The sequence below is a fragment of the Rhinolophus hipposideros genome (assembly GCF_964194185.1).
Source record: "Rhinolophus hipposideros genome assembly, chromosome: 5".
NCBI classification, from domain to species: Eukaryota; Metazoa; Chordata; class Mammalia; order Chiroptera; family Rhinolophidae; genus Rhinolophus; species Rhinolophus hipposideros.
The window spans coordinates 56,729,929-56,967,621 of NC_138051.1; the positions used below are offsets into that span (position 1 = coordinate 56,729,929).

General features: G+C 44.0%; 9 protein-coding genes across 19 annotated transcripts; 2 read left to right on the forward strand and 7 right to left on the reverse strand.

The window, feature by feature from the left end:
* Positions 1 to 4,700: 4,700 nt before the first annotated feature.
* On the reverse strand, positions 4,701 to 22,170 carry MTFMT (mitochondrial methionyl-tRNA formyltransferase). The gene is given in 10 exon segments (XM_081048352.1): positions 4,701 to 4,874; positions 4,877 to 5,041; positions 6,167 to 6,249; positions 7,117 to 7,195; positions 12,238 to 12,329; positions 15,273 to 15,348; positions 16,448 to 16,550; positions 17,833 to 17,955; positions 19,899 to 20,108; positions 21,919 to 22,170. Coding segments are annotated over 10 exon segments (1,191 nt in total). The 5' UTR covers positions 22,140 to 22,170; the 3' UTR covers positions 4,701 to 4,835.
* A 9,760-nt stretch (positions 22,171 to 31,930) lies between these two features.
* Positions 31,931 to 40,059, forward strand: SLC51B (SLC51 subunit beta). Of its 2 annotated transcripts, XM_081049667.1 has the most exons (4): positions 31,931 to 32,365; positions 35,705 to 35,907; positions 37,273 to 37,363; positions 39,742 to 40,059. In XM_081049667.1, exons 2-4 carry the CDS (start codon positions 35,811 to 35,813, stop codon positions 40,004 to 40,006), a joined length of 453 nt encoding a protein of 150 aa, XP_080905793.1. In that variant the 5' UTR covers positions 31,931 to 32,365; positions 35,705 to 35,810; the 3' UTR covers positions 40,007 to 40,059. The 2 variants fall into 2 exon arrangements, with proteins under 2 accessions (XP_080905793.1, XP_080905794.1); XM_081049668.1 differs by lacking the exon at positions 31,931 to 32,365 and having other exon boundaries at positions 33,816 to 35,907.
* RASL12 (RAS like family 12) lies at positions 40,005 to 53,688 on the reverse strand. Of its 4 annotated transcripts, XR_013993438.1 has the most exons (7): positions 53,104 to 53,377; positions 51,074 to 51,130; positions 45,576 to 45,649; positions 44,677 to 44,867; positions 42,061 to 44,002; positions 41,189 to 41,976; positions 40,014 to 40,278 (listed from the first exon to the last, which is right to left on the reverse strand). XR_013993438.1 is itself a non-coding variant. In XM_081049666.1 (6 exons), exons 1-6 carry the CDS (start codon positions 53,204 to 53,206, stop codon positions 41,714 to 41,716), a joined length of 783 nt encoding a protein of 260 aa, XP_080905792.1. In that variant the 5' UTR covers positions 53,207 to 53,378; the 3' UTR covers positions 40,011 to 41,713. The 4 variants fall into 4 exon arrangements, 2 of the variants coding, with proteins under 2 accessions (XP_080905791.1, XP_080905792.1); XM_081049666.1 differs by having other exon boundaries at positions 40,011 to 41,976; positions 43,908 to 44,002; positions 53,104 to 53,378; XR_013993437.1 differs by having other exon boundaries at positions 40,013 to 41,976.
* A 6,593-nt stretch (positions 53,689 to 60,281) lies between these two features.
* Positions 60,282 to 63,451, forward strand: KBTBD13 (kelch repeat and BTB domain containing 13). Its single transcript, XM_081048910.1, has one exon. The coding sequence runs from the start codon at positions 60,373 to 60,375 to the stop codon at positions 61,747 to 61,749; it is 1,377 nt and encodes a 458-aa protein (XP_080905036.1). The 5' UTR covers positions 60,282 to 60,372; the 3' UTR covers positions 61,750 to 63,451.
* A 13,508-nt stretch (positions 63,452 to 76,959) lies between these two features.
* UBAP1L (ubiquitin associated protein 1 like) lies at positions 76,960 to 90,549 on the reverse strand (the record flags this gene model as incomplete). Of its 2 annotated transcripts, none has more annotated exons than XM_081049950.1 (5): positions 76,960 to 78,569; positions 79,499 to 79,600; positions 82,375 to 82,581; positions 84,760 to 85,314; positions 90,430 to 90,549. In XM_081049950.1, the coding sequence occupies 5 exons, from the start codon at positions 90,547 to 90,549 to the stop codon at positions 78,435 to 78,437; spliced, it is 1,119 nt and encodes a 372-aa protein (XP_080906076.1). In that variant the 3' UTR covers positions 76,960 to 78,434. The 2 variants fall into 2 exon arrangements, with proteins under 2 accessions (XP_080906076.1, XP_080906077.1); XM_081049951.1 differs by lacking the exon at positions 76,960 to 78,569 and adding an exon at positions 81,682 to 81,746 and having other exon boundaries at positions 79,581 to 79,600.
* A 34-nt stretch (positions 90,550 to 90,583) lies between these two features.
* PDCD7 (programmed cell death 7) lies at positions 90,584 to 112,097 on the reverse strand. Of its 3 annotated transcripts, XR_013993452.1 has the most exons (6): positions 110,305 to 112,092; positions 108,206 to 108,344; positions 101,953 to 102,189; positions 101,326 to 101,439; positions 96,514 to 96,667; positions 90,584 to 90,716 (listed from the first exon to the last, which is right to left on the reverse strand). XR_013993452.1 is itself a non-coding variant. In XM_081049948.1 (5 exons), exons 1-5 carry the CDS (start codon positions 111,163 to 111,165, stop codon positions 99,622 to 99,624), a joined length of 1,452 nt encoding a protein of 483 aa, XP_080906074.1. In that variant the 5' UTR covers positions 111,166 to 112,087; the 3' UTR covers positions 98,604 to 99,621. The 3 variants fall into 3 exon arrangements, 2 of the variants coding, with proteins under 2 accessions (XP_080906074.1, XP_080906075.1); XM_081049948.1 differs by lacking the exons at positions 90,584 to 90,716; positions 96,514 to 96,667 and adding an exon at positions 98,604 to 99,748 and having other exon boundaries at positions 101,352 to 101,439; positions 110,305 to 112,087; XM_081049949.1 differs by lacking the exons at positions 90,584 to 90,716; positions 96,514 to 96,667; positions 101,326 to 101,439; positions 101,953 to 102,189 and adding an exon at positions 102,834 to 105,320 and having other exon boundaries at positions 110,305 to 112,097.
* A 1,744-nt stretch (positions 112,098 to 113,841) lies between these two features.
* On the reverse strand, positions 113,842 to 151,153 carry CLPX (caseinolytic mitochondrial matrix peptidase chaperone subunit X). The gene is made up of 14 exons (XM_081049952.1): positions 150,813 to 151,153; positions 145,123 to 145,283; positions 142,858 to 142,975; positions 135,681 to 135,835; positions 133,516 to 133,675; positions 132,041 to 132,082; positions 127,982 to 128,158; positions 127,439 to 127,603; positions 126,561 to 126,649; positions 125,404 to 125,568; positions 121,847 to 122,146; positions 120,115 to 120,207; positions 118,564 to 118,670; positions 113,842 to 117,285 (listed from the first exon to the last, which is right to left on the reverse strand). Exons 1-14 carry the CDS (start codon positions 150,889 to 150,891, stop codon positions 117,195 to 117,197), a joined length of 1,902 nt encoding a protein of 633 aa, XP_080906078.1. The 5' UTR covers positions 150,892 to 151,153; the 3' UTR covers positions 113,842 to 117,194.
* Positions 151,154 to 163,818: 12,665 nt separating this feature from the next.
* CILP (cartilage intermediate layer protein) lies at positions 163,819 to 177,965 on the reverse strand. The gene is made up of 9 exons (XM_081047260.1): positions 177,821 to 177,965; positions 176,185 to 176,348; positions 174,150 to 174,242; positions 173,271 to 173,540; positions 171,668 to 171,847; positions 170,956 to 171,270; positions 169,627 to 169,735; positions 168,803 to 168,960; positions 163,819 to 166,902 (listed from the first exon to the last, which is right to left on the reverse strand). Exons 2-9 carry the CDS (start codon positions 176,267 to 176,269, stop codon positions 164,540 to 164,542), a joined length of 3,573 nt encoding a protein of 1,190 aa, XP_080903386.1. The 5' UTR covers positions 176,270 to 176,348; positions 177,821 to 177,965; the 3' UTR covers positions 163,819 to 164,539.
* A 28,200-nt stretch (positions 177,966 to 206,165) lies between these two features.
* On the reverse strand, positions 206,166 to 227,849 carry PARP16 (poly(ADP-ribose) polymerase family member 16). 4 transcript variants are annotated; one of them, XM_081048540.1, is made up of 6 exons: positions 227,178 to 227,823; positions 215,685 to 215,822; positions 213,181 to 213,387; positions 210,371 to 210,542; positions 208,806 to 208,947; positions 206,166 to 207,435 (listed from the first exon to the last, which is right to left on the reverse strand). In XM_081048540.1, the coding sequence occupies exons 1-6, from the start codon at positions 227,349 to 227,351 to the stop codon at positions 207,300 to 207,302; spliced, it is 969 nt and encodes a 322-aa protein (XP_080904666.1). In that variant the 5' UTR covers positions 227,352 to 227,823; the 3' UTR covers positions 206,166 to 207,299. The 4 variants fall into 4 exon arrangements, with proteins under 4 accessions (XP_080904666.1, XP_080904668.1, XP_080904667.1 ...); XM_081048539.1 differs by having other exon boundaries at positions 206,169 to 207,438; positions 227,178 to 227,849; XM_081048542.1 differs by lacking the exon at positions 215,685 to 215,822 and having other exon boundaries at positions 227,178 to 227,810.
* Between the last annotated feature and the right edge of the window lie 9,844 nt (positions 227,850 to 237,693).

The following is a 237,693-nucleotide window of genomic DNA, read 5'->3' on the forward strand; positions in this document are numbered from 1 at the left end:
TGGGTAAGTTAATGTTTGTCCATTATTAACTTTTTAAAATAAAAGTTCCTGAGTGAAGATACCATCTGCCAACCTAGCATCTCATTCATGTATCTTCTGTAAACAATGTGATAATCTACCTTCAAAGAAGAGCAGTAGTAAAGAATCCCGCAACATAAGAGCTGCATTAATATACTACAAAATAAGCAAAACAAATCTGTAGGGTTCTAGAAAACTTTATGAATTCTTAGAGGTAATAAAGACAATGTTTACCTAGTAACTGAAATACGACAATTGTTTTGAAATAGTCCAGCACAGTACCTGCATTTAATGTGTGCTCAGTTAAAATGTGCTCCTTTCTTCCTTTCTGAGTACTACAAGCCTAACACATTAAATTTCCTGATCAAGGATAAAAACATTTGCAAATAGAGGCAGGGTAGTACAGGGTTAGGACCCCAGACTGACGTCAGGCTACTGGAGTGTGAATTCCAACTCCACCATTTATGAGCTCTTCAATGTCCTGGAAAGATGAGGACCAATAACAGTACCTGGCTCAGAGGGTTATTTTAAGGATAAAATGAGATAGTTCAGGTCAAGTCCTTAGAAATGTAGCTGGCATTCAACAAATGTTAGCTAATAATAGTATTGAACACCTTCTGTGTTCCAGGCATCATGCTAGATTCATTACCTTTGTTATTTCTATTCCTCGTGACAACCCTTGCAAAGTAGGTATTTTTTTTTTTTTTTTTTTTTTTTTAGGAGGGCGCAGCTCACAGTGGCCCATGCGGGGATCGAATCGGCAACCTTGGTGTTATTAGCAACATGCGCTAACCAACTGAACTAACCAGCTACCCCATACAATTTTAATTTCATAGATAAGGAAACAGGTTCAGAGACAGTGAGTAACCAGCCTAGGCTTTATGGTCAGTGGCAGGGCCGAGGCTCACACCATGTTTATTGAATCTAAGACTCTGCCTCTCAAAATAGTATATTTTTACCCTGAAATTGTTCGATAAGTATAAAGAAAAATGGTGAAAATAGGCTATCCTGCCTTAAATACAAAGTGTAAAAACAATAAGCATCCTTTTCGGCAGTCATTCTCAAGAGCTCTTTTTTATGCTCAGAAATATTTCTTTTGTCTCTCAAACCAAACCAAGAGTAAAATCCTTTTTAACAAAATCTACCGTAGTCTTCCGGTTCTAATCTTCGTATTGTCACTAGCTAACTGTTGCCAGGCCCGTGTTTCATCATCTCTAAAATGAAATGTTGAGTTACTAAATCATGGATCCTTTCCCACTCAAATTCTTTTCCTGCTGTTGCTCTAAAACATCTCCACAAGCTGTTGCTGCCACCCAGAGGAGAAATATTATTGCAGGCCCGAAGAGGGAGCTATGGCAGTTTTAGACTGTGGTGACAATACTAACTAACATTTATTGAGTGTCTACTATGTGCCAGACACTTTTCCGGGCATGTTCCATATGTATTACCCATGTTTTTAAACTGAGAAATCAGAGTTTAAAAAATTTAACTTGTCCTGGGTCACCCGACTAGTAACGAGTAACTGAATTCCGTTTTGAGTCTGATGTTTTTCAGCAATGACAATAACCAAAATAGAAGTATCTTGCAAAGGAGCGAATATGTTTACAAATCCATCCTTTTAGCTAGAGCACAGAATAGACTGTGTTCAGCCTTCCCTGAGAGGACCCTGGACCTAGGGGCCAGCTGAGGCCTCAGATCTATGCGCACTTCCTAAGCTAGTTAAAGCTGTTACTACTGTAGCATAAAAATTATTGGCTGAGTGTGATAAAATGCAGAGTCTCATATCCAGAGATTCTGGCTCATGGTCTGAAGTAGGGCCCAGGAATCTACATTTTAAAGAAGTACTACAGGTGATTCTTTCAGATGAGAAACCCTGCTCAGTCACACTGGTTTGTGGTTTCTATAGGGGCCTGAAGAGAGTGAGTCATCTAGCTTCCCGAGGCCTATCTGGAATGTGACCATTTACTTGTTCAGAGAATGGGCTGCCAAATTGAAGATGGCCTTTCTGAATCTGGTATTTATCCTCTAGTCCCAGGATGGGCTCAACGCTCCCTAGATGGGAAACTGCCGTCTATGGGTTGGGCCTTGCACACTTGCCTCAAGATCTCATGTGTATGAAAGGTATTTCATTGAGTCCTAAGTATACCAACAATGCCAATCACGATGACCAACTTCCCTTTCCAGCTCACACTGTCTCACCCGTAGCCCCTCCTCAGCATTAGGCTGATTTTTGTGCAGGTGAAATCATTGAACCGGTGTGGGCCTTGACCCACAGTCTGACCAAACACTAGAGCAGGGGTGTCAAAACTGCGTCCCAAGGGCCAACTGCGGTCCGCAATCCATTGTTAATTGGCCCGCAGCAAATTCCAAAAATATATTTAGTTTACTTAAATAAACCAGGTGAGGCAATAGTACTTCACCTCGAGTGAGTGGCCCGGCTGTTTGTGTATTTTACCGCAATGGCCCTTGGTAAAAAACGTTGAAAAAAGTTTGGACACCCCTGCATTAGAGGTAGTCTAACATGAGAGATTCTGCCTGGTAATCGGCTAAACAACCAGATAGGCTCCACCAAAAATGTGGGGTGGCAGACCTGAGACCATTAACGACCAGATATTAAGAGATCAGAACTAACAAGCAGAGTGGTGCCCTCAGTAAGGTTCCCCACTCTCTGTGGCGGTGTCTGCAAGGGCACTTCCTTAGATCCCCTGCAGAAATCACCGCTACTGCACACCCATGAGCTCCCAGAGGGCACTAATTCTCATTCCCTCTGAATTTCGAGTTTAGTGCCCAGAGTGGGGAGTAAGTGATCAATGCATATTAACTGAATATAACAGAAAAGCACTTTCACAGTCTTTGAGTCTCCAAACTATTTTGGTAGTTTTTTTCCTCTTTTTAATCTTCAGCCCCATTTTACAAATGAGGAAACTAAAGTTCAGTGATGTTAAGTGAGTTAATCAATGGTGGAGTCAAAACTCTCCATAAGAATGTAATACCCAAGTGCAAACCAAGTTCTTCCAGTTCCACAACAAAAATCTTTTAAATCCTTTCTCCCCATCCCCATAACTGCTACTGTAGCTTCACATTTCCAACCTCCCAACAGATCCTCCTGCCCCAGGTTTACCTCCAGTCTACACCCCACCCCACTACCAAAGTTACCTTTCCGAAATGCAAAGTGGTTATGTCACTTCCTTCCTTGAGTCTCTTGCATACAAGACACAGGTCCCAATTCTCGTGGTTTTCAAAGCCCTCCATGATGTGCCTTTCTAGTCTTACTCTTCCCTTTTCCTCTCCATCATGTTCCATTCATATCAATTCTTCCAGTTTCTTCCAAACACTGTGCTTTCCGCCCCCCGTTTAACATGCCATTTATTTCTCTTCCATGATCCATTGTTAGCTTTCCCCAGCCAGCTGTACATGTCATTAGATAGCTTATACATTGAAGAGAATGCATAGCAAATTTATGGTTTAAAGAATGATAATAAAAGGCAATCAGGCTCCCACCACCCAGTTTAAGAACCACATTACCAAAACCCCCTGAGACTGTTCTTTTGTGCCTCTGTGCCTATGCACGTGCTATTAATAGAATGCCCTCCTAGGCCTTCGTCTGCATAGTGAACTCAGCATTTGGAACCTCAGATTTAGCTTTATCTGCCCTGGAAAGCCTCCATGACTCCCTTGAGGGAGATTTAATGCTTCCATTATACCTCCATTATGGAATTTACAACAGTACTTTATTTGCTTACGTTTGCCTCCTCAGTAGATGGAAGATACCAAGTATTATTTAATCTCTGTATCGCCAGCTATCAGCATAAAGGCTACTCAGCAAGTACTCAATAAGTAGGATGTCCATACAACCTGGTGTGCCTGGCGAGTCCTGGTTCGTACCTGTCGTCCAGGATGTACTGAGCTTCCTTACTCATGCATGTGTCATAATTAGGATGACCAGTTAGCTGACTGCCCTATCAATAAGTGTTGTTGAAGGGATGAATTAATGAAGGTGGAGATTTTAACTGATATGTAAATATCCTCAAATAAAAATTCAGCAGCTAGACCCTGTACCTCCTTCCTCCTCCAGAAGTGCTGACTCTCTTGGAAAGATGAGTTTGCACAGACCAGATTCTAAGTAACCTTTATTGCATAAATAAGTTTTTTAATTTAATTTTTTTAAGGAGGGCGCAGCTCACAGTGGCCCATGTGGGGATCGAACCGGCAACCTTGGTGTTATTAGCACCACACTCTAACCAACTGAGCTAACCGTCTACCCCCTGCATAAATAAGTTGAAAAATGTTAGCATATTCCTACTTCAAGAAAACCTAGATGGAAAATGTGCATTTATAGTACAGATCAATGTGACAGAGATTATTAAGTATTATCTACCTTTACTACTTGATGGGAATGAGATGGTAGAGAAATTTAAAGAGCTGACTTTACTACTTGTTGAAAATCAGAAATACTCCTAAAATCATAGTCAATGGGGACACAGATTTTAAAAATTCAATAGATGTACTTTCTAAAGAACTTCTCTTCAGTATACATATGTATACCAGTCAGTTGCACTTGCTCTTAGGGGAAGAGATGGTCTCCTTGAGTTTGATATTATAAATAAAAATTTTATTTAAAGTGTCTTTTGTTATTCAAGTAGAAAAGTTTTTTTAATTACTGTTAAACAAGAAGTGGGAAGTGAGGTAATTCATCTTTTTGACAATAATCTTCTCTTCCTCCAACAGTATCATCTTCTTTGAAAATTAAGGTAATTCCTTGTAAATAAGGCTTTTAATAAATTACAAATATGTAATTGGTCTTGTCCATCTTCTTCCTAACTACTTAATGCACTGTTGCATAGCAACAATTTTTTTTCCCTTTCTGCTGCTGCTTTGTTGGAAGTCTGAGAGTCTGAAATCTGCATTGGCTTGGATGAGCCTGCGGATTTTTCTGGTGCCAGGGGTGCAAATATCCATTGTAGAAATCGGTAGCTGTTAGTGTTTTCTTGAGCATCACTGATTGAACACCAATCCAGCCATCCTAAGGGGCAAAAGACAATTAGTGAATAGGCAGTGTTGCAAAACTTCTATCATGAAAATAAACCAATAAACCTCATTAAATGCCTAACTACAAAGAGCACTGTAACATATGTAGCATATATGATTCTTAGACTCTCAAAGTTTATTACCAAAGTATGATAACAAATGTACAGACCTGCATAAACCTATTTAAACAGAGGAAGCAGAATAAAAGAGGTATGTTCTATTTGCATGGTTTTTACAGCTTTCAGAGTATGTCCACGCATTGTATCGTGATGTTTATAACCGCTCTAAAGGGTAGACAGATCCAGTATCATCCCCACAGAAAACTGATTTTAGAAGAGAAAACTGATGTGCAGAGAGAATGAGTGATTTGTCCGAGGTGACAAAACTGGTGGGACTCAAACTCACATGTTTGGACAATTCCAGCTTCTTCTATGAGAGCAAACTGCAGATTTGCAATACAGATATTCACAGGCCCAGACAAGGAGAACAACACATATGCACCCAATGTTATTCCAGAGTAAGGTGAAGACAGATGAAGTGAGCTTGATGTAGGAGTTCTGTATTTACAGTCTGCGTAGGTCAGATCAATCTATCCCACATTTTAAACACCCCATGAAATATCTCACACAAACACCACACGAAAGAAAATACCCAGGAAATAGAAGGAATGTGGAACACTTCTCAGGACAACGCCATTGTCTTATAAAAGAATGGTTCCAAAGTCATTTTAAATAGTTAAGAACACTGCTGAATAGTAAAAGCAAGTAGGACTCATGCACTATAGTTCAGCTAGATACTTCGCTATGATTCACTTTTATGATAGTCATTTTAACAAGATGACTTGTTAATAAAATTGGATTACTGAGAATATACAAGTTTCTTTTAAGGAAGCACTCAAGTTACTGAGTCTTCTTTCACTCTTTGAGGAAAAAAAGCCTTGGCAAAACCATCACTTTCAAAATATTATTCCCGAGATTCTACTTCTTAAGAAAATTAAACTGTCCATTGGTTCAATCTGATGGATAAGCAATTGAATGAAGTACTAATTAAAAATGATACATCACACAAACTATAAACTCAGTAAAACAAGTATGATAATTTAAAACTAAAGGAGATGTACCTTGCAACAAACCAGCAGTATTTGTGACTGTTTGTGGTATCTTATGGATCCTGGAATAACAGCCTGCCCTGTTGATTTTGGATCTAGAGAATGGAGGACGGAGGGGGGCGTGGAAAGGGGGAGGGATACGAGAGAAAAATTATACAACTTTATCATGCTTCTTAATGATCAAAAAACATCTTGGGTGGCAGTACTAATACTGGAGAGGACACATCTACTGATGACCTGACTGCAATCCAAAATTTAGGATGGAGCCACGGTGCTCTGTGTGTATCTCAAACCCAAAGGAAGCTTTCATACCCACGAGTCTTTTACCCAGTCTCCCAGAAATCATCCTAAAATGTTGAACTAGAAGTTTTGACCATTTGGGGGGAAAAACTAGCTACCAGTGAAAAGATATACAGGAGGCTTAGGATCTAGGCTGCCCATTTCATCCCTACCAAACAAATCCTAATTCCCAGATTCCTGGGGAACTCCGATTCCCTCCGAACGACACCAGCTCCTGCTGTGGCTCACACTCATTCAGTGCACCACGTTGGGAGGGCACTGATAGGTTTTAAAATGGACCTGTGTTGTGAAATGCTATAGCCTGGCCTAGAGGCTCACTGAACCGCCCAGAGATTTTCAGTATGATATTCACCAGAATGAAATTAACCAACTCATTTTGCATTCCCTGAAAACCTGTGTAGGGAATCACAGAGTTTAAAATGGGATAGTAACACTGCTCTGCCTACTTCCCAGGTCCCTATGAGGATTAAATGAGAAAATGCATGTGAATGGACACTGCAAAGAGTAAGATAATAAATGAATGTAAAGTATGATCATTATTGAACTGAAACAAACTAAATGAAACCTTATTTTTAGTAAATGTGACCTACGGAAAAGCAGATACATTTTCAAATAGACTATAGTGAAAACATTTTCTATGTCAGCTACTCAAAAGTTAGTACCAGTGAGGACTGAACTATTAACTTCTACCAAATCCAGAAGTTTAATGGTATTATCCATCCAGAGCGTCTGTAATGGAATCTGTAAAAATTAAAGAAGGTATGATTAAAGAAATACACTCAACCCCCACACCCTTTCAACTACCATTTTGTATTAATTGGGTCTGATTTCTCTCTCAATTATAGAGGAATTGAGAACTCAGTTTCTAAATCTCACAGAACACAACATAGATATGATCCCCTATACTAGTCGCTAGGATTTATAAGATCTTAACAGTAAACACTATTTTTAAATCAATGTTTGTATTAATATTTCTAATTAAAATGTATGCACATTAAAAAATGCAAGCATTACAGCAATTTTGTTAAAAAATTTAGAAAATGAAAGTATTCTGTACTCCCATCCCGAGACAACCACTATTAACAGTTTGATATGTACAATATCTTTGTATTTTTTTCTACAAATATTATTGCAAAAATCTAGAACATACAATTTTTCAAGGAACTTTTTTAACTTTAACCATAAACCCTGGTCAACTTTTCATCAGTATACACTTATATATTTCATTCTTTTTATCTGCTGTATAGTATGTCATTTTATGAATGTACCATAATTTATGCAATTAATACCTTCAAAAAATTATACCAGAGATTCTACTATTTCTTAAGAAAATTAAACTGTCCATTGGCTCAATCTGATAGATAAGCACGTGACTGAAGTACTAACTAAGAATGATAAATCACATAAACTACAAGCTCAGTAAAACAATTATGATAATTTAAAACGAAAAGAAATGTACCTTACAATAAACCAGCAGTATTTGTGACTGTTTGTGGTTTATTATTAATATATTTTGCTTTCAATTTTTTGCTGTTATAAAATTATATAAAATGTGGTAATAAATAGCCTGGTAGATATATTTTTTGAGGACTTTTATATTTCTGGAGGATAGTTAATGTTTTTAATAGACTACTTGGATTAAAGAGTATCAACATTTTATTGTTAAACTGTCTCAATGAAAGAAAAAAATGACTTTGTTATATTGAGGCTGAGGAGCACTGATATATTTACTTGCACTTTTTATTTATTTCTCTGAAAACTATCAATTTATGCTTTGTCCATTTTTAAAAATAACTGAATTGTTTATCTCTTGCCTATTAATTTGTGAAAGCCTTTTACGTTTTTAGAAAAATTAGCCCTTTAGCTCTTGAATGTGTTATGAATATTTTTCCCAGTTTGTTGACTTTTAGTCTTAGTTAGGTATACTATTTGTTTTCCAGGTATAACTTTTTTTATTTTTATGGAGTAATATTTATGTCTTTTTTCTCATGACTTCAATATTTCACATCAGGCTTAAAAAGGCCTACTCACACTTCAAGATTACTAAACATTATAAAATTATTCAATTGTGTTTTTCCAGTCCTTTGTGGTTTCACTTTTTAATTTAAATCCTTGATCTATCTAGATTATTTTGATTTTAAAAGGTAACTCTCTAATGGCTAACCAGTTGACCCTTTGCTATTTATTGGATAATCCATCTCACCCTTCCCTACAATGTGAAATGCCACCTTTATCACATAACACATTTCCAATATACCTGACACCCTAGAACTTGATTTAAAGATGTTAACAAAATTAACACACACCAGGAAATAAGTTCTCTCAAATTTCTGAACAAATTTATGTTTAGGGGGCGGCTGCTTAGCTCAGATGGTTAGAGCAGGTAACATCAGGGTTACTAAATCAATCCCCACATGGGCTGACGTGAGCTGCGCCCTCCACAACTAGATTGAAACCACTACTTGACTTGGAGCTGATGGGTCCTGGAAACACACACTTAAAATAAAAAAGAGTTATAAAAAAAGAAAAATTTATTTTCAGACTGTAGTTGAATCTTCTATTTAATGGATGCAGGTGAGGCCCAGAGAACTGCTGCTATTTTTCCCAAGTTTAGACACAGCTAGTTAGGAGCAGAACCAAGGATCGGAATCTATGTTTTTGTCATTCTCAACTCAGTGCTCTTTTTATGAGATCCCTTAAAGAAAACATTTAAGTTTTAGAAGAGTTAGGCAGTTGGCAAAGATTTGAACATTAAATTTAAACTTAAGTAAATTTGAAGAAAAGTTCATAGGTGTTCATAACCTTACATATGACATATTTTAGTACAAATCCTCTTTTGTAACTTGCTGACTCATTTTGCTTTACCGGGTCCCAATAAAAGTTATGAAATGATTTTCATATGTATAACTTTTGTCTTCCAGAGAACTCAAAATACTTTTGAAACATGCTTACTGACTAAAAAGAGATTTATATTTACTGAGTTATAAATATGCTAGGAATAGAATCAGAATTTACAGTTCTTATTCTTGGGGAGGTAAAGCTCATCTTCACCTATGATCAGAGCATTGCAGAAAGGAAAGGGATGGTAAGAATAATTTCAATGTCCACCACCATTACTGTCAAAGTCATGTTTGCATGGATTTAAATTCAGAGTTTATCTCCTTTGATCTTGACAGTTGTGAACAGTATTGAACCCCGTTTTCGAGGTAAAAAAGCAGACACTCAAAGAAGATAAGGGTCTTGCTCTTGGTTAGTAAATGTCAGCCCTAGGAATCAACTCTCACCTTCTGGTTCCATGATAAGTACTTCTTCTGTTATAGCACAAGCTTTCCTCAGTGGAGAGGAAAGGTGAATTGCAGAAGGATTATTATATAGTAATATATATCTGTGTGTAACTTTTTGAAGAAATATCAAATTGTTTTCCACAGCAGCTGTAACATTTTACATTCCCACCAACAATGTATGAGGGTTCCAAATTTTTCCATATCCTTGTCAACCCATGCTATTGGCTATTTTTTAACGATGATCCTAGTAGGTGTTAGTTAAGTGGTATCTCAGTATAGTTTTAATTTGCATTTTCCTAATGACTAAAGAAGTTGATCATTTTTTCATGTGCTTATTGGCCATTTATATATCTTCTTGGGAGAAATGTCCATTCAGATCCTTTGTGCATTTCCTAATCAGGTTGTCTTTTTGTTGTAGTTTTAAGAGTTCTTCATATATTCTTGATCCTAGAGGTTAAGCATATATATGATTTGCAAATATTTTCTCCTATTCTGTAGGCTGTCTTTTCATTTTCTTGAGAGTGTTCTTTGAAGCCCAACAGTTTTTAATTTTGAAGTCCAATTTCTCTATTTTTAGTTCGGTTGCTTATCCTTTAAGCATCATATCTAAGAATCATTGCCTAATTCAAGATCATTAAGATTTCCCCGTTTTCTTTCAGGAGTTTTACAATCTTAGCTCCTACATTTAGGCATCTGACCCATTTTGAATTCATTTTTGTATATGGTGTGAGGTAGGGATCCAAATTCATTTTTTCGATTGTACATATCCAGTTGTCCAAGCTCCATGTGGTAAACAGACCATTCTTTTCTGATCAAATTTTCTTGGCACTTTTATCAAAAATTAGTTGATCATAAATGTATGGGTTTATTTCTGGACCCTAAGTTCTATCCCATTGAGCTATATGTCTATCTTTATGTCAGTACCACAGTTCTTGATTACTGTAGCTTTGTAGTAAGTTTTGAAAACAGGAAGTGTGAGTCCTCCAACTGTTCTTCTATTTCAAGATTTTTTTGGCTATTCTGGGCCTCTTGGGATTCCATATAAATTTTAGGATCAGCCTGTCAATTTCTGCAAAGAAGTCAACTAGGATTTTTATAGGAATTGTGTTGAATCTATGGATCAATTTGGAGAATAGTGCCATCTTAACAACATTAAGTCTTCCAATCCACGAACAGAGGTCTTTCCATTTACTTAGGACTTCTTTACTATTTATTAGCTCTAATAATTTTTTTGGAGATTCATTATGATTTTATCCATATAAGATCATGTCATCTGCAACTAGAGATAGTTTTACTTCTTCCTTTCTGATCTGGTTACCTTTTTTTTCTTGGCTATTATCTCCGGTACAATGTTGAACAGAAGTGGTGACAGCAGACATCCTTCTCTTGCTTCCAAACTTAGGGGGAAAACTTTCAGTCTTTCACTATTTTAGTATATGTGCTGCTGAAGTGAGCACAGTCTTTCACTATTAAATATGATGTTAACTGTGGGTTTTTTGCAAATGTTCTTTATCAGGTGGAGGAAGTTCCCTTCTATTTTTATCATAAATGGGTATTGGATTTTGTCAAATGCTTTTTCTGCATTTATTGAGACAAATTATGCATCTCTTGTCCTTTATTCTATTAATATGGTATATTGCATTGATTGATTTTTTTGTATGTTGAACCAACCTTGCATTCCTCAGATAAACCCCACTTGGTCATAGTATATAATCCTTTCCTATATGTTGTTTGATTCAGTTTGCTAATCCTGTTGAGGGTTTTTACCTATATTCATAAAGGATATTGATTTGTAGTTTTTCTTGTAATGTCTTATCTGGTTTAGCCTACCTTGGGTTTTGTACTACTTGCTCCCTCTGCCTGGAATGCTCTTTTCCTGATCTTGACATCGCTGGCTCCTTATTGTCTTCAGATTTCAGCTTAAGTGTTAGTTCAGAGAGGCCTTCCCCATCTATCCAATCTAAAATAACCTCCCGTTAGTCTGTCACATTATCCTATTTTAATTTTCATCAAAGAACTTATAACACTATCTGATATTTTTATTTATTTGCTTATTTGTTGTCTGTCTTCCCACATCATCCTTATCTCAAGTACCTAGAACAATGCATGACACATAATAGGCCTTCAATCAATAATTTGTTAATGAATGAAGGTATCTTTTAAAGAGCACCTACTCTGTGTCAGACACAGTACTAGATACTTTATATACATTATATCAGCCCTAATTTTCCAGTGAACAAACTAAAACTCAGAGGTTACTTAATGCCACTGAACTATGCACATAAAAATGGTAAATTTTATGTTATGTATATTTTACCACAATGAAAAAGGATTTAAAAATACCCCAAATGTCAGGATTTTTATTTATACTATATTAGATTCATTCCTAAATAAAAATAGTTTGAAAGTGAATAACACATTTACACAGACACACACACACACACACAGACACACACACACACACACACAAGTAAAACTGCAATCTGACTTCCAACTTACTATATCTCCAATGGCACGATAAAGTCTGAATATTTCCTCTGAAGTTTGTTCTTCCCATTTTATACAGCTGGTACTAGCAGAAATCTTAGGGGCTATAAGATAAAGCCAATAGCAAGATTGAGTATCGGGTTCACTGCCCATAAATTGATCACAATTGATGCTGAATGAGATATACAAGAGAATTCATTATATTATTTTCTCAACTTCTATATGTTTGGAATTTTCTATAAAATAAAGTAATAATAAATCAATCATACAAGACTAGAAGAAAACATGGGTTAATTTCTTTATAACCTAGGTATGGAAAATAAACCCTTCTAACTATGATTCAAATTCCAGAAGCAAGTAAAGAAAAGAATGACTATATAAAAATAAACTTTTGCAAAACAAAAAGAAATGCCATAAATCAAGTAAAAAAAAACACAAATGAAAAGTATTTGCAATTTATATCACAGTACTTTATATCTATGAGCTGCGATCAGAAAATATGGTGAATGTTTAAATTTAAATAATGTATTACAGTAAAAGACACATTGCCATTAATCCCCCTCAAAATACTCCCCCTTGCTTCAAACACACTTATCCCATCGTTCTTGCCACTTTCTGAAGCAGTTCTGGAAGTCTTCTTTTGTGAGTGTCTTTAGTTGCTCTATCATGGCTGCCTCAATGTCCTGAATCTATTCAAAACATTTACCTTTCATGGTCATTTTGATTCTGGGGAAGAGCCAGAAGTCTCATGGTACCAGATCCAGTGAATAGGAGGATGAGAACCAGATCCAGTGAATAGGTGGATGAGGACACACCATAATGTTTTTATTTAACAGAAATTGCTGTACCAGAAGTGATGTGTGACACGGAGTATTGTCATGATGGAGGGTGATTTATGTCACACTTTAAAACACACCTTCTCTCAACTGTAGCTCAACACCCGACTGACTGTACCAAACAAGTTGAAACTTGTCACACACTGTTACTAAGGTTCAATGCAACTGCTTCCGTATTGAAGATCCCTGCCTTTCCGTTGGATGGCACTCAGCAGCAGCATTCATTGTATTTTTTAATCACACCTCGTATTTATATAGATATATAAGACATAGCTATATAACAAATATAATTTATGTATAATTACATATTATATTTATATTATATTTAGAATACTTTATAACTATTATATAAATTTATTAATCTCTATTACATAAAGTACTCCTAAAAACTAAGAAGAAAAAGATCAAAAACCTGACAGAAAAATTGGCAAAAGATATAATAGACCCTTCAGAGAGAAAAAAAAAAGTGCAAACAGTCGTTAAACATATGCCTAACCTTGTCCACTGACACCTCATTTTAGAATGTATTGTACCAGATGGTTTCTAAACATCACCCCCCCACTAAAATGAATAAGGGAGAGATGGTTGATTCCAGTGTGGGACAGAGAATTTACAAAGTGAGCCTGGGACATCTTGTGCTAGAAAGCCAGGAAGCACTCAAAAGCTAGTTGGGGTTTGGGGGATGTTAAAAGGATACAGGAGCCAATGTTAAGGGGCTCCCACTGGCCAATCCGGGAGAATTTGGGTATTATGAATTATGAATGTAATTAACTGTAAAACACAATAAATGAAAATCCATGAAGTCAAATGATAATTTTAAAAATTCTCCTTTGCCACCATAACTGAAGGCGATTATGGCATAACTCCCTACTCTAAAAATTGATAATTAAAAATAAATTAAGCATTTATTCTGCTAGTTTAGGATGAACTAAAATTCACCTCCAATTAATGAGGAAAAGAAAAGCTCTTCTTCACAGAACAATGCCAACTACGAAATGTAAAAGGAGTTGTAAAATCACTACTTACAGTCCCTAATGAGATAATCCATTCAAAAAAGGAGCATCAATCTGCTAAAACTATTATGTGAAAGATTGTTAGAGAACAGGATTTTTGCATGGTGCCAAAGTATTACCCTGCATATCACCTGCTAATTGCAAATTGAGAAACATATCTTTACACTGGAAAGATCTGTGGTTACCACCTCAACCAAATGATCAAACTTCACTTCACCAGCTTTGATGCAACCTGGTATTGTGGCTTATTGATGTGACTGTCCTACGATTGGAGGGGACAGAAGCAAGACTATTCTGAGCATATCCTTTTAAATAGTTTAACTTTTGAATCATTTGAATGTTTTACACATTAAAAAAATAAAATTAAATCATAATTTAAAAAGCAATCCTTAAAATTAAAAACAAACAAAACCAAGTATCACTAGAACATAATATCATCTATGAGATACTCTTTCCAAAAACTTTAAGCCTAACTCTAATTAAGCCTTTAGAACTTCCAATTTATAGGAAATATAAGGGCTAGAAGAACAAGTTAAATAGTAATGAAAGGAAACAGACAACTGGCATGGCTTCTTCAAAAAGTAACATGGAAATTTAAAAAATAGTGGAGGAATTACTCTAGATTATAGGGACTAAACAGACATAACAACTAATTACAATTTGATCCTAGTTTGAAAAATATACAGCTATAAAACGTGTTTTTAGACAATTAGGGAAATATTTAAATATGAACTGGATATTAGATGCTATTATGGAACAGGTCATTTTTCTTAGGGATGCATGCTGAAGTGCTTAGGGATGAAAGGTCATGATGCATACTTCCAAATGGCTAAACAGAAATTAAAATGCATATACTAAATAAACACACATTTAGAGAGAGCAAAATAAAATATGGCCAAACATTAATAATTGCTGACTCTAGATTAAACAGGTATTCACTGACTTTCAACTTATCTCTGTGTTTAATACTTTTCAACATAAAGAGTAGCGTAAAAATTTCCAATCTTTCATGAGGTTGTATGTTTAGAGGCAGAGGGAGACCTTATCAACCATTCTTTAGAAAAGGATATAGAAGTGGACACTCAATCTTTAGTTAAAATTAAAGGACATATGCAAGTGAGGAAGTCAGAGTGTTCAGATGCCATCACGAAAATCAAAACCTATGAAAGAGGTAAGAGTTCCTGCAGGCTTCACTCACCGTATGTCAACCCCTCAGGTGGCTGCTGCCTTCCATTGTTCAAACTTTCAGGCAAATTTTTCAAAACTGAAATAAGCTAAGAAAGGAGAGTAATATATTTAGGATGTAAAGAACAAAAGCAGAAATACATTACAATTCATATTATCTATAGCTTTAGAAGAGCTGTGTGGCAGGTAAGGTAGGAAATTGGCTTAAGCTGTGAGGATACGTATCTACTCAGTGGAGTTTCAGTAGAGATGCTGCTCTTTGTAGAGCGCAGGTTTTTGATACGCTTCCAGAGAATGCTGAGCTTTGCCTGGCTGTGCAAGCTTTTGGTATCAGGACAGGCTATGCTTAGTTATCACATTCTCACCCTTCATAAGGGAAGGCAGTGGAGCCTCACAGAAGTAGAATGTGTTCTGGGAGTTACGTAGTTCTGGGTTCAAATCCCAGTTCCACCATTTACTAGCTGTTGTGGAAAAGCTATTTTACTTGTCTGCAGCCTTCAATGTCATCATGTATAAAACAGTCAACAGCAACAGCTACCTCAAAGGTTTGCTGGGAAGGTAAAAAATAAGTCTATAGAGTATCTAGAACAGTCCTGGAACACAAGCCAGTGCTATTATAATAACATTTCTGAGGTGAGTACCTAGAATCTATATAGTTGGGGAGAAAGTTTTCCTCTACAGAAAATTAATGAGTTCATATAAAAATCATTAATTTGGCCATTAAGCATTTACCTACTGTATGCAGATTCAATGAGCTCTACAAAGCTGTGGAGTTCATTTATAGTTGCATACAGGTGCAAATGACAAACCCAGGCAAAGAAGTGGGAGGAGAGCTAAGAACCACTCAGGAAATGCTGTTTGTTCAGTCTGACAGGGATGAAAGGTACATCTATGAGACTGAGAGTGAAATTGGGAAGAATAGTCTAAAGGCCTCACTGTGAAACAGTGGCCCATATAAGACCATGTGTTTCATTTGAAAGCCTTTATTAGGTACCCACTCTGTGTAAATCCTCAAAGACGTACATGAGAGCACAAATGCCCAGCTAATTTTTAGGAAGCCAGGGATAGAAATCATTCTTTAAAAAAACAATGACTTAAAATTACATGTCATAAAATTGTTTCCTCAACATAACCACTTAGGAAATCTACTAAATGAGTAAAAAGCAGTGGGATGTCAGAGAACTGTACCATGTTGGCACCCAGTCGTGACAGCACTTCTTCTAATTCCTTTGCAGTGCTCTTGGGTGGCACAGAAATGGTTTCCTGTTTGAGAATTGGACCTACATCAAATCTACCAAAAAAATTAGAAACAATAACATGATTACTGACAATTTCTTACAATCAAAATGTTTGTCTACATGAGCGTTTACATACCACAAGAATAGTTTAAGCTTGGCCAAGAGTTTGAATGTTAGCCATTAGCAAGGGAGAAATGCCAGTTTGAAAGAAGGGAGAGTAAGACCTGGCCTTTATATAGGTTTTAAATTTATTTTTTCCTAAAGGAAAAAAGCACAAGGCTGCATATCAGGAATTTAATTGCAATTATAGATAATTTCACTATTAGTAATAAATAGTATTAAAAGAAATCTCTGTTTGTATAATGAAAGCATAGAGAAAATAATTTCTTTTCCAGGGAAGTACAATTAGGAAATTCCTAATTATTTCTTTCCATATTTCCTTTCTCAAAGGACAAGAGTTTTGCCTGGATTATAATCACTGTTGATTATAAGCAGATACAAGTGTATTTGCAATCCCACAAGTCTTACATTTCACATCAAGCTCAGTAAATATCAGCTATTAGCTTTTATTAGAAATATGGTTTATTTTGAATATTTAACTTTGTGGTTCTGTTAATTCTATTTTTAACCTATGAGCTTTAATAAAATGTTTATTACGAAAAATTACAAACATTCACAAAAACGGAGTGACTAGTCTACAGAACCACCCTATATACATCACCCAGATTTTAGAATTATCAAAGTTCTGCCACTCTTGTTTCATCTACCCCCTCCCTCTTTTTTTTTCTGAAGTATATTAAGGCAAATCCCAGACATTGAGTTGTTCTTGTGAACTTGTGAATTATTCTTTTTTAGGAGGACATTAGGTGACAATAGGCAGAGGCTTAATACACTCCTAAAGCAATTTTAAATAGTTTCTTAGATTGTAGGTATAATAAAAAAATCAAATGTTTAAGGCAACTATTGGTATATAATATATTATTTCAGGTTCCAAAATTTTTTTGACCATAGTTTGACTATAGAAACCAAGGCTAGCAGAACTGAGATTCATTAACAACTGATATACAAAAATCCATCTCTTATTTATACAATGCCCAGTTGGTAATGATATAATTTATTTGAATTAACAAGTTAAAAATTTCACAAAGCCTTTAAAGAGACACTGCACAAATACCAAAACACACATGGCTTCTGTCAGAAACCGTAAGCAAAGGGAGGACTCTGGAGCTGGAGAAATTAGTGAGCAGCATCCATTCATCCACTTCCCCCCCAAGAACAGACTGATATCAACATTTAAAATCACCAAAAAAAAAATCTCAAGAAAATAAGCTGTACCTTTTCGGTCTTATTTGCATAATTGTCACTCCAGTAACTGTGTCTCCGTGAAGCACGGTATGGATGATAGGGGCTGGACCACGCCACCTCGGGAGGCAACTGGGATGGACATTCAATATGCCACTGAGTTAGAAAAAGCAGAAGTTAGTATGTAAGGGAACTGTACCATGTAGTTACTGCTACCTAAACTAATATGCTACTTTCCATCATTCAACTTTCCTAGAAATTCTGAAATACTAACAGTTAAATCTAGTCTTGTACCACCTGAAAAGGGAGCCAGAGCTAAGTTCACTGTCTTACCATAAGAGACCAATGAAACTCAATTAAAAACAGAGCAAGAACAACTGGTTTATTTTTCCAAAGATGTTCCATAACAGCTCACGATGTCTGGGGATTTTTAAATAAACACCCAAAAATGCATTTTTTGCTGTATGAGTAGAACCACTCAGACCCTGTGGTGCATCTCATGGATGTGAGATGTGAGTTATGTTTATATTTTAGTTATATAATTACCCTCACTTCACTTAGTTTGCATATAGAATGCCTAAGACAGCTTCCTGAATCCCCATCAAACGATCTATTCACCTTTCCTGTTTATCCCAATATACCTATCACCCATTAATGAGCAGTTGAAATAATTTACTGATGTCATTAGTGATGTTTCCATCAGCATGATTATACACTTGAGAGTGTATATATATATATATATATATATATATATATAATATATATATAATATATATATGTATGTGTGTGTGTGTGTATATATATATCTATCTATATATGAGAAAGTCTTAGATAGTCTAAGTTCCACTCTTCAGCCCAGTCTGATTCATCCAACAAATATTTACTGAACAGAATCCATGTACTGGCAATGTTCTAAGTATTAGGGGTACAAGCAACAGTGAAATAAACATAAAAATTTATTTTTTACCCTCAGGGAGCTTATATACAAAGAGTGGGAAATAAGCAGTGAAAAACAAAATATGTAAAAAGTTTGTCAGATGGTGCTAAGGACGACGAAGAAAACTAAAGCAGAGAAGGGGACAGGCATATTGGGTGGGAGATTGTAATTTTAATAGTGGTCAAAGGTTTTACCAATAAGAAGACACTTGGTCAAAAACATGAGGAGGTAAAGGAATAGCCATGCAGATAGATAGATGGGAAAACAGCTTTCCAGGCCGAGGAAACAGGAAGTACAAAGGTTTTGAGGAAGGTAAACGCTGGCAAGTTTAAGGCACAGCAGAGAGGCCAGTGCACCTGGAGAGGAGTGAACCTGAGGAACAGTACGAGGAGATGAGGCCAGAGAGTCAGCAGAAGACCAAACCAAGTAGACACGTACTCATAGGCCAAAACAAGGCCTTTGTCTTTTATTCTGAGTGAGATAGAAAACCACCAGCAAATTTTGAGCAGAATGACATGATCCGACTTATGCTTTAAAAAGATCACTTTGGATGATGGGTTGCTAAAAGACTGAGAGGACCACGGACAAAAGCAGAGACCAGTTGGGAAGCTACTGCAGTAAGACAGGTGAGCATGGCAGCAGTTGGAAGTGATGAATCAGATTCTAGACAGATTTCAAAGGCAGGGCCAATAGGATTTCCTGATGGATTGGATGCATTACATGAGATAACAAATCAAGAAGGACTCTAAGCTTTGGGGGCCGGGCAACAGGATGGCTGGAGGTGCTATCTGCTGAGATGAAGATTTTGGGAGGAACAGGTTTTGGGCGAAAGTTTAGGAATACAGTTTTGAACATCTTAAATACCAGGTGCTTATCAGACATCCAAGCAGAGGAGGTACTGAGTATCAGGTCTGGAGTTCAGAGATCTGAACTGGAGGGACAAATTTGGAAGTTGTCAGCATATATGTAGAATTTAAATGAGAGTAGGTGAAAGCCCAGACAGTGATAGAGTACCACACATTTTAACAATTCATGCCACTAATAACATTTTTTTATTTTAAGAGAAAAGACTAAAGAAAGCAGAATTAGAGTTCAAGTTATTGCATTTTATAATACCAAGTCCAAGATCTCTATACTATATTTCCTTATAAATAAAACTTACTAGGGAAATTTAAGAATAAGAGCCTCACTCAAAAGTCGGCCAAATGAAGCAACCACTCCAACATCATATTCTCCAGATCCCACATCTGGCCACTCATACACTGAAAGCTGAGATTGGACGGCATATTGCTTCACGGGTAGTCCTTTTGGTGACGGGGAAGGTACTGTAACCACCTCCAATTTTTCAATTAATTCTTCCTCTTTGTTTTCCCTAAGTTGGAAAGATTGGAAGAAAATGTGAGTGTTAAGACAATGGCTCAAAGCTAAACTACTTCACACACATCTATGGTATTTTTATGATTAAATTCATGAAGCACTAAAGGGTAAATGATTAAAACTGGTGCAACTGAGAGACTGCATTTTTATTTTTTATTTAATTTTAATTATTTTAAATTTAAAGAGCCACATGTGGCTAGTGGCTACTGTTTGGAGAGCATAGTTCTAGAAATTTCCTGTGCGAATAGAAACATATATCGTACAGACATTTTATATAATTGGGATATTATATATACTACTCTGTATTTTGTTTTTTTTTCTCTTAACATTATATATGCTATTATGTGAGTCTTAAAAAAATAGGTTAATTATACATTTGCTTGTATATGCACCGAACATTTCTAAAATAAGAAACTAAAAACAGTGGCTGTCTCTGAAGAGAGGAACTTGGACCTGGGACACAGGTGGAAGGAAAAGACTCTTCACTGTATATCCTTTGAGTCTTTTGAATTTTGTACCATAACCATGTGTTAGTCAAACAATAAATACTTAAATATATATATATATATATACCATGGGCATCATTCCATGAGAGTACATATAGCACTACCCCGTTCTTTTTACCTGCTGCATAGTATTCCAGTGCTGGGAGGGGCTGTTCATTTATTTATGTCGCAGGTATTGTATCACACGTTGAGAAGCTATGAGAAAAGGAATAGATAGGAGGGCCCTAATAGTGCACGAGTAGCGGAGATGCCAAGTGAAGCAACAGCAGAAGGGTCAGGATACACGCAGTGAGAGATATGGAAGGCAATATGGTGAAAGCAGCCTGTGGGGAGTGCATCAAGGAGGGTGTGAAAGGGAACATGTGAAGGGAGTATGTACACAGCGTAGTGTGTGGAGGGAGGATTATGCTACAAGACTGATGAGGGAGTCAGTAGGAAAGGCTGCTGTGAAGTATTTGTAGGGGAGACTTGGAGCGAGATGACAGAAATAAGTGCAGGGGTGCATCAGGAAAAAACGGCGTGGGGAAATAATAAATGGAGGTGGGGGAAAGGAGGCAGAGAGTATGCATGGGTATAGTCACCAGATACCATGGACTTTCAGGACAAGCTGGATTGCAAATAATTTTTTCCAGTAAACGAGAATGGTTAAATTTTAGAAATATTAAATGTATACCTAAGAGTTCTGATATAAATTTATTCAGTTGAAAATTTGGTTTTTGGTTGTTGGACTATGTCCTCATTTCAACCCCAGAAAACTAGGTCTGGATGGATACAAGAAGATGGGGTGCAAAGGAATAAGGCCTGGGTGTGCAGGGCGACGCATCTCCCTGGTAAGAAGAAGTCCAAAGAACGGGAGGGTACAAATCAGAGGCAGTAGGAGGAAATGGAAAGGGGAGGGCTTTAAAGTCAGACCCCGTTTTAGCCCCAGTCAGTTTAGCTGATGACCCTAGGCAATCGGTTAACCGCTGTGAGCTCCGGTTTCCTTGCGCGAAAAAGGGGCAGCAAGGTGGTGGGACTGGACGGAGGCGATGTATGCAAAGCGGCGAGCACCCGCCTGGCACAGCGGGAGCCGGGGGCCCTTGGAGACCAGATGGACGGGGCCTGGGGTGTGGGGTGTAGACCGGACGGGACAGGGCGAGTGCGGCGCACCTTCCGGTCGCCCGGAGACGCCGAGATCTGGGCCCACACCCCTCCGATGCCGCTGCTTTCCCCAGAGCGAGTACAAACCGTCGGGGACGGCCGCAGAGGCTGGATACTAGAGCCCTCGGCAGCCGGGCCCCCAAGCCCCGGCCTCGGTACCTGGCGGCGTGCAGCGCCCGCAGCGTCTCGCGGGCGAATTGGTCCGTGCCGAAGAAGAGCACCCGCCAGGGCGGCTTCTCGCGGACGCGGGGGCCCCCGCCATCCTCCCCGCCAGGGGACCCGCCGAGCCCGGCCAGCGCTCGCCACTGGGGTCCCGATCTCCAGCCCGCGCCGCCACCCGCTGGCAGGTGCCCCCAGCAGCGCCGCACGAGAACCCTCATCGCCTCCGCCGGCGGCCTACCTTGCGCAGGCGCGTCCGGGGGAGGGTGGAGCGCCAGGCCCGAGGGGCGGGGCCCGGGAGGAAGAAACCCGAGGGGCGGGGTCTGTCTGCTTAAAGGCGTGACCGCCTGTATTGGAGCTGATGAACCAACGTGCGGGTTCAAGAGTCTCGTGACTTTTGTTGCATTTATTGGCACGATTGAGCCCATCTCCCAGAAGAACTGTTTTGGGAACAAATCTTATGTAGTTTCAGACAATGAAATCCCATTTATGTACGTAATTCTGTGTCATTTTCTCAGCTATCATGATAACTAATATTAACTGCGTATTTACCATACGCCATGCTTTGGCTAAGCATTTTGTATTAGTTCAGGTAATCCTCATATCAATTATACCAGTTGGATATTATTACAACCATTTTACTGAAGAGAATCTAAGGCTCAGTGAAGTTGAGTACCTATCTGAGGTCCTCACAGCTAGCTCATGTAGCTCCAAAGTGTGGTTCTAACCTTTTGACCTTTTATGTACCACAAAAGCCAATGTTCTCATTTTGCACCTTAGGAAACAGGCTCAATTCCTTGATCATCACTATGGTGAATCAAAGGCCCTACTCTATCCCCTACCCTCTGGTCTCCCTCTTGCACAGAGGGATACCATAGAGGAGATTCTTATGGAAAACGGGCAGGGGAAACTGTCCTTAGAAGACCCCTAAGGACCTTTAGTGCTTAGATTTTGTATTCCTGAGGCCCATGCAGTGGCTTTCTCCTTGAATGTGGTCACACATCCTGGCTATAGAGAGGAGACCAGATTCCTTTCTAGTCTGGCTTTCACCACATTTCCCCATCATGCAGTCTTAGACCCAGCAACCCTAGACCAGTCCTTTTTCCTAAATTATGAGTTCTGCACATCCCTGCTTCTGTTCCTTTGTTCATGCTATCTATCCTTCCTAGGCTGTCCTTCCCACGTCTCTTTCTTTCTAAGTGCTACCCTTCAATACCAAGTTCAGACATCCTCCCTGAAGCCTTGAGCTCTCACCTGTATGGATTTATTGTCTTTCTTCATGTGCCCCCTTAGTGCTCTGTGGGGACCTCTGCTTCTCACACAGTTTGCAGTTATTGAGGGAAGTTGTATAATGTATGCCTAGACATTGACAATTCACCTGTGTGTTGAATAGAAAAAAGAGAAGCAAAGAGGGAGAGACTGCATTTCTAGTGTTTCTGTTCATCTGATCACGTACAAAAAGAAGAATGAGATGTGACCCCAAACTTTTTATTCCTTCAATCGAGTTCTCTGTCAGTAGCCTCTATTAGGGTAAGTGGAATATGATTCTAACAGTTTTAAAAGTGATCTTTTTCCATACAACATGGTCTCTAAATACAACCCAAGTAGTCATTTGGGTTTTCACCTTAGAATCTAGATCTTGTCTGAAATGTGACTCTTTACGTTTGTGTTTCCATCGTTTCTCTCCTTGAGTTACAGAGCCTTGCATTACACTACATTTGATTTTCAGCAGCCTATAATTCTTCACCCCAGGTAGTCCTGCTTTGAGCCACTCACAGCGCTCTCTGCCGACCACACAGCGACTGCGCAGTCTGGGGCCTACGCCAACATTTTCTTTCCTCCAGAGAGATGCTGCCGGCCATTGATATCTAATTGTCTAATGGATGGTCTTTTGATTTGCAGCAAAACGTCTTTTATTCTTTCGTTCGTTCGTTCCTTCCTTCCTTCCTTCCTTCCTTCCTTCTTTCTTTCTTAAGGAGGGCGCAGCTCACAGTGGCCCACGTGGGGATTGAACTGGCAACCTTGGTGTTATTAGCACCACGCTCTAACCAACTGAGTTAACCAGCCACTCCAGCAAACATCTTTTTAAAAAAACTGAAAAATGCTATTGTAACGACTGAAGTTTTCCCAGAATGCTAAAATGGAAATCTTTTTGAAACTCTAGGTACTAAGTTAGGGATATATGGGGTGAGGGGGCAGGGGTGTCCATTTCCAAGCTTAGACAAATCCACTGCTGGAGCTACTATAAAGCACACAGAGAAAACGAGGACGCCAGCCTCTAATGGCAAGGAGTTTTAGGTAATAAATTTAAATGTCCAGAAATCACATCCAAGATAATGCTAGTTAGGCTGGTGCTGCAGTTTCCAAAAATTTCTCTTCTCTATTGAATGGAGTATGTGTACATGTTGAATCAATGAAATTACCCCAAGTTCTGAATCTGGGTGACAAGACAAGAGCAATGTCATTGACTTGCTTGGTGGTAACCATGACGGCATTTCAGTTTTGTGTGCTTTGAAACAAAGTGATGAGACGAGCAAGCAGAGATATTTGGTAGAAATCTAGAACATGGGATTAGCATCCATGACTGGGGGGTGAGAGAGCTGATCCTGAAGTGGGAGGAAGTGGGAAACCTCTCCCCTCCCTGTTCCCCTTCATCCCACCTTGACCCTAACTATGTATATCTGATTTCTGACGAGGGGCAGACCTATCACAGATTAAATGCGTGTCTCTGTGTGTGTGTGTGTGTGTGTGTGTGTGTGTGTGTGTGAGAAATCTTGACCTTTGAAGGTCAAGAAAGAGGAGCAGTCAGAGCCTTGGGAAAGATGGAGTAGGGTCATGAGAAGGAAAATGGTCAGAGCTCTAAATTGATAAGGTGGCCAATGCTTGAGTCCACAAGAACTCCTGTATGTGGGCTGGGAAGAAACATCACATGTGACCAGGGGAAGGTCTGCCATACACAGGCATCGGGCCAGTGTGAGGGGCAAGAACTGAACCGAAGGGTGCAGCCCAACAAAGCCTTTAGGGATGCAGGCTTTGGTGAGAAGCTCCATGTACAAGCAGTACTGCCATCTCTTGCCTGTGGTTGCAGCAGAATTCCACGAGGGGAGCGCTGCTCACCAACCTTTCCAGTCACTGAACAAAAGGGGCAACTCTTAAAGCTGCCGTACTTCTGACTCGGATCACATGGCTCTGTGTTCTTACCGTCCTTTGTGGTCTCAGTAGATGTCACTCCCAAATCTGTCCAGCCTCTCTGTAACCCAGAACTGGGGCTGCAAGGCTACCCGCTGGGGACAGACCGGGACTCGCTGGCCACTCTCCTCTACCCCCCACAGCTCTTACAGATGATAGACAAATACTATACTAAGGAGAGTGTGCTATGCAACAGATTCTCCCTCACCAGGAGATCGGGATGTCTTTCCGTTCCAGGGGAGAGCTAAAGAGGCAGAGAGACCATCTGATTTGGTGTCCTTCAGGCGAGAGACTGGAGCGGTCACATGACATTTGAGGATTATCAAGAGTCCCAGGAAGGAGAAGCCAGATGTGAGACTACAGGAAGGAGAGGCAGCTCAAGGTTAAGGAAGTTTCTCTTTGCTGCTGATAGTCAACCTAGTAAACCAAGGGAAACATAAAGATAGATTTAAAGAGATCAAATCTTAAAATCTTTGGTTTGTCACCCAATCACTTCCCCCAGGCAAGAGAGCTGCACAATATTAACAAAGGATAGGAGCATTTTTATTTTATTTTTTCTATTGGGGAATAGTGTGTTTCTCCAGGACCCATCAGCTCCAAGTTGTTGCACATAGATTTAGTTGTGGAGAGTGCAGCTCATTGGCCCATGTGGGAATCAAACCAGCAACACTGTTGTTCAGAGCTCTAACCACCTGAGCCATCCGGCTGCCCCATAAGAGTATTTTTTTATGAAGTGCCTTTGCCTATCTTCACAAGGAAATTGACAAGATAGTAAAACCTCTCACATTTAATGGAGCTCATAATTTGATCTCAGAGCCTGGTAGGCCCATACATAAATTTAGAATAAGTGTCTCAAGAACTCCTGGAAAATAAAGGGAGTAAAAAAGAAACATGACACAGAATAGCAATTACAACATTCAGGCTCATAAATTGCATGAAATAGTTACCAACAGACTGACTCACCATACGATATTCATCTGGAAATTCCTCCCAAATGTAGGAAGCTGGTTTAAAGGTGATAAGAGAAAAATTCTGAGATGTCCTAAATTAGATTACAGCAGGTCCAAGGGTGAGAGGAAGAAGTAAGAGGTTAATCAGTTAACAGAGCTGTTGTGGAAACCAACAATAAACTGCTCACACTCCTGAATGTATGTTAAAACTGTGAATCAACTTCCATGTGGCTATCTAAAAAAAATAGTCGACCACCATCAGAAGCCACTGGATCCTGTTTATGCATGAACTTTCCAAACAGTTTCCCACAACCAATCCAAAAACAATAATTTCTTCCTTATGGATTATGTACCTGTTATACAAAAAAACTTTGAAGGCTGAAAGCTTTTTTAAAAGGAAGGGTTTATTTTTTTTTACAATTTTTTTTGCCTTTTTGTGTGTGTGTGTAGAGAGCCCACTGGCCCAGGTGGGAATTGAACCGGCAGCCTTCAGAGTTAGGAGCATGGAGCTCTAACTGCCTGAGCCACCGGGCCAGCCCAGAAAGGGTTTATTAAACCAAATCCTAGCCAAAAAAGGACCAGGTCCTGAGGCATGAAATCTAAACCATGAGAGGCAGGGCTACTGGAAACAGACAGCAATCCCATGGTCATGGAGTTGATGGCCTTTTTTGTACATCAAGGAGGGGAAGAAAGCTGTAAGTTGTTTTGAAAGAATTTACATTGGCTATAACTTACCAGGGTGGCAGGTGAAGTGGGCTAGTTCTAGGATAGGCACAGAGTCCATAAGGAAGAAGTGTTTGTTCCTTTGGGTGGGTTGTGGGTGACAGTCTGGAAAGTTCCTGTGTAAGCAAGAAGTGCAGGCACCTAGGGGTCAGTGACTCCAGGCTATTCTCTTTAGATAATTGCAGAAATGGCTACCTGGACGTTGATTTTGAAGTTTCTACATTCAGGAATGCAAGCAGTCTTTTATTGGTTTTGCCCTGAAGTTGATGAACCACTTCTATCTCTCTCTTCCACTCTCCTGCCTCCTGTAATTTAATTTAGGACATCTCAGAATTTTCTCCTTATCATTCCTATCCTAGAACTGCCCCCACTTTAACTTTTACCTGCCCCCGGTATCTATAGCCAGAATCAAATCAACTTACCTCTTCCTTACCCATTGTATAAAGAGCCCTGTCTACTCTGTGAAGGAAAACTTATTTGTTTTCTCCCTCTAGCTCTGTTGCTGGTGGTTTAGACTGTATGTCCCTGGACCTGGTCCCTTTCCATGGTCCAATAAACCCTTTCTTTTAGAAAAGCTTTCTGCCATGAGAGGTTTTGTTTAACAAGGAAATAATATCAAGGGGCGGCCAGTTAGCTCAGTTGGTTAGAGCACGGTGCTCTTAACAACAAGGTTGCCGTTTCGATCCCCACATGGGCCAGAGTGAGCTGCACCCTCCACAACTAGATTGAAACAACTACTTGAGTTGGAGCTGATGGGTCCTGGAAACACACACTTAAATAAATAAAAGTTTTTTTTAAAAAAAGGAATAATACCAATGTGGATTAAAAATTTTATGGCAACAATGACTGTGTATGTTTTGTAAGCCTACTTGCCTCCACTTGTTAAAAAATGTAAAAAGTGATCAACTAGGCAGGAAATTTAGTTAACGTAAAGAGACAGTCTTTTTTGACCAAGAGAGATATTTTAAAATGATCTGAGCCGAAAGGAAGGGCTTTAAAAGAAATTGTCCCAAATCTGATCCAGGATAGAATGTTTTTTCTTTTTGAATGATTTAATTCACAAATTCCTTCTGGAAAGAAGTGATTCCTGGTAAAAATGCTTAGAACAATTTCTGATAAACTTGAAGTGGATTGAGACTTGTTCTGGAAAACTAATCACCCCCACCCAGCTGAAATCAGTCCAGAGTCTTAGTGACCTTATAATGGAACAGTCTTCTTTTTGTTGTTTTTCTAGTCTAATAGTGATTATCTAATCATTCACAAAAAGTGACTTTCTAAACTGGGACTACCAGAGGTCTTTCCCCTCGTAGCAAGATTATAATAAAAGTTTAACTAACGAAATAGTCCTAATTAAATTATCTGAAATGTTTTCTTTAACACTGGGACCTGCTGTATGCCACCTCCATTCCCTCAAAAGAATGCTTACTGGCTTGTGAAAGGTGGGAGCAACAAAATTCAGAAAAATTAACACACAAGGTTGACTTACCAGGTTTGACATTCCTCAAATATGTTATTGAGCAATTCCTCTTCAAAACGAAGCTATTCAGAGTGCTGTGTATGGGAATGATTAAACAAGTACCTCATATAATTAAAACAAAAGACTGATAGACTTTGATTTTATTCTGCTCTTGGACTTTGATTTATTCAGGGACTAAAGAAGATATTTGGTTATACTATAACCAGGAGCAAAGGGTCAAAGACATACAAAGAATTAAGTATTCTAAAGGGCCAATGGCATAGAAAATCTCCAGTGCTATAGATAAAATGAACGGTTTGAAGGGTGGTAGCTACAGAATGAACTTTCATTGAGAAAGCACATATTTTGTTTCATTGTTTCATACCAGTTTCTGCCCAAACTTCCAGTACTTTGCAAATGTTTCCCAAATGCTTCCAGGAAAATATATGTCTGTTGAAAAATCATTTAATTACTGAGACCATTTTACCTCAATGTAAAGATGGTCCCGTTAGATACCCATCCTTCCTGTCAACCACCCTATTGCAGATGGAGGCATCAAGTCAGCGCTTAAGCACCAATAATTTTGAACTTAATTGTCCTACCGTTTTCAAATATGCCCTCACTAATTCTACTCTTATGATTTCCCCCTCTGGGTTTTAATATAAAAATTGGCCTCTGGAAGAAATATGCAGTTCCATTGGTACCATAATCTAACTCCTCCCCTATTCTTGAACATTCAGTTTGTTTTTGTTTTTTTTTCAACCATCTTAAAGTTGCAGTATCTCTGATATTGTGTGTTATCTTTCCTTACATCACCACTTTTAGATTTCATTTTATTTTCCATGAAGTTTTCTCCACTGAGATGAGAATGTGCTACCGGGGACCTGACATAACTATTGTTCAAACTGAGTTATTACATTGGCTTCTGAGTGCAAATGATGCTGGTGAAAATCAAGGTAAGACCAAATAGCTAGCCAAGGGTGTGTCCCCTCTTGGCATCAGCTGATGATGGGTGGCCCACCCCAAGGAGCAGAATAGGCTGACCTAGAAATACGGAGTAGCCTCTTCCACCTTGAAACCTTTGGGGCTGTCAGTGCCTGTCCATAGTAATCCCTGTTGTTTGGATTTACACTCTGGTAGATTATTTGTCCATTATACCCTATGGCCACACCTATTTGTTCTTTTCTTTTTCCTTTTCTTCTTCTTGGAACTTGAACATAATGTCAGGGGCTGCACCAGCTACTTGGGACCATGATGGAATCTCAGAAATCTCAGCTCTGATGTCTTTGAGCTTTTGACATCAGGAACTGGCTATTTTGGGCCTGGGTTTTGAGCTAGTACCTTACTCTTGACCATAACAACTGACCAAAACATGGGTACATGGCTCAGGCCAAGACAATTAAAGTAGTCGTTCCCCAGAAAGTGCCAAACTGTGTAAGGGTGAAAATTGGTAAATCGATAACATAATTAGACTTAGCTAGTCTTCAGTTTGACTCACTTCATAGCTCGTTATCTAGTCACTTGTAATTAGACTTAGCTAGTTTACAGTTACTAGGTTGGTGCAAAAGTAATCGCAATTTTTACAATTATTTTTAACTTTTAAACTGCAATTACTTTTGCACCAGCCTAATAGATCTACCCTGATATTCAGCTGTTTTCTTTTGTTTCTTCCCTCACTGATTGACTTAAGAACTCGGTTTTGTTCCCTTTCTCAAGGCTACACAGACCTCGTTAATCCATTTAATTAGCAGAATCTTAATGTGGAAAGAGCAATTTCTTAACCCTCAGGCTCCCAGACCTCGGAATCCATTTTGTAACTCCCTTGCAGCTTTTACTAGTGATGCATAAAGCCCCAGGCCATGGTGGCCAATCCTCAGTCAACATTATCTTCAAGCAGACCAGACCCCAGGAAGCGATGTCAGCCCTCGCACCTGCCTGACCGACTCCCCTTTTCCTTTGTTCTTCCTATGTACCAATAAAACCTTCTAACCTGTCTAGGAACGGGGAGAAGGCCTTTGAACAGGAGTCCGCCATCCTCCCAGAATGCCGGCATTCTGAATAAAACTGCTTTTCTTTCCACCAACTTTGTCTCTCGATTTTTAACATTTTCACATGCCAAATAGCCGGACCCTTAGCACAGTATCAACTGGAGTTGATAAAAGGGATCCTTTCCCCTTCAGCTATAAGGGTGTGAGCCTGAACTTCCTGTACCTTGGAGACGGCCCGCCCCTGGGAATGAGCCTGACACCCAGAGAGGAGCAGAGAGAGAGCTAGAGAGAGAAAGAGCTAAGGATCTTCAGGTTTCTGGTTCCAGCCCTGCCTAAGCTTAGCTCCACCCTGCTCTTCCCAATTATATGAGCCAATAAATACCTTTTGAATTCTTTTTGTGCTTCAGAGAGTTAGTGTTGAGTTTCTCTCTCTTGAAATCTATCAGCTGCCTTTCTCTCCAAAATGCACTCTGAATCCGACCACTTCCACAGCCTGGTCCAAACCACCACTCTCTCTTGCCTGGATGAACGCAGCAGCCTCTCAGTAGGTCTCCCCACTCCTTTCCATCCAGTAGGCCAAGTGATCTTAGATAAATGTCAATCAGATCACGTCACTTCCCTGCCTAAAAACCCCCAGTGGCTTCTCATTATGTCCCAATTCCTTATCCTGTTTTCCAAGGCCCTGCGAGATCTGCTTCTGTCTACCCTCCGACTTTATTCTATGCCACATCCCCTCACCACCTTGCTTTAGCTACAATGCTCTTTTTGTTTCTGAAACTCATGAAGCTCATTATTTCCTCAGTGCTTTTGCACCTGCTGTGCCAGGTCTTTGCATGGCTAATTCTTTGTCCTTCAGTTTTTAGTACAGGAATATTGTAATCTTAGTTCCCCTATCCCATCTCTTTCTATATCATTTTGCTGTCTAAATTATTCACAGAAATTGTTGCTAGCTTAAATTACCTTATTTATGTTTTTGCTTACTTTTGTGTTGCCTATTTGTCCCCGTCCCCTGGAGTATGAGCTCCTGGAGAGCAGGGTCCTTGCCTGTCTTATTCACAATGAATCTATGTAGTAGGTACTCAAGTAATATGTATTGAATGAATGAATGAATGAATGAATGAATGAATGAATGAGTTACAAAATAATGAGCTGCTGGAGCACCATATAGGCCTCTAGGTTCCCTGTTGGGTCTCCTTTCCTCTGCACTATGCTGTCATCCACACTGTTGGCCAGTGTGGCTTAACAACTAGAGGAACTTGCACCTGTCACTTGACCCTACTCAACCTGTTACCTCATTTGTGAAATGGAAACCCCACTCCTTGCCGAGCCAACTCCAAGTTTGTTGGAGATGCAAGGAGCCAGCAGGTAGAAAAGGCCAGAGCCCACTGATGATCAGAATGGAATACATGTGGCCCCGTGGGAGGAGTACATTGCTCCCACTTCCCTACCAAGCCCTTCCGTGTCAGTGCTGTTGGACCTGGTCTGCTTCTTCCTTTCTTGGTCATTCATACAGCCTCACTAGCCTTGCCTTCCCCCACTCCTAGCCCTCTAACGGTCTCATTTTATAGCTTCTTGTGAGAAATTCATATAAGGCCATGACCTTCACTGTGAGAAAGCACCGTCTGTAAAAGGCCAGGCTTGGCTCCTTGCTCCCTGGTTAAATATTGATAATACCAGGAGACAGAGGCCTGGAGTGGAGTGGGCATATCACATGTCCTCCTGCAATGATGGAATCCTCAGACAGCGGTTCCTCCCAAGCCTATTCCACTGGGCTAGCAAGAGGGTCTGGATATTTACTCTTACTTGAGGCCAACATAGAAGAAGGAAAGTATTGGGCAGCTGGTTCTTTCAAATTGTGAGAGTTGGGTGGAGGCTGTTTGCCATCTGAGGCCACTCATTCAAAAGGTCAGTCACCCCAGAGTAGCAGAGAAGGCTCCAGGCCTGGGTGTGTGATAAGAGCAGAGCTACCAGATGGGCTGGGCCGCCACAGGCTGCAGCACTGCCCTCCAGGTGCCAGCCCTGAAGAGCACTCAGGTGCAAAGACCATCCAGTGCTCCTGTGAGAGGAGGAAGAAGACACACAGAAATCAGTGTCGCTCCCAACAGCAGATCAAGGCAGGCCCCGGGCGCCCAGGACCCAGGGTAAGTGCCTTCCACCTCCCATGGGGATAGTAGCCCAGGGTTTCTGTAGGAATCACAATCCAGATGGTTACGCCCGATTTACAATGTAGGAATCTCCCAGAGGGGTCTAAGGAGATTGGACAACTAAATGCAATATGATATTCTGGATGGGATTCCTGGGAGAGGAAAAAGGCATTAATGGAAAAATGAAATCCAAACAAATCATGAAATGTAGTTAATAATTTTTAAAAGCAGGGATATTAATACAATGCTCCCTCTAAAAGGAAACTGGGTAAGTGTTCTGAGGGAAACGTGTCTTTGTTTCTGTGGCATCTAACACAGTCAAGGAGGGCTGACTCTCGCTTCTGGACTTACATGCCTCCTGTCATTTTGTTGGTTGGTATATGTTCATTACAATATATTTAAAACACACATTGCACTGTGGACATCAGCCCACATGCCAGTTTGGACGCTTCTCTGATGAGTTCCAATACCACTCTGTCACGATTGCTGCAGCTTTCCCGGAAGTCTTGAAGTTAGTTGGGTAGCATCGGTCCTCTGGCTTCGTTCTTCTCCTTCAATATCCTGTTGACCATTCTGGATCTTTCACCTCTCCACATGCACTTTAGAATCAGTTTGTTGATATCCATAAAATAACCTGCTGTGATTTTGATTGCATTTGCCTTGAATTTTGCCTTGATCTATAGATCAAGTTGGAAGAACTGACATCATGATTAGTTCCTTTAATTAAACATCCAAAATTGAAGTGGTTGTCTCAACAACATACACTTAAAACACATACAAATATACAATATATACATTTAAAATATACATACAAAAGTACGTACATTTTTAAAAATGTAATTGCATGTATTGTTCTTATGAAGGTAGTGTGTACTCAGGAGAACTGTACATAATACAGAAGTGTGTCTAGGTCCCATCCCACCTCCCCAGAGGGAGTCAGTGTTTGGTTTCTCAACCTTTACACTCTTTACTCTGTGTGTGTGTGTGTGTGGGGGGTGTCTGCATATGGGATAGGGGCCTATGGCCATTGTTACTAATTAATCCAGGCACTCCTGCATCTGAGATTGGACAGAAAGTCACAACCCTTCTTAGCAAGTGCTCTGGACAGGCTGTTGGAGCTGGAAACAAGATTACATTGATTAGCCATCCCTGTAAGTTTGTCTTTCCATTATTCAGTATATATACACATATCCCTCAAAAGGGGAAATAGATAGTATGCCTCTGAGTCCTTAGAAGTCTAATCAAGGTCTTTCTTTCTCCCTGACTTCCATCTTCCCCTGTGACCCATGAATGAGCACACATATATGAAAAACTTAGTATTATATTTGTGTTGAGATATTTTCCTTCAAAACTTGTAGATGTTTTCTTCTGTTTTCTCAGAGCACTTAGAGGTGACGAAAACTCTGATGTCAATCTAGTCTTTTTTTAGTGCTCTGTTTTTCTGTTTGGCTGTTTGCCATGCAGTTGTTTTGAATGTTCCTGGCTGAGCCTCCAAAGGCTATTTCGGAAGGCAGTGTCAGAGTCGGGGGGACTTGAGAACTCTTTGGTGCCTCTTGTTTTTTCTTTGCCATTTATTATTAGCCCCATGACATGGTTTTATGATTGGTCTGTTCAAAACCCTCCTCCTGTTTTATTTTTGTAATTTTTACCTCCATTCCTGTTCCCTTTCTCCTCTTCCCCCAGAGAGAACTATCCTAATGTGTGTAACGTGTCTTTCTAAAATGTATTTTTATAAAATGTGTGTTTAGTGTACATATGTTTTGCATTTTCCTAAATAGTATGCCTCCTTATGACCCTTGGGGATAATTTCTTTGGGAGATTATACACTCAGGAGCAGAGCTGTTGTGTCATGGGGTATGTACATTAATATGACTAATTTGCTCTCTAGATGGCTGCCCAAGTCTACACTCTCCATCAGTGCATCAGGCTACGGCCTGGAGGTCGACCAACACACAGCACCACCCACTTTCCAAACTATGACCATCTAATAGTTGTCAAGTGGTATTTCATTGTTGTTTTAATTTTCATTCTTCTGATTACCAAAGAGTTTGAGCATTTTTTTTTCACATAATTGCTACCCTTTTGGGTTTCCTATAAACTGCCTGTTTAGATCTTTTACCCATTTAAGCATTGCAAGTCTCTTATCCCAATCGAAAAGATGTTTATTACTTTATTGATGGTATTCTTCATTGAACAAATAATCTTATTTTTGATATAATCAAATTCACCTTTTTTTTGTTATTGAATGATTTGAGCTGTTATGGTTTTGTTTAAGAAGTTTTACGCGACTTTTTAAAATTTCATATTTTTCCTCCTACTTTTAGGCCTTGAATTGTGGAGTCTGTTTTTGTATGTGTTGCTTGTTGGATGAGCATCCAGGCTTCCTTTTTTCCAAACAATGTGCCACTTTTCCTGAACCTTCTACTAAATAATTCCTTGTTTCCCTGCCAGTTAGTAGAGCCACCTTTATTGTATATTGAGTTCCCATGTATACATAGATCTCTATGAAATCTCTGTTCTCATCCCTCTGTATAGTGATTTGGTCTTGTGTCAAAATCCAAAATTGAAATTATTTATTATTTTGTATTACTAGGTCTCAACATCTGACTGAGATTTGATAAACACAGATAGCTTAACCTGCTCAAATTAATAAAGGGATTTAGCCAGGAAGCATGGATTTTGGTTCTTTCACTACAAACAGAAAACAATTCTGATGACAGGCCAAAAAAAAAAGAAAGAAAGAAAAAGAAGTTATCAGAGGGCTGCTGAACTGAGGGCAGCACTGACCAATTAGGTGTAGGCATGGTAGCTGAGGAAAGGGAGCTCTCAGCAGCAGCAGTTGGCAGCTACCTTTTTTGGCACTTTCTCTTATTTTCAACTGAGTCACAGGCGTGCCAATCCCCAAGAGAGTGACTGTGATAAGCCCAAACTTTGTCCTGAGACACGGTCCTGTGATTGACTGCCACACGAAAATCAAAGGCAAGGGATGGGACAATTTGCTAAGGAACTGGGGTAAAGGAGAGAGCTGTGGGCAGTAGAAGCTGGGTGGGGATGCTGGTCAGGCAAACATGGAAGATGTCCCCTACGAAGGTCCCACAGCCCGTCAATGGCGGGGTCTTCCTCACTCCCAGGTCAATGCTCCTCCCTACGCGTGATGGGTTTTAATAAAAATTCATGATTCCCACTTCTATAGTCTCTGCCTCTCCAGACCCTACCTGCTCCGGAGTCGGGCTGTTCTGGTCCTGTAACTTGGGGCCAGAAAATTGGGTTTGGGAGGAGGGAAGGGAGGTCAAACTGGGCTGGGATATCTGGTCATGCTCTCTGCTTTGTTTCCAGGGGTCTGCAGGGCTTTGCTCAGGAACCAGAATCTAGGAGGCCAGCTGGGGAGTGAAGAGGCCTAAGGACTTCATTGTCAGAAACGTCCCATAATCAGAAGTGGGGCATGGACCCCAGTGAGGGAGTTACCCAAGCCCTAGGTGGCACTGCAGTGCCTCAGGAGCTGCTGGAAGAAATGCTTTGGGTTTTTCGGGTAGAAGATGGTAAGTGGTGGGGGATGGGTGTCTGGGGTGTGTGTGCTCTCAACACAAGCAGTGGACTCTGGCTGAAGCTCCCCTCCATATGGTCCCCTCATACTCGGCCCCCTCTTACGAGGCAGGCTGCACATTTCCTCCAAGATGGGGCCTGAGGCTGAGGGGGTCAGTAGCCAGGGGGGTATAAATGAACCTCACCCTCCTCACCCCACGGGCAGGCTGTGGTCATTCATGTACTCATCCAGCCAATCATTCACAAATAGTTATTGAGTTCCTTCTGTGCACCAGGCACTGGTCTCAGCACTGGGGTCACAATAGTGAATAAAACATGAAAATCTCTGCCTCTGTGGAGCATATGTTTTATGAAAGAAATAGAAAATAAACAAAATAAATGACCAAAATACATAGTGTCGGTGATGAGTTGGACAGTAGCATTTTGCTAAACTTTCTGGATTCCAGGGCTAAGAGACAAAAGTGAGGAGAAAAATGAAGCAGAGAAAGGGGATAGGAAGTATGCAGCAAGGGCAGGTAATGTGGTCAAGGAAGGCCCCACTGAGAAGGTGACATTTGAACAAAGCCTGCTGGTGTGAAGGAATCAGCTATGAAGATTATGTGGGGAAGAACATTCCTGGTTGAGGGAACAGCAAATGCAAAAGCTCTGAGGCTGGATCCTGCCTCGTTTTGGTACAGTGTGGAGAAATCTGGATTAGCCAAATTCATATTACCCACTTTATGCATTATCTGTGGGCAGTTGTTGAAACCGATTGAACTGCCACTTTTCCCTCCCTCCTTCTTTTCCTCCCTTCCTCCCTCCCTCCCTCTCTCCTTCCTTCTCTCCCTGCCTCTCTCTCTCTCTTGTTCCCTCCTTCCTTTTCCTTCTCTTTCCTCCCTCCCTCCTTCACTCCCTCCCTCCTTCTCTCCCTTCCTTCTCTCCCTTCCTCTCTGCCTCTCTTGTTCCTTCCTTCCTTCCTTCCTTCCTTCCTTTCTTCCTTCCTTCCTTCCTTCCTTCCTTCCCTTTCCTTGCACCTCATGCCAGTTCCTGGCAAAACTCTGAAGATTGTGAAGTTTATCTGGATCCCACTATTATCCAACTGCAGTGCCATCCCCCATTAAATTGGGCTGCTCCATAGCAGAGATTGTTACTGCACCCTCCCCTGCCATACACACACATACACACACACACACACACACACTGGAGTTCCCGCAGGGAAAGGGGCTCATCTTCACCTTACTTAGAGTCTCTCTATAATACCTGGTCCACAGCAGGTGACAATGGATGCTGTGAGCTGTGTCTGGGCCCAGGCACGAACTGCTAGTGGGCCTGCGGGGCACCCTGCTTCTGCTCAAGGCTCTGTCCTATGTGTCCCTCCCCAGCTTCTCCTTGGAATATTTCCATTTTTGTCTTGATGGGCGTGGTGATCGTGATAAGCATCGTCCTCCTGGAAAGGAGCATCAAGGCAAACAGGTGAGGAGCTGATCTGGGGGTGGGGCCCTGCCCTCTCAAGAGCAATCATCTATGGGCCTGGCTGCCCACCCTTTAAGTCAGCCAAATGCAGCCTTCAGGGTCTTTTGAGAACCTAAAGCTATTGAAAAACCAGCAACTGTCCCCAGTTCCCAGTGAGCAGGGCAGGGGCTGGTATATCTCATGGGTCAGGGTCTCTAGCTCTGGAGCCACAGGCCTGGGTTCAAATTCCAGCTCTGCCACTCACTAGCAGGGCACTCTATACCTCCTAACCAGCGTCTCTTCCTGTGAATGGCGATAATAACCAATGCCTTCCTCCTAGGATTGTTAGGGGTGCTGTTACAGGGGAGAGCCTTGCCCTGCGCTAAGGTCAAATGCAGGGCTCAGACAGAGACCTAAGAGCCGCAGAGGCTCCGGGGGTAATTTGAACATTTTTATAATGACAATACTCCTCAACCGTGGATGTACAATGAAATCACCTGAGAGGGAATATTAAAAGTATAGAATGCTGTGCCTTGCCTTGGACATTCTGGCACAAATGATCTGGGGTGGGACCTGGGCAGTGGCATTTGGTTAAACTATTTAGATGATTCTAGGGCTAATGTTTGGGAGCTCCCTGAGGGCAGGGATCACATTTGACTCAACTTTGTTTCCCCAAGCAACTGGCAGTGTCTGGCCCAGCAGTCAGTACATGCTTGGTTCACTAATCCCCATTCATTCATTCAACAATTACAATATACCCATCAGTCATCATTTTCAGTAATTTTGAAACAATAACGAGAATCCCTTTCTCAAATCTATAATATTTTATCATTTTAAAAGCACCTTCACCTGAAACTAACAAAACAAAACAAAACAAAAAACCAAACAAAAGCACCTTCACATTTTCTCATTTGATTCTCAAGACAACTCTTTAAGGTGGGTCAGGCACAAGTGATTTATTCCCATTGTACAGAATAAGGTCATTGAGGATCCATGGAAGGCTTGGCCTAACGTCTGTGCTCTTTCTTCTGTGCCATATTTTGTATCATCTATGAATCTTCCTCACACTTCTGCTACAAAGGCAAAAAGAAATACCCCACATAGTTCACATTGAGAACTAGTCGTTACGAACTGCTATGGACCCTTCATCATCCATTGCACAGATAAGAGCTGGGCCCCTGCTCTGGGCCAAGCTCTGTGCTGAGATGGGAGCCACAGTAGTGGCCAAGACAGATTCAGCCCCAGTCTTGTGCAATTTACAGTTTGGTGGGGAGATGACTGTAGCTCAGAGTGACAGACGGTGACTGTCGGATCTACAGAGTGTTGTGGAAGCACAGAGCTGGGATCTGGGGCTTTCAGGGCAAAGAGAGGGAGGGTGGGTTGTGGAAGCTTTCCAGACCAAGGGACAACACACACTGAGCTCGAGGCGGGAGGAGGGGGCCTGTGTGGCTGTGGTGTGGAGGGTGAGGAGGATGAAGGGTACAGGGGAGAGGGAGGCCAAGATGTGGCCGTGGCCAGACCCAGAGTGTACACACCTGGGGGCCATCTTAAGAGTTCAGGTTCTAGCTCACGGATATTCAGAGAAGGGCTTACAGGGACGGGAAAGGCTTATGTTTTAGCAAGATCACCCTAGACGTAAGCTATAGAGGGACCCAGAGAGGTGGAGCCTCTAAGAATGTGACTTTGCATCTCACCCTGTCAGGAAGCTTCCCCCTCAAGGTCAACTCAGAGACAAGGCTGCTGTCCACCTGAGCGCGCGGCAGACATGGAGCGGCCTCCCCTACGGCCCAAGCAGACTCTGGACAGTCAGCTCTAACCACAGCTGGGTCCCTCCACTCCGGCCAGGAAGTGGACCCTGAGTCAAACAACCTCAGCAGGAGATGTTTAGGGGAGTTATTGGAAGGAAGGCTGGATCTTTAATGCCAGGTTAAAGAGGTGAGAGGTGGGGAGCAACTGAAGGTGTTTGAGCGGGGGCTTTAGCAACATGACTAGTGTGTTTAGGAGAGTTTGGAGAAGTAGGTACCTAGGGGCAGGAAGATTCCTTAGAATTTCCTGCAGTTTGTCTGGGGATATGGTATGGGGTGACAAAGACCTGCATTAAGTAGGATGATAGTCCTAGGAGAGGAGAAATGTGATTTGGTGAAAACACAGGACTCAACCTCAGGAGACTTAAATGTATGTCCCAGGTATGTGCTTCTTTGAGAGAAAAAAGCATAAGCTGTTTCTCTGCTGAAAGGACATCAAGCCATCTTGGCTCTCTCCCCCAACAGCTGCTGTAACTGCCTCCTGGATTTTCTCCCTCAAACTCTCTAACACATCTGGGAGACTCAGTCCTGCCCCAACCATTCAGTACCCCAGCTCAGGGAACTCACATTCAACAGTGTTTTCTCTCCTCCCAGAAATCAAAAGATGCAGCCATCAGAAAAACAAACTCCAGAAGCCCTACATTTGGCGGAGGCCGGAACCAAAGATGACAACAGTCTGAACATTCTAAGAGAGACGTTGCTCTCAGAAAAGCTCAATGTGGAGCTGGTGGAAGTTGAGTTAAAAGAGAGGGGTACACCACAGGCTCTCCTCGCAGACCCACAAAGATCTGAGAGGGAGAACGCGGACCAGTGCCCCATGTCATTAGCAGCTGAAATGAAAGAACTGCCAGCAAACTAAAATTGTATCATGAAAAGAAACACCTTTTTATTAAAATGCTTCTGGATATGGGGAGTTGGAATTGCATGGTTTGTTCAGATGATGGTTGTCTGCACAGCAGTTTGAAGTGAAAGTGCAAAATCCATGGCAGCCTGTGGGTCAGGAAGCCTGGCCAGGACTCCTTATGTGGTCTTGAGGAGTTCACAGTCTCCCTGAACTCAGCTTCTTCGTCCATAGAATGGGGCTGAAGGCTGGGTTACAGCTGTTGTTTTCAATTCAAGTTCTTGGAACGGCTGCCAGGGTAAGAGCAGGATTCTGGGCTCAGAATCCCCTTCCAAGCTTTCCTTCTACCCGAGCCCTCTCCCTTATCTGCTTATCTGCAGAGGGTCCATGAAAGACTTCCTTTGGGCCAGGGGCCCCGTGGTAAACGGAGTTAGAAAACGATGGCCCTCCCTGCCACTGAGACCCTCCTCTTGCTAACCATGGGGTCCCGAGGGAGTGTCCTGACTGGTGTCTGTGCCACAGTTGTGGTATAAGCTGTGGTGTCGACCCCAAATAATTTATGCAAAGATTTGCTTTATGAACCAATAATGCTTTAGGTTCTATTACAGCTTACAAAAGAAGACTGCGCACACAGACCCATTGTCAAGTGTACTGGGCCCTGACGACAAACTCATATACCGTTTCTCCCTGAGCCCTGAACAGGCTGACAGTGCCCACTGGATGTCTGACACTGTCCCTTGTGGACTCCTGCAGTTCTGGGTCATTGTCACTGGAGAGAACGACTTCGTCCTATAGCTTTGAATCATTACACTGGAGGAGGCTGGTCCTAAAGATCTGTGGACAGAGCCTGTAATTTAAGGGGGGAAAATAAGGGGGCCCTGCCTCCTGATGAAAACACTAGAGGCCCCCTACACTGCACAACTCACAGCCCTTCCCTTCTGCCCTCATTGAGAGGCAAAGTACTAGAAATAGCCCTTCCTGTGACTTTGCTTCTTACAGACTGTCCCATAGGATTAAACTAGATATTACTTGGATAAACTGTGGGGTTTGTGGCCTGGAGTTTCTGTGAGGCCAAAAGACAATGGGAGGGCCAGGCTCCGACCCTCCAAAACCTGCAGCTGCCTTCCCTTCCCATCCATCAGGTGGCACAAGGACCTCAGGGCTGTCCCTCCTGCAGGATGTTCTCAGGCCTACACTTACACAGGGCCTCCTGGAACTGTCCACCCAGAGCTGTCCACTAGGGGCCACATCTGGCTTGGCTGCAGCTGGAGCAGAAAGGGGTGGTACCACAATGGACACTGCAGTTTCCTCCAGGTTATGGCTGACCCAGGTGTCTGGATTGTCCCAGTGGCTATTTCCCTTCAAGGTCAGGGAATACAGTGGTTACCATGGAAACCAAGGTCCTGGAGGGAATAGGAGCAGCATTCCTGCCTGTCCCTCCAACTCATACAGCGAACTGGGTGTCTGACACTGCTTGGGGCAGGAGCAGAGGTCAGGTGTCCACTAGAGGGCGCAGGCGATGTTCTATCAGAGGGAAAGCCGGTGCCGAGAAGTCAGCCACCGTCCTGCAGCCCTGCCCAGCCTCCAACCCTGGGATCCTCAGTGGGGACCCTCAGAAGATCTTGAAGCCTTTCAATAGGGTCAGGGTGGGAGCCTTGCGCTTGCTCTGGGCCCGGGATGACTTCACAGTGACCAGCTTGGCTTGGGCTACAGTAGGCATCTCCTTCAGGCTGACGGTAGAAAGTGTGTTGAAGGTGCAGCTGGCCAGCCCATGACGGGCAGTGAGTGGGGCCTGGTGGGGCAGAGCCCTCTCTTCGGAGATGAAAAGGGGCCGGGCCAGGGAGTTCTTCTCCAGCTCCCGCCGTGCCTCCCGCACTGCCTCATGGAAGACGTGCTGCACGTTCTCAAAGTCCAGGCAGGCAGAGACCTCGAAAAACAAGCACCCAAACCTGCCTGCCAAGGCCGCACCTTCTGCCTCCGTGACCTGCCTGGTGGGGAAGCAGGTTGAGGTGGGGTCAGGAACACGCATCCAAGTCAGGCAGGCCTGGGTCTACACCCAGCTCCCGACTTACTGGCTCAATGATCTAGGTCACCTTCATCTCTTCGAGGCTCAGTTTTCTCATCAGTACAATAGGATAATGACATCTGCCTCTCAGGGTTGTTAAAAGAATTAAGAAAGACAATTTTTGTTGAGTGCCTGACACAGTACTGGCACAGAGTCAGTGCTCAATAAATGGTGGCTGATGTCACCAAAACCAGAATTTGAGAACAAGGTGGAGGGTAAAGGAGAAGTTGGCCCAAAGTCCCTGCCTAGACCCTGCCCATCACCGGCAGAAGATGGCCACGTCCAGCCCCATTTCTCTTCCACCCTCCCACGGGGCCCTCAGTCAGGAAATGAGCCACCCTCTGCCCTGGCTGTGGGATCAACTCTAGAGGAAGGCCGTGGTTTGGACTGCAGGCTGTGAGACCACAGTGTCTACAGAGGCAGGGAGGGCCGAGGTCACTCAAGACGCCTGTGGTTGGCAGAGCTCTCAGGCCTCGTAAGGAATTTTTTCTGTCTGCCCAGGGGAGGGGCAAGAGAGAAGAAGGGTGACAACATTTCATGGGGAGAATGGGGAAAAGGACTTCCGCAACAGCTAGTCCCAGCTTGGTCCTAGACCACCACCAGGGACGATGGGATCAAATATTTGTAACTGGAAGCTTCTGACCTGGAAGCCATGGGAATCAAGGTGAGCGGAGAAAGAAGACTGGTTCCTGGGTAGGTCTGATGTCCAGAAGAGTGAAGTCTTGAAGCCAAGATTCCAGTGGCTGAATCCTCCTGACCACCCCACCCGCCCCCCATGGAGCTGCCCCACCCACTGCTCCTGAGGACAATGGCACAGCCCATGAGATGGGACACTAGGATAGGTACAGGTGGGAAAAGGTTTCTGAGCCAAGGTTCATTTGGCAGGAGCAAGGGGCTGGGAGTGGGCTAGCTGCCCAGGGGAGTACCAGACAGAGGGCATGACCGGGACAAAAAGGGTCAGGGTCGGAGCGCCTAATCCCTTCCCACCCAGGGCTGGTGTACTGTCTGCAAGCTCCCCGCTTCCTGAGGAACTCCTTTTGAAAGAATATTTAGTATGATTTACTTTTATGATAAACTTGAATCTGAACTTGGTCATTGTAGGGCTTGAATAATAAACTTTCAGAAACAAGGACCCCATGCATGCATGGGTGTGAATGGGTGACACAGGCATGGGACGTTATCCTTTCTCCTCTTTTGTTGCTGCCTGGTGAAAATTTTATCAGTGGTTTGGGAATCACTGCTCTAAACCACATTTTACCCTTTAACTGCAAGATAGTTATGGGGGACACTGATCAATGCTCCGCTAAAAGTTAGATTTTTCTGTGCCCCCTGAATCCTGATCCACTAACCTCGGGACCAGACCAAAGAAGGAGATGGGGATAAATTGTCATGACTTATTTCTAGGGAACTGATGCTGCTTCATTTGAGCCCATACTCTTTGTTATTTGCTCCCAAACAAATTTTAGACAGTCCCTTTGGCAAAGATTGGGATCGAAAGAGTGGTCTAGATTTTTCCTCATACTGAAAACTGGTTTATCACAATCCAGTGTTCTCACCCCTTTTCTAGGTTCCCTGGTGGCTGTTGTTCCTTTTGGCTTGAAGATCACACTGCTTCCCTCATTTCCTGAGATGGAATTTGTCTGGTCTGAGGGCTTGCCTGCCATTGAAGGTCCCTACCGTGGTCTCCCTTCGTGAGACTGTTCCCCCCTTTTCCCACTGCCCATCTGACCTGTTCTAAACAACGGGTCCCCTCCTTGCTACCACCAGTCAATGTGCCTTTGGGGCCTAGGGAAGCAAGAGTGACCAGCAAGGAGCCAGAAGGGACGGGTGGAAAGCTGGTGGAAAGTGCCATACCTGGCAGGTGGACTGGCCACATAGGATGAGTGTCAGTGCTGGAGGAAGCCACGGGGTTTGCAGTGGGTTTGCTGCCTCGGAGGCCAGGCAGGCAACTTGATGTGTGGAAAGGGTGGAGGTAAGCCATGGGGAATGGTGACGCCTGTGGTCAGCTAGAGAGTGCATGCCTTGCCTCAGAGCATTCCAGTTCCAGGTCTTCTAAAATACTGTGCTAGCCAAGGAAAATATGGCTGTGGTATTCATGGCCATTTGCCCTCTGATCCAGTCTGACCTCTGATTCAAGTCCAACCCTTTCTAAGAGAACTTGCCCTTAGCACAGCCACCTGGGGGAGTCCGCCTGGGGGCCATGCTTGGGTGAGGCAAAAGCTGGTTGGACCAGAGCTGACATCTGACCCAAGAAACCAATTCGACCCTCTCTTCCTAGAATTGGAATTGGGCACTAAATGACCAGCCAACTGCAGCGAGCAGGAACAGGTCGTATAGACTCAGGCAAAAAAGGTGAGGCCGAGAGGGTCCACAAAGCCCCATGAGGATGGAAGGAGTGGCCTCCTGCCTTTCAGGGTCCAGCCCGAGTTGCCCATATGCCCTCCCCTTCCTGTCCTTGGCTGCCTGGAAGACCACACTCACCTACTCTTGGAACGCACCCCCTTTTACCTAAATTCAAGGAGATTACTGTTCTTAGCAGCCAAATAATCCCTGAAAATGACATCGGCCCTTCACAAATGAGGAAAGGGAGCTCTGGAGTTATGGGACAAACTGCCATGCTCACCTGTACTGGGCCATGTCCAGCTTGTTGCCCAGCAGCAGAGTGGGGTAGAAGCGCTGCGTCTCCTTGGCGTGCAAAGCGAGCAGCTCCAGGTAGCTGCTGCTGCCCTCAAAGCTCTGGCGGCTGTCGATGCTATACACCACCAGAAAGGCGTGGGCCCAGTGCAGGTAGCGCTCACAGTTCCTGGGGGTGTCCTGGGGCAAAGGAGCGAAGCCCTGGTCAGGGTCAGAGGAGGTCAGGATAAAGGCCTTCACCTGAGCTACCCCATCCCACCTCCCCACTCCCTGGGTCTTTGTATATTGTTCCCCAGCGGAGCCTTTGTCAAAGGGGCACTTGAGTGTGGATTTGGCTTGGTGTGAAAGGAGACATTGTCTCATGAGTCTCCCTCCTACCACCCAGGCAGAGACTTGGAGACCTTGGCCTCGGGGGCACAGAGCCAAGACTCTAGCATGGCCCCTAAGAGACCTGGCTGTCTCTGGACACCACTGGATTTGGGTCAGGTTCGTGGTGCCCCTTTGGCTTTGGAGAATAACCGGCATCCAGCCTTGGCAGGAGATAGTGAGAACACAGGGAAGATGTGTGTATTGCGGGGAACTTGGACCGAGAGGAGCCTCGGTGTGAACTCGTGTATGCACCTGTCTCCACATGTGCACAAGCATCTAGCCCCAGAGCACAGAAGCTCGGAGCTGATGCCCACAAGCATCAGGTCTCCCCGGGCCCCACCCCATCTCTGCTCATTTGGCAAAGGAAGAGATTCAGGCCCAGAGAAGTCAGAGCCTTATTTAGGGTCACATAGCAAACTGCAGCTTAAACGGGATACATATTCCCATCTGAGGCCCCCACTCCGGGGCCAGGACTTCTCCGGAGGCTGCACTGACTCAGCCCTAAGGGTGTAATGTTACCAGGTCCGCAGTGTCCATGACCCTCAGGTGGACAGGCTGGTGGTCCACGGTCTCCTCAGAGCTGTAGGTGTCCTCTGAAACACAGACATCCGGGTGAAAGGTAGGACAGATTGCTCGATGGATGATGGACTTGGTCGGAGTCCCAGCTTCCCTCTGTGCTGCACCCCTGTGCAGGCCTGGAGGACCTGCCTCAGGGCTGGCTAAGCTGGGACCACTGCAGAGGCCTGGTTCTCACCCACACGGAGGACATGGGCAGAACCTCCTACCAGGGCTCAGAGCAAGAGCCCACTCACGGAACACGCCACAGGAGACGGCGCTGTGTTTGGGGTCCACCCAGCAAGCCAGCAGGATGGAGTGTGTAGCCCACGGCCAGGTAGCAACAGAGGCCACAGGAGCTGCGCTGCCAGCTCCTCCTCCTGAACAACAAGCTTCTCTACCCTCCACCCCTCTGACCACAGTACCTAGCGCACAGGAAGCCCCTAAGGACAATCCTCCTGCCCCCAGTGGGAGAAGGGACGGGAAAAGAGAAGCGCATGACATGATGGGGTGGGGGTCAGACCCTGTTTTGAAGTCTCAAGGTTTTACAAATAACCCTTGTCAAAATAAGCAGAGGAATCTCGTGTAGTCAAAAGCTCTAGGCCGAAGGGGTGGAATCAAACCCCACATCAGCTACTGTTTAGCTGGGTGACTTGGCCAAGTCATTTCAGCTCTGTGAAGCTGTTTCCTCATTTTAAACAGCTAAAGGGATAACATGATAACATTTGCTGTTCGCTCCACTCTAGGGAGATGACAGGGAGGCGAGGCCAGAGAAGGAGGGAACTTGCCCTGGGACTCCTATCTCACAGCTGTGTGAGAACTGAATGGGCCCCTGGGCGAGGGCCAGGCCACCCCAAATACCTGGTAGAGGACAATGGAGACCACTGCTCCAAAGTTTACAGGGCAGGTTCACATTCCCAGGTGATTTTTATTACTTCATTTTTTATTTTGAAATAATCCTCGATGCACGTAGAAGTTATAAAACAGTACAGAGCGTTCCTGTGTACCATCCCCCAGTCCCTCCCAGTGTTACCCCTTACATAACCACACTACGACGACCAAGACCAGGAAACACATTGACAGCACACTACAAACTAAAATACTGACCTTATTTGGATTTCATGAGTTTTCACTTTTTTTAGTTCTCGTGATCTCAAACCTGAGAAAGCAGCATATTGCCAGGTATGCAAAGAGGACTTTGCTGCTATACTGGCAAACACTCTCCCTCATCCCACCTTCCCCCACGCCACCGGCCCACGTGTGTGAGTGCACTTAGTCCCCACCTTTCTCTGGGTGACCCTATGCCCCAAGTGACCCTAAAGAAGACCCTCTGGGCAGAACTGGGGCCCTCTTGCCTTCCTGGCAGCAACCACTGTGAGAAGAGACCCCCCCCACCGCCCAACCCTGGCTGAGTCAAATACTTCTGAGGGCCACTGGCACCAAGCCAAGCCTGGACACACTCCAGGTCCACTAGCAGCCAGCAGGAATCACAGACAGCTCCTGTCCCCAGCCTGCTTTGGGGACTTGGATAAATGCCTCTCTTATTCAACCAAAAAAAAAAAAATCTAATGGAAAATATGCCCCAAATGTTTAACTATATTTGGTGCAAGAAGAGCTGCCCCTAGATGTCTACATCTTATTCAGATTTTTCTTTATTTTTCCTGCCCAAGCTGTCTAATGCACTCCTTTTAGGTACTTCACAGCTCCCATCCCGAAATAGGCAGTGTCATGGCCAGTCAAGGAAAAACATCAGCCCAGCCCTGGTGTCCTGCAGTCCCTAGTAGTAGAGCAGCCTTTCGAAGTTGCTGTTGGCTCTGCTGTAGAGAGACAACAGGGAGGCGAGAGCCAGAGAAGGAGGAAACTCACCCATGACCACACAGCACCTATCAGTAGAAAGAACTTGAACTCAGGTCTTCTAGGCTGGGCTGCCTCCCCAGTGGGACTCCCCCACCCCCTCTGCTCAGTGGACCAGTCGATCCTCCAGCTCTATCTGGGCAGAGTACAGGGGAAGAGCAGAGGCTCCAATCCAGTTGAGGATGTGGAACATGCATGGCTGAGTTGCAAGAAGCTCACAGATCATCTTATCCAGCTTCCTCCCCCTTGGCAAGTGAGGTGACTCTGGGGGGTGGGGGCTCCTTTCCAAGTCACAGTAAAGTCCTGTCTTCCTCTCACCAAGTCCCTGCCCTCAGGGCCTTCTGGTGTCTTTAAATATATGGGCCTCATAACTCCTAGTTCTAAATGATATTCTGTGGACTTTGATGTGGAGAAGATTCTTTTTCCAAAGCATTGACAGTAATAATTCTCTCGTGGACAGTAATAATTTTTTTAAAGGCACCAAAGGATCTCAGGTCAGTGTGTATATAGGATGATGACTCAGAAATGGTGCATGTGTCTTTACTGGAGCAGCATAAGGGCAAGAGAGAAGCCATCATTCTGCCCTGGGCAAGCCAGGTGAGGCCCTCTCAAGAGAATGTTCTCCTGGAGACCTCCACTCTCTCCTGTTGTGCTCAGCACAGGCAAAGCCCATCCCAGGCTCTGAATCTCTCGGCTCCCACTAGCTCTAATAGTTACAACCCATAACAAGGCAAAACTAATAGAGCACAGTCTAGTAGCTGTATCTTCCAGATGGGGAAACTGAGGCTCAGAGAGCTCAAAGCCATGCAGGCCTCTGACTCCAGGCCTTCTATAACATAAGGCTGCCCTTAGTGAAGAGCAACTGGAATGGTGTCTCATCTTCCTCTGTACCTGAGGTTCTCCATGATCTTAGGCAAATCACTGAGCCCCCTCTGCCTCAGTTTCTTTACCTGTAAAATGGGGATAATAGGAGTTGTTCTTTAAAGGGTAATTTTAAAATCAAAGTCCAATCTCATCTGTCTTATTCCTAGTACTGTGCTCCACGCTAGAAACAGAAACAAATCATACAGGTTCCCACCCTCGAGATGTTCCCTTTGAGCTCAAGCTCTTGGAAGACCTTTGAAAAGGGGAAAGAATGGTTTTCCATCTCCTAGTGGCTAATTCTGCCCTTGGATGAGCAGACCTTTCTCCACAGAAGGAAAGGCTCTGCTTCCAGAGTCCCTGCTGTTGCTGGAACCAACCATGGGACGTGGCCAGAAGGTTCAGACAGTGGGACAGAACCCTCGAGGAGTGGACTGGCCTCCCAGAATGGCTGAGGGGAGACCATCTGGTCATCTCTCCAGCACATAGGCTCTCGGAGTGGAGTGACTAACCATTGTGGTGCTGCTAGCCCCCAGACAGTCTGACCACACATTCCACTACCAGGTCAAAACTCCAAAATTACTCAACCAGGGAGCTCAAACCACCATTGCAATAGGCTCCTCTGGTGGGACCGTGCATGAAGGGTATGAACTGGGAGGGTAGGGAGGAAGAGACTGGAGGCAGAGTGCCAGATCAAATACAGGATACCCAGTTAAACTTGAATTTCAGCTAGACAGAGAATAAGTTTTAGTATACGCATGCCCCATACAGTGTTTGAGCTAGGCAGAATCTGTCTTTTGAGGCGCCATCCTTGGGAATCCCTGTTTTCCCTTCCCAGACACTCCTGCTTGTGTGCCTTTCCTTCCTGACTCCCTCACCTCCCCACTGTCTTCAGTTCCCCCACTCCATCTGACTCACGTTCTGACGTCTCCCAACACCTCCCCCCCTCACCCCCCACCAGCACACAATCGCATCCTGTGTCCCACTCCCATAGCACTGAGCTCTGCTAAACAAACGGGCTCCCCTCAGACCTGCAGTGTGACCTGGGCTCAGAAGCCTCAGCTCCTTAGGCTTATTTACTCCGCTGTAGCACAGAGGGGTTGTGTCAACACACAGGTGGTGAACCAAGCTCTCAGGAACAAACCCCTTAGGGGTGTCGGCAAGTCACTTGTCCTGCACAATAGACTTATCCAGGGGAGCCCCTCCACTTTCTCTGTTCAACAATAGGTTCTCTTTAGGATCTTGGAAGAAGGGATTCTGCTACTCAAAGAAAATATCCATTGGACTAAATACATGTTTCCCCCAAAATAAGAGCTCTAATGTGTCTTTTGGAGCAAAAATTAATATAAGACCTGGTATTATATTATATTACATTACATTACATTATATTATATTATATAGACCTGGTCTGCTTATATTATATAAGTCCCAGTCTTATGTTATAGTAAAATCAGACCGGGTCTTACATTAATTTTTGCTCCAAAAGATGTATTAGAGCTGATTGTCCGGCTAGGTCTTATTTTTGGGGAAACACGGTAGCCCTGAGGTCCCTTCCTGCTCTAACACTGGGATTCAAAATTCCAGACTGAACTGAGGGGCTGATTGGCGCCAAGGACTAAGAGCTCTTTCCTCCAGGTGTCACAGTGGCATTCCTTCAAAGGCCTGCTGCAGGAAGTGCTGTATTGTGGAGGTTTCCAATCCATGCCCCAGAGCCCTGGGTTCCCTGGTGGGAGGGATCCTCAGGGGTCCCACAAATACCTTATTCAATTCTTATGAATGGGGAAAATAATCCAAGATTGCAACATTCATTTTTAAAAGGCTAAGAGTATCTAGGCACCCATTTCTCAGTGGACGGTTTACAATAACAAGTGCTACACATGTGCGCTTTAGGCTACATGTATACTAATCAAATCCTGCTTTTATTTCTTTTAGATATTAGGGTTCTATGTAAGAGGTTATTTGAGGAAAAGATCCTGCTGCTAAAAATATTTTTCAGAAAAACTGAGCAATTTGAGGGAATCTCAATCACCATAGGTGGGAAGCCATTTGAGGAAAAGGAAAAAGATGTGAGTATGCATTGAGTGTCTTCTGTGGGTCAAGTAATAGGCTAGATCTGTCACATGAGTTATTTCTTTAATCCTCACAGTGTCTCTGAGGTAGGTATTTTATGCCCATTTTACAGATGAGGAAACAGAAGCTCAGAGAGGTTAGGTGACTGCCTCAAGTTTGCACAGCCTAGTGGCAGAGCCAGGATATAACCTCACCTCTGACTGACACCAGACCATCCCTTTTTCCAATATACCACGACAAGCCAATAAAACAAGACTTGTTTTCTTTTGTGGTTCAAAAACTGGTTCAGAAGCCAGTCCCACTAGAGAATTTCTCAAATGTCTTGTCCAGCTTTTCTGGAAAAGTACATTGAGTGACCATCTTGAAGAACGACACTTAATGGATGTGGATGCTTTGCTATGTTTTTATTAAAAAGTCTCATCATACCTCATATTTTAGGGCAAATCACGCAGTTCTCTGAATTTGGCCGAGCCGCCGAGTTGTCTGGGGTGGGCGGTGGAGGGTGTATTTCTGGCACTTAGAACATTTTCCCCTATGAGCTGAGTCATCCTGGTGGCTCCTCCCTTCTGCTCCCAGATGTTTGGTCCAGGTCACACCTGGGCCCACCACGGGGTAGGTGTGTATGGGGGGACCCAAGTGGGGCACAGAGTGAGGAACGGGGAGGAATGGTTCCTTACCTAAGTTGGGGTCATATTCACTGATGAACCTCCTGGTCAGAAACTTCACGGTCAGGGCTGCAAGAAGCAGAAAGAAGTTGGCTCAGTCTCCCCTGCTGTGTCTGGCTGCTGACCCCTGCAGGCTGCCTCTTTCATTTTAGGGACGCCTTATCTAGCCCTGGCTGACACCAAGCTTGAGTCTCTGGGGGAATGAAGCTGGAAGCTGAGGAGGTGGTTTGAGAGGCTCAGAAGAAACCAGAAATATGGGGAACTGTGTCCCTCCAGTTGCATCCTGCGACATTTTTTATTTGTTTGTTTTAATGGCAATTCAAGCAATGAGAGGCAAGCCTCAGGGATGTCTGTGAAGACCAGAACTAAGGGGTCAGGACCCATGCAAGCAGTTACCTTAGAATCAGCCCCAACTGAAGGGAACATCCCCGACCCTGGACAGGTCACGAAGATAGTAAATTGTGGTGCATTTATTCCAGTTTTGGATACAAGCCAAAGAGAAAGTAAGAGCTGAGTAGATCAGTGGATGATCCCTGAAGGCAGTATGAAGCCTTGAGGACCCGGGATTTCCAGGTGACATATGTGTCCCAACTAAACACACTCTGTGCCTCAAATCTTGGTTCTAGGGCCTCATCGTGGTGCCTCACAGAACGTAAAGCTCTAGGATGAAGTTATCCCCAGGTGCAATGCATTAACAGGACTGATTTTGTTCAGAATTTAACCACATAAAGCCAAGGCCAGCCAACTATTACATAGTAATGCAGTATTTTAAAGAAAATCCTTAAAATTCTTTCCCAGGATTCCTAACAGTGTTAGTTTGCAAAGTAACAACCAGGGAATACATATTTTTAAGTTTAAATTCCTTCAGTCATGTAGTCACTGGTTAAACTATACTGTGCCAGAGCTCTGGGTAACAATTTTATTTTCAAAGGAAAAAGGGCAAATCTATTCTGCAGGAAAACGTGATTAAGAGTTCTCTCTCTGAGCCAGAAGGCTGGCTTCAAAAGTGGAGAGGAGGTCCCCCAGCAAGTCTCAAAGAACACTCTGGGGAAGGAAACCCACAGCTCACGGAACCCATATTGGCCGTTCATCAATGGCTGTGACTGGGAAACAGTCAGTGGAGGAGCCTCCCTCTGTCCTCCCACCTTCAGCTGCCTGGGACTGTGAGTGGCAGGGGGAGGGCTGGACCCTTTTGCTGGGTCTCAGCCTGTGCGACACCCCTACTCCCACCCCCTTGGCTCCAGCTGGCTGAGAGTTGCCAGGAGTGGTGAAAGCAGAGTTCAGTGTTGATAGAAATGATCTCAATGGAAGCCCAAGTTCTTGGTTCACAAAGGACAAGTCCCAGGCACCTGGGACCATAGTCCAATCTGTTTCCAGAAAGTCAAGAGAGGGGTCTGGTTCGAAAAAAATACATTTGATAAGAATACACGCTTTATTCCAGAATCCCAGGGAACTGGGGTGGGGAGTAGGCAGTGTGACCTGGGAAATCCCAATAGCGAGGACTTCTACCAACTCCCTTCAGGAGTCCCCGGCTCCTTCATCCCAGCCTAACTCGGGGAGATAACAAGGCTATGACTAAGCTCACATGGGGCCCTGGGCTGGGGGTCCGTGTCTAACAGGCCCTTTTGGTGACAATCACCAGCGCTGACTACTGAACCCAGGGAGAAAAGATAGGGGGTGGGGGGCCCACAAGGGAAGAGACCAGCAGAGAACTAGGAAACACAGAGACAGACAAAAGGGAGAGACAGCTGGGGTCACAGACACAAACACAGAGACACCGTAGGGAGACACAGAGGGTGAGCCACGCAAGGAACCTAAGACAGATAAGAGATGAAGGAGCTGAGAACAAAGCAGAGAGAGCGCCAAGCAACAGAGAAACTGAGGCAGTGAAGAAAATCAGAGTCTCGCCCAACCCTCCTGGGTGCAGGAAGCTCCCAAAGCCGGTGGAAGAGCCTGCCCGCGAGTACACAACTCCCGGTTCCCCGCATTCACTCCGCGGTCCCTGCCTAACCCCGTCCCTTCCCGGCGCCCGCCCCACTCACCGGACTTGCCCGCCCCGCGGCGCCCTAGGATCGCCAGGTTGACCTCGAGGGGCGCGCTCGGCTGCCCGCTGCCCCCGCGGGGTTTCCCGAACACCGAGGACATGGCGACGCTGCGGAGGGGGACAAGGGGCCTTGGCCGAAGGGCCCCGAGCAGCGTGGCCGCCCGTCGGGGCCCTCGGGAGCGAGTCACGGGCTCCCCTGGCACTCACTGCCCGGCCCCGTCAGTGTCCGCGTCCTGGGTGCCGCGCTGAGCCGGCTGTGTTCCCGCGGCTCCAGCCGAGCCGGGGGAGGGGGGGAGGGGCCGGGGGAGCCCGGCGGGCGGGGCCGCCCGGAGCGCCGCCAAACTCCTTGTAAGGGCGCGGGAGCCCCTCGCGGGTCTCACTCACCCCGCTCACCACGCGGGGGACCGTGCTCAGCGGGCCTTGCGCTTTCCGGTGCTTGGCCTCGACGGCCGGGGCAGCGCCACTGTCTGGGGCACCCCCAGACCCGGCAGGGAAGGACAAGGACGGAAGAGAGGGAGGACCTGGGTAGGGACAGAGGAAGGATGTTTCCAGCCTTGTCTAAGCCTCCACTCAATCTCTTCCCACCAGCGAGAAAACCCATCCCTCCCTTTGTTCTACCTGGCTGGCCCCGCCTCCTCCTCCGGGAAGCCTGCTGGGTTCAACTCAAGACTCGCGCTTTTTCTAGGTCATAGCCAGCTCAGCACACAATTTCCCGCACTACGTTACCTTATCTTGCCTTTGTTGGGAGCTCTCAGACAATACTGCAGCACCCAGGCAGACAGAACCCAAGCTCCTGAGAGGGGGAGGATGAGGCCTCCTTACTAATATTTCAGGGCCAATATGGCTTTAAGATACCTACCCCATTCTGGATTAGTTTGTTCCCTGATCAGAGCTAATGAGTTGCATGTGTTTATGGCCTATGTGTAAACAGGGTATTTGTTCCAACACCTTGCACTCCCTCTTGCCTAGGATTCTGGGATTGGTGGATGACCCTGGCAGGGATCATTTGTCATTCCCCTTGGACACAGGGTAAATATGGTCATGTTGGACACAGGGCAAAGGGCCCACAGGGGTAATCTAGACACTTAAGATCTAGTGTGAGCTTCGTCACTGGTGACCTTGGGCAAGTCACCTCACTTCTTTGGCTTTTTTCTCATCTATACTACAAAAAAAGGGGAAAATAAATCCAAAAGTCCATGATGTGATTCAGGCCTAACAGTGACAGAATCAGCTCTGGGCTTCAGGCCTGAGTACTTTCTAGAACCCCGTGGGACCTCTCTTTTGGAATATACTGCAGGCTAGAGTGGGGAAGGGCATGGAAGTCTCAGAGACCTCTCAGTGCTGCCCTTCTCCCTCCAAGGCCAACCTCCCCCTTACCCCAGCTAATCTACCCACCCTTGCACAAGAGAAACCACGGAAACCCAGGTCAGCAGGCAGAGGGTAGGGGATCAGAGCCTGATGAGAATAACTTCTCAACCAAAAAGGACAGGACAGGAATATTGACTCAGCCTAATTGTTTTTGGGAGATCATGGTAAACCAGCTATGTATTAAGACTCTAAGGTGTTGGGAGGAATCTGTTTAGATTACACCCTCAAACCAGAATTGCTCACAGAGCTAATGGCCAAGGGTTTTCTTTTGAAAAGTGGGAGCCAAGTTCCAGCCACATCCCTGGGCTGGTTCCAGTCCTGTGAGGACAGTTTCTGGAGGGGGTTTCTGGGGAGAGAAACCAGTCTCACTGGACAGATGCCAGAGAGAGGGCAAGCTGTGGACCCCCACAGGCCCAACTAGGTGTAAACTTGGGTTCTCCTACTTCCATGTTTATGTGATGCTGGAGGAGTTATAATACTTTTCTTATCTTTAAAACTCATACTAACCAGTCGATGGGAGCTGTAAGGAGGCAGGTTCTAGCTCAGTGCGAGGGTGAGCTCTGACCATCTGAACTGTCCATAGTTAGAAGGGATTGTCTTTGCAGGAAGTGAGGCAACCAAAGGGTGACCATTTCAAGGAGGTGTTGTAGACGAGACTCCATCATGACTTGCAGGATGGGATGAGATGACCCTTAATTCCCTTCCAGTTGAGAGATTATATCTAAAGTGGTTGCCAGCTGGTTACTCAGGCCCTCAGCTGTGACTGTTACCGTGTTTCCCCCAAAATAAGACCTAACCAGAAAATAAGCCCTAGCGTGATTTTTCAGGATGATGTCCCCTGAACATAAGCCCTAATGCGTCTTTTGGAGCAAAAATTAATATGAGACCCCGTTTTATTCTTGGGGAGACACGGTAAGTATCCAAAGTTGTTCCTCCACTGAGGCTTGGGAGGAAACCTGTCCCTTTCCCATCTCCTCATCTGGGAGCTGCTTGTCTGGAATTAGCTACTTTGCTCTTCTGGGTCTCGTTTCTTCATCCTTAAAATAAGGGTAATACTAAGGATTAGGTATCATGAAAGTATCTCACCCAGGGCTTGGCCCATGGCCCAAAAAAGCAAATGATAGTTCCCTCCACTCCCCCTGAACATGAATAGCACACACTTCTCAGCCACCTACCAAGAAGCTAAAACTGTTTAGTGACCAGAGGTTTGGACACTGCAGGTTAAGAAGAGAGGTTCTTCTAGTGTAAGTAGCCCAACCCTCTTTATCACCACCACCCTCTTTGAGGCTCTTATAGGAGGCCCTCAAGTACTCAAAATGCAGAGGATGTGGCATGTAGCAGGTGCTCAATAGATGTCTCTGGAGGGGATGAGCAGGGCATGTACAGGTCTAGAGGTAGGACCTATGAGGATTTCTGTATGCCAGGCCCTCCCCTTGCCTCCCACCCCCCAAGAGCCATTCACATAAAGCGAAGCTTTTGAGACCCCTTGTGATGTCACTGCATTCTCTGGAAGCACAATATAACATCTACGCCTGTAGATGTTCAATGGTAAATTCAGATGTCAAAGCTGAACAGAAATTCAGAAGTCAAATCCAAACTCCATTTTACAGATGAAGAACTGAGGCCCGGAGAGGCTGGGTGGTTTTTGCAAGTCAGCGGTAGCCCCACCATCAGAGCCCAGCAGGAATCCTGACTCATAAACCAGTGCTCTTCCTTCTTCAGGTCCAGGCAATGTCCTCACTACCCTGTGTGCAGAAATAACCACCATGGGTGGCAAAGACCAGGGGTTCCCCATCAGGCGGGGGTGGGGCGGTCTCCCAGGGCAAGAGCTTTGTCTCCTCCATCAGACTGGTTAGGGCCCAGGAGTCCACTGAACAGACTCCTTACTATGGGCCAGTCATTATAGATAGAGACTAAAAAGGCTGGGTGTGTGCTCTAGAGGGGCTCAGAGGGTCTGACACAGCCCCTTTCCTTGCTCCCACGTCCAGCCTACCACAGCGTAAGGGCTGCAAAGCACAGAGGGAGGTTGGTGCAGGGTCGGGCAGGGCCTGGGAACTCCGTGGGCTGCCCACAGCCAGGAGAGTTCCTTGTCCTCTCCAAGTCCCAGAGGGATGCTCAGTTTGGGAGGAGGAAACTTACCAGCTGCAGACAACACCCCCCTGGGGCCTTGGGGTGGAGCCAAAGGCATGATCCTTAGCCGAGCCTCAGAACCACGACCCCCACCTTGGATGACGTCCTCCTTACTGCCTGGCTGCTGAGGGTGAGAGCTGGTGTGTGTACCAGCGTCCTAACCCACTCAAGCCAGGGCTTGACTTGGAAAACCTGGGACTGGAAGCGAGCTTCAGCTGAAAGGGATGTGATCTCTTTTCCCTTCCTGCCCTGGGGAGAGGTCCACGCAATGGCTCCACCTACTTACTAGGTGCCTGAAATAGACCCTTTGAGAGAGAACTGCGGTCCCCTGGGGGTCAGCTCCTCCTCAACCCTGCCCCTTAGCTTGAGCCTGGAGACAGCTGTTTTTCTACTTAGACAAGGCTAGTGCAGGTGAGGAGAGGAAGCTGGGCTGGGACCTGGATCAGTGTACAGGGTTCAATCCAATTCCACATCTTCGTTCATAAGCAAGGAAAAACCCATCCCATCTCCAGTCCTCCCTTTCCTTATCTGTGAAATAGGAATAGTCAGACACCCTCTTCCTACCTGAGGCCACTAGCAAGGACAGTCAGGACAAGGCACTGCAGAGCTCACTTTCCTCCAAAAGGGAGATTGTCAGGCCTACTCCCTGTCAGTCAACGTCTGACCTCAGGGAAGGAGAGAAGCTGGCAGAGGGCCTGGGAGAGTACTCATGGGGACTCTTGTCCACCCCCTCCATCTCCTCCTCCTCTTCCTGTCTGGTCCCTGGGGCAGAGCATCTGGAATATTTCTGGCTGCTTCCTCCAGGCCTTGGCTTCCCAGGCTCACACATCTCAGCCCTGCTGTGATGGAGTGAACTGGGTGGGAGTTCCCTGGCAGGGGAGGCACATTTGTGTTGGGTCTGTAGATTCATACGTGAAGGTCTGTGCATGCTTGTGTCCTAGAGGGGAGGGGGGTTCCCCTGCCCCTTCCCAACACCAGCTTTGTCACTGCGAGCCTCTCCATCCTCCCGAAGAAGTCCTGCAGTTGAACAGCTCCAGAATGGCAGGTACCATCCTACAGAGGGCTGGGCCTCAGTTTTTCCACCCGCAGAATGAGGTGGTAGGAGAAGATAATCACTAAGCTCCCTTCCATCTGATATTCGCGGAACCTGAATCTTAGCTGGTCACCCCAGGAAAGTTCTGTGCAGTGGGAAAAGTGCCCCAGGGTTGGACAACAGGAGGCCCGGGGCTGTCTGCACTGAGCTAAATGACCCTGGGCAATTCCTTTTCTAATCTTGCACTGTAAATGAAGTGGTTGAAATATGTAAGTTCCTTCCAATTGTGACTTCCTGGCATGAAGTAACTGCCCAGCATTTGTAGCACAGAGAGTCAGCGGGCACAGTGGTTGGGGGCACGTTTTAGAGTCAGACTGGCTGCATGCCAGTCCTCCCTCTGCCACTTTCTGGCCATGTGACCTTGAATGTTTGACTAAACCTCTTGTTACTTCAGTCTCCTAATCTACGAACACATGGGGTCATTCATAATATCTAACTCATAGTGTTGTTATAGCAATAAATGGATATCTATTAAATGAGGGAAAATAATAGTGCTTACTCATAGGACTGTTGCAAGGATTATAGGAATTAAAGTGCTTACAAAAGTGTCTGACACATAGTGCAATTTAAGAGTTAACTATTATTATCTCAAGATGTCCTTCTCCTTCCCACCCACAGACATATAATCAGCAGCCCCATTTTCCTTTTCCTCAAGTCTGGAGACACAGCAATGGTGGAGTCCTGTCAAGTGGGGAATAGACATCAATCAGCTTCCCATCCCATCCCAAATCAGGAAGTACTTTCACATTCGGGGGTTCCTACCTGCTACCCTCCCATTTTTACAGAGAAGGAAATCCAGACTCAAAAAGAGAATAGACCAGTCCACATTCAGAGGCAGAGGCCCATGCCAAATTAGAACTCTACTTCTGACCCCCAGCCTGGCTCATTCTGTTTGCTCCAACTCTGCCTTCTCCCTCCAGCACCCAAATACTCCCTCCCCTGAGAAGCCGATGGGATGGGCTAGGTATGAATCCTGTCCTTAGTTCTTCCCAACTGAATAACCCTGGACAAGTCATGTAAATTCTGAGCCTCATTCTGAACACTTTACAGATACTGTTCCAATACAGATTTCCCCCATTATCTGAAAGTAGAGCGTTCCTATGAAATCTTTTGCAAACCTAAATGGCCTAAAGTGAAGAAGCAATTATCTTAAGACTTGTCTTGCTGATGGATACAGAGAATAAATCTAGATAAATCAGAGCAGGCCCAGTGGCTCAGGCGGTTGGAGCTCCGTGCTCCTAACTCGGAAGGCTGCCGGTTTGGTTCCCACATGGGCCAGTGGGCTCTCAACCACAAGGTTGTGGTTCAATTCCTCGAGTCCCACAAGGGATGGTGGGCTGCACCCCCTGCAACTAACATTGAACACAGCACCTTGAGCTGAGCTGCCACTGAGCTCCCGGATGGCTCAGTAGGTTGGAGCGTGTCCTCTCAACCACAAGGTTGCCGGTTTGACTCCCACAAGGGATGGTGGGCTGCGCCCCCTGCAACTAGAAACGGCAACTGGATCTGGAGCTGAGCTGTGCCCTCCACAACTAAGATTGAAAGGACAACAACTTGACTTGTAAAAAAGTCCTGGAAGTGCTCACTGTTCCCCAATAAAGTCCTGTTCCCCTTCCCCAATAAAATCTTTAAGATAAATCAGATAAATCAGATGCTTACAGATATAGGTCAGAGCTATGGTGGCTTTTTACTGAGATGCTGAGTGTAGTTCCTGGGGAAGGAGCTTGGAGGGTCCACTCTTCCTGCTCCTCACGGTGCATGCTGCCACTACAACCACTGGCTGCAAAACAAATGCTGACTGATATTTTCGCTTTTCTCTTAAAAGCAGAACTCCTCTTTAGGGGCGGCCGGATGGCTCAACTGGTTCGAGTATGAGCTCTGAACAACAGGGTTGCCAATTCAATTCCCACATGAGCCAGTGAGCTGCGCCCTCCACAACCCAGATTGAAGACAATGAGCTGCTGCTGAGCTTCCAGAGGGGTGGCCGGATGGCTCAGTTGCTTAGAGCAGGAGCTCTCCACAACAAGGTGGCTGCGCCCCCTGCAACTAAAGATTGAAAACCGGTGACTGAACTTGGAGCTACGCTGCACGACTTGGAGCTGATGGGCCCTGGAGAAACACACTGTTCCCCTCATACTCCCCAATAAAAATAAATAAAGTCCTCTTCAGCTTTCTTTCAGTTTGTGAAAACAGATACTAATGTAGGTCTTTCACAAAAATAAAGTGGCATAATAGGAAGAACTTTCAAAAAGCCTGCCCCTGTACCCTATTTCTGTACCATGAAATAGGTATTATTGGCCCCATTTTGAGGAAACAGAGGGTCAGAGAGTTGGGGTACTTGCCCAAGGACATACAGCTGGTTAAGTGCAGGTTAAATGGATGACCTTTGTGAGCATCACTCACAGTGCCCTGCGCACAGTCAGCACGCAGGCTGACTGTGGTCATCATTATCATTTCCTACACAGGAGTGAGGGATCCCTCAGGTCTCGGGATGCCCTCCGGCCCGCGGACATCCAACCTGCTAGCCACCACATCACATGAGCCTTACTATCTTTAGTCAGGGAGATATTTATATCCTCGGGCAGATTTTTCCGCCACGGGAGAACCCCAGAGTAGGTGGCCGCCGAATTCGGGCCCCCAGCGGCGGCCTCCCGGCCTCCGCCCCTCCAGCTGGTCATGCCGCGGGGCTCCGAGGCCCCGGTGCAGGTGTGGGTGGACGGCCAGCTTTTCCAGGCTGACCAGGCCCTGCTGGTGGAGCACTGCGGCTTTTTCCGCGGCCTCTTCCGCTCCGGCATGCGGGAGGCCCGCGCGGCCGAGGTCCGCCTGGGCGCCCTGAGCCCGGGCGGTTTCCGCACCACGCTGCAGGTGCTGCGCGGCGAGCGGCCCGCCCTGGCGGCCGCCGACGAGCTGCTGCAGACGGTGGAGTGCGCCGCCTTCCTGCAGGTGCCGGCGCTGGCGCGCTTCCTGGAGCACAGCCTCACGTCCGACAACTGCGCGTTGCTGTGCGACGCGGCCTCCGCGTTCGGCCTGCGCGACGTGCTCCACAGCGCCGCGCTCTTCATCCGCGACGGCGCGCGGGAGCTGGCGGCCGAGCTGGCGCTGCCGGAGACCCGCGCCTACGTGGCGGCGCTGCGGCCCAGCAGCTACGTGGCCCTGAGCACGCACACGCCCGCGCCCGGCTTCCTGGAGGACGAGTCGCGCACGATGTGCTACCTGGACGAGGAGCAGGACACGTGGCACACGCTGGCCGCGCTGCCGCTGGAGGCCAGCACGCTGCTGGCAGGCGTGGCCACGCTGGGCAACAAGCTCTACATCGTCGGGGGGGTGCGGGGCGCCAGCAAGGAGGTGGTGGAACTGGGCTTCTGCTACGACCCGGACGGCGGCACGTGGTGCGAGTTCCCCAGCCCGCACCAGCCGCGCTACGACACGGCGCTGGCCGGCTTCGACGGCTGCCTGTACGCCATCGGCGGCGAGTTCCAGAGGATGCCCATGAGCTCCGTGGAGCGCTACGACCCTGCCGCGGGCTGTTGGAGCTTCGTGGCCGACCTGCCGCAGCCAGCTGCCGGCGTGCCCCGTGCCCAGGCCTGCGGGCGTCTCTTTGTGTGTCTGTGGCGGCCGGCCGACACTACGGCCGTGGTGGAATACCTGGTGCGGGCCGACGCGTGGCAGCTGGTGGCCGAGCTGCGGCGCCCACAGAGCTACGGCCACTGCATGGTGGCCCACCGCGACAGTCTCTATGTGGTGCGCAACGGACCATCCGATGACTTCCTACACTGCGCCATCGACTGCCTCAACCTGGCCACGGGCCAGTGGACAGCGCTGCCCGGCCAGTTCGTCAACAGCAAGGGAGCGCTCTTCACGGCAGTGGTGCGCGGCGACACTGTCTACACTGTCAATCGCATGTTCACACTGCTCTATGCCATCGAGGGCAGCACTTGGCGGCTGCTCAGGGAAAAAGCTGGCTTCCCACGGCCTGGCTCCTTGCAGACCTTTCTCCTGAGGCTGCCTCCCGGGGCCCCGGGGCCTGTGGCTTCCACAACACCTGAACTGTGACCTCTGGGCTGGGCTTCAGGAGTGGACAACCTGAGTCTTCCCTGAGCCATGGCTGAGTCTATGAGGCTGGCCTTAGGAGTGGTGGGGAGTTTTTCTCTCCCTGGTGAGACATTTGGATCTTGTGTCTTCTGTGGGGTGAACATATCCTAGAAACTTGGACCAGTGATGATGCTGAGCTCTGAGCCCTCAAATTACTTGGGCTCTGCTGAGAGTTGGTGGGTCACAGTGTCAGTGGAAGGGGTTAAGGGATAGGATTTCAATAATCTAGGTTTCCGTGTGAATGGGCGAGTAATTGAGCATGGCTAGGAGTGGGTTAAGTGATGATGTTAATCTAACTCCCAATCGGTGGGCAAGAATTAGGCACCGACTGTGTGCCCAGCATAGTACTAGCCCTAGTATGTTCGGTAGTCGCCAGACAGGGGTCCACAAGGCTTAGAGTCTAACCCAGAAAAACTCAACATTAACAGAACAGTTACAGGACAACAAAAGATTTACATGTCTTGATCTACAAAGGGTTGAAGGCAACATGCAAAAAACAATGAAAGTACCGAAGAAATCAAGGCAAAAGGAAAATAGGGAGAGGAAAAATACATAATTCCAGGAAAGAGTATACTAAACTATATGAAGAAGACAGGCAGAATAATTAGCTGCCGAAGAGAGGTTGACATGACTGAGAAAGATCAGAAGAGGAGAGATGGGGGAAGGCTGAAGCAGATGGCAAGAGTCTGTGAACCCAGCCTTTAAGGCAGAGTAGCTGTGGATGGAGGCATTTGGGGAGGGGGCAAAGTTGGGCTGGCTTGTAGAGACTAACTGAGCTGAACCTAGAGTGAGATCTGGGAGATAGAAAGGGTTCCCATACCTCTTTATGGGGTGTGGACCTGCAGGGGAGAACCCAGTTGAAAGCCCCTTTCCCACTTCCTTTTTTGCCATCCCCCAAGGGGCAGTGGACTTCCATGACTTAAGGTCACTCAAGGTATGAGGCAATCCTGGCCAGGTCTTAACTGCCTCATCTTCTCCTTCCCCCACATTCTACAACTTAATTCTCTTCTCCTAGTCTCTGCTCCTGCTATTCTCTGGGCCCGGAATGTCTTGCCTCTTTCTGTCCTCCTATTGGCTCTGCACCCACCTCCTTTGTGCAGGGTTGGCTATTTCTGACCTTGGCTGCCTGCATTGCTTATTGGACCCCTGATTGACATCTCTCTCTGTGTGCAGCCATGCATGTATACGGATAGCAAGGGCAGACATCTTGTGCTGTCATCTGAGTTGGGGCACTTTCCTGCCTACAGAATAATTCGATGAAGACCTGAAAAAACCCAGGCTATAGAGGCCACTAGTTAGGGACCTGCTGTCAGATGAAGACTCCTGACCCTCCTTTAGAATACCCCCACCCTGGTTCCTGGTTGGACGCCCACCCCAGTCCTCCATCCTTTCCATGCTCCTGGGCAGGCTTCTCTGAGTGGTCCTGAATGGTCTCCATCCTCCATGACCGGATACCCATGGAAAATCCTGGCCTCATCAAGTGGAGATGGAACATCAGATGGCACCTCCTAGAGGCTAGTGTCAGGGCTTGCTTCCCCTAGCTGCCTTTGTCGCTGACCTATGTCCCAAGCCTTGGAGAACACTGCCCTCAGAAGCCTGGGATCTTCTAGCCCTGGAGTAGCTTAATCTGACAAGTCACAACAATAAATCCTGATTTTTGCATCCTGTGAATGATGTGCAAAGTACTTTTCATGCTTGTCTTTCTACTGCAGCCCTACCTTAGTCCTGGGAGTTGGGTACCTTCTCTCCCTGTGGTGGATGAGTTATGGAGGCTCAGAGGCTGAGTGGCCCAAAGCCACTAAGGTAGGCCCATGTAACAGTATGGCAGAGTCCTCACTTTTTGGTTCTGTCAAAGTATAATTTTTATCACGTCAAAGATTTATTTAACTCGTTAATAAGGGAACCAGATTGTAAAGCTGGTTCATCAAAAGAGCATTGAAGAGATTTATATATTTAGTTGGAAAAGATACTGAAATAAGTTTGCTAATGTAAGAAATGAAGCGGGTTAATGTCATACAGGGCAATAAAACCAGATTGCTGGTTTTCTACTGGACTGAAATCCATCTGCACATACATGCTTACAAGGGCTGACAATTAAGTTTGCGAACTTGTTGCAATGATGTTGCTAACGTTTTCTTGACATCAGAGGTATTATTCATTATGAATTTGACAAACAGTTAACCAAGTGTACTATTTGGAAGTGCTGAAAAGGCTGTGTGAAAAAGTTAGACAACCTGAAATTTTCGCCAACAATTCATGGCTCTTGCATCATGACAATGCACCAGCTCACACGGCACTGTCTGGGAGGGAGTTTTTAGCCAGTAAACAAATAACTATATTGGAACACCCTCCCTACTCACGAGATCTGGCCCCCAATGACTTATTTCTTTACCCAAAGATAAAGGAAATATTGAAAAGAAGACATTTTGATTACATTCAGGACATCAAGGGTAATACGACAACTCTGATGACCATTCCAGAAAAAGAGTTCCAAAATGGCTTTGAAGGGTGGACTAGGTGCTGGCATCGGTGCATAGCTTCCCAAGGGGAGTACTTTGAAGGTGACCATATTGATTTTCAGCAATGAGGTAAGTACCATGTTTCCCTGAAAATAAGACCTACCCTGAAAATAAGCCCCAGTTAAGATCATCAGCCAGATGGATGCATTTAGTACGTTACGACGATGTTCCAGAAGAAGATGACATGACTGTATTTGAATAAGTGTATATTGTTGTACATGAAAAAATAAGACATCCTCTGAAAATACGCCCTAATGCATTTTTTGGAGCAAAAATTAATATAAGATCTGGTCTTATTTTTGGGGAAACACGGTAGCACTTTTTCTAGGATGAGTTCATGAACTTAATTGTCTGACCTCGCATATATGCAGCTACATGTTAGCATGTAACTTCACAAAGTCAGGACCCCAATCAGTAGTAAACTGTAAAACAAAGGTACATTGCCCTAGAAAATGAGATAACTGTTCAGTCCTGCCCCAGAGTGACACTGAAAAGACATGCATCCTCCTTTTGCCTACTTAACAGTACAAAGTGCTCTCTGCCTTGCTCACTCCAGTGCTGACCACCCTGAGACTTGCAAGCTCGAGATCCATCAGCTCATTTTCTCTCTTCACGCAGAGTTTTGTGTTTGTTGGCTTTTGCAGCTGGCTGCATGGACCAGCCCAGATGGGTCCTGCGGGTTCCTGGGGCTTTCGTTGTAGTTCCTTGATCCAGAGCAGCCCTTTCTGAGATGTCTCCTGTGCATGATAATAACACAGCATTCGTAGAGAACTTTCCTACAGTCCATGTACTTAAGCTTTGTAAGACGTTTAAGTGGTAGGCATCTCAGCAGCACTCCCACTCCCCTCCTAAAGAAAAACAAAACCCCAAACACCCAAAGGTTATGAGACTGAAGAGGCACACTCGGAAGTAGCAGAGCCCGGCATTGAACCCAGGGCCACAGGCTTATTTTCTGTCGCTGCCTCCCGAGTGGGCTGACATTCTGAGACTGACAGTGTTTCTGCCAGTCTCCTTAACACTCCCCTCTGTTACATTTCTCTCAGCACCTCCTCTTCTGGGGGTTCATCCACTTCCCTGGACCCAGCCATTTCCCTCCTCTGATAGGAAAATTCCTGGTCCTGGGTTCTCTTGCCTTGCAATCTAGCTGGGAGACTAATGGCCCACTTCACAAGGGTGTTTCACTGGGTAAGGCCCTGGGGGTCACAGACACTCCCTCCCTCTCATGAAGTGAAGGGGAAGTTTCATACTCAAGCTCACATTCTCCTCTGGCCTTACAGGTCAGGCTCCATTGTTCCTCCCACAGCCCACCAAGCTTGGCAGGGAGGGTTACCATGCCTGGTTTGCAGGTAAGGAAATCTCTCTGTCCCAGCCCAGAGGCCCACTCTGAGAAGTCTGTCTTTTCAGATATCTACCCGTGCGTGCTCTCTCTCTCTCTCTCTCTCTCTCTCTCTCTCTCTCACACACACACACACACACACACACACACACACACACACACACACACGGAGAGCTTAACGCAGCAAGAAGCATTTTCCTGCACCTCCATGACAGCCCTGCAGCCCAACTCCGGAGCTCTCTCCAGTAGTCCACAGCCTTTCTCCTTGACTCTGACTCTGGATGTCCTGCTTTCCTCTCCCTGGAAATGATCCTGTTCTGCTTCCAAAGCCTGCCCGACAGGCAGAAGGAGAAGCCAGCCCACCTCCTTCCGTCTGCGCTCGTGGCAGCCAGAGCCATCTGAATGAAATGCCAGCTGGACTTTGCTGCTCTTCTGCTCAGACCCTTAGACGCTCCTTATCTCACTGAAGTGAAAGCCAAAGTCCTGCTAGGACCCCCTGCCCTATTTCCTCTTCTCCATCTCTCACCACGCACCCCCAACCTCTCTGCAATTCCAACACACAGTGCACACTCCCACCTCAGGGCCGCTGCATGGGGTCCCCCTGGGCACACCTCCCTCAGTCACCTGGCTCACTCCCCACCTGCTACAGGCCTTTGCTCAGATGCCACTTCCATTCTGAGGCTGTTCCTGATCACCCTTCTTAAAATCTACCTCTCCCTTCTCTGCATCCCTTAGTCCCTTTTCTTGCTTCACTTCCTTCCTTAGCATCTGGCATCATCTACTACTGTGCTGTATTTGTACTTGTTTCGTGTCTGTTCCTCCTACTAAAACTGAGCTCCACGAGGGCACAGCTTTTGTTTGTTCACTGCAGTATCAGCCAGGACCCAGAACAGTGAATAGAACATAGTAGGGACTCAGTAAATATTGAATGAACGAATGGTGCTCAGTGGATGTCAGAAGAATGAATGAATTGATGTATCAACCAAAGGAAAAACCCATAGAGAGAGGCTGTTGGATCTCAGAGGAAAGGGTATCATTTCTGCAGCGGGTGGAGGTGCGTAGTGATTCGGGGAGACCTTCATGAGGAGGTGATAAGCTGTCAGGTCCAGGTCCACCTTACGCTCTGGGAAGAATGGGGGCCAAGAACAGCAGCAGCTATTGGTTATTTCTCTGCCGTCAGTGGAGGGGAGGAGACTGGAATTGGAAGTGCTAATCACTCTGTGAAGAATTGCTCCTCTTGGCAGTGGAATACACACAGGGCCAGTCTGTTTATTTTCCTTTGGCCCCAAGCATCTGGGCCTCTTTTTCATCCCAATTGCTTTGCTTCAAGTTGCTGTCACTTCCCTGGACCGGCAGCAAATGAACTGTGCTGGTGGGAGACCCAGCTGTGGGCAGACAGGTCACCTCGGAGCATGCCAGTCATGGGCACAGGATAGGGGACACCCACAGAGGGGGTCTCCCCGGGCTCACCCCAGCAGTGGCCTCTACAGCCCTCCTGGTTCTGCCCCTGCTGGAGTAGGGGAGCATGAACAGAGGGAGCCTCTCTCTCTGGCATCTCAGTAGCTAACAAAAGGTAAAGGGGGCCTTTTTTAGAGCCACAGGGTCTTGGAGCAGGGTGTAAGCATCTCATTCAACACCTCTCTTTTTACAGGGAGGAAAGGGAAGTCAAGGTGGGGCCAGTAACTCACCTGGAGACACATAGCAATGCAGTGGACCACCCCAAGCCCAAACCCATGTCTCTAGAATCCTCTTCTCACCACACCATGCTGCATCTTTTGTGCTGTTTTCCCGGACATTCATGAGGGAAGTTCCCCAAAATGACCCATCAGACCTGCCCTCCTGATTCCAGACCTCCATCCTTATTTTTTCCAGTAAGTCTCACCCCTCTTGTGTCCCATTCTTTCAGCACTCTGCTTTCATTCAGGAGTTAGAGACAAAGGAGTTGTTCTCTCAGGGTGGAATTTGGGCACCTGAGCTCTTCAAATCTCAATCTCTCTCTCTCTCTCTCTCTCTCTCTCTCTCTCTCTCTCTCAGACACACACACACACACACACACACACACACACACACGACGACACACAATTTTGACAACTCTAAGGGCAGCCTGATGCCATTGGCTCAGTATACTTCTCTTTCAAGTAACATTGTCATTCTAACAGGGGCCTTCCACAGCGGTGCCACCCCACCTCTGTGATGAACAGGGGCTTTCAGGTGTTCTGAGAGGATGTAGCGTCAGGTTGGGGTGGAAACAAGGGGCTGAGCATCTTACAGGCACTGCTCTGCAGAGCATGCTCTGCCTGCCAGGCAAACCCTGGCTCTGACAGTTAGGAGAGTGAAATGAGAACCTACAGGCCAGCACATGTTATGCTCTCCTTCCTGTTCCTTTCGCCTCCCCTCTTCTTTACTCCTCCTCCTGCCCCCTTTATTGACACCCTTTCTGTGAAGCAGGCCAGGGGGTTGGGGGGGTGCGAGGGGGATGAGCTGCACTGGGTCCTGCAGTCTCTGCACTTACCACTCAGGATGCCAGAACAGGTGAGCATCGGCTTTGGGAGCAGGCGACCTGGGTTCATAATCCAGCTCCATCGTGCCAGCTGTGTCATCTCGGGCAAGCTCAGTTTCCGTATCAAAGGTGGATGATGATGAGATTTACCGTATGCAGAGTTGTGGTGCAGATAGATTGTGTCAAAAACCTGTAGCTCTCCCAGTAGGGAGGCACGTTGGAGCCTGAGTGTCAAGAACCTTGAATGCCAGGCTGGGAACGTGGGCCTTACTCTGTAGGAAGTGGGGAGTCACAGCAAATGCTCGAGGGGGTGAGTATGGAAGACAGATACCATGCTTCCTGAATTCCAGTCCCAAGCCCCTCCCCCTGCCCTATACTGCCAGGCGCCTGCCTGCCCCTCCAGACCCACATGCCCCTTCAGCTCCATGCCCCAGGAGGCTGCCCTTTGGAGTCATATCATTGGGCTCTCTTGACTCTGGCTCCCGCGGAAGGTGAGGGTGGGGAGGAGTGGGAGGTTGGGGGACTTCACCCCACGCTGCAGGGCTGCCCCACACTGACCTTTTTTCCTCCACTAACCAGAGTCACAGTTTCTGTCAGGTGGCCCTTTCTGTACAGCTGTCTCAGTCTGCAGGTGGTAGCTCCCCCCCCCACTCCGGGTGTAGGAGAGGTGACAGCTGCTCTGTCGCTGGCCTTACACTCCCCCTATAGTAGCCTTCCAGCCTTTGTAGATTGTCTCTTTCCTCAGTTCTCCTCTAATGACCCAATTTGAGTGTGCCATCTCTTTCCTGCCCTGTCTCTTCCTGCCCTCATCTCTCTGGGCATTTGTCACTGAGTGGTTCCGTTTGAGCACAGCGAAGAATACTGGAAAATATCTATCTCGGTGCCTTGGCCTGATTACACAGTGATGGGAACCAGAGGAATGTCTTACCAGAAGGGGTGGTGCCTCAGTGACCGGAAGTTTGGGCCTTGCCTCCCAAGCCACTTGAATTTGAGGGGAAAAAAGTGACCTTTATAAGCTCTCTGAGAAGTGGCTGGGAATGGAAACAGAACCAGATGCATGCGCTCCAGGGAGCACAGCTTCTGCTGGCCCCTCCCAAGGGGGAGACCAGGCAGGTCTGCAGGTCTCGCCTCTAGGTAGGGCCTGGTTCTCTACCGCCCTGGCCAGACCTGACCTTTACCAGGTTTAACCAGGGGCTCCTGCAGGGCACAGAGGAGGAGGTCTGGAGCCCCTCATTCTAGGTCCAGCCCTGCTACCCAATTGGTGGGTGATTTGGGGCTGGCTACACTACCTCTCTGAGCCCCACTTTGCATCACTGAAGATGACAGCCCATGTCTGGTGCACTCATTCGCTGTGTGGTCAGGTAAGGGACCTGTGTGCAAGCCCAACATGAGGGGAATCGGGGTGCTCCAGCTTCTAGCTCAGACTTTCTGGGTTCTATCCCAGCTCTAGCACTTTCTAACCACGTGACCTTGGGCAGCTGTTAACCTCTATCTCTCTGAGCCTAAGGTGACATCTATGGGAGAAGGCTATTGGGAGGTGAGTGAGGCAGTACACAGAAGGAGCTTAGACAGTGTCCAGCCTACACGTGTCAATAAACCAGAAAGCTCTCTACCCTCAGGTGAGGGCAGTGGTTTATCTTGGCAGTAGCCAATGGTCTGGTGTCAGATAGAGAAGGCAATTAATGGCTACATGGTGTGATTAGGAGCCCCAAAGAGAGACTTTTGGTCTTAAAAGCATCTCCCATCATTTCTCCTGGTTAGGCACCGTCTCCAGGATATAAACCCTTGAACCCACACCATCTTAGGGACATCGGACAGGTGAGGAGGAAGGGTAGGCACGTGAGTCCTTTCACCAGGTACTGAGTAAGTATCATCCTTATGACCCTTGAGCTCCACCTTGGTAACTGAAGGCCCTGTGTCCCTGGGGAACTCAAAATGCTTCTCTTAGCTTCAGAAGCAGTGACCTACCTTGTACGCTGAAAACAGCTCTGGACTGCCACGGACCCATCTCCTTGGCCCCTGCTCCCACATGGACCCATGCCTGTCTCTTCTCTGTCCAGCCCTGCTGCTATCAAAAAGGGGCCATGCGCTCCCCAATGGAGCACATCACAGAGGTCGTGAACCTACTTGGACTTCTGTCCCTCCCACGGGGCAGTAGGGGGTCTTGTGCAGAGTAACACTAGGACCCTCCCTGCAGCCACCAGCCCCAGCTTTGGGGTCTCTACAGGCTCTGAGGGAGTGGCTGCTAAGGAACGGGGAAGGCTGCCTCTGTCCCCTGAAATCACCTCACTCATATTGTCATCCCAAGTACCTAGTGCTTCCCTTAATACTTCCTGGTGAGGCTTTCGCCTGGCAATTTGGTGAAACAGCTTTGGAAGCCAGTTACCTTTCAGCATGGGCCACTCCTCAGAGGGCTTACTTTCAGGGGTTTCCCTCTCTCCCTCTCTCCTTCCTTCCCTTCTTTTCATCCTCTTCACTCAGCAAACACTTCTGAGCACTTCCTCTAACCACCAGCTGTGCCAGGGCAGAGAGACAAACCAGGTTCAGTCCCTGCCCCCAGGGCTTCACGATGGAATGGAGACAGCCCCTTGGTAGTTACAGGACCCAGTGGCAATTGCCTGATGAGATAAGCCCTCTCAGCGAGAACCCAGACTTCCAAGCCTCCTTTCCTCATCCTGCTTCAGTCAACTTTCCTCATCCTGCTTCTCTGTCTTAGACCTTCCTCTAGGTGCCAGGGATGGCAGGACACACTCCGTGCCCCATTTGGCCACCGCCTTTACTCACGTTCTCTCACTGCATACAGCAGGGGGCTTTGATTGTCAGCAACGTTAAAGAGAACAGGATTCTCCTATTGGAAGCACTTTGGTAGCTCCAGGTGCCCTGGGAAGGCCAGCACACCTGGCTGGGAAAGGGTCTCCAGCAGCAGGAACGTTTACAGTCCCTCTGTGGGACTCCAGGGTTACATGCCAGAGTCGGCCTGGCCCTGTGTGACATGTGCCATGGGGAGACAGGCCACTTTGACTGACCACATACATAAGATGACCCACAAAGGCAGGAAAGGTAACTCTTCCAAGTTCACCGGGTGTCACTTAAGAATAAGGAAACATAGCGCCCAGGTGGGTGGCTGGAAAACAGGGGTCACCGCCATGGTCTCCCCTCTGTCACTCCTGTTGGCTCCACTGTGTTCATTCCTTTGCTCCATGGCTGCGACATCAAGTCCAGATTCCTCAAGGCTCAGACCCCACCTTCCAGGCACACTGAGGAGCTCCCCATTCCCCCTCTCGCCCCAGGTTGTCTCATGCCAGGGCGACTGCTGCCTGGAATGTCCTTTCTCTACTTCTCATGCAAAGAACACTCGCCCACCCTGCAAGGCCTGGCTCAGTTGTGCCCCCTTCTAGCAGATGCCTTGTGCCAGCTGGAGGCTGATCTCTCAGCCTGGCTCAAGCTCCTATAGTGTGGGGTCTCACATCTGCCCAGAGGCCACCTTCACTGCCCCAGAATTTGTGGCGTATGATATCTGTTCCCATGGTGGAGTCCCTGAGGAACTCCCCACTCCCGTCCACTCCAGCGCCCAGCTCAGGCCCTGCTGAGGTTCATGGAACTGTTGGGCTGCTCAGGGAATTCAGCCATGCCCTTCATCCCTGGCTCCCCAGCCCCCTGTAGCCTATCCTTCCGCTCTTACCCAGCACCCAGTTAATGTCTCTGTTTACCCTGAAAACATTTTCTTAATGACAAAAAAATCATAGGTTAAAAATCTCGAGCAGTGAAATAGCAGATGACGTTGTGTGGGCAACTTCCCAGAGGACACAGAATGCACGTCTCCTGAGTGGGTGGCCTTATAAGGACAGGTTCAGGAGGAGAGTGGGCAGGAGGCAGGGCCACCCGCCTGGAGAGCAGGATACTGGGGTGGGGGTGGGGTGGGTGCCCCAATGCTGGCCTGGGAGTGGAGCCAGCAGGGGTACTGGCTAGGACCCAGTTCTACAGGCGGAGTTGGCGAAGTGCCACCTCCACAGGCCCTCATTGGGCCAGAGCCCGCCTGTCCCCCTGCCCTCACTGCCATGGTCACCAGCACAGGCACTGACTGCTCTCAGCCACCTGCACGCTGACCCACACCACCCAGCCTTGCACTGGGAAACCTTTCACTTCAGGACAGGCCATTTCTCATTCTTCCCACCTTCCCCCACTCCTGGGCCCAGCAGGGCCTGGCACCCAGCTGGTACGCAATAAAGGTTTGCTGGGTGGAAAATTAGTAATTGAATGGTTCTTTGGTAGCAGCTGTGGCTCATCAGCTGGTCTGTAGCACCTGGAATGCAGGAGCAACTTCTTCTCGGAGGGTCTAGTGCCGGGCTGAATGTACTGTCAGGCCTTCACAAAGGATTTGGTGGTTGAGTGGGCCCTGCCTTTGAGTTGAGCTGAGCAATCGGTTCTTGCCCCATTCAGGGTCACCCTTGTCCCCAGCACCTGCCAAACTCCTCCAGATAATGCCTGGGGCAGGGGGATTACACCCCTTGAGGACAGTGGAGGTGAGTGCGTGGGAGAGTTTCTGGGAGAGTCCTGGTTGTCCAAGCATTCCTCTGACCACAGCATATCTGGGAATACAGCTCTGGCCCTTAGGATCTGAGGGTAAGGAGAGTGTGCAGCAGGAGGTCCTTGTACTGAGGGAGGGGCTCTAGAAGCCTCCCCCAAACTTCATTAGAAAAGACTTTCCAAAGGGGGCGGGTGGTTGGCTCAGTGATTAGAGCGCGTTGCTCATAACACCGAGGTCGCCGCTTCAATTCCCACCTGAGCCAGTGAGCTGTGCCCCCCACAACTAGATTGCAAACAACGACTTGACTTGGAGCTTATGGGTCCTGGAAAAACACACTGTTCCCCAATATTCCCCAATAAAAATTTTAAAAAAGAAAAGACTCGGGCCGGCCCAGTGGCTCAGGCGGTTGGAGCTCTGTGCTCCTAACTCCGAAGGCTGCCAGTTCGATTCCCACATGGGCCAGTGGGCTCTCAACCACAAGGTTGTCAGTTCAATTCCTCGAGTCCCGCAAGGGATGGTGGGCAGTGCCCCCTGCAACTAAGATTGAAAGGACAACAACTTGACTTGGATAAAAGTCCTGGAAGTACACACTGTTCGCCCAATAAAGTCCTGTACCCCTTAAAAAACTAAATAAAAATAAAAATGAAAAAAGAAAAGGCTTTCTGAGCTCCCCACAACCCCAAATCGTCCTGGCAGTGTCTTACCTAGAGACAGCAGGGATGGTCAGATGAGAAGAAGAGCTGGGAGGGTCACCCTGCCCCTTTGCCAGCTTTTACTGGGCTCCAAACCCCATCATTTATGAGCCACTATTCATGATTAAGCATTGTCCTCTCCCTAAATCCTCTTAAAAGGCAAAGCATGTTCCCTGCAGGCTCCCATAAAGGAATTCTCTAATCACCAGATAAGACAGGAGGACAGGGCAGCAAGAGGTCAGGCTAGGAAGAGGGGCTGGGAGGACGTAGGAAGGAAGGGGGACGAGGGACTGGGAAGAGTAACCTCCTGCCTTCTCCACTTGATCCTGGGAGGCCAGCTAGACCCTAAGGGTGCGTCCCCCCTCCACCATCCCCAGAGTGGAAGGGTCAGGCCCAAGACAAGGCTCTGGCAGCCCCTCAGCTGGCCCTGCACCCAGTACCAGGAGAATGTTGTCAGCTGCAAGACGTTGACTCAAGTTGAAGCAAGAGCCCCAGAGGCTCCTAGCAGAGGCGAGAGAGAAGTGGAGCCAGCTGTATCAGCTTGAGCCTGGGGAGGGTCCAGCCTTGCCTGAGACCCTGACCTCTAGGTAAGGCCTGCTCTACCGTCATTCTGCTCTAAAATAGAAATGTCCCTTGTATAAAGAGTAATACAGAAACACAACAAAACTCCCTTATGTGACTGCCTGAAATTCCTCCATTAGTTATATATTAGTTTGGGTCAAGCATTGCCCCTCTGTGCTAGGCTGAATGGTTCCCTGAAGATGTCCACGTCCTAATCCCTGGAATTGTTACCTTACATGGTAAAAGGGACTTTGCAAATATGATTAAGTGAAGGATTTTGAGATGGGAGATTATTCCGGACTATCCTGGGGTGCCCAGCGTAATCACAAAGGTTCCTATGAGGAGGCAGAAGGGTCAGCTAAATGGGGGCAATATTTCCCTGGGAAGGAAACACATCAAGAACTTGAGATTTCAGCCTGAAATAGTTTAAAAATACTCCCCCACCCTCCCCCACATCAGAGTCAGGAGGCCTTCTTCTACCTGCTGGCACTGGGCCTCTGATGGAACACAGTGGGGACATAGGAGAGGAGACAGAGTATAAAGGGACCCAAGTGAAAGAAGGCAGAACTTGCTTCATTCTGCAGCCTTGGGCCAGGCCTTGTTTCACCACCTGTTGCCCTGACTCTGCCATTCTGGCTTCCTCTTCACCTTATCAAGACCCTGCCCTCAGGGAGCTGACTGTGTCATCTGCTATTTCAAGGGGCCACCAAATGCAGCTACCTGACCCTTAGTATTAACTGTAGATTAACCTTCTCCCAGGTGGCACTCCCAGAATCCTTTGCTCCAGCCACCTCCTTAAACCCTCTGACCAGAGGTAGGAAGAGGTTCTCCCAGGTTTTCTGAATTCAGTTATAAATACTGGAGATTTGTTAACCATAACAATGATGAGGAGGATGATTGGAATAATGGTGGTGCTCATACCTGAACAAGGCAGGGTATAAATATGTATAAATAAGTAAATAGCTACTAGATACCATGCCACAGCTTCCTGTGTGCTATTCATTTCAATCAACCTAGTTGGGAAGTTTAGTATTCCTACATGATGGGTAAGGAACTGAGGCACAGAAAGGTTATGTGACTTTCAAAAGGTCACACAGCTAGTTTGTGAGAGAACTGTAGTTTCAGCCCAGGCCAGACTTCAGAGCCCATGCCTTTAACTACCACACTCTTCTACCTGCTAAAAGTATTTTAAACTAAAAATGATGTCTTCGTGTTTCATTTTTTAATCAAGCAAGAGCTTTCTAGGGATGGGAAGGTTTGGGGTAGGTGGCAGAAGGATGGGTGGAGTGGTATGGGAGGAGGGCATGTGATGTGCATGAGGGGCCTGTCAACTGGTTGCCACTAAACAAGGGGGCTTAATAAAGTGGCAGACTGAGGCCAGATTACTTTAATCAAAACATTAATAGCGTTGGCTTTAACATTACATCTTAGAAATCGAAATTGAATTTTACTATCTTTTCCAAATGCGGTTTTATTTTTGGCCAACTTTATGACATTTTGCTGATTTTCTCAAATAGCTTTGCATTGTTGCAAGTTATTCAAAACAAGTTTTAAGACCAGAGAATATTTTTAATGTGATTTCAAGTTGGCAGGCATCCAGGCTTAGTGGAAAGCATGCAGGGGCTTGATGCACTTCAGGAGACCTGGGTTAGTCCCAGACTTGCTGTTTAGGTCTATGTAGGCGTGCAGAATCCTCGCTGGACATTCAGATAAGGTGTCGGGGTGGAAGCTGAGAAACTTGGAAGATTTTTTTTTTTTTTTTTACAGGCTTCAGCTCCAGGTCCAGACCTGTTTGCTAGGTATAGCAGGTAAGAAGTTCTGATTCTGTGGTAAGTGCTGCAGGCCTTTGCACAGGGCCAGCTGGGAAGGGCAGGGCCACCTGTGTCTTGGCGTCTGACCTCTGTTTGCCTGAGTCCCAAGCAGCTCTAGCAACTGGTCCCCTCAATCCCTGGGGAACTCCAGAGGGTAGGCCTGGGGTGACTGGAGACAACTCTGGTCCCAACCTGCCCATCCCCTAAATGAGGACAGACTAATGTAGGACCACAGATTGTCAGAGCAGAAGGGGACACAGATTGGCTGTCCCTGAGGGTCACACTGGACATGGGCCTATTACACTGAATGAGAATCCCCAGAGATGTTGGCATAAAAACAGACACATAGATCAATGGAACAGTATAGAGAGCCCAGAAATCAACCCACACATATATGGTCAATTAATTTATGACAAATGAGCCAAGAGTATATGATGGGAGAAGGACAGTCTCTTCCATAAATGGTACTGGGAAAACTGGACAGCCACATGCAAAAGAATGAAACTCGACCATTATCTTATACCATACACAAAAATTAACTCAAAATGGATTAAAGACTTGAATGTAAGGCCTGAAACCATAAAACTCCTAAAAGAAAACAAGTAGTAACCCCCTTGACACAGGTCTTGGCAATGATATTTTGGATATGCTACTGAAAGCAAAAATGAATAAGTGTGACCCAATCAAACTAAAAAGCTTCTGCACAGCAAAGAAACCATCAATAAAAGGTAACCTAAAGAATGGGAGAAAATATTTGCAAATCATGTATCTGATAAGGGGTTAAAATCCAAAATATATAAAGAACTCAAACAACTCAATAGCAAAAAGACCCAATCTGATTGAAAAAATAGGCAGAAGATCTACACAGACATTTTCCCAAAAAAGACACACAGATGCCCATGCTCAAAAGGTACATGAAAAGATGCTTCAGCATCACTAATCTTCAGGGAGATGCAAATCAAAGCCACAGTGAGATGATCACATCACACCCGTCAGAATGGCTGTTATCCAAAAAAAGAAATAAGTGTTGGCGAGGATGTGGAGAAAAAGGAACAATGTTATTCTGTCAGGATTGTAAATTGGTGCAGCCACTGTGGAAAACAGTATGGAGGTTCTGTTTAAAAAGTTAAAAATAGAACTATCATATGATCCAGCAATTCCACTTCTGGGTATTTATCCAAAGAAATGAAAACACTAATTCAAAAAGATACATACACCCCCATAGTCATTGCAGCATTATTTATGATAGCCAAGATACTGAAACAACCTGAGTGGCCATCAATAGACGAATAGATAATAGATAATAGATAATATATATAATATATATATTTATGTATATATATAATGGAATATTATTCATCTATAAAAAAGAATGAAATCTTGCCATTAGTGACAATATGAATGAACCTCAAAGGCATTATGCTAAGTCAAATAAGTCAGACAGAGAAAGACAAATACGATATGTTCTCATATGTGGAATCTAAAAATAAAAACCAAGTTCACATATACAGAGAATAGATTTGTGGTTGCCAGAGATGGTGGTAGGGGTTGGGGCGTGGGTATGGGAGAAATGGGTGAAAGGGGTAGATAAAAAACAATTTTTAAAAAGGAATCCCAAGAGAGCTTTTTATAAAAGCAAAACAGATTCCTAGGAGCTGCCAAGTTGGACTCTCTGAATCAGATTATTCAGGAGTGGGGCCTGGCACTCTTCAACAAACTCCTCAGGGGATTCTCATGAATAGCAGCCAGGTCTAATCTCTCTACTTTTCCTGGGGAAACTGAGGCCCAAAGAGGTCTTCAGCCAGTCATCAACAGAACCAAAAATCTGAAATTAGATCTTTGGACCAACAGATGTTCTTTCCACACTAAGACCAGGAGCCTACTGCACCCAAAAGAATTGCCCATCTTTTTTTTGTTTTAATTTTCTTAAAATCAAAGTTACTAATGCACACAGTTTAAAGAGCTAAAAACAGGTAGTTTTTCAAGGCTTGTATGAAAAAACACAGTTCCTCATTCATGCTCCCCCATCAGCCCCTCCCCATAGGCAACCATTTTCAACTTTTTAAGGTCATTCATTTGGTATTGAAGGAAACCAGAATGTGACTCCAAAATGTGCTTCTTTGACATAAAAATTATTTTGAGCTGAAGCCAGTTAAGAAGCAGCAAATGCAAGAAAAGCTCTTTCTACCCTTCTTTGTCTAAAGAAGGATATAAATTCTCTTTGCCTGGAGATAGATTCTTATCCTCCTAGGTTTGCGCCAGAGGAATCTGCAAACAAATCTTACTCAGTTAGTTCCCTCCCATATATCTACCTTCCAACAGTATGCCATCCTTAGAAGCCTAAAACTGATTTCCTTTATCCTGTTATTTCTCTACAAATGTGCTCTTTGTTGAAGATGCTATATAAGCCGGATTCTAAGCTTCTGCTTTGAGTTACTTTTCACCGAGGTTTCTCCCCCATGATGCGTGCTGCATGCCTTAACAAACTGTTAGTTTTTCTCCTGTGAATTGGTCCAGCTGAAAACCTACGATGGGTCAAGTTTTGCCTCCCCTATAATACCTGCTCTCACCCCTGGTGTTGTTTGCATTTCTACAATGAGCATGCATCGCTTTGTTATTCTTATGTGGTCTACAGTTAGAAGGGGTTGTCAGGTCTAGCATAGGTTTAGGAGGCCCAGGCATCGCAGAGTGCCCAGTGGTCACTGGGCACAGGCCACCAGCTCCTCCAGGGCTTCTTCTTGATGATTGCCATGGACCAGCAGCACCTCCTTGATCCGGTCCTGCTGGAAGCCCATGTCGCTGAACTGTTCCCAGAGGCGCAGGAATTCCCCTGCCTGAGAAAGGGGAGGCAGAGAGGACAGTGGGAACTCTGGAGGCTTGGCCTCCAGCCTAGGGAACCCCCTGCCTGGTGCCCTCTGTATCTACTCCCAGAAAGCTGTGGCTCCCTCAGGCCAGGTGGCCCTGCTCCTGGGCAGCACCTGCATTTTCCCTGGACTTCTGGGGTGACAGGGGTTCAGATCTCCCTTTCTGTACCAAGGAAGGAGGCCCCAGCCCGGCCACTTGGTTGGTCCCCTCCTCCAGCTCACTCCTGACTGTAAGTGCTTGGGTGCTGGGGTGGGAAGAAGGAGGCCAAATACTGGTGTTCAGGGGATACACAGCCTGTGGTTTCTGCCCAGGCTCCAAACCCTGCCGAGGTATCACATAGCACAGCCTCCACTTTCCTTCCTTCTCTGGCCCCAGGGCTTGAAACTTCCGTTTCTCCTCCCTCTCTCCTCCTCTGTATCTCTCCCACCCCCATCTCTCCTTCAGCCTCTGTGAAGAGCTGCTCAGCCAGCCTGCACCAGCTGCTGATTGTGGACAGGTCATATGCATTGGGCACTCAGAATGTACTACCGGGCCCAGAGCTGCCTGTTTTCTGGGTTGCAGGAGGGTGGCAAACTCCTTGAGCAGAGTTCAGGCATCTTTGTGCTGCCTGTGGCTCCTATCTGGGTGTCTAACAAAGCGGTGGCATTCAATAACACTTTTTGTATCGATTCATCTAAATAACACAAAAGCCTTGCCTCCAGTTTCCCTCCCCACCCGTACCCCTCTCTTTCCCACGCTTCATCGCCCTTGGCTGTCTCCTTCTCCCCAGGGCTGGACAAGCAGGCCACCTCCTTATGGCCCCCAGGCTGGCTCTGGCCCTGTGTGCCCCTGCACACCAGGCTGCTGTGTGTGTAACCCCTCCGCCCTGGCCCTGCAGCTCAGGCAGCAGCCTGCTGACCTGGCTCTCCGAGAACTGAAACATGTCCATGGCGTCCTCCACCAGGCCCTCATCATAGCCCTGCTGCAGCAGCCGGTCGCAGGCGCTGAGATAGCTGAGAAACTGGCACGGGAAAGGGCAAAGAAGGAGGGGTGGTAAGAGGAAAGGCAGGACAGCAGATGGGGTAGAGTAGGCAGCTGAGGACCCCATTTAGGCCTGAACTCGGGCCAGGCTGACCAGCCAACTCCTGGCATACAACATGGCCCCAGAAAGCCCATGAGCCAATAGAAAAGGGATAGAGGTCTCCTGCAGGGATCTGCAGACAGGTGGACAGCAAATCCTCAACAACTGTCCCAAACTGCAGGCTGGAATCCAGGAAAAGGGCTGTCAGGGTGAGCTAAGGTGCTCCCAGAGCCCAAGTGGGGAGTGAGACACAGGTGTCTCACCCACCACCCACCCCAGCCTGCTCATCCTCCCTAGAGAGCATCCACCTGTGTGAAGGTGACTCCTTACCCATCCACATCTGCACCCCCACTCCACCCCCAGACAAATACGAGATCGGACAATTAAGTTCACGAACTTGTTGCAACGCTATTGCTAATCTTTTTTGATATCAGAGGGATTATTCATGATGAATTTGTACCAAGTTTACTACTTGGAAGTGCTGAAAGGCCGCATGAAAATATTAGACGAAAATGACCTGAACTTCTTGCCAACAATTCATGGCTCTTGCATCACGACAATGCACCAGCTCACACGGCACTGTCTGTGAGGGAGTTTTTAGCCAGGAAACAAATAACAGTATTGGAACACCCTCCCTACTCACCTGATCTGGCCCCTAGTGACTTCTTTCTTTACCCAAAGATAAAGGAAATATTGAAAGGAAGACATTTTGATGACATTCAGGACATCAAGGGTAATACGACGACAGCTCTGATGACCATTCCAGAAAAAGAGTTCCAAAATTGCTTTGAAGGGTGGACGAGGTGCTGGGGTCGGTGCACAGCTTCCCCAGGGGAGTACTTCAAAGGTGACCGTTGTGATATTCAGCAAGGAGGTATGGAGCACTTTTTCTAGGATGAGCTCGTGAACTTAATTGTATGGTCTCATACATCTCTGCCACCCAGGGCTGCATGAGCCCCCATTATGCTACAGTCCTGCACGGGTGCTGGAAAGGGGAAGAGACGGACGAGGATCCCGCGGGGCTGAAAACTTGTGCAGGTCACTACCTGCTTAGTCCTCAGGCGCTGCTTTTGCCCTCAGGATCAAGTGCTGCCTCCCAATCAGGACTCAAAAGCCTGCTCCTGCCCCTGTCAGTCACCTCAGCTCCTTCCCCAACCCCCTGGGTCTCTGCATAGCTGGCCCCCTCGCCAAGGCCAGCCTCACTTCTCTTCCCTGGGACCCTCTCTGCCCGGTTTCCAAGGCGCCATGCCTGGTGCTTCCCCTACGACAGCACATACAATTTTGTCTTTCTCATCTCGCTCATCCACGAACTTTTTGCTCCATGAGGGAAGGGTTGTGTCAGTCTTATTCACCACTGTGTCCTCAGCACCCAGCATGGCAGGCAGAGGGGCTCAATAAATACATGCTGTGTTTATAAAGTGAATTAAAAGCCACCTTTAAGGAGCTCACAGCTCAGTGGGGGAGATAAACCAGATATGGCAAATCGTGAGTGCCAGGCAAATCAAAGCAGGATTTATAGGGAGTTGGTGCCAAATAAAGGCTTCAGACCACAAGAATTATGGGTATACGTGGAGAAGAAACAGGTTGGGTTTCTGCAGACCGTCACAGCTGGGCAGAAAGCACAGATAATATAGACTAATGGTTTTCAAACTGTTTTAGCGTCTAAGCTGTCCAACCACGTGCCCCAGGATACACAGACCTTGTTCTGGGCACATCTGGAAAACCACCCAGCCAAGCCCTCCTTGCACAGTTGAGGAAACTGAGGTCCAGGCAGGGGGGGCAGCCCCAGTTAGGATGACCCTGAAGGGCCACTAATTCTCCAGAGCTGTGGGCTTGGCTGACACTGTGGTTGGGTCTGCAGAGCTCAACTTCTCACTCCTTCATCTACTCACTCCTGCTTCTGTCCACTTCCTTCTCCAGGAGTTCATCCCAAGGGTCTCCTTAACAACTATCCTGCATGCCAAGCTCCATCAGAGTCTGCTTCCTGGGGAACCCAATCTACGACAGTGGTTTTTATGTACCTTGTTTTCCACCATGGCACCTAACTGCATCTAAACACCCAGGAAGTGCTCCATAAAACTGTTGACTAGATGGATGGATAGATGGGTGAATAGAAAGAGAAAGAAGTGGATATGGGTATGGGTAAACCATCTGTTGAGAAAAGTGGTTAGAGCTGCGCCATTCAATATGTTAGCAAGTAGCCATAGGTGGCTATTTTAATTTTAATTTAAATTACAATTAAAATTCTCAGTCACACTAGTGACTGCTCTCCCTGGACACTAGTCACATTTCAAGTAACCACACATGGCTAGTGGATACTGTATTGGACAACACAGGTATAAAATGTCTCTCTCACTGCAAAAAGTTCTATTGGGCAGTTCTGGAGAGATTCTTGGCTGCCCAAAGCTCCAGCACCCTGTATTTGGGGCAAGGACCAGGATAGGAATAGAATATCGAGACTCCCCCAATGGACATGAGGATTCCTGATAAACTGCTATGGAGAAGGTAGCATTAGGGTCTATAAACTTGTTCACAACCCCCAATAATTAATGTCAGGGTGAGATTCTGCTTCTAAAGAGAAGGAAGCAAATTTATTTAAATTAAATATAAAATCACGTGGCCACTCGCCTGGCTCAAGCTCCACAGCCCCCAGCTCTGGGCCCCCCACTCGCCTGACTCCAGCTCCACAGCCCCCAGCCCTGGGCCCCACTCACCTGGTTCAGGCTCTGCCGCCCTGTCTTCTGCAGAGCCATGATGGCCCTATGCGTGGGATACCCCAGGGCGACCACTGGCCCAATGAGGTCTTGCTCCTCTTGGCTCAGGGCGGATAGCAGGTCAGCAGAATCAGGGTACAATCTGTGGGTGATGAGAGGCTGGGGCGCCTGCCCAAGAGGTGGCAGGCAGGTATATGGGCTGAGGGGCTGAAAAACAGACAAGCTGATGTGTCATTTATCACTGGAGACAATACCTGGCTGGGCAGGACATTTTTAAAGGTGCATTTGCATGCCATCTTCCATAAAGAGTGTAGGGGCTAATACTGTGGAGAGTTTGGAGTCCTGAAGACCTGGGTTCAAACCTCACCTCTCTACTGTTTACTCAATTTACTCATGTGTAAAATGGAGGACACTATACTGGATACCTCAAGGTTTGTTCCAAGGCTTAAATGAGAATATGAGAAAAGTGATTAGCAAAGAGCCTGGCAACAGAAACTGCCAGTACATGATAATATTTCATTTATTGCTTAGAATAACTCTGCAACAGAAATATGATAGGTCCATCCTGTTATCCCATTTTACAGATACTGAAATCAAGGTTCAGAGAAGCGAATGACCTGGTAAATAACACACATTTGGGACCTGAATCCTACTTAGTATCAAATCCAAGGTTCTTTACCCCATACCTAGGGGGATCTTCCCAGCCAGACCCCCTCTCTTCTTGAATCTTGATGGGCTGAGGCTTGGCAGGGCATGGAGCAGGGTAGAAACTGGGCACAGCTATAGTGTCGGGGAGACCCCCACAGACCCTGGGCTAAGGTGAGTGGCTTCAAGGCATTTCAATCAGTCTGGCCGGCATCACCCCTAACTCTTCCCCCATGAAGAAGCACCTGTCTGCCAACCCTGAACACACCACCTCGTCCCCTCCTCCCCTTTCCCCTAAGGAAAGCCTACCTGCTGCCCTGGCTCCTGGGGCTGTGTGTGTGTGTGTGTGTGTGTGTGTGTGTGTGTGTGTGTGACACATATGAATTCCCCACCCATCCCCATCTGCACTCAGGGGTTTCTCTACCATGACCTCACTCTTGAGTCTGCCCTTTATCCACAGAGTAGAAAACATCCAAGTCTTAGGATCTGAGTCTACTCTTGTGACCTTGAAAAAGATTCTTAGCTGCTTTCTGCCTGTTTCCTCCTCTACAGAACATCTGCCCCGATCCCCCCAACCCGCACCCCTGCCACACCCCAGGAGACCAGACAAGAGCCATCCTGGCATCAATGTCCAGTCCTTGATATGGGCAGGGCTGGTCAAGTTCACAGAGCCTCTTCTCTGTTTGCTCCTGTGGGAGGGGTTACTGGCCCACGTTACAGGTAGAGAAGAGATGGTTCAGACCACTTCATTGATGTGCCTAAGGTCACACAGCAGTAATGGGAAAGCTGGACCTCAGGTTTCTTTTGGATTTAATTTCATGTTGGCCTTATTCTTTTGCATCTCCTGGTCTGCCTGTGGGACTGCTGGGGGCAGAGAGCTGTGCCCAGTTGCCACCTCCCGCTATCAGTCCTGACCTACCCCATCTGCTCTGGAGCCAGGTTTTGTGGAGTTTGAGAGTTATACAATTTGGATCTCTTAAAGAAGAAAGATACACAAGTGTGAATATAAGCTTCCGAGGTACAAGGCCGTGGAAGGGACAGAGTGAGGGGCCTGAGGCGTAAGCTTCACTGGTTTCATGGTCAGTTCACTTCCCCTCCCGGTCCTTCTGGGAGCACGTACTTCATCCTGAAGTCTCCCCAGCCTGCAGCAACCCTCCCGTCTCTCAACACCTGCCGCCTCCCACCATACAAGGCAGCGCCGCCTTGCCCCACACCCCCAGTTCTCCCTGTCCTGTGGGTTTGATCTTGTCTCTTCCAACCCAGTGTCCCGCAGGAATTAACGGACCGTGACTATTGCCTGACTGAGCCTCCAGCTCACCCATTCTACCGCAAGCCTTGCCCACTGGGGAGCCCTAGGTTTGAGTCACATTCATTAATTCAACAGACATGCATTGAGCACCCCCTATGGGCCAAGTCTGCTGCTGGGTGCTCTGGAAATGAATGCGATCCAGTCGTTGCCCTAAAAGAACTCATACTCCACTGGAAGAGACACACAGCTGCTGAATCAGTACAGTTATGCGACTTGTGCCCTAAGAGGCAAAGCAGGCACAAGGGGCAACAGGGACTGGGGGCCCTCGGAGCAGGGAAGATTCTGGCAAAGGGCCGCAGTTAGACTCGCGTGATCCAGGACCAGGAGCGAGCGGGAAAAGGTAGGGAGGAGGAGGGGACTGAGGCTGGGGACCCCGACTATGGGGCCTCACTGCTGAGCTGCAGCCTTGGCTGAGAGGGCAGGTTCCTTACCGCGACCGGGGGCTTGTGGCTCCGCGGGGGCCTGGCGCCAGCTGTGGAGGGCCGCGGGGGTGGCGCGGGTGCACTGGCGAGAGGGGGCGTGGGGTCCACGGGCAGCGCCGAGCTGAGGCAGGGGCTCAGCGCCCGGTGACCGATGCGGGGCAGGAGGGCGCGGGGGCGGGCGGTCGTCCTGCCCCCCGAGAGCCGCCGCCGCGCCCCCGCCAGCTCCGATCTCACTCCGCGCAGCACGTCCCGCGAGCGCCCGTGACGGCCCCGGCTGGGGCTCCCTGCAGGGCTGGGCTGGGGGCTGCACGGTCCCGGCTTGTCCTCGCTGGCAGAGGAGGCTTCTTCCTCTTCCTCCTCCTCTTTCCCAGGCCGCTCGTGGGGTCGGGCCTCGGGGCCCTTGGCTAAGGCAGGCTCAGGCCGCAGCCCGCGTTCCGGGCTGACCAGCAAGAGCCAGGCGGGAGGGGCTGTCGCGGTCCCGGGGACATCACTTTGGAACTTGCAGGGTTCCCGGAGGACAGCCTCCACCCAGAAGAGTGTCCTCCTCTCCAGGCTGAAGTCGTGCTGCCGAGAGAAGGCAACGTGAGACGTTTGGCCAAACAAACCCGGGCCCGGGGCACACCCCTACCCATGGTCTCCCCGACCCTGCTGAGCCAAAGACTTGCCAGCCGATTCTGAGCCCCAAGCAGCCATCACAGCCCACACTCGCCCTCGGTTTTAGCTAGCACTATGGTGGATGGCTATCAATAAACATTTAATGGCAAACTCTGCATGAGGGATTAAGTGAGGAATAGGTTAAGAGAATGAAATGTAGTGAGACCTTGTATCTAAGTCGCTTTGCCATACAGTATATAATTGAACGATAGCGGCTTTAAAACTTTCTCCAATAAAATTTGTTTTTAGCAAAGAAGCTTTCACTTGAGCCCAGCACCATTTGCCAGAGAACAGTCAGCCTTGGAGGCCCGCCCAGGCACATAAACCTCCCTACCGAGTAATACCTGCGCCCATCCCTTTTGCTGCCATGTGAAGTTACTTTGGGACCCAGGAAACGTAAAATACGCTAATCTTTGTTGAACCCTACTTAGTAGGTTCTAGTGTTATTCCCATTTCCAGATCATGAAAATTAGGTTCAGAAAATATAATTATTGCTAGGGGTCAGATTGGTGGTGAGTGGCTGAGCTGGGAGTGCTCTGTCCATCTGACTGTCATGCTTTCTCTACTGCATATCCAGCCACCTGAAAAAGCAATCTGGGGCCCACATAAGTAATCTAATTGAGAGTTTATAAAGGAGGCAAAAATAAAATATTCCTGTTGCCTACTTTTAAAATTAAAAACCAGAAATATAAAATGCCATTAAAAATATTTAAAGGCAATTTCAATGCTCTATGATGGCCAATCAAGGAAGAAAGAGGCTGGGGGAAGTGGTGTGTGTGAGGGAAAGGGGAGACAGAGAGACACAGACGCACTAGATCATAGGCACTGCCCCCTCCCACCTCTGACACTGGTGAGAGGAACCTAATTTAGCTGTCCCAGTGTGGCTCCCTGACTGAGGTCAAGGACTGTGTTTTATTCCTCTCTGTATCCTCAGGGCCCAGGGCAGACCTGGCACAGAGTGGACATTAGTAAATGTGTGCAGAATAAATGGTTAGAGAAAGAGATTGGAGGGAAATAGGCGAGTTGTAAAAAACAGAGGCAGGAAAAAGACAAACTTCAGAACTGATGAGACAGACTTGTAGAGAAAGAGACTAAGAGATAAAGAGACAGCCAGCAGGACTTAAGGGATAAAATGATACAAAGACCCAATAAAAATACCAACACTTGTGATTTATGGAACTCATCAAGAGTTCTACAGTTCATATGAAAAGCAAGTAAGGATAGCCAGAAACACTCCAAAGACAAAAAGATAAATAAGGGGAGGCTGACCCTACCAGCTGTTTTATTGTATTTCATTGTATTACAAAATATCAATAATTAAAACTATGGTACTGGCACAGATGAGGGTATGGGATAGAAAGTCCACAAATAGACCTTAATATCTATGGGGCTTTAGTAAATAATAAAGATGGCATCTCAAGCAATGGGAAAACGAGGAATTAGTCAATAAATGGTGTTAGCTAGCTGGCAAAAAATTTTGGATGCATTCTCACATTATATACACAACGATAAATTCCAAAAGGATGAAAGATTCAAATGTGTGATATAAAACTACAAAAGCATTAGAAGAAAATAGACAGAAATTCTTTACAACATCAAGTGGGGAAAGGCTTTCTTACTCTGCATCAAAATCCAGAAGCCATAAAAGTGCACACAAGCACTTGTGTAAAATCTGCATGACGAATACACCCTATAAGCAAGGTCAAAGACAGATGACAAACTAGGGGGGAAATAGCACTCACATCACAGACAAAGGGCTAAATTTACTAATATAGGGAGTGCCTAGAAATAGATAAGAAAAAGACCAACAGCCCAGCAGGAGAATGGACAAAAGATAATATGGACAGTCCAAGGAAAAGGAAATACAGATGGCTCTTAAACACAGGAAAAGCTGCTTAACCTCACTCATGATAAGAGAAGGCAAAATAAAACTACACCAAGATACCATTCGCCTATCCCTTGGCAAAGACCCAAAGCCTGAAGATACTCAGTTGGAAGTGCAGATGATAAAGGCCTCTAGTAGGGTGCCGGTTGGGATGTAAATCACTATAACCCCTATGGAGGGCAATTTGGCAATATATTCAAACAAATTCAAAAGAACATTTGCATATACTCATTTTTTGCAGCATTGTCTGTAATGGCAAAAGACTGGGAAGAACCTAAGTGTCCATCGAGAGGGGACTCTGTTGTTAAAGTATGGTGCATCCATAAAATGCAATACTCTGCAGTGACAAACAAAACTGAAGAAACTTTCTATGTACAGATATGGAAGATCTTAAAATATAATAAGTGGAAAAATCAAGAACAGTGTCTATGAAAAGCTACCTTCAGTGTTAAAAAAAGGAAGAAATAGCTATATTTGCTTATATATGCACACATGATAATCTCTAGAAGAATAAATTAAAAATGAGTAACAGAGGCCATCAGCGACGGGATGCAGGTGGGGAACAGGGCAGATGGGAAGGTTAGTGGCAGGGTCAGCAAACTGCCTGGGGCCAAACTGACCCCCACCTTGCTTTTGTAAATAAAGTGTTATGGGAACACAGCCATGCCCACTTTCTCCTTTCCCTAATGTCTATGGCTCTTTTCCTCAACAGCAGAGTTGAGTAATTGCCAGAGTTTTTACTACCTGACCCTTTACAAAAAAATGTCGACCCCTGCTCTATACCATTTTATATTTTTCTTCAGTTTTAAATTGTGTGTGAATATATTTTCTCTCTTTAAAAAATTAAATGAGGGGCGGCTGGATAGTTCAGTTGGTTAGAGTGCGAGCTCTTAACAACAGGGTTGAAGGTTCAATTCCCCCATGGGACGGTGGGCTGCGCCCCCTGCAACTAAAGATTGAAAACGGTGACTGGACTTGGAGCTGAGCTGCGCCCTCCACAACTAGATTGAAGGACAACGATTTGGAGCTGATGGGCCCTGGAGAAACACACTCTTCCCCAATATGCCCCAATTTTTAAAAAAGTGATTAATTAAAAAAAATTAAATGAAGGAAAATTAACTCTAATTAAAGGGAAACTATGAAACAACAAAACATAGACTTGCCGAGGTTTTTAAGTATGGAAGGAAGAGCCCCTTGGAAAAGAGCAGGGTAGAGGGGGTTCTGACAGACTTGTGTTGGAATCCTGGCTGTGTCACTCATAAGCCATGTGACCCTGGGGATCACTCGGGTGGGAGCTTTGATTTCCTATGCCATGGGGTAGGAATACTCAACTGCTAAAAGTATCATAAAAATGAGAGAGAAGAGTAAATATGTAAAGAGGACCTAGCACGAGCCTGGCGCACAGCAGGCGCTCAATAAATGGTAGCTGTTATTTTTCTCTTTAGGCCACGTTAGCTTCATCTGATAATCTAATCACCACGTACAACATTGTTGTAAATGGAATACAGCTCAGTGAACTCGAAGGACTGATCAGGAGAGGCTGTAAATCATACTTGGAGTCTCGTGCTTCTCTATTTGTTAGTTTGGCCCAGCAGTTAAAGAAATAGAGGCTCAGGAAGGGAAATAGGCTTAAGACAGTGCAGGTGCCCATCTTGAAAGCAGGGGGCAGAGCCAAGGTCAGCACATTGCTGGGACATTAGACATGGACTTGGCAGAAGGGTGCCCATTTCTGCTACGAGGAGACTTCACCTTCAGAATAGCCTCTTTCCAGCTTGGCTTGAGCTCAGCAGGGAGGGGAAAAGTGTGATAATCCACCCCCACTGGAGCTAAGTAAAGCAAGTTCCTCTTTTGAACAACAGGGGCCTAGTGCCAGAGTGAGCCCACAGCACAGGCTGTCTGGGGAGAGCCAGAGCTCCTGCCCCACAGAGCACGGGGCCCTGGACACGGCGCTCTGGGTTTTACAAAGCTTATTTCAGTTCTGGAAACTTCAGTCCTGAGGAGCGTCAGTGTAACTCCAGCGTCTGCAGATGAAGCAAACCTGCTCTGAGCACCCTGCTTCCGTGCCCGCAGGCCTCTCCGGCCCCTCTACCTGACCCTGCCCAGGCCTCTCCGTCCTGGACGCCTGGACGGCGCTCTCAGCTCCGCTGTGCCAGCAACCCTCTTTTGCCTTCTGTTAATACCTGTCCTGTGTCTCTCCTGTTCCAATCCTGCCCTTAGCTAATACAAAATGATCTGGAATCAGGACCTGGCTTTTAGTTTTGCCACTAACTTTGGACAAATCATGTCCTTTCTGTGGGCCTCAGGTTCCTCATGCTCAAAATGAGTGAGAGCAGAACTAGATCCTCAAACTTTTCTACAAAGCACCCCGCAGACAGCGGAGATGAGTACACAAGAGTCTGAGGACTCAATCCCAAGAGGCCCAATACCAGCTCCACTGTTTTTACAATCTTGTTTCATTTTTGAAAAATTCATGGGAATTTTATATTCTACCCCATGATACATCGGTTATAATATAAACGCAACAGGTTCCCCCTAAATCTTCAAGTCAACTTGACTCTCCAGGGAGTTAAATAGTCATGTTTATCCCGAGGCCATATGTGATATGACCGCATACACCCAGTGTACATCCCAGTCTGTGAGCCATGGGGCACGGGGTGCTTGAAAGGTGCCTCCAGGGAAGACGTGGTTTGGGCCTGGGGAATAGTAACACCTGCTAATGTGATCCAGGTAACTGTCTACATTTTAACAGATGTAACTATTTATAACTCATACAAAAAATTTATAATATTTATAATTCTGGAGCTATTGCCCAAAGGAGTGATTCTAATGGTGGAATTTTAGACACGGCAGCAGGCTGATAGGGGAGAGAGCAACTGGAAGCTCCTTGCAATGACTCTCAGTCACTTCATACAGGCAGCCTTCCAGTTATCCTAAGGCTAAAATAAGACTCACTAAGTAATCCCCATCACCAGGCAACCAGCCTTCTTCATGAAACACCTTTTCCTCTTGGGTTATGTCCAAACTCCCCAGACTATACCAGAGCAGGCCTGGCTGCCCTTTTAAATCAAGGAACAAGGTCGCCGAAGGCTCAGCCTCAGACCCATAGACCCAGGGATCGGGAGACAATCAGATACACTTACCATAGAACCCAGCAGAAGCTCCCTGCAGGCTGGGACACTGAGCTCTGGCCCAGGGAGGGGCTCTGTGCCTGTCACAAAGGCCTTGGGCACCTTGAATGGGACACCATCGAGGGCATTCATTCTGTCAGAGGAGTGTGGAGAAGTGTCACCAGGCTAGGGCAGGCCGTCTGGTGGCAGGGAGAGAGCGTCGTCCTGAGGACCGGGCCTCAAATGTCCTCGGTGCTCTCCTGGGTAGTGACTTAGCTGAGTCCCACACAGCCAGGAAGGAAAAGGTGAAGTGGCCAGTGCTGGACGAGGGAGGAAATGAATAAAAACAAGGGCATTCAAACTGACAGAAATTAACTATTGCATGTTTAAGTCTTGCTCTAGACCATCATTTCCCAAAGCACGATCTATAACTCTAGTTCTAAAGCATTGCATCAAAAGAGTTTTCACCTAGACGTTTAAGGAAGAAATATCAAATCACACAGACTCTTCCAGGAAAGAAGGACTACTTTCTAACTCATTTTGATTTTGGCATCACCTTGATACCAAAACTGACAAGAAAATTAGAGGCCCATCTCTCATGGACATAAATGAAAAAAAATCTTAACAAAAATAATTATGGATAAAAAAATACAACACTGCCAGGTTGAGTTTTTTTCAGGAATGAGAGATTGGTTTTCCAAAATCAATCAATGGGAATAAAGATAAATATCAATAGAAAATGAAAATTATATAATTATCTATTTCCATAGATGCAGAAAGAGTGTTTGATAAAATCAATACCTATTCATGATTTTAAGAAACAACAAAAAAACTTTTTCAGCAACTTAGGAATAGAAAGGAATTTCCTTAACCTAATAAAGAATATCTCTAAAATAGCTAGAGCAAACATCCTACTTCATGATGAAATACTAAAAGATATCCACAAAATTGGAAATGAGATAAGGATGTCCCCATCATCTCTTCTGTTCAACATTGCACTGGTGGTACTAGCCAGTGCAAAAAGAGAGGGGGAAAAATAAAAGTTTGAGGATTGAAAAGAAAATAAAACCACCATTATTTCTATATGACATAATTATATGTCAAAAATCCAAAATAATCTATGAATAAAACTCTGAGAATTAGTTAATTTAGCAAGATCCCTTGATACAAGGTTAATATAAAAAAATCAATTATATCTCTATATGCAAGCAACAAACTATGTCCATAGATTGTAAAACTCACTAAAGATATCAATTTTCCCTGAATTGATTTATAGATTCCAGGTATCAAAATGCCATCACGTTTTTTGGTGTAAATTGGCAAACTAATTCTAAAATTTATGTGAAATGCAAAGAGCCAAGAAAAGCCAAGACAATCTTGAAGAAACAATATAGTTGTAAGATATCAAGACTTAGGCGTACTTTAAAGTTACAGGAATTAAGACAGTGTGGTACTGACATGAGAACTTACAAAGAGACCAGTAGAACAGAAAAGAAAGTCCAGAAACAGACCCACACATATATAGATCCTTGATTTATGACCCTGCAGAGCAGTAGGAAAATGAAGGCCTTTTTAGTAAATGGTTCTGGATCAATTGGATATCCACCTAGAAAAAAAAATCCTGACCTGTACCTCACATCATACAGAAAAATCAATTCTAGGTAGACTGTAGATCTAAATGTAAAAGGTAAAAAGTGAGTGTGAAAGGCAAAAAGGTAAAGCCTGAAGATAAAATTGGAGAACATTCATAGTGTTAGAATGGGTAAACATTTCTTAAACAGGTTACAAAAAAGACTACGGTAATGGTAAAGGAAAATATGATCAATTGGGTTACATTAAAGTTAAGAACTTCCATTCATCAAAAGATGCCATTAAGAGAATAAAATATATAGATATAGATATATAGATATATCACAGAGTGGGAGAAGATATTAGCAGCATAAAGGGCTCATAATCCCATATATACAGAGAACTTCTACAAATCAGTAAGAAAAAGACCCAACACAAAAATAGGCAAGAGATTTTATTAGGCATGTCACAAAAGAGGATATCCAAATAGCCAGTAAATATGTTAAGTTGCTTAACCTCAGCCAATAGGAAAATGCAGAATAAAACAATGAGATATCACAACACACACACACACACACACACACACACACACACACAGTTAAAATTAAAAAGCCTGACAATATCAAGGGTTGATGAGTATGTGGACCATCAGGAACTCTCAGGCACTGTTCATGAGAAAGTCAATTAATATTAGTCAACAGTACCTACCACAGCTGAGATCTAAGAATTAAAAACTCATTCACACTTAGCTTCTGGGCCTTTTGGCTATGATCAAGTGTAATATCTATTAGTCTAGTAATATTCACAACATCCAGGGATTCGATTTTTCAAATGTATTTTAAACCACATTAAAGATGTCGCCTTAAAAAATCAAAACAACTTATTCACACAGAATTCAAGCTCATGATTGCCTATCATATATGTTTAAATCTAGACTCTTGACTGCAGTCTGGCATTTTGCAAACAATCAGGGCTTCCCAGGGAATACCTCTAGCTTAATGCAAGCTGTCATCACTACCAGGATGGAGCAAAGCCCTGCTGCTAGGGGTCATTGGGCTCATCCCCATGCCCGCATGAGAGCATCATGAGTAAGAGTAGGTAATCTGAGTGTAGAAAGGTCAAGTGAGGACAGATGGGGAAATCCCCTCATTCCCTCATCTCCGCTATCTGCTCATTCTTGCCAGTGTCTTACTTTCTATGAGACTCAAAAGACTGTTTCCGGAACATTGGGAGCGGCTCTCTCTGCTACAGGATCACAGTGTGATCAGTATGTTATCTGCCCCATCAGTCTGTTCTTACAGGGAACTTTGAGGTATAGGGGCTTGTAGGGAACACAGGAAAGTTAACAAGTTTTGGCATTCTGGGATTTATCACTCACATTTTCAGCTCTCAGTAGAATTTTGATCTAAGGGAAAGGACCACAGTTTTATTGAGACCCGAGTATGAACTGCCTGTCCACTGAGCAGGCACAGGGCCACGTCCTCCTCCCTCACCTCTGACCCAGCATCTGCAGCCTAATAGTCTCTACTCAGTTCTGCACTTGCTTCTGGAGTAATTTAAGTTGGAGGCTTCTGGGAATACATCTCTTGAGAATAGCCAGGGCTACAGTGTAAGACATGGTCTAGTTAGGACATATTGTAAAATGACGGTCACCTCTGAACACAAAACGAGAAGTAGAGACCATTAAGTGATGCTATTCTTCAGAGGAAGGGAAGTATTCTGGTCCTTATGGGGGTTGGGAAGTTTCAGGAAAGATGAGACTTGACCTGGACTGGAAGGTGGGTACAGGCTGTGAGCAGGGAAAAGGTAGGGGGAGAGCATGACTCCAGGGAGGGAACAGCTTGAGCCAGGGAGCAGAGGCAGGGCAAAGCGAGGTGGAGACAAGCTGCTTTATTCGCAGTGTGTGCTCGGGAGCAGTGTGCGGTCAGATTGAGTGAGTAGATTAGGGTAGAGCTGGGAGGTCCTGAACTTGACGCTGAGTGCTGATTCCCTTCAGGAGGCAGTGGAAAAAGCTTCGAAGGGGCCTGAAGGGCTAGGGTGAGGGTGGGGGTGTGGGGATATTTGGAACACCGTCTGTGGTGCCTCAGTAAACAGCAGAATCCAGGAACTCTCTAACTCTAGTCCCCGGGGTGAGGTGGGTGGGGATTACTGATTACTATCAGTCTACATGGAACCCAGGCTGACGTTAGTATTATTTTTTGAAAGGTCTCCATTATACTTTTGTCCTTGCCCGTAGCTTCAATAATCTGTGTGCAATGACTCACACATTAAATTCTCCAGGTCTCTTCTGAGATCAAACTCATAAACACAACTGTGTCTCCTCCAAGATGTCTCCAGAGTGCCTCAAACTCAGCATATTCAAAGTGAACTCCTGGTTTTCCCCTCCCCTGAACTGTTCCTCCTCCCCCAGGACTCTGTACCTCTAGGAATGTCTAAGGTGCTCAAGCATGGGACTCACCACCACCCATCTCAAATCCCTGCCAAGTTTTCTCTCTTAAGTCTCTGGAATCCAGCCATTTTATACAACCTCCACTGCTATCATGGGAATCCAAGCCCTCTTATCCCTCACTTGGGCAACTGGTGTCCATGGATCCTCTTACGTCCTCTTATTGTTATTCTGTTCCACACACTGGGACAAGTGATCATTTCAAAGCAGCAAAGTAAGCCATTCCCCTGCTTAAAAGCCTCCAATGGTTCCCAGCGTCTCTCCGAATGAAAACCAGACTCCTGACAAGGGCTTCCGAAGCGGTGCAGTGTCTGGCCCCTCCCCCGCACCTCTCGCCTGACTCGCCATGCTCTCACTCCCATCACTTGGCCCAACACAGTGCCTTTACACATGCTATTACAGAACTTGTGCATTCTTCTTCCTTGTTTCTTCCCCCACTATATAATAGCTATTCATTCTTCAGAAATGCTGAAACATCACTTCCTCCAAAAAGCTTTGACTTCAAAACTTGGTTGGATAGGTCCACCTAGTATACACAGTACAGGGGCTTTCAAGATTTTTTTTTTTTACTGTGACCCATAGTATGAAATACATTTACCTTGTGACCTGGCATATACATATGTAAACTGAATAATAATTCTTGCCCCTACTATATATTTTCTATTATTTCACCTCAATGCATTACAGAACATTCAGTTAAAAAAAAAAAAAGGCCTAATTAATCTTATAGAACCATACCTGTCTTTCAAAACACTCAGCACATTGTTTATGATTGTTGGATTATATTTATCTTCCTCAAAACCTATATTAGGAAGTGTTTGGTATTTTGCTCACTGTGATAGTCTTTGTACTTAGCAAAGTATCTGAGCCTCAACAGGTACTTAATAAATATTTGAACAATGAAAAATATACATTGGTGACTATGCACTTTTTCTTTGACCACTTACAACAATTATAACTGACTCTAATTATCTGTATACTCATAAAGCTTGTACTCTAGACTCTAACTCCAGGAGGGCTGGGATCCTGTTTGCTTCTTTTTATGTCTCCAGCACTTAACATCATACCTGGCAAATGGTAAATAAAAATTATTTCCCTAGAACAGAGTTCAAATCCTGCTATCCAGATTCTGGCAAGCATGAGTTAATAAAATTGAGAAGTGTGTCCTGCTCTGCACAGTTAAGCTCTCTAATACCAAGTGCCTCAGACTTCAATCTTTGCTTTAGAGACTATGAAAAACACAGTTTATTCCAAAAGACAAATGGAACCTGCAATGGAAACCAATTCTTCATGGATAGCCAGATGTGGCAAGTCAGGAACTACGTATGGGTGCACCCAAAAGTAAATTACACAGGAAAAGCTTATTGGTTAGAAGCATTAAAAAAACGATTTAGCTGGAAATGCCTCATGTGATCTTTAGCCCCTAAAATATATCACAGCTAACACTTCATAGTATTCCCGTTCCTTCTTCATATATTACACTTACTTAAATGGAACAAGACATAATTTGTACTTACCTTGTAATTCCCAGGATAGCTGCCCTGTGGACAAAACTTGTGGAAGTGAATGAATTGCTCCAACAGATGGTATAATCCCAGCTAAGCTCCTTGATACACATCCTTGCACAAAAGTCACATGGACACAGGAACATTAATGGTTTTAGAGTGATTAAGTTGGTCGGCTTATAGTCAAGTCTTTGACGTCATAAACACAGCCACTTGAGATAAACACTCTTAGAATTTAACATATAACTAATCTCTATTTCATTTTCTATTCTTCCCTGTATTTACTTAACTTCTCAAAAATAAATGCTTTAGTTGGAGTTTCTCCCAAGTCCAGGGTCTCCTCTACTGGGAAATATGATAAATAATATTTTTGCAGATAAGACATAATGAATCAACACATTTCCGGTTAGTCTTTGAATGAGTTTATTTTTCTATTTTCATTAATTTATATTCAATATAGAAAGCCATTTAGGCATAAGTGTAAAAAAGACATGATTTAGAACAGGGCTGGAGGCTCAACAGAAATGTAGTTCCTAACTCAGATTGAAAAGAAGAACCAATTAACAATGACCATCAAGAACAAGGAGCACCTCTTACCATGCAGACTGTGGCCTTCCACTGACTGAAGAGGAAACAGGAATCATTGGAGAAATGACTGCTTCCAGGCGTGGCATAGGAAATGTTCAAGATAAAGTTGGAGCAAAGAGATTGAGTGAAATCTCATGAGCTGAGTTAAGAGCTCTCCTATTGGCTAAAAGTGAGGCAATCGATAAGGAAAATACCAATGGGTTGAAAGACAAATATGTTTCAATCTGAGTTCATAATGATACTTAAAAACAAAATTCACTAGTCACCTTTAGAGGACACTAGGAAACCATTATTTTGAAAACTAGTAAGTCAAGGAAATTACATTATTTATTTCTTGCCTTTCCTACACAAATTGTACCCCAGGGTAACCAAATAGTTGATGAGAGGGTATTTCTCCTTCTAAGTACTCCAGCTAACAGTTAAAGCAAGAATGGCAGAATTACACTCTCACTATTTTGCCATCCCAAACGAATGAATCTAGGTATTGATCATCAATGGCTACAAGATCACAAAAAGAGACGACCGGACATTAGTCCTCCTGGAGTCCACACCAGGTTTATGAAACATTCTTGCCAGAAAATTTCAATCTAAATGTGATCAAGCCTCTGGATCAGCACTGCTGAATAGAAATGTGAGCCATATATGTAACTGTACATCTCGAAATTCAGTTGCAATTCAAACTCTCAATTTCAAGTGCCCAGTGGCCACAGATAGTTACCATATCAGACAGTACAGCTCTAAACACTAAATTATAAGAAACATGTGAACAGAGGAACATGCTATTGCAAGGATGCAATTAACAAAATCCAGACTGGGAATTCTGCAAAAATCAGGGAAAAAACGACCCAATTTCTTCAAGTAATAAATTACAAGAGAGAGGGTACAGGAGTTAGCAGGACAGAGAGAGACCTATCAGTTATTAGAAACAACAGACATGTCAATGAACAACAATACACAAATTGCATCTAGATCTTGATTTGAACACAGTGGAAAACACAATTATGAGATAAGGAAACTTAAACAGACTAAATTTTTGATATTAAGAGTTCTTCATTTTTTTAGGTGCGATATGGCACTGTGGTTAAAAGTGTTTAAATATCTTTTAGAGCTATATACTGAAAAACTTATAAAGTAATATGATGTCTGGGATTTGCTTCGAAATAGTCCAGAGTGGTGGGGGGACACATGAAACAATATTGTCCATGAGTTGACAATTACTTGAAGCTGGATGATGGGTGTATGGAAAAAAATTATTAGACAATTTTTACTTTTCAAATTTTCCACATTAGAAAAAAAAACAAGACTGTGGGGTAAGACACTGTCGGTATTCTAAGACACTTCATTCAAGACACAACTGTAAGTCTTTCTAAACCCATAAAGTACCAGTGGCTGCTACCACCACCACTACACAAGGCAACAAACCAGGAAAAACTTACAAAATAAAAACTAACAACCAACCAAGACAGTATTCACTTTATTAAAACTTTGCTTAAGCCGACTGAGAGGAGAGGGAACGTTTTTTTCCACCTGGCATTAAATGCCTTCTCCTGGGGTTGTGCTGCCTGAGTTTTCCTGAGTCAGTCCCTGTTTCACACTCCCTCCCTCGTCAATACAGATGTCCTAGCAGCTGGGCTATCTGGACACCAAACGTACATTATATTCCTCTTCCTGCATCTCGGCAGAGAGCAAATGGTAGAGATTTATGACAATTTATAACAAAAGGGTACGCGGGCCTGTGGGGTTCTGTGAGGCTTATCACATCAGATTTTAAGGATTATGAACTACGACATACTTTGGAGGAGTGTGGCTTGCACCCTTGTTAATTATAATGCAGATTATACACATTAAACAACAGAAAGGGACAGGTACAATGCATCTTGCACCCAAGAGCTTCCAACTACATGTAGTCATTTCCAAAGCTGATGGTGTCCTTTCCTGCTAATCCAGAGTTGGCTTCTGCAGACAAAGTTTAGTGTTTTACATTCACTTTCCTTTAGCAAATGTCTATTTGATAAATTTCAAGTTTGGAATAAAAATGTGTTTTATCAGAGTGAAAGTGTGTGTAGCGATTTGAGAGGCAACAAATTAGTGGCAAAGGCTCAAACTAAAAAACAAAAATATTTATTTAGCTTTTTGGACATATAAATAACAATAAATGGCAAAAGGCAACACAAAACAATAAAAAAACTGACATGTTTTATCATTGATATCTCCAGGCACAAGAGTATTTATTAATTAATATTAAAAAATACATTTTACTACTTTTATCTGCTTTTTCCCAGCTTTAACTACATGAATGTTTTTGGAGCTTGAGTTCCTAAGAAAATTCCATACTTACACCGGCCTCTATCATGTGACAGAGCAAGTGAGGTTAAGGTCCCACTTCCACAGGGAAATAAATTTCTACCCTTGGGGATCTAAACAACTATACCCCTAGGAACTTAAAAAGCAGGTGCTTTCATCAGTGTCCTTCTAACATGGGGAATATGCAGCCTCATCCATTAAAACACAATCCAGTTTGGGTACAGGTTCTCTTCAGGTTTTCCAAGTTCTCCGCATGGCTGCCTGACTACGCCACCAGCTTTCCTGGCAGCCCAGGATGCACCGAAAGTGGGAGTCACCAAACCGAAGACAAAGCCTTGCTGCTCTTTCTTCCTGGAAGTTAGAGGGCTCTTTTGGGTAGGAAGGGTAAGCCGGTTTCTCACCACGCTTGCCTTCACACTCAGTACTGGGGAAGGGCTGCTAAAGCTATCCAGTGCACACCTGGAGCGTATGAAGTGTACTTACCCATCACCACACAAGGAAGCTGAGTAAATTAACAGGTCACTCTGGACCAAGCCCCTCAAAACAGAGGCAAATTCAGTGAACCGGGGCCACTGCCTGTGGTAACAGCCCCCAGTTCACCTAGATCCTTTTCTGAAGAACCATATTAATCCCCTGATTCAAGAGGCACCACTGGCCAGGACAGAGCACAGAGGAAAACGTAGCTCTGGGTAGGACCATGCCATGCAGGGTTCAGAAGTTGTGGTTTAGTCTAAAGCACAAGAAGATGGCAGCATCACTAATATTTAGAGCTGGAAAGAGCGTTGGCGGGACCACACTCCTGGAGCGTCTCTACTAAATATGCAGTTTAATGGCGGTTGCCCAGATGTCGTTGCTGGGGAGCGGGGGAAGGACCCATCCTTGGGGAACGGAGTTGCCTTTAGGATGATCAGATGGCACCAGGTACTGATCCCAATCATGCCTTAATAAGAACATTGTAGAACAACTGTTTATTTGTTTTATTCCAAGCAAGATGTTCAGCAACTAAATATTCTATGTCAGGACTTAGCTTTTCAATGACTGATGTACTGTAAGTCCAATACAGTACTAGATTTCTAGGACTTATGCAATAGACTATATTTCTTGAATGTACATATAAAGGGGGGAAAACTCCAAAGAACTATAATCTTATAAACAAATAATGAATATACAGTCAATCCTCATTATTTGCAGATTCCATATTCATAAATTTGCCCAGTCACTAAAATTCACTTGTAACCCCCAAATCATTACTTGTACTTCTTTCGTGGTCACTTGCTGACATACACAGAGCAGTGAAAAACCTGAGTCACCAGCAGACACTTTCCCAGCTGAGGGTGGACAATGTGACACTCTACCTTCTTGTTTTCAGCTCTCATACTGTAAATAAGTGTCCTTTTTGCAGTCTATTGAGTACATTTTTCACATGTTTGTGCTTGTTTACTGGCGACTTTGCTGTTTATAATGGCCCCAATTATAGTACTGAAGTGCTGGCTGTGATTTGCCTGACAGAGAATACATGTATGTTAGATAAGCTACCGTTCAGGCATCAATTACCATGAGTTCAATGTTAATGAATCAATGATATAGATTAAATAAGGTGTCTTTACAAAAGAAATAGACATAAGACAATGTTATGTATTAATCAGTTGATGAAAATGTTGTGGCCAGAGGCTCACAGGAACCTAACTCTGTGTTTTCTTTAGGAGCAACAGTTCAGTATTCTCTAATTCAGCGTTTGTGGCTTTATAGAACACAGCTACTGTGAATAACAAGAACTGATTGTATTTATGTTTAAAAGCTAAAACTTGTATGTTAGCCAGAAATAGACTTTTCCCAGAACATAAACTTGGTATGCTAACGAGCAATGTTGGAGCTTTGGAAGGAACCTCAGAGATCACTTAGTTCAGTGATTTTCAAGCCAGGTTTTGAAGACCTTTAGGTCCCTAGATGCTTTGGGGAGTCTAGAAACTAACAAAGCGCCTCCAGTCAATCACAGATTTAAGATGCTTGCAGAATCCATTCATTCATTCTGTTTTACAAACTGATTTCTCCAAAGACTGCATTTGGGAAAAGTACTACTGCTAAAGCTTAAAGGCTACATTCTAGTCCACCATTTTCATTTTATAGGTGAGGAAAGTGAGACCCAGATTGCTGCAAAGTTTACCCAGCTCATTAGTATATGCGGATGAAGACGAGACTCCTGTTCCTAGCTCTCTTGGCTTTGACCTGTAAGAACTCACAAGTCAGCACGGGTCTTAAACAGTCTCCACAGGCAAATAGATAGGGAGAGTCTGTTTAGCAGCAGAACAGAACTAAGAAATAGAAGCCAATGCTTTAACTCAATGTAACAACTAAAGTACAGGGTAATACAAAAGGGCAAGCCACAACCTGAGTTTCATTTCTTCTCGTTAAAACAGGGACATTGACTTCTCAAGGATTAATGAGGACTGAACAAGACATATGTGGCATCCTTGAAACTTGGAAACTATATAAATCCATAAGGAACTTAAAAGATACAGGTGACATGGAGATTCCCCTCTGACCTTATCTGGATGAGCGCTGGCAGGGAGTGCTCCGCTTGGAGGTAATACTGTCGGAAAGGCTGCAGGAGGTGAGCGAGTGGGAACTCATCTGAGAAAGAAAAGGCAAGATACCACGTCTTTGTACTTCATATCTAGAGTGTATTTCTCAAAGCAAGGTGACTGTGCCTATGATTATGACCATATGATAAATTTGTGTTTCATCTTTATCCATGATTTCCGGGATGTAGTTTAGAATTGCAAATCCTGAAGATGTCATTTGTTGCCTACCACCTCTTAGCTTAGGTTAAGATCATCCATGAGGGGGGCAGCCAAATGGCTCAGTTGGTTAGAGCCTGAGCTCTCAGCAACAAGGTTGCCAGTTCAATTCCTGCATGGGATGGTGGGCTGCGCCCCTGGCAACTAAAGATTGAAAATGGTGACTGGATTTGGAGCTGAGCTGCGCCCTCCACAACTAGATTGAAGGACAATGACTTGGAGCTGATGGGCCCTGGAGAAACACTGTTCCCCAATAAAAAAAAAACAAATTAAAAAAATCATCCATGAAGAAAAGAACTGTCAATTTAGTACTTTCCTTTTCTCCACTGGTTACAAAGGAACTTACCTGGATCCCCAAATAACTTGGATTCAATTTCACGTTTCTGAAGTAAAATCTTCTCTTTTTCTTTCCTCTGTTTCTTTTCCAGTTCTCTTTTCCTCTCTTCTTCTTGTTCTCCTTCTAACATAACTCTGAGGGCTCTCTCTTCAGCTTCATATAGTTCAGAGCGTTTTTTAATGAGTTTTCTCAGTCGCTGAAGATGATGCTCAAAAGTCTCATCTGCTGAGGCTGGAGGACAGACCCCTAGGCAACGAGATCCAAATAGCATTTTGGTTACAACTTTTTCCCTTCCCCAAATCTGTGTTCTAAGGAGCAGACTCAAAGTAGATTCTAACCAATCTTTAAGGCTCAATTTCATTTCCTTGAGTCTCCAGTTCATTTGACTCTACCCTGACCTCCTCTAACTCCTCTCTCTGTAGCATACCAGTTAACCTTTGATTTTGTTTAATTGTAATGGTTTTGATTCTTCAGTTAGAGAGTGAACTCACTACAGGGATGAACTAACACCTTCATTGTGAAACTCCCACAGCTAATAAACAATTTTCCCTCTGAGTTCTGGCAGAGCATATTTGGATAGTGACAAATATACTTAACTAACCATACTGACCTCACAGAGTCTGCTGCTGAGTAGGGTGACCAAATGTTTCAGTTTGCCTGGTTTTAGCACTAACAGCTCAGTGTCCTAGGAAACCTGGTAAGGTTGGTCACCCTGATTTAACTGTGAGGTCACCTAACAGTATAGCTAACACAGTTAGAGCTACAATTGGGAAAATTTGATTTTAGACTAGTTATTAGGTGATGTCAAAGACTTATTACTAATTTTGTTAGGTGTCATAATGGCATCATACTTGATGGATATTTTATTTAGGTGTTCTATTTTTGTGTACATGTGAAATTTTTCATAAAATTTCATTATTTATTTCAATTTTTTATTTATTTCAATTTTTTCAAGGAAAAATTCTTTAAATGTAATGACTACGTGAGTGGATTGCAGTTGTGCACCCACTACCACAATAGGTGATTCATCCCAGAGCGATGTGCGTGTGGTCCGTCCTGTTAGTCTTGGGATTTTAAAGGAAAACGTATTTATTATAGAAGCGCTGTAACATTACTGGATACACGGAAGAAGAAAATCCTACTCCTAGTAACATAATCAACCATTTATATTTACCCATGTTGACCCTCCAGTTGTTTTCCTCCATGTATTGGCAACTTCAAATAGTTCAACATAGTATGTGTGTAATTTCCACATCTCCATGTCAATTCTCGACATTCTTTTCTTGTCTTTACAATTATTTAAGGGTTCTATCCTGTTTCACCAAATCAGCGTACCATAATTTACTTAAAACTCCCTACTGCTGGACACGAAAGCTGTTCCAAATGTCCAATTATTCTCTTCTCTGACTACCACTTTCTACCCTTCCAGTATTCTTACTTCCTTCTCCCGAGACTGTCAGCGTCATTAAAACTTCCAATTGAATGTATCCAATACCACTTTTCTTCCACTTGTTCTCACCAAAACTTGTGGTCACCCATAAAGCTAAACCCTAACAGCTCTGCCTGTGCTCTCTGCTCACCTGACAGGTGCAGAGTACTCCTGGAAAAGCCATTTCGATGGTGTGACCTGCTGCTAGTATACAGTTACATCACCTGGGCCCTGCAACCTCCCTGCAACCATACTCCCATGGGTCTCTGCTTGGATTTCACTCATTCTCACAGCAGTGATTTCACTGCTTTCTGAAAGTCCTACTTCTTTCTCTATTGACTCTCAGAGCAAACCATCTAACCTATTTCCCAGAGAAGATAGGCGACCAGGCAGGAATTCCCTTAACTTTCTGCCCCTGACTTCACCAATCAGCATTACTACCCATTCTTGTCTCCTTCATTTTCATTCCAGTGGAAGTTGGGTCCTACCGTATTTCCCCAAAAATAAGACCGGCTCTTATATTAATTTTTGCTCCCAAAGACGCATTAGGGCTTATTTTCAGGAGCTGTCTTATTTTTTCATGTACAACAATCTACATGTATTCACGTACAACAATCTACATTTATTCATTTATTCATGTACATTTACATTTATTCAAACAGAATCATGTCATCTTCTTCTGTAACATCATCATAACTCTCCAAACCCCGAATTCTGGCTTGGATTTCTTGTGACTCTATTTCCTGTAGAACCATTGGCCCCAATCTCTCATGTCCAGCAATAGAGCTCTCCTTAAATGAGCACTTCTTGTCCATATAGCCTGCTCGTAGTGCATTGGCAACACAGCTGTCAGTGATTTTATCCCATGAATTCTTCACCCAGGTCATGACCTCTTGCAGGCTAGGCTGCACAAAGTTTCCCCGCTGATTTTCCCCATTCTATTTTCAATGTAGTCATTGATTTCCATGCACAAATGGTCCTTAAATAGCTTGTTTATTGCAATATCAAGAGTCTGGAGATAGGCAGTCATTCCTGTGGGAATCATTATTTGATCTATTGTTCTCTCTGCAAGGAAGTCCTTCATGTCTTTAGCATGGTGAGTGCTGGCTGAATCCCAGACTAGCAGACCTCTTTGGCCATCTCGCTAAAGAAGTGGCAGCATTAAATCGACCCACTTCTCTGTGTGCACCAGGCTTTTTTGGTTTCAAGAACATAAATGCCTGAAACACGTTCAACCTTCTCTTTCTTGCCCTTAGTGATGATTAGAGGTGGGGCTTTCTTTCCATCCAGATGAATTGCCAAAATACAGGTAACACGTGCACTTTTGTAACCAGTGGAGGGAATGCAGATTGACGACACATCCCTCTGATGAATTGTCGTTTGAGATTCTTGGCCCATAAACACTGCAGTTTCATCCATAGCAATCGTGTTGGAGAGTTGGTATTTAGAAAAGTCGATGCCATCAACAAAGGACTTGAATGCAAGTGCACGTTTAATAACTTCAGTATCTTCCAGCTTGAACAGTGTTGTCAGTCTTCTTAGAGACAGTTCATACGGTATCGCTGAAGGAAGCCGTCCAGCCAGTGTTGTGATGCTTTGAATTCTTCTGGGGATATTTCTAAGTGTGGTGCCATTGCAAGGGCAAATGCTTGAATATCAGCTCTGCGCACAACCAAAGCCCTTGCTTTCCTGTCAGCAATCCATTCACAGATGATGTCTTCCAGCTCAGGAAATAATGGTTGCCGACCTGATCCACACTTGCGCTTCTTGGCATTTCCCTCTTCCACCTGTTGACTGAGGTTATCGTACTCTGCTCGCCATTTTCGGACCATTCGGAGATCCAACTTCTTCTCTTTACAGAAAGTCGTAAGATTCTTGCCCCGGGAATCCTCCACGATTCCTTTCTTGTACTCGACGGAATAGCTCTTTCTTTTTACACTCATCTTGTCTGGGGGTCAAAATATTATTCCCTTTAAGTCTACTATTAAATAAGTGTTAATTGAAGACTTACGAGACAGGAATGGCAACAAAAATGATGACAGTTAATAATGATGGTCCACACAAAAGCAATGAAAAATTGCAGGCACCAAAATTCAGAAAACGTTTATTTCACACGAGTGCATTAAGTACATCCATTACAACGCACGATGTACTGAATTATGAAGATTCATATTAGACACAACCACGTGCAATCGTTGTCAATTGTGCACATTATTCGTGCATTGTGTCTGTACTCTGATTGGTCATTCGGCAATAAGTCTAGAGTTCATCTGTTTACATAGGCGTTTACCTCTCATCCAAAGGTGCCCGCTTGGGTATTTACAAATACTTAATTATAATTTATATTATCATTTAAGTATTAATGTCAATATTATTTATATTTAACTATATATTAATATTATGTCCGTCATAATATGTCCGTCATGTGTTGCAACAGACGTACTAAATGTGTCCGTCTGGCTGACCATCTTAACCAGGGCTTATTTTTGGGGTAGGGCTTATATTACGAGCATCCTGAAAAAAATCATGTTAAGGCTTATTTTCCGGTTAGGTCTTATTTTCAGGGAAATACGGTATGTGCCAGGACTATTTTAAGCACTTTTCTCAGGTTTACTACTTTAGCCACCACAAATCCCCACGGGTAGGTACTATTATTACCCCTTTCTTATAGATGAGGGAACCAAGGCACAGAGAAGTTTAAGTAACCTGCTCAAGATTGCACAATCTGAACATTTGCCACTTTCTAGAAGGAGGGTGGAGGTCTACCTTTCCCTTCTATCTCTCTGACCTCTCTTGATCTTTTTTATGGCCTCCTTTTTATTCATCTTAATTTCAACATTCCCTAGGATTTTGTCCTTTTGTCCCTCATCTCATGCCACACAATGTCCTTAAGGTCTGGTTATATGCTGATGAACTCTTATCCAGATGTACCATAGGTATCTGAAACTCAACACGTCCCAAACTGAAGTTGTCCACTCCAAGCCTTTTTCTCCTTCTCTCTTCCTGGTCAATTAAAAGGGTATCATCACTCATTCAGCAGATCAAGCTAGAACCTGGAAGTAATTTTTTCCCTTCAGTTCCACATGCTGAGTTCCTCAAGTTATTTATTTATGTGCGCATGCGCACACACACACACACTCACCTTTATTCACATCTCTTAAGTCCACTTACTTTTCTCCAACTCACCATCTGGCCCTTAGTTCACACTCCCAAACTCTCCCTGCCCAGACTACAACAACCTTATCAGTCTCTCTCCCTTTCTCCCTCCTTCCTAGATGCTCCAAACCTTTCTCTGCTCTGTCAGCACTGATCTTTGCAATCATTTCATTCTCTGCTTAAAATCTTTCAATTGTACTCCTCAGCTTTAAGCATGGGTGAGAAGTCTAGCCCAGCCTTTAAGACACTTTGCGATGTGGCCTTGCTTACATACCAGCCTCTCAGCAACTACTTGGAGGTACATACACCTTGTAGAGAGAAGTTAGGAAGCTGCTCATTTTCTTTTCAAGTACACAATGCAACCAGTAACTAGTTACCAAATCATTTTACACTCAAGTCAGTTAACTCCACAGAGTCTTCTTATTTTTATAGATCATAATTCCTCCTAAAATTTCCTTCTTCTTTTGGACAGAAGTGAGGAAAACTAACAGTGACAACATATGCTGGTAAATTCACTTGGCAAAAGACTGCTGACCGTCACCTCATGGAGGGCATCGAGTAGGGGACATTAAATAGTAGCCCTCAGGTCTTGCATTCTCGTCAGGAAGAAACATGCGCAGACATAGTAGATGCAAACTCTCCTCTAACTCAGGAATGCCCTGTGGGGTCATCTGATTCGGAAGCCTGAATCCGAACGAGACACTCTGAAGGCTGGCATGCAGAAGCTCACCACTGAGCTGGCTGAATGAACAATCACATCTTGACAAGACTTTATTAAGGGACTGAATCGCAGCTTTTATTAGTATTTTAAACCCCACACAAGGGGAATCATCTGTTATTGTGGTATTTGTTCATTTGTATACTCTCAAATGTTCCTGGTGGATGGCCTACAACCTACTAACAAGGCAGCCTGTGATCCAAACCAGGTGCAAATGAGGTCATCTCAGCCCAGAGCTAGGAAGAGTGGAGGATGTCGCATCTAAATTTGGTTTTGAAGGATAGTGAGAGCTTAAAATGGCAAAGATGGGACTGAGGGCCCTCCAGACAAACAGACTGACAAGAGCAAAGGTCCAGACAGGCAAATAAAAAGCATAACTGGGGGAACTTCTAGAAAACCAGTGCTCCCTCTAAAGGCAAGAGGAGACTTTTGAGTCCAAAAGTGACACGCAGGTAAGCAGGAGGACATTCATGCTGTCTGCAGGGCACTCCCTGCCCCGTCCAACCATTCGTACCTCTTCAAATCAATGCTTTAGGTTGAAATGTATCTGAAGGAGCACTGCCATGTTTTCCACACCTTCTGAAGCATCAAGTAAGGACAGGGTAGCTTCCACTTTGGCACATGGGTAAAGTTGACCAGCCACATCAACCTCACTCAGAAAAGTGTTACCAGGAATGCCTGGGGTGGGAATGATGGGTCAAGGGGAAGAGAATGCAGTGGGTTCCCACACCTGCCTCTTTTCAACCTGTGGTAGCAAGGGCTAAACATTTTCTAAGGCTTCCTGCTTCAAAAGTTCTGAGGTACAACTGACAAGCTCAGTTAACGTATTGGGTGAAAATAATAAAGTGCCAAGCATTTTCTGTCAAAAATTTTGGGGGAGGGGGATGTTATAGTAAAGAAAGGGAAGGAACAGTGGAACAGAGGAAGAAATGCAAGTAGAAATGCAAAGCCACGGTTACCTTTCCTTGCTGCAGCCTCTTTCCTGAGTTTCCTCAATTTCTCCAAGGCCCGAAGAATGTCCACCATTCTTTTGGTGTCTGCTTGTTTTTTCCTCACTTCAGATAAGACACCATCGGCAGCAGCTTTGAGTTCCTGCTCCTGGAGGAGAAAGAGCCCATGAGACCTAGTATCAGGAAAAATCTTACAGCAGAGATTAGCTGTCCAGCAGTGAGATCTCAGAGGATCAGACAGTCCCAGGGTTAAAAGAGATTCTACTGGATCTACATGTTAATTTCCTGGGCCATGCACAGCTCCCCTCTACACTGGTCCAGCCAAGGGATTATCCTCTCTGAAGCTTCCATGTGGGTGCTGGTCTTTGTTTCGTAGAGTTCTTCAAAGTGTGGTCCAAGGAACATCTGCACCCAACTTTCCTTGTTAAGTTGGGGCTCTCGTCAAAAATGCAGACACCTGGACCAAAGATTGAGGCTGGCAGAGAAAATAAGGAACAGAGTTGGAAAGGCCCAGGACTCTACAATGCTCTCAGCGACAGCCTAAAACTCCACTGCCAAGGATCTTGTCGACAGCCTTTCAAACATCTGAAGACCCTCTCCTACTCTTCTTAAGTTGGTTCACATGTAGACTAAATGCCTCTGGTTCCTCAAGCCACTAGTCAAGGGACACTGTCTCACTGTGGGTTGTAGGGAGGATGCTTTTGCCTAAAGCCCTCTTTCCCATTTGTCAAACCAGGCCTATAATCCCACCATTTCAGCCACACCATGTGTTTCATTCCATTGTATTACTCGCTCTTCTTGGAACTGCACCTGTTGCTTTCACTTGGCTTTGACATTTCCTGCAAGACTCAGTTCAGATGTCACTTTATCATGTCAGCCTTCCCTGACACGTTCCCCCAGCAGATTAGATATTCCTTTTCTGGCCTCCTACAGCACCTATAGTTCAAATCCGAACATACACCATGCTGTACAGACGTGATCTCCCATGGGGCTCTAAGCCCCTCAAGGACAAGCTCTATGTCCAATTCATCTCTATCCCCAGCACCTGGCCTGGTACATAATGGACCCTCATTAAATGTCTGAGTTGACTCAAACTCCCTTACATTAAGGCCTTGCCTCCAAGTATTCGCCTTTAAAGCACTGACATTCCTGGGGGCTTGAAGACAAAGCTTGCCATTAATACACTTCAGAAGGTAGTTACATCAGACTCTAAGGCAGCTGCAGACAGGAGGAGGGGGCGAAGGAGGGGAAGGAGAACACTAGCTGGTAGTGGAGAGTGGAGGGGGTAAGTGCCTAGAGGCACTCAAAAGTAATGACAATGTCTCAAACAACTATTTGACCAATTTCCAGTTTCACCTTGGCCCCTACTTAGGAGCTTGAGATCAACAGGCTTTGGAATCAGACAACCTGGGCTCAAATAAGGAGTGAAACTGCCACAAAACCATTGTCATTCCTGGTAGGTTACCTTCCACGTGCCTTAATTTCCTAATCTGTAAAAGTGGGAAAATACCACCTACCTGTCAGGGTTGTTACAAGGATTCAAGATCTGGTGTATGTAAAGACCTTAGCATAGTGCCTCGCACATAATAAGTGCTCAAAAACACATTGTTGAACCTGGGGATGTGTGGTTTAAAATTTGTAAGCAAAGGGATCCTGGGGAAATCATCCCTATTGCCCCATCAGCCAATTAGAGTATACATATATACATGTTCCTTGAGGCAAGCCCCAAGATCTCTGTATTTTGTATTCTGAAAACCACCTAGAGCAGTACGAGACACAAGGACCCAGACGCGTGTTAGTCTTGAACGTTAGTATCAGAATGTGAGAACGTTGGAGCAGGAGACAGGAGATGTGTCATTCCTGCAACACCTCAGTGTGATCCTACTTTGTGTTTACAGGGCTTTGCAGTGTGCACTTGGAGCATTTATGTTGTGTACTATAGATTATTAACACGCAATGAGTATGGAGATACGAGGTCGGAAGGGCAAGCTATCTTTTGACTTTACAGAAGAGGAAAAAGAGGCTTAGCCCTGGGAAATGGCACCGCAAAGCTCCACGCCCCTTCACGTTCCAAACCCCGACTCCCAGGGCGCGTCCGGGACTCTTACCCGCTTCTTCTCCTCCACCTCCTGCACGCACTTGACCCTCCAGCGGTCAATCTCCTGCTCGCGCTCCGCTGCTCGCGCGGCCTCCGCCTCCCGCTCGGCCTCGCGTTCCCGGGCCCTCTCGCGAAGTCGCAGCCGGCGGCGCCGCACCTTCTCCAGTCTCCGCCGCGCCTCGCCCACATAGGCAGCCTGGGTCAGCAGCTGCAGCCGCTGGGCCAGTTCCGCGCGCAGCGGCGCGGCCTGCGCATACAGCAGTGCCCAGGCCGCGCCGTCGGCCTCGGCCTCGCGCAGGGCCTCGCCCAGGTCACGCAACCGCCGTACCAGGCGTAGAGCCTCGCGCAACCGAGCGCGCACGTCGCCCAGGCTGGGCCCGGAGGCGCGGCGCGGGGGGACCGGGCAGCCCGCCCGCCGTGAGCTTCCGAACACCGCCTCCAGCCACTGCCGGTCGCGCAGGCGCTGCAGGACCGCGTCCCCAAGCACGTCGGCCGGCGGCGGCGCCTCTGGCCAGCGCGGACTCCAAGGCGGCCCCGGGCCTGGAGGCGGCGGCCGCGGGCGCTCGCCGGCGTCGATGCCCGGGAAGGGCCGGCACTGGGGAGGCGGCGGAGGGAGCGGCGGTGGCGGCACCGGGTAGAAGGAGCCACCGCCGCCGCGGGAGGTTTCCCCGGGGGCCCGGGGCTGGAGAGCCAGCGGGGGCTGGAGGAAGGGGGCGGAGGCCCCTGGGAAGGGACCGGGCCGCTGGGGAAGAGGAGGCGGGAAAGCCGGGGACGGCAGTGGCGGTGGCGGGCAGCCGAAGGGAGCGGGAGGGAGCGGCTGCGGGGGCGGCGGGCCCGGGCGACCGGGGGCGAAGTAGGGCGGCAGAGCCATGGCCCCCACCGAGGGTTTCTGAGAAGTGACAGGAATCTGAGTGGTTTCCCTAGAATACGGCTTCCGGGAGGAAGTGACATAGCACTAAGCGCGACGCTAGTGTGACGCGCCCGACCTCTTTCAGTCCTTGAATTCTTAATATTATACTGTTCTTAAAGTGAGCGTTCTAGGGGCGGAGACAGCTGCTTTGCAGACAGTGAGACTAACGGACACAGTTCCTCTCCTCGTGGAACTACCCGTCTAGTAAAGAAAGCACATTAAGTAAGCGTGCAAACAAAGGTAAAAGTGTAGCGGTGAACATCCAGCACTACCAAAGAGGAAACACGGGGCAAGGAGAATCTGACTTAGAGAGGTCGGGGAAGGTTGTCCTAAGGGTGTGAGGCTTCATCTGAGCTCGGAAGGATGAGTGGGAGCTCAATAGAAGAGAGGTTAGCACAGTTCATATGGTAACAGCCTTTGCAAAAGCCCCCTAGCAGATAAGAGGAGATTTAGTGGGGGAACTAAAAGAATGCCAGTGTGGACGGAGCACAGAAAGCCTAAAGAGAGCCTGGTGATCCGGGGAGATGGACAGAGATAATAGCATCCCAGATCTCATATTTTAAGAACAAATGGGAAACCACTGGAGGGTTTGAAGCAGGAGCGGAAAGGGAGGCCCTGCTACAAGATTAGGTTTTTAAAATTATACTCTATTTTGAGGTCACTGTAGATTCATATACAGTTGTAAGAAACAATACAGGGAGATCCTCTATACTCTTCACCCAGTTTCTCTGAATGGTAATATCTTGCAAAACTGTAGTACATCACAACCAAGATGTTGACATTGACACAGTCAAGATACAGACACTTATTTCCATAACTTCCAAGATCCCTCCTTTGCCGTATTATAGCCACATCCACCTCCCTTCTTTAACCTCTGGTAACAACTAACCTGTTTTCCATTTCTGTAACTCCATCCTTTCAAGAATGTAATATAAATGGAATCTTTCAGTACAATACCTTTTGGGACTCGCTGTTTCCACTCTGCATAATCCTCTGGAGATTCATCCAGGTTGTTGTATCAAAGCATTCCTTTTTATTGCAGAAAAGTGTGGATAAAATTAAATCACGCTGTTTGATCATTCACCTGTTGAGGGATATTTCCACTTTGGAGTTGTTTCTACTTTGGGTGTATCATGAATAAAAATTTATATACGTACGTTTTCGTGTGAACATAAACCTTAATTTCTCTGGAAAACGTCCATGAATGCAATTGCTGGGCCATATGGCACTTGCATGTTTAGTTATTTTTAAAAATGCCAAATTGTTTTCCAGAGCAGCTGTACCATTGTACATTCCCACCTGCAATAGATGAGTGATCTACTTAACAGTTTCTCTGAACTCTTTTTGCCATGTTTCTGTTTTTTAGACATCCTGACAAGTATGTAGTGATATTGCATTGTGGTTTTAATTTGCACTTCCTTAATGATTATGTTGAACATCTTTTCATATGCTTATCTGCCATCTGTATATCCTCTTCACTGAAATGTCTGATCACGTCTTTTGCCCATTTCTAATCGGATTGTTACTTTACTGTTGAGATTTCAGTTCTTTATATATTCTACATGCTAGAAAATAGCTTGCCAATATTTTCTCCCAATTGATAGCTTGTCTTTTCATCTTAAGAGGATTCTATCTTTACTTTTAAAAACAAAAGTAATGGATGACCCCTTGGGTAAGAGTCCATTTCAATACCATGAAAAGAACCAATCAGTGCCTGACCCACCTTCCCAAGGGACCTCTCATATTTCTCAGAAATTCTTTGTAATACTCTACATAATACTTGTATCCTATGTATCATGTAATACTCTACATATTTAAAGGCTTCAATTTTTCTTTTTTTTTTCTTTTTTTTTAATTTATTAGTTTCAGGTGTACAAGACAAGGTAATACTTAGACGTTCATCATTTATATCCCTCACACTGTGATCCCCCTCCCCCCATCCACTATCCCTCCGACCTCACACGGAGCCATCACATTATATATATAAAATTATAGTTGGCATTCATTAATGTTTGCTTCTGGTGTACAATGCCATGATCAGGCATCCACAGTATCTCCAAGGGCTTCAGTTTTTCTTAAAAAATTTAAGTAAGGTATGGCTATAACTTGGTATTTTCTAGGTAGATACTCAGTAGTCATTCCCATTTATTGAATACGTTTCCTAATTTGAAGTATCACCATTTCCAATATTAAATTCCCAAATATATTTGGGATTTCTAGAATTTACATTTTTTTCCATTGATCTGTTCACTCATACAACGGTACACACTTAAATTTTTAAAGCATGAATATATATATATATTAGGTTGGTACAAAAATAATTGCGGTTTTTGCAATTGTTAACCTGTTAAACTGCAATTATAATACTTTTGCACTAACGTGTGTGTGTGTGTGTGTATAAATTAGGAGAGGCAGCACCTCCTCATTCTTTCAGTGTGTTGGTTAAGTGGAGAGACTCTGGAATCAGTCTACCTGGGGTTAAACCTTGGCTGTTACTAGTTGTGTGACCTTGGGAAAGCTACTTAACCACCAGGCTTGTTTCTTCATCTATAAGGGTTGGTAATAGAAACTAACTCACAGAGTTGTTGCATTAAATGAAGTGTAACACAGAGTAAGCACTACATGAGTGTACATTATCGCTTTGCTTGTTTACCATTTTTATTTTTCCATACACACTTGCCTAGTTTCAATTTTAAAACTTACTGGTATTTTTATTGGAATACTGGATATATAAATTAATGTAAGGATAACAGACATCTTTATAATACTGAGTTTCCCCATTGAAGAACATGGGATACCACTTTTCATCGCATTTGCAAAAATACCTACCTCTCTTCCACTTCTCCTGCAACGACATTAGTCCACGCCATCATACCCTGGCAGGCTTATTATAATAGCTCCAGTGTCCCTGATTAGATCCTGTTCCTCTAGTCTGTTCACTTGCACTGCAACCAGAATGGTCTTTCAAAACTTAAGTCAGATTATGTCGTATCTCTGTGCAAAACCTCCCAATAGCTTGTTATCTCACTCCGAACCAAAGCCTGGAAGGGAACTGGAAACAGCCAGGCCAACCTTAGCCTTAAGTTTACTATGGAGGGGATGTGGGCTCAGGAAGTTGTGTTTTGTTTGTATGCCGACAATTGATCTGAAAGACAGGAAGAAAGTGATGAGGTAGGACATAGACGGGCAAGTGCTAGAGAAATGTCCAGGAATAGGCCTCTAGTCATGTTTTTCCCCATTTTCCTCAGAGCCTCCCCTTCCCAACAATCTAAAACACAGCTAATTATGTCCAAGTTTTCTGCTTTAAACTCTTTTAATAATTTCTGCATCAAATTACAACTTAACCCGGCATACAAGATATTCTATTATTTGTTTCAAAGTGTATGGAGCACCAAATATACAAAGTACTATGGTGGGTGCTTTTAGTTAACAAAACAGGCATAGTCTTCACCCTAGTAAAACTTATGGTATAGTCGGAAAGACAAACAAGTGAAAAATAAACTTGCGACGTTTGCTATAGGCCAGGAAATAGTAGGCAGTGTCTAGGTGCTGCTGGGAATGATTCAGAAGGAAGGAGATGAATATTCATGTAGTAGAGATACTAACAAAAAAACTAAAGGCCTTGAGGAATGAGAGAGGATGATGGGATCCCCTCATAATGATGCAGAGTGACTGAGTTTGGTAACAGGGATTCTTCGGCTGTAACTAGAGAAAAAAGGTTGGGTGCTGAAACGGAGATTTATAGATTTGATGATGGGAAGACAACTTACATCTTCTGATCATTTCTCGGTGAAATATGAGGCAAAGTCCTCAGTTGAATGAAGAGGAGAGAGAATATAGTACATGGTCATCTCAGAGCAGTAACATGAAGTCATATCTGCTGCATATTTCTCAACTCCTAAAGTTTCCTAGTTGTTTCACATCTCTGAGATTTTGATCTAATTTTCATTACTGCTTTCTGGAAAATTTCTACTTGTTCCATATCCATCTGGACCACTACCTTTCGGGCCACCACACCTGGTAACTACCTCACTTACATTATTAAAATGCAGTGATGCTTGTGTTGGCTTCCCCTACTACACTAGTAAACTTCATGAAAAGCTTGGTCTGTGTCCCTCATATGGGGCCCATGCAGAATATTTAAGTAAGGATTTTCAATAAATATTTAACATAAACTTTAATAACAGACTTTTGTCTGTCGAATCTGCAATTAGAATTTACTGGAGGGATATGAAAGTGCCAAGGATTAACCAATCACTAGAATAAAGCAGTTCATATCTGTGTCCTTTTAAAAATGGCACTGCATTATGGACACACCACCACACTGGCTTTCATTTAGTCCTTTTGTTTTATTCAAATGACAAAACATAAGTTTCAAGATACAAATCGTAGCTAATACTCAGTTGTGTTTGATTTAAAAACATCGATTTATGCTTTGTTAACAACTTCCAAAAACAAATGTAAGTTGTGACTAAAACATCTCCCAGTCCATTTCTGGAGGATTATCCTTAATATATTTAGTAGCTACTCCAATTTTCACTCTACAAAAAGGAAAATGATGATGCCATAGTGGAAGATAATGAACAATTATAACATGAAAGGCTTCCTGAGAAAAAGTTTAACCATTGCTAGGGAGACTAAGAAGGATATCTGTTCCATACTGTAGTAACCAGGCTTAAATCTCTGCGAAAGTGCATTTCTGGTCCTACCTCAGCCATAAATAGCGATCTCACATCTCTTATTACATCATAGAAAGCGCAACTCTTCAACAGGATTTAGAATTTGCTAATAGTTGATGGTTATCTTCCTAAGAAAAAGGGGGTTAAAGGAAAACTCAAGGGTCTATAAACCGAAAAATAAAAACAAATATTTCTATGTACTCTGATTTAAGCCATTTCAAGTAAGTTTGAACTGAATGAATAGTAAATTGTATCAACATTATAGCAGAAAAGAAAAAGCTAAAATGCACCCAAATATTTTAATATTTATGAAAACAAATCATTTTCATTTTTAAGCCCCCAAAATTGCCCCTAGTTTAGTTTTGTTACATAATGAAGATTAATAACTTATATTTTAGTGTGTGTGAACACATTCATTTCTGCTGATAGCAAAGCACAGGTTTTTAATGTTCTACAAAGCCAAAGAATTAGACAAAAGCCAGCATGAAAAAAAATAAAAAAATAACTAGCTGAGCACTTTAGGTAAGTGCACAATATTAGGATATTTTATTTAGTTCAGCACACAGCTGTTATCATGACTGATGCTGCATGCTACTTTTAGAATTATGTGTAGTCTTTTTCTGAAGTTTAATAAGGCAGACTTCCATTCCATCTGTTCACTCATGATACTAAAATGTATTAAAGATGGCAAATAAATCAGACAAGTCAGCAGGAGAATGGCCTTTTTTATAGTACCAATTGGGAAGTTAGTGTCATGCATTAGTAGGTAAGACTAAGAATACAGCTAAACAAATCATTAAAATATGGTTCTCTGAGGTATATTTTCCATGAAATTTTTAACTATTTGGAAACTACCCTTTCCAATTTTTAAGATGAATAAAATTCTAATAGTTTCAGGAAACAACTATGGGTAGAAAAGGTTAAACTAAAGAATGGTATCCCAATCTTCAATTTTAAAGAATTTATTTTCCCATTTGTAGAGTAACATTATTGTAAAATCCAGTCATTGCAACACCTGCATTACTTAAAAGAACTCCTAAGAATTATGTTTAAGCATATTTTTAAAAAACTGAACCAAAATAATATACATTTTTATCTCTGAACATTATGTCATTAAAGTCCACATAATGTCCTCCATATAAATCAATGTAATGTTACCTAATATACATGATCTGATTTTTATCCTAAAGGCTTCTGACCATGTATGATATCCAAGACAGATCCAATGCTTTTAATGTCAGACTGTGGAGACAGTTATGATCCTAAACACAAGAAGGAAGAGCTTTATAGACAGGACAGACATCTGACAGGTCAGCGGTTTGCAGCATCTGCTTGGCGAGGCCACCCTTCTTCTTCCACCCCAGAGTCATACTCCTCCTCAGAGGACTCTTTTGTTGGAGCCCTGCAATGAAAAGCCATCCGTTTTTCATTTTTTTAATAAAAAATGAGGCATAAACACAATATTTCTAGACTCAATAAGTTAGTTGACCTCACTAGAAAAGTCAGACCAAAAAAAAGAAAATATTAAGAGCACTTTTAATATTAAGGTTGCTTAGTGGTAAAATATGGGAAAGACAGACGTAAGACCACACAACCAAGAGCTGCAAGTAATTTTCCCGAACAAATATATTACTGAGACAAACTGACAAGCTTCAATTGTGAAGGCTTAAAAAATCCGTGTCTCCACCAAAATTAGAGTCTGTTATTTCAACTCAAATGCTTGACATTTAACATATGTCTATGGTAAAGAAGATGACAGCTTCTGACCAAATCTGACTTGACTCAAATGAGTCAAAACTATAATTATAAAATTATAATAAAGACCATAATTCCTTTATATATTGTCATTAGACAATAACAACAAAAAATTGTGTCTCTATGAATAACTAAGGTTGTTCAAAACCAATCAACTGCCTCCAAAATACCTTAGAACATAAGCAAACAAAACATGCCTTGAGACAGTTAAATCAGAAACCTAGTTTTTGTGTAAGTAACATTAATGTCAAGCATTGTATAATAAATATTTATTGAATACATCAACTCAGTAAACTATAGCCTACAGTCCAAATATGGCTCATCATCTGTTTTTGTAAATAAAGATTTACTGGAACACAGACTTGGTCATTCATTTACAGATTGTCTATGGCTGCTATCATGCTATGAGGGCAGTGTGAGTAGCTGCAGTACAGACTGTATGGCCCTAAAACATTTATCTAGCCCTTTACAAGAAGGGCTAGATCCCCGGAATAAAGATAAAATTAAAGCAGTAAAAGATGTGTCAAATTTGTCAATTGTTATGATACAAATGAGAGAAAAATTATGTCACAAGACCAAAAAATTACGTTTTGGTCTTGTGAAAGACATGAAACAAATCATTCACAAATTACAGAATTAGCAACAAAGTTCATTTAAATCTCTTCATTTGGATGATTTCTACGTCTCTTTTGATACTTCTTCAGGAGAAAAAAGTGAAGGCTAATTTTGAAGATCAATTTTCAAAAAGACTCACAAAATATTTTGTGAACCAAAATTAGAGCATTTTTCTATAGAAAATTTATGAGATTGCTTCCCTTATGATTATACGGATTTTAATGCAATTTTTATGAAAGACCAATAAACCATAGAAATAAAGAGCTGATGTCAAGTTTTAGATGTGTTCTAGTTTGACAATACACATTACCGGATGTATCCTGGTTCCTTTTTTCCTTCTACTACTTCTTTGTTAACCTCCACACATACAATATCAGAATTAGGGACTTCGAACATTGGTTCTAGTAACAGCTTTTCCTAAAGAAAAAGTAATGAATGACACGGAAAACGTAAGTTACACACAAAATACTTGTATTCTAAAGGCCACAAATCTAAGTCATTAACTCAGAAAATATTACTGAGTTCCTATTATGCACCAGGAACTGAATGTTGAAAAAGTCAATGTAAAAGCTTTCATATTCTTCATTTTAAAACAGATTCTAACTAAATTCAGAGAGAAGTCATTCTATAAGGTAGGCTATTTGTCTGTACTATTTATATGTTATACTATATTACACCATATTATACCATACCATACCATACCATACCATATTATACTTGGTCTTATATTATAGTAAAATAAGACCAGGTTTCATATTAATTTTTGCTCCAAAAGATGCATTAGAGCTGATGGTCTGGCTAGGTCTTATTTTCGAGGAAACACAGTAGTTCTACCTACGTAGGTCACCATGCATACACAAAAGAATATACTTTTGGATTCAGATGTTTCACAGAAGCACTCCTGGCATATTCTATGACTAAGGAAGTGAACTGGTAATCCTTACTTTGAAAATTATTTGATCCTAAACCATCTCTACCAAGCTCTTCAATTTTGAATGACTTCAAATAAGCATTTGTCTCAAGTGCTGCAGTAGATCTAAAGTTGTTTACTAAAGAAAACCAGGTAAGCCTATAAGTAGGGGCTGGATTATATTCCATTTTAAGAAAAATACTGACTGAACACATCAGATTTCCTTTAAAAAGTCAACTCTCTCACCTACTATTCTAGTTTGCATATTTATATAAATCTGTCCTTAATCAGTAACACCTAAAGTCTAGGTCTTCATTACAGAGTATAATCTCAGCCTCTCTGTGATGGAAGTGTAGTTCCAATAAAAAAGTCCTATTGAGATAAGTAACTTAAGCAGTGAAATCCTTAAACAGAGAACAGGAACATGCACTTGCTTTGGGAGTATGTAGGCAAACTGGCATTGTCTAGCCAGACCTTGCCAATAAGGGAGAGAAATCTAAGGTGGCTGAAAATAAGCTGAGTCTCTAGGACTTACTACAAAATAAAAAAATAGTGAGTTCATATCACACTGGAGAATTTAGGGATACAATGTTATCCTATCTGCAACTTAATTTCAAACAAACAAACAAGAAGAATGAGTATTTCAATGGGTCTGAGAAAGCACTCTGTGGCTTAGGTAAAAGGCCTGTATAGAATTTTCTGAAAATCTCCCTCCTTTGATCCTGATTTACTCTACTTCATTAATATTATGTGTGTCCTTTGTTGCAAACACCTTAAAGTTTCTTTTCAGAAAGAAGAAAAATATAATCTGTGACAAAAAAAAAAAAATCACAGAAAACACTTGGCCAATTAATTCTCTGGATATGTTTCCAAAGGAAAAACATGGAGGCTTCATATTCTCAAAACTCAAATAAAGAAATAATCTAATGTTGTATAATAATAGCAACTTACCATTATGGACCGAAGGCCTCGTGCGCCTGTTTTGCGTTCCAATGCCAACCTGGCTATGGCTTTCAAAGCATCCTCGGTAACATTCAGTTCGCACTACAAATATATTCAAAACAAATGAGAACTCAGATAATACTTGGTGATAGTTTCCTAATATAACCATACAGCGTTTGATCTATTAATTATTACTACCCACCACCATTCTTGTTTTTAGAAAAAGAAGGGACCAATGCCCTGACTTTACAGAGAAAAGTTCCAGAGGGTTAAGTACACTGATTCACTAATATGTACTTAGAAACACAAGGCCAGAATCTTTGTCTTGACTGATTCTACCCCTTTCAGACGAAAGAACTTTTAGACTATCAATTTATTACTAGAAAACATACATTTTAAAAAGTGTTACTAGCCCTCTTACCCTATAGAACAAAGATAAAACTTTAGACGAGTCTCTATATTACCACCATTTCAAAATAGTAGAGTTCAAATTATTGAGAATATACCAAAAAAAAAAAAAAAAATCCCACTATTTTGGAACATCAGAATTCACAAGATCTTGGTATTAAACAACTTTTGGTTATTAATTTCTAACCCTAGAAAAATGTTAAACTTAATTGACGTATTTTATATCTCATGGTTTTTCAAAACCTTGCCTTCAAGAACCACCACTAGTTTCTGTAAAATAACCTATAAGAAGGTATCAGTATTATGAATTATAAGCTTGTCCTTAGTCTTTGAAGAGGTTTTTTTTTTCTTGATGAACATGGACTTTCTAGGACTTTATTCAACACTTATTGAACCCCTGTGTGTTTATATATTAAGAGACAGAATGATGAATTAGACACCCTCTGCCTTCAAGGAACTTAGTCTATTGGTTGGTGACAAATCAGCAAACTAGCAGTTACAACACAGTGTACGCACACAGTGCTAAGGGAACACCAAAGTGGGGGCATCTACATACGGCCACTGAAGGATTTTAAGAAGGGGAGTAAATAATAGCTTTGTGTTTATTCATTCAATAAATGTTTATTAAAAACTTAGTATCTGTTTACTGGGCACTGTGCTCATTAATTTAAAAATGATCTACTCTGAAAGTAAAGTGAAAAATAATGATATTTTGGTGGTGATGGTCAGAGAGACTTGAAACAGGAAAACCAACTAGAATCCAAATGCATGGGTCAAGGTGAAGAATGATAAAGGAGTCTGACTTGAGGTAGTGGCAGTGGCAATGGAGAGAATGGGACTGATATTTAAGAGACACTAAGTTCATAAAAAGCAAATCATTTGCTTTCTGATTGGATATGTGGGCTTGAGTGACCTCCAGGTTTCTAGCTGCAGAAGAGTACATGTGGGAGCTAATAAAACTTTATAGAAAAAAGCATACAAAAGTACACACGGTACGTCACAACAAATGCATTTAGGATATCAAGGCTAAAAGGATAATCCCGTGTGTCTGGTTTGAGGGGTTGAGAGTAGGCTGCTGGAATAATTTTTATATACTGGAATAATTTCTATATATATCCTTGGACTTTAAGATACAATGATGATTTTAGTTAGGAAAAATAATAAAGCCAACTCCTAAATGTACCTTTCCTGATTCTGAGATCCATATTTAATGAGGAATAGGGTGCTATTTCAGATGAAAAGCAGGATTGCTTTTTTATGTCCTATGCTAATTTATGCAGTTTCACTAGCAAAAACTCATAAATTAACTAAGTATAAAAAATAAAAATCTAACCTTATCCATGCTGAATAAGGCCTGGTACTGAGGAATGACAGCATTACGTGGTTCGGTTAGTATTTGTACAAGTGTTTTCTCGTCTAGGCTATGCAAAGGAACTACCACAGGCAACCGTCCCACAAACTCAGGAATCATGCCAAATTCAATGAGATCTCTGGCTTCTACATGACGTAATAATCGATCTTTTTCTTCAATGTCTTGGTGAGTATTTGATTCGCCACTTCGATTAGCAAGGTCTGCAGCAGCTGCAGCCCTTCTGCCTTTCCCCAGATTAGATGGTGTTCCAAATCCAAGATACTGCCAAAGAAAAGACAGATACTATAAATAGCAGAATGAAGTTGCATTGTACCAAGTACTTTGCATGCATATCTCACGTGATCTTTGCAACAGGAGAAATTTCTATTATCATTCACATTTTATAAATGAAAAACATGGGCCTAGGGAGGTTAAGTACTTTGACCAAGTTCTCATTGCTATAAATGGTAAAGTCAGGATTGGAACTCAGGTCTATCTGCTTTCAGAAATGAGAACCTAACTACTATATAACAACTAATGCTCAAAGAATGAATCCTAGTAGTAAAAGTAGATAAGTAAGAACTATGAAGGGAACTCCCTTAGAACTCAGATAATGATGCTGCAGGGTTTTTAAAAGACCTCTAGACTAGTGTGGTTTCCAAAATGTGTAAGAACTATGAAAATAGAGATAGTATTCATTGTGTAACCAAAATTAATTTTGTAATACTGTAAATAGGAGTAGTGCCTATGGAAAAGCAGCCTCACAAAAAAATTATCCACAAGTGTCTTAGTCACTGCTAAGCATTCTATTAAAATCATGATTTGTGATTGCATACTTCAACCTACGAATCAGAATAGTTTAATATTAGATTTTAGAAAGAACATATAAGGATGACATCAAACAAAAACGCTAACTTTGCTGCAAAAGGTTGGGTATCTAAGGTGTACGAATCTTGCTTAAATCCATATAAAAGAACCACCATACTCTTGGAAATTATCAGAAAGTTTAATTTTGATACATAGTATAGCTTTTGTCAAAAGTATAAGAGAAGCACATGATGTGTGAGAAAATAGCTTAAGTTAAAAATCAGGGGCCTGGCCCAGTGACTCAGGCGGTTGGAGCTCCGTGCTCCTAATGCCGAAGGCTGTCAGTTTGATTCCCATATGGGCCTGTGCGCTCTCAACCACAAGGTAGCTGGTTCGATTCCTTGACTCCTGCAAGGGATGGTGGGCTCCGCCCCGTGCAACTAAGATTGAACACGGCACCTTGAGCTGAGCTGCCACTGAGCTCCCAGATGGTTCAGTTGGTTGGAGTACGGAATCTCAACCACAAGGTTGCCGGTTCAACTCCCACAAGGGATGGTGGGCTCTGTCCCCTGCAACTAAGATTGAACATGGCACCTTGAGCTGAGCTGCCGCTGAGCTCCCAAATGGCTCAGTTAGTTGGAGTACAGAATCGCAACCACACGGTTGCCAGTTCAACTCGATTCCTGCAAGGGATGGTGGGCTGCGCCCCCTGTAACTAACAACAGCAACTGGACCTGGAGCTGAGCTGCGCCCTCCACAACTAAGACTGAAAGGACAACAACTTGACTTGGAAACAGTCCTGTAAGTACACACAATAAAGTCCTGCAATAAAGTCCTGTTTCCTCTCCCCAATAAAATCTTTAAAAAAAAAAATCAATTCCACTGATTCACTAAGCTGTGTACGTGGACAGTTAGTGTATCAGAAAGCAAGCTGCACCTTTCTTTCAATAATTTAAACATTTACTAAACATATATATAAGGGTATATAGTAATAAATATATACTATTTATTATATAAACATTTATTAAGCATATTATAAAACATTGGGGATATAAACCCAAAGACAGCCCTTACTCTAAAAGAGCTTACTTAGAGTGAGAACACATGAAGATATTCAAGGATCCTATGTGCAGTGAAGGACAACTGCACAGGGAATAGTGGCATGGAAAGCAGGACAAGAGGCACATACAGGGGCGTGAAGGCAGAAGGTGATCAAGAAAATCTTCACAGAGGAACTGCCTAATCATTTAACGGGCGGCTGAGTCTTAAAAGATGAACACGTATTTGCCAACTAGACTGCAGTAGTAGACAACATAAGCAGGGCAAGAGGAATAAAACTTAGGACTGCAGCAGTTTGATATGGTTAGAATACAGGTACATTATTTAATACTGTACCCCTGGCTTTCAGTGAAGGTTGTCAAAAACAGTAGTCACATGACAAGTTTAATCCTCTATAAAATCACTGTTCAAGATTCTCTTATGCCTCCTTTTCATAAAGATCTATATGGCAAACTCTTTTTTAATCTTTATCTCTCCTGAAGACCTCATATGACCTAAACCTTCCTTCTACATGTTTCTGATAGCTTTTCTGACATTATTTTTAACTATTCTTTTCTACATGTTTCTAGCTTCAAATTCTTTTTGGAATTATTATAACTATCAGAAAATGTTCCCTGCCTTTGGTTACAGAATTTCAAAAATAAAGTATCTACTCCTTTCTGTTTCACACATATACACACACCGAAATAATTTCTTCTTTCTAATTTGTTAGGCTAATTTATACAGAATTTCAAAAGAAAAAAAAAACCCTTAAATTAACTAATATGAAAAATAAAAATATAACCTTATCCATGCTGAATAAGGTTTGGTACTGAGGAATAACAGCAATACGTGACTCTGTTAGGATTTGTATAAGAGTTTTCTCATCTAGTCTATATAAAGGAACTATCACAAGCAACTGTCCCATTAGCAGCATATTTTTATTACTACTAAACTAGTGCATGCAAGGCTAAGGAGACTAAAAGCAAGCAATATAGCAATGAGCTGATCTATTCTTTTAGGTAGAATATTATGTTATATAAAAGGGAACATTTGTTGCTAGCTATTAAGCAAAACACAAAAACATGGAAAACACAGGTATGTTTTGGGCTTCTATATTGATATTACATTTTATTGTAATCAGTCAACAAATAGGTACTGGGCATGTACCTTGAGGATATGAAGAAAAAAGTTCCAGTTAAAATCGAGGCTTATAAGAATGTTTGTTTAAGAAACATCTATAAAACTATGGGATTCACAACCCTTCCTCCAAACCCCAAACTTTTCCCCTCCATTTGGGAATGTTAGCAGTGACCGATGAGAGACTTTATGGGCAGGGGCAATGGAGACAAGCTCTTCATTAAGCTCCAGTGAATTGGGCAAGAGGAATGAATAGAAATTTTACTAATACAGCACCTACCTCAAATAATAAAAGAACTCCTTAGATAAAATATAAAATTGAAATCATGAAGTTATACTTTAAAAATGCCCATATATAGATGATATTCATAAATCTTCCAATTTACAACTCTGAAATTTAAAAAATAACTAGAAATATATTTTTGGTATGCACTAAGAAAGCCTACCTTAAAAATCCACAATTGGCAGGCAACAGTTATGAGAACAGAAACAGAGCATTCATCCTCTATAACTGCAAATGCTCTCCATCCCACTAACCCATCAGAAAAACTTACCTTTTCATTTTTCCTCCTGCTGATGATTCTGTCTAAACCATTGAAAGCACCAGATGCAACAAACAGGATGTTTGTTGTATCAACTTGTACCGTTTCTCCACGTAGCTTGCGGGAATTCTTTTCGGGAACATTGACTATCGTCCCTTCTAGTAGTTTTAATAAGCCCTAAATAAAGAATGAATGATTTATAGCATCATCACATAAGTGTGTTATTTATTATACTTTAGATAATGGGATTCAATGGGGAAAATAATATGTGGTTATGGTCAATGAGCATAACTGAAGAAAACTCCCACATTTCTACAACATGAAAATCCAATGCACTATCATATTAATAATTCATAAATTTATTTAGAATAGTTACAGGACTCCTGATACATTCAGGAAACAGTCAATCTGAGAGGTTGTTTTTGATGGTAAAAACATAATTCTGACATAAAGATAGAATTATGACTATGTAAGATGGTACTCCAACCATTGTGGGAACATTCAGAATCTGAAAATAGTTGGAGATTTGTCTTTCATATAAATTAAAATTCTATTCTACTCCTAGTATTAAACTTTGAGAAAACCTGTATTTTGAGATGCCTTTATAAAAAAAATTATTCAGCACATTTTATAAATATAATTGCATCTCTCTATATCTTGGTAAAAAAAAGAAAGCAATTTTCCTTACCCTGTAGTTTATGTCATAATTAGTTAACAGTAAAAGGTCAAGTTGACCAATATATCATTATGATTTCAATATGACTCTACAAGGAATGAAACACTATTTTATCCTATCTTCTAACAAAGTGAAAAGAATAAGACACATGTACATAGTTCATTTATGTCTAGATAGAAGCAGAACTTGTCTTCAAGAGTCCTCTAGAAATGTTTAACTGGGCCTTTGAGGAATAAAACTAAGAAAAATTAAATTTTATTTTTTTCTGTTCTTTAAAATATTTTTAGTTTCCTAAGAAAGGTAACTTGGTATGTAAAATCGCCAATAGCTTTCTCTTAGCATTTGAACTACTTTAAAATGGTATGTGGAGTCTGGGGGTGGGAGAAATAAACAAAACAAAATCTAATTGAATGTGAAACCAAACGTACAATATTGGGAGGTTGATGTATTCCCTTCCTTTTAGTGGGCTTGAACAAAATATTCAACTGCTTACTTGCTGAACGCCTTCTCCACCTACATCCCGTAACTGATGAATGCCTGGCACACTGCCAATCTTATCTACTTCATCCAGAAAGACAATTCCTATAATTTAAGGAGGATTCTATTTATAATAGGAAAAAAATACACACAAGATAACCTCAACTTTAAAAGACTAGGTAGGCAGAGAACAAAGTTATTCAAGCTTACACACTTAATATTTTCAATGGCTTAATATTATAAAAATACATTGTCTCACTCCCATTCATAATTTTATGCAAATGTTTTATATTTTATAGAGTATCAGTTGGGTGTGATAACTACTTCTCGCTGAAAATAGTTATCTACCCCACTAATGTTTTCAGGTTCTTTATTCTAGGAGCTAAAATGCAGGTGCAGTGTGGGAACAGGAGACACAAGCAGTGCTAGCAAGACGCTGGCTAACTTTTTCCCAACTATATCCTTGTCTTAAAAGAATTTGGACAGGAAGCTATCAAGCTCTTCATGTAAACAAAAGACAGATGAAAGATGGGGAAAGGAGAAATGCAGCATCTATGACATCCTGTAAGTCAATAGGCTAATCTGTTTCTCTTCCCCTTGTCCTTGCCCCTCCCCCATCCCACCCCAGCAGTCTGGAGAGGAGAACAGGAAAAGCAATAATAGTATTAAGGATCTAACGGAATAGTAATTTGGCCTGTTTTCACCCTAGTAGTCATCTAATGACGATAAGGCACAGCAAACTTTGTGGCCCTTAGTCACTATGCTAGAAAACGTTTAACATACCTTTTATATAGTTTTACTACTTGATTCAAAATAAGAATTACGTTAGCTCTTAATATTACTGCTTCCCCAACAGACTCCATCTGGGGACAAACAGCTATGCTGAACACATACCTTGTTGTGCTTTTTCTACACTATAATTGGCATCTTGGAGCAGTTTGGCAATCACAGATTCAATATCTTCACCTACATATCCAGCCTGAGTCAAAGTCGTACAGTCACAGATAGCAAAGGGGACATCAAGGCATTTAGCTAGAGTTTGTGCCAGCAGAGTTTTACCTACAAATAGAAACAGTAACTAAAAGTTTACTAAAAATATGTAGATATACAATTTCTGTACAAAAATGCAAAATGAATTTGAATAGTATATAATAAAAAATTACTGTTACATCTTTTCTCCACTATTATTTAGATCTAATGGTATACTATTATTATGATCATCCCTGTTACGATGTTAGGAATTGGTCTAAATGGCAATACCAATGCCTCATGTTCAGCTTGAAGACTGTGCAGAAATACTGAAAACGTATCTGTAAGATTGGCCTTAGAGTTTTCTTCTCAAGAGCCAGGATCTCCCAATCACAAGACACACGTTACAGAATCATTTATATTCTATTTTTTAAAATGAGTAGCACATTTTTTCAGGAAGTTATTTACCTGACCCAGTTGGTCCCAGCAGCAAAATATTACTCTTTTCAAGTTTTATATCATCATGGGAAGAATCCAATACTTCACCTCCTCGTTTTTCCTGAGGCATTTGTTGATTTACCTGTTGCTGCATTGATGCTCCTAAAGCATTACCATGTGGACTAATTCCAGCAATCTGAAGCAATTCTGAAAAAATGCCAAAGGAATTACTAGAGCTTCATTTGATTTTACTTGAAAACATGCCCAATAAAACCCTACATCTAAAACCAATAAATTATTTAGAAAAATTTAAATATTTTGACATTCTGTCTTAAAGAAAATTTCCTAAAAGAAAATTTCCAATTACCTAGTGACAAATGTACAAGACTCATTGATTATTCAAGGAACCTCAAACAAAGGAAATGGACTTTTATCCTCGCTTCCTTATTTATGTAAACCTGTATGAAAAATGCCCTTTCACTCAAGGGAAGGCAGTATAACGGAAGGAAAACTGTGTTAGGAGTCAGAAAGCTTCAGCTCTGGTCCTTTCTTTGTCTCTAAATAGCTGTATGATTTTGGGTAAATCATATAAACATAGTGCTGTTTCCTAATCTACAAAATGGCAGTAATTCCTGTCCTATCAATTTCAAACACGTGGTGGAAAGGTGTAAGAATAAAATGAGACTGATTTGGAGGCACTTTGAAAAATAAACAAAGTATATTATTTTTTTTAGTACAAATGAAAAGAAGCAAATTGTAGAGAAAGAAAAACATTGAACTAAGAAATAGGGAACTTGGTTCTAGGTAGTATCGGTTCTGTTACTGTGTAGCTGTAAGACCACTGGCAAGTCACTTAACTTACTGGACCTGCTTCCTTACCTGTAAAGTGAAAATATTGACACATATGACCTCTATAGGCTCTTCCAAATCTAAAAATGATTCTGTGAGTCTACCAGAGAAACCAAATATGGTAAGATTCACTATCCCTGGCCCTATCTGAATCTCGGATTTCACAGAAACTCCCTGGATCCTTCTAGTCCCTTTAGGAAAGATACAATGAACTAGATGGGATTGATATTGCTGGTGAACTATCAGTTTATCAGTGGGATCCCTAAAACAAAAACAAAACAAAATTTTTTTTTATTCTCACTCTCTCGGCTGAAGGAAAGAATCCCAACAGTATTTTCAATTGTCCAGATTTATAAATATCCATATTGCTCCTGGTTCCCAGCACTTGAGGTATCTGTGCTCATATCATATTTGCTTGTATTTTCTGAATTTATTTTCAGGTTGTTTCTAATAAATGGTTTAAGAATATCAGTAGTTCTAATGCAGTATTATTTTAATCAAATCAATAGATGTCCCAACAGAAACAGCTATTATTATTGTCCTATTTCATCTGGCTGTCCCTTTTAAACTATCTTAGGGTCACACTTAAGGCAAATAGTTATTCTATTCATCAAAAATAACAGGCATTCAATAAACATTTGAATTTAATTAAATTTTGCTACATGTGAGGGTTAATGATTAGTGACTATTCAGTGTTACGCCTGATTACAATCTACATCGGGCAAAAGAAATGTAATCCCCTATTTGAGTGCCATTAGTTAGCTAGTCATCCTTAACAAAATTGTTTACTTTTTTTTTTTTTTTTAATTTCAGCAAAATATAGTTAGGAATTTTGACAATATAGGAAGGGGCTTGGCTCAAATGTAAATCTGACCATGAGGGAAAAATTATTTAGGTGAATAATTTGAATAAAATTGCAAGAAGCATATTTACTACAGTGGAGTCACATGACATATGTAGTTAACTTACTCAATGGTTTAAGTTAAATATAACGAGGAGTAATTTAAATGGTACAGAACAGATGATGTTAATCATTCCACTTTATGAAAATATGCCTCAGAGTAAACTTGAGATAACTCTCCTGTCCTCTTCCTACGAATCACTCACTGCATAAGCAACTCTCTACCGAGCAGGACTACGTGCAAGCAGGTTAGCATAGTGGTTATTTGCATGAAACTCGTCAGCTTCGTGGCCCTGGACAAATTACTTAAAATTTCTGTGCTTCAGTGTTTTCATTTGTAACGTGGAGGTGAAAATAATAGTTTCTTTCTTACAGGTTTTGGGAAGATTAAATGAGTTAATGTACATAAAACAGAACAGTGCCAGGCAGATAGTTTTATAAGTGTCGTACAAGAACTTACTAATAGCATTGCAATTTTCTTACTATTTAAGTATTTGTAATATAGCCCTCAAATGCAAGCCAACTATTTCATCTGGTTCTCAATTTAAGAAAAACATAAAATCCAAAGACGGAGAAAAAAATCATCAGTCTTACTCAGAGTAGTATGATGGTCTCTAACATGTGATTTCCAAAGGAACTTTCAAGAATATATTGTTTTATATGATTTTGGCCTAATGCCCTAACTTCAGAACTTAAAACCCCACATTGGACAAGACTAAACTACACATAAAAATAAATTCTACTTAAGCTTTAAAAATATTAATTTCCAAGTCAATCAAAATATGTAATTATAAATTGCTTTTACCTAAATTCTTTTTTTTTCAATTAAAGTTTATTGGGATGACAATTGTTAGTAAAAATTACATAGATTTCAGGTACATAATTCTGTTATACATCATCTATAAATCAAATTGTGTGTTCACCACCCAGAGTCAGTTCTTCCATCATCATATATTTGAACCTAAATTCTTAAACACTATTACTTGTTAACATTTAAATTACATTAAATCACTACATAATTTCTTTCAAAAAGATCCATTATAGACTTTTCTTTACTTCACTAGCCATCTGCCCAAATTTATGAATATACTATCAATAGCATATTTGATTATATTTTTGGATTATAAAATATATATCATACATGCAGTTAAAATGTATTATTTAGATCTTACATTCTTATAATCTAATTCCATTGCACTTCCTGTGTTCCTTAATTTTACCATGCATGGTATAATAATTTCCATAGAGTTTAAAAATAACTAGAAACAATATTTTTATTACATATAGTAAATCTCATGCCAGAGTTGGTAAGCTAGTTATGTTCTCATGGTATATCCTGTATATACAGAGGTGCCAAAAAAATATACATATTTTAAGAAAGGAAAAAACTGTATTAAAACTGTATTAAAATACTCAGTATATACCAATTACAAAAGATGAATACAAGTCATGTGTATAAATTTTTTTGGCACCTCCAGTATAATACAATTCAAATGGTAGCTATATAATACTGCTTGTTTCAAAAGCAAAGTAAAGGTATCAAACTTATAAGTGAAAAATGTTCATACTGGTTTATTATTTACTTTTGTTTGTTATTTTAATTACTGAAACAAACGACCATGTGAATCTTTTTACGATATATCATACTCCTAGAACCTTCACCCTCTGTGCAGCAGCTATATCCACCTCCAAAAGGATGGGCGCAAAAAATCAGAATGGCCACTATCCTTGATGTATCACACTCCACCAGACCATCTGATGCTTAAAGGGGCAATCGAGGGCTGGACCCTAGAAACAGTTAGTTGGGGCTTACTCATAATTTGCAAGTCTATATTAAGTTTCATATACACCAAAAAATAAACAGTGTGGTTTCTGGCAAAGAGCAGCCAGAAGATAATCTGCCTCCCCCCAAATTTCTGTCACTTGTAGTTATGCAGGACAACTCTAATAGTACGGCAAGAATAAAAAGAAAGATATTATTAAATAGCAAGCTACAGATTTTTAAAAATACAACTCCTGTTAATATGGTCTACACTTATAGGGAAAAACTATATATACTACTTTTTATCTCATTACAATAGAAATATCACAAGACAGAAAAGATAAAATCAAATATCTGAAATAACCCAATATGTACAAACTACAAAAATCAGCTACAAAAAACTATTCCAAAATCATATATACTACGCATGATAAACATGTTTAGGTAATATACAACATCCTTCTTAGTAATACACAAGCAAATACATGTCCACCATTACTACTGCTGACGTACTTCACTGAAGTATATCTCAAACGAAGAATGATTACAGAGGAAGACCTGAGAAGAGGTCACTTACTTGTAAATCTGTATTCATCCTCCCGTCTTCTTATTTCTAACTCTAAGAGGATAAAAATGGCAAAATGAAAATATTACATATTTGTTTAGGGGAACAAACAAGAAGTATCCCATTTCTTGTCCTCTTCCAAATATATTTAAAGAATGTGTCAACTTTTTATAGCTTTTTAAAACTTTTTTTAGCATTCAAAACATTATGAAAGAATCTATATGCTAATCCTTTCTATATTTAAAAAACCTAAACATACTTAATGATGGCTGCCCAATTGCTAATATTTATATTTGTCAAATACAAAGTTGTTACCTATTTTAATAGTAGTAATTTAAGTCTTCAATAAGAATTTAAACCCCTCATACTATAAATACCATATAACCATTTGCTTTTCCAGCGCCTAGAAGAGCTTAATTATTCATTTGTTGACGGAAGGAACCAGAAAAAAATCACTATGTGTCATGACTAGGCAGTGCTACTTGGACTTTATAAAAATTAAGGTTCCAAGTATTCCATTAGTTATTACGAATGCTTTCTAAAAATAAAGTAACTGATACTACCACCTAACTATTTTGCAATAAGCTCAACAAGTGTCTTCATTAAGCCAGTTATATATTTAGTAACTACTAAAAGTAATCAAAAGATATTGTAGTTTTAGCAGAACTCCCTCAAATTATAAAATGATGACCAAAATCATGTAAAATGATAGATTATAGGCTTAAGTAAGAAATCAGGGCTCCTTGGCCAACAACAACAAAACTTACAATATTTACCCCTTTTACCCTACAGTTTTTTAATAAAATCATCCGAATAACATAACACATTATTGTCCACATAAATTGAGATTACACAGTATATTGGTATATGAGAATCTATTACTAATAGAATTATACTTTGAATCATTTACAAATTTTCCCTTAACCTTGCACTCTGTAGCTGGGGCCGAAAAAGGAAAGAGCGTTGCATATTTTCTGTAAGAGCTATCTCCATATGTCTCTGACTTAGGCAAATGAAATTCTGTATCCTGAACCCAAAAGAGAAGAACTCAGAGTAGTACAGAGCATTGCAATAATAATAAGGTCATGAGGAACTAGTTGTAGTGAAGTCTACAATTCAATGATAATTCTCAATCTCTACTCCAGTGACTTTCAAACATTTTTCACTGAGATCTTTGGTAAGAATAAGAAATACATTTTACTCTGTGACTAAGAATCCACGTACACAAAAGCAAAAGTTTTCAGAAACAATACTTAACTACAAGTTAATTTACTCTGGTATTTTCTATCCACACCCATTAACTTTTTAAAAAAATGCTGTTGACAACCTATCAAAATGATTTCCTGATCTACTAATGGGAAGTGAACTGTACTCTGAAAATTGTACTATACTAAAAGCATTTAAGACAAAAACAAGAAGTTGCAAATAGAGATTATCTCTAGGCAAGCATAGTAATCTCTATTTTGGCCAAATATCAAAACACTAACCTCTAGGTGTTAACGATGTCTGCTTTTCAACCTCTGCCTGCTGTCTCAGATTAGCTGGGATATTATTATATATTCTCTTATAATGATTGTACACAGCAACTGAAAGCACCTTCTTAGCAAATGACTGGCCAACAACATACTTGTCGAGGTAGTTATAAATCTGAAAAATAATTGGGTATGGAAAATTAATTTAATATGAGCTGTCATAAAAACATTCAAAGTTATATACCGAGCGTATTTACTTAGTTTTAAATTCAAACAAAGACTCATCAAAAACAAAATGCCAAAGACACGATAACATTATGTAGCAATGATTCAAGGCCCTAAACCCTAAACGAACAAAAACACAATTTATTTGTTCTCTAACCCAACAAAGTATCACTATACTCTTCTAGTATTATGCCAGTTTCCGTTCTGTAAACAATGTCATTGATCCAATTTTTTAAAGTTAATATTAAAGTCACTTAGAATCCTACACATGCCACCATGGGTCTAAAGGTATCATCATTAATGTAAATCATGAAAATAAATCCTTTCTACACCTTTTTCAATCACATGAATATTATTCTTCAAAAAGATAAGGTATTATGGAACTACCCTTTTCAAAAATAGGCATGATATAATCAAAAACCATTATACTACCAGTATCCATGTATTTTAATACTCACTAACAAACATTTATTTTTCTCAGATATTAACTTTAAAGCTATTTATTTATCTACATGGCAATTTAAAACCTTTAGTTTTAGTAGAAACTAAAGCTCTATTCGATACTTGGATACTGCCAACAGTTTGGAACCTGGGGTAAATTCCTTCAGCTTTTAGTAAATAGAAATTAACTGTTAATATTCATTAACTCTGGAAAATGTTAAGTTGCGTTTATTTTCTAGAACTTTGGCTTGGATTTCTAAAGTCTATACAAATTAGTGGAGAATAAAGCTTAATAGCTATATTTTCCATTACATTATTTATTTTTACACGACAAATTCTTTAGTTGTTGACCATAAATGACCATATCATGGTTATTTAAAAATCTTCGGGGTGGCTGGATGGCTCAGTTGGTTACAGCGTGAGCTCTAAACAACGGGGTTGCTGGTTCGATTCTCACATGAGCCAGTGAGCTACACCCTCCACAACTAGACTGAAGACAACGAGCTGCCATTGAGCTTCCAGAGGGGCGGTCGATGGCTCAGTTGGTTAGAGCAAAAGCTCTCAACAACAAGGTTGCCGGTTCAATTCCCTCATGGGATGGTGGGCTGTGCCCCCTGCAACTAAAGATTGAAAACGGCGACTGGACTTGGAGCTGAGCTGCACCCTCCACAACTAGATTGAAGGACAACACCGTGGAGCTGATAGGCCCTGGAGAAACACACTGTTCCCCAATATTCCCCAATAAAATATATTCCTCACAGATTATACTCATGAATTATGAAATCTGCCACAGCACATTTGGAGGAAGTAACAAATGCACTGGCATCTAAGTGGAAGAAAGCTACACTGATATAGATGAGAAACAATCCAAGGGTACAAACATCTGAGACGTGGCCAGAACACAGGGCACAGCCCAGGAGCAGGGCTCCTGTTCTCAGAACGTGCACACCAAGTACCCAATGGAGACAGTGGTACACTCTGTTGTCTTTCATTATGACCAAATCACAACCTGGTCGAAGACTCCTAGAAAGAGCCCACACCACAAAAACCAAACTGCTATAGAGGAGAATGCTGGCACACTGGCCGTGAAAAAATTACTTGCTTCCGTTGTGAGTCTAAGGCTATTTTAAGGCTATAAAATAAACTAATTTGATGGGGAGAAATTGAAGGCTGGTGTTATTTAGTAACCCAAACTAACAAAAATAAGTCCATAGTTGCTCTCTTTTAAGGATATCATTTTAGATTAATTTAGTATCAATACTATTTTAATAATCATCCAACTATGTTTCATTGCTACTGAATACAGTAATCATGACATGAGAAAAGTGCAATGGACACCAAACCTAAATTTCAAGTATTTGATATCAGTCACAATTTAGCCAGATATAGTCCATATTAAGAACTTACAATATGTATTTAGAGTCTAGTATTAGGATCCAACATAAACTGGGGAGAGGGGAGTACTGAAATGGTTTCAAGATAAAATGCGTATAAGACTGAGCAAGACCTTATACCTTCTTGGGGGGAGGAGGTGGTTTCTGTTGGAATGCCAATTTTACAGCTTCTGCTGCTGATTCAGGTTCTTTAATTATGCTTTTCTTTGAGTCTGCTTCAGATAGCACAACAAAAAAATGATGACATTTCTCACACTTCACAAAACGGGTGGATGCTGTACAAGAGAAAAATAAGTAACTCAAATAGTGTTTCACCTTAAAGACTCACTGTAAATGAAAACTACTGTACTTGATAAAAAGTAGGCTGACAGTTCACTCCAATAGCCACATCAAACAGCCTTGTTTACACCTAAGACAGATGATAATGATAGATGAGTTCAGTGAACTACATTTTGTTCATTTTCACTAGGTTCTTTCATTTTATGGTATACTTCATTAAGTAAAACGACTGAGAGTCTTTCAGTTTTCCATACACTAAAGTTAATTTTAAAAATTATCACGATAAGACTATTAAATAATCATTTATGTTATTGAAATACTTGAATGAAAAAACTGTGGAAAAAAGTAAAACAAATAAATTAATCTATTTTTCCAACATTTTCTTATGAAAAATTTTAAATATACACAAAAGTTGAAAGAGAGAAATCTATTTTAATCCCTAAAAATGTAAAAAAGTATATTATTTAGGTTCTTTTCAAACTTATGAACATTTTAAAAACCCTGACTTGGTAAAAAGATAAAATTATTTCATACCTTCTTTATTTTCATCTTTATTCCATTAATTCCTATTTCTTTGACTGAAAACCCCTGAGAAACTAACAAAATAACAATATTCTCAGTTGTATTGACTTAATTAAAAGATAGTCATGTAGTTTTTGAAAACAACACAAGGGCAGTTAAAAGGGAGGGTGAAAAGGAGTTTTTAAGGGCAACGCATCAGCTTTAGAATATCCTGTGTTAAAACAAAAGTGATTTCTTCTTTTCTCTCGTTTAAAAACACGACTATAGGATGTAAACATATGGACATACACTCTTAACGTTCTCCAAACCCACCTCTATTAATAGTAACCAGGGACCTCAGAAAGTAGCATGGTAGAGAAACCCACACAGACTATTAACAGACACACAGAAAAAAATAGGAGTTAGTTATATGTTGGGAGGTCTCAGTAATATATTTTCGTGTAATCTAACGAGACAGGTAAAACTGCAAAGAAAGAGTTTTAAAAACTATAGGAATCTCTCTCCTTTGAGAATGTAACTACCTATCTCTAGATTACAGGAAAAACTGCACTGCAAGCATACTTAAATCTTCACAAAATAATTTAAATTAAAAAAATGGACAAGTCCATATTTTAAAAATAAATTTAATTATTAATTCAATCAATTGAATTCTTGTATGTTTGTTCTTAAACATAAGGCCAATCAAAAATACATCCTGAATAAATTCTAGTACCAAATTTTAAAGTAGGAGTGGGATCGAATCATCCATGTTTTCTATTTATTGAACACCTATAAATGCTGAAAGACAAATATCAAGCTATTCTAAGTACCTTCAGTTAACACAAGCCCAAATACATTATCACCATTTCCCATCAATGGGAAAGTGAGTCAATGCCTTTATTTTATAATGAGGCAACAGCTTACAACTGTTACTGATGGTAAACAGGGCATGTAAAGGGCAGAGAAGCCTCTGATTTAGTTCAGGTTGTGTGACAAGAAAATCTGGCCTGAGAACACAAGAATAAGATATTTCTCTAAAAAACAAATAGGTCAAAGGGAAAGAGATTTAACACCAACAAATTATAACCCTCTCTGCTTACTGCTGAAGGGTTCCTTAAATTCTATTTGAATATTTGCAATACTATTTTACATTGAAACATGTTCAACATATACCCAAGTTCAAGGATTCAATTTTATTTATCAAAATGCTATTTTTTAAAAAGCATTAAATGAAAAATAAAAAAAGCATTAAATGCATTTTTTTTACTCCTAAAAAACAAAGGGCAAAAATTTAATTTTGTTAAATTATCAGGGGATAGCCACTATGGAAAACAGTATGGAGGTATCTCAGGAATCTGAAAATGGAACTACCCTATGATCCAGTAATTCCACTCCTAGGCATCTACCCGGAGAAATCCAAAACTCCAATTCAAAAATCTGTATGCACTCCTATGTTTATTGCAGCACTTTACACAATAGCCAAGATATGGAAACAACCGAAATGCCCATCGGTAGATGACTGGATTAAGAAGCTGTGGTACATTTATACAATGGAGTATTACGCAGCCATAAAGAAGAAAGAAATCTTATCATTTGCAGCAACATGGATGGATCTAGAGAACATTATGTTAAGTGAAATAAGTCAGAAAGAGAAAGACAAGTACCATATGATCTCACTTATATATGGAATCTAAAGAAAAGACTATGTGAATGAACTAATCAGAAACAGTTTTGGGGACACAAAGAAAAAACCGAGAGTTGTTAGATGGGTGTGTGGGGGGGGTGGGGATAAGGGGAAAGGTGAAGGGATTTGGAAGCAGCTGGTAACCACAAGATGGCCTCAGGGTTTTTTTGAAAATTAATTTGGGGAAGGTATTCAATAATGTTGTAAAGATTTTGTTGGGTATCCGATGGACATGCGTCCTATTTGGGAGACCACCTCAGGGATACTGTGGATACCTGATCATGGCATTGTACACCAGAAGCTAAACATTAATGAATGCCAACTATAATTTTATATATATAATGTGATGGTTCAGTGTGAGGTCGGAGGGATAGTGGATGGGGGGAAGGGGTTCACAGTGTGAGGGATATAAATGATGAACGTCTAAGTATTACCTTGTCTTGTACACCTGAAACTAATAAATAAAAAAAATAAAAAAATAAAGAAAAATAAAAAATAAATAAAAAATTATCAGGGGATAAATAAAGCTCTTTCATTTAAATGATTACTACAAGTATCCTACACGCCTTTATCCTACACGCCACAGAATACTGATCCCGGTAAACATGCTTGTATAGTATACCAACAACAGAAAGACTACTTTAGCAAAAACTTTTTCAGGAGATTTGTTTAAATGAAAGTTCTTCATGATTTTGAACAAGTTTCAGGGTCCAACATAAAATCTCCAGAACACTGCAGACAAGTTTAATTCCCACCCTATGAGACACGTTAAGCGCAGTATGCCTTCAAAAAATATTATATACATAAAAATAAAAACAACTGAAGGCTCTAAAATAAAAATATTCATGTTTGACAAGTTAACTTTTTAAATGGACTAAAGAATAGCATACATTAGACCTTATAATCAAAACTTTCTTGGATATTATTTCAATTTCTGATGATTTTCTATACATTCATAATGGTATCTATACAAATGGTGTTTTATTTCAACAAAGTCAAGCAAGAGTAATATCATTATAAGAAAACATAAAAATCACTACAAATATACTTGCCAGATTGAAGGTCCATGAGCTAAAACATAGTTTTTACATTTTAGAAAAAAAATGGCAATGAAAGTTACATAAAATTCAAATTTCGGTGTCCACATGCAAAGTTTTATGGGAACACAGCCGTCCTCAGTCATTAACATTGTCTATGGTTGCTTTTGCACTGTAACAGCAAAGGAGAATAGTTGCAACAGAGACCATATGGCCCACAAAGCCTAGAATATTTATTATTTAGCCTTTTATAGTAAGTTTCCTGACTCCTGCTATATAGCATGCATTTAAAAGGAAAGAACTACCCATAGAATGAGAGAAAATATTTGCAAATCCCATGTTTGGATAAGGATCTAGTATTCAGAATATATAAAAAAAACTCTTATAACTCAACAATAAAAAAATAACCCAATTTAAAAATGAACAAAGTATTTAAATATTCTTTTCTTCAAAGTTATACAAATGGCCAATAAACACATGAAAAGACAGTTAACATCTTTAGTCATTAGGGAAATGTAAATCAAAACCACAATGAAATATTACTTCACATCCCTGTGATGGCTACAATAAAAAAAAGATAATGTGTTGAAGAGGATGTGGAGAAATTGGAACCTTTATATATACATTGTTAGCGGGTTGTACTGATGGTACAGCCTCTGTGGAAAACAGTCTAGCAGTTTCTTAAATAGATAAACATAGTTGCCATTTCACCCAGCAATTCCATTCCTAAGCATAAATCCAAGAGAAGTAAAAACAAAAACTTGTACACAAATGTTCAGAGTAGCATTATTCATAACAGCCAACAAGGAGAAACCCAAATGTCCATCAATGGAGAATGGACAAACAATGAAATACTACTATTCCGCCATAAAAAACAATGAAGTACTGATACATAATGATGCAACACAAATGAACCTTTGAAAACATGCTAAATGAAAGAAGCCGGACACGAAATGCCACACATTTTATAATTCAATTTATATAAAGTGTCAAGAATAGATAAATCCATAAAGACAGAAAGTAGGTTAATGGTTGCCAGGGCTGGGAGGGTAAGGAGTAGACAGTGACTGCAAAGGTGGATGGGGTTTCTTTTTGAGATGATGAAAATGTTCTGGAATTAGACCGTGGTGATGATTGTACACCTTGGTGAATATACTAAAAATCTCTAAAATGTACACTTTCAAAGAGTGAATTGTATGGTATGTGAATGATATCTCAATAAAAAATTAAAAATTTTAAAAAGGACTAGACCTTTGTATATCTACGTATTAACATAGATAGCTCTCAAAACATTGCTGAGTTGGAAGGAAAAAAAAGCAAGCCGCAAAAATATGAATGATATCATTTATGCTTTTAAAAAGTTTTATGTTCGAAGAAGATATATTACAGAAATATATCTTTAGCTTTATACATGATGGTCTACTTTTTCATAAAGGGAGATATACACATGTATTCCTCAGTTAATTAAAAACAATTAAAAATGACAAAAAAAGTGGACAATTACTTAAACAGGCCACTCACAAAAGAACCAGAAGGGGCCAAAAGCATATAAAAAGATGTTTATTAACTAATAAGTAAATAAATGCAGATTCAAACAAAATGGATAACCTATGATAAAAGAAAACCCCTTCAAACTAGGATGCCCCAATTTTCAATGAGTAGACAGATGATTCTCTGCATTCCAAATGGATGCATTCTGAAGAGACTTCTATTATGGGTCAGCGAAGGGTGAAGGGCCTCGTCTCACTGCTGGGGCCTATTACTCCTTTGCAGTAAAGCTCCAGAGGACAAGGACAGTGTCATGTTCATCTGTGTATTTTCTGAGCCTAGCAGTGTCTGACTCAAGAGGTGTTTGCTTACTAAATTACATATTGAGTATGTACTCTTCTTTTACTCTTTGCTTTTACATTCTCTACTCCCACATCACCCCTGCCCCTTAGAACTCCCAAAGGAAAGAGACCACACTCAGCCTAGAGTTGAATAGATAACACTAAAGTATAGTGTTTTCCACATTTGGCCTCACTGCTTAAATTTACAGATTCTAGGACCCTACCCAACATCAATAGAATCTTAATCTCTAGGAAAGGAGAGAATCTGTATGTTTAACAATCACCCTCTGAGATCATTTAATCATTGTTAAAACAACAGTGATCTGGCAGGTTTTGAAAAAAAAGCATGGAAGAAAAGTGAATTTAAACTCAAGAGGAGCTAGTTTATCCCTAAAGAATTCCAGCTGGTAAAAATGTATGAGATAGGAACTTCTGAATAGCAAATCTTCGCTGCTCTGTGTGACCTTGGATGAGTTACTTAAACTTGCTCAATCTCACCTCCTTCATTGATAAAAATCTGTCCTGACAAAAATAAGATTGTGAGAATAAAATTACATATACTGGCATTTATCAAATGTTAGTTCCTTTCCTACTCTAAGAAATCACTACTTAAGTCTATGAAGGTTGAAATCTTTCTCTGGGGAAAAAAAGGAGAAAATCTCTTGATTAAAATATACCAGGGGTGCAAAAAATTTATTATATATAAGTGGACACTTCAGTCAACGTTGCTCAAGCAATAGTTCGCCATAATGAGAAGTGTCTAGATGCTGATGGTAACCACTTTGAGCACCTCTTGTAATTGCAGAAGTCAAACGTGACTTTTATCTATCTTTTGTTATCGATATATATTGAGTATTACAATTTTAATACAATTTTCCTTTCTTAAAATGTGTATATATTTTTTGGCATCCTCTGTAGGTAATATAATACTGCCATTATGAATTGAACAATTCTCTACTTTTTAGAACTTTGCTATATCACACCAAATTTGTTAATAGCAAATGTAATTTAGAAGTCACTTTCACTTTATGTTGAGATCCAAATTAATATTCATTCAGGCTGATTTTTCTCTTTGATCTCTTACTAGGCAAAAACCATGAAGAGAACCTCTAACATTCCAGCTATAGAATGAAACTACTTTAAAACTCTTTCCAAAACTGTAAAAACATGCTACATGTAGTACTTTTTCATCCAGTGGCCAATATATTACTGATAAAGTACTATATATAAAGCCTCAATATTTGGGTTGGAATATAGAGAATCCTGTCCAGCTAATTATTAGAAACTGAAACTTCTGCCAAACCTGACCATCAAACTTTATATAATTGGACTGTATAGGAAGGCTGACATGGTAGTACAATGTAATTTACTCTTGAGTCATTACCATTAATTCTAATTACGTAAGAAATAAGTTATTTGATTCATTAAACAAAGTATCTATAGTAACATCTTTGTATTTCAGAGTACAGCAAAAGTGAGACTGTTGAATTTCTCCTTCTCTGAGTATCTGAATCATTAATAATTATCAGACACTTTCTAGAACTGAGAACATAGCTCCTCTGGTAAGTAAGTACTCAGAGAGGGAAATATCTTAACATTTGAATGACTGACCTCTGTAGCTATATGAGATGTTCAACAGGTATCCGAAGAACAGAATAGTAAATGCAGATAAATAAGGCTTGGTTCTCCTATAATTTAATGGTCATATGCATGAAACTCACAAAATTCAAATTTAAAATAAACACACAAGCAAAATAAAGAAGCAAATAGTTTTCTTAAATCATCTCTTATACCACAGTGCAAAATATTACCAGTCCTGGGGATTTTTAGTATCTGGTGAAAATAAGAGAGAATCATGTAAGTTCAGGAAGAAAATAACCCTGGTTTGTATAATTTCTATATTTCTATGCAGTTAACAATTTATAGCAAAGGCAGAGAAAAATAAAAATAACAGAAGTAAAACTTACACACGAAGGTCTCCACATGTGTGCACAAGTCGCCACACTTAGGACAGCGCAGCTGGTTTCCACCTTTCCCAGAGTTTCCAGAGCCCGATTTCTTACTGGTTCCCTCACTCGCTGATTTCTAATGTTTTCGGAAGGGGTGAAAGAGAGAGTGTCACGTATTACTTTCAGGTCGTCACTGTATCCCGTTTCCCTGAATAAGAGCTAGCCAGACAACCAGCTCTAGTGCGTAAGACCTGGTCTTACACTACATTATATTACATAAGACTCGGTCTTACAGGAAAATAAGACTGGGTCTTATATTAATTTTTGCTCCAAAAGCCACATTAAAGCTCACTGTCCAGCTAGGTCTTATTTTCAGGGAAACACAGTATGTAACTTGAATATAAACAATATAGTTTATAATTAATCTTTATAATTTTTACGATTTCTAGAATGGAATTATTAATTTATAGCTCTACTATCACTGGTATCCAAAGATATATTTACCACAAAAATAAAATCAATTCTAGTAAATACATATATTTATCTATATACCTTCTTTACATGGTAAGTGCCAGTATGTATAAGAAATAGCTTTCTTTCTTTTTTTTGTTTTGTTTGTTTGTTTTTTAAAAACTTTTACTTATTTTAAGTGTGTTTTTCCAGGACCCATCAGCTCAAAGTCAAGTAGTTGTTTCAATCTAGCTGAGGAGGGCGCAGCTCACAGTGACCCATGTGAAGAATTGAACCAGCAACCTGGTTGTTAAGAGCACTGCACTCTAACCAACTAAGCTAACCAGCCATCCCAATAGCTTTCTTTCAATGACTCAATAAGAACTAGGAAAAAAGTTCCATAATATAAGTAAAAAGCTGCATTTCAATGAAATTGAATTGGGAGTTATCATGGCAAGTAGTGACTCTTAACTTTCTTGAATCTAACTTTTTTCACTTTTTTAATCTCTAAAATGAGGACAATGTCACCTACTTCAGAGGGTCATTTTTAGGATTAAATGTGGATGTGAAAGCACTGAGTATTTTGTCTCACATATAATATTAACTCAAGTGTTAGTCAAATTCACATAATAAAAAAATTGGTAATAATTCACTAACCCAATACAATTACCAATCATCTACTTGCTTGTAACAGAGTGGCCCAACATTAAGTCATACAGATATCCAAGATTTTTAGGTAGAAGATGAAATGGGTTTATACTATCAGAAGTTGTAAGAGTTGCGTGACAGGAAATAATGGATACTTGTTGTCACACAGCAGCCTAGCCGATTGTCCCCCCACCCAACCCCCCACCCTCCGTCTTTCTTGAGGAAAGAAGAGTCTGTGAGACTGTGCCTTTTGGGGACTTTGTTTTATCATGATGTTTACACCTCATGTCTCTCTGTCTGGTCCCCAAAAGATGGTTTGCAGCCAATGACAAGTATGATTCATCATGGGGGGGACAACTCAAGCCAGGCGGAACCGTGTGGGGACCCCCAATGAGCTGCCTTGGAAGATCTGGGAAGGTGCCTTGCCCCCCCTTCCCCCTGCCTGGGAAAAGCCACTGCTGACTCTGGCTTTCCTCTCTCACCTGATCGTGAGAGAAGTCATGAGAGCGATAAAGATCAGCTGTCTCCACTTAGCTCAACGGAACAGTTTCAACATGAGAGACTTGTCCCCGGGGAGATGCATACCTCACCTAAGTCATCATAGGGCTTTCCGCTCTGGCTGCTAGTGGACAGAGATAATTGGCTTGATTCACTTTTGTGACATGATGGATGAGTCTCACAAACCATGTAAAAAACAATGCTACTCCCTTGTATGATTATCAACAAAAGCCACCAGTTGGCCTGATTCTGCGCTCCAGTCTCTTGCCAGACTGTGAGACCCTTGGCCCTCTGAGATTTAACTGCATTAAGTCTCTGTTTCTTTCTTTCTTTAAAACTTAACCCAACGCCACCCCTTCTCGTTTCCTCACTGCCCGTGTTGTGCTGGACACAACAGATACTCCTAATTCAACCCTACAGAATGACTACACAGATTACTCAATGAAGCTTTTTTACTATTTTGTGGTATTACATTTTTTAATTACTGCTTACTAAGTGCAATGCTTATAAAACTATTTTATGGTTCACATTGAAACACAAAATAAAATTACCTAAAATTTTTCAGATTTTCTGTATTTCATGTTTCCTACAGAAAACATAAACCAAAACATAAAGAGTACTATTATATTTAATTATTTGAAGGAGGGAACTCAAATATGTGTATAGATGCCAATAAAGATAAAATACCTTATTTCCATCTCCAGAGCCATCTTTACTTATCCCATCTTTTGAGGCAAAGTACGCTGGTGTTTCTGCAAAGGTTCTAAAAGGAACTCTCCATAGAATCTGAGTTTCAAAGGTCCCAAGCCTTCCTAAAACGGGTATATGAATGCGACCACAAGAAATACCTGAAAACATAATGAAATTTATTAGTCTACACATCAAACATTAACGTTTTCAATAGATTCCCCGGAAACAAAAATCCCTTAAGCATAAAGGAGGTTGAGAAAGCTAGTTTTCACAGTAGTAGTACAGACTGGTAGAGAAAATAGTGGCAAAGCCCTCTCAGAAACAGGCCAGACCTGGGCCTTCGAAGATTCCAGGTGAATAAAGATATTTCTTTCCTTTCCAGGCCTGGCCCTTGGAAGTGTGGAAAGACCACCCAAGTCATAACGAGTGGCTCTTTTAAAATTTGAGATAAGTAGTTCAACATCTGCCTCACCCATAGAAGGAAAAGGCCATTTACGTCTTATATTCTTGTTATGTTATTTCTACCAATGAGAATAAGCAATTAATTGACAAACTCTTGTCTGTTTCTTTACTTATAGAAGGGTGATAGCTGCAACAATGGAAACAAACATCAAATGTTCTTTAAAAAATAATGTGCTCGGGCAGCTGGGAAGCTGTTGGTTAGAGCGCAGTGCTTATAACACCAAGGTCGCCAGTTCGATTCCCACATGGGCCAGCGAGCTGCTCCCTCCACAACTAGACTGAAAACGATGACTTGACTTGGAGCTGATGGGTCCTGGAAAAACACAGTTCCCCAATATTCCCCAATAAAAAACTTTTTTAAAATAATAATAATAATGTGCTGTTCATTAAAAAACATTTTAATGAAATATTCAATCCTACAGAAAAAATATAATTCAGTAAACACTGTGTTACCACCATCTGCTTTCAAAGATTTTAATCTTTTGCCATATTTGAAGTTAAAATTCTCAAAAAGAACTTATTATTTGGTAAATTTTTCTGTAAAGGACCAGGATAATAAATATTTTCAGCTCTGTGGGCCTCTATAGACTCAGTCCCAAATACTCTGCGTCAAAAGTAAATAATATAGAAAACAAATGGGTGTGGCCAGTTTGGGTCCACAGGGGTCACTGTCTGCTGACCCCTGGTTTTTCTCACATAAATACAAACTAAACCCCCAAATAAATTATAGGCAATGGCAAAAGAGCCATACTGCTACTGTGAGCCACCGTTTCCCAAGCCGGTCTTTAACAGTGTTCCATACATAAGAAAATTAAATGGTCCTAGGTTAAACAAAATTCCATAGATTTCAGTACTGTAGGGCTACTCAGCACCTTGAATAAGCTAACCTAAATTAATGAATCGCCAAGAAGGAAGTTTCCTAGCAGTTTACCAGAGTGCTGTTAGGAGGTAATAAAGCAAAAGCGGGGAAGTGTTCATGTTAATACTTAAATAAATTTTAAAAACTGATTTTTTGCCTCCCTCATTTTATTCCCTGCAAAGTTCTCAATTCAGGCTTTAACATTTTATTTCTGTACCTGGTAGGGCTTTTAAGACATCATGAACATATGTATTTATTCAAATGAAAAAACTGGTTTAAAATTAGGTCCTTCGATAATTTTTTTAAAATGTGCATCAGAATCACCTGGAGAGCTTGCTAGAACAACTGCAGGGGATCTTCCCTGCTTCTGATTTAGGTCTGAGGTGGGACCCAAGAATACATTTCTAACAAGTTCCCCAGTGAGGCTGCTGGGCTGAGGACCGCACTATTTAAACCACTGTACTAAACAATTTAAATGACCAGTCATTCACCAATTGTATCCATCACTATAAATTTTTACAGAAATCATTGCAGCAAACTAATCAGGAGTTTTTAACCCTTTTTGAGCCAAGCACCCCTTTGGCAGTCTGGTGAAGCCTATGGACAAGCCCCTGCTCATAATGTTTTTAAAATGTATAGAATATCTAACAAAGGAAACCAATTATACTAAAGTAGTTATGAAAATACTTTAAAAATATTCTTCTTCACTAACAAAATTAAGTATGATCTAACAGCTCTTTTAATAACTACCATGATTTCAAAGTAGTGAAAAATAAACAATATTTTGAGACCTCTGCAACTATAATGTGATAAGAAGATATTTGTGATTTTTGACTGGTGACACTTTATAGATACTGTACTACTATGTTTTGTTGCCTACATTCAGAACTGAAGAAAATGCTACATTTCACTTAAGGTTAGTGAAAATAAAGTTCATAAAACCTATGAATTCTATCCCTAAACCCTTTGGAGGCCTGTGAAAAAAATCTTAAAAGCCAAATAGGGAAGTATTTCCATAAAGTACATTACGAAAGAGTACCTGGCAGCAATGACAGAAGACAGTTAAAAGTTAAACCATTTACAAAACTTTTGTCATACAGATAAAGCTTTCTGAGTTTCAGAGCAGCTGTTTTTTAAAAGACATTAGAATAAGGTACACTGATTTTACGGTGATTACGATCTAGAAGAGTTATTTGTTCAACTTTTAAATATTTGCCTCCTATATTCAATCTCGAATTAAGCATTTTCCAAAAACATATAAATGATTCAGCTTAAAAAGATAAACTGATCTCTGTATTTTAGAAATAGAGTGAAAGAACTAATGAAAAATTTTAAATTATCTATTTGCAGTGACAATATTTAAGTGCATAACAATTGATGAAATGGCAAATCAAGTTAAATGCTCCCTTAAACACTTGGCCTCTAACCTCTAACACAAATTGGAAAAAAATTCAACAAAAACTCACAAACAATTCCAGCAAATTAGAAGATGTTTATTGCTTTTATTAGTCTCATAATTTCATTGTATGCCAACTTATTGTTTCATGAATTTGGACTACTTAATAAAAAAAAAAAAATAACATCACTCCTATGATAGCTTTCCTCAAGTTTAAAAATGTTTGATGAATTTTCACCGAGGCTAGTCTACTTGTCGGAAGATGAACGTGCCCAAAAAAAAAAAAAAAAGAGAGAAAAATGTTGATAAGAAATAGTTTGCAATAAAGATGTTCTATCATTTATTCACTTTCCCTTATTTAAATTGTATTGTATTTACCTACCCAAAGAGGGATAGAGAGAGGGAGGAGGGAAGAGGGAGGGAGGGGGAGAGGGAAGGGAGGCAGAGAGAGGGAGAGAATTAAAATTAAAATCTAGGAACATTATGTAACTATTATGAAAATTATGGACACCATGTTTGAGCACCATTGCATCTTCACTATACTCTCATGAAGTGACACCTTTTCAACAGACAAGGACAGAAATCAGCCAGAAATCAAAGGAGTTAATGATGATCTCACAAATGCAGACTGAATATTGTCGTTCAGAATCTTTTAAATGGAATCAAGCATTTCTGAATCACATATTCAGAAAGCAAACTGACTGTTACAAAGGCAAAGTACATTTTAAAAAATATACATTAAAATTGAAAAATACCAGCGATTTGGGCAGGAAAAAGTATTTAAAATTTCTACTTTACTATAGGTTTCATATTCAGAGACTAATGAGGAAAAACACATTAAATTGGATACATACAGCCCATCAGCAAAAGCAATAGATCCAGTATCTAGTATGACAATTTACCAAATAATTTTTCAAACCACCATATAAAATTTTTAGTCTAATGTGACAGATAGACCAATGGAAACAGAATAGCACTGCACTTCAGAAGAGCTCTGAAATGTCCCCTTTTATTCTTAATTCTTTACAATTTCTTGTCAGACGATGATTTTGGTTAAGTTCTTTTGTTTGTTTATACTATGTTGTTGAAATTCTTAACTCTATCGTTTATTAAGAAAAATAAGAATAAACTAACTAAATTTCAATTCTGATTTTTCTTTCACCTTTCTTCCTCTTTCCAGGAATCTAAATAAGAATTTTTCAAATCCTTAAAAAAAACATTTCTATATTTTTGTAGACTTTGAGTTTTTACTATGGAAAGTAAACATTTTGTGAAATTAAGCCTTGGGAAAGTCTTAAATCAAAGTGAAAACTATTTTACTGTTTCACTGTCATGTAAAAATATTAAATTCTGTAATGATCTTGGGTAATGTCTCATTTTAAGTTTAATTTGGTCTTTTACAGTGAAAGCAATGGTTCATTATTTCTGAAAACCTCCAGCAAACTTACATTAACTGATAAACAAATAGATAATAATTTCTAAATAAGTCATTAATTTGTGTTGATTTACCTAATGATATACTTAAATTTAAAGCAGTGGTTGTTTTGAAAAGAAAAAAAAAATAACTACACACTTCCTATGATTCAGTTTTCAGGGACAATTGACTGGAACAGATCATGAACTTTGTCAAAGAAGTCTTTCCTATGCAATGAGGACACACACATACTTTATCCACTCCTAGAAACATTCTTTGTTTACTCCACTAGATTTAAACTTGAAGGTGAGAACTTATTCACCACTTTATTTCCAGCACCAAAACAGAGCCTGGCATATAGTAGGCCCTCCAACAAATATATGTCAAATAAACGAATTTAAATATCTGTCACTTTCGAGTGTTTGCAACTCAAATTCCTAGAATAGGGGCATCTATCTGTTCAGGTTTAACAAGGTCTTGGGATTAAATTCACTCCCTTACATTTATACATCATTTTAACAAAATGCTCCTGCCCACATTACTTCATTTAATCCCTCTTTGTGAAATAAACTGTCGGAAAATATACATTGAATAAACAGTACAATTTTTTTTATAATTAACCTAAAAATTAGGAAATGGGGCTTTTATTTATCCAAGGATCATAAATTGACGAACCAACATGAAACGAATTTGTCTAGTAGTTTGTGATTATAACAGGCTCTATCTAGCCTCATAGTCTGATACAGATTTGGGGAAGAGAAAAAAATGTATTTTCCGGAAACTCTTGGCTGGAGTGCCACTTTCACAACTCCTGATAAACAGAAAGGAAAGGTAAACAGGCGCCACCCTTAAACTATCTTGGACTGTCAAGTTGGAAAAACTGGCCAACAACTGCTGATATACCTAAGTACTACAACAATTTCTTCGGGAATTGTCCCAACCTCCCTGCCGCTTCCCTAAGAGCCTGAAGGTCTTCCCAGCGCCAGGAAGTACTGCGATCCCTGTTTATGCCCAATGTAAGCGGCCGCACAATGACAGTGACACTTCTGGCCTTGCGCGGCCTGCGTCCGGAACCACCGGCTCGGCGCCCCGCGGCCCCGCAGATCCCTACAGTAGCAGCCCCTCACCCGAGCCCTTCTCTGAGTCCCCGACAGACCCGAAGGGGACCCGGCCCCGCTCCGGAAGAGGAGCCGCAGCCGGAGCAGGAGGCAGTCCCTGGCGGAGCTCCGAGTGGGGTCTGGGGACATTTTTATTATACCTAAAGGAGCGTTTTATGCCTCTTTCAGGGTTTCTGCGAAGTGGCCACATTCCGGCCCCAAAGTCAGGAGGCCTGAAAAGAGCGCGGGCGGGGGAGCACAGGGTTTTACTCCAAATTTGAGAAACAGCTGCTTCCAATGTTGGCAGCGCCCCGTCCTACGCGGAAAGTGGGGGGTGCCAGGCGAAGCGCTGCGCATCCCCACATCCCCTCGTGGTGGGGTAGGCCTCAAGCTCTCCCCAGGGTCCCCACCGTCTATACACTTGTGACCCTAAGTTCATGTGAGGGACTACTTCGTTACCTCTCTGCGCGGAGGCGAGCGAGGAAGTGATGAGCCGCGCAGCTACCGCTCCGCAACTACAAGCGCCGCAGCCGGACATCTCCGCGGGGCCTAGGTCGGGGCTTTGCCCCCTGTTGCCCTCCGAGTCTCAGCGGCCCGACTCCTACTCGCAGGGCGCGCTGAATTGGCTCCGGACCCTCCCGCCGACCCTAGGCCCAGTGCAGAGTTCGCCCGCCGGGCAGCCAGGCCTTCGCGCTTTTCGTGCCCCAATGCCGTCTACCCAATACAGTAGACACCTAACCCCTCTCCCTCCCTCTCCATCTCCGCCTCCCCCCCCTCCACACCCCCGCCTACCCGGCCCCGGGAGCGTGCGCGCGCCTGCGTCCTAGGCCTAGGGAGGAGGTGTGGGCACGCACTGCGTGTGCGTACGTGGGACACCGACGCAAGGGGAGTGAACGGGGAGGAGACCTGAGCGCCAATGAGCACGCTCCGGCTGTAGCCGGCCCTAAGTCTGGGAACTACAAGTCCCGGAACGCAATTCTTCCGGAAGCCGCTTTATCCTAGTGTTGAAAAGTTTGAGCCAGACACGGGGAGATGAGGCTCGGGAGTTGTAGTCTCAATCCGTTCCAGTAAAGTCCTTCGGGTCATTTTCGATTGGTGGGAGGGAGGATGAAAGTGAGACTGGTGGCTTGGCTGGGCCCAGGTGGAGTCTTTAAAGGCCTTGGGCTCCCGCGAGATGCTTCGGATAAGTTCCTCCCCCCAGGGATTCCACCTGCTGTCTTCCTTATCTTATCCTTAGTTTCTTCACTTGTAACATGGAAGTGGTATTTTTACCTAGTTCCTCTAGCAACAACTATTGGATGACAGCTCGCGGTGTTGCAAGCCAGTGGTGGTAACTCTTCCAGCTGTCGCTAGTCCCTGGATGCTTTACAATCCTCTATAGGATCCCTTAAACTGGACCACACCCTGGTAAGTTGTTCCTTCATTAAACTCGCGTTACCCTTTGAGCCGGCTGCCTGCATGGCTGGTCCCTCTCTGGACAGATAAAGCAGATTGACCCCATACAACGCGGAGGATAGTGAAATTAATCAGACTCTTTGCCCATCTGGGTTGGCGCCAGGCGGAGTATTTTTTATTAAGATTCTGATTAACTCCAAAGCCCTGAGTAATTGCCAGGTGAACTTGGATGCCTGTTCTGAGCTTGGCGGGAAGGTGGGGGGATGTTGAAGAGGTCAAGCTAAAGTCAAGATTAGTTCACACAAGTTATTTAGCCCTCCTCAATCTTGGATCAGAGAAATGTGGCTTCTAGTTCCCTGGTTCTGGCCATGAGAAGGGGCATTGACCTTGGCGCGGGCCATGCATGTTGTGTTTTTTTCTCTCTGGGGGAGCTGAACCCTTGTACTCCTCAGCTTCAAGTGGCAGACACCAGAAGGAGCCTAGGTCTTCCTCAGCTGCCTCCATTAATAGAATTTTGAGAAAGGAGAGATTCTAAAGTTCTCTCCATCCAGTGTTTTTAAATTGTGTTCCTAGAATTCCTCAGAAGCCATAGCTCTGTGGTGGGGGTGAGGGGACTAAGAAGGTGGACCTCTCCTGTCTCCTCCATGCCACCCAAAGTCAGTCAGAACAGCTCTGCTTTTATCTGTTTCGTTTATTGGGGTTTTGTTTGAAAATGGAATTCTGCTTTAAAACAATATTTGAAAACCATTGATTCTAGGACAAACCTCTATTATTAGCAATGACCAACACCCAATTTCAATAGTCATCCCACCTTACCTTCTATTTCAATTCTATGCACATTTCCTTCTTATTATAGAAATAAGTTATTTGCTAAAATCTATAGATTGGGGGCCAGCCCGGTGGCTCAGGCGGTTGGAGCTCCGTGCTCCTAACTCCGAAGGCTGCTGGTTCAATTCCTACATGGGCCAGTGGGCTCTCAACCACAAGGTAGCTGGTTGGATTCCTCGACTCCTGCAAGGGATGGTGGGCAGCGCCCCCTGCAACTAAGATTGAACACGGCACCTTGAGCTGAGCTGCCACTGAGCTGCCGGATGGCTCAGTTGGTTGAAGTGTGTCCTCTCAACGACAAGGTTGCCGGTTTGACTCCCGCAGGGGATGGTGGGCTGCATCCCCTGTAACTAGCAATGGCAACTGGACCTGGAGCTGAGCTGCGCCCTCCACAACTAAGACTGAAAGGACAACAACTTGAAGCTGAACAGCATCCTCCACAACTAAGATTGAAAGAACTACTTAACTTGGAAAAAAAATCCTGGAAGTACATACTGTTCCCCAATAAAAGTCCTGTCCCCCTTCCCCAATAAATTTTTTTTAAAAGTTTATAAAATCTATAGATTGGTATAAAACAAGCTGAATAAAAGCTTAGTGAAGTCAAGGCTCATCTGAGGACACTCCATGAAGCCTTTGCTTTCTGTTTAAGAACTTGACTTTTCATTCATTCAGTCAACAAATATTTATTAAGTACCGATTATTGAGCACTGAGGAAATAACATTGAACCAAAAAAATGTGTCTCTCATGAAGCTTACATTCTAGTGGGGAAATAGAAGACAGTATATATATATATATATATATATATATATATATATATATATATATATATATGTATATAACATATATATAAAAAATATATAATGTATATAATATATATAATATATATATCATCACTGGTATGATAACATAGGAATGTAATTATATTGTATAATATATCCTTATATTATTCCCAGGACAATTGAGCATTTCATTTTATTTATGGGCTAATGTTTTGTGTGTTAGCCTATATTCCATCTGGACTATGAGCTCTTTGATGGCAGGTATTTTATTATTTGAGCTGAATACGCAGAAATTCAGTACATACTTGATTAAGTACTCACCTTGCAACAATATGTTTCTTAGCAGAAACCTAGGATGGTGTCTTCAGAAAATCCGACATACAATCAGAGCCAATTAAAATTGACAAAGAAGTGAGTGTTAATAGACATAAATTCTACAAATTTATACAATGGTTAACCCAACTGACCGAGTGTCCCAGAAGGAGTTCCCAAGAGATGCCTGACTAGCAGAGAGTAGACTTTGTCCTAGGAAGTACAAAACAAAGGGGACTGTACACAACTCAGTTTAACTTTTTCTCAGCAATGTGAACAAGGGTCATATGGCTTTGGCATCAGCCTGGTGATGGTTTCGTCACACAGGCAACATGATTTTGGTAGTTGCAATGCAATACCCCAAAACTATGTTCTGTAGGTCAGAATATACCTAGATTATTAGGATTGGCACCCAAAAAGCATGGATTGTGACACTAACTTTGTATTAGACTCTTTGTTGGTGTAAGTCTTATAGTGGTGTTCAAATTGGAGAACTTGTACCATGGGGATATACCAAGACTTCCCATTTGGTATTTGAGCACACAGGGGTGTCATGTCTAAATAAAATAACATTTGTGTTGGAAAGGGTTCAAATGTAAAGGATCATTTTTGGCTGTTTGACAAAGGAGCATGTTCCAATTTACAAGTATATATTCCCTCACCTGAAATTCACAGGTGTGGCCAGGTAGCCATGAGATGGAGCAGAGCTTGGTGTCTGGGCAAAGAGCAATGAGACTCCACATGCACACTGGACCCTTCTCTGTCACTTGGCACTGCATGGATAACCTCTGGTCAGGTTCTTATCAGCTCATCGCCTCAAGTTCTGGATTTGGAAACAGAGCCATTTGAGATTTCCCCTGTGATAAAATAGATCCTCTATCAAGAAGAACTATGGCAAATACCTGTGGTAACATTGGCTCTTTGGCACAAAATACTTCCACATCACACCTACTTTCAGCTCTTTCTGACAGGTTAATTGTGTTTAAAAAAGAAAGTCAAATGTAATTTTCCAGCTCAAATAATTTCACTCTAGGAGCTGACTCCTTGAGTTATTTATCTTTTGTGCACGACATAGCTGAAGGCACATAGCTGTACATGTCCCCATTTTACATAAAAGTCTTCTAGTCCTTTTATACTTGATTCTGCCTCTCAGGATCGTGAACATCATGAGTTGCTCAGTGAAAAATATTTTAAAGATTAGAATCAGGGAATCATCCAATGTAAAAATCTGGGTTTTTCAGGCTTATGAAAAAGCAGGGACTAGACCAAGGTCAAATAATGAATGAGTCAGAAACAGACAGAGTCCAAGTCTCGATTTAAAAACTATTTCTCAATCTTTTCTTTTTTAACCTAAGACTCCTTCTGATAACCATAAAAATCTCATTTCCAACAGAGATTCTGGGACAGCCTCTCATTGAGGCATCATTCAAACGAAGACATTTCTTTTTCATGGCTGCACACTGATCCTTCAGATCAGCAGACAGGGTTCATTGATTCTACCAGACACATATCAGGAACTCAACATTTATATTTTAAAAGATAAGGACAAAAGCAAACAAACAAAAAACATCCAAGTGCTTATGTCTGTAGGTAGTATGAGACTCAAAAAAATACAATAAAGTATTCTATAGAACTTTCCAGGGTGCTTGCACTCTAATCTCTCATCTGATTATCACAGGAAGTGAGGTATTGTTATTAACTGCATTCCAGTTTTGCATCTGAGAAAGTCAAGATAACAGAGGGTTTAAGTGAATTGTACAAGGTCAGAGCAGAACAAGGATTCATACCCTAATCACTACTGTTTTCATTACTTCCCTATATCCTCCTCCAAAAGCTTGTAAGATTTTAAGGGTCTGCAGAATCTCTACTCCCTACCCAGAAATATCTCACATCAGGGACTAAACAGCTGCCATTCCATGAAGGCAGTGATGCCCCTCCCCCATATCTCCTCTTACGGAGGACCTGTGGTGTTTGTTAAATATACCTAGGCCCCTCCCCTAAACCTTTTGATAAAATAGTCTGGAGTGGGTTCAGGAATCTATTTTTTATTGCTAGTTACTAGAATCAGGTGATGCTAAGGTGTATTTGCAGAAATGAATAAGGTGTGTTTCCACTGTAGGGGTAGAAGCCTTTGCCTTTCTTTTTCAAGGTCTCTTTTAGGCTTCCGCCACTTGCCAACACTTTCTCCCTCAGGAAGTCACTGTCCAGCCTTGGTATTGTAGGGAGACCAACGAGTCTACAGGACAATATTCACCATCCTCCTGGGCCTGTCCTTGGGAGCTGGTGGTGACCTCAGATAGCACAAGGCCCCGGTTGTCCTCAGTTAGAGGACAGTCCTTCACCCTGATGTTCAGGGAGATGCCCAGCAGATGGCACTAACTCTCCAGGTCTTTCCTCTTTGACTCCAGGGGCTGGAGGACGGTAAGGGGGAAATGATCTCAAAGCTAATCCATTGGAACTTTTGCTATACCAAACCTGGAAGACAGTGCTATGAAATGCTTGTTTAGTATTTTGTAAAGGGCACAGATGTCAGGGTAGGAGAACTGGTTGCTGTGTGGATCCCAGCTGAGTCACTTACCAGCTGTGTAATTTCCAGCAAGTTACTCAACTTCGTCAGCCTGTTTTTTCAACTATAAATTGGGGTGTTCTTGATCTCTTAAGGTTAATGCGAGGAATAAATGATTCTTTGACCCATAATACACAGTAGAAGCTTATAAATAATAAAGATGCTTGTTACTGTGCAATGTGTAATTTCTGGCTTTCCTTTTATGTCTGTAAAAAATTCCTTTTTAATTGTGCTGCTTAGCCAGCTTGTTGATGACCTCGCCCTACTCATTATACCTTACCATTGTAAGGAGCTTCCTTGATTTCTAATGAAAAACTGAAAAAGAGAAAGAGAGAGGATGGGGACCCTTGAATTGTAAGTCCTTTTCAATTTGCAATTAACTTGTATTAGCCATAATATTAGATAATAAAAGTGACAGTTACTTCAGTTAGAATTGTGATCATGTATTCCTTGCAAGCAATATTTATTTATACACTAACACCCACTGGGCTGTGTGTGTAAAGTAGTACCATTGCTAAATCAGTCAATAATGAGGAAATGAGAGAAAAGGCTTCTGAGTCACCAAATAGATGTTGCAAAGTTGGCATGTCAAAGTTCATGTACTTTGCATGTACCTAGGCCTTCAGAATGTCACTCTGAGTTTATTTACTCATTTTAAATACTGATTTGGTCATATGGATCCCCACCGTACAAGTGAGTAAAGTAGAAAGGAGAGAGGTGTTAGAAGCAGGCATGCTGACAACAGCCAAAGGGTTCTCTCAGATCCTGACAAAAAAGGAGGAAACAGAAAAATGGATGCAAGAACTCAACAAAAAGAATATATAATCTGAAGTCCTTTGGTCTTGGTCAAATTTCTTACGTCTATATCAGCCCTCATTGGCATTTTAGTATACCAACATAATAATTGTTGTTCATAATTGTGTTCCTAAGGCATCAAGAAAAGATTGAATTATGTTATTTCTGCTTTTAAAAAGAGAATATATACTTTATTAGAAAGATTTATACCCAAAATTGATCAAAACTTTAAAAGTTTTGGAGCTGAAATAAATAAAATTTGAATTTTCTAGAAAACTACTTCTGTAGAACAACCCAATTTCCTAGTGCCACGAAAATGAAGTGTTATCTTGTTAAATCTACACAAAATTTCAGTCTTTTATATTTCCAGTAGAATGGTACACGGTAATAGCAGTAAACACTTATACAGTGGTTACTATATGCCAGTAACTAATACATACTGCATTCATGTATATATTCAACTGATACTCATAACAGTCGCATGAGGTACATATTATTTTCTCAAGTTTGTAGTTGAGGAAACAGAAGCACACAGAGGTATATAACTTGTCCAAGATTGTACTGTCAGTAACTAAAAGAACAAATATTTGAACCCAAGTAGTCTGGTTCTGGAGCGATGCATTTAACTATTGCACTATACTCTGCAGGGCTCACTATTAGATCCTCCTGGATGAAACACACTTTTTATTGTATTATTGTGCTCACAAAAAGTAAGAAAATTCTTCAAGTATATGCATACAAATGCTTACGGGTCTGCCAATTAAATTCGCGAACTTGTTGCAATGATGTTGCTAAACTTTTTTGATATCAGAGGGATTATTCATTATGAATTTGTACCAACTGGACAGTTAACCAAGTTTACTATTTGGAAGTGCTGTAAAGGTTATATGAAAAAGTTAGACAACCTGAACTTTTCGCCAACAATTCATGGCTCTTGCATCACGAAAATGCACCAGCTCACACGGCACTGTCTGTGAGGGAGTTTTTAGCCAGGAAACAAATAACTGTATTGGAACACCCTCCCTACTCACCTGATCTGGCCCCCAATGACTTCTTTCGTTACCTGAAGATAAAGGAAATATTGAAAGGAAGACATTTTGATGACATTCAGGACATCAAGGGTAATACGATAGCTCTGATGGCCATTCCAGAAAAAGTTCCAAAATTGCTTTGAATGGTGGACAAGGTGCTGGCATTGGTACATAACTTCCCAAGGGTGACCGTAGTCACTTCTAAGGTGACCGTAGTGATATTCAGCAATGAGGTATGTAGCACTTTTTCTAGGATGAGTTCACGAACTTAATTGTCCAACCTCATACATGTACATAAATTAAAATGAATCAAAGATCTAAATGTAAGTGCTAAAACTATAACTCTTAGAAGAAAATATAGTTGTAAGTCTACACATATGACCTTGGATTAGGCAACAGTTTTTTAGATAACATACCAAAAGCATAAGCAACCATAAATAAATAAATAAATATATAAATAAATAAATTTGGCTTTATCAAAATTTAACATTTTTGTGCTTCAAAGGACACTATCAAGAAGTGAAAAGACAACCCACAGAATGGAATAAGATATTTGCAAATCAAGTATTAATAAGGGTCTAGTGTTCAGAATACATAATTCTGAGAGAAATTCTTTAAGAGTTTTAAGAACTCTTAAAACTCAATAGTAAAAAGAACCCAATTTTAAAAATGGGTGCTATCAACTGTTGTGCCCCCCCAAAATTAATATTTTGAAACCTAATCCCCAATGTAATGATATTAGGGGGCGGGACCTTTGGGAAGTGATTAGGTCATGAGTTTGGAACCCTCATGAATGGGATTAGTGCCCTTATAAAGAAGGCTTCAGAGAGAGCTCCCTTACCCTTTCCACCAAGCATTTATGAACCAGGAAGCAGACTCTCATCAGACACCAAATCTGTCAGCACCTTGATCTTGGACTTCCCAGTCTCCAGAACAGTGAGAAATCCTTTTCTGTTATTTATAAGCCACCAAATGTCTTTGGTATTTTTGTTATAGCAGCCCAAATACACTAAGACAATGGGCAAAGGATTTGATATAGACATTTCTTCAAAGAAGATATACAAATGACCGATTAGCATATGAAAAGATGCTCAACATTTTTAGCTGTTAGGTAAATGCAAATCAAAACCACAATGAGATACCACTTCATACTCACTAGATGGCTGTAACTTAAAAAAGCAGAAACACCCAGTGTTGGCAAGGACTTGGAGAAATTAGCACCCTCATGCAGCATGGAGAATATAAAACGGGAAGCTGCTGTGGAAAACAATTTGTTAGTTCCTCAAAACAGAGTTACTACACGACCTTGCAAGAGAATTGAAAAAGATATGTTCATACAAAAATGTGTACGGGAATGTTCATACCAGCATTATTCAAAATAGACAAAAAGTGGACACAACTCAAATGTTGAACTGATTAACAGATAAAATGTGGTATGTCCATACAACAGTATACTATTCAGCCATAAAAAGTAATGGAATATTGATATTAATACATGCTACAATACGGATGAACTTTGAAAACATTATGTTAAATGAAAAGAGCCAAATAAAAAAATTATACATGGCATGATTGCATTTATAGGGGATGTCCAGAATAGGCTAATCCATAAAGACAAAGTAGCTACTAGGGGTTTGGGGGAGGAGGGATAGTGAGTGACTGCTAATGGGTATAAGGTTTCTTCCTGGGATGAAAATGTTGTGGAAATAGAAAGTCATGGAGGGTTTTATAACTTTGTGACTATACTAAAAGCCATTAAATTGTACACTTTAAAATGGTGAATTTTATGGTATGTAGATTATATTCCAATTTTTAAAATCTGATAGTTCTACCAACAGACTTTCACCAAAATAATTTCTAAAAGATATTCTTCAGGAAGAAAAAAATGACCTTAAAAGCAAGGTCCACAGTGATAAAGATGTAAATAAATCTTTAAAAATATGATTTAAAATAATAATGAAATGTTTATTTTGAGGGTCAAGAAAAGAACTAAAGTATTGTTTGAGGAAGTAAAGATACAATTTAATTTTGATTTTGTTAAAATCGGTGTGTATAATTAAAATTCAAAAGAAGCACTAAAAGAATAGAAAAAGTATAAAACTTCCAGATTAATATAAGGGAAAAAAAATGAATAAAAAAATATTACTCAATCTGAAAGCTGACAATAAGAGAAAAAAAATGATTTAAAAAACAACCACCACTAAGTAATATGGTAAACACAAGTCCAAATATAACTAATCACCATATGTATTTACTAGACTCATTAGGTAAAAGACAGATTGTTAGATTGGATAAAATAAACTAAAATCCAGCTTTAATGCTGTTTATAAGAAACACATTTTAAAAAGACACATAAAGTTAAAAAGTAAAAAGTATATTCAGCAGATACTAACCAAAAGAAAGTTGGGAGCTATATTAATAGACAAAATAGGCTTTAAGACAAGAAAGCATTACAGAAACAGATAACATAACTACATAACTATAAAAGATTCAACTAACAAGAAGTCATGAAAATTCAATACAAAATAGGCATCCATTAAAATAGCTTCAAAATACAGAAAGCCAAAATTGAGGAATCACAGGGAGAAATTGATCAGTGCATCATCTAGTGGACAATTTCAACACACTCCTTATTTACTGAACAACTAACAAGTTTGAGTTAATGGTCTTATAGAGAGCCCTGCACCCAATGATTAAAGAATATACTTTGTTTTTGATCACACATGGAAACTACAAAAACTGACCAAGTACTAAGTCATGAAGCAAGACAAGACTTCAGATTTCAAAGAACACGTACAACTCAGATCTCATTTGATGTATTTAAAATTCCCTGATGTTTGGAAATGAAAAACTTTACACTCCCAGTAAGCCACCAATTATCTGCTCACTATCCCCTGGAGTATTCATCTTTTGGGGTGTCTCTCCCCAATTCATCAGGATTCCCTTTCTTTGAGAATTGCCCCCACATCCCCAGTAACTATGACTGTACAATAGGATTGCCCTTTATGGTCCAACCCCACTATGGCCACAGTTGATTGAACTAGAGGTGGAGCCCAGGTTCAAACTGAGCCAATCAGATTCTCTCTCCAAGGAATCTGGGCTTAGGGCTTGGCTCTTCTTTGACTTGAGACGATGGCCACCTCTTTTATAAACCCAGGGGAGCAGAGAAAGCTGATCTGCAAAGAGAAATTAAAGGTTCCTACAGAGAGAAGAGACTGAGAAATAGACTGACCAGAGAGGAGAGAGAAACAGAGTCAGAGAGACAATTTGAGAAACAGAGCATGTAGAGCAAGACTAAGTTAGAGACTGGAAGAGAGCAAAAACCGACTACTGTGAAAGAGAATAAGAGAATAAAACCTGAGATCATGATGGCCTAGATCCTGGTGGTTTTGCAGTTCCTGCTTCCAGTCCTTCCTGATGTCTGCTGGCCCATCTGTTACTGCTAACCAAAAGCCTTAGAGTGTGGGGTCTCACCTCTACTCCTTGGTTCTGGCCAATCCCTGGTCCGAAACTGCACTGCCCTTGCACTGATGCCAACTTGGCTTGTCTACGCTTTCTCAATCTTTCAAGACTCTGTTCTTGTCCTGACAGCCTCGTGACACCTTCCTCTAGCACCCTAGCTGCTAGAGCTCTCTAAACTTTAGAGAGCATTCTGCCTGGAAAACTTCCATGGTTGGAAGCAGAAGCAGCCTGACTGGCCCTCTGCCTTCCAGCCCGTGCCCTTCCTCCCTCCCTGCCAGCTGGTGTCCATCCTCGTACAGTTCACTTGCAGTAACTGACTGATCAAGCAGTATACAGCAGGCTGAGACAGAAACCTCAGGGATTTTCTGAAATGAATGTTTTGTCCATCCAGTGTAGTCTCCGCAGGGGAAGGGAACACCCAGTGAATCATCAGCAGTTTGGTGAAGCAAAGGCATCCTGGGAACTGTGCTCTCAGCCTCATTGAAAATCATGGACAGGACTTTAGAGATGGTTTAGACTCTCATCTAGACCAACTCCTTCATTTAAAAATATTTTTGTATCTATCGATCTGTTTATCTACCTACTTAGATGTAATTGACATACAACATTGTATTAGTTTTAGGTATACAACCAACTCTTTCATTTATAGGTAAGGAAAATGAAGTCCAGGGGAAACCAACTTGAACAAAGTCACATAGCTCGCAAGCAGCACATCTGTCTTTGGAAGCAACATGCTTAGAAATTAGGTGTCATGAACTCAACAGCATTTCTTTGTCTGAAAGAGAGGTATCTGCCATTCCCTCCCAGCCTTCACACACTGGTTTTGCACAAGCTGTTTCTGCTTGTGCCCCTTGCTCCTGACATTCACACCTTGAGCAAGCCACCTCCTACTAGCTATCATTTAGATCTCAAATTAGATGTAACCTCCTCCAAGAAGCCTCCTCTGACTACCAGTCCCTCCAAGTCTGGTGCCACTCTGTGTAGTATATTTTATATACTCATAAAGGCCTGTCTACCTGCACACATGGCTTAGCATACAGTAGGCACTCCATAAGTGTTTGGTGAGTGAAGAAAAAAGTCAGGTACCAGCTGCCATCAGCTGGAGTTCATTGATTCAGACCCTCAGTGGAGAACAGAAAGGGAGCCCTGTCAGCTCGCCTTCCCCAGCGCCCCCATTCCATGAATTGGAAGGGAGCTGGGAGGTCAGGGTAAAGCAGCACGCACTCACTTCTGAAGCAGCAAAGGCAGCAAAGGCATCTGCGCTGCAAATAGCTAAACACTGACCCCTCAGCAGGGGCAACCTCCCCTCCTCTCCCCCCGCCCCCAGACAAGCAGTCAGTGAAAGCTGCTTCCTGGTAAGCATAGTCTGGAAGTGGGTCAAAGAGTAATCACAAGGCCACGAGGCCCCAGTCCTGCATGTGATCACTTTCTCAGAGGTCCAGGGGAAGGGGTGCTCAGCCAGAGAAATTTCTAATTGATTCTGAACCAAACCCCTGGGAGCTGGTCAGATGCTGATCCAAGAGTCAAATCCAGTCCAGGTAAGAGGTGGCCAAAAAGGGCTGCACTGAGCTGGCCAGGGGATCAAGGCAAGCTTTTTGTCCTGATTACATACTCTTTATATAATTATATACCACTCCCTGTGGCCTCCTCCCTGACAGATTCTGGAGGGGTTGGGAGAGGGGCATTCTGGGCCTGACTGTTGATGGCGTCCGAGATCACTCTGATACCATCCACCCATCTCTGATTTACTAATTCAGACCAAACACCTTTTCCAAAAACAAAACCCTGTCTTTTTGGACCAGTTGTTTTATTCAGGGGCAGGGGCTGTTACATACAACAGAGATCTGGCATCTGGAAAAGTTGGGTGTCTTTAGAAGAACTTGGGGGGGAAAAAAGAAAAAGCCCATCCCTTCTGAGTGAGGTCAGCCAGCCCAGCTGGAGGAGGCAGCAGGCTGTAGGAACTGCTGAAGGACCGCTTGGCCAGCTTGCCGGATCCTGGGCCAAGCCATTGTATAAGCTCCCCAGTATTAAAAAGAAAGAAAAAAAATCGGACATGAGTTTAGCTTTGCTCAGTAGCCCAGAACATGCTCACAACTCCAGGAATCTCTGCTCTTCTGTACAAGTGGAAAATACGATCCATGAGCACAAACTTGACTGTGGAGTTGTGTGCCTAGTTCCCCAGCCTTGTAACTTAGCGGGGGCTGTGGCTCACGCCACCTTGTGACCGCTTTTCAGAGTCCCATGTGTCTCTCTGAGCAGCTGGCTCACTAATGGTTAAAAGACAGGACAGCAGCCTCAAAATCAAGCACAAAATGTGCATTTATTGATATCTGCTCTGGGCTACACTGGGCTTCTAGCAAGAACAAAAGCAAATGTAAAGGGAAACATGCTAATATAATTAGCAACCTGGTGCAGTTGTGAATACAAGATGTTCTTTCCAGACTTGGTAGAGAACTATGATTACCCTATATTTAATAGCTTAACATTGAATGTGCACGAGAGTTCCAGATTCAGCAAAGAAATAAATAAGTTATTTATATTTTAAGTAAAAATATTATAGTTTATTCCTTTATTTCACCACCATTTATGTGTATGAACTGCAGTGGAGGCTTTGCTTACGTCCTGTGGAGCAAGGCCAGGATATATGCTTTATGTTGATTATTTGATCTTCAACATCAGATTATCATGATTGTAAAGGTGGGCAAAACCATGCAAAAAGAAAAGGAAGGACATTTCCATTGATGGCAGTAAATGAAGAACAGTCAAAGCCACCGAGTTTGCCAATGGTCAGTTTCTTGTGTTTCTTTTAAAGAACAGATCAAAGAGTCTTTATTTTGCCATTTTGGGGTCTACTTGCCTATCAGTATCACGGGACAAAGAGTAAATAAAGGCATGAAGAAACAAACAAGCAAATTGCACCAGAACAAATGTGCTTAAATTAACCAAGTGACAGTTTGTGTGTTAGTCTCACCATGGCTGTCACGTGAGGTGGGTGGAGAAGAGAAGCACCACAAGACTTAGTTGTTCAGAGGCTGCTGAGCGACCCCAGGAAACCTCAGAGACAACATCCTTTGAGGCTGGCGCTGGCCACCCCTACTTGCCTGCTGCTGCCTCATGGAGGGCATTCTTTCTCTGGGCGGGGCAGGGGACCTGGCTGGGGTGCTTTGGAGGTACTGGAAGGCGCTCTGGCGACCCACCTGCTTCTCTATGCAGTTAAAGGTGAGAGCCACTCCCACATTGCTCTTCATGATTCTGGAGGAGCCATCAGATGTGCCATCAAAGCACCGGCCAAGTGCAATCTCCTTGGCCATGCGAGGGTCCTGGTCAGTGACAGTGTAGATGCCATAGTTGTGGCCCAGTGGATCCAGGGGCGCCAGCATGGTGTACTCACTGGTGTCATTGTTGACCGCCAGTGGCAGGTGGTTGACCAGGTACTCATGCAGCATGGAGTTGACACTGGCTCGATGGCAGCTGCCCTGGGGGATGACCTTTACCAGTGTGCGGTCCACACGGTCCTGGTCATAGAGCATCCCACTGCACTTGAACTCCAAACAGGCAGATGAGACGTTGGACTGGTCCCTATCCCGTGTGCTCTTCACATCCCGGATTCCATACAGCTTCCCCACAGTCTGCCGGTGGGTTCCCCCCATGTTGCGGGATCGCACATTCACCTCCACTGACCCCACAATCTTCACCTTAATGTAGCAGGCTCTGAACTCCATTGGCTTGGGCCACCATGTCAGGTAGTCTTCAGTCCAGCTCATGGGGTCGTCCTCATTGAAGGGGACAGTGTTGTAGTCATACCGATCCCCCTCGATCTGGTAGAACCGGAAGTGGGCCGCACTGGGCGGTGCCTCCTCACAGGCCCGGAGGTTCTCAAAGGCATAAATGGGCCCATTGCTCTCCTCAGCTGAGTTGGGCCTTGGCTTGGCCATGCTGATCTGGAAAGCTGTCTTCTTAACCCGTGGGTCGTCATGGTCAGTCCGACGGTACCTGAGCTTGTTGAGGTAGGGCTGAGGGACACCAATTGCATTGGGGTTGAATTTAGGAGAAGACTCCACTGCTTCCAGTTCTTCCCCAGCCAGGCTTGCCAAGACATAGGCAGAATAGGCATCAGGGGACTGGTCATCGCAGAATGCAGGAAGGCAGGCCCCGTTGGGGCCCGTGATGACACTGTCAAAGCGTCCCCAGGCCCTAGGGTTGGACGAGAAGCCAGTCCTGGGTTCCAGGTTGATCACAGAGACCACGACCCCCTGGATCTGCTCACTAGGCAAGAACCTCTCACTCCTGTAGGCCCTCACCTTGATAAAGCACCTCCTGCTCTCAGGGACATCCAGGTTAAAGAGCCTCCTCTCTCGGATCTCCATGTTGCCCACCAGGAAGGTTCTCTCTTCTCTTTTGTTCCGCTTTTGGCTTTCATATTTGAAGTCACCTTCCTCTTCCCACAGCCCTGTGTCTGGGTTGAGTGACCAGAGTTTCATCGTGGGCACGTGCTCTGGCATCTTGACCTGGTTTGAGTCAAGGTGGACCTTCACCTTGCCAACATTAAGTGACTCAGAGGTGGCCTCATCTGTGAAGTCCACAGAGAACATGCCATATGTCCGAAGGGGGAAGGTGTCTCCTTCATCACTGATGAAGTTCAGGTCACTCTGAGTAGCTGTGGCTGTGGAAATATCGCGAGGGTCCAGGAAGGTCACACTGGCCTTTACTTTTCCTGTGTAGGACTCCCCGTTCTGCCTGTAGAAACTCTTGGATGGGATCTCCAGCTCAGCAACAGGGTCTTCACCAGCTACCTCCCCTAGGGGGATAATGTTGGTCTCCATGGCCTCCAAGGTGATGGGCTCTTTCCGCCGAAGCATCTTGATCTCATGGAACACCGCGCTGCCCTTCCTGTTGAAGGGCAGCACTTTGGTGGTGTTGACGAACTTCTGCATCCTGTCCACAAATGTGAGCACCAGCCTCTCAGTGTCCTGGGGGACATGGAGGGTGAAAGTGCCTTTGTAGCCAGTCATACTCACACGGTTGCTCCCCATGTATACGTGGCCAAAGCGCATGGGTTCCCCATTGTCAGCGGCGCTGACACGGCCTCGCACGATACTCCGGGTCTCTGTACACCGCTGGCAGCTGCACTCCATGGCCACCTTGGTGGGTAGCGTGTACCCATTGCACTGGATCTCCCGCTCCTCTGTTCTGGAGATGCCACAGCAGTTCTCCACAGCATCCCAGCACCTGATCCCGTTATCCTGCTGCCCTGCACAGGTCTTGACAGGGCAACGGCCCACGTCATAGTAAAAGGAGTTGGTGGCATTCTGGAAGCAATCATGGGGCAGCCGGATAAGGAAGCTCTCAGGGATTGGGTTGCAAGGGGTCTCATCAGGGGCTGTGGAGGGAAATGGTGTGGATATGAAATGTAAGTTCATCTCCTACACAAAGGGCACCTCAATCTCACCTCTTTGCAGTGCTTTATGGTTTTCAAAATACTTGCATATCCTTGATCCTGGGTCTCACAGAACTCCTCTGAAGGAAATGGAACAACTATGACTGAGCCCATTTTATATATGGGGAAACAGATTTGGTTACTGAGACCACTAGAGTAATGGTTCTCATTGGAGGCATCCTGAAAATCTATGAGGATGTTTTGAGTTACCACCAAAATTGGGAGTGCTACCGGCATATAGTGGGTGGGGGCATTGCTGCTCTGTGTCCTACAAAGCCTGGCACTGTTCCACATAAAGAATTTTTCTGTATCCTGCGTGACTTTTACATGTCCCACCAGATGTTCATGTAGGTGGAAAACCTATTTAAAATGATCAGAGCCTAGAATTTTTACATGGTTTTACCATGCATTGAATTTTTCAAGAATGCAACTATCATAAAAATGAAGCTAAGATTGTACTTTGGTGGGTCTTTTTTTTTTTTTCAAGTTTATTTAAGCGCAAACTGGAGACAATTGCTGGGGAGCCAAATCGCAAATGCTCCTGATTGTACTTTGTTCAATTGGAAAAATACTAAGAATTGTTCCTTGTCTCAGAAAAATCATGTACCTACAACATTACCCAAGAAGTGTGAACCACCAAAATGATACCTCTGTGTCCATCAGTATTTGTAGCTGTCACCTTCTTGGTGACTGGATTGAAATGCAAGTGTCTGACCTCTTAGTTGGCATTCTTGTGTCATTAGGCCAAAGCTTTTATATATTGAAATACATATATTAAAATTAATTAAATTAAAAGTATATTAAAATTATTTTCTTTTTATTTCTCCTTTATGTTACAGTTAGGGCCATGGGCATATGTACTAGACAATTTTAGGTAGCTAACTTGACTATAAAGTTAACTTCAAAATAGAAAAACATTTTTAAAATGTAAAGTGTTAAAAATTTTAAGTATTACAAATAACTGTGACAAATGGGGAGCATTGGTATTATGGGTTGGGAACCACTGCGAATGGGGCTTCACTGTTGCCAAGGTCCAAGTGCCCTGTGTCTTGAGGTCTGTTGCTCAACTTTCTTGGAGTCTGAAATATTCCAGAATCCTTCCAATAAATTTTCTCTTCCTCTGCCTTGTGTTTGGTTTTGTTTAGGCCAATTACTAAGCCGTCCTCCTTCTCCATCACTTTCCAAGTATAGGTTCCTAATTTGTCTTGCTGTCGAGTCTCTCCCCCTCCAGCTCACTTCCTGAAGCCAGCTCTAATCAGGTCACCCTTTTTTGTAAAGCCCCCTCAGTTTCCCACTTCTATACCTTTACTCACGCTGCTCCCTCAATCTGGAATGCCCCCATCTCCATACACACAGCCCCTGGTCATTCTTTAAGATGAGGGGTTCACAACTTTGGCTGCAAACTAGAATCACCCAGGGAAGCTTTTAAACTGTGCATGTCCAGGCCACGTCCCAAACCAATGAAATCAAACTCTCTGGAGGTAAGACCCAGACATCCATATGTTTAAAAACTTAGCAGCCAAGACTGAGAACCATTATTTAAGCTCCATCTGAAATGCTGCTCCCTCAGAGAGCCATCCATGGTCACGCCCACCGGGAAGGTCTCTGTCTCTAATCTACAGAGTCCATGGCCCCTTATCTCCTGTTTTAGCTGCATTCTTCTACCTTACTTGTCTCTTATTTACATTTCTTCACCACTCCTGGAGTGGCAGCTCCATGAGGGTGAGATTGGGGTCTGAGACATTTTTGTGTCCTGGAGGACATAGCACAGCACAGGAAAAACCCAAGTTTTTACTGCCCAGATATGCCCACTGGGTGCTCCAAGGGTCCCTGACAGGCTTACCTATGACAGTCAGCTGGGAAATATGGGACTTCACAGCCCCTGAGTCGCTCTGGGCCTTGCAGAAGTACTCCCCAGCCTGATCCCGCTGCAGGTTCCTCAGCACCAGCTTACTCTCGTGCTTATAGAGGGAGGGGTCCAGCAGCGTGTTATTGTGGTACCTGCAAGGGATGGAGAGACGCAGCCTGAGGGGGCAGTGCCAGGAGCAAACAGCCAGGGAGACAGATGGTGGATGGGTCCCTGCCCATGTCAACACCACCTTTGACTCGGCTCATCTAAGAGCACTGATTGACCTGGGAATCAAGGGACTTGACTGAGTCTCAGCCTTACCACGCACTGGACCCTTGGACAAATCATCTCACCTCTCTTAGCTTCAGCTTTCTGGTAAATAAAATGGGAGCAGTGATTCCTAGATGACTACACAGAATCTCTGGGAGGGTTAAACAAGATAATGGCTGTAAAATGTTTATGAAGGGCAAAGGACTCACAGCCACTGGGGACTCTGACCTTGTTTGCCTTTGTCAGGGAAGCTGGGCTGAGGAATCTTGTTCTGTGTCTCAAAGACATGCAAGTCAGGATCCCAAGACCAGAGCTGCAAAGTGGGAACCCCAACTTCAAGAGGACCACAACAGGGTTTGCTGGCTGTCTGGGCAGCCTCAACCCTGCTGACACCCACTTATAAGTGCCAACTTCCAGGCTCTGCATCAGGGCCTTTCTTGTAACTTTATTCTGTTGGTTATTATTATGGTTAATAAGACCAGACCCAATGCGTGAAAGCTCTGGTTGCCCAGAGGAGAATCGGGCAGGGTAGCTGGCAGAATACTCACCACAAATACTTATCTGGACTGGGCTTCCCCGTGGCCTTACAGCACAGAGCCACATTCTGACCAGCTCTCCGTGCTTTTGTCCTGGGATTCTTCACAATGTATGGAGACTCTGGGACAGAAGATGAAAAACGGTATTTGGGGTTTTTCTTTATGACAGATTCTCCAGAGCCTTGTTATCTCAGGTTCTTTGACATGTGTTAAAATGTCACCCTCCACCAGCCCCTCTCTAAATGTCTTAATTAGGGTACTGGTCTAGAATGGAGCCCACCCCTTCTACCCCCTCAGCCTGGCCCACTGGCAGGGCAGGTCACAGGCGGTGGAAGAAGGGACCACATCAGGAGGGCTTATGTGGGTTTTGGCCCTTCTTCAGCCACATCGCACGCAGTCCGTGGATTTACATATGCTTCCCCTCCTCTTTAGGACTTATTCCTGCCCATCCTTCAAGACTTAGCTCAGGACACCTTCTCTAGGAAGCCTTCCTTGATTCCCCTAAGCTATGATAATTGACCCTGCTCTGTGCTCCCACATTATCCTTTTGTATCTCCCATCAGAGCACAAAATAGATGCTCAGTTAATACTTGATGAATGAATGAATGAATGAATGAATGCATGAGTCCATCTCAGTCTGACCCTCTAACCTATCCTAGGCTGCTTCAGCTTCAGCCCCATACCCTGTCCAGTACCGGGAGTAGTACCTGTACAGGCCTGGGCCACGCAGACCTGCTCCAATGGCCTCTCAAGCAGCATCTGGGTAAAGCAGTGAAGAATCAAGGGGACCTTGTTCCAGCCAAGATTCTCAAGTACTACCATCTCAAGCACAACCAGAGTTGGCTTTTTTAAATAGTGCAATATTCCTGTTCTGCTGCCTCCAGCAGAATTTTCTGGCCATTCTATACCATTTCTGAATTCGTACAGCCTCTTTCTCTCTCTATGTCCTCCAAACCTCACACTGTACTGTAATGACTATTTTAGGTAAGGTGGCCCAGGGAAGAACTCATTTGAGGGAGCAAGTCGTGTCAGTATCTGGGGGATGAACACAGCAAGCAGAGTATGTAGCAAGTGCAAAGAGCCTGAGGCAGGAGTGGGCCTGTGTGTTTGAAGAATAGATAGAAGAACACTATGGCTGGAGTAGAGTGATTCAGTGGGGCAGAGAGGAGGGAAATAAGAGAGGAGAGCGGAGAAGTAATGATGGGGGCACATGATGTTGGTTGGGCCTTGCAGGCCATGGTAAAGATTTTGCGTTTTACTCTGGGCAAGCTGGGAAATCAGCTCTTAGCATTGTAATCCCTTTACTTAAAAGGCCAGCCCTGTGCCAGAGAACTTAGGTACCTGCCCTTGTGAACTCCGCACTGATGGTGGCTGACTTCAGTCTAGTCTTGGGCATTGTGAGCTTGATGGGAGCAAACTTGGTCTTTGTGATCTTCAGGATGCTTTTGCCATCTGGGCACAAGCCAGGGACTCGGAACTTCCCACTACTGTCCGTCTGGGTCAGTGGTTTAGGTGTCTTGGTCAGCAGGTAGACAGTGGCCCCTGAGGCTGGGGCACCCCCAGGGAGGGAGACAGCCCCATGCAGCACAAAGTCCTGGCACATGCAGGCATCGCAGTCAGCATTCACCTGGCCCATGGGGCAGATCAGGTCACAGGCTGTGGAGGAAGGGACCACATTAGCAGGGCTTATATGGGTTTTGGCCCTCCTTCAGCCACATCTCAGCCTATTGACTTACGTATGCTTCCCCTCTTCCTTAGGTCTTCGTTACTGTCCTTATCAGCCTGCATGACTAATTCCTGCCCATCCTTCAAGACTTAGCTCAGGACACCTCTAGGAAGCCTTCCTTGATTCCCCTAAACTATGATAATAGACCCTGCTCTGTGCTCCTACATTATCCTCTATATCTCCCATCAGAGCACAAAATAGCTGCTCAGTTAATACTTGATGAATGAATGAATGCATGAATCCATCTCATTCTGACCCTCTAACCTGCTCTAGCCTGTTTCAAACTCAGCCCCATGCCCTGCCCAGTACCAGGAGCAAGGGCAGTACCTGTACAGCCCTGGTCCATGCAGAGCCGACCCTCCTCAGTGGCCTCACGGCACAGTGACACTATCTCTGCCAAGCAGCTGCGTGTTCGGGTCTGGACCCCAGTGTGACCACAAGCAGCAGAACACTTGCTCCAGGGAGACCATGAGCTCCAGATGCGCTCTGTGTCTCGGCGCAGGGATCCTGCAAAACAGGATTGACAACAGTCTGACTTCCCTCCCGCAGGGACTCTGCCAGGAAATCTTCCCAAGGCTGCTTTTTCTCAGAAAGCAGAGCCTCTGTTTACATCATAGATGTCACTGATACTTATATTGATTGCAATGATTTTTCCAACAGATGGAAGTCAAGAGTTTTGAGGAAGTGGTGTCTGTAATTCACACAACGATACCATATGGGCTAGGGGCAGCCCTGAGAAGGGCTTGTTGGCCAAGCACTGGGACTCTGATATGCTGTCCTGGGACGTGTAGGGTTAGCACCATCTGCCCTTTTCACCAGTGCAGAAACAGCCACCAGGGCCTGGGACTTCAGCGACTCAGACATCAAGCCTGCTTCTGCCCACCCTCCTCACCTCCGGTGCAAGAATGATGGTCTCAGACTTTGCCCAGGGGCCCTTGTCCAGCCTGAGCTCCCACTGAAGAGAACCACCACCGCTGCTGGGGCCTGCAGGGTCAGGCTGTGTGCACTGGTGGAACCCCAAGAGGGGAGGGTGCCCATCCATAAAATGGGCAGGCCTGCAACTGGCTCTGTATTATCCAGCGCGGGCAGGGAGGGCGTAAAGAGCATACATTCTTGGACTCTGCAAACACAGACATGGATTCAAACCCCAGCTCTCCACTTATTAGCTATGTAATTGTGAGAAGTTACCTAACCTCTAGGAACCTGGAGTAACATGTTAGCCTAGAGAGTCTTTACAGGTCAGTTGTAAACGTCGAGTAATGTAGATAACTAGCACAGTGCCTGGCACATGGGAACTAAATAGAAACTAACACTTAATGAACGTTCACCTGGGTTAAGTTCCTTTCATTCATTATCTTATTTAATCCTTGTTTTTTAGAAACACCCTATGAATAGGGTGGCCGGTTAGCTCAGTTGGTTAGAGCACAGTGCTCTTAACAATAAGGTTGCCGGTTCGATCCCCACATGGGCCACTGTGAGCTGCGCCCACCACAACTAGATTGAAACAACTACTTGTCTTGGAGCTGATGGGTCCTGGAAAAACACACTTAAAAAAATAAATAAAAGTTAAAAAATATATACCCTATAAAGATTTAAATATAACCCTGTTCTACATGTGAGAAACCTGAGGCACAGAGAGTTTCAAGAAATTTGCCCAAGGAACACAGATCAGCTGGCAGGCCCAGATTTGGGACCAAGCAGCCCAGGTCAAGAGCCTGTGGTCTTTCCCACCATGCCACATGCACCCAGTGAAGTGGGCTGAATGGAGAGCCTCCAGAAACACAGACCATTCATGATATTGGTGGGTTAGTAGTAGAGAGTTGAAGCATGTGTATTGTGATATCCAGAGTTCCCATGCCAGAGGCAGGTCCTGGTGTCTCCCTGTGCCCAGGCTGGTGGGATGTGGGGAGTGGGGGCCCTTCAGGCTCACCTGGTGGGCAGAGGAAGCGCACAGTGTAATTGGAGCAGTTCTGGCCAGGCCGCTGCTCCCTGTTGACGCACCAGAAGCCCTGATGGGGACTGCTATGGACCACCTGCCCAGTGCTGCCTGCAGGTATCCAGTCAGTGGTCCGGGCCTCCAGCCGCAGGGGCTGAGCGCACACACGGTCCCCATAGTAGAAGTGAATGGCATCCAGCCGCTCGTAGTCGCCCTTCCCTCCTGGGTGGTCAATGTTGAACCATGTTGTCCACTCACCAGGACCTGAGAGGTAGAGCCAGGTGGGCAAGGAGCCAGGTCCTGGGGCTCCAGGTGAGCTCCAGTTTCCCTTTCCTGCTCATCTCCTGGGAACCATCCCCCATATGTCCCATGCACCCACCTCAGCTCCATTGGTCTCAGGCTCTACCACATCTGTCTCTCCAGCATCTCTCCAATCTCCTACCCTCTGCTGCCAAGAGCTCCATTCAAGCTCTCAGCAGCCTGGCTGGACCATGTCAGTAGCTTCCTGCCTGGTCTTCCCCGTGACTCCATCCCCAGCCTCACGACACTGTAGTCAGGGTGAGCTTTCTTCATGTGGCTTCACATCCAGCTTTAACTCCCTTGGCCAGTCATTTGGCCTGGCCCTGCTATCTCTCCATCCTCATCACTCCCCTTTCTCCCCTCTAGCCTATGCTCTGGCCTCAGCAAGTCCTACAGAAGTCCTGGAACATATCGGGCCGATTCGTGATTCTGGACTGTCCTATATACTCTACTACTAGGCAGAGGCGTAGGCCAAAAACCTCGTAAAAGTGGGTTTCCATGGAACTCTGACTTCACGCCCAAGCTCAGTAAACACCTTCCTGGTGAGCCCTCCCCGCTCCAGCCACAACTCACTCTTCAGGGGGTCAGCAGGCTTGGCAGAGATACTGAAGGTCCTCTTCCCAGGCCGGACTCTTCTCACTGAATGGGTGAGTATCGTCTGCCTCCCTGAGGGCCAGGAGGAGAAGTGGGAGATCAGGTCTATTAGTTACTGGGGCCCAGCAAGGTCCTGCTACCAGCCTCTCAAGACGCAGGGAAGCAGTATGATGTGTTAGATGGAGCATAAGCACTGGACATGGGTTCAAATCCCCACTCTGCCACTCAATGGCTGTGCGACCTTCTAAGATCTTTATTCCTCTAAATCTGTTTTCCCATAAAATAGGGCTGTATTAATAATCACTACATTGTAGAGCTCTGGGGCATATTCAGAGTGATAATAAATGGAAAGGGACCTGGCATGTAGTGTATGCTCAACAAATGGTCATTCTCTTTTTGCTTTTGTTCTAGAAATGGATCTTTGGATGCTGTGGAGCAGCCAGTGGGGTTGGAGGGCTCTTACATTAGCATAGCATCTGGGTCTGTCCTTTCACCACAACCGAGCCTTATTTTCCTCATCTATAAAATGGAGATATGAATTCTCATGTCCCAGGGTGGTCTGGTTGGCCTGAGGAGTCCGTGAGGTAATACAAATGAACATTTCTGAAGTATACAGAGATGGAAAGTGTGAGCTCCAGAAGCTCTGCCACTTCCTAACTGTGTGACGTTGGGCCAAATATTTAACTCAGCTGACTCTTGCTCTCGCATCATAAAATTAGGACAATAATAGTTCCTGCCTCAGAGGATTGTGGGGATTAAATTCATGCATAAAATCCACTTAGAACAATGCCTAACACAGAGTGCTTGCTGAGTAAGTGTTAGCAACTCCTGTTAGCTCAATGCCTGGACAAAAGATGTCCGTTTCCCTTCCCTTGGCAAAGGTTGGCTTTGGGAGTCCATCTTCCCCCTAAAGTACTCATTTGACCTCATTGGGACAGTGGTCCTCAATTTTCTGACACCAGGGTGGCAGGGTCCCTGAGCTTGGTGCAAAGTCTGCAGGCCCTGGGAAGCTTCACATCCCACCTCACCAGAGGCTGGAATGGGGACTCCAGAATGGGAAGGAGAAAGGACAGCAGAGGCCTGCAAAAGCTTTGAAAGGCAATTAACTCTCATGTGAGGAGTCAAATCAGAATTCTCTACGCCATTTAATTGGGGTGATAGGAGCTCTTTTCATCAAACAACTCTGATTGCCACTAAGATGGTTGAATGTTAATCATCTTCACAAACAACAGCTGCCGGGGTGAAAAGAGGAAGGCAGGAGGTGGGCACACACAGGGTTAGGCAAGATGCTGAGCCAGCCTTTGTTCCTGCATCTGTGGTCACAAAGCCTGCAGGGCACGCAGCTTTAAAAGAGGGTTTTGAGCAATTTTTTGCTTTACCTGAGCACATGGTTAGAAATCGGGAGAAGAAGGGGAGATAGGAAGAGAGTATACAGGGTAGTGCTAGGAGCTCTGACACTTCAATGCCTCAGGGAGTGCACCAAGAAAATTCTCTCTACCTGTTCCTTCAAAAACTCAGTGTCACCAGAGGATGGAGTCAGAGGACAAGGAAACCAAAGAGGGTTCTGATGTCTGTGAAATTTGGCTGCAGGGTCTAAATGAAATTGAGCTTTAGGCCAGAAGAATTTTCATGAAACTAAAACCAGACCAAACCCCAAACCTGATTCCGAGAGTTCAGTAATCTCTTGCGGTTTCTTTTTACATTGGCTGCCCGGAAGCTCAGAGCTAAATTTATAATGCAGGGGTGGTAACCCTCTTATTTTTTTTCCTCCCTCTGAATGACAGCTCATCTCCTCATTTAAAAAATTCTGTTCCATGAGTTTTAATATTGGAAACTATCTTAAATCCTTTGGGAAAACAAGCAGGATATAAAATTTGAATAAATCTATAAACCAGCCTCAGGTCTTAAGGTCATTGCTGTGACTGAAGGCAGATGCATATTTGGGTCCCAGACCAGACAGGACTTCACTATGGCAAGTGGGAGATTTGGGAGATAGCAGATACTTAGCCTGTACCCAACACAGAAGTGACTTCCAGCACCAGGAAGAACACGCAGGCCTTGGTCCCCACCATCGTTCCCCCAGGCCCTGTGGGGAGCATGATAGGAAATGGGTGAGGGTGCTGCAGAGTCAGGTCGCCCCAGGACGTGCTCCCCAGGAATCTTCTCAGAATCAATGACCTGAAAAGAAACAAAGCTTGTCAGGTTCTACATTTCTGAATCACCTCTGATGTCTTGAGCAGAACTATTTCTTGACCTATAAAGGGTGTACAGAATGAAATCTTCTGGGAGGTGACACCTTCCCAAGCAGGCAGCTTTGGGAAGTGCAGAGGCTCAGAATCTGAGTTCAGATGAGGCAGACCTGGATTCACACCCTGGGTTGAGGCTCCAGAGCCCCACATCGACATGGGGCACAAAGGGAGGGTAGGTTCCTTGCCAGTGAGGAAGGGCCTGGAGTCGCTCCCAGCAACCTCTGGGTAACTCAGTAATCACTTCCAAGACCTGGGCGTCGGGGCATGTTTTGCTATCCTTTGGTGGGGCTCACACTCTTGCACAAAGGGTATACATACTAGGGCCATAAAGCCCCAGCCCCAACTACATTGGCCCCTCACGAGGCCGGCAAGCTGGAGGGCACAGATGCTTTAGACATACCACCTCCAAGAACACATTCCCAGATGTGCACAGGCTGCAGCTGAAACACATTTCTGGCCTGTTTGTCTGGGGTCTGGTTGGGAGTTACACAGCCGGGAGCACACTGAAGGAGAATAGGAGGAGGGCCTTTTGAGAGGCCAGGGCTCCCCAATAACTGCTGACTGTGGGTTAGAGGCTGCAGGAGCAGGAAGAGGAAAGCAGCCTGGCAATAAAGACAAAGCCTCGTGGGGTGTGGCCCAGGCTCCTGCTCATTTTTCTCTTTCCCCATAGCTCTGGTCAAGCCAGAATCTGATTAGTTCCTGGAGATTCAAAAGTGCTTCCCTTCAACGGCCAAAGTCCAGAATAAGGTCGGAAAGGGGGAGATTCCTCCTTTCTGGAAAAAAAGATGAAAAAGTACTTGGCGGTCCCATGGGAAGAACAGACCAGTGTCACATTGCAGACCATCTAGCTCTAAGCCTGCTATCCCCACCACCAGCTGTTTCTCAGCCCAGGGGACAGAAGCACGGGTGTCCCCAAGGTCTCCAGCTATTATGTGTCTTACGCCAAGCTCGGGGTTCTGAGCAGGGAACAGAGCACACCGCCGGCCTGCACAGCGTTTAGTCTGAGGCCACTCTGGGACTGTCTGAGAGGCCAAAGTGGCCTGAGGAACTTTGTGGAAAAACCATTTCCCATCTGGCAGTCCACGGAACTTTCCTCGGCATATGCTCTGCCAGTTAGACTCCAAGCCTACACTCCTCAGAACCCTCAGACAAAGCAGACTGGCTGACCACAGGAAAGAAGCAGGGTGCCCAGAGGTACAGAGACCCTGACTAGGGCCATTTAAGGGCCCCTGGCCTCAGATGGGAGAAGGAGAGGACTTTGGGCCAATGGGGTAAGAGAACTCCAAAGAAGAAAGGGGAGTCTTCTCTGGGGGAATTGAGGGGTGGTCAGGGGAGGGCAGAGATAGCTGAGCCAGTTAGTGGGGTGCAGGGATGGGGGAGGAGAAAAGGAGTGGAGCTCACCGTGTCCTGAGCAGGACTCCTCAGCTTGGGGGTCCAAGTCTTCTTCTCTCTAGCGGTCCAGCTACTGGGCCTTATATAGCACAGCTGGTGGCTCAGCCTGTGGCAGTGCGCCACGGAAAGCAGCAGCGAAACCAGATCTGAGCATGAGGAAGCTCAGCCTTCTCCTCCCCTCCCTACATCCCAGGCAGCTCCCAGAGGCTGGGATTTCACTTCCAGATCCTTAGGGGAAGATGCTGCAGGGCCTGGTGATGGGCCAAGTGGACAGCGGCTTGGGGCTCCACAGGCCGGAACAGAGAGATGGGTAGGGAGCTGGGTGGGTACTGGGGGCAGCCTTGGGAAAGGGCCAAGGGGAATTCTACATCTGGACAGCATTTTGTGGCTCAGGGGGTGGGATGTTCTTGCCTAAGCTTTGCTTGCCGATCCCCCACATTTCCCTGGCCCTGGCCCATACTCCAAATTCTCTCAGACACAGAGGCCACCGGGCCTTTCAGCTGGGGGTGCCTGGTCTGAATAGGACAAGTACTCAGCTTCTCTGGCCTCTGAAGGCACACTCAGAGAACCTCAGCAGGGACAAGGAACCAAAGAATTGTGGGCCATAGGGTGTCACCTGGTAAGAACAGTTTTTCCCTGACCCTACCTACTTCCATCGGGATGCCTATCTGTGACCATTGGACCCCAGAGCCCCTGCATGGGACCATTCTGAGACCCTGGACGGTCAGTGTGTATGTGTCTGATTCTGGGTATGGGTGTCCACCAGCGTATGAACAGCCAGCCTTACCCACATGTGGTGTAAGCAGCTGCCTATGTTTGGGGACTTCACCTGCCTTTCCCTCTGTATGAGTTCTACAGTTTTAGTATCTGTCAAATCCCCTGGAAGCCCTTTTAAAACACAGATTGCTAGGCCCCACCCGCAGAATTTCTGATTCAGTAGGTCTGAGGTGAGGCCTGAGTCTCTGCATTTTTAACACATTCCTAGATAATACTGATGCTGCTGGTTCATGGACCACACAGAGATAGAGCCCCAGTCGAAGGCAGAAGATGGGGAGGGGGTATACTAGCCCCATTACATCAGGAGCTGCCGGGCGTGCCTCATGTGCTAGGCTCATCTGGCAGAAGCTGGGCTTCCTGCCTCGTGCTAAGGCCTGGAGATAGATGCCTGGCCCCTGTGGCCTTGCCCCTACGCCAGAGTCAGCTCGTCCTTTCCACACACCCTCACCGAGCTCCTATTTGGGGCAGGCTCTAGGCTGAGCACTGAGAGGCCACAAGGATTTTTCCTGTCCCCAGGTAGTCCTGAGCTGGTAGCTGCTCAGGCCTAGATTAAGGGAATCTGAGTTTACCTCTACCTCCTCCTCCCAGGATTCCTTGCAGGGGGAAGTTGCTGCTCTCCTCAGCCAGGACCCATGATAGACAGACAGGCAGGCAGTCAGGGCTTGGGAGGCAGCCACAGGTCTGGTCTGTCCAGGCCTGGCTGGGGCCATCTGGGGCTTCTGTAGGCCAGGCTAGTCTATAACCGCTCCAAGCCCCTGTCTGGAACACACTGGAAACCCATCAATCATCCCCACCCCGGCCAGGGGATTGGGTGGGGCTTAGAGCCCAGTGTAGCCAGGCCACCTGTGACCTAAGCTTATGGCCAGGGGTCCTCGCTCTGCTGAGGGGAAAAGAGCTTGGAAACCCTGGGAGGGGTCTGACCTGATGCTGATGGCTCCAGAGGAAGATGCTGTCTCTTAAGATGCTGTCTGACCATCTCTCCCATGATCCCACCATCGCCCCCCGGGGGTCTGGGAGGCTTTGCAGGCCTGGCTAGGGACAGGCCATTGATGATCTCTGGGGACCTAAGGATTTGACTGCAGCTCTGAGTAACCATCAGGGGCTGCTAACCCAGTACCTAAGAAACCAGAGACCTGAAGTCCAGGGTAGTGGGAGAGCTCCCCCTCTGACCTTGTTCTCCCTCTCTGTTCTCGGTGCAATCTGTCACTGTCCCACCTCTGTGCCTTTAGAGTTTTATCCCCCAGCTTCCTACCTTAAAATGCAGCACTTCTTCTCCACCAGTGGGAATCTCCTCATCATTCGAAGCCCCATCTCAGTCGCCTCCCTCCTGCCCTCTCTGAGCCTCCATGCCCACTTGATTATTCCTTCTCAAATCTCAGATGATAATGTTTAGTCACATGTGGTGGCATGTGATAATTTACAAAGCACATTCATGGTCATCATCTTTAGCCTCACAGTCAAACTGTGAGGCAAGGATGATCAGACCCAGTTTACAAAGAAAAACTGAGGCTCAGAGAGGTAAAGTCACTCAACCATAGTAGGTCTTCAACTCAAAATTGCCTCTGGGAACCAGTGGTTTGGTGTAGACCTCATCATGGGGCCCTCAGCTCAAAGGACCCACCGTGGAAATCACACTCTAACTGTATGCTCCTCAGTGAAAACATGCCTAGAACAGTCTGGCTCTGCCTGCCTGGTACACCTACCCTACTTCCTATACATATACTCATTCCACAGATATTCCCATCTAATATGATCCAACTATCTATCATACTATGGTGGATTAAATACAGTCACAAATTCTTTGCAACCATTATGATGGAATCTATTTACATACTCCTTTGACCTGGGCTGGCTTTGTCACTTGCTTTGATGCCATACCACTTCTGAAGTTGAGGCCTCAAGAGAACTTGCCACCTTCCCTCTCTTGGAACACTGGCCTCAGACCACCACATAAAGAAGTCAGCCTCTCCTACTGGAGGATGAGACGCAGGGTGAAGAACTGAGGCCCCCAGCCAACTGCCAGACATGTGAATGGGGCCATCTTGAACCTTGCATTCCAGCAGTTGCATGAGTGAGCCCAGCTGAGACCAGCAGAGAAATGGCCTAGCCAACCCACAGAATCTAGAGAAATAATCATTGCTGTAAGCTGCTGAATTTTCAGGTGGTTTATGAGGTGTTGCAGCAGATAACTGATATATACACTAAGAAGAAAAGCTCTTTCAGTTGCAAATGACAAAAGCACAACTCAGATTGGTTTAAGGAGAAAAGGAAACTGATAATTTCATAACTGAAGTCCTGGGAAAAATTGGATTCAAGATTCAGACAACATCATCAGGACTGTTCTCTTTCCATTTCTGAACTGCTTTCTCTGAGATTGCCTTATTCTCAAGGAGGCTGTAACGGTCTATATTTTTCAAAGAAGTCTGCAATGATAGCTTCCACTGTACATGTTCTTGTACAATGTGACTGCACTATTCCACCTTCAAGAGGTGGAATCTAATTTCTCCTCTTGAGTCTGAGCTGGCCTATGACTTGTTTGTAACCAAGAATGAGGTGGACTTCTAAGGCTAGCTCAGAAAAAATCATACAGCTTCCACTTGGATCTCTTGGGATATTTGCTCTGGGGAAAAACGGCTGGCATCTGAGAAGTCTAACTACCCTGAGACCACCATCCTGGAGAGACCTGGTGTACATGTGCTGGTTTGCACAGCGGGGTGCAGCCTTCCAGCCCTCCCCACCAAGGCACTTAACATTTGAGGGTAGCTGTCTTGGACCCTCCAGACCAGAAGAACTTATCTGCCAGATAAGTGCAACTGAATGTCCTCAATTGATGTCACAAAAAGCAGAATTGCCCAGTCAAGCTCTACATGAAATCCTAACCTACATAATTCATGGTATAATAAAATGATTGTGATTTAAGCCACTAAAATTTGGGTCGACTTGTTATAGTGCAATAGTAACTAGAACAGAGGTTATTCCCATACAGTATCTTCCGGAAGCTCTAGGCTCCCTGCTGACATATATTTCATCTCCAGTGGAAGGACAGTGTCTCTTCCTCAGTCGTTCCTGGGAAAGGCTCTCATGGCTCATTCCTGTCACCATGGGCATGGAAAGCTCTGAATAGCCCACTTCTGGAGCCAGGGGTAGATTATCCCACTAGGATTACATGCAGTGATTTTTCCCAGACGAAAATTGTGGTATTGTCACCAGAAAAATTGATGCTGGGAAGTAAAAAAATGACACCTACCCACTGAAAACACAACACAAACACAAGGACCCTTTTCCTAATAGGAGTTAAACAGAACTGTCTAACCACTGACCTTGACATCAGGAGTTGAGTTTTGCTATCAAGAAACCACTTTAATCACTGATAATCTCAGCATTTCCCCTCCATTTGTTCTGTACAACGTGACTGCAAGAGACCTTACCTTACCTCGTAACTACATCAACACACCATAGAAAAGCTGAGCAAAACCGAGGAATCGTAATAACTTCAGCTTAGAAAATGGAAGAAAAAGAAAGAAATCTTCAGAACCATGCATGCCACACTGATTGCTGCACATCCTGCAGCCTGCAGGTCAACACCTGGTCTTGTAAGGGGTGTGCTTACTCCATGCAGGTTGTAGGTGGAAGCAAATTCCTTGAGAATGGGCCATGGGTCTGGCAGATACCCCAAAACAGTCTAGTAGAGCCCGCTACCTTGTGTAATATGCTTGCTGTGGTCTTCACAGAATGCTCCTTGAGCTTTAAAAAAAAAAAAGGGGTCACCTCATATTCACATGGTGTATTCACCATAGCGTCAGTCTTACGTTCACACGCAGCAGCTCTGCTGTTCCCCATGCTTACCGGTGTGTTCACCACCACCCCAAGGGGCCCAGGGTTTTCACCACCGACTATGGGGTTCTCTCTGTGTCACCATGACGTTCACCACGCTTGCCATGTTGTGCTCACAGTCACTGCACTTTATAGTTTGCTCACACCCAGTGACAATGTACTGTTTCCTGCATGAACCAGAGAGTTCACATTCTATATATATGGACATCATCATGTCCACCTGGTGCCCCCTGTATTTCTCAGAAATGTCCACATTCATGATTCGGTATAGGATTAGGGGTGTACACTTACCAGAGTGTCACCTCAAGAGTGTTCACACTCCCCTTTCCTGACTAGTCACACTCACATGCCATGTTTGCCCTAGTTGTTCATCAAGCTCACTCCCACGCATCTACCACACTCTGCCACTTGCTTCCTGTGACCCATGGCCTCTCTCCATGACTCCCCCGAGAGGCCCCAGGTGGCTCTGGGTGTGGTGAGGCTTCGGCTCTGACCAGGATGCTGGCAGCCCAGAAGAACCTGCTGCAATGATGGGGGTGGCCTTGCTTAGCGCTGAGGCAAGGCAGATGCCGGGTAGATGTCCTTTCTGGCTGTACGATCCTGGGCACACAGCTGTTTTATGGGTTAGAGCTGTGGAAAGCTGAGTGTGAGCTGCCTCCCTCTTTCCATGCAGAATCTTTCGCCCACACAGCGCCTGCCTGGGACTCCATATGGCCAGGGGGAGCAGGCAGGGAAGGGGAAATAGAGGTTAGAAAGGCCTTCATGGGCAGGCTTAACCAGGCACAGTGGGACAGAGGGAAACAGACACATGGGCTCTAGGGACCGTTCTTAGTGGGTTGGCCTTTTGTTCCAGAAGCAAAGCAGTGTTCAGAGTGGCTGAATCAGGACATTTCCACCCAGGAGAACAGAGCTTTAAGGACAGGATGTTGGACAGTGACAAGGAAGGCAAAGAAAGGGGAGGAAGAATTTGAATATCACCTCCATTTTTAAAAAATTGAAGTATAATTTTCCATACTGTAAAATTCACCCTTTTGAGTGTACAGTTCTGTGATTTTTGACAAGTGTGAACAATCACATAACCACTATACAATCAAGGTATAAAATATTTCTATCACCTCAGAAGTTCCTTTTGCAGTCAACCCCCTCCCTCCATTCCCAGTTGCTCACTACCACTGATCTCTTTTCTTTCCCTGTAGTTTTGCCTTTTCGAGAGTGTCATATAAATGACATGAGCCTTTTAATTCTGCTTTCTTTCACTTAGTGTACTTATCCATGTTGTTAAATGTGTTAATAACTCACTCCTTTTTTATTGCATTCCATTGGAAGGCTATACAAGTTTACCCATTTGCCAGTTGAAGGACATGTGAGTTCTCTCCAGTTTTTAGCAATTACACTTTAGCTATAAATATGTGTGTACAGATTTTTGTGTAAACATATTTTTTAATTTTGGGGGGCTGTAAATACCTAGGAATGGAATTGCTGGGTTGTATGTTAAATATATGTTTAACTTTATAAGTAACTGCCAAACTGTTTTCCAGAGTGATTGTACCGTTTCCATTCCTACCAGCAGTGTATGAGAGTTCCAGTTGCTCAGCATTCTTATCAACACTTGATACTGTCAAAGATTCATGTTTGATAGTTTGTTTTTAGCCCCTCTAATGGTTATGTAATGTGATCTCAATGTAGTTTTAATTTGCACTTGTAGGGTGACCAATGACAGTGAGCATCTTTCCATGTTCTTATTTGTCATGTGGGTATCTTCTTTGGTGAAATGTCTTTCAAATATTTTGCCTACTTTGTAAGTGGATTCTTTACTTATCATTAAGTTTTGAGTGTATTTTATATATTCTAGATAGAAGTTCTTTATTCGATTGTTTTGAAACTATTTTTTCTCAGTCTGTATCTTGTTTTCTTTTTCTTAGCAGTGTCTTTTGAAGAGCAGTTCTTAACTTTGATGAAGTTCAATTTACCAATTATTTTTATTTTATGGATTGTGCTTTTGGTGCTAGATCTAAAAAATTGTTTGCCTAACCACGGTCACAAAGATTTTTTTTCCTGTTTTCTCTCAAAATTTTTTAGTTTTAGATTTTACCTTTAGGTCTATGATTCATTTTTAACTAGTTTTTGTCATATGGTGCAATATGTGGGTCAAGGTTCATTTTTTGCATGTGAATGTTCAATTGTTCCAGCCTATTTGTTGAAAAGACTGTCCTTTCTCCCTTGACAATCTCCCCCCCACTTTTTTTTTAGCAATGTGGCTCTTTAAGGGATTGGTGCCAACACCCTAGAGCTTTCTCAACACACAAAAGCCAGTACCATGTTTCCCCAAAAGTAAGACCATGTCTTATATTAATTTTTGCTCCAAAAGATGCATTAGGGCATATTTTCAGGGGATGTCTTATTTTTTCATGTACAGCAATCTACATTTATTCAAATACAGTCATGTCATCTTCTTCTAGAACATCATCATAACATACTAAATGCATCCATCTGGCTGATGATCTTAACTGGGGCTTATTTTCAGGGTAGGTCTTATTTTCGGGGAAACACAGGTCTATATAGCAGGAATGAATGCATCTCTTACCTGATCCCAAAACAGGACTGCTTATACCCAAATAAGACACAGACTTTTCAGTGAAATAGCTCTTTTAGCTTTTACTTACAGCCCCTCTGCTCTCTCTAGGACCCAGACATGAGTCTACTGAAAACTGCACCAGGAGACTGCTGACTGTCGAGCACAATCCTCAGTCAAGAACTGCCCCTGCGATGACTCTCATATCTCCCAGTAGGCTCCTAGGCTAGGGAGGTTTTGAATCCTCTACACTCAACTAATCAGCCCCCATCAAACAAAGGGAGATGGCATCGGAAGACATCAGCTGCCTTTACCTTTTTTACTGCTTTCACCTGCCAAACTTGCTATGAATTTTCATTTTAGCCTGATCATAACCAATGAAGGAGAAAGCACGCTATGCAAGATGTACGCATATGAGACTTCTGCCAATACCTGCCTTTGGGGGAATCTTAGGAACCTGATTCAAGCTCCAACCCAGGCCAAGTCTCCTAAATTTCAGCCCTCTGATCTTTCCATTTTCTCAAGTGACCTCTCATATAGGATGGGGGAGATTGTTGGTGGCCCTCCGGATCCAGAGAAATGAAGGGGCTTCTTAACTGGTTATGCACTTCAGGGAACAAGAATGATAACTCTCAGGGAATTCTGAGGGGAAAAAAGGAGCATTGTTGTAAAGATAGCTGAAGTCAGGAGCTGGAGCTGGGCAACTCTTGGGCAGGCCCCTCTCTCACAGACTGCCTGGTGTTTCTCTTCTGGAGTCTCTACTTCACTCTACGTGGCAGCTCCCCTTGCCTCTTGCTTCTGACAGGTCTATCACCTGCATTTTCTTAGTTCAAATCCTAGCAGGAATCTTCCAATTTGCTCAGCTAGTTCCCAACCCTGTAAGGTGAAGCCTTTCCCATGAAGCCCTTACCAGTGAGCAGCTGGCCTACGGATGGACCGGGTTTAGGTTAGACACTCAGTTTGAACCAATCAGTGGCTACTCCTGGGCAACACAATGGTAGTACTGCTTCCCTAAGTAGGGGATTGTGGGTGGGAAGTCTCAGCTACAAGGGATCTGTGGTGGCATCATGGTATGAGGGCTTATCCTCTCCTGAATCATGCACACATACCCTGAGCATTCAACCTGCACCTCCCCTCCCTCTGAGCTGCCCCAGCCCCGGCATCACCATTTCCCACTTGAGTCCACCCTGAGTTGAAGAGCTCTTTCCTCCACCTGGGAATGCGGTGTTTTCCCTCACTTGAGCTCCTGAAGGGTGAGGATTGTGTCTTATTTATCTGTGTGTCCCCAGCACCTGGCTCAACGTCATAAATTCATAGATCTCAAAGACAGGAAGGGGCTGGTCCAAGGCCATTCATGGAGGGCGGGGCAGAGCCAGGGTGGAATCTGGGTCTTCTGTTCCACATCTAGGCTCCTCCCTATACTCTCAGGCATCTTGCTGAGATGAAGCTAGGGAGCTGCAGTCCCACTTCTGGGTCTGGTGAGGCCCCCGGCTCTGCCCTGAGACACTGAGACATCCTCCCTTGAGGATGCAGGCCCAGCGCCGACACGTAGGCAGGTCTGAGTCACTTCTGGGGTGAATCTCCTGTGTAGCCTCCAGGGACTGCTCTGAGCAGACCCATAGACAGCATGACCCCAGAGTCTTAAATGCTGTGCTCCCACTATGAGCCTCATGATCCGAGGGCTGGAATGGAGGGGGCAGTGTGTGGGCAGGCGTGACCCAGCTGTTCCAGCTTAATGAGGGATTTAAGCAGCCTGAAGTGTACATGACAGCACCCCAAGGGACAGCACCTGCATCTGTGGGGTGGCTGTGTGCATAACTCTGTGCATGTAGTGCAAGCAGCTGTGCGGGACGTGCAAGCCTGTCTGGGTGTGTTGTGATGTGTACATACCCACACTCAGCTCTGACCCTCAAGTGCAGTGTGACTTTAGACATTTCACTTTCCTGCTCCGGACCTCCGTTTCTTCCACAGCAAAATGAGAGGAGTAGATGGATTCTAAAGTTCCTTCCTCTCCCTCTTCCACCACTGCTCCTTGTACCTCCCTCCAGACCCTTCTCCCCGTTTTCAGCAGAGCAGCTTTTCCAGCATCTAAAGCCCCATCCCCGCAGATTCCCAGCCTCCAGGGACCTCCCCTTCGACTCCCAGTTCTTACTAAAACCTTTCTCTTCCAGGAGCAGCTCTCTCCTGGAAGAGAAGAATTCTGGTACATGGAGCACTACCTTGTACATGTTTGTGTGATTTTTTGTCCCGACCAGTGTGCCTATAGTGTGTTTGTGATGGGTAGTGGGAAAGAGAGATGGCAGAGGTCCCCATGGGGAGAATGAGTACATCTGCTTGTGTCTTTGTGTCTCTTTTTTCAAACTTACAGATGGGCTCCTAAGGGCAGGTACCCACACACCGGCTTTCTGCACATCCTCACAATATCTATTTTTAGCAAAACTCAGCCAGGTACCACGTCCTCCAGAAACCCTTCCTTGTAGCCTCCCTTTTCTTTCTTCAACACAGCCCTGTGTCCTGTGCACTCCGCCAGCAGAGGTTTATCACATTCTACTGACATTGTCTGTTACTTGCCTGCTCCGTCTCTGCAGTGAAACCCTTAGGGGACAGGGACAGTGTCTCATAGCACCCGGACCATCAGAACCTGTGTGTGGACTGGGCTGGCCTAGCCTCAGGTGCTCCCAGTAAGACATTCCACCTTCAATGGCCCCCCACCCCTGTGGCCACCCCCACTTCTGGAATTCGGAGTAAACCAAACCTAATACACCCCTGGGGCCTTCCACTTGGGATCACCACTCCAGGACCTTCCTCTGGCCTTGGCAAGACTTGCCATAACCCTGAAGATGGAGGCAGCCTAGGATGCAGGGCGTGGGGGCCCAGCTGATTCTGACAGCCTGGGGCCTCCACTCCAGGGATCTTCCCTCCTCTTTTCTGAACTTTCTGGCCCTGGCTTGAACCTTGCTGGCGCCCATGGTCTTTTCATATTTTCCGTTCCTGCCTGTTATACAACATTTCAGCTCAAAAATGAATCCTTACCTCACCAAAGGGCACGCCTTTCCAGTGAAAGGAGCTGGGTGAGTAGGGGTGACCCACCACATTCTGGGCTTGGAAGAGCCCCAGCCTAGCGCTTCGGAGAAAGAGGTGACAGAAATGTCTTCCCAGCCAAAGAAGAGGAGCTCCTGGGCTGGCCTGAAGCCTCGTGGTTTCATGAGAAGCCTGGATCCATGGCAAGCACGGGCCCACCTGCTCGGTTTCATCTGGGACGCCAGTCCCACCCCTTCCACTTGTCCTCTGACCTCGGCCACATGGTTTTACCTCTCTGAGCCCCAATGTCCTGACTGTACATTGGGGTAATGATGGTACCTGTCTTTCAGGGTCCTTGTGAGGTTCGAATGCTGCATATTCGGATCTTCTGGGGAGCTTTGAAACACACGCCTGCACTTGCCCTCCCTCAGAGGTGCTGATTTAATTGGTGTGGGCGTGGCTTGGACGTGGTGTTTTTAAAAGCTCTCAGGTGATTCTCACTCACAGCCATAGTTGAGAACCACTGGCTCTGAGGGGAAACATTTTCTAACGGGACTCTTGACAGGCATCAGCTGCAGCTTTGATGACCAAGGGCACCACACCACCCGTTTCTCTGAAAATATGACCCTGTGGATGCCTGAAATCCCCTGAGAGGGTGGAGGGAAAGCACTGAAAAGGGCGGGTGAGGGTCCTGCAGGTGCACTCTGCGACTTCAGAATTTCCACGCCAGCTCTGGCCACAGACAGATGCCTCTGAGCCACCAGCCCTGTCCCAGGCCAGGACCCCAGAAACCTGCCCTGGTGACCCCTCTGCTCTGCAGGCGGGATTCTCCCCAGGGAGACCCAGCCTTCTGGGTTTGTGCATCCCCTCCCCAGACACAGGCCCTGAGTCCAGAGAGTGGGACTAGCGGGTCAAGGTCACCCTGTTCGCGTCACCTTCTCACTGCATGTTGGGGTGAAGGGCAGTGGTCACTAGAGAATTAAATGAGGAAAGAGCCAGGTGCCCCGTGCTGAGGGAGGAGAGGATGTTTGGGGGCCTGATGGGGACAGTGTCATCTGCTTTCCTCATCTTGAGAAGATCTGCAAGGAGGTTCCAGCCCGGAGGAAGAAAACAGCTGGAGAGCCAGGCACCTTAGGGAAGGAGTGGAGAGAGATATGGCTTCTCCCAATGACGACAGCGTCCACTCCCAGCACCATATCCCACAGTCAGCAGGTCTTGGACAAAGGAAGGGAGAGCAGGTTCTCTCAGGGGCGGCACAACCCTACCTGGGGAGCTTCAGCCAAAGTCCAGGCCCTCAGCGGTGGCCAGAGCACTCAGCCTTCCCAGGCCAGAGGTTCTTCAAACCAACTGCCGAAGTCACCTCTGGGGGCTCTAGTCCCGGGCAGTGAGCAGCCCCAGGGCTAGAGCCTCCATAGGTGACTTTCGCAGTTGGTTTCCCTCAGGTGAGCTGTGTTTGAAAACAGGTGCTTGCTGGGGACACTGTTTTTCTGAGGTTTACTCACAGCCTGTGTCCCAGGCTCCTGGCCAGAAGGAGGAAAAGAGAGGGAGGGAGATACAGGCAATATGTGGGGCCACCTCCGAAGGCAGGAAGGAGGAGGAAGAGCAGGTTCACCAGAGAGGAATCCGGGAAGAGCAGAGGCCACAACCTCCACCTCAGGGAGCGCTGTTCTGCTCAGGTTGTCTTTTTCCATTTTTCCAACTGAGGGCACACGGAAAGGACAGCACATTAAGTGTGGACTCAGGAGGACCTACAGCCCTTGGGCTGGGTTATGGTCTCCAGAGAAGCACCTATATCCTCAGCAATGCTAGAGGGAACAGGGAACTGCTAAGCAGGAAAAAAACTTCAGTCCCAACAAGTCCGCCTCCAAAGCCTGGTATCTAAGGTGGAAAGTGAATAGGCTTTGAAGCCAGAAAAATCTGGCTTAAACCCTGCCTCCACCACAAATTACCTGTATTCACGCACTTATCCTACAAATGTTTTTAGCTTCTACTATGTACTAGGTCCCGAGCTAGGTGCTTGGGGTATAGAAAAGCATGAAGCACAGTCCCTAACTTTGAGGAACTTACCCCATAGGAGAAGATGGAGCCATAAACATATTCCTGTAAAACAATGAGGTCAATGCATGAGTTATGTGGCCACCAATCTGTTTCTTTTAACTGAAGCATTTATTCCATTTACATTTATTAAAATTTATATATTTATGTGTGTATGTATGTATGTATTTCTACCCTATTATTTTGTATTTTCCCCAAACTTTTCTAAATTTCTTTTTCTATTCTTTCTTGCTTTTGTGATTATTTTTTCTTATTCCATTTTCTTCCTTTTCTAGTTTGCAAATTATGCCTTTTTTGCCATTTTAGTGGTTATACTAGAAAGCTTAATATGCATATTTTATTTGTCTAAGTCTAAATTTAATCAATGTCTTTCATTTTTTTCTTAAATGAAACAAGGACCTTAGAGTTAATTCTAAACATTCCTCTCATAGCTTATGAGTATATGTTGTTGCTTTTAGGTATTTGAATTGTATCTTGTTTTTTTAAGCCTACAAGAAATTGTTATTATTGTTTCTACAATATTTGTTTCAATTTGCTCATATATATATACCACTTTTTTTGCTTTACATTCCTTCTTGTCTTTCATTTCTTTCATCTGAAATCACTTTCTGCCTGCCTGCTGACCACAAATACAGTTTTTGTTCATTTCATCATGTCATTATTTTTTTATTCTTAAAATATCTTGTCACTGGTTTTAGAATTCTTGGTTGATGGTTATTGTCTCTCAGCACATTGAAGATGTAATTCCACTATCTTTCAGCTATTTAAGAAATCAGCCGTTTTAGTCTAATTGTCATTACTTTGAAACAATCTGTCCTTAGTAATTTCTTTAACTTTGGTATTCTGCATTTTCACTATGATGGATCCACTTGTGGATTTCTTTTCATTTATTGGGGCAGGGGGATTTACTGAGATTCATGAATGTGTGGTTTGATGGATTTCTGGGCGAGTCTTAGCCACCAACTCAAATATTACTTCTGTCCCAAAGTCTCCTCTCCTTCTAGAATCTCTGTTTATATGTATCTTGGGTCCTTTCACTCCATCTTCCATGTCTTTTAATTACTTTTTTTATATTTTCTATCTTTGTATTTCTATTTTAGAGAATTTCTTCAGGTCTCCCTTCCAGTTCTAATTTTATTGTGTCTGATAATTCAGTTATGTCTAATCTTCTATCAAACATAACCATTGAATTTACAGATGTAGTTATGATATTTTAAATTTCTAGAGGGGCATTCTATTTGTTGTTCAAACACACTTGATCCTTCTTCAAAGTTTCTCGTTCCCTGCTCAAATTTCCAATCTTCTCTTTTACTCCTTCAGCATTTTAAACATAATTATTTTATATTATTTGTCTGATAATTCCAACATTTGAAGTCTATGCAGATTTGTTTTCACTGTCCGTTGTTTCCCTGAATGTTTTGTGATTTTCAGCTAGGAGCTACTCATTTCTTTGGAATTTATCTGTGGGAATTCTTGAAGCTTGGGGTAAAAGTAGGTTTTTCTGGGTGGCTTTGTATCTGACTTATCAGATGCTTATGGCATTACCAGACTGGGCCTACTTTAAATTAATGTTTAACTATTTCAGACCACCTAAGTAGTGTGAATTGGGCTTCAAATCCACATGGGTATGGCTTCCAGTTATGAATTTGCAGGGGATTCTTTATATTCTCCTGAGAATGGGGAAATTAAGGTAGGCATTTTTCTTTTCAGTCTGTTGGAGGTGGTTACCCACCACCTCCAGCAGACTGAAATATATCTAGTTCATTCATTCACTGAAGTACCAATCGTATGTAGGGAAAGTTTCATGAGCCTTCCTCGCTTAGAGGGGCTCTGAGTTTCTTTCAGTGGTATGCTGGAACTGGCTCTTACCAGCTCAGAAGAATCAAATGTGCAGGAATTTTGCATGCCAGTTCATACCATTGATAGCTTGAAATTGGCCATTGTGGAGTGTTTATACCATGGAAATCAGCAAACACTAAAAACAGGGTCTTTGCTTTAGTGGAAAGCCAATTACTAGCACACCACTGGTTTTTCTCAAATCACTCCACCTCCACGGGGCCATATATATTCAAGTTCAAGTTTACTGAGTTAAAAACATTAAAATGCTAAAGTTTCAGCTGTGCAAGATGAAAAAGTTCTAGAGATCTTCTATACAACACTGTGGTTAGAGTTAACAGTATTGTACTGTATACTTCGTTTGTTAAGGGTAGATCTTATGTTATATATTTTTAAATAAATTAATTAATTAAAATGTTTCCAAGGCAAAAGTTAGTTTCATTGCATAGCTTGCCTCTCTGGATTCTTATTTTGGCCTGAGGATTCCTCACTTTCTTGACAGCTCATCAGTGCATTTTTAAAAGATTTCTTTTATCCAGAACTGTTTTCAGAAGAAAACTTATTTAAGGTAACTAGTCCACTTTTTACCAGAAAACAAAGTATGCTCAGTTTCTTAACTTAGAAATTGAGAGTAGGACTACATCAGTAGTTCTTAACACTATTGGGACACAGACCTTTTAAGAATCTGATAAAAATTAGAGCCTGGAGAACTTCTCCCCAAGGAAATATACATACACACAGAGAACATGTATGTTTTTGTGACCCTGAAACTATGCGGGAGTTTAAGAACCCCAAATGACATGAATAGTCTCTGAGGTTCCTGCCAGTGCTAACTTTTGATGGCCTCACCATGTTCTCTGCCCAGCGCAGAGAGTTTCCATAAGCCTATCTCCCCTTGGGTGAGTATGAGGAGTACAGGCCTTTGAGTTTCTGAATTGGGATTTCCAGGGTCTCCAGGACCTCTTGGGGAAAGAGAAACTAAGAGTTGCCAACTAAAACTTTCACAGAGCTAAAGAACAGGCAATATTCCTTCAACCAGACCTCTCCACTTATTCATTCAATAAGTATTTATTGGATGGACTGTGTTCCAGCTATTTACCATTACATAACAAATCAACCCAAAACTTAGTGGTTTATATAATAATAGCAATCATTCATTTTTATCCCTCACAGTTCTTGGAGTAACTGGGCTCCACGAGGTAATTCTTGCTCAGGGTCTCTCATATGGTTCCAGTCAGATGGCAGCTGAGACTGGACTCATCTCAAAGCCTTCCTCAGTGCATGTCTGGCAGTTGATGCTGGCTGTAGGCGAAATTCTCAGTGGGGCTTTTGGCTGAAACACCTACATGTGGCCTCTCTATGTGGCCTGGGCATCCTCACAGCACAACATCTGGGTTCTGACAGGGAACATCCAAAAAGAGAGCAGGCCAGGAGGAAGCCATATTACCTTTTATGATTTCAACAACATCATTTCTGCCACATTCTGTTAACTAGAGGCAAGTCATTCAACCAGCCCATATTTAAAGGGAGGTCAATTAAACTCTGTCTCTTGATGGGAAGACATGTTTTTGCAGACATGTTTTAAAATCACCACATACCCCTTCTGTGTGCCAAGCACTGGATGAGGCACTTGGGACAGAGTGGTAGGTCATACAAACCCTGATCTTATGGTCTAATGGTGGAGAAAAATACTACTACAAATATGTACACAATTGTAAACTTTGATAGTGCTGTGGCAGATGAGGAAAGGAAGCCGTGAGAAATTATATTATACATTTGTGTGATCTGGACCAGGCACCCAAAGAAGAATTCCCTCAAGAAGAGACATCTGAGTTGAGAGCTGAGATATAAGTGGGTGCTAACTCTGTGAAGTGGGTTGAAGAAGAGCCTTCTAGGCAGACGGAACAACAGGCCATGGCCCTAGGGCAGGAGAAAACATGACCTGAGAGGCAGCCAGTGTGTCTGGAGGCAGATAGCACAGGAGGGAGGTGGAGACAAAGCAGCAGAGTTAGGCTGGGACCAGGACCCCAGATTTTGTAATCCAGGTGATGATATTGGTCTTTGGCCTAAAAGTTGGGGGAAGCTGTTGAAGGGTCACTCACTGGAGAGTGATATGAACAGATCTGCATTCTAAAGATTACTTTGGCTGCTGTGTGGATGGCCTCTGCCAGATGCTGAGTCAGGACCGGGAGAGCTGGGAGATTCCAGTCTGTCTGCAATACTTCCCCTCTCCATGAGACTCTTCCACACACATGCTTAAGCCAGCAACAGCGTGGATCCTATACCTCCTGGCTGGACTCTTGCAATGTACACTGACCTCCTCAGTCCCTCTTCCCAGGCACAGGAAGTCCTGTCATCTTGCATCACTCAATTAGTCACTCCTTTAGTCTATTAGTCAGTTGGTGTAGTGGTTTGAATTGTGACACCCCCCCCCCCAAATATATGTTCACGCCCCAATCCCCAGAACCTGTGAATGTGAAGAAGGAAAAAAAGGTCTTCATGAGTGTAATTAAGTTAAGGATCTGGAGATGAGGAGATCTCCTGAATTGTCTGGGTAATGTCCTCAGACAATGTCCTCCTATGGCAAATGTCCTTATAAGGGTGAGGCAGAGGGAGATTTGACATGGACAGAAGAGGAGGACTACTTATTCATGTCCTGTGACTGTGGACATGGAGATTGGAGTGATGTGGCTACCAGTCAAGGAATGCCAACAGCTGCCAGAAGCTGGAAGAGTCAAAGAACAGATTATTCCCGAGAGTGCAACCCTGCTGACACTTTGATTTCAGCCCAGTGATCTGATTTTGAACTTCTGGCCTCCAGAGATGTGAAAGAATAAATTTCTGTCTGTTTTGAGCCACCCAATTTGTGGTAATTTGTTACAGCAACCATAGGACATTAATACATTTGGGCACTTCTCCAGTTGTTCCTTCCTGATGAGCTTTACCAGCTCCTTCAAGGGACCTCTGATGGAATGCCCTAGGATCAGCTCTCAGACCTCTTCTTTGTCTATTCTCTCTCACTCTGTGATCTCATCCATTCATTTGGCTTTAAAATGCCATTATTTTGCTAATACCTTCCAAATTTTGTCTCCACCCAGACCCTTCTCATTTGCTTAAAGCCCTCAGGATCTTCCGCTCACACCAACCTAAATCCTTACTGTGGCTAACAAGGCCCTCTGTGGTCTGCTCTTGCCCACCTCTGCAACCTCATCTACATGCCCTTTCCCTCCCTTACTGCGTCCCAGTCGCATTGGTCTTCTGGTTATTCCAAGATTAGGCCAAGCTCTTCCCTAACTCAAGACTTTGGCATTGCTTTTCCCTCTATTTGGAAAGCACTTCCACAGGCGCTTTGTATGGGGTTTTTTTATGTTGTCTTTTTTTTTTTTTTTCTCATTCTCATTGCCCAGGTCTCAGATTTATGTGTCAGAGAGATTTTTCCTGATCATTACCTCAACTGGGCCTGCTGGATACTTTCTCGCACGGAGTCCTGTTTATTTCCTTCATAATATATAACCACACGCTGTCATTGTTTTGTTTGCTTGTTGTCAGCTCTCCAAGAGCGGGCATCTTGTTTATCCTGTTCGCTGCTATATCCCCTGCACCCAGCGTATGACCTGGCACAAACGTGATGTTCAATTACTATTTGTTTGAATAAGTAGACTAAATTAGTGGGTTGGCCTATTGGTCGGTCAGGCTGCACAGGAGGCAGGCAGTGGGTCTTCTGTGAGCCTACTGGTCAATCTGAGGTTTTCAGTCAGCCTAGAGTAGGTGAGGCAGGCATTGAGTGATCTGGTTGCTCTGTGGGGTGGGTCTGTGTAACTGATGAGTGCCCTGTGAAGTGAGCCCAGAATTCTGGGAGACAGAAAGAAGTGAAAGGCTGAGGCACACTCCCAAGAAACTTCTAGCCTACCTGTCTGCTTGGAGGCTCACTGTTCCCCATTGCCCTGCCAGGAAGTGAAGTGGAGGTGGTATAGGGTGAAGAGGGGGAGGCTGCAGAGCCTGGCCCAACCTCTGGCAGCTGCTCCTTAGCCACTCTGCTGTCGGGTTTCCAAACCCCATAAAAGTCTTACCTGGTGACTTCCGTGCTCAGGAAGAGCCTGTGCAGGAGACACAGAGAGGGCTTTGTGGCTTCTTCCCTACCCCAGCGCCCAACCGCCCCTGACCTCGTGCCCTCTGCTCATGGAAACTTCCCCACTGGTCCTGGCTGCCTGGCCTCAGGAGAGACAGGCTCTGGTGCACGTTGCCACTGCTGGCTCTGCATGGGGGCAGGACATGGGTCTGTACCTCCAGGGACTACTCCTTGCAACTGAACCCAGCCTAGGAGGCCCTCTCCATAGACTTGAGGAGGACTTGCATGGATGCTGGCAACTTCACAGTTAATCCCAGGCTCCCCCAGGAACACCCTTGGCTATGGGGTCATGGATGTGGCTAGAGTCCCGTCCTAGATGACTATGTATAGGAAAGTGTCAGAGTCACTTGTGTAGGAAGCAGCTGTTTGCAATAACCAGGCAGGAGCACCCAGGCTGCCGGCAATCATTGAGCCTCCATCCTGCTCACTGACAAACTCCATGACCAGGAGGCCCTGCTCTGGTGACATCATCTTCCTCGCACACTGCTGAGGGAAATGAGCTCAGGGAGGCCATCGGAGGCAGTCTGTTTACTTACAGAGACCCTGGCCGTCAGCAGCTCTTTGACCAGACATTCCCTGTCCTAGCCAGCATGAAGCAGAAATTTCCTTAAACACATTATTTTGGCCTCAACCCACCACTTGCTCCCTTGCTTTGAATTTTTTTTCAAGAGGAAAATTCCCAGTTCTGGTCCCAAATAGAGCAGCCTAGAGATGGTGGAGAGAGATCACAATGACCCCCAAAAGAGCCTTTTGCGGGTTAAGTTGCTCCTACCTTTCCAGTAATGCTTGGAGCGGGTAGATCATCAAACCAATTCTCACTCGCGCATGTGGGTGTTGGGGGTGGGGGTCAAAGGGCCGGCCGGCCCACATGACCCCAAGGCAGACGCTCTGCTGCCTAGCTCAGGGCCTCAGCCACCCTGAGCTCATACTCAGAGCATTTCCCAACTCAGCACCCTGGCTAGGCTCTAGACCCTCCCTCTTCCCTCCAGGTCAGGGATATTTCCAGGTCAGGAGAGCCCAAGAATCACCAGTTTTCACAGGTGCCGGTGGATTCCCAAGATGGTCACCCCCAACAGTCCTGGTTGAGAGGGGCTATCACCAGCCCTCCCCGCTCTCTTCAGGTTGTTCGTGCTGGGACTCAGCTGTTCCAGGGGCCTTGAGGCCATGGATGTCTCCTCAGTCTCCCCGGGGCTCCAGGTTCCTAAGGCCACCTGTGCCAGAAGCAGAGCAGTTCACTCCCAGGAAGATCAATCATTGAGACAGGTGCCTTTTGCATAGCTGGATCTGCCCGCTATTGGGCTGGTCAGGCAGGCCCAGACATGTCGGGGAGCCTGAGGCCTTATCTGACTCAGCTCTGTCCTGTGTCCTCATCCTACTCAGCTCAGCGTTCCGCGGCACCAAGGAGGGGCTCAGGGGCAAAACCAGGTCAGAGGAGGGCATTGAACCTGTTTTTCACAGTGCTTACATAAGACTGAGAAAATGTCAAGGGTCCCTATCGGAGAATGAGGTAGAGGGAGCGTCTCATACACAGATCTGACTTGGCAGCTTCTTAGAAGCTACTAAAGAAAGGGCCAGATTTTCTCACCCAACTGTCCTCACCCCCCACCCCCAGCCAAGACAGGGCCAGAACTCCCTAAACATGTGGTTCCAATGATTTCAATTAGTCAACATGTCTACTGAACCCAGAATTTATAAGGTTCGAAAGTTGGAAACGCCCTAGATAAGGACAGAAGCTAATATTTATTGAATATCTGTGAGCCTGGCATGATAGTCAACACTTGACACACATCATCTTATTGAATCCTCACAACTCTGAGGGAGATTAAGTAACTTTAGAAGAGACACAGCTTGTATATGGCAGATCTGGGATTCCAACCCAGTTCTGTCTAAAGCCAGAGCTTCTACAATTAGGCATATCTCAGTTTGACTTCTGGAAAGTAATCAACTCGGGAAATCAATCATACTCCTTTTGTAAATCAAGCAAGGCCTGTAAGTTAAATGCATGGTGATCTAGGCTCTCCATTCTGCAGATGAGGAAACTAAGGCCAGATCACAGAGTGAGTCTAAACTGAGCACAGAACAGTGGCTGGAACTCAGCTCAGTGCCCCCCACCACCACCTCAGCCTGTCTCATAGTCCTAAATCAACCCAGGTGAGAGAAGGGTGGGAGGAGAGCCACGGGCTTTGCCCTCTAGGCGACAAGGAAAAGGTAAACAAGCAGAGGAACACACACATAGCCACATCCAGATATCCACACAGGCAGACATGCAGAGACCTGAATACACAAGCAAAGATACACACACAGGCACTACACACATATATTGTATTGTTCTCCTCTCTTTACGTGCTGAGGTTCCTTTCCAGATTGCGAGTTCCATGCGGAAATAGGCAAAAAGGGCCCTTACCCTGGGTCCACCCTTTAGATGGCTACACTCTAGCTTTATTCTGGCTACACTCCACCCTACAGTGAGAATTCCCTGGGACCAAGGGAATGGGCCCACCAGAAGCCCACACCCTCCTCTTGGATTACCAATCAGGTATGTGGACTCCATGATTTCCTTCTTGGAGCCATTTGGGCAGACTTTGTCAATAGTGTGGCACTCCGAGGGCCACAAACAGCCAAGGGCCAGCTGTTTGTGGATGCATGTATGTAGTTGGACACGTGTGAGGAGTGACACATGTGTGCAAGGACAGAGCCAGGAAGGGGAACAAAGAGGCCGTGCTGCGAAGTTCCAGCACAGAACTCAGAGGAGCTGGGAATTCAAAATCAAAGCTAGCTCTCTGGATTATTAGGAGTGAGTATTTCCCTTCGCAGTTTGTTGTTTTGACATATACTATTTAAATATTTGGACACAAGAATATAAGCCTTCATTTGTACTCTTGCCCTGGGTCTTAAAAATATTAGGAGCTGCCCTGGACACCTCTCTAAATTCCCAATGTGGGGCTAGTCACAGAACGAGCACCGGAAAGATTCCTGTTGGTAAATGAGCAAATCACTTGTTGAATGAATCAATGAATGTGTGAATGAATGCTGCGGCACAAATGTAAACAGACGGGCATACATGCTTTCAGGGACACACTGACAAGTTATTGATCAACATATGCCCACGCTCCCAGAGACACACACACCGAAACTTACAGCTAGAAAGACAGGCGCATGTTCACACCAAAATGACCTCAATGCTCACACGCAGACACCCTTGACACGTGTGGGCAGGCAGAGACCCACTCATGTATGCAAACGTGGAGGGCCCTGGACGTGACTTCACACAGAAGTGGGCATGTTTGCATGCAGGCAAACGTGTACGTCTATACTTTCCCACCAGGAGACCCAGCTCCAACCAGAAATGCAGCTGCCTACACTCACAAGCTCAGAACCGTCCCACGGGTCCACACTGACCCACACAGCTACATAGAGACCAAGCTGGAGGCCCGAGACAGACGGGGAGTGAGACACCTGACCGCAGAGACCCCTGGGCCGCCTGGGGCTCCCACACGGTCTGCCTCACCCCCGCGCCTGGGCTATCGCCAGCCAGAAGGGTTCCTGGAGGAATTTCTTTTGCACACTGGCTGAGAAAGGCTGCTCTCTCTCCTCCCCCACAGTTCCCGACCAGAGTGCTATGGCAGAGAAACACACGGTGTGTGCTGGGGGGCTCCGCCTTCCCAAACACTCTGCCCTCCTCCCCAGGCTGCCTCCCATGGCCTGGCCAAGCCCAGACTGGACGCTGGACTCTGGGCCGTGTAGAACACCACTCAGGTCCTGCTGCCCCAGCTCTGCTCCCAACAAGATGATTTAGGAGGAGCTGGTGAACAGCGCTTTTCCAGAAGCCTTGCTTCCGCAGGAAACCGCGTGGCCTCAAGCCTGATCTCCAAAACAGGCGTAGGATGAAAACACCTCTGCTCCTCTGCAAAAACATGGGCTGCCCCTCTCACTCAGAGCCCCTAACGTCATTCTAGCCACAGCATCCACAGTATCCTGAGGCAGTGGACAGCAATGAAAGGCCTGGGGTCTAGTCCCACTTCTCCTGCTGACTCAGGGTGTCCACCTCTCTAAAATGAGCCATTTGGGTGTGATCACTTCAGAGCTAGCTAGAAGGATGCAGGAGTCTCAAATTTTCCAGGTAGCCCCTGGGCAAAGGTGAAGGGGCTTGACCCAAGGTACAGCGGCCTGGTGTGGGCCTCCTCTTAAGTCACACAGTCATAATTACAGAGCTGTGTAGGGAGTGGCTTGAGGCTGAGATGCCTGGCACGGGGGCGAAATGGGAACTCAGGGGAGGGAATGTCCTATGTGGTCTGGAGACAGACGGCGACCTCTCCTCTCCCTTCCACCCACTCACCATGTCCCCTAGGCCTCTGCTGGAGGTGGACACAGGGCTGCAGCCCCACCCAGCCGGGCAGGGAGACAGGAATGCTGCTCGGCACAGCTGGCTGGACAGGGGAGACTGTTTATTCTCTGATGTTGGGAACATCTCAGACAATCAGGGGGATTTGGCTGCTGGCAGCTCCTGAATGTGAGGGCTTGAAAAAGTCAACTTAATCAGAGCAGGCTGATGGCCCAAGCTCTAAACAGATGGGGAGGGGGGATGCCAAGGAGGAGCTGCCCCTCCCTGCCCCACATTCAGCATCACGCGCACCTCTGAGCTTACCTCCTGGCTCTGCCGTTAAGGGGCTGGAAAGGTGAATGGAGCTGAGCCCAGGGCTCTTGTTAATAGTGTGGGCGTGAGGGAAGATTTCCCATGGTCCCACTCGCAGCATCCCAGGTGCCCCTTGCTTACGAGACATGGCAGAGCTAACTGCCTTACTGGCCTTAGCCTGGGAAAGGAGCTCATTTTGCACCCCTGGCCCACTCCAGCCTCCCTACACCACCGGCCTAGAGCCTTTTTGCTCAGGCAGCCCCTCTAGCTGTGGCCTTGCACTTGCCGGCCTTCCTTATTATTCCAGCTCTAGAGTCAACTTAGTTGCTGCCTTTTACAAGCCTTTTCGCCTTGGGCAAGTCACTTCTCCAAGCCTGTTTCTTCTCTAGTAAAATAACTATTATGGTATCTGCCTCACGAGGATATTGTGAGGATGAAAGATAATTCTTTCAATATGTCCATCATGCAGGAGGCACGTGATAAATGGTAGCCCCTTTCGCTCTCAATCTTTCTATTGGTGTAGAGCCAACCTCTGGTCTTCCTGAGGGCCAGGACCTTCCAGTGTAGCTTATAACCCCTATGCTGCTCACATCTACCCATGGCTGCTCGCAGGTCTCAGAGTGCCCTGGGGGCCCCTTTATGCAGACAAGTCCAAGCTGACCCAAGGAGGCACCTTGATGCTGAGGCCACAGAAGTCCCCAGAACATAGCGGGGGTTTTGTGTGTTTTGCCCATCTCTCATTTTGCCCAGGTTTGAGTGCCTTGTGGGGATAGTCCAGGAGCCAGGACAAACTTCACCAATCCCAACTCATTCATTTGGAATTCACATCCCTCTACATTTAACAAAGGGTTTACACCAAAAATAATGAAATTCCAGGATGACAAAGGGTATCAGTTAAGGACCCCTCCCTGTTTTATTCCCCACAAGGTCCAATTTAAACTGTTAAACAAAAAGGAATTTATTGGTCACATAAGTGAGAAGTCTGGCTTTAGGCACGACTGGATTCAGTACTCAAACATCATCAGGACTCAGCTTCTCTTCCTCTCTTGGCTCTGCTTTCCACTGTGTTGGTGTCAGTCTGAGGCTTCACACGGCAGCAATACAGCAGCAGCACAGCCAGCTTCTCACATTGAGGACTAGGGGGAATGCATGTGCCTCTTTCCCAGCAGCCCCAGCAAAAATCTCCTTGTCGACTCTTGGTCATGTGCCCTTGCCTGAACCAATCATTGAGGCTGAGCCACTACTCCACCCTCTAAGAGTATGTGGATAGAAGGGGCAGTCAGCTTTACCACTAAATGAGAGTGGAAAAGAGGTTGGTTTCCCAGAGGGAAGCTGGGGTATGTATGGTACCAGGAAGGTGAATGGACTGTGGGCAACAAGAACAAGAGATCATCCAAAGGAAATCAATGGTCAAAGAACTAAGATGACAAATACTTTTCAAGCATTCTCAAGCCCTCTAAAAATATAGTTGATGTGCTGGTTTTAAATCCCTACAGCCTTTTGATAGGCAATGTGTTATGGGCCCATTTGGTATAGACTATACTTGCTTAAGAACAGTAAAACATCGTCAAACCAGTCTGCAATCCATACTTCCTGGAATTCAGGCTGGCCTTGTCTCCTTCCTGCCCCATCAAGGGGCAGTTTGATCGAACTGACCGATGTGGTCAGTGGTAGAAGGCTCTGTCAGCACCCCATGTTTTTTTCCAGAGGTCTTCCACGGGCCAAATGGGTATTGAGAGTTTGACTCTGGTGACCCCAGCCTTCTTTTTCTCCTCCCACCCCCTCACATGGTGAAAGCGCCTCTCATCCTTGAATCTCCAGTGGTTTCTTTCTTACCACCACCATCCCCAACTACTAAACCCTGTCCTTAGGAAAGGCTTTGTCATCGGTCATTTACACGTGTGCATGAATAAGCATCAAATCAATAATTTAATCTCTCTCGGGATCATTTGCATTTTCAGTGAACAAAAGGCTCTGTGCCACCCACCTCCCTCACTACTCCCAAAGGTACTTCTGGTGACAGAAAGCAGATGGGACTTGCTGAAATCAAGCAACAGATGTCTACAACCTTCTCTGACACTCGCATCTACCCACACTGTCTTGCCAAGGCATTTTTTCTCAACTTCAAAAAACAGGGCCCTGGGCCGGCCCGGTGGCTCAGGTGGCTGGAGCTCCATGCTCCTAACGCTGAAGGCTGCTGGTTCGATTCCCACATGGGCCAGTGCCAGATGTCTCAGGTGGTTGGAACATGGGCTCTCAACCACAAGGTTGCCAGTTCGACCCCTCGACTCCCACAAGGGATGGTGGGCTGTGCCCCCTGCAACTAACAACGGCAACTGGACCTGGAGCTGAGCTGTGCCCTCCACAACTAAGACTGAAAGGACAACTTGAAGCTGAATGTCACCCTCCACAACTAAGATTGAAAGGACAACAACTTGACTTGGAAAAGTCCCAGAAGTACACACTGTTCTTCAATAAAGTCCTATTCCTCTTCTCCCAAAAAATAATTTTTTTTAAAAAAAAAGGGCCCAGGGCCCCTTTGCTGATGTTCAATCATTACCTTCTACTATGGCAGAGATGTTTCTTGCATCTTTTCATACATTTATCCACTCAACAAATTTTTATTGAGTATCCACTGTAGTTTAGATACTTGGGTATATGAACCTGGGCCCTCCCCTTAAGCAGTTTGCAGTTGAATTTTAATGCAGGAAACATCGTCTTCACCACCAGATTTTTAACACCAAGTAGCTTGTATACAGTAGGTATTCAATAAATGTTGCTTCTCCTCTTCAGGGCTGCACTATAGAGACACTACAGTGGAATACTGGAAATTTGCTAAAAACCCTTTCCAGGTGGACAAGAATGCCAGCAGGAAGAGGTGAAGATGGTGGTTTCTATCTTGTTTCAGAATGTCGTGATTTGTTTTGGACGTTTCTATTGTCGAATTGGAGATGCATGCAAAGGACAGGGGCTTATTCTAACCAGATCAGAGCTAGGGGCAGCCAGGGACACTGTCTCCATGGTGCACAGCCCCAGACAGTTCGGAAATAAATAGAAACCCATCCAGAGGAAAGAGACTGACAAAAGCAGAAACAAACAAAGGCCAAGAGATGGAAAACTCACGAGGTGGGGCAGGGTGGAGATGAGAGGAGTGGGGAGACGGGTGGGGGCTGTGGAGGGGACTTAGGGAGGGCCATGGTTCTGGGTTTGTTTTGTGTATGAGAGGAACTGAATCCAGTCCCACTCCCCACCCGAGAATTACCCTGGCAACAGGGAGGGTAAGTGCTGCTGGTTCCAAGCCAACACAAACCTCCTGGGCTTAGCGGCCGGAATGGGTTCAGATGCATGGGCCATGTTCTAAAGAAAACTATCTGAATTGGGCTCTTTAAATCACCAACTCCCCATCCACTCCTGGTTTGGTAGACAACCAGTGTTTAACGAAATGAATTAATCAGAAACAACAGTGCACCACATCCGTACTCCACGTCTCTCTCACACACACACGTATACTTACCCAAAAGCCCACAGGACAAAACCTTTTCCCTTTGTGGTGGGAACTGACAACTTATGGCATTCTTAGCACTTCTCAGAAGCAGGTACCGCACCTGTGGGAGGTACACTTGCCACCCTCCCAAAGCTGTCCCCCCAACAATGACATTAGTGACAGAGGGCTGATGGTGTCGCTTTCACAAGACCAAGGCAGCTGGCGCTCCAATATGTGGTGGTTCCAACTGAACCACCATCTGGTTCTTCCCATCAGCTGCCTGGTGAAGCTCTTGGCCCAGTGGGGGTTTGTCAGCAAGGACACTGCTTCTTCCTTCTCCATGTCTGCTGCATGAGCCTACCGAACTCCCAACATCCAAGTTAGCCCTTTCCTGGAGCTGGCTGGCCTGTGGGATCTGCCTTACATGTAGGGTCAGTGTGCAATAGAACTGCGTCTTTAGGGTTTATCTCCTTCTTGCCTCTCCATTCCCAGGTACCCAGAGCTCTTCCCCTATCCCCCATTACCCTATTCCTGGGCTGACTCATCCACTAGGTATTGTAGGCACAGTGCCTAAGAGCCCCATTATGAAAATGTTTTAATTTATTTTACAACCAGAAGGGGAAAAAAATGAACTTCTAAGTGAAAGAAAATGTTGTAGTATATAATAGTAATATGTGCATCTTTATTCCAGTGCAGTCATACAATATAACTAAGTATTTTGTATGGAAGAAGGGCCTACGAAAGCCCAAGTGCCCAGGGCATTGAAACTCATAATGTGGCCGTGCCTTAGTCTTCCCTCCTGCCCAGTCCTACCCTCTAAACCCCAGGCATTTCCTCCCCCATCAAAATGGACCTGTCCAGTGGCTCCCCACTAGCCTGGAAGCTCCTGGAGGGCAGAACCATTCTTCTCTCATCCTCATGTCCCCATCAGCTCACTGTCTGCTTCACAGTCACACCAGGTATTGCACTGCCTCTTTTATTTTGGTGGGGGGTGGGGGGAGGTGGAGCAGAAACCTCAGGAAAAAAGGGCTAGGTTTTAAATAAATACTGCCTGAGAACCCCTGGAAACCATGCACCACATTTCACGTTTGTGCAGTTGGACTTTGTCCACACCTCCTACACTGGAAAATGTTTCCGCCAAGTTCACCAGTGACCTCCAACTTAGTAAATCCAATAGATATTTCTCAGGTATAATCTTGACTGCTCAGCCGCATTTGACATTGCTCATCAAGCTCTCATTTTTGGCTCCAATGGTACATTTCCCTGGATATTCCTGCTGTCTCCTTTGCATGCTCATATCTTCTGTTGGGCCATGAAAAACAAATAATGGTGCTGCTGATGATAATAGCAGCTGAAACCTATCAGCCATTTGCTCTGTGCTGGGCACTATTGTAGCAATTCTTTTAATCCCCAAAATAATCCTAAATCCATTCTCCAACCACAAGCCTGAGTGACTTTTCTGAACACCAAATGTGATCATAATTGTGTCCATTCCTTGCTTAAAACCTTCTAATGGCTTCCCTGCTCCCAGCATGTAAGGTCTTTCCTGTTCTGGCCCCAGCTCTGTCACTTCCCGGCCAAGTAACCCTGGGCAAGCTATTTAAATTCTCTGGGACTTCGACTTCTTACCTGTCATGGGGACTAAAGAAATCAGTAGATGTCAGGCACCTGGCAGTGCTATACGTGTCACTTCCATACTTCCAGGTCATGTTAAAGACTCTTTACCATGTATTTTCCAAAACTCTTTTATAATGCCAACCTCACTCCTGAGAATGCTTGTACATCTGCCCACCTTGCCAGACCGTCAGCTCAGTGAGGACAAGGGCATTTTGACCTTGGTCCACCCTATTTCTAGTGTGTAGCATATGTTAGCTGCTCATCTATGGTATATCATGACTAGAAATCCAACACCTACTGGATATCCTGGTGATACATGCTCTCCAGCAAATGGGTCAAACGTCAAACAAGGAAAAGAGGATAAGATTTTTAGCAAAAGGGCATACAAAGCGACCTGGTAATTAGGAAAATACTTTTATTCTTTTTGAAATGTTCCAATATTCAACGTAAAAACCATGATAATGGCTTTTTCACAACTTCACAAATTATAGAAAAATGACTTTCCCCCTTCTTTACAGAAATATCCCCCCAAATCAGACAGGGCTCCATTATGGCTGAAATGGGTCAGGTAGGAGGGGCAGAGAATACAGAAAGTAGAACCATGGCTCTCTAGGCAGCCAGGGTCTTTTCCTGCACACATAAAGCCCAGGTTGAGTCCCAAAGACCTGCAACCCTCCTCTGAGGGAGGCTCAGCCCATGCACGTCTGTGGCACACTGAGCAGGCCTCTGTGTTAAGGCCAGCAGCGACAGAGGGCCTATAGCGTAGCACTTGGGGCTGGCAGGCCATCAAGGCAGCTTCGTGAGAACAAGATCGGGAGGCAGGCCTGCAGCTATAATCAGCAGCTGGGAATTTTTAGAAAAAGACGACTTAAGTTGCTCATTGTTAAGTTTGTATTTTTTAATCAGGTCTCTGACTCCTTTCTTTCTCATCCATGGTCGGGCACGGGGGGGTTACAGCTGTAGCAGGCGGCTGTTTGTTGATTTGAGAAAACTGAAAATGTTTTGTACTCACAGACAAAGGCTGATGGAATTCAAAAACGGTCCCACCGATTTTTATGAGAAACATGACTATTCCTCTTGAGTGTCTCAAGTCAAAACAAGGCAACCGCCTAGTGATTTATCGTCCCCACTACACATTTTCCGCCTTCCAGAAGGCATTAGAGAAAGGCCAACGTCCGCCAGCAGCGATTGTAAACACACCACTGACAGCTTGGACACTTTGTTTTTAAATGCAGTAAGACTTTTTCCTTTGGCCCTAACGGAAAAGCCAACTCCCTAGGACTGTTTAGGAAGGAGCAGACAGGAGGACTCCCCCAAACCTACAAGTGAGGAACCTGTGGTCCCCGTGGGCCGGAGTGTGGCTGGGAGTATCATCAAAGGCAATTGATACATTTATGGCCTACGAAAATTGTCCTGTGGTCCCCAGCTGGCCACCAGGCTCCACCTGGCTGGACGTGGGGTACAGGAGGTACAGAACAAGTTGTCATAAGGCACATGGCTGAGGTGCCCCCCGTACCAGGCCCAGAAAGATTATCTCTTCACACGATTCCAAAAGTGTTGGAAAGCTGAGGAGTTAATGACACTCACGACGAGCAGCAGCAGTAGATACAGGGATATCATGACTGTGAACCAATGGCTGGAAAACCAGGACAGCTGGCTGGAAGTCCTGCTTCGGGGGGGAAAAGAGTGATGTTGGCAAAAGGAGAAAAACGGTTTTTTTTTTTTTAAGTGTATGCAACAACCTCTGGCTCGAACAAGATGCAATGATGAATTTCATCCTCTGAGTTGAGCCATGAAATGAAGCTTCGTGTGTTCTCCTCTACTAAAGAAATCCGAGGCTGTTTGCCCTGGCACCAACACGCTTTTCACCAGAACATGTTCTAAATGTACAAAGACAGCTATGCAATGAGCTCATCCTCATCTTCTCTTTTATAGCTGTTCCTTTTGAACCTTCCTCTACCCTGTATTTTCTTAAGCAGGACTTTGGTATCTAGAATAATGACTTTGTTCAGGGTGTTTGCCCAGATGGCAGCAGGTGGTAGGTTATTTAGCAAAAGTCCCTTCATGTTTAGACACATACAGATATCAATGCATGCTGGGGAAATCCTCTTTGGTTTGCTGGGAGATGATCTAATCGGTCCAAGTGTGCACAGAGACACTCCAGGGAGAAGTGGGAGGAATGGAATTTTCAAGTACAAAGAGCCAGATGATTTTCAACCAAAGGATAATGTCCCCCAGAACGCTATACAAATATCCCAAATTAGGGGTGTGGGGGGGATTTTACTGGTTTATGAAATTCTGAAGCATGGAAACCACTGGTGTGTACAAGCAGGAATGCAAAGTATTAAAAATAATCTTTTTTCCTATCTTACCGGCTCACGTGCTACTCATCCCCATGAGAAGCTCTATCAGAGACCCCAACAAAATCAACAAAATGACGAGATCTGAAAGTGACCCCTGACCCTGGAAAAGCCTGTGCACACACCCCACACCACACTGCTGAGATGGGATGAGGCATCCGCCATGGCTCTTAGGAGCCACAAGGCCTCGTCTGCTGTTGGGTTCAACGGCCTCACTTTAGAGATGAAGACGAAGCATCTCAGGTCCAGAGAAGACCACATGGTAGTTCAACAGCCACCACGGAAAGTGACCAAGCTGAGCAGCATACAATCCCAGCCAGAGTCCAGTCACCACCCTGCCTCTCAGCTTAACCTAATCAGTGAGTTTCAGACCGAAATCAGGAGCCGAGGTGGCTGCGGGGCTTCATGGCTGGGGCAGCCAATTTGGCTTCGGTCAAGTGCCTTGTGTTATCTGTGTTTACGAATAGAGAGTCTATCTTCTTCACTAGAACACACAATCCTCTGAGGGCCACATCTTATTCAACCTTAACTTCACTCCTTACCGTGTCTAACGCGGTGCTTTATAAACTTTACACACAGGTGAGGCCTAAGGCTGGAGGAAAGGGGGTTATAACTCAGAACCCAATGCTTTGAAAGCAGCCTTTAGTTCTCCTCGTGCAGGGACCATCCTCCTTACCTCTTGGCCTGCTTCTGTGAGTACACCAGCAAGTACTTCACTCGCAGGAGCTGGTTATTGGTGACCACAAAATACTTTGGAGGGATGTCGCCCCCTTCACTGTGTTTGATTCTTGCTCTCCTGCGATCTAGCTCCTTGGAATCTGAATAGGAGAGTAAAGCACAATTTGGTGGGAGGGTGGAAGGGAATACAATAATAAAGAGGCAAATTATGAATATAAACGTGTCAAGCCTCCTGGTCCTGGGGGGGTGGAGAAGCCCCAGCAGGCTGAGGAATGGGCCTATATGTGTACGTGAAGCACATTAAAAGACAGGAGAATTGACAGACAGGAGGAGGAAAAAGGATTTGGAAAATAAAACAGATACAAGGGGGAAAAAGAAAAAAACTTAACTGAGTGGGGAAAGTAGAGGGAAGAAGCAGATTGATGTCCATAACGAGAAAAATAGTCCAGGACGAGGAACAGGGCTTGATCTGAGACAAGTCTCTTAGCAGGCACTTTAAATACCTATTTTGGATTGCAGCTTCTTAGAACACATCTTCTACCCTCTGTACCAAGCCTTGTTTAAAAAAACAAACAAATGAAAACAAAACTTTTCTTTTAATAACATGAAAAAGCTTTAGCAATTAAAAAAAAGGCCAAAGCTGTGTGATAGCAGACGTTGCAAGGTTTTGTTTGGATGTTTAATGTCATGGTTTGCAAAATTCCTAAGAATTATCAATGCAAATACGCGTGCTGTCTGGTTTGGGAGGCCGGCGTCAGACCTGGGCCCGTTCCTCAGGATTCCAGTTGTTTTACATTAGAGGCCAGGAACAGACAGTTTTCTCAATTTTCCTTTTCTCAGTGGAACCAACAGGCTACTTCTGGAGACCAGAATGACAGTTCTATGACTCTTCTGCCTTTTTGGACAAAACAGCTGGGGGATAGGACAAATAATCTAAGGGACACATCAGGGGAGTGGGCTCACGGGGCCAGCTAGTCATGTGCTCCCTGAGAGCCGGGGATTTACTGCCGATGGCCTCAGTTGCCTCTCACATCCTCCAGGGGGCGCTAGCACACACCAGAGCAGTCTGGAGGGACAGGGCTGGACACGTCTTTAGCTTCAGTTTGGCAACTATTTACTAAACGTCAAGTACAGACCAGGAGCCTTGCTGCTACCAGGTGTCCAAGCGTGAATGAGACCCAGTTCCTGCCTTCAAGAAGCCCACACTCTGGCCTCACACATTTGCTTTCATCCTATCAAATCTCACCTCCTTCCCAAAGCTTTCCCTGAGCACTTGGACCCACCACGACTGCTCCTTTCTTTGAGCTGCCCCATGGACCCCATTAGAGAGTGCCCTCAACTGGCACTCTCTACCCACCGCCTTGTAGTAAATATCTTTTCCATTGTGTGTTCAATGGGTAAGGAGACAGCTCACTCCTGGAAAGCAGGCCCCTGTCCTACATTGCTCTGGACTCAGCCCATCCCGCAGTGTGCCACAGGTACCCCATCCAACAACTGGGCCAGCAACAAGAGCCTAAACCCCCAGAGACATACAGCCCAGGTCTGGGCCAAGCACTCACTCACCCTTCTTCTTGGTTTGGCACTTCACATCTGGATGGTCAATGACCTCACACACAGCCACGCAGCTAAGGATGGGGCCGAGGAGGCTGCGCTGCCACCCATGGCCGTGGGGGCTATAAATGAGAGCCAGGCTCAAGTCACTGGTGAGGTAGGTCCCTTCCCCAAACAAGGATGTCTGGAATGGCAGAAGCCAACAGAAAAGAAACAGGGCCGGGTGAATGGAGAATGGCACAGCAAGATGACAAAGGTCTTTCTTCAACAGAGTTGTAAACACAAAATTTTCAAGACTTTTTTCCCCAGCAAAAGGCATAAGATCAAAAAATCCTATGATATCATCATAGGGTTATTATTAAATATATTTCTATCTCATGACAGTTTAACTGACTGTGGATGTAGCTGACTAGCCGGGCAAACTACCAGTTCCTGTGATCAAGGACTACTCAGCCTTGTGGCTGAGAGAAAAACATAGGTTTTTAGGATCCAAACAGATCTAAGTTTAAATCCTGCCTACCTCGAACAAGTTGGCAAGTTATATAAACTCTCGGGGTCTTAGTTTCTAAATTCACAAAATGGTGATAACAGTATCTCCTTCATAAGACGGTAGATGAGAATTCAATGAAGTCATGTACATAAAGCATCACGCAGGATACCGGGGCACATGAGAGCAGTAAGCGTCCACCACGGGCTCCTATAACATAGCATATATATGTGTATAGTAATGAGTGTATTGTCACACTGATGGGCTTGCAGAAGCAAAGTCATACCCTTATGTACCGGGAAGGGGATCCCACCTGAAGGGGCAGATCATCTTAGTCATTTAGAAAAGAAACAAATCTCTCAGACCAGAAACTGTAACTGAATAAGGCAGGCCTATATGAGGGGCAGGGTAAGTGTTACCCTTGTATTGGTGCTGACCAACAAAAATGTCCAAAAATCTAGGCAGCAGCTCCCTGGTGGGAGGTGCTAACTTGGTGCCCTCGAAAAAGCATGCCAGGTGAGAGAGCAGGATCTCAGGCGCCATAGCTCAAGTGGCGGTTACAGCAGGCACAGCAAACACATCTTTTGCCCACGGTAGACATCACTAATCAACTAGATGGCCAATAAAAACATCAATCGCGGCATGCGATTCTGACTCAGAATCCTTCTCAATACGACATTCCAGGTAGCTGCTACCAATGGGTGGAATTTGACATTGGAGTTGAAATTCAATTGCTGTTCTTGGGCCACAGCAGCAGTATCTCAAGACGATGAGCGGACTCAACAGCTCGCTGAACATCCTATGCTTGGGACCTAAGAAACTATTCGATGGCACTAGATTTCCATAATTCTAAGCCAGTTAAGTGAAGCACAGGCGAAATGAGACAAGGCTTTGCTTGGCCTTTGGGAAGCCCCTTGCTGGGTTACACAGAGTTCCCACGTCTCAAAAGCTGACACTGGACGCCCTTTGCTCAGACGCACATCCATTCCCCGCTGATGCCTGCTCTGTATACGCCCTTCCCTAGACCTGAGAACCTTGAGCAAGGCAGCAATGAGCAGAGGTGCATAAGAGTGGGAAACTTAGGACTCTGATGAGATGCCACTAAGCAGCAAACTGTCAGGGGCACTGAAGCAAAGGTTTGGTGTATGAGACGAAACGGCAGGCAAATTTTCCAAGCCGGCTCTGGTGTGAAACAGAGGCCCCGGATTCCAGTAGCCTGGAATAATCAGCTGAGAGCCAGTGTAAACAAGCCCGTCATCCCCAATGAAACTCAACTGCACTAATCAGCTGCAGCAGTGTTGAGAAGTCTCTCCAGCCACATTTTAGCCAGTGGCTCAGGGAGCCAGCCCCTCAGAGAAGGGAGATGCTGACACAACTTGGGGAAAGGCTGCCGGACTCCAACTACCCCTGATTCCCTCTCCATCAGCCTAAAATAGCAGTGTCCTTGGTGCTTAGCACAGGAAGAGCCCTTTGTATACATGAGCTGTTTCAATCATCTCAGCACACCAGAAGGTGGCTCGTGGCGTCCTATTTTACAGATAAGGGCATTGAGGCCCAGAGAGTTTAAGTCCATTTTCCCAGCGCCACAGAGCTGCTAAGGTAGTATTTTTTGGCTCTTGTCTACACTCTTCCTCCTCCATTTCACTAAGAGGCAAAAAAGTGCCAGCAGAGAAGGGGTAATTGACACTGTTTTGACTCCTAGAAAAGGGAGGAAAGCAGTGAGAGAAAGGACCTTTCCTTGGCGCATCCCTCGATTTCTCCAAGGGCCGACTTAGTTGGAACGACCCCTAGAGACGTGCTTCTCGAACTTCAACACGCATCGGAAGCCCGTTGGAGACCCTGTTAGAATGCGATTTCTCAACTGGCCCGGGGTGGGCTCTGAGATTCAATTTGTCCAACAAGCTCCCAGGTGACACAGATGCCACTGTCCAGGGACCATGCTGAGCAATGAGGGTTGGCCACACCCTGGGATCACCTGATGAGCTTTTAAAGCATGCTGCTGTTGGGGCCGCACTCCCAGAGATTCGGATCTAATTGGTCTGGGCTATAGTCATGCACTAGGATTTTTAAAAGCTCCCCAAATAATTCTAAATGTGCAGCCAAGGTTGGGAACCATCTTTATAGCAATGCTTCTCAAACTGGAGATCTTGTTGAAATGCAGATTCTGATTCAGAAAGTCCAAGGTAGGCCAGGATTCTGCATTTTCACAGCCTCCCAGGTCTGCAGACCACACTTTGAGTGGCAAGGCCTTTGTGAACCTACCCCTCCCCACCTCCCACCAGCTCTGATCTCCTCCCCCCCAACCCCTCCGAAATGTTAGCAGGCTTAGGCCTACCTTGTTCAGGTGGCAATGCAGGCCATTGTGGATGATGGAATGGAAGTTTTCTAGGCGGCTCCCGTGGAAGGCGTAGATTAGGTCTCGTTCTCCTTTGGTCTCATAAAATTTGGCATTCGCGGGGTCGGAGTATTCGATTTCAAACAGGAAGTCCGGCACGGGGACAGGAGTGTGAGGGGCACCGGTCAGCTTTTGAATCTTTGCAAACTTGAAAACATGAAAGGAGTCACAGTTTTAGTTGGGAAAGTGGTAAATGTGCTGCCAAAATGGCCTCTTAAAGCCTTGGGCTTAAGTCCTATGGACTCTGCTCATGAGAACAACTGGTTTCATGAGAATAAAGACATTGATTTATAAATAAGCTCAGAGCTTATAGCTCAAGACTGCTTTCCTCTAATCATTATTTCCCCCTACAACAGGCTGAAAAGCATCCATTGCTCCTTTAAGTAAAGATCACTTCTAATTTTCCATAACACTGTCACACCTATTTCCTGTATCCCAGCTTTATAATAATCTCAGGAGGTAGAAAGGTGTGTTAAATGGCAAAAATGGTGACACATTTCTCCTCCCACCCTCTGCAATGTGACTTTGCAGGTGGAATTCCACCAAAATCGATTGCTCCACGCCTTGAATCTGGGATGGGCCATGTGACTTGCCTTGGCCAACGGAACCTTGGTAAACATGGCAAACAGACTTGAAAAGGGTTTCCCCTTCCTTGTTTGCTGCTGGGAAGCCTTCAACCTTCTCTGCCATGTCAACAAGCCCTGCTAGGCTTCAGAAGGCTGAGAGCCTCACAGAGGAAGACCCCAACCACAGCAGCCATCCTAGCTGAAGCCCCAGACATGGAAGTGAGGCTACACTAGATTATCCAGCCCCAGGCAAGCCAGCCTCACCCAGGAGAACCACCCAACCAACCCACAGAATCATGAGCAGCATTCAGTGTTGTTTTAAGCCTCTAGGTTTTGGGGATGGCTTGTTACACAGCAAAAGCTAACTGATACAGAAGGGTAAGTTCCTTCCTAAAGGATAATGATCCTCTTCAGGGCAGAGATCACATCATTTCAGTTATTTCCAAATAGTAAGTCATAGTCCACAGTCAGTCTGCGGCAAGTTTATCTCTGGGTTGTGATTCAATGAGAAAAATAAGGGCGATGTAACAGGTATATTTATATTGCTATAAGGTTGTCATGACCCTGTCTTTGGAAGAACTGTCCTTTATTTTGAGGTCAGGCCCATCGTTCTTTTTGTGTGTTAAATCATGCTTTTATAAAATGATGATACATGGTAGGCTTAATGTCCTTGCTTGGGCACAATAAAAAGCTGACAATCCTGGGTGCCAACGCTCCATATTTTAATGGAAGTTAACTTGTCCATCATCTAAGGTCAAGGAGCCATACATCGCCTTATCTACTTTACCTACGGCACCTAATATCTAGTAGGCGCTTGATGCCCATATGAGGAATAAATCTCAATTTAACAGAAGACAAAAATGAAACCCAGAGATCATCTAGGAGTGAACAGCCCATCCTGGATCCAAATAAGGATCTCCTGACCCCCACTCCAGGGCTCTTTATGTTACCTTCCCATCCAACACTGATGGATGTCCCTAGACAACAGAATCCAAGATACCAAATACTGTGCCACTTAAGGAGGATTTTTGTCTTTAGGAGGAGCTTATAAAATTGAGTAATCTTAAATTAAAAACAATTAAGTGAGGAACAGTACAGATAAAGCCCTGCTGCCACTCAAAGGAAAGAGCGTTAGACTGGGGATCTGCCATCCCACATTTTGGTCCTTGTCACCCCAGCCTGTCCCTGGGAGATCCAGCCAGGCAAGGGACACCAAATTATGGAATGTCTGGTCTATTCCCAAAACTGTACTGGGAGTGACACACTTTCTATCATAGCTCCCCTCTGAGGTAACTATTAATATTCTCAATTTACAAATGGGGAAAAGGAGACTCAATTATGGATGGAAGTGGGATTTGAACCCAAAGCCTAAAGATTTTCCATTACTTTGGGTCTGCCTCTCTGTTTTGTAACAACTGGATTAGGCCAATGTTTCTAAAGGTGTGGGCAGGGGTCTACCCTTATCAGAATTACCTGGGGTGCTTGTGACACCCAACATTTACTGAGCCCTTAACATGTGCCCGTAGGCATTGTTCTAAGAGCGAAAATTCATTCAAGTCTCACAGCCATTTCCCTGATGGAAGTATCAGGAAGTTCACCTGATATGTTACCTGATATGATATTCATATCCCCATTTTATAGATGAAGAAACTGAGGTACTGCAATGCACCAAAAAAACCTACTCAAGGTCACACAGCTAGGAGGAAGGATAACACAGCTTTGCACTACTAGTATGCACGCTCCTGGGCCCCACTCCAGACACAGAATCAGAATCTCTGGCGGGGGGAGGTTCAGGAATCTGCCTTTGCAACAAGCTGCCCAGGTCATTTTGGTGCATAAGGTCCTCAGAACCTGCGATCCTACAGAGCAAAGTCTCACCTCTGACTTCCCTGCACTGTGGATTGTCAGGACTTTTGAGGATAAAATCCAGCTCACTAGGTCCCAGGCCCATTTGTCTTTGTCTCTGGAGGACTGGAGAAGTTCTTTCAGGTTGGGTAACTTGTTGGTATCTGCAAGCTGAAGTGAGGAAAACCTCTATTAGCAAGGATCCTGAACAAAATGAGAACCAGGGGCCCTCTAGTGGTCAGGCAGGTGACATGCACTTCTTTCATGTCAATTTTCTAAGAGGAGGGAAATGCAGAGGTCTACCATCCCCTTTCCAAATAATAACCCAAATCCAAATACTCCAAACACTGAAAGGTTATTTTGTAACTCATTTAGTACAAAACCTGACCTGAGCTGATGTGAGGTTCGTTTAATCTTTATTTATTCCATTTCGTGTTACTATTGATGCATTTTGCTGCAGGAATATTAATGTCTGATTATAGAATGGCACCTGGCTGGAGGTGTTACCAAATACGTGGTATATACATGGGTGGGTAAAAGGGTTAATAAAGCATAAGAAAATGACCTTCAGTTAACTTCCTGTCAGCCTGTTCTCCTGGAAACCAGATGAAGGTAGTATGGCAACTACACATTAGGTTGGTGCAAACGTAATTGCAGTTTAAAAAGTTAAAAATAATTGCAAAAACTGCAATTACTTTTGCACCACCCTAATACATAACCAGGTAACACTGCTTATGGTAAAAATGACCCAGAATGGTAAGCTGCATCTGGACTAGGAGAAACTGAAAATGGAGAATCCATAATTTGGGGTCTCCCCGAGAATGAACTATTTGTGAGGACCCTGGCAGTTGTGTCTATGGCATTCTTAGAAGAAAGACTAGTCTCTGTAATACATGGGGTTTCACTAGGCCAGAGCAGTTCCTGTACCACGCCGACATGAATCTCTCCTTATATACGAGCTGTCCCTCTCGGGGGGCAAAGACTAGCTCCTGGACCTCTGTGGACTGCTGCAAGGACTTCTGATTTAGGCTCATGCCCGCGTGGCTGAGTTGGTTGGTTGAGTTGCCATTGCACCACATATTACCTTTGCAAAATCAGACAGAATCTGAATTCCAACACCCATGTGGCACCAGGATATCTGATAAGGGACTAACAGCAGCTCCAAGGTATCTATAGCTTTTGCTCAGAAGTTATGACTAGAATCTAGCCCAATCTCTCCAGCATGGCATTTAAAACACCACCATAGACTGCTGCCGTCTGTGAACATGCCTTGGGTTGTACCACCTCCCAGCTTTGTTCTCTCAGGCTCCCAGAATGCCCTTTCCCCCATTTCTACCAACCCAGGCACCCTTCTCTCCTCTAAACCCCTAAGGCACTCAGCCCCAATACACTCTTTCCAGTATGGCCAGGACTCCCAGCAGCCAAGGACAGTCTCCTCTTTCCTGGATGCAGGGGAAAGAACAGACAGATCTGGGTTTGAATTCTTGCTCCTTAAGCAAAGCTCCTGACCTGGCTGAGCCTTGGTCTCCTCTCTAACATAGGAACCCCACCAGTTCCACATTGGGGTTGTTGGGAAGATTAAAGAAGGTAACAGCATCTCAAGGCCTGGCTTGCCATGGCTTCTTACTTATATTTCTCTCTGACAACACTCTGACACACAACTTTACTAGGGATATAGTGGGCACTTCATGAATATCAGTGGTTCTTTTCCATTTTTCTAGAACCACTGATGCTGACCTTGGTGGTTTTATTTCTTAACTCTGTAGCTAAACATCAGAAACATTTCAGGGCTGCTTTATTCCAGTCCATTTCCAAGATTCAATCAATAGCCTCAGACTTCTAGTAAAACTATCTCTACATGCCTCATGGAGTGTCACTAAGGATCCAATTGAAAAAATAAAATGGATGTGTGGGTGTGTAAATGCTCCACAAGCGTTGGTACTACACAGTGGGGAGGCGGAAAGGTAAATAATTATGACTTCAACCTATTCACTGTCATAACAAAGATGGATACAAATTACTAAGGGGACCAGGCGGGTCTTTTGTTAGGTAGTGGCTGGGGTTAAAGAGGGTGGCCAGGAAAGACTTCGCAAAGGAGGTTCTGTGTGAGCTGGGTGTGAGACGCAAAGGCACAGACGCACAAAAGTGTAGCACGTGGTCAAGGACGTGGCTAATAGTGCAGGCCACCCTCCCAGGCAGGCTCCGCCCAAACCTGGGCTCTCATACCCACTACTCGCTGTGTGACCTGGGTGAGCTGTGGGACCTCTTGTGTCTCAGTTTCCTCAAATATATAATTGGGATAATGTTAGTAGCCATTTCACAAGATTTCCATGCAGGTTAATCAAGTTCAGCAAGTTCAGCGCTTAAAGTAATAGGAAGGTATTAACGTAGTCGTCATCATTAACTGCAGGTGGTTTGGTGTGGCTGAGCCTAGGGCGTGGGAAAAGAGTCCAGGAGGAACAGTAGTGAGGCGATGAGAGCAGCCTGTGAAGGGCCTTGAACACTCACCTTGGGGTCTCTGGGCTTTGTTCTGTAGGCAATATGGCGCCACTGAGTTTACCTGAAGCTATGTTCTGAATGTTGTACCCTCAGGTGGCCACCCACAGGGCCTGCTGCCTGCACAATCCAAACGCCACCCCCCAGCAGCCTGTGGCCTCCCCGGTCCTCCTTTTATACTCCTGGCCCACACTTGTTTTCCCAGAGCCAGAGCTGAGTCTTCTCTCCCACGACTACTGTCCCCGTCACTCTTGTTCTCAAATCCCACCTGTGAGCCGTGGCCTTGGGCACAGGGATCCCCACAAAAGGACAGTCAGCTAAGCCAGGTCCCTTTCAGGGCTTAGTTTGGGAAGTAGGAGAGACCCCTCCCAGCTCCAAGCTGGACCCAGGCCTCCCCTGAATCCCCTTGGAGACAGCCCTCTTTCTTCCAGAGCTCAGGTGCTCCGTGTGTGTCCTGCTGGGCTGCCTGCTCTCTTTGCCCTCATTTTTAACCCCTCAACTGGCCTTCTTATGTCCCGTTTCACTTTTCAGGCTACTCTGAAAAATCAACTGCTCCAACAAGTTAACAGAATTCTTCCCCTTGCGACCAAAACCTGTCTGCATTTTAGCAGGGCCTTTTGGAGACCAGGCAAACAGGTAGGTTGCCACAGAAAAGAGAGTCTGCCCAGTTAAATTTGAATTTCAGATAAACACTACATTTTTTAGTGTAAGTATTGCCCATGAAATAATTGGAGCATACTTACACTTTAAAAATTATTTATTGCTACTCTGAAATTCAAATTTAACTAGGTGGCCCATACTTGCTAAATCTAGCAACCCTGCCCTTAACAAGGCTCTTGGGAAACTGGTCGGTCTGTCTGGCTTCTGTCTCACAGTACCTCCAGCCACACACTCTCACCCGCTTCCCCCAGGCTATTCTTCAACTACCCTAGTCTTTCCTTCTCTGCTTCTGCAGGTGCACAGCGTGACATTCTACTCAGTCCTAAGATCAGCCTAAAGTCACTTTCCCTGTCCCCAACCACCCATGACCTCTGTGCTCCCCTGTGCTCTATGCAGAATCCTATGTTGGCACTGGATTCTCTGGAGCCACCATAAATCTGGCTGGGACACACTTCCTGAGGGCCAATCCCATCTTATGTATCCTGAAGCCCCAGCACGAATTTCAGAACAAGAGTAACAGCTACTTTTTTAAAAAAACCTTTTATTTTAAGTGTTTTTCCAGGACCCATCAGCTCCAAGTCAAGTACTTGTTTCAATCTAGTTGTGGAGGGTGCAGCTCACAGTGACCCACACGGGGATCAAACCGGCAACCTTGTTAAGAGCACCACGCTCTAAGCAACTGACCTAATCGGCTGCCCCAACAGCTACAATTTATTGAGGCCTTGTCACTGGACTAATCACGGTGCAGGTGGCATCTCAATTTATCCTCAAAACAGCTTATTTTAAAGGGAAGGAAACTGAGGCTTGGAGAGTTTAAGCACCTTGCCTAGAGTCATGCAGCTCTTCAGTGGCAGGGGAGGGACATGAAGCCAGGCAGCCTGACTCCAGGGTCCATTCTCTGTGATTCTCTCTTACCAAATCAAGGGACTACATATTTCAGCTCAAAGAGCAATTCCAGCAGAACTTTAAGAGGCTACTTGGGAAGCCGATCAAGTATATTTCCAGAGTCTCCCATACCCCAAATAAAACAACCAAGGCAGCTACTGGCTGTGCTTAAACCCTGACAAGGGAAAGGAGAAAGATGTAAGACATGTGTGGCATTGACTGGGGTCAGGAGACAGAAAACCCTCCATCTAGACAAGAGTTATGAACCACAGTTAACAGCAGTGGAAGGCATTTACTAAGAACTGGATTGAGGACAGTAAGTATTCAGGAGGAAGGCTTGCATTTCTGGGGTTTGGGGAAGAAGGCAGAGGGAAGGGTAGGATGGGGGTGGGACCTGGAGTGATGGAGAGAGCACTCCCAGTGGGAAGATTAGCAGAGAGGCAGTGAACAACAAAAGGTTGTCCCAGGCTCAAAAGCCGCCAGGGCCAGAGAGGTGATGAAAATGAGGAAGGGGGGAGTCTAGGAACAAGTGGTGAAGGCTGTGTTGAACAAGAGACCCCTGGCCTAGCAAAGGGCCCAGACATCAACCCCCAATTTCAGCTGGTTTCTACCCAAGAATGACCTCCACCCAGGATGCAGAGCCTCAAATTTTTTTCATTTTAAAAAGAAATCAGGGCCACCCCGGTGGATCAGGTGGTTGGAGCGCCCAGCTTCTAACGCTGAGGTCACCGGTTCAATTATCGCGTGGGCCAGTGAGCTGCGCCCTCTACAGCTAAGATTGTGAACAACAGCTCTCCCTGGAGCTGGGCTGCTATGAGCAGCCGCAAGTTTGGTGTGAGCTGCCGCAGGCTGCTATGGGCTGCCAAGAGTGGCCGATGGCCAGCGTGAGTGACCAGCAGCGGAGCTGCAGAGAGTGGCCAACCAACGACTGGCAACCGATTGTCTCAGTCCAGGGGAGCACAAGGCTTATAATACCAGCATGAGCCAGGGAGTCCTATACAACTAGACTGAGAAACAACGGTTTGAACTGGAGTGGGGTGGGTGGGGGGCAGGTGGAAGAAAGGGGGGGAAAAGAAAGAAATCAGCAAGGCGCATTTTTTTTTTAATTTACTAATTTCTAAACGGTTAAGGTTAGGGTGGCCAGTTGGTTCAGCGGTTAGAGTGCAGCATGCATAACACCAAGGTCGCCAGTTCGATTCCCACATGGGCCAGTGAACTGCACCCTCCACAACTAGATTGAAAACAACGACTTGACCTGGAGCTGATGGGTCCTGGAAAAACACTGTTCCCCAAGAAAAAAAATAAAATAAATAAAATAAATAAAAGGTTATGGTTAGAGGAAAAACAAAACCTGTCATCCCACAGACCGCACTTTTGCACTCTCTGCTCTAGGGAACAAGGAAGGATTCAGTTGGAGAAGTGGCTTGGGGAGACTGGGCAAGGCTTGAATGGTGGACAGTGCTGGGCAGTCACAGGGGTGTAAGAAAGTAAGTATCTCAAGAAAGAGGTGGTTTGGGAGACTGAGAGGCCAAGGGCAGGGAACTGGCAGGGGAAGAGCAGAAGAGGAAGGGGGCTGATGACCCTGGAAGGAGATAACCTCCTTGCTTTGAGTCAGGAGGTGACAGGACAGCCCCGTGGATATTTGGCAACCACCCAGATCAGAATCTCCTGTGGAGGAAGCCCAGGATTCTATTTATAGAAGTTGCCACAGGTAATACTTATCACCCAGAATGGTGGGGACATTCAGGTTTAGATATTAAGCAATGTTGTCCTGACAGGGATGGCAGCAGGAAAGAAGGAACATCTGAAAAAAATCCTCATCGAGGAAGACACCATAGGCCGTAATTACTAGATGTGGGTGGACGTGTTGGAAGAACACGAGGGATAGGTGGAGCTGATAGGGTGCCAAGATGAAGGCTGGAAACGTGGACAGCGCAGTTACATACAGGTACACCTGGCTTTGCACAAAGTATGAAAATCCAGTCACCAAAACAGATCAGGGGTGAAGTCTACTGTATAGCAGAACTCTTCACAAAAGACGTCATCATGGGGACCCTTTAAAGGAGTGGTTCTCCATTCTGTCTATACTCTAGCAACACCTGGGAGCTGGAGGATGGTCTGCCTCCAGCATATATACTGATTAGCTGATGGAGGCAGAGATAATAATGGAACCTACATCACTGAGTTTTAGAAAGATTAAATGAGTTCCACATAGAAACAGCTCAGAACAGTACCCAGAAAGTAGTAAAGGCTAGTCGTATTGTATAAGTGTTAGTTAGGTACTGTACTATTATTATTAATCAAATGTCCCTCTCTACTACTCACCAATCTGCTGAGGAAACGCCTGCGTTTCTGGGATAGTTGGGAAGGCAGGAGGTGCTTTGTCCTAGAAGGATGGATTCCCACCCCCAGGGTCCTACACATAACTGTCCCATAGGCTGAGAAATCTTTCTAGCCACACATCCACTGACAGTCACACTACATTATATCTATGTGTGTACCATATCTTTTTATGTCTGTATATTTCTCCATCTTTGAAAGCAAGAAACCATCTTTGAGAGCAAGGAAATAAAAAGGTAGTCTGAGAGACTGACAATTTTAACTTGCAATGTCAAGTATGTACCTAAATGGACACTTACTGACTGGACCGAATCTAATTGTTACCATTTCCTCACTACCAGCAGGTAGGTACTCATGAAAATGATCAAATCAATAGGAAAAATTTTAAACTACATCTTTTCTGCAAATAAACTAAAAAATCAAAATGCCCAGGCTCCACCTCAGACCAATTAAATCTCTAGAGGTGGGGCCCAGACAACAGTATATTTTTAAATTTTTTTATATTAGTTTCAAATGTACAAAACAGCTTAATGATTAGACATTTACACCCCTCACAAAGTGATAATCCCCCTCCCAAGTCTACTACCCCTCTGACATCATATATAGCTGTTAGAATACCATTGACTATATTCCCTATGATATACATGTATATATAATATATATGTATATATACATATAATTATAGTTGACATTCAATATTATTCTACATCAGCTTCAGGTATACAGCACAGTGGTCCAAACAGCAGTATTTTTTAAAGCTTCACAGGTGATTCTAATGTGAACCCAGGTTGAAAGCCTTGTAAAGAATGATCTCCCCCAGTAAAGGTCAGTATTTAATTTCAATCTGGAAATAAGCATCAAAAGCCTGCCTCAGAAAGGTTTGCTAGCTTTTGGGCCAGCAATTTCACCTTTTGGAATTTATCTCAAGAAAATGACTAGATATAAACAATGAGTAATGTAGAAGGAGGCTTATCATAGTATTATTTATAAGAACAAATTTAAAATATTGTGAAGGAACTAGAGAAAGGACTCCTAACTGCTGGGCGGTGAAGGTACAGGGTAAGATGAGGTTCCAGCCGTGTCTTAAAAGATGCGGGAGCGTTTACCTGGAAAACAAAGCAGACGGTATGGGAACGGCAGGCCTGCCCCAGGGTAAGGACACAGAGGAGCTCAGTCCTCTTTTTAACCCAGACAGTTAAGCTTGTCTAGAGAGTACAAGCCAAAGATCAGAACCAGGAGAGCTAATTAGAGCAGCTTAGGCCCTGAAATGGTAGATGGGAATAGGGCAGGCTAGACGCAGGGCTTCTCAGACTTGTTAAAATGCAGATCCTGATTGGGTGGGCTTGGGGAGGGGCCTGATAGTCTGCATTTCCAGCAAGCTCCCAGGTGAGGCTGCTGCTGGTCCTCAACACCACTTTGAATGGCAAGGGCTGGAATTAATACAAAGGAGCCATTCACACTCGCTTTCCACACACACACACACACACACACACACACACAAAGGGTCTGCAGGCTAATAGAAAACCAAGGCATGGGGTTCCCTAGGGAAACAACAAAACAAACCTGAAGTTTGAGGGCCAATGATCAGGTATACAGGACATCCCAAGAATGCTACAGATTCTCTGACCTAATGCGGGCTTAGCCAACCCTCGTCCCAGGGAACAGGGTCAGAAACCTTCAGCCTGGAAAATCAGCACATACCCAGTAAGATTCCTCAAACATCTGATAAGCACCCGCAGGCCAGGCACTAGGAATACAAAGAACTCCCAAGGCAAAATCAAAGCGCTGACTCAGAATAGAAATATTCTCAAAACCAGGCACCCGAGAGATGACTGGGGCTTTGGGGGCTGTGACAGAATAAGGCCAGAGCTGTGCCTAAAGCCAAGAGCTTGGTTTAGCAGGGGGCATTCTCAGGAAAGCAATAATCAATAAAGTAATTCAAGCCAGAGCTCTACTTTTTGGAAACTGCAACGTATGTATTATAGGTGTGTAATGACACCGTATAGTATGGAGAAAACTAATTTAAAATCGCTGAAAATGATAAAATATTTCACACTACTTCCAAGTGCTTTTAGCTAAACAAATAAAAATGAGAGACTTTTTAACAGCTCCACACTTTCTTTCTTCAGGTAATCACAAAATGATCCAGAAGGCTAAGTCCAGACCTCATTGCCTTTCCTTTCAAAGTTAACCACTGAATCAGATCCAGGTCCAGATGTCAAGTTCTCCGCTTTTCTGTAACTCAAGTTACATGTGGCAAAAAGAAATCTAGGTTGTGTTTATCTAAGAACATGTGAATGCCCCCACACAGGTCGTGCCAGGCCGTCTGTTGAGTGGCCTTCTCCTGGCAAACTACTCATTAAAGACATGCCTATAGACAGCCAAGAATCTGGGCTGGTTTCCTTAACAATGGTACCCAAGTAGGAATATGGCAACAGAATGGGACGGGAAGAATCTGTGTTTTTCCATTGGCCCTTGAAAGAAAGGGTGCACTATAGAACCAGTACAATGAGCCCCATGTGAGGGACAGTCTGTCCCTATAGAAGCAGTGGCTATTTGGGGCTGCCTGATACTCTCCTAAGGGATTATGGGTATGGGAGAAAGGGTGTGCCCCAAACAGAAAGCACTGAGACCTATGGGGAGGGACGTGGGATAGCGTGAACTCTATCAAGGGCACTTTCACTTGATTGGTACCATTTGAATTTTTTATGAGAATATATTCAAACATTACTTGCATAATTAAACATAAATTTTTAAAAAGCATGAACAAATCAAAACAATTCCAAAGCTCCCTTTGATTTATCCCATAGTCATCAAACAAACCTGATTCTGTTTGCCAAGACGACCTTCCAGCAGGAAGAGAATGCATTGAGCATTCTAGTCCCCTTGGATGTTTCTTGGTAAAAATTAGTGAAGTGCATTGTGGGACATCATCTTGGTGAGTTTGGTCCCTCTGTTTCTCCTGAACAGATCCCTGTCTTACCCTGCCACCACAGGGGTCTTTCAGAAATGCATCCTGGATCTCATTAATGCTCTCCCCTGCCCAAGGATAAAATCTACACATCTTGGCAGGACATGCCCAGGCTTGCACGTTCTGATTGGCCTCATCTTTTCCTACTCTCCACAACGGTCAATACAGACTTGGCCTCAGTGAGCTCCTGGCTTTCTACCTCCTGTTACTCCTCGTGGAATGCCAGTTTCCTTCTCTATGCTCCTTGAAATCCCCCATGTCCTGAGGGTCTCAGCATGGCATCAGCCACTGCCCCGGTTCATGTTCCCTAACTTGTGCCTACTGCCAAGGGCTGGGGTCTCCGCTCTGGGCTTCCCTGTTGTATATACAGATATACTTCATTTTATTGTGCCTCTCAGACATTGGGATTGTTTGTTTTTTTGTTTTGTGTTTTTCCTTTTTACAAATTAAAGGCAAGGCCCTCCACCACCAAAAAGATGACAACTTGCTTTACTACAGTGGTCTGGAACCAAAACCTCAGTATCTCTGAGGGCTTGCCCCACAGTACAGCTAAGCACAGTTAAGCTCTCCTTGGGTCTTTCATTCTGTATCCACTGAAGGAAGTTTCATCCTCAAGGCTCTGATATCACAAACTCAAAATTGAACATCTGAATTTGCAGAACAAACTGTGGAGAAAGTCAGTTGGCTTATCTTTCTCTAACCTCCCACTCCCTGTACCCTGAAACAACTGTGCACCCTGGTCTAGGCCTGAGGTGCCCTCAACACATCCCTAGTCTGGTTGAAATAGGTGGGGGTGGCCAGATAGCCCTGTTGATTAAAGTCGGAGCTCTTAACAACAAGCTTGCCAGTTTAATTCCCGCAGGGGATAGTGGGTTGCGCCCCTCCCAACTGAAAATAGTGACTGGATTTGGAGCTGAGCTGTGCCCTCCACAACTAGATTAAAGGAAAGGACAACGACTTGGAGCTGATGGGTCCTGGAGAAACACACTGTTACCCAATATTCCTTGATAAAAAAATAATAAAAATAAATAAATAAGAAATATGCTTAAAAAAAAAAAAAGAACTAGACCAGGTGGGGCCAGGAAGCTGGGCCTTGGTCCTTCAACCTTCTGGGAGTGATAGCAAAGAGAGAACCCAACGCTGACCACCTCATTTAATTCTAAACATCTCCTTTAATCTGTTAATGTGGTTTATAACACTAATTGATTTTTTTAATGTTCAACTCCTATTGCATTCCTGAGATAAACCCAACCTGTTAATAAGGAATTATTCTTTGTATACATTGCTAGATTCAGGATCTTAATATTTTATAGAGGATTTTTACATTTATACTCATGAGTGACATTGGCCTATAATTTTCTTTTCTTGTACCATCCTTATCAGATTTAGGACCAAGGTTATACTAGGTTCTTTTTCAATATGCTGGAAGAATTTGTGTAAAACTGGAGTTACTTATTCCCTCCGTGATTTAGAACTCACCAAGGAAACCAGCTAGGCCAGGAGTTTTCCTTGAGTGAAAATCTTTACTAATTAAATGTCTTTAATGATTATAGACTTTCGATTTTCTATTTCTTATAGAATCAATTTTGGTAATTGATCCTAGGTAATTTCAAACATTTGAATTATAAAAATAACTGATACAGTATCTGGAACGCTGCCCCTGAGGCGAACTCTGCAAGAAACTAAGTGTCTTGTGAGTCATCAGAAATAACAGTTCACATGTGTAGTGTATGTTACGACTTGTAAGAGCACTGCCCACATACTACCTCATCTGAAGATCAGGTCTTGGTAGGTGGCTTTGGTTACTTTTGGCGTCTGATTATTTGCAAAAGGATGGTAACTTCCTATTTGGCAAAGTCAGATGATTTAGATCAACAACCTATTGCTGGCCACGCTAAAAAATCTTGGGGAGGCCTATACAACTACTAAATTCACTTCATTCCTGGTTGTCACTTGTCATTAACAAGAAGAAGCAGCCACAAAGTGTCTTGGGGGTGTCTACATATTAGGGTTTGCGGGGAGGGGTGTTCTTAGCCCATGGAAACCTACCCCGAGGCCAGGCTGGGAACGGAAAGTCTGGGGGCTGGCATGTTGACTAACACCGGTTCCACAGGCCACGTGGCTTGGGACGCAGTGGACAGCACGGGGGTTGGGGGGATGGGGAGTGCACTCACCAGGGCTTCAAAGTCCTTGCAATCGCGGCGGGCGTAGGACGCGGGAAAGGGCCGGAGCACCGAGTCGCGCTTGTAGCTCTGCAGGGCCGAAGCGAAGAGGCTGCAGCGGAGGTCGGCGGCCAGCGCGTCGCGGCCCACCGCCTCCCTGACTGCCGCCCAGCCTGCAGGCTGCATCCTGGACGGCGGCCTGTTGCCGGGGGAGACGCGGCGGTTCAGGGGCTGGGGCTGAGTCTGAGGTCAGCGTGGGGCTGGGCCGGGGGACAAAGGGCCAGAGGGGACCGGGGTTCCCAGGCCTGAGGTCGAACTAGACAGAGGGCTGAGATGACAGGGGTGAGAAAGTGCCGACGAGTGTCCTCTGCGGGCGTCCGGGCTGGGGTACTCGCTTCCCCGGGAGACGGGACAGTAGACAGGGCCAGGGCCGGGACGGCCGGTCAGTGTGGGGGATGGGCCTGGTGATAATGGGGCCGCCGGGGTGGGGGGAGTCCCAAGCCTAAGGGAGGGGCTATGACATGAGATGAGATGACAACGGCGGGAACGTGCTGACACGTGTCCTCTACAGGGGCCTGGGGCGGGAGGCACCCCGAGGGGGGCCCGCGGACAGAGTCCACTCCCCGCGCCGCGCTGGGCTGCGGCGCCGCCCGTGCCTTCCTGCCCCGCCTCCGGCCCGGCGCCGCCGAAGCCCCAGGGCTCTGCCGACTGCCCTCCGCGCCGCCTGCGTTCCGCCAGCGGTGCACGCCTGCTGGCCGCGCCGTGCCCTGCCCGCCGGAGAAACTCCCGCGGCCCGCGCGCGCCGGGCCTACCTCCCCTCCCCGCGCCGCGCTCCCGGCGCCGCTCCGCGCTCCTCCCAGCCAAGCCGAGGGCCCGCCCCTTCCCGCGCCCTCCGTGTCCTGGGTGCAGGGTGTGCCCGCCCATCTGGACTCGAAAGGTCCCCAACAGCTGGGCGGCGGGGACAGAGTCGCCCACGCCCCTGCGTGCCATTCTCGCGGAAGCCTCGAGTAGAAACTGACCTAGGAGCCCTGCTGACTCGCCCTTGGACTTGCCTTTGTCCCAGCTCCGCGGGCTAAGACTGTTTATCTCGCCTCGCCTGAGGGGAATTGGTATTACCTACCGCCTCCCTCTTGAATCGTTTCCCTCCAAAACTGGCTGCGCAAGGAGGCATTTAACACCCTGGGAAACTGAGTCTCAGATGCAATGCTGGCCCACGGTCCCACAGCCGGATCTGGTGAATCTGGGATTCATGCTCTTATCTGAAAACCGAAAGACCTTTCCTCTGCCTTTCAGCCTCCAGAATTCTCTGCATTGCTTAAGTCTCTAGCCTCTCAGAGGAGGCATGCCAAGATCCTCCTTTGGCGCCCTCTGTGAAAGGGAGCCTGGGGAGGCAAATAATGGGAATGGGCAGAAGGGAGATTGACTTAATAACTGGAGGGATGGAGTGGACTCCTATCCCCCCTCCCAACTCACAACCCCATTAGAGAAAATCCCACAGCTGGGCGTCATTAGACTTTCATGGTATGGAAGTCTAATCACAGACCATTGCTAATTCCTAGACCCAGAATCCCCTCAGTACCCTTCCCACACCTCCACACCCCAGCATTCTCTAAGGGAGGAACTTCCCCTACTTCCGAATCCAGGTTGAGCTGGGCTCCGGGCTCAAAGGAGAGGTGGTCCATGATTGTACGTATAACTTTGGGAGGAAGGGCAAGACTGGACCCCCAGACACCACAAGGCTTCCCAGGCCAGGCAGTGAATGCTGGCTGCTCCCAGGAGTCGGTGTGAGACCTCAGGTTGCTTTGAGACCTGGACTAGTCCAGAAGAACTAAAAAGTGTCTGAGAGTTTTATGGTCTCAGACAAGGCGCTTAGGGTCCCCAAAGTCCTGGGGGCCTCACGGGACCCAGGAGCTCTAACATGGCTGCTGAAACTGAGGCCCAGAAAGGCAGAGCCTGTAGCAGTGGGGCAGACCTGGGAACCATCCCTTATTCCACCTTGTCTTCACTGTGGGCCCTTAGCCAAAGCCTCATTCTTGGCCTCAAGGATTGTTTGTTGGATGAATACACGCAAGTTGCTTCTCTGAAGAATACTACTAATAACATGTTAATAATAAGACACCCTGGTGTGTGGTATACGGGAACTCTGCTCTATCTTCACAATTTTGCTGTAAATTTAAAACTTTTCTGAAAAATAAAATCTATCTTAAATACATTATTTCCAAATTGAGTTTAGGCTATGAATGTAAGGATGATTTATCTTAGAAAATCTATGAATGTAATTTTCCACATTGTTAAAGAGAAAAAACTACAGCCCCAAAATGGAGTCACTTGTGCTAAAAGCTAGTGATATCAAACTTGGATTTACATAATACCTAACCTAATTGTAGTTTCAGCCTTTAAAATTCCTAGGAGTGGAATTTTAAATGAATCAGTTGGAATTTCTTGATCCACATTAGTGAGGCACTCTGCCTGATAAGACCCCCTACCTTCCCTTGCCTGAAATAATCCATTTTTAACTTCTTAGTCCCACCCTCTTTCTGCTGGTGAAACCCTTCCATGTGGTACAACCCCTAGAGTGCCCTTCTAATTGCTCATGAGATTCTCTCCAATTCATGAATCGATAAAGCTGGTTAGATCCTCAGATTTACTCTGTTGAATTTTGTGTTTTAACAGCACTAATAGATTAAAAGGGAAAATTTATGGTTACCTCCATATCCACTTATACTATTCCAAAAAAATTAAAGCAAATTAGGAATAGAATGGAACTAGCTTAATCAAAAGAGTTTTCTACCAGAAATCTTTTGAGGCCCAGTGCAAAATGAAGATGTAGGACCTTTGTTCCAAAATTATTAAGAATTTCATGGAAGCAACGGCAGAACCTTTTGAGCAAAGTATCCAATGCAACTGCACAGACGGCTTGCCCATGAAGCCCACCCTACCTGCAGCACATTTCACACTTAACAGTGGGCCAATGAAAGCTATGACCCGAACAAGAAAAACATACCCACTGTCATCGCTTCAGTTCAGTGTCTCTATCAGAGTGCCCAACCAGTTAAATAAAACAAGAAAAAAGAAATGATAAAAAGTTTAGGACTTGTAAGGAAAAGACTAAGTTGTCACTTTCAGAGGATAAGCTGTCTACATATAACGTCCAATAGACTCTAGATCATCTATTAGAACTAGAGGTTAAGATTGCTGAATGCGAGAGCAATACATAAAACTCAACTGCATTACTGTATACCAGCAATAAGCAACTATAAATTGTAATTTTAAAAATCTGTACTAGCCACAAAAACTACAAGATATTAAGAGTAAACTAAATCTAACCAAAAAATCCTTGTCAAATTATAAAACTATATTGAAAGACACAAAAGTAGACACAATGAAGGGGAAGATTTGCAATAGTCATGAATATGATGCATGCTATTATAATGTGAGTATAATGAAAAAGTCATAAAATAAAACCTTGATGCCTCCTTCACAGTTTAAGAAAAACCATATTGCCAATACCTTTGAACCCTTCTGTGGGCCTTTCTCCAATTATACCCGTCACTCTCCACTGTGGGTAACCACTACTCTGAATTTTTTTTAAAGATTTTTTTTTTTTTTAATTGGGGAAGAGGTACAGGACTTTATTGGGGAACAGTGGGCACTTGCAGGAATTTTTTCCAAGTCAAGTTGTTGTCCTTTCAGTCTTAGTTGTGGAGGATGCAGCTCAGCTCCAGGTCCAGTTTACTCTGAATTTTGTAATGCCATTACTTTGCCTGCCCTCACCACAATTATCAGAAAATTCCTTTATTTAAAAGAAATCATATTCAAAGTCCCAATGCATGAACAGATAAAAGCAGAATGTCTTTAGTTGACTAGGATGGAGTTTAGATCCCAGACAGCCAAGCCTCCACTTTGCCCCTTAAAAGTGGCACCAGAGATAGGTTTAAATACTAAAACATTTCCGGAGTCTAAAGGGTGATTATTCAGAACTCATTTGCATACCCATAACACACTGCAAACAGTACAGTACAGTTGTTTGCAAGTTAAAAAAAATGTTTTTCTTACTCAACTTTTCTAAGTATGAAAATGTTATTTTCACAATTCCTTGGATAAACTTTTGCAGGCGATAACTCTTGGGATAATTAGCCACCATCAGTGCACTAGGAGTTACAGATTCCTGAAAAATGAGTTCTATGACTTAACCTATATACTCTGGTTTCTCTTCAGATCGTATAAATCTTTCGCCTTTTACTAAAGATTTCCGTGGGGAGAAACAACTGAGTCTCAACCCAATTTTTTGAGGCCTTGTTTTAACAAGGCTGCTTGTGTTGTTCAAAAGAAGAAAAACTTGTGATCCTTTCAGTTTATTCAGTGTATCCTATGTTATTTAAGTAATTAGAGTTATGTTTTGCGGAGGTTTCTTGTGTTATCATTTTCCCAGTAGCAGTATTTATTGTTGTGTGTTTTAACACTTTTCCCTAACCACACAACAATGCAAGTTTCTTTTTAGTACTAACGGTATTCCCTTTCCTGCTTTTGAACTTATACGTGGTATACTCCTTTTGGTTATGCCTTTTTTGCTTCATGCTGGGTTCCATATCTATATCCACACATTTTTCTTCCCTTAGTACTTAATTCATTTTCATTGTGGCACTGTCCAATAAAATCATAATTTGAGATACAAGTGGCATGTTAAAATTTTACAGAAGCCTCTAAGAGAAACAGGTAAAACTTACTTTAATATAGTTTAATCTAATGTATCCAAAAATGTTATAATCTCTAGATGTAATTAATATAAATAATTATTGAGATGTTTTACATAATTCCCTCCCTATACTTTAGGCTTTGCTTTGGCAGAGTTAGTCTTATTTAAATAAAAGACAATGCACGTTTTTTATCAGCTCTTTCCCTTCTATGAGCCATTATTTGTTGGAGTCAATGCTCTGTTTTAGTTTATTTTCTTTGCTTAGTATGATTCTTTAGCATTTGATGCTACTTATTTTGGAAAAGGTGTGTAACTTCCTGCACCTAAAGGGTTCTGAACATACAGTGCACTTATCAAACTCCTTCAGACACTAATCTGACTTCCCGTAGTAATCATTTTCTTGCTTTTCTTTCTTTTGTCCCCTTCCTTCTTTAGAGAATTTAACAGGAGAACCACTGTAATAGTCAGTGTTCTCCAGAGAAACAGAACCAATAGGTTATATGTAAATATATAGAAAGAGTTATTATGAAGGATTGGCCCATGCAATTATTGAGGTTAAAAGGCTCCATGATCTGCTGTCTTCAAGCTGGAGGCCCACAAAAGCCAGTAGTGTAGTTCTAAGTCCAAACTGGAAAACCTGAGAACCGGGGGAGCCAATGGTGTAAGTCTGGGTCTAAGGCCCAAGAACCATGAGTGCTGAAGTCCTAGAATAAGAAATGAATGTCCCAGCTCACACATACAGAGTAAATTTGCTCTTTCTCTGCCTTTTTGTTCTACCGTGTTTTCCTGAAAATAAGACCGGGTCTTATATTAATTTTTGTTCCAAAAGATGGATTAGGGCATATTTTCAGGGGATGTCTTATTTTTTCATGTGCGACAATCTACATTTATTCAAATACAGTCATGTCATCTTCTTCTGGAACATCGTCATAATGTACTAAATGCGTCTGTCTGGCTGATGATCTTAACTGGGGCTTATTTTCAGGATAGATCTTATTTTCAGGGACACACGGTATTTTGGCCCCCCCAAGGATTGATGATGCCCGCCACATTCACTCACTCTACTGATTCAAATGCTAATGTCTTCCAGAAATACACTCACAGACATACCCAGAAAGAATGTTTTACTGGCTTTCTGACATATAAAGTTAATGATCTCTGAGTTTCATTTTCCCAAGGTGGGAAACCACGCCACATGCTCTCTTGACCCTTCATGGACCCAGAGCACCCTGGACTGCTTTTGTTCAGACCTGCAGGCTCAGCTTGCCTGTCTCTCTTTGGACAATAACTCTTGCCCTCTGTTTCCTTCTTGGGTTGTTTCCTTTCAAGGCTGACGGCCACGATAAAAGAATTTAGTTAAACCCAGGGGAAATGGATGCTCAGAGAGGTGCAGGTCACAAGGTCAAGAGGAAAGATCTGGGATCACCATCCATGTCGCCCTTCAGCCCCAGAATCTTCACCTTGCTCTTTTGCTCTCAGATAATCTCACGATTTTCCTCTGTGGTCCTCTGAAATGGGATGTGGGTGGGGGCTAGGGATGAGGAATGCTTTGACCTAACTTCAGAAGAGAAAGGGCTAGAATCCCATCTCCTCTCCCTGCTGAGAGAAAACCCAACAGTCCAGTCCCCTGGTCAAATGGGAAACCAAGCCCAGGACATTGCTGATTCCCTAGCTCTGCGCTATCCCATATGGTAGCCATGTTGGCTATTTACATTTAATTAATTAAAATTAAATAACGTTTTAAAGTTCAGTTCTTCAGATGCACTAGTCACGTTTCAAGTGCTCTTGTGAGTAGTGGCTGCCATTTTGGACAGCACAGAACACAATCATTTCCATCATTGCTACCCTCTGCCCCAAAGCGCCCAACATCCATACCCAAGGCAGGAATCACTGAGCCATCTCACTTCCACAGGCAGGCTGAGTTTGATTCCAGCATAAAGGAGAGGTGGCGGGGTGAGCACTTGACTTTGGGAAATCTACGGAGGACTCCTTTCCTGCCTCTCCTTCACTGATTGCCCTTCTCCCACTTCATAAAATAAAGGGTTTCCTGTTGTCTACCCTAAACCTTACCCTGAAGGATATAAAAACCTTCAAGCTTCCAAACAAGTGTCATTTTAAAATAATTGCAATCTATTTTGCAGAAGAGAAGGAATCTGGACAACAAATTCTTGTGTAAATTTAAGAATTTTCAAATCTTTTCTTTCAACAGAATTTAAGATGGACTTGATCCAGTTGTCATCTGATCATTCATCATATGGTAGTGAGTGACATTGTTGAAACTCCTTCCATGTACTGATTTATGGGAACAATGTTTCTTAGGTTACAGCTAGAAAAATGAAAAAGAAAAAAAAAAGCATTGGAACTAAACTCTGTCTCCTGTAACAAGAATATGCATCCATCTAATTAAGAGATGAAGTTCCAATAAAATGACACTTTTATGTTTAATAATTATCAAAACTTGCAATATATTTGTAGTGGATTGATAGAGCATGTACTACTAATAATTGTAATGGTAAATCAGTCCAGAAGAAAAACAAGAATGCATAAAATTTTAAGTTCAAAGAATGTGAGAACAGTTTTAAAATTGAATGTACTTATTCTGTCATTGAAAATATGATTGGTAATCAATAAAACATTCAGATATAGAATATATTTGTAAGAACAAGGAATTATATAAAAATTAAAATTTAAAAACTATAATGATAAGTACCAACTCTTGGGTATTTACCTTCCATTGTTTACCTTTAAAAGTGATATAACAGCTTAGAGTCTGAACGTTTACACAACGCACAGAATACTCATCCTTTGCATCTATTTAAACATATGATATCAGTGCCTTAGCCCCTAGGTATAGCTATTATCATAGGGCAGGAACTTTGCATCTCCCTGGGTCTCTAACTTTCCATTACATTCTGAATGTAGCAACCATGCAAAAGAGTATCAAAACAAATGTTTGCATGGATGAACCTCGCAAACATTAGGTTAAGTGAAAGAGATCAGTCACAATAGGCTATGGTTGCCTATTTCCATTTAAGTTGGCCAACCAACTGCTGATGGAAAATATTTGGAAAAAATGTTACATTGTTGCTGTTGTAGACCATGTAGTCAGGCCTACAATGGTGTCATCTATACTGCACATGGACTGTACAGACTTTTTTCTTGTCTGTATTCTCTAAATAATCAGTATAACAATTATTTACATAGCATTTACACTCTAGATATGATTTAAAGTATAAGGGAGAATGTTCATAGGTTACATGCAAATATTACAACATTTTATATAAAGGACTTGAGTATCCAGGGTTTTGGGTATCCAGTGTGGGGGAGGTAGGGGGGTCCTGGAACCAATCTTCTGCAGATACTGATGCTAAGTGACTGTATATGAAATGTCCAGAATAGGCACTTTAGAGACAAACAGGAGATTAGTGGTTGGCAGAGTTGGGGGAGGGGTAAAACGATGGGGAGTAACTGCTAATGAGTTCAGAGTTTCTTTTTGATGTGACAAAAATGTTTTAAAATTAAATTGTAGTGATGATTGTACAACTTTGTGAATATACTAAAAACCACTGAATTATACACTTTAAGTGGGTGAATTGTACTGCAAGTGAATTGTATCCAATAAAGAAATTTTTTAAATAGACAGTATTTGAAAAATGTAAATCAAATATATGAATATGTGTCAAATACGATTGACTTGTTAGCCAAAGAACCGGCAAAATGAAAAACAATTATGCCAGCTCAGAGAAGGTGTCCCAGTTGGGAAGCAGAATGCTTACACAAGCAGCTAGAAAAGAAAAAAAAAAAAAGAGCAGCAGTTTTCTTTCCCAAGGTTGTTCAGTTACCACAATTGGAAGAGTGCCTGTAGGCTGGTCGGATCTGGCAGCAGAGAGCCATAGAGGAGAGAACAGCACATTTAATAAAGCACAGGATAAAGAGACAGACAGGTCTGAAAATGGAATACAAGATTTCATGCCCAACAGTAGCATGAGGAGGGCAGGAAACCTGAAACCAAGCTTGCAAGCTCCAATTTTAAACAGGACACTGACAGACAAAAATGCAGAATATTCAAGAGTGTATACCCTGGAGGTGCACGGTTAAAAAAACAAACAAACAAACAAACAAAAAACCTGTGCGCCCACCACGCAGCTTAAGAGAAAGGGAAATTGTTGAACTTTTAAAAAACGTGTGCCCTTCCATAGTTACACACCTCACTCCGCACCAAAGGGGGAGCCAACGTCCTGAATTTTGTGTCAGTTGCTCTTTTTTCTTTTTCAATTTAACAGCTAAGTCTTTAACGAACAGAAATCAAACTCAGATAATATATAACCTAAAACATATAAAACTCAAGTCTCGGATCAGGACGGCGTTTAGATCCCGGCCAGCCAATTCTCCGCCTCGCCGCCTAATGGTGACGCAAAGCACCGTGTGAATATTCAATTTCCCGAATAGAAAAGCGATGACTCTTATTTGCATACCCACAGTGCAGTGCATCCAGTACAAGTTTAAAACAGCAAAACTTAAAATTTCCTTCCACTTATATGTTTCTGAAGGTTAGATTTTTATCTACAGAGTAACCTGGGAATTTTTATTCAGGCATTCGATCTTGACATTAATTAGCCACCATCACTGCACTAGTAGTTTCTTTTACTTCCGAGGTGAGTTATAAAGTTACCTAACTGTACTCTGGTTTCTCTTCAGATCGTATAAATCTTTCGCCTTTTACTAAAGATTTCCGTGGAGAGGAACAACTCTGAGTCTTAACCCAATTTTTTGAGGCCTTGTTTCGGCAAGGCTACTTACTGTGTCTAAAAACAGACTATTTTTCTATGTAATCGGTAATAGTATTTTTCCACGGGGAGTCATCTTAGTTAAAACATCTGAGACTTCGTAGTTTTCATTTGTGTTACGATGCAGCTCCCCCACTTAACAACCTTACAGTAACTGTTGTGGCGGTTCGTATTTTGCTGTCTATACTTGTTTGTTCCTTTTCATTGCAGCACTGTCAAGTAGAAACATTTAATTTTAAACTACGAAAGTCAAATAAGTTAAAAGGAAAGCAAGTGAAGTTGATTTTTAGTATATTTTAATCCAAAGTATTTCAACATGTAATCAATATAAAAGATTATGAAAGTTTTATGTTTTTTTCATGCTAAGTCTTCATTCCAGTCTGTATTTTACATTTAGCACATTTCAATTAGGATTAGCTGCATTTCAAGGGCTCAACCGGCATTAGACTAATGACAGTATTGGACAGTACAGCTCTGTAGTATTAATTACAATGTATGAACAAACCAGTTTATAGATCCATTCTCCCATCATGGAGGCTCCTTCCCACCTTACCCCCAGCCCATCCCCGCCCCAGATTATGGTGATTAGAATGATGTTACTCATGGTGAGCCTGTGCAAGATTTTCTTGCCTGGAATGGAATCACTGCGTCGAGGGCAGGTAGGTATAATTTTCCGCCAAAGTGAGTGTACCGATTTACACTTCCCATTTACACTTATAATGACCTCTGTTGTATTCTCATTGCTTTTCATCTTTACTGGCCCTTGGTATGCTGACTTTAATTTTTGTTCATCTGGTAGGCATGAAAGGGTATCTTACAGTGGTTTTAATGTACATTTTTTTCTAATTACTAATGAGGTGGGACATCTTTTCAAAGATATTTTGGCCATTCCTGGTTTCTCTTCTGTGAAATACCTGTATTGTGTCTTTTGCTCACTTTTTCTTAGATTGTGAATCTTTTTCTTAGTGCTTATAGGAGTTTTTTACACAGCCTCTATACTCCAGACTTTCAGTAGTAATTCTTTGTTGGTTATATGGTGCAATTA

Coding starts and splice junctions, on each gene's coding strand:
- SLC51B (XM_081049667.1), top strand. CDS start 35,811: ATGGACCCCAGTGAGGGAGTTACCCAAGCCCTAGGTGGCACTGCAGTG. Junction 35,908..37,272: donor GGTTTTTCGGGTAGAAGATG/GTAAGTGGTGGG, acceptor GTCCCTCCCCAG/CTTCTCCTTGGAATATTTCC. Junction 37,364..39,741: donor AGGAGCATCAAGGCAAACAG/GTGAGGAGCTGA, acceptor CTCTCCTCCCAG/AAATCAAAAGATGCAGCCAT.
- RASL12 (XM_081049665.1), bottom strand. CDS start 53,206: ATGTCCTCGGTGTTCGGGAAACCCCGCGGGGGCAGCGGGCAGCCGAGC. Junction 45,650..51,073: donor TGAATATGACCCCAACTTAG/GTAAGGAACCAT, acceptor TCTGTGTTTCAG/AGGACACCTACAGCTCTGAG. Junction 44,868..45,575: donor TCATGGACACTGCGGACCTG/GTAACATTACAC, acceptor CCTTTGCCCCAG/GACACCCCCAGGAACTGTGA.
- KBTBD13 (XM_081048910.1), top strand. CDS start 60,373: ATGCCGCGGGGCTCCGAGGCCCCGGTGCAGGTGTGGGTGGACGGCCAG.
- PDCD7 (XM_081049948.1), bottom strand. CDS start 111,165: ATGGCTCTGCCGCCCTACTTCGCCCCCGGTCGCCCGGGCCCGCCGCCC. Junction 108,345..110,304: donor AGGTGGAGGAGAAGAAGCGG/GTAAGAGTCCCG, acceptor TTTCTCCTCCAG/GAGCAGGAACTCAAAGCTGC. Junction 101,440..101,952: donor CAAGTTATTTGGGGATCCAG/GTAAGTTCCTTT, acceptor TTTCTTTCTCAG/ATGAGTTCCCACTCGCTCAC.
- CLPX (XM_081049952.1), bottom strand. CDS start 150,891: ATGTCCGGCTGCGGCGCTTGTAGTTGCGGAGCGGTAGCTGCGCGGCTC. Junction 128,159..132,040: donor GGATGAATACAGATTTACAA/GTAAGTGACCTC, acceptor GCATTTTTTCAG/AATTGCTTCAGATTGCTGGA. Junction 118,671..120,114: donor GAGGCCTTCGGTCCATAATG/GTAAGTTGCTAT, acceptor CTTTTTCTTTAG/GAAAAGCTGTTACTAGAACC.
- CILP (XM_081047260.1), bottom strand. CDS start 176,269: ATGCTCCCCACAGGGCCTGGGGGAACGATGGTGGGGACCAAGGCCTGC. Junction 171,848..173,270: donor GCGCTTCCTCTGCCCACCAG/GTGAGCCTGAAG, acceptor CCTGTTTTGCAG/GATCCCTGCGCCGAGACACA. Junction 171,271..171,667: donor CATGGACCAGGGCTGTACAG/GTACTGCCCTTG, acceptor CTTCCTCCACAG/CCTGTGACCTGATCTGCCCC.
- PARP16 (XM_081048539.1), bottom strand. CDS start 227,351: ATGCAGCCTGCAGGCTGGGCGGCAGTCAGGGAGGCGGTGGGCCGCGAC. Junction 215,823..227,177: donor GCAAGGACTTTGAAGCCCTG/GTGAGTGCACTC, acceptor TCCTCACTTCAG/CTTGCAGATACCAACAAGTT. Junction 210,543..213,180: donor TGCATTGCCACCTGAACAAG/GTAGGCCTAAGC, acceptor CTGCCATTCCAG/ACATCCTTGTTTGGGGAAGG.